The sequence below is a fragment of the Ranitomeya imitator genome, chromosome 4 (genome assembly GCF_032444005.1).
Source record: "Ranitomeya imitator isolate aRanImi1 chromosome 4, aRanImi1.pri, whole genome shotgun sequence".
Taxonomy (NCBI): domain Eukaryota; kingdom Metazoa; phylum Chordata; class Amphibia; order Anura; family Dendrobatidae; genus Ranitomeya; species Ranitomeya imitator.
This window is the reverse complement of record NC_091285.1, coordinates 312895555-313114881: the sequence shown is the minus strand read 5'-3', so window position 1 is coordinate 313114881 and position 219327 is coordinate 312895555. Positions and strand designations below refer to the sequence as shown.

The 219327-nt window shown below is 43.2% G+C and overlaps 1 protein-coding gene across 1 annotated transcript; it reads left to right on the top strand.

Annotated features, from left to right (window-relative positions):
* Nucleotides 1-227: 227 nt before the first annotated feature.
* Nucleotides 228-207254, top strand: WNT2 (Wnt family member 2). Its single transcript, XM_069764851.1, has 5 exons — nucleotides 228-640; nucleotides 83464-83699; nucleotides 94750-95027; nucleotides 95366-95630; nucleotides 207025-207254. Exons 1-5 carry the CDS (start codon nucleotides 558-560, stop codon nucleotides 207252-207254), a joined length of 1092 nt encoding a protein of 363 aa, XP_069620952.1. The 5' UTR covers nucleotides 228-557.
* Nucleotides 207255-219327: the final 12073 nt, after the last annotated feature.

The window sequence follows — 219327 nt, the reverse complement described above, 5'->3', positions numbered from 1 at the left end:
ACATTGTCAGCTTTCTGGGCTACAGTTTAAAGCAGGGGGACACATGGATCATATTAATATAGTATTTTCATACACTTTTGTTTGACCGGATCCTGTTTGGGTTTCAGGTTGCTGAGAGGTGACTTCAGGGTTTTATTGTCAATCAAAGGTGTTCTTTGCAGCCCTCCCTTCTCTAACCTCTTTTGACATCATTCTATCCATCAGTGTAATACACCCACCCATTCTGCAGGCAACGTCCATCAGCTCCAGAACGGTCCTTCCACTGCTCAGGAGAGATGAAATAAGCTTACCTCTCGCTCTCTTCCCCACTAGCCATTTAATTCCGAGACGGAGCTGAAGTCATTTGAGAATGTTCCAAGTCATTTTTTTTACCGTAGTTTTTAATTTCATATTACAGGAGTTGATCAGAGCCTGACAAAGAACTGTAGGCTTCAGATACATTACCAGACCTATTTCATATGTTTAACCCTGAAAAATAACCTTCTTCACCTTTTTTTCTTTTTGTCTCTAATGGGATTTTCTGTGCTAATATTGATATGCAGTGAGGGATTTTTAATATGAGCACCTTGTTCCTGGACATCTGGTTTGTTGCTCCTGTCATCTTGCTGTTTGTCACACCTGAAGCAACTACTTCATGGTGGTAAGTCTTTAGTTCTGATTTTTTAACTGTTTCTTTCTATGATATAGTAGTATAATTAGTAAAGGTTATATTTTGTATTGTAGGGAGATTTTTTTCTTCATCTGCTTTGTCTGGTAACACACTAGTTAATTTGGGTTCATAGCAGCTGTATCTCTAATTTCTAGCTTATGGTCATAAAATGTTCAGTTGTAATCCTATTCATCTTTTGCTCAGGTGTGTGTGTTGTAAATACTTGTATTATGCATCAAGCTTTATGACATATGTTGTTTTTTAATTAAAATATTTTCCATATTTTTTTACACCTTGAGAACATGCATATTACTTGTCCCTTTAAGCTTCTACTTTCTTTTGGCATGTATACCAGCCGAGCAGTATGATTTATCTGGCTCAATAACATTAAATCTGGAATATGCAGGAGAGCTCAGCATTTTAATGATTATTTTGTCTTAATCAGATAGTGCTATAATCCTGTCTTCTAGCTGCCTAAATATAATGCCATTTAATTTTTCCATTGCTAGTGAAATAAAGATATCACAACTTGTCGTACAATGGAGCGGTTATTGATCAGCAGATGTTATCCTATGGAATACTACTGGTTAACAGAATTGCTCTATATACCGAAAGGGTCAAATTACTTTTACCAGTCATACACATATTATCAAAAAATTATGAATCCTTTTTAAATTTACGACCCAACATGAACTGTTACCATTTTTCCACTGCATCATCATACGCACTCTCTCAAGCATGCCTATTGGACGGTAATATACGTTTGAGACATTTTAAAGATAGTTTCCGGTTTCAAATCAGGGATAAATGTGTTCTGATTTTTAAAATGTGGTTTAGGCCTGGCAAAAAGAAGAGTTAGAGATGCATTGTTTTTGGCTTTTTATGTAAATGCTACTATCTTGATAACTTGATTTCCTTGACTGATATAGCTTATCAAGCTATGCCTATCACTAATTAATTGATTGATGTTGAAGACTTCGTACATCCTTTATATGGAATATTCTGACTTCACAAGCTTAATAAAAAAATATGAATAGCTTAATGGTTTAATTGACTGGATTAATATTAAAAAAAATAAGATAATAGAGTATAAATAGTAAAATATACATAGGACCCCACACTCAGAAATCCTTCTTTTAGGTGAACTCATAAGGCAATGTATTTGACTTTTAAGGTGCCTTTCTAAACTTTCTTAGCTAATAGGGAACATCTGGGAAGAGATGATGTAATCTCCCTTTTAAGACTTGTCTATAATGATATGCTTCCACAGTGTACACTGCATACTGATTTTTATTCATTTTTTGCTTACGCTCTCCTCCTGTGTTTTTTTTTTTTTTTTTTTCGAAATCTACCTGCAGCTTCTTTGCTGTCATTGGAAATAACAGTGTGTAATAAGACAGCCAGTGAAATGCTGGTGACCTAACATGACTTTGTAATTTTTCAAATCATTTGTTAGATTTGCAAGAACTGGAATTTGTTTAGTGTGCTTTTTCAACCCACACATTCTTTTATTTAGCTAATGTACCATATTTTTAAATAAATGTTAAAATGCAAATGATAAGAACGAATAGCAAGAATTCTGACCTCATAGTGGACTTTTTTCACTTCTTCACTGTTAGCTTATAAAATTGCTTAACTTTGAACTTCACTTTCAGGAAAGGTATAATATGGATATAATTGCTTTAAAAAATGCTTTTCATTCAATTATTTTCATTATTCTATTTCTTTTATTCGGAGGGGGGTTGTACAACCATGAGCAATTTACTAATACTGTCAATACTTAATAATAATAATAATAATAATAATAATCTTTAGTTTTATATAGCGCTAACATATTCCACAGCGCTTTACCGTTTTACACACATTATGATCACTGTCCCCGATGGGGCTCACAATCTAAATGCTTGATTACGTTGTGAAATTTTTAAGTTGTCAAATAATTCAGAGATAAAGTAGGGCAATCAAAAAATATATGGTATACTTTTATGGTTTTCACATTCTCAATTTACTGGAAAAGTACAGCAGCTTAGAATGAAATACATTTAATGCTGATTTATAAAATGCATCGCACGTCCAGTTTACTGATCTGCTCAGTACTATATAATTAACTTTATGTAAGAATATATTTTGTGGCTGTTAGTGGAAAATCATGCCTTTCAGAAGTTGCTTTATTATTTGCTGACTTATAATAATCCAATTTTCCAAACTCTGTCAGGCTCTGTGTATAACACACATAATCAGAATATAATTAGTTTATTTTAAATACTTACATCAGTTGTACAGCTAGTATCCCAAATTGGTGTTGAAAGGTGCCCCAGCTGGCCATAGACTTGCAGATAATTTAATCTATAGTCTGACGTCTGCAACGGTCAGCAATTATATTGGGCACGTAAATGTGTTCAAGTCTCCTATGGCAAATAGGTGGGTTCTGTATGTTAGGAATCAATGAGCTTTACAGGTGCTTTGTGTTTGTGCTGTTTTTGAGAAATCATCATACAAATTCTGTCTGATTAAAAGCAAATCTAGGAACCACAGTTTTCTGCAAATATTCATAAATCATTTATCATGGTTGCTTTTCAACTATGTATCAGTTTCAGAAATAATTTCCATTAAATGACACCATAATTGTGTGCATATTGCTGCAAGTTGGGAACTTAAAAGGGTTGTCTTTTTCAGGTAGATAATGTTTAGAAGCCGAATATCATAAAGATTAAAACTTGATAATGTACATTACAATTACAGTGCTCCAAATCTCTAGCATGTTTTGGTTTCTAGTGCCTTTTTTTCTCGTGTTTTGTTTAGTAACCAAGTATCCATGTATATAGATAGATTAGGCAGGCTGTAGATTTCTTTATTTAATATACTTCCACACCACATTCTATTGCTGCTGGGTTTATTGTTTTACTACTTACAGATCACTTGTCAAATACGTTGTAGTCTCAGCTATATTCAGAAGTTTATATATTTTATACACTAAGCGCTCCCATTTACATTACATTAAAGTCAGCTGAACCCACTTTTATCTACAGGTTCGGCTGTCAGTCTAATGTGTTTGAAAGTGGCGGCTAAATGATGGTCAGGAGAGATGTTGATCGCACATGTTTGATTTCAAATTACCGATCACATTGTTCTCACTGATACATGTCAGCCGGAGGCGGTGGCTCACCCATAGAGAACACATGAGCCTTTGGCCGAGCGAGCGCTTCTGTGTATGGGAGTGTCGGCTCAAGCATCGTTTGCCTGACGGCAATCTAATGCCTATGGCCAACATAATAGCTAAAGAGCAACAACCAATTCAGATTTAATTGATAACATACCATTCCTCTATTAAGTAATGCTATGCTAACCCAATAAAAATATTTTTGTGTATGAATAGAGTTTATGGGGAACTCTCAGAAAGTTTGTGACTACTACTACTACTTGATAGTTCTCATCATGAAATCTCCAAAAGTGTCCTCATTAGCTCCCTCATTTTGTAATTTTTCACTTTGAACCTTATGCTAATGAAATATATAAAGTCAAGGGTTAAGTCAAGCTGTCAACTCTTTGTTGCCACTTTATATGGCTTTATTGATGTCTCTAAGAACAAGGCTTGTGATGACGGTCTATGTATCAAATAAAAAAGTATGGACAACTTGACTTTACTCTTCAGCATCTCCACCTCATTGACTGGATAGACTTAATTAACATATAATACAAGTAGGCATAGAACTTTTACTTTTGAGAAAAAATGTATGATTTTGAAACAAAATCATTCTAGTTAGTAACTTGTTTCGCTTCCTCGGGCTTTTATGATGGTCTGAACTCTGTGAGGCATGGACTTCTCTAATAAACAATATACTTCATCTAGTCAGTTATTGCTTTCTCAAGGAGAATATGATAGACCAACTTTGCAAGATTTAGCTATATAATGAACCAAATTCTTACATTTCCACCTTAAACTTTCCAAAAATTTGATATTCGGACAGTTTGCTGACCATACTACTTAATTTACCTTTCCTGAAGCAACACTTTAATATTCTGGCTATACACATGATTCATTGTCATCCTTACAAATGAATTCATCATCACAAAAATATTTTCTATAAATATCAAAAATTGCGTAGCAGGTTCACCACCTTTTTTCTCTTGTCAACTTCTTGAGCGGGGACTGCTATGTAAAAACATCCAATGCCTATTTATCATTAGGGTTCTCAGGTTAGATCACTTTAATGTTTGGGCTCAAGGTGTTGATAGGTCATGTGTTTTGCTTAATTTTTATGGTAAAAGTGGTCAAAATATTGGTGCACTGTTCTTTGAGTTTTGAGATAATTGCATCTTCCCTTTTATTTTACACGTAGTCACATATTATAAATGAGTGGGTTAATTTTTTTTAAGTAAGTACGGTTTATTGTTCTTGATCAGTGTTTGTTATTTATTACTGAACACCACTTTAATTTTATCAACCCCACTCCATGATTGCTTCTTTGTAGCCCATTGTTATCTTGTTTTCTTCTAAGTGTTTTTTTTGTGGTTTTCATTTTCCTTTTTTTGATATATATTTTTATTCCAGTTTACTGTGTGGTTTTCATACAGTTTTTCCTTGAGGCATCTATGCACTTTAGAATACATCTGCCAAAACTGCCAATATGATCGAACTTGGGTGACAATCTAATGTGTGTGGGATCGTCCTGACATGAATCTAGCATATCTGATTCCAGACAGCTGATCATTTTGTTTTGGTAAAATAATCCACCGGTCAGAAGAGTCTGGCAATGGCTCCCTTGTAGAGAATACGGGACTGCTTGGCAGAGCAAGGCTCATGTGTATGGAGGAGTCAGGAAAGATAGTTGTCGGCGGAATGATTAGCCAAACCATTGTTTGGTCAACAGCTATCTATTGCGTATAAGTTCCTTTAGTCTTCCAGTATGATTTGTTCTTATAACCTTCCTGTACTATTTTGTACTTGCTCCATATTTATACATACACTGAATGCAAACAGTTACCATCTTTTGCCACATTGTTTCCACTGATAACCCTGATAATAGCGTCTGAAAACACTCACAAGCACTCCTTTGTGAAAGTGGACTAATGATGATGATCGAGTAAATGCAGGCTTATTTGAATTTGAGTTCGTTAAGCAACCTTGTCATGCAGGCCGACCAAAATTGTATGTGCACAGAATTATTGATAATATGATCTTTCTGTTCAGTATCATTGTTTTCAGAGGCACATCTCCTGTTTTCATAGGTTGATGTACTGCCGATGACAATGATTTTTATGCGGACATGAATAATACAATCACACATTGAATAAGTGTTTTGATCTTTCATTAGGTGATTACTGTCATGTTTACATGAACCGATCAATGAACAAGTGTTTCAGCAGAACAGTGAGTTGCAGGTGGTATTGCCGTTAAGGTCAAGAAAGCATCTGAAAAGCGAGTGATCGAGCTTGCGAGTGTTTTGCTCCAAAAACCTGTGTGCATTGTTGGGCGCATATCTCCCGAACACTTTAAATATACTTTTTTTTCTGTTCAGGTCACTGCAGTGTTGTACCTGACGTACTGTAGTTATACTTCTGTATTGTAGCTATATCTAAATGGCCAATCACATTGTGCTAAATAGATATATTATAAGATATCAATGAAGTTTACTAGAGTTATGAGTTTTTAGGGTGTTGCATAGGTAATTAATTAGAGGTGTAAGTACCCAATTAAGTAGTTTTAAATAGCAGCTTTAGGAGGCTTGCAATGCTTTCCAAACAGAGCAGTGAAATGCAGGTTGTGTTGCAGCCAAGGAAAAGAAAACATCTTGGAAAGGGACTGGAAAAGCAAGTGAGTATCTTTTTATCTCAACTGTGTGACTAGAGATTCAGTGACTTTGGATTTAAGTAGTTTAGAAGAGAGTGACGTGTATTTAGTCACTGATTTTATTAGTACATATTCTTGTTTATCTGTTCCATCCTATTAGAAAAACCGGGCTCTATGATTTACCATACCAATGCCATCCAGTGTACATATTGGTGCATGTATGCTAGCTTTGAACAGCCATTAGATGGTGCATACTGATATACATGCTGAGATACACTGACAATATGGAAAGGAGTTTGCTGCTTATTGAGTAGGTGTTCACGGGGCTTGATGTTGGAGAGGATGGTAACGTGGAGCTGCAGGACAATGAGGTAGCTAGTTGAGTGACAGAATGAAGGGTAGAGGGAAAAGTGTCAGGGAAGCTAGTCCTGATCTGGCACACCCCAACATGTTTACTAAGTTGGAACATGAGGAGGATGTCAGTAGAGGGGTAGCACTGCTGCAGCAAAACATGTCCTCTGAAAGCCAAGGGATAACTGTCTGGAGTTGAATAGGAAGGCAGGGCAGCACACACAAGTACTTGTAGTGAGGTATTCAATTATTATTAGGAGAGCAAACATTGCAATCTGTCACAAATACCCAGATTGTTTAACAGTGTTTTGTCTTCTTGGCCCTCAAATTCAGCACATCACAGATTGGATTGTCAGATTACTGGGAGGGACTGGTGAGGACCCAGCGGTCGTGGAGGCACATTGGCCCCAATGATGAAGATAGAGGTAGATAAAGGGTCCTTAAAAATGATTTCATGGATTTAGACCATAAGCTCAAGTACCTCAAAGGATGCATTCTCCTAAATGCTACTTGTATCACTAAATTAGGGAGCTGTTTAAGCAGCTCAGGAATTGGTACAGGAAGGAGGGTTTTCTGGTTCCTACAGAACTAGTAACATAGTTAGTAAGTAAGGCCGAAAAAAGACATTTGTCCATCCAGTTCAGCCTATATTCCATCATAATAAATACCCAGATCTACGTCCTTCTACAGAACCTAATAATTGTATGATACAATATTGTTCTGCTCCAGGAAGACATCCAGGCCTCTCTTGAACCCCTCGACTGAGTTCGCCATCACCACCTCCTCAGGCAAGCAATTCCAGATTCTCACTGCCCTAACAGTAAAGAATCCTCTTCTATGTTGGTGGAAAAACCTTCTCTCCTCCAGACGCAAAGAATGCCCCCTTGTGCCCGTCACCTTCCTTGGTATAAACAGATCCTCAGCGAGATATTTGTATTGTCCCCTTATATACTTATACATGGTTATTAGATCGCCCCTCAGTCGTCTTTTTTCTAGACTAAATAATCCTAATTTCGCTAATCTATCTGGGTATTGTAGTTCTCCCATCCCCTTTATTAATTTTGTTGCCCTCCTTTGTACTCTCTCTAGTTCCATTATATCCTTCCTGAGCACCGGTGCCCAAAACTGGACACAGTACTCCATGTGCGGTCTAACTAGGGATTTGTACAGAGGCAGTATAATGCTCTCATCATGTGTATCCAGACCTCTTTTAATGCACCCCATGATCCTGTTTGCCTTGGCAGCTGCTGCCTGGCACTGGCTGCTCCAGGTAAGTTTATCATTAACTAGGATCCCCAAGTCCTTCTCCCTGTCAGATTTACCCAGTGGTTTCCCATTCAGTGTGTAATGGTGACATTGATTCCTTCTTCCCATGTGTATAACCTTACATTTATCATTGTTAAACCTCATCTGCCACCTTTCAGCCCAAGTTTCCAACTTATCCAGATCCATCTGTAGCAGAATACTATCTTCTATTGTATTAACTGCTTTACATAGTTTTGTATCATCTGCAAATATCGATATTTTACTGTGTAAACCTTCTACCAGATCATTAATGAATATGTTGAAGAGAACAGGTCCCAATACTGACCCCTGCGGTACCCCACTGGTCACAGCGACCCAGTTAGAGACTATACCATTTATAACCACCCTCTGCTTTCTATCACTAAGCCAGTTACTAACCCATTTACACACATTTTCCCCCAGACCAAGCATTCTCATTTTGTGTACCAACCTCTTGTGCGGCACGGTATCAAACGCTTTGGAAAAATCGAGATATACCACGTCCAATGACTCACCGTGGTCCAGTCTATAGCTTACCTCTTCATAAAAACTGATTAGATTGGTTTGACAGGAGCGATTTCTCATAAACCCATGCTGATATGGAGTTAAACAGTTATTCTCATTGAGATAATCCAGAATAACATCCCTCAGAAACCCTTCAACTAGGCCACCTTCTTTGTTGACTAGAGGATTTTTGCTTAGGAAGAGCCACACCTCAAAGTGTAGAGTGCAGCTGCGCTGGGCAAAAAAAAGTCTAGAAGGTTGGAGGAGTGTTTAAACTAGAGAAAGAGGGTTGGGAGGCAATTACTGTACCAGAGTCACCTGGATGTAAGTTACAAAAGTGGGGTGGCATGGAGGAAAGGGTTAGAGAAGTAAATACAGAGAATATGAATAGAGATACTTAAAGTGCATGTATACTAACAAAATGGAGGAATTAGATTGAATATTGTTGGAAGAGAATTATGATATAATGAGGATAACAAAGACTTGGCTGCATGACAGCTATAAATGGGCTGTTAAGCGGGTTATCTGTGAACTTTATTTTTTGCGTAGAGGGCTAAGAACTAACAGGCAGGTAATTACTACCTACCTGCCTCTTTTGCACAGGGACAATCTCTGGCAGCTGAGACCGCAATTTCTCTGCTTCATTTCACGTCTCCTTAACAGAAAAACTCTTCAGTTCTGCTCTGTAATGGTGGGTGACCGCAGACATCATGCTGAGTGACAGCTCTCTACCTGCAGATAGATAGCGAAAAGCAGTTGACAGAGCAAATAAAATATTACAAGTTTATGAATAACAATCTTATTTTAGGGTATCAAACATATTTAAGTTCCCCTAAAAATTAATTTTAATATATCCATTGAAATTACCTAAATAGTGACAACATACAAAGCGACACAACAAAATACAATTAAAATACGGTACAGAAACATCTTACTGCAGTGTGAAGATGTCTCAGGATAAGTGATCCAACCAAATCAATTTTAGGGATGACAATTTTCCTTAATAATGTCACTTACCTTAGTCGCGGAGGTTGGCACCCTAGATAAACAAGAATGGTGACCCCGCTTCTCGACAGCTGACCTTTGTACACCCTCATCTGTTGTAGGTGGGCCCAATATCTAAATATCTAAATGTGCCACAATAAAGATTTTATATATATATATATATATATATATATATATATATATATACAGTGGGGCAAAAAAGTATTTAGTCAGTCAGCAATAGTGCAAGTTCCACCACTTAAAAAGATGAGAGGCGTCTGTAATTTACATCATAGGTAGACCTCAACTATGGGAGACAAACTGAGAAATAAAAATCCAGAAAATCACATTGTCTGTTTTTTTAACAATTTATTTGCATATTATGGTGGAAAATAAGTATTTGGTCAGAAACAAACAATCAAGATTTCTGGCTCTCACAGACCTGTAACTTCTTCTTTAAGAGTCTCCTCTTTCCTCCACTCATTACCTGTAGTAATGGCACCTGTTTAAACTTGTTATCAGTATAAAAAGACACCTGTGCACACCCTCAAACAGTCTGACTCCAAACTCCACTAGGGTGAAGACCAAAGAGCTGTCAAAGGACACCAGAAACAAAATTGTAGCCCTGCACCAGGCTGGGAAGACTGAATCTGCAATAGCCAACCAGCTTGGAGTGAAGAAATCAACAGTGGGAGCAATAATTAGAAAATGGAAGACATACAAGACCACTGATAATCTCCCTCGATCTGGGGCTCCACGCAAAATCCCACCCCGTGGGGTCAGAATGATCACAAGAACGGTGAGCAAAAATCCCAGAACCACGCGGGGGGACCTAGTGAATGAACTGCAGAGAGCTGGGACCAATGTAAAGCCAAAAACATCACTGCTCTAGAGGAGATCTGCATGGAGGAATGGGCCAACATACCAACAACAGTGTGTGGCAACCTTGTGAAGACTTACAGAAAATGTTTGACCTCTGTCATTGCCAACAAAGGATATATTACAAAGTATTGAGATGAAATTTTGTTTCTGACCAAATACTTATTTTCCACCATAATATGCAAATAAAATGTTAAAAAAACAGACAAAGTGATTTTCTGGATTTTTTTTTCTCAGTTTGTCTCCCATAGTTGAGGTCTACCTATGATGTAAATTACAGACGCCTCTCATCTTTTTAAGTGGTGGAACTTGCACTATTGCTGACTGACTAAATACTTTTTTGCCCCACTGTATATATATATATATATATATATATACAGCTGTGCTCAAAAGTTTACATACCCTAGCAGAATTGTTGCTTTCTTGGCTTTTTTTCAGAGAATATGAATGATAACACCAAAACTTTTTCTCCACTCATGGTTAGTGGTTGGGTGAAGCCATTTATCGTCCAACTACAGAGATTCATATTCTTTGAAACAAGTCAGAGAAGCAAAAATTCTGCCGGGGTATGTAAACTTTTGAGCACAACTGTGTGTGTGTATATATATATATATATATATATATATATATATATATATATATATATATATATATATATATATATATATATATATATATATATACACAGGACCCAGGATGGTCCAAAAGTAGGTGGACAGTATGTGTAATAGGGTTATGAAGGAGGAGATTTATCACATATGGTGCAAAGTGAAACTGACTCAGTTGCCCCTAGCAACCAATATATATATATATATATATATATATATATATATATATATATATATATATATATATATATATATATATATATATATATATATATATATATATATATATATATATACACACATAGAAAAAAGGAACAGCACAATTTCAACTTATCTTCAGGTGCAGGGCCCCAGGATAACAGTCCATGTATCCAAATAATCCATACGTCAAAAAATGAGGCAGCACTCCATGTAGTCAATGTTCAACTTTGTAGGATTTAATCAACCCACTGTGCAGGGCGACGTTTCGGCTCAGACTGAGCGTTTCTCAAGCTTGAGAAAGGCTCAATCTGAGCCGAAACGTCGCCCTGCACAGTGGGTTGATTAAATCCTACAAAGTTGAACATTGACTACATGGAGTGCTGCCTCATTTTTTGACGTATATATATATATATATATATATATATATATATATATACACAGTGCCTACAAGTAGTATTCGACCCCCTTCAGATTTAGCAGGTTTACACATTTGGAATTAACTTGGCATTGTGACATTTGGACTGTAGATCAGCCTGGAAGTGTGAAATGCACTGCAGAAAAAAAGAATGTTATTTCTTTGTTTATTTTTTTTTAAATTGTGAAAAGTCTTTTCAGAGGGTCATTTATTATTCAACCCCTCAACCCACCAGAATTCTGTTTGGTTCCCCTAAAGTATTAAGAAGTAGTTCAGGCACAAAGAACAATGAGCTTCACATGTTTGGATTAATTATCTCATTTTCCAGCCTTTTCTGACTATTTAAGACCCTCCCCAAACTTGTGAACAGCACTCATACATGGTCAACATGGGAAAGACAAAGGAGCATTCCAAGGCCATCAGAGACAAGATCGTGGAGGGTCACAAGGCTGGCAAGGGGTACAAAACCCTTTCCAAGGAGTTGGGCCTACCTGTCTCCACTGTTGGGAGCATCATCCGGAAGTGGAAGGCTTATGGAACTACTGTTAGCCTTCCACAGCCTGGACAGCCTTTGAAAGTTTCCTCCCGTGCCGAGGTCAGGTTTGTCCGAAGAGTCAAGGCTAACCCAAGGACAACAAGGAAGGAGCTCCGGGAAGATCTCATGGCAGTGGGGACATTGGTTTCAGTCAATACCATAAGTAACGTACTCCACCACAATGGTCTCCGTTCCAGACGAGCCCGTAAGGTACCTTTACTTTCAAAGCGTCATGTCAAGGCTCGTCTACAGTTTGCTCATGATCACTTGGAGGACTCTGAGACTGACTGGTTCAAGGTTCTCTGGTCTGATGAGACCAAGATCGAGATCTTTGGTGCCAACCACACACGTGATGTTTGGAGACTGGATGGCACTGCATACAACCCCAAGAATACCATCCCTACAGTCAAGCATGGTGGTGGCAGCATCATGCTGTGGGGCTGTTTCTCAGCCAAGGGGCCTGGCCATCTGGTCCGCATCCATGGGAAGATGGATAGCATGGCCTACCTGGAGATTTTGGCCAAGAACCTCCACTCCTCCATCAAGGATCTTAAGATGGGTCGTCATTTCATCTTCCAACAAGACAACGACCCAAAGCACACAGCCAAGAAAACCAAGGCCTGGTTCAAGAGGCAAAAAATTAAGGTGTTGCAGTGGCCTAGTCAGTCTCCTGACCTTAACCCAATTGAAGACTTGTGGAAGGAGCTCAAGATTAAAGTCCACATGAGACACCCAATGAACCTAGATAACTTGGAGAAGATCTGCATGGAGGAGTGGGCCAAGATAACTCCAGAGACCTGTGCCGGCCTGATCAGGTCTTATAAAAGACGATTATTAGCTGTAATTGCAAACAAAGGTTATTCCACAAAATATTAAACCTAGGGGTTCAATAATAATTGACCCACACTTTTATGTTTAAAATTTATAAAAATTTAACTGAGCAACAAAACTTTTTGGTTTGTAAGATTTATGCATCTGTTAATAAATCCTGCTCTTGTTTGAAGTTTGAAGGCTCTAACTTATTTGCATCTTATTAAACCTGCTAAATCTGCAGGGGGTTGAATGCTACTTGTAGGCATTGTATATATAGTAGTTAAGCAGTATCCATGCTGTGCAGTTATGTGGCATTGACCCAGTAAATTTCAAAGCAAAGCGTCTCTTTAATGTTCAATTCACAGCAGGGGCGTAGCTAGAGCTTTTGCCGCCCGGGGCTGCTCCCGAGTTTGGCGCCCCCCCCCCCCCTCGGCTCAATACACACAAAGGTTACCAAAAATAGGGCAACACACATGATAGGGTCTGCAAAAAAAAAAAACAAGTTCTGCTTACCTGACCGCGCTCCTGCTCTCTCCACGCAGCTGAAGCGTGCACTCGCCGGCGACTGACAATGACGTCAGAAGCCGTCGACGTGTGCGCTGCGGCCGACTTCAGCTGCCAGCCTCCAAATGGCTGGTGGCTGTTGTTAACTATTGACGTACGGGCGCGGGCCCGCACGTCAATAGCGTTAAACAGCTGCAGCGCCGGCCGCGGTTTTAGAAGGCCCCGGGCGAAAGAGTCTCAGTGGGCCCCCCCTTTAACACATAGCATGATTCATGATGCAGATACAGCAGAGAAATATAGCATACCCACATAGCATATAACACAGCCCACGTAGCATATAGCACAGCCACGTAGTGTATAACACAGCCCACGCAGTATATAGCACAGCCCACATAGCGTATAGCACAGCCACGTAGTATATAACACAGCCACGTAGTATATAACACAGCCATGTAGTATATTGCACAGCCCACGTAGCATATTGCCCAGCCACGTAGTATATAACACAGCCATGTAGTATATTGCACAGCCCACGTAGCATATTGCCCAGCCACGTAGTATATTGCCCAGCCACGTAGTATATTGCCCAGCCACATAGTATATTGCCCAGCCACATAGTATATTGCCCAGTCACGTAGTATATTGCCCAGCCACGTAGTATATTGCCCAGTGATGGAGTATACAGCACAGAGCCACGTAGTATACAGACTTAAAATAAAAAATAAACATATACTCACCCTCCGATGAATTCTGGCCCTGTATCGCACGAGGCAGCTTCCAGTCCCAGGGTTGGTATGAGCGCAGGACCTGTGATGACGTTGCGGTCACATGACCGTGACGTCATGGCAGGTCCTTCTCACATACCATCCTTGGCACGGAAGCTGCCGCTTGCATGGAGCGGGCACTGGAGCGTTGCGAGGAGCGGGAAAGGCGATGGAGGGTGAGTATAGCAGGTTTTTTCATTTTTTTATTATTTTTAACATGACATATTTTTACTATTGATGCTGCATAGGCAGCATCAATAGTAAATAGTTGGGGACACACAGGGTTAATAGCAGCGGTAACGGAGTGCGTTACACCGCGGCCCGTTACCGCTGCTATTAACCCTGTGTGAGTGGTGACTGGAGGGGATTATGGAGCGGGCGCTGATTGTGGGGAGTATAGAGCAGGCGCCGGGCACTGACTGCAGCGGAGGGACTAATCGGACTGTGCCCGTCGCTGATTGGTCGCGGCAGCCATGACAGGCAGCTGCCGAGACCAATCAGTGACGACAGACAGAGGCCGCGACCAATGAATATCCGTGAAAGAAAGAAAGACAGAAGGACAGACAGAAAGACGGAAGTGTGACCCTTAGACAATGATGTAATATATATATATATATATATATATATATATATATATACATATATACTTCTCACCTGTGTCTTGCCTCTCTGTTGTTTTCTGTCTCTGTTCTCACATCTTTTCTGTCTCCCGCTCTGATTTTCATATTTCCTTCTGCCTCTTCTTCCTGCTTGTCCGTGGCTCCGCCCCCGACATTTAGCCCCGCCCCTCCATGGCTCTTCACATTGTGAGAGCTGTGACGCTGCTGGAGGGGCGGGATCGGAGCTTCTGCTGCTGACTGCAGGTGCGGGGGTGAGTCACAGCGTGTGTGACTGTGTGCCCCTGCTACACTGCAGCCAGCAACTCTGCACGGCCGCGCGCACTGCCAGCGCTCTGCTCCAGTCCTCACTATGCAGGGAGGAAGGAGCAGAGAATGAGTGCGCGCAGCCGTGCTGATAGCCGCCCCCACATTGTGCCGCCCGGGGCGGCCCGCCCCCCCCGCACCCCCCTTCCTACGCCACTGATTCACAGCAATACACAGCACACGATATCCTCCGGATTGCAGCCGGGAGCCATATCCTCCAGATTGCAGCCAATAAACATGCCAGTCCACCTCCGAGACTAGTTGCCGTGGGTGACTTTTCCGCCGAGAACACTGTGGGTGCCAGGCCTCTCAGCTCCTAGGCTGCTTGGATCCACGTGCCTGTGTTGCATCACATAGGTGGAGCTCTGCAGAGCCGACTGCTCTGCACTGCTGCAAACACCAGACTGACACTGATTCTAAACCTGTCACTTACACACCCAAACCCTTTACTGCAGGGTTTATAACAAGTGACCTCTGGCCTCCGGCCACATGGAAAACCAGTTCAGGAAGGAAACAGACTGCCCCACTACCATCTTCTAGTCCATTTAAAAATAAAAGCATAGCAGGTTTTCTTAAATCTGCCCTGGACAAATAGCTTTTCCAAGACCTATAGTCACTTTTTTTTCTGCATTGCAATCACAGCTACGCCTGTGACTGCAGTGCACTCCCATGGCCTTAATACACCTCCGTACACAACCTGGGGGGAAACATACAGTGACCCTCACATGTGACACCTGTCACTGCCTCACATACCCCCCTCTGTTCAAACCTGTGGGGTTGAACACTTGTCACCTCACATGTGCGCATAACAGTGCATCCACATGTCCCTATGACACCCCCGCCCAGCATTGTACTGAGAAATTAAAGTAGGGACCGGAACCATCGGTTGATGCAAGCATCCCTCCCCTTTGCGTTCATCCTCCATACTTTGTTACCCGACCAACCACCTCCGTGTTCTGCTTTGCAGATGACACGCCTCATTTCCTGACTAACCGTAAACTTGGACCAGTTTCTGGTGGCCTCAACCTGCTTTATTTGGGGTTCACTAACCCCGCAGCTCACCCCGTAACTTAACCCCTTCATGACCTTGGGATTTTTCGTTTTTCCGTGTTCGTTTTTCACTCCCCTCCTTCCCAGAGCCATAACTTTTTTATTTTTCCGTCAATTTGGCCATGTGAGGGCTTATTTTTTGCGGGACGAGTTGTACTTTTGAACGACATCATTGGTTTTAGCATGTCGTGTACTAGAAAACGGGAAAAAAATTCCAAGTGCGGTGAAATTGCAAAAAAAGTGCAATCCCGCACTTGTTTTTTGCTTGGCTTTTTTGCTAGGTTCACTAAATGTTAAAACTGACCTGCCATTATGATTCTCCAGGTCAGTACGAGTTCATAGACACCTAACATGACTAGGTTATTTTTTACCTAAGTGGTGAAAAAAAATTCCAAACTTTGCTAAAAAAAAAAAAAAATTGCGCCATTTTCCGATACTCGTAGCATCTCCATTTTTCATGATCTGGGGTGGGTTGCGGACTTATTATTTGCGTGCCGAGATGACGTTTTTAATGATAGCATTTTGGTGCAGATACGTTCTTTTGATCGCCCGTTATTGCATTTTAATGCAATGTCGCGGCGACCAAAAAAACGTAATTCTGGCGTTTCGCATTTTTTTCTCGCTACGCCGTTTAGTGATCAGGTTAATGCTTTTTTTTATTTGATAGATCGGGCGATTCTGAGCGCGGCGATACCAAATATGTGTAGATTTGATTTTTTTTTTTATTCATTTATTTTGATTGGGGCGAAAGGGGGGTGATTTAAACTTTTATATTTTTTTTATTTTTTTCACATTTTTTTTTACTTTTTTTTTTTTTTTTACTTTTTCCATGCTTCAATAGCCTCCATGGGAGGCTAGAAGCAGGCATAGCACGATCGGCTCTGCTACATAGCAGCGATCATCAAATCGCTGCTATGTAGCAGAATTGCAGGTGTGCTGTGAGCGCCGACCACAGGGTGGCGCTCACAGCTGCTGGGGATCAGTAACCATAGAGGTCTCAAGGACCTCTATGGTTACTATTCTGAAGCATCGCCGACCCCCGATCATGTGACGGGGGTCGGCGATGCGATCATTTCCGGCCGCCCGGCCGGAAGCGGTGGTTAAATGCCGCTGTCTGCGTTTGACATCGGCATTTAACTAGTTAATAGGTGCGGGCAGATCGTGATTCTGCCCGCGCCTATTACGGGCACATGTCAGCTGTTCAAAACAGCTGACATGTCCCGGCTTTGATGCGGGCTCACCGCGGAGCCCTGCATCAAAGCAGGGGAGCTGACCTCGGACGTACTATCCCGTCCGAGGTCAGAAGGGGGTTAAGTACCTGCCTTCGGGCTTTTAGTACTGTGTCCTCCGTACCCTTACCCGTGCCTTGGGGTCTGTGTCCGGCTGAAACGCCGAGGTCCGCCCCGGCAACTTCAGGCATACATCCGTACCACATCGCACCTGAACCCGAGCCTCCCGTTGCTGCTGACTAGTGAGAGCTCTATCCATTTTACCCTGTTCCCCGGCCACATCCTTGGCCAATGCCAGAGGGTTCCTAGTGCGTACACCTCTAGTCGCCTCCACGACCACACACTCCCAGTTCCTCCAGGCTTTCTTTTTATACACGCGTCTCTGCGTGGGACCCTGGAACTGAACTGCAGATGACCAGAACAGGGGCAAGTCTCTTCCCAACACAGTCCCATATGGCAGATACTTCACCACTCCCACCACATGTTTAATGTCCCCACAGGGTGTGGAAAAATTATCCTCCACAGTCGGGTACTCCCAGATTTCCCCATGGATACCCATCATCTCCACTTTCTATCCGGTGGGGTTGTCGCCGACAACAAGGGAACTATGCACCAAAGTCACTCTGCTCCCCGTGTCCAAGAGAGCCTGACTTTGGTACCTGTTCACGAGTACCTGAGTACACTGAGTGCCCCACAGCTGGGGCTCACTCAGGGGTGAACCTAGGCTCTCTGCTGCCTGAGGCGAACTGCAAAACGGCGCCCCCCCACGTAGTAAAATCAGTACAAATAAGTTTAAGGCCTCTTTCACATTTCCGTCGGTACGGGGCCGTCGCAAACCGTTGGCCCGACGGACGTTGTGCAAATAGTGCACAACGTGGGCAGCGGATGCAGTTTTCAGACACATCTGCTGCACATTATGGGTTCCGGGGAGGATGGGGCGGAGTTCCGGCCGCGCATGCGCGGTCGGAAATGGCGGTTTCGACTGATGAAAAAATGTTACATTGAACGTTTTTCCATCACGACGGGCCGCAAAATCACGACGCATCCGTTGCACGACGGATGCGACGTGTGCCCATTCGTCACAGTCCATCAATAAAAGTGAATGGCAAAAAAATGCATCCTGCAGGCACATTTGCAGGATCCGTTTTTTTGCCAAAACGACGGATTGCGACGTATGGCTAAAAACGGAAGTGTGAAAGAGGCCTTAGCAGGACCATATCTGACAACCTCAGCTCATCCATATAGGGTAACACACACCTACTCTGCTATATCCCACTTCCTTACTGCTTTCAGATCTGAAAACCCAAGTTGATTCACATAGCTTATCTACTTCTGACAGTCTGATGGAGGAAAGCTGTGAACCATGACAGAGCTGTGCAGCAGCATGTGGGGCGGGTGATGTTTTTTTACAGTTACCGTACTTACTGCCGGTTACTGCTCTGCAACTAGTCCGACTCCCAGCAATGTGTGCGTCCCAGCAGGTCAGGAGACTGGGCACCGCCTATGCACCTCAGCCCGGATAAGTAACAGTCACCTGCCAGGCACGCCGCACGTTAGGTTGTTGTGACACTGAACTGTCAGCAAGTGTCAGAGCAGGGATTACAGGGAGAGTCGGCACCATGTGTTCTGACTGCCGCTCCCTGTCTTTAAGGCTATGTGCACACGTTGCAGATTTCCTGCAGATCTGCAGCTTTTTTTTCCGTGCAGAAACGCTGCAGTTCCGCAAGTGATTTACAGTACAATGTAAATCAATGGCAAAAAAAATGCTGTGCTAATGGTGCAGAAAATCGGCACAGACAAGGACCATATCAATTCTTTGTGCAGATCTGCTGCATTTCTGCACTTCTTCCATTTTCGAAATCTGCACGGGTAAAAAAAAAGGAAGAAATCCACACAAAAATCTGCAACGTGTGCACAGAGCAAAAAAAGGCGCAGATTCTGACCTGCGTTTTGTGCCAAGAAATTCAGAATCTGCACAAAAAATTCCAGTCAAATCTGCAACGTGTGCACATAGCCTAAGGATGCTCCGCCACCTGAGGTAAAGCCCCTGGTGGGTCTCAATCGGACTTCTCTGAACATCTACATGGGACTCAGGTGACCAGTGGGTGTCAATCTGACTTCTCTGAACATCTACATGGGGTTCAGGCAACCAGTGGGTCTCAACCTGGCTTCTCTGAACATCTACATTGGTTTTGTGATGGTCAATGTAGCATATTTGTATTCTTCTAGCCGGGGCCATGGTCTCCTAAGCTGGCATCCTGAAGAATGTCAAGTCTGTGTCCCTCTTGATGAAGCCAAGGTGTCCTTTCAGCTGCCCTGAAGAGTGTTTCTGGCTGTAGTTTTTGTAAAGAGTTTCTCCTCTGTGCTCAGCAGTGGTTTTCGTCTTTGAACTCTGCCATGCAGGCCATTTTTGCCCAATCTCTTTCTTATGATGGAGTCATGAACACTGACCTTAACTGAGGTCGGCAGTTGTTTGATGTTGTTGCGGGGTCTTTTGAGACCTCTTGGATGAGTTGTCGCCGCGCTCTTGGGGTGATTTTGGTCGGCCGGACACTCCTGGGAATGTTCCCCACTGTTCCATGTTTTTGCCATTTATAGATAATGGTTCCCGCTTTGGTTCGCTGGAGTCCGAAAGCTCTAGAAATGGCTTCATAACTGACGAGGAGCAAGTGTGCTTGGATATGGTGTTATCTAAGCATGCTCAAGTGGTAATCAAGCATTTCAGTGTGCTCGAATACTATGCTGGAGTCGCTGCGCGGGACCCGAAGGTTTGGATTTATTTTTCACCTTAATGCACACACACTATATATACATACAGCACTATACTCACAATATATATATATATATATATATATATATATCCATGTGAAAGAAAAAATACGGCAGCACTCACCAATCCTTGAGGTAATGTGGTTCCTTTATTCAATCATGATAAAAAAGCTTTTCACTGCTCGGGGGTGTGCATGATGGACAAGAGTGTGCAGGTGCTGACGACGGCTGTTTTGCGCTGAGTGTAGCACTTCTACGGGTCAATGCCGTAGAAGTCCCCCTGCCGCTTGCATGGAGCGGGCACTGGAGCGTTGCGAGGAGCGGGAAAGGCGATGGAGGGTGAGTATAGCAGGTTTTTTCATTTTTTTATTATTTTTAACATGACATATTTAGGCAGCATCAATAGTAAATAGTTGGGGACACACAGGGTTAATAGCAGCGGTAACGGAGTGCGTTACACCGCGGCCCGTTACCGCTGCTATTAACCCTGTGTGAGTGGTGACTGGAGGGGATTATGGAGCGGGCGCTGATTGTGGGGAGTATAGAGCAGGCGCCGGGCACTGACTGCAGCGGAGGGACTAATCGGACTGTGCCCGTCGCTGATTGGTCGCGGCAGCCATGACAGGCAGCTGCCGAGACCAATCAGTGACGACAGACAGAGGCCGCGACCAATGAATATCCGTGAAAGAAAGAAAGACAGAAGGACAGACAGAAAGACGGAAGTGTGACCCTTAGACAATGATGTAATATATATATATATATATATATATATATATATATATATATATATATATATATATATATATACATATATACTTCTCACCTGTGTCTTGCCTCTCTGTTGTTTTCTGTCTCTGTTCTCACATCTTTTCTGTCTCCCGCTCTGATTTTCATATTTCCTTCTGCCTCTTCTTCCTGCTTGTCCGTGGCTCCGCCCCCGACATTTAGCCCCGCCCCTCCATGGCTCTTCACATTGTGAGAGCTGTGACGCTGCTGGAGGGGCGGGATCGGAGCTTCTGCTGCTGACTGCAGGTGCGGGGGTGAGTCACAGCGTGTGTGACTGTGTGCCCCTGCTACACTGCAGCCAGCAACTCTGCACGGCCGCGCGCACTGCCAGCGCTCTGCTCCAGTCCTCACTATGCAGGGAGGAAGGAGCAGAGAATGAGTGCGCGCAGCCGTGCTGATAGCCGCCCCCACATTGTGCCGCCCGGGGCGGCCCGCCCCCCCCGCACCCCCCTTCCTACGCCACTGATTCACAGCAATACACAGCACACGATATCCTCCGGATTGCAGCCGGGAGCCATATCCTCCAGATTGCAGCCAATAAACATGCCAGTCCACCTCCGAGACTAGTTGCCGTGGGTGACTTTTCCGCCGAGAACACTGTGGGTGCCAGGCCTCTCAGCTCCTAGGCTGCTTGGATCCACGTGCCTGTGTTGCATCACATAGGTGGAGCTCTGCAGAGCCGACTGCTCTGCACTGCTGCAAACACCAGACTGACACTGATTCTAAACCTGTCACTTACACACCCAAACCCTTTACTGCAGGGTTTATAACAAGTGACCTCTGGCCTCCGGCCACATGGAAAACCAGTTCAGGAAGGAAACAGACTGCCCCACTACCATCTTCTAGTCCATTTAAAAATAAAAGCATAGCAGGTTTTCTTAAATCTGCCCTGGACAAATAGCTTTTCCAAGACCTATAGTCACTTTTTTTTCTGCATTGCAATCACAGCTACGCCTGTGACTGCAGTGCACTCCCATGGCCTTAATACACCTCCGTACACAACCTGGGGGGAAACATACAGTGACCCTCACATGTGACACCTGTCACTGCCTCACATACCCCCCTCTGTTCAAACCTGTGGGGTTGAACACTTGTCACCTCACATGTGCGCATAACAGTGCATCCACATGTCCCTATGACACCCCCGCCCAGCATTGTACTGAGAAATTAAAGTAGGGACCGGAACCATCGGTTGATGCAAGCATCCCTCCCCTTTGCGTTCATCCTCCATACTTTGTTACCCGACCAACCACCTCCGTGTTCTGCTTTGCAGATGACACGCCTCATTTCCTGACTAACCGTAAACTTGGACCAGTTTCTGGTGGCCTCAACCTGCTTTATTTGGGGTTCACTAACCCCGCAGCTCACCCCGTAACTTAACCCCTTCATGACCTTGGGATTTTTCGTTTTTCCGTGTTCGTTTTTCACTCCCCTCCTTCCCAGAGCCATAACTTTTTTATTTTTCCGTCAATTTGGCCATGTGAGGGCTTATTTTTTGCGGGACGAGTTGTACTTTTGAACGACATCATTGGTTTTAGCATGTCGTGTACTAGAAAACGGGAAAAAAATTCCAAGTGCGGTGAAATTGCAAAAAAAGTGCAATCCCGCACTTGTTTTTTGCTTGGCTTTTTTGCTAGGTTCACTAAATGTTAAAACTGACCTGCCATTATGATTCTCCAGGTCAGTACGAGTTCATAGACACCTAACATGACTAGGTTATTTTTTACCTAAGTGGTGAAAAAAAATTCCAAACTTTGCTAAAAAAAAAAAAAAATTGCGCCATTTTCCGATACTCGTAGCATCTCCATTTTTCATGATCTGGGGTGGGTTGCGGACTTATTATTTGCGTGCCGAGATGACGTTTTTAATGATAGCATTTTGGTGCAGATACGTTCTTTTGATCGCCCGTTATTGCATTTTAATGCAATGTCGCGGCGACCAAAAAAACGTAATTCTGGCGTTTCGCATTTTTTTCTCGCTACGCCGTTTAGTGATCAGGTTAATGCTTTTTTTTATTTGATAGATCGGGCGATTCTGAGCGCGGCGATACCAAATATGTGTAGATTTGATTTTTTTTTTTATTCATTTATTTTGATTGGGGCGAAAGGGGGGTGATTTAAACTTTTATATTTTTTTTATTTTTTTCACATTTTTTTTTACTTTTTTTTTTTTTTTTACTTTTTCCATGCTTCAATAGCCTCCATGGGAGGCTAGAAGCAGGCATAGCACGATCGGCTCTGCTACATAGCAGCGATCATCAAATCGCTGCTATGTAGCAGAATTGCAGGTGTGCTGTGAGCGCCGACCACAGGGTGGCGCTCACAGCTGCTGGGGATCAGTAACCATAGAGGTCTCAAGGACCTCTATGGTTACTATTCTGAAGCATCGCCGACCCCCGATCATGTGACGGGGGTCGGCGATGCGATCATTTCCGGCCGCCCGGCCGGAAGCGGTGGTTAAATGCCGCTGTCTGCGTTTGACATCGGCATTTAACTAGTTAATAGGTGCGGGCAGATCGTGATTCTGCCCGCGCCTATTACGGGCACATGTCAGCTGTTCAAAACAGCTGACATGTCCCGGCTTTGATGCGGGCTCACCGCGGAGCCCTGCATCAAAGCAGGGGAGCTGACCTCGGACGTACTATCCCGTCCGAGGTCAGAAGGGGGTTAAGTACCTGCCTTCGGGCTTTTAGTACTGTGTCCTCCGTACCCTTACCCGTGCCTTGGGGTCTGTGTCCGGCTGAAACGCCGAGGTCCGCCCCGGCAACTTCAGGCATACATCCGTACCACATCGCACCTGAACCCGAGCCTCCCGTTGCTGCTGACTAGTGAGAGCTCTATCCATTTTACCCTGTTCCCCGGCCACATCCTTGGCCAATGCCAGAGGGTTCCTAGTGCGTACACCTCTAGTCGCCTCCACGACCACACACTCCCAGTTCCTCCAGGCTTTCTTTTTATACACGCGTCTCTGCGTGGGACCCTGGAACTGAACTGCAGATGACCAGAACAGGGGCAAGTCTCTTCCCAACACAGTCCCATATGGCAGATACTTCACCACTCCCACCACATGTTTAATGTCCCCACAGGGTGTGGAAAAATTATCCTCCACAGTCGGGTACTCCCAGATTTCCCCATGGATACCCATCATCTCCACTTTCTATCCGGTGGGGTTGTCGCCGACAACAAGGGAACTATGCACCAAAGTCACTCTGCTCCCCGTGTCCAAGAGAGCCTGACTTTGGTACCTGTTCACGAGTACCTGAGTACACTGAGTGCCCCACAGCTGGGGCTCACTCAGGGGTGAACCTAGGCTCTCTGCTGCCTGAGGCGAACTGCAAAACGGCGCCCCCCCACGTAGTAAAATCAGTACAAATAAGTTTAAGGCCTCTTTCACATTTCCGTCGGTACGGGGCCGTCGCAAACCGTTGGCCCGACGGACGTTGTGCAAATAGTGCACAACGTGGGCAGCGGATGCAGTTTTCAGACACATCTGCTGCACATTATGGGTTCCGGGGAGGATGGGGCGGAGTTCCGGCCGCGCATGCGCGGTCGGAAATGGCGGTTTCGACTGATGAAAAAATGTTACATTGAACGTTTTTCCATCACGACGGGCCGCAAAATCACGACGCATCCGTTGCACGACGGATGCGACGTGTGCCCATTCGTCACAGTCCATCAATAAAAGTGAATGGCAAAAAAATGCATCCTGCAGGCACATTTGCAGGATCCGTTTTTTTGCCAAAACGACGGATTGCGACGTATGGCTAAAAACGGAAGTGTGAAAGAGGCCTTAGCAGGACCATATCTGACAACCTCAGCTCATCCATATAGGGTAACACACACCTACTCTGCTATATCCCACTTCCTTACTGCTTTCAGATCTGAAAACCCAAGTTGATTCACATAGCTTATCTACTTCTGACAGTCTGATGGAGGAAAGCTGTGAACCATGACAGAGCTGTGCAGCAGCATGTGGGGCGGGTGATGTTTTTTTACAGTTACCGTACTTACTGCCGGTTACTGCTCTGCAACTAGTCCGACTCCCAGCAATGTGTGCGTCCCAGCAGGTCAGGAGACTGGGCACCGCCTATGCACCTCAGCCCGGATAAGTAACAGTCACCTGCCAGGCACGCCGCACGTTAGGTTGTTGTGACACTGAACTGTCAGCAAGTGTCAGAGCAGGGATTACAGGGAGAGTCGGCACCATGTGTTCTGACTGCCGCTCCCTGTCTTTAAGGCTATGTGCACACGTTGCAGATTTCCTGCAGATCTGCAGCTTTTTTTTCCGTGCAGAAACGCTGCAGTTCCGCAAGTGATTTACAGTACAATGTAAATCAATGGCAAAAAAAATGCTGTGCTAATGGTGCAGAAAATCGGCACAGACAAGGACCATATCAATTCTTTGTGCAGATCTGCTGCATTTCTGCACTTCTTCCATTTTCGAAATCTGCACGGGTAAAAAAAAAGGAAGAAATCCACACAAAAATCTGCAACGTGTGCACAGAGCAAAAAAAGGCGCAGATTCTGACCTGCGTTTTGTGCCAAGAAATTCAGAATCTGCACAAAAAATTCCAGTCAAATCTGCAACGTGTGCACATAGCCTAAGGATGCTCCGCCACCTGAGGTAAAGCCCCTGGTGGGTCTCAATCGGACTTCTCTGAACATCTACATGGGACTCAGGTGACCAGTGGGTGTCAATCTGACTTCTCTGAACATCTACATGGGGTTCAGGCAACCAGTGGGTCTCAACCTGGCTTCTCTGAACATCTACATTGGTTTTGTGATGGTCAATGTAGCATATTTGTATTCTTCTAGCCGGGGCCATGGTCTCCTAAGCTGGCATCCTGAAGAATGTCAAGTCTGTGTCCCTCTTGATGAAGCCAAGGTGTCCTTTCAGCTGCCCTGAAGAGTGTTTCTGGCTGTAGTTTTTGTAAAGAGTTTCTCCTCTGTGCTCAGCAGTGGTTTTCGTCTTTGAACTCTGCCATGCAGGCCATTTTTGCCCAATCTCTTTCTTATGATGGAGTCATGAACACTGACCTTAACTGAGGTCGGCAGTTGTTTGATGTTGTTGCGGGGTCTTTTGAGACCTCTTGGATGAGTTGTCGCCGCGCTCTTGGGGTGATTTTGGTCGGCCGGACACTCCTGGGAATGTTCCCCACTGTTCCATGTTTTTGCCATTTATAGATAATGGTTCCCGCTTTGGTTCGCTGGAGTCCGAAAGCTCTAGAAATGGCTTCATAACTGACGAGGAGCAAGTGTGCTCGGATATGGTGTTATCTAAGCATGCTCAAGTGGTAATCAAGCATTTCAGTGTGCTCGAATACTATGCTGGAGTCGCTGCGCGGGACCCGAAGGTTTGGATTTATTTTTCACCTTAATGCACACACACTATATATACATACAGCACTATACTCACAATATATATATATATATATATATATCCATGTGAAAGAAAAAATACGGCAGCACTCACCAATCCTTGAGGTAATGTGGTTCCTTTATTCAATCATGATAAAAAAGCTTTTCACTGCTCGGGGGTGTGCATGATGGACAAGAGTGTGCAGGTGCTGACGACGGCTGTTTTGCGCTGAGTGTAGCACTTCTACGGGTCAATGCCGTAGAAGTCCCCCTGGCTTCCCCCTCCGATCCCATATACTCTAGATTGCAGCCAATAAACATACAAGTCCACCTCCGAGACCAGTTCCTGTGGGCAACTGCATCACCGTGTATGCTGTGTGCCAGGCTTCTCAGCTCCCCTGGCTCTTTGGCTTGCCTGACACAGGTGGAGCTCTGCACTCCTGCAAACACCAGACTGATTCTGAACCTGACAGACACACCCAAACCCTTTACTGCAGGGTTTTCAACAAGCAACCTGTGGCCTCCAGCCACATGGAAAACTAGGCCAGGAAGGAAATGAACTGCCCCACTACCATCCTGTACTCCGTTTAAAAAACAAAAGCCCAGTGGGTTTTCTTAAATCTGCCCTGGACAAATGGCTTGTCCAAAACCTATACTCACTTTTATTCTGCATTGCAATCACAGCAACGCCTGTGACTGCAATGCACTCCCATGGCCTCACAATGTATATATATATATATATATATATATATATATATATAAATATATACAGTGGGTACGGAAAGTATTCAGACCCCTTTAAATTTTTCACTCTTTGTTTCATTGCAGCCATTTGGTAAATTCAAAAAAGTTGATTTTTTTTCTCTTTAATGTACACTCTGCACTTCATCTTGACTGAAAAAAAAGAAATGTAGTATTTTTTTCAAATGTATTAAAAAATTAAAGTTTTTTCCCGCCTTCACAGTACAGCCCTGAGGGCTGATCACCGCGGCCTTCCCTGATAACCTTCAGTCTATCTTAAACCCAGGCCGAAACATACCCCAGAGCCTGGGCCAGATTTATCTCCACTGGAGGAGTGACACCGAGGTCCGAAAGGAGCCAGAGGCCTCCCCTGGACACTGCGCGGTAGGGGGTGTGACTGTGCTGGAGGACTGCGCCAAGGAGTGGGACGTCTGCCCAGCGATCCTTCCCCTGTCCGGGACGCAGAAGATCGGCCACAGCATCGGAGCTGCCTGCCACACTGCGGAGGACCCTGTACCAGTGCGCTGCTGCACTACTGAGCGCCGCCACAGCGAGGACCCGGGATCGGCGGTGATTGCTCCAGTGCGTTCCCCGTACCAACGCCGAGGACACAGCTGCAGCCAGCGACAGCGATGCCGGAAACAGCCACAAGGGAGAACACTCACCCGAGTGCTGCGGAGCCGGTGTCCACCTTACACGCGGTCCCACCAGCTGGAGAGGTTCCGGGGCAGAGGAGCACTGATCGGCACCTGCAGTGACCAGGAGAGGAGATGCCACTGCCGCCCCGCTGCGAGACTCCGGAGGTAGACGGAGTACAGAGGAGGTCGGGCTCACAGGTACCAGGACGCGAGGCAGGGAGGGAGACCGCGGCACAGCACAGCAGGTCTCGGTGTGTGTGGGAGTGCCGGAGGCACAGGGGGTAGGTGCTGACCACGGCGGTGCCCATCTTACTGTTTCACCGTCAGTTACTGGCTCTGGGCTCAGGCTGCTCTCTGGTCGCCCCTGCTGCCTGTCTCTACCGTCCTCTCGTGTCCCATCACTTCACTGGACCTAGGTGGAGGGCGCGATAAGGTGCCAGCTCAGGATTTGGGTGGATTTCCTCTCCCCCCTAGATCATCCCTCAGTATTGGCGCCAAACACAGGAACCCCATAAGGGAGTAGCCTCCTAACTACAATTAAGATGGCCTTTACTGACTTGCTTGCAGGCCATAAAACCTCAGGCCAAATCCCCCACTGAACCCAAGACTCATATAGGGGAAAGGCACCTGCTGCTGAGAGATCTGCCTGCCTAATGTAGGCACACATGCCCTCCAAGTCCCCCCCGCAGCCATCCATTAGCAACTAAAACCTCTCAGGTGTGTATGGGCAAGACCAAAAAGCGTTCTCGACTGCTACCAGACTCCGATTCTCTCTATGGCGACATGGATCGTTTTCTCAATACAAATGACCAACATAGGAACACAAGATCCAAATCCTCCACCAAGACCTCAGGGGATAGCTCTAACACATGACCCACCAGCCCACCAGGGCTCCCCCGATAGAATGACTAATGAAGGGGATGATAATAACGAACTCCCAGATGATGTGTCTGTTAACGAGCTTAGCAAATTCATTAGATCTCTCCCTACTAAATCAGACTTGGAGGCTTTCGCCTGCCGTATTGAAAACTCTTACAAAAAAGAGCTACACGCTCTCAAATCAGAATTCACAACTCGGGTGGAAGAGGTAGAGACGTCCCAGGACATTATTTTACAAGAATTACAAACCCACAGGGAGGTTATAGCTAGCCATGCTCAAAGACTGGAGGAGTTTGCGACAGGAATGGAGGACTTAGAAAACCGCAACAGACGCAACAACATCAGAATCCGCGGCCTCCCTGAATCTGTAATCCCCCCTGACCTGGACTCTACTGTCCAGAAAATATTCCTTGACGGTGAGGAAGGCGGCTCAATTGAGTTGGACCGTATACACAGATCCCTGTGACCCAAACCGACATCAGAATCGAGACCTAGGGACGTCATCTGTAGAGTACATTACTATAAAAGCAAGGAGGCCATCATGCTGGCTGCCAGGCAGAGGGGCACCATTAACTAATGTGGAACACAGATTTTATTACTGTCCGATCTATCCAGACGCACATTACAGCTCAGGAGAGCATTACGCCCCTTATCTCTCCTCAAGGACAGAGACATTACTTATAGATGTGGAGTTCCATTTCAGCTGATTGCCTTCAAAGGCGGGAAGACGGCCATCTTCCGCAATCTAGGTGACCTGGCCAACCTGTTAGGAACCTTTGAGCTACCAATGACTGACCTCCCGGACTGGCCGCTTTCGCCCCAACTTCCAGACATTCCTCCTAGATGGCTGAAGGCACAACATCCTAAGCAGCGCAAGAAGACTGGCTCCCCCCAGACCCAACATGAGGAGCCACTGTTACACGCTGTCCTTCCCTGTGATGTTTTCTTTTTAACTTTTATCGTTTGTCATAAGTTCCACTGATTCATGCACCAATTTGGTTTTGGTCTGTACACACCTAGCCGTGCACAACTTTTTAATAGTTTATAGCTCTAACTACTAGACTCTGAGACAGTGTTAGAGAATTGTTGGTTTACCTATTAATCTTCCCCCTTGACTCCCACCCCCACCCCCCTTTTTTTCTCTTTACTCCCTACGTTCAAGGTAAATCTAATTATAGTTTGAACAGGCTCAGATGTCGATCACTAAAGTTTGTCATAATTTGTTATTGTTCAGGTTGCGGGGGTGAAGGCCGGGGGCAGATTTTCTCCTGCGGCTTCTTCCCACCCCGCCGGTGGTTTTTTGGTGGTTCCCCACCGGATAGCCGCACTATGCCTTTACGCCTCAGATACTCACTCAACACACACTTAGCTTTTCTCTTCTACTCTCAGTTTCCTTACTATTTCCTCTTCTTCTTTTTCTTTCCCCTTCTCCCTTTCGTCCACCCCCCCTCCAACTCCCTATAATACACCTGACCCAACACTCACACCTAAAATTCCCTAGGATCTGGTCCCAAAGTCCATACTACCATGCCCTAGATACTCAACCTTGACATGGCTAGAATTAATTTCTGCTCCCACAACGTCAAAGGGTTGAGCACTCCTGAGAAAAGGAGACAACTCATGTATTCCAACCATAAACAACATATATCAATCTTAATGCTCCAGGAAACACACTTTAAAACTGGCGTGACCCCCAACTGTACCTCTCACTATTACCCCAGGTGGTTCCATAGCACGAACCCTCACTCTAAATCCAAAGGAGTATCAATAGGTTTCCATAAAACCTTCCTTCCTGAGATTCTCGATTCATCAATTGACACGGAGGGCCGATATGTTTTCCTGAAGGTGGTGTGGGGATCACGTACAATCATATTGGCAAATGTATATTTTCCCAACCAGGGCCAGCAAAGATTCAAGATTCGGGGCACATGCAGACGACTCCTAGAGAAATTTGCAGGTGCTCTTCCGATAATCCTCGGAGGCGACTTCAACCTTCCAATGGACCCTGTGGTTGATGTCTCATCGGGCAGGACCTCGTACCCACCTTCTTCAATTAAAAAAGTGAAGAAACAATTATATCATCTACGATTGGTAGATCTGTGGAGGGCTCTCCACCCGGGCACAAAAGACTATAGTTTCTACTGCCATATACATTCCACATACAGTAGAATTGACAATTTTTTTGTCTCTCAGTGTTTGCTAGATTTTGAGGTGAAGGCAGATATAGGGTCTGTACTGTGGTCCGACCACGCGCCCATATACTTCTCAATACGGCTGGATCCTTCCACAAGATCTAGCTTTTCCTGGCAGCTAAACGAAAGTCTACTACAGGACCCGATCTGTGTGTCGGCGGTGAAGGGTGCAATTGTGGATTTTGTGGCAAATCATATAGGGGATCCAACGCCCCCTTCAATGTAATGGGAGGCCCTGAAGAGCGTCCTGCGGGGTATACTCATCTCTCAGGGAGCTCGTCTTAAAAACGAACGCCTGGCCAACATAGCTGACCTCACCTCTCAGATTCACAAACTTGAGACACAACATAAGCAGGACCTGTCCCCGCTTACTCTGACGAGCCTGTCCACAGCTAGACAGAAACTACTAACAATCCTAGATCAGAGGTCACGTTGTCATAGAGAACGAATTAGAAGTAGATTCTACCTCCTGGGGAACAAGAGTGGCAAATATCTAGCGAGAGCTCTTCATCCACGAGGCCCACGTACATTTATACCACACGTAAAAAACGCTAAGGGTAAAACAGTCCACAGCCCCAAGGAAATTTTGGCTAGCTTCGCTGATTACTACAGCTCCCTCTATAACATAAAGGGCCGATTCAAAGACCTTCCCACCCACTCATTCCAAGAGAAAATTAATGCATATATCAAACTTAACAAATTACCGACAATTTCTGCAGAGTGCCTAGATGATCTGGAGAGAGATGTTTCTCTGGATGAGGTCACTTCTGTGATTCAAGACCTGAAACTAGGCAAGAGCCCTGGCCCGGATGGCTATACAGCAGGCTTCTATAAGCAGTTCTCAGATCTGCTATGCCCTTCTTTCTTAACAACATGTAATTATATTTTTTCAGGCGGCTCTTTTCCCCCCCAGGCCCTAATGGCCCATATTACGGTTATTCCAAAACAGGGCAAAGACCCATCGCTGTGTAGCAACTACCGCCCCATTTCACTTATAAACATAGATGTTAAAATTTATGCCAAAATGATATCAAAGAGACTTAATCACCTTTTGCCCCTCTTAATTAACCAAGACCAGGTGGGCTTCGTGCCCGGAAGGGAGGCTCGGGACAATACCATTAGATCTATCTCCCTGATTGACAGGGCTAGCAAAAAAGGTGACCCTCTGTGTATATTATCGATAGATGCAGAAAAAGCATTCGATAGGGTCGATTGGGAATTCATGTGCCAAACGCTTAAAGGCATTGGATTTCAAAAAAAGCATTGTGGAGTATAAAAGCCCTCTACGAGTCCCCTTCGGTCCGGGAGAGAGTGAACGGCTCATTGTCCAACTCTTTCTGCATACGGAACGGCACGAGACAGGGGTGTCCGCTGTCCCCTTTACTCTATGTGTTAACCATGGAGCACTTGGCAGTCGCAATTCGTAATAACCCCTCTATGGCAGGAATGAGGATTTAATCAGAAGACCACAAATTAGCATTGTTCGCTGACGACATGCTCATGTATGTCACTTCTCCTATCACTAGCCTACCTAATATTTTATCAGAATTAAACAGCTACGGAGCCTTAAGTAATTTTAAAATTAACACTCATAAGTCTGAAATGCTAAATATTTCGTTACCGCACTCCTTGGTTTCACAGTTATGCTCATCGTTTCCATTTAGATGGCGATCAGACTCCCTTGCCTATTTAGGTATAAACTTAACCGCTAGGTCCTCACATCTATATGATGCTAACCATAAAATAGCATTACACAACGCAGAGCTTGACCTGGAGAAGTGGAACAAACTACACTTATCTTGGCTTGGAAGAATTAATAGAATTAATGCAATCAAAATGGATCTCTTGCCACGCCTCCTTTATTTCTTCCAGACTATCCCTTTGTACCTCCCAGCTTCCTTCTTCTCCAGGCTCAAATCAGCGATAACAAGATTTGTGTGGTCTGGCAAACGTCCACGTCTGGCATATCACCTCGTATGCAGGAATAAACAGTCCGGAGGACTGGGCCTCCCGGATTTCTTGCTCTATAGCTATGCCTCTCTTGGAACTTGCGTTCTTGACCTGTTCCATCATAAGTCAAGTAAGAAATGGGTCAGCCTGGTGATAAAGCTCTCGGGACAAAGCTCGGCGGCGCACTTTTGGAGAGAGGGCACTGGGGGAATCCGGGGAGATGACCTGCCTTTCGTTACCAGACACCTAACTCAGTTCATTAAGCATGGCATTCAAAAATTGAATTTCTCCTCTATACCAGGCCCCCTGACACCAATTTTTGAAAACCCAGACTTTCCAGCAGGCCAGGATAGGATCATGTTCCTACACAAACATAGAAACAGTTGTCCGGTGGTCCATGACTACGTAGATCAAACCTCAATTAAGACCCTGGGGGCTATCTTTGCCGATAGGGAGCCGCTGCCGGGCTCATGGTTTTTCTATGAGCAAATCAAAAGCTATCTTACAGTGTTATCTGGGAGGGCTGACATCTTTAGACAGCTAACCTCTTTTGAGTTTGTGTGCCTGGGTGGGGGCCCCCTGTCCCACACAATATCATTACTATATAGAATGTTCCAGGGTTATCAACCAACTTCACTTGACCCTCCTACATTCTTCTTAAAATGGGAAAATGAACTATGCACACAACTGTCTCCGGAGGAACGCATCAAGAGTCTATTATTTACCTTCAGATCTTCACTTTGCTCAGATTACCAAGAAAGAAGCTATAAACTCCTGGCCAGATGGTACAGATGTCCATCTAGTATTCACCTCATGTTCCCCACCGCCCCCGATACTTGTTGGAGGTGCTGTAGTGACAGAGGTACATACTCCCACATCTGGTGGTCCTGCCCGCCTATTCACAACTTCTGGGTAAGCATCCTTGCACTTTATAACAAATTATCTCTCCATGGAGTCCAGCCCTCCATGGAACTGGCCCTGCTGTCTGTGTGTGACCTATCCATCGCCAAATTCAAGAAAGGCCTATTACGACATTTTCTAACAGCCGCGCGTAACTTGATACCTCGTTACTGGAAACAGTCAATATCCCCTTCACGTGCGGACTTTGTTGTAGAACTAAACCACATTTATAGGATGGAGCAATTAGTTGGCCAGGATACCAGAACTGCGGACAAAGTGTTCAACACTTGGTCTCCTTGGATTGCTTTTAGAGAGTTTGAGGAACTGAATACTTGGCTACATTGATTGATCCTCTTGACCCTTCTGTGGCCCATACTCATAACTTCCCTAGCTAGCAAGCATTACGTTAACAGCAATACCTTTGTATAAAAAAACAATAGATTCAAACTAGTTAGGACTGAAGACCAGATCCCCCCTACCCTTACCCCCCCTTTCTCACCTCTCCTTCTCCCCTCACCTCCCCCCCCCTTTTTTTTTCTTCTTTCTCTTTCTTTCTCCTCTCCCTTTTTCTTCTTCTCTCTCTCCACCTCTCTTTTCTTCTTTCTCTCTGCTCTTTGCTTGGTCTGGCCTCATGTGGACTTAATAGTTGAGATTGGGTGCTTTGACAAGCCTAGGCACTCCTGCTTTCGTCCGGTGGCTTGGCCCCACCTGAGGTGGTCGTCGGCTGAATAGTAGGAGCATCTGATATACACATCATAAACAATCTTTTCAAATCATTAAACCTCTGACTTGGCTAGAGGTAATTTGTTCACGAAGTTACAACTATATAAATTTGTTGAATAATGCTTAAGTGTTAAAACATTTAGTATACAGTTGCCCATATTATGTATCAGTTTTACACTCCTGTATGTGCCTGCATTTGATTTGAACATCTGACTGCAACTATGTTTTTCACCTGCAATTCAATAAACTTGATTTACGAAAAAAAAAAGTAAAACTGAAATATCACATGGTCATAAGTGTTAGGAGTCGAGTTTCCTCTGCTGCACAGGGGGAATCTCGATCCGTCTCCGCTGCGGTCTCCCATTCTCCTCCAGCCGCATTGGAGTCTGCTCAGCAGGGACGTCGATCCCAGCGTCTCGCTCAGTCTGACTCTGTGCGAAGAGTTACTGCTGCTTTTCCTGCTTCTGCCATTGAAGCCAGTGCTGGGCAGCGGCAAGTGGACGTTTCTGGATCTAAGTCCTTATTTGCACACACTGAGCATGCCCAGGGCAAGATCTCCTGTTGGAGATCGAGGGTCACATGCTCAGGTACTGCAGCACATCCCATTGGTCCTTTTGGCAGGTCCTGAAAGGGCAAAATTTCTGTAGCTGTTTCCTGTGCTGCAGCTATATAAACTGCGCATGACCGCACGGCCATGCGCTAGTATTGTCTTGTAAATATGTGTGTGTGTTGTGAGTGAAAGTTGCTCTTTAAATACCCTCCCTATTGAATGTCTGTTCGCGGAAGGTGTATGTTTGCTATCTAGCACCCGACTTATCCAACAGCACGTAACACACATTACAGCTACCAGTTGCTGTGTCCGCCTGTACGGCGCCGTGCGCTTGCTCTGCGCTTTCCTGACCCAAGCCTGGGTGGTTAGTGGCGTCCGTCTGTGCGGCACCGCACGCACTCTTGTGCCTTTATATTATTATTTAGTTTCCTTACACACCCAGTTGCGGTGTTGTGCCAGCAAGTGTCTAATCGGACTTCAATCCTAGTTGGGGTTGAGTTCGCTGACTTATTGCTCGCGCTCTATGTGCGGTACCGCGGTCCTGTGACGCAACAGGATCGCTTCCTTCACGCAGGGTGCAGTTAACCCGTGCGTGTATACTTGTAGTACCGCCAAATAGTCCGTCTTACTAGCAGCAGGGTTTTTACCTGCACGGCGGACCTCGGACTGCGAATGCACCTAGTTCCATTTCATCTTGTACTTGGTGCATTCCGCCAGTCCTAACACAATACTAGCACCAAGGTCTGGCTAGTAAATGGCGGACGATCAGCGGTACATCCAGCAGCTGGAAGGAAGGTTGGCGGCTCTAGAGCGTTCAACCTCAGCTGTGGATGTCACTGCTGTCGCTGTTCAGGCTGCTAGCGTGGCTTCAGCTACCTTGTCCACTGCCACCCCTGTTCCGACTCTATCTCGCCTCCCGCTACCAGAGAAATTTTCTGGTGACAGTAAGTCTTGTAGGGGTTTCGTGAGTCAGTGCGCTATACATCTCGAGCTTCTGGCCTCTCGTTTCCCTACAGAGCGGGCAAAGGTGGGGTTTATCGTGTCTCTCCTGTCGGACAGGGCGTTGCAGTGGGCTACGCCGCTGTGGGAGCGTGGCGATCATGTGGTGCAGAGTGCTCCGTTATTCCTGAGCACTCTGAAACAGGTCTTTTTAGGACCTCGTGTCACCCATGATACGGCGCTCCAACTGTTGGCATTGACTCAGGGCTCGTCCTTGGTCAGCCATTTTGCCGTACACTTCCGCACCCTAGCATCTGAGCTGGAGTGGTCGGATAAAGCCCTTATTCCTATATTTTGGAGGGGGCTGGCTGACCACGTTAAGGACGCTCTGGCCACTAGGGAGATTCCCACCACACTGGAGGAATTAATAACAGTATCCACTCGTATTGACCTCCGTTTTCATGAGCGGAGGTTAGAGCGAGCCCAGTGTAGGCAGAGGTTTCAGCTGGCTCCCACCTTTGCCAAACCTTTGGAATCTCCAGTCCAGGCCCCTGAGTCCCATGAGCCTATGGTAGTGTCACGAGCGGGATCTAAGTCCCGGACCGCTCGTGCACTCCAGGTTTGTCATGTGTGCCAGCAGTCAGGACATCTTGCCACCAGATGTTCCCAGCGGATGAGGAAACGTCAGCGTCTAGTGGTAGTAGGTGGAGGTACACTAGACACGGCGACGTTTGCCTCCAAATTGTCCTTTAAGGGGACAATAACATTAGGCTCATCCTCCCACTCGGTAGAGCTCTGCGTGGATTCTGGGGCGGAGGGCAATTTTATGTCTTCTGCCTTCGCCCAACGTCATGCAGTACCCCTGGTTACGCTACCTCAACCAGTAACGGTACGAGTGGTGAATGGGTCGACACTGCCCTCACAGATAACACATCAGACCATCCCTTTTACTCTGTCCATGTCACCATCCCATCAGGAGATTATATCTCTGCTCATCATTCCTGAGGGAATTGATGAGGTCCTGTTGGGGATACCTTGGCTACGGTACCACTCTCCTCACATCGAGTGGTCCTCAGGCAGAATTCTGGGATGGGGTGAATCTTGTGGGGGTAGGTGTCACCGAGAGTGCGTTCAGGTTGCTACTACAGAGGTACCTGCAGATCTATCCTCTCTCCCCAAGCAATATTGGTCTTATGCAGACGTGTTCTCCAAAAAGGTGGCGGAGACCCTTCCGCTCCATCGCCCCTATGACTGTCCTATTGATCTCTTGCCTGGTGCTGAGCCTCCCCGGGGTCGAGTCTATCCATTATCTCTCCCGGAGACGGAGGCAATGTCTCAGTACATTCAAGAGAATCTGGCAAGAGGGTTCATCAGGAAGTCGGTGTCACCTGCTGGGGCAGGGTTCTTTTTCGTGCAGAAGAAGAATGGGGAACTACGTCCATGCATAGACTACAGGGGTCTTAACGCTATCACCGTTAAGAACAAGTATCCTTTGCCCTTGATATCTGAGCTTTTCGATCGGCTTCGGGGAGCAAGGGTGTTTACTAAACTAGATCTGCGGGGTGCTTACAACCTGATTCGCATCCGTGAGGGGGACGAATGGAAAACGGCGTTTAACACCAGAGATGGGCACTATGAGTATCTGGTAATGCCCTTCGGGCTCTGTAATGCCCCAGCCGTTTTCCAAGACTTTGTCAACGACATCTTCCGGGATATGCTTTCCACCTCAGTTGTAGTCTATCTGGATGATATTCTCATCTTTTCTTCAGATATTGACTCCCACCGGAGAGATGTTGGCAGAGTCTTCGACCTCCTACGGGCAAACTCTCTTTATGCAAAGTTGGAGAAGTGTATGTTTGAGCAGGAGTCTACCTTTCCTGGGCTATATCATCTCCGCCCAGGGATTGGCTATGGATCCTGCCAAACTACAGGCTGTGATGGACTGGCAAGAGCCCCATTCTCTTAAAGCGGTGCAGCGCTTTATGGGGTTCCTAAACTATTACCGCCAGTTCATTCCCCACTTCTCAACTCTGGTAGCTCCCTTGGTAGCCCTCACCAAGAAGGGAGCGAATCCCAAATTGTGGTCGGAAGAGGTCTCCAAGGCCTTCACTTGTATTAAGTCCCACTTTGCTAGCGCTCCCATCTTACATCGTCCCGATGTGGATAAGCCATTCCTAATGGAGGTGGATGCCTCGTCCGTTGGTGCTGGAGCAGTCCTCTATCAAAAGGATGCTCAAGGTCGGAAGCATCCATGCTTCTTCTTCTCTAAGACCTTCACGCCAGCGGAGAGAAACTACTCCATCGGGGACAGGGAGTTGCTAGCAATGAAGTTGGCCTTTTCGGAGTGGAGACACCTTCTGGAAGGTGCGCGGTTTCCCTTCCAAGTTTACACGGACCACAAAAATTTGGTCTATTTGCAGACAGCCCAGCGGCTAAATTCTCGCCAGGCCAGATGATCCCTGTTCTTCTCTCGGTTCCACTTTTCCCTTCATTTTCTCGCCGGGGAGAAGAATATCCGTGCTGACGCTCTCTCTCGCTCCCTTATGTCAACTGAGGAGGAGGAAGAGGAGCCTCGGCTTATTGTCCCTTCCGAGAGCCTGAGAACCATAGCGCCGGTTTCGCTAGAGTCTGTGCCTCCGGGCAAGACTTTTGTGCCCATTAATTTGCGACCGGAGGTTCTCTCTTGGGCTCATTCGTCCAGGGTGGGTGGACACTTTGGGACAAAGAGGACATGTGAGATACTGGCGAGGACGTACTGGTGGCCGCATATGGTCCGAGATGTCAGAGATTACGTTCTGGCGTGTGTCTCATGCGCCAAAAATTAGTCTCCTCGACAACGGCCATCTGGGTTACTCTATCCCTTGCCGGTGGCAGACAGGCCCTGGGAGATGGTCGGGATGGACTTTGTAGTGGGTTTGCCCAAGTCTCGCGGCTGTACCGTCATTTGGGTTATTACCGATCATTTCTCGAAAATGGTGCATTTGGTGCCGCTCCCACGGTTACCTTCTGCACGGGCCTTGGCAGCGTTGTTCATAAGACACATCTTCCGCCTACACGGCATGCCAGACAAAATTGTCAGTGACCGGGGTCCCCAGTTTGCGTCTCGGTTCTGGAGAGAGCTTTGTCGTCTTCTCAGCATTGAGTTAAATCTCTCTTCCGCATATCATCCCGAGACGAATGGGTTGGTAGAGAGGGCCAACCAGACCTTGGTCACATACCTGCGACATTTTGTTTCAGCCAGGCAGGATGACTGGGCATCCTTGCTATCATGGGCAGAGTTTGCACTGAACAACGCCGTAGCCGACTCCACTGGACAAACCCCATTCCTCCTCAACTATGGTCAGCATCCACGGGTACCTGTGCCTATGCCCGTGTCTTCCGCAGACTCCAGGGTGGCAGACTGGGCTGTGGAGGCACGGGATATTTGGGACCACACTCAGGATGCCATTCGGGCCTCTAAGGAGAGAATGAGGTCCTCCGCCGATGCTCATCGGCGCCCCGCTCTGACCTTTGCTCCTGGCGACTTGGTGTGGCTCTCCGCCCGTAACATCAGGCTGCGAGTTGAGTCCCCTAAATTTGCTCCTCGCTACTTGGGCCCATTCAAGGTCCTCGAGCAGGTTAATCCTGTGGTCTATCGTTTGGCCCTTCCACCACGCCTGGGTATCACCGACACCTTTCATGTGTCCCTCTTGAAACCCGTGTATATGTCCCAGTTCTCCGAGTCATCTGCTGGGACATCGGGTTCGTCTACGGACGATTATGAGGTGAATGCTATTTTGGGGTGCAAGGTGGTACGTGGCAAAAAATTTTATTTGGTAGACTGGAAGGGTTATGGCCCCGAGGACAGGTCCTGGGAGCCTGTAGAGCACATTCGGGCCCCGCAGCTCATTGCTGCCTTCGAACGTAGCGAGGCCCAAGGAAGGGGGGGGCATGTTAGGAGTCGAGTTTCCTCTGCTGCAGAGGGGGAATCTCGATCCGTCTCCGCTGCGGTCTCCCATTCTCCTCCAGCCGCAGTGGAGTCTGCTCAGCAAGGACGTCGATCCCAGCGTCTCGCTCAGTCTGACTCTGTGCGTAGAGTTACTGCTGCTTTTCCTGCTTCTGCCATTGAAGCCAGTGCTGGGCAGCGGCGAGTGGACGTTTCTGGATCTGAGTCCTTATTTGCACACACTGAGCATGCCCAGGGCAAGATCTCCTGTTGGAAATTGAGGGTCACATGCTCAGGTACTGCAGCACATCCCATTGGTCCTTTTGGCAGGTCCTGAATGGGCAAAACTTCTGTAGCTGTTTCCTGTGCTGCAGCTATATAAACTGCGCATGACCGCACGGCCATGCGCTAGTATTGTCTTGTAAATATGTGTGTGTGTTGTGAGTGAAAGTCGCTCTTTAAATACCCTCCCTATTGAATGTCTGTTCGCGGAAGGTGTATGTTTGCTATCTAGCGCCCGACTTATCCAACAGCACGTAACACACATTACAGCTACCAGTTGCTGTGTCCGCCTGTACGGCGCCGTGCACTTGCTCTGCGCTTTCCTGACCCAAGCCTGGGTGGTTAGTGGCGTCCGTCTGTGCGGCACCGCACGCACTCTTGTGCCTTTATATTATTATTTAGTTTCCTTACACATCCAGTTGCGGTGTTGTGCCAGCAAGTGTCTAATCGGACTTCAATCCTAGTTGGGGTTGAGTTCGCTGACTTATTGCTTGCGCTCTATGTGCGGTACCGCGGTCCTGTGACGCAACAGGATCGCTTCCTTCACGCAGGGTGCAGTTAACCAGTGCGTGTATACTTGTAGTACCGCCATATAGTCCGTCTTACTAGCAGCAGGGTTTTTACCTGCACGGTGGACCTCGGACTGCGAACGCACCTAGTTCCATTTCATCTTGTACTTGGTGCGTTCCGCCAGTCCTAACAATAAGTAGGGTTGAGCGAAACGGGTCGGCCACTTTCAGAAGTCGCCGACTTTTGCCAAAGTCGGGTTTCATGAAACCCGACCCCTGTGTGGGGTCGGCCATGAAGTCGGCGATCTTCTGAATGTGGTATCGGAATTCCGATCCCGATTTCCGATATGTTTGCAATATCGGAAATCGGTATCGGAATCCATATTTAATGTAAAATAAAGAATTAAAATAAAAAATATCGCTATACTTACCCTCTGACGCGCCCTGGTACTAACCGGGAACCTTCCTTCCTTCGAATCAGCGCTTCCAGGACCTTGCGGTGACGTCGCGGCTTGTGATTGGTCGCGCGGCCGCCCATATGACCGCTCGCGCGACCAATCACAAGCCGCGACGTCACCGCGACGTCACGCAAGGTCCTGCAAGCGCTGATTCTTAGGAAGGAAGGCTGCCGGAAAGAAGCAGGGCGCGTCCGAGGGTGAGTATATTGCTATTAAGTATATACTCACCCTCGGACGCGCCCTGCTTCTTTCCGGCAGCCTTCTTTCCTAAGAATCAGCGCTTGCAGGACCTTGCGTGACGTCGCGGCTTGTGATTGGTCGCGCGAGCGGTCACATGGGCGGCCGCACGACCAATCACAAGCCGCGACGTCACCGCGACGTCACCGCAAGGTCCTGAAAGCGCTGATTCGAAGGAAGGAAGGTTCCCGGTTAGTACCAGGGCGCGTCAGAGGGTAAGTATAGCGATATTTTTTATTTTGATTCTTTATTTTACACTTAAATATGGATCCCAGGGCCTGAAGGAGAGTTTCCGCTCCTTCAGACCCTGGGAACCATTGGAAACCCAATGCACTGCATTGGGTTTCGAGTTTCGGCCGACCCCGACCCCGACTTTTTTATAGGATCGGCCGATTTCACTCAACCCGACTTTTGAAAAAGTCGGGTTTCGTGAAACCCGACCCGATCCTATAAAAGTAAAGGTCGCTCAACCCTAGTCATAAGTATTCAGACCATTTGCTCAGACATTCATATTTAAAGGGACACTGTCACCTGAATTTGGAGGGAACAAATGAACTTCAATCCAATATTGCAGCCAGCATGCAGCCAGCGGGTAAGGAAAGGGTGAATCAAAAACCCCAAAACCCCGCCTCCATGGCGGAAGATTGTTCCCTCCAAATTCAGGTGACAGTGTCCCTTTAAGTCACATGCTGTCCATTTCCTTGTGATCCTCCTTGAAATGGTTCTACTCCTTAATTGGAGTCCATCTGTGTTTAATTAAACTGATAGGACTTGATTTGGAAAGGCACACAGCTGTCAATATAAGACTTCACATCTGACCAGGCGTGTCAGACCAAATGAGAATCATGATGGTCCAACTAAACGCAAACCGGGTGGAATAGCATGCCACTGCAAGATGCTGTGGTAGCCATGCTGGTTCAGTATGCCCTCAGTTTTGAATAAATCCCCCAACAGTGTCACCAGCTAAGTACCCCCACACCATCACACCTCCTCCATGCTTCATGGTGGGAACCAGGCATGTAGAGTCCATCCGTTCACCTTTTCTGCGTCACCAGGGATTCAAGCTTCAGGAGGCTAATTTGCATATTCCAGGTGCCTTCTGGGAGAAGCGAAGTCTCCCTAAGCTAGAAGATCGTTGGGTACAGCCGGGACCAGCTGCTTCGAAAGCATCACCAAACCAGGGATTCAAGCTTCAGGAGGCTAATTTGCATATTCCAGGTGCCTTCTGGGAGAAGCGAAGTCTCCCTAAGCTAGAAGATCGTTGGGTACAGCCGGGACCAGCTGCTTCGAAAGCATCACCAAACCGCGCGCCTTACGGCGCGCGAATTTTTGCCTGTAGGACATTATTGCAAGAGAGCTTGGCTGAGTAGATTACACAAGAAGGAAAACACACAGCAAGTCAGCAGGATCTAGGAGCAACATGGCAGATGTGACAACCTACATGGTGAGCTGCAGCATGTGCTACATGTTCATAGATCGACCAGAAGAAGAATCCAATTTCACCTGTCAGAAGTGTAGACTAGTGGCCCTTTTAGAAGAAAAGGTGCGGGATCTGGAAGAAAGAATAGCAACTTTGAAACTCATCAAAGAGAATGAAGACTTTCTAGACAGAACAGAAGCATCTCTACTGGTCACAGAAGGTGCAAAAAGTGTCAGAGAACCTCCAAAAGCAGATGAGTGGAAGCATGTGACCAAAAGAAGCAAGAAGACCATGGAGAAATCACCAACCACACAACTGAAGAACCGATATCAAATCTTTGTAGAGGATGAAGATGGCACACCTAAGAATGAAGCAATACCAGCAAGCAAAAAAGAAAAGGGCACACAGCAACAAGTGACAGCAAAAAGTACAGCCAAGAAGCAACGAAGAGTGGTGGTGGTGGGAGACTCACTACTGAGAGGCACCGAAGCAGCCATCTGCAGACCGGACATAACTGCAAGAGAAGTATGCTGCCTTCCAGGTGCGATGATCAAGGATGTGACCGATAGGATACCAAAGCTCTTCAGCTCCAAGGACGTCCACCCATTTCTTCTGATACATGTTGGCACCAATGACACGGCAAGGAAGGACCTACCGACAATCTGCAAGGACTTTGAAGAGTTGGGGAAGAAAGTAAAGGAACTGGATGCACAGGTAGTTTTTTCTTCTATCCTTCCAGTAGACGGGCATGGCACCAGGAGATGGAACAGGATCCTTGATGCAAACAACTGGCTAAGACGATGGTGCAGACAACAAGGATTTGGATTCCTGGACCACGGTGTGAATTACTGGTATGATGGACTCCTCGCCAGAGACGGACTACACCTCAACAAACCTGGGAAACACACATTCGCCAGAAGACTCGCTACACTCATCAGGAGGGCGTTAAACTAGAAGAAGAGGGGACGGGAAGAAAAACATTAGACTCGAACAAAGACGACCCAGGAAAACATACTCAGAAGGGAGGTAAGAACATTTCTAAAACAATCCACAGTGAGGAGATTGGAACAAAACAAAATCCTCTAAACTGCATGCTCGCAAACGCCAGAAGCCTGACAAACAAGATGGAAGAACTAGAAGCAGAAATATCTACAGGTAACTTTGACATAGTGGGAATAACCGAGACATGGTTAGATGAAAGCTATGACTGGGCAGTTAACTTACAGGGTTACAGTCTGTTTAGAAAGGATCGTAAAAATCGGAGAGGAGGAGGGGTTTGTCTCTATGTAAAGTCTTGTCTAAAGTCCACTTTAAGGGAGGATATTAGCGAAGGGAATGAGGATGTCGAGTCCATATGGGTTGAAATTCATGGAGGGAAAAATGGTAACAAAATTCTCATTGGGGTCTGTTACAAACCCCCAAATATAACAGAAAGCATGGAAAGTCTACTTCTAAAGCAGATAGATGAAGCTGCAACCCATAATGAGGTCCTGGTTATGGGGGACTTTAACTACCCGGATATTAACTGGGAAACAGAAACCTGTGAAACCCATAAAGGCAACAGGTTTCTGCTAATAACCAAGAAAAATTATCTTTCACAATTGGTGCAGAATCCAACCAGAGGAGCAGCACTTTTAGACCTAATACTATCTAATAGACCTGACAGAATAACAAATCTGCAGGTGGTTGGGCATTTAGGAAATAGCGACCACAATATTGTGCAGTTTCACCTGTCTTTCACTAGGGGGACTTGTCAGGGAGTCACAAAAACATTGAACTTTAGGAAGGCAAAGTTTGAACAGCTTAGAGATGCCCTTAATCTGGTAGACTGGGACAATATCCTCAGAAATAAGAATACAGATAATAAATGGGAAATGTTTAAGAACATCCTAAATAGGCAGTGTAAGCGGTTTATACCTTGTGGGAATAAAAGGACTAGAAATAGGAAAAACCCAATGTGGCTAAACAAAGAAGTAAGACAGGCAATTAACAGTAAAAAGAAAGCATTTGCACTACTAAAGCAGGATGGCACCATTGAAGCTCTAAAAAACTATAGGGAGAAAAATACTTTATCTAAAAAACTAATTAAAGCTGCCAAAAAGGAAACAGAGAAGCACATTGCTAAGGAGAGTAAAACTAATCCCAAACTGTTCTTCAACTATATCAATAGTAAAAGAATAAAAACTGAAAATGTAGGCCCCTTAAAAAATAGTGAGGAAAGAATGGTTGTAGATGACGAGGAAAAAGCTAACATATTAAACACCTTCTTCTCCACGGTATTCACGGTGGAAAATGAAATGCTAGGTGAAATCCCAAGAAACAATGAAAACCCTATATTAAGGGTCACCAATCTAACCCAAGAAGAGGTGCGAAACCGGCTAAATAAGATTAAAATAGATAAATCTCCGGGTCCGGATGGCATACACCCACGAGTACTAAGAGAACTAAGTAATGTAATAGATAAACCATTATTTCTTATTTTTAGTGACTCTATAGCGACAGGGTCTGTTCCGCAGGACTGGCGCATAGCAAATGTGGTGCCAATATTCAAAAAGGGCTCTAAAAGTGAACCTGGAAATTATAGGCCAGTAAGTCTAACCTCTATTGTTGGTAAAATATTTGAAGGGTTTCTGAGGGATGTTATTCTGGATTATCTCAATGAGAATAACTGTTTAACTCCATATCAGCATGGGTTTATGAGAAATCGCTCCTGTCAAACCAATCTAATCAGTTTTTATGAAGAGGTAAGCTATAGACTGGACCACGGTGAGTCATTGGAAGTGATATCTCGATTTTTCCAAAGCGTTTGATACCGTGCCGCACAAGAGGTTGGTACACAAAATGAGAATGCTTGGTCTGGGGGAAAATGTGTGTAAATGGGTTAGTAACTGGCTTAGTGATAGAAAGCAGAGGGTGGTTATAAATGGTATAGTCTCTAACTGGGTCGCTGTGACCAGTGGGGTACCGCAGGGGTCAGTATTGGGACCTGTTCTCTTCAACATATTCATTAATGATCTGGTAGAAGGTTTACACAGTAAAATATCGATATTTGCAGATGATACAAAACTATGTAAAGCAGTTAATACAAGAGAAGATAGTATTCTGCTACAGATGGATCTGGATAAGTTGGAAACTTGGGCTGAAAGGTGGCAGATGAGGTTTAACAATGATAAATGTAAGGTTATACACATGGGAAGAGGGAATCAATATCACCATTACACACTGAACGGGAAACCACTGGGTAAATCTGACAGGGAGAAGGACTTGGGGATCCTAGTTAATGATAAACTTACCTGGAGCAGCCAGTGCCAGGCAGCAGCTGCCAAGGCAAACAGGATCATGGGGTGCATTAAAAGAGGTCTGGATACACATGATGAGAGCATTATACTGCCTCTGTACAAATCCCTAGTTAGACCGCACATGGAGTACTGTGTCCAGTTTTGGGCACCGGTGCTCAGGAAGGATATAATGGAACTAGAGAGAGTACAAAGGAGGGCAACAAAATTAATAAAGGGGATGGGAGAACTACAATACCCAGATAGATTAGCGAAATTAGGATTATTTAGTCTAGAAAAAAGACGACTGAGGGGCGATCTAATAACCATGTATAAGTATATAAGGGGACAATACAAATATCTCGCTGAGGATCTGTTTATACCAAGGAAGGTGACGGGCACAAGGGGGCATTCTTTGCGTCTGGAGGAGAGAAGGTTTTTCCACCAACATAGAAGAGGATTCTTTACTGTTAGGGCAGTGAGAATCTGGAATTGCTTGCCTGAGGAGGTGGTGATGGCGAACTCAGTCGAGGGGTTCAAGAGAGGCCTGGATGTCTTCCTGGAGCAGAACAATATTGTATCATACAATTATTAGGTTCTGTAGAAGGACGTAGATCTGGGTATTTATTATGATGGAATATAGGCTGAACTGGATGGACAAATGTCTTTTTTCGGCCTTACTAACTATGTTACTATGTTACTATGTATGTTACACAAAGAAACGGTGGTTGGAACCAAAGATCTCAAATTTGGACTCATCAGACCAAAGCACAGATTTACACTCATCTAATGTCCATTCCTTGTGTTCTTTAGCCCAAACAAGTCTCTTCTACTTGTTGCCTGTCCTTAGCAGTGGTTTCCTAGCAGCTATTTTACCATGAAGGCCTGCTGCACAAAGTCTCCTCTTAACAGTTGTTGTAGAGATGTGTCTGCTGCTAGAACTCTGTGTGGCATTGACCTGGTCTCTAATCTGAGCTGCTGTTAACCTGCGATTTCTGAGGCTGATGACTCGGATGAACTTTCCTGGGGCGGTCCTCAGAGGCGTATCTAGGGCTTCTGGCACCCGGGGCAAGAATTCATTTTGGCGCCCGCCCTCCCCCCCCCCCCCCCAGGACATATGCGATTTTCACACTTAGTCATGTACCTTCAAGCTCCTCTCCCTAATGCTCTCAATGTTCAGTGAAAAACGGAGAAGCAGAAGAGAAGCTCGTTGTCACAGGACCGTAAGTATGAAAGTCGCATATGAGAGAAGTGTCCATGTGATGACTACTGGAACCTGCAGAGCTGAATCCTGACATCGCAGGCTTCTGAATTCTCACAACTAATGTGCTGCACATTTTTAGGATTCTCCCTTGCCTGTGGACAGTCATGTCAGCACAAGTATGTGATTTGTATACTTCTGGCCACATTCCGACTAGACGTGCCTGACCTCGCTCAGTTAATTTTCATTGAGTGAGGCCACACATGTCTAGTCAGCATGTGACCGCATGTATGTAAATCGCCAGCATGAGAGAATTCTGACAGTGTGCAGTGCGCACTGTGAGAACTCAGAAGTCTGCCCTCGTTCCCCAATACTGTTTCCTCATACATGCCAACCCATTCCCCTGTACTGTTTCCTCATATATGCCCCCCATCTCCCCCTTTGCTCTTCATTTTGTGTCCTTAAATCCCCCCATCTCCTCTCCAAATCTCCCCCACACAATAAATCCCCCATTCCCCACACAACTCCTCATCATTCCCCCCATTCCCCACACAGCTCCTCATCATCCCCCTATTCCCCACACAGGGTCTCATCATCTCCCCATTCCCCACACAGCATCTCATCATCTCCCCATTCCCCACACAGCGTCTCATCAGCCCCCATTCCCCACACAGTGTCTCATCAGCCCCCATTTCCCACACAGCGTCTCATCAGATCCTATTCCCCAGACAGCTCCTCATCATCCCCCTATTCCCCACACAGGGTCTCATCATCCCCCTATTCCCCACACAGCATCTCATCATCTCCCCATTCCCCACATAGCGTCTCATCATCTCCCCATTCCCCACACAGCATCTCATCATCTCCCAATTCCCCACACAGCATCTCATCAGCCCCCATTCCCCACACAGTGTCTCATCAGCCCCTATTCCCCAGACAGCTCCTCATCATCCCCCTATTCCCCACACAGGGTCTCATCATCTCCCTATTCCCCACACAGCATCTCATCATCTCCCCATTCACCACACAGCATCTCATCATCTACCCATTCCCCACATAGCGTCTCATCATCTCCCCATTCCCCACATAGCGTCTCATCATCTCCCCATTCCCCACACAGCATCTCATCATCTCCCCATTCCCCACACAGCATCTCATCATCTCCCCATTCCCCACACAGCATCTCATCAACCCCCATTCCCCACACAGCGTCTCATCATCTCCCCATTCCCCACACAGCATCTCATCAGCCCCCATTCCCCACACAGCATCTCATCAGCCCCCATTCCCCACACAGCATCTCATCAGCCCCCATTCCCCACACAGCGTCTCATCATCTCCCCATTCCCCACACAGCATCTCATCATCTCCCCATTCCCCACACAGCATCTCATCAGCCCCCATTCCCCACACAGCGTCTCATCATCTCCCCATTCCCCACACAGCATCTCATCAGCCCCCATTCCCCACACAGCATCTCATCAGCCCCCATTCCCCACACAGCATCTCATCAGCCCCCATTCCCCACACAGCGTCTCATCATCTCCCCATTCCCCACACAGCATCTCATCAGCCCCCATTCCCCACACAGCATCTCATCAGCCCCCATTCCCCACACAGCATCTCATCATCTCCCCATTCCCCACACAGCGTCTCATCATCTCCCCATTCCCCACATAGCGTCTCATCATCTCCCCATTCCCCACACAGCATCTCATCAGCCCCCATTCCCCACACAGCATCTCATCATCTCCCCATTCCCCACACAGCATCTCATCATCTCCCCATTCCCCACACAGCATCTCATCAGCCCCCATTCCCCACACAGCATCTCATCATCTCCCCATTCCCCACACAGCATCTCATCAGCCCCCATTCCCCACACAGCATCTCATCAGCCCCCATTCCCCACACAGCATCTCATCAGCCCCCATTCCCCACACAGCGTCTCATCATCTCCCCATTCCCCACACAGCATCTCATCAGCCCCCATTCCCCACACAGCATCTCATCAGCCCCCATTCCCCACACAGCATCTCATCATCTCCCCATTCCCCACACAGCGTCTCATCATCTCCCCATTCCCCACATAGCGTCTCATCATCTCCCCATTCCCCACACAGCGTCTCATCATCTCCCCATTCCCCACACAGCATCTCATCATCTCCCCATTCCCCACACAGCATCTCATCAGCCCCCATTCCCCACACAGCGTCTCATCATCTCCCCATTCCCCACACAGCATCTCATCAGCCCCCATTCCCCACACAGCATCTCATCAGCCCCCATTCCCCACACAGCATCTCATCAGCCCCCATTCCCCACACAGCATCTCATCATCTCCCCATTCCCCACACAGCATCTCATCATCTCCCCATTCCCCACACAGCATCTCATCAGCCCCCATTCCCCACACAGCATCTCATCAGCCCCCATTCCCCACACAGCGTCTCATCATCTCCCCATTCCCCACACAGCGTCTCATCAGCCCCCATTCCCCACACAGCATCTCATCATCTCCCCATTCCCCACACAGCATCTCATCAGCCCCCATTCCCCACACAGCATCTCATCTCCCCATTCCCCACACAGCATCTCATCATCTCCCCATTCCCCACACAGCATCTCATCAGCCCCCATTCCCCACACAGCATCTCATCATCTCCCCATTCCCCACACAGCATCTCATCATCTCCCCATTCCCCACACAGCATCTCATCAGCCCCCATTCCCCACACAGCATCTCATCATCTCCCCATTCCCCACACAGCATCTCATCAGCCCCCATTCCCCACACAGCATCTCATCATCTCCCCATTCCCCACACAGCATCTCATCATCTCCCCATTCCCCACACAGCATCTCATCAGCCCCCATTCCCCACACAGCATCTCATCATCTCCCCATTCCCCACACAGCATCTCATCATCTCCCCATTCCCCACACAACATCTCATCATCTACCCATTCCCCACACAGCATCTCATCATCTCCCAATTCCCCACACAGCATCTCATCAGCCCCCATTCCCCACAGCGTCTCATCAGCCCCCATTCCCCACACAGCGTCTCATCAGCCCCTATTCCCCAGACAGCTCCTCATCATTCCCCTATTCCCCAGACAGCTCCTCATCATCCCCCATTCCCCACACATCGTCTCATCATCCCCCATTTCCCACACAGCGTCTCATCAGCCCCCCATTCCCCACACAGTGTCTCATCAGCCCCCATTCCCCACACAGTGTCTCATCATCCCCCAATTCCCACACAGTGTCTCATCATCCCCCATTTCCCACACAGTGTCTCATCATCCCCCATTTCCCACACAGCGTCTCATCGGCCCCTATTCCCCAGACAGCTCCTCATCATCCCCTATTCCCCAGACAGCTCCTCATCATCCCCCTATTCCCCACACAGTGTCTCATCAGCCCCCATTTCCCACACAGCGTCTCATCAGCCCCCCATTCCCCACACAGTGTCTCATCAGCCCCCATTCCCCACACAGTGTCTCATCATCCCCCATTTCCCACACAGTGTCTCATCATCCCCCATTTCCCACACAGTGTCTCATCATCCCCCATTTCCCACACAGCGTCTCATCAGCCCCTATTCCCCAGACAGCTCCTCATCATCCCCTATTCCCCAGACAGCTCCTCATCATCCCCCTATTCCCCACACAGTGTCTCATCAGCCCCCATTTCCCACACAGTGTCTCATCATCCCCTATTCCCCACACAGCGTCTTATCAGCCCCTATTCCAAATGCGTCCTCATTCCCTCCACCATGGTGCAGCTCCTCTCCTCACATGGCTCCATGCTGCAGCCCCTTGGTCCTCTCTTCGCACGGCTCCATGCTGCAGCTCCTCATTTCCGGATTCTCTTCTCCACCAGCAGCTTCCTGCAATCGACTCCTCCCCCTCAAGAAATCAACTCCAGTTTAGACGCTGCCCTGCAGTCAGATCTTCAATTGTACTCGTGTCTAAGATACGTGTACAATTGAATACTGGGAGCCGGCGCGCTGCAGCTTCTCTGTGCCGGCTGTCAGCTTGACAGTCGGCACAGAGAACAGCTGACTCCCAGTCCGGGGGGCGGCAGAATGCAGCTGCTCGGGGAGACACTGCGGACCGCCGCGTTAGGTGGCCCGACTGCGCCCCCCTGCCAGCTGCGCCCGGGGCAAATGCCCCGGCTGCCCCCCCCTAGATACGCCACTGGCGGTCCTCATGTGAGCCAGTTTCTTTGTAGCGCTTGATGGCTTTTGCCACTGTACTTGGGGACACTTTCAAAGTTTTCCCAATTTTTCGGACTGACTGACCTTCATTTCTTAAAGTAATGATGGCCACTCGTTTTCCTTTACTTAGCTGCTTTTTTCTTTTCATAATGCAAATTCTAACAGTCTATTCAGTAGGACTATCAGCTGTGTATCCACCAGACTTCTGCACAACACAACTGATGGTCCCAACCCCATTTATAAGGCAAGAAATCCCACTTATTAAACCTGACAGGGCACACCTGTGATGTGAAAACCATTCCCGGTGACTACCTCTTGAAGCTCATCAAGAGAATGCCAAGAGTGTGCAAAGTAGTCATCAAAGCAAAAGGTGGCTACTTTGAAGAACCTGGAATATAAGACATAATTTCAGTTGTTTCACACTTTTTAGTTAAGTATATAATTCCACATGTGTTAATTCATACTTTTGATGCCTTCAGTGTGAATGTACAATTTTCATAGTCATGAAAATACAGAAAAATCTTTAAATGAGAAGGTGTGTCTGTGTGTAGCCAAGACCCCAGAGAACATGATTCGGGGTTTTTTTAACCGACCCCGCATTTGCGATCGCCGGTAGTTAATCGTTTACCGCCGATCGCAAAAAAAAAAAAAAAAACGCGATCTCTTTTTAATTTCTCTGTCCTCTGATGTGATCGCACATCAGAGGACAGAGAAAAGGGGTCCCAGATAGCCCCCCGATACTCACCTATCTCCCCCGGTGCTCCTCGTGGCTCCCGGTGGGCGCCGCCATCTTCAAAATGGCGGGCGCATGCGCAGTGCGCCCGCCGGCCGGCACCGGGAGAATCTTTGGGGTCTCGGCTGCCGGGGGTAGTCGAGACCCCAAAGAACATGATCGGGGTCGGTTTTACCGACCCCTGTTTTGCGATCGCCGGTAATTAACTGTTTACTGGCGACCGCAAGAAAAAAAAAAAATCAAAGTGTAATTCTCTGTCCTCTGATGTGATCGCACATCAGAGGACAGAGAAATAGGGGGATTCGGGGACCCTATCATACTCACCGGTGTCCCTGGATCCTCCTGCTGCTCCTCCTGGCTGCCGGGAAAAAGAAAATGGCGGGCGCATGCGCAGTGCGCCCGCCATCTATCGCCATCTGCCGGCCGACAGGAGAAGAGCAGTTGGGGCTAAAATTAGGGATAGGGCTAGGGTTAGGGCTAGGGTTAGGGCTAGGGTTAGGGCTAGGGTTAGGGCTAGAGTTAGGGTTAGGGTTAGGGTTGGGGCTAAATTCAGGGTTAGGGTTCTTTCACCTACGTCGGTACGGGGCCGTCGCAATGCGTCGGCCCGACATACCGACGCACGTTGTGAAAATTGTGCACAACGTGGGCAGCGGATGTAGTTTTTCAACGCATCCGCTGCCCAATCTATGTCCTGGGGAGGAGGGGGTGGAGATATGGCCACGCATGCGCGGTCAGAAATGGCAGACGTGACGTACAAAAAAACGTTACATTGAACGTTTTTTGTGCCGACGGTCCGCCAAAACACAACTGATCCAGTGCACGACGGACGCAACGTGTGGCCATCCGTCACGATCCATCGGCAATACAAGTCTATGTGCAAAAAAACACATCCTGCGGGCACATTTGGAGGATCCGTTTTTTGTCCAAAACGACGGATTGTGACGGATGCCAAACGACGCAAGTGTGAAAGTAGCCTTAGGGCTAGGGTTAGGGTTGGGGCTAAAGTTAGGGCTAGGGTTGGGGCTAAAGTTAGGGTTAGAGTTGGGATTAGGGTTGGCATTAGGGTTACGCTTGGGATTAGGGTTAGGTTTGGGATTAGGGTTAAGGTTAGGGTTGTGATTAGGGGTGTATTGGGATTAGGGTTAGGTTTGAGATTAGGGTTGAGATTAGGATTAGGGGTGTGTTGGATTTAGGGTTTTGATTAGGATTATGATTAGGGTTGACATTAGGGTTGTTTTGGGGTAAGGGTTGTGATTATCATTAGGGTTAGTGATTAGGATTATGGATCGGGTTGGGATTAGGGTTAGGGGTGTGTTGGGGATAGGGTCGGAGCTAGAATTGGGGGGTTTCCACTGTTTAGTTACATCAGGGGGTCTCCAAACACGACAGCCAATTTTGCGCTCAAAAAGTCAAATGGTGCTCCCTCCCTTCTGAGCTCTGCCGTGCGCCCAAACAGTGGGTTACCCCCACATATGGGGCATCAGCATACTCGGGATAAATTAGACAACAACTTTTGGGGTCCAATTTCTCCTGTTACCCTTGTGAAAATAAAAACTTGGGGGCTACAATATCTTTTTTGTGGAAAAGAAAATATTTTTTATTTTCACGACTCTGCATTCTAAACTTCTGTGAAGCAATTGGGCATTCAAAGTTCTCACCACACATCTAGATAAGTTCCTTAAGGGGTCTAGTTTCCAAAATGGGGTCACTTGTGGTGGGTTTCCACTGTTTAGGCACATCAGGGGCTCTCCAAACGCGACATGGCGTCCAATCTCAATTCCAGACAATTCTACATTGAAAAAGTAAAACGGCACTCCTTCTCTTCCAAGCTCTGCGGTGCGCCCAAACAGTGGTTTACCCCCACATATTGGGTATCAATGTACTCAGGAGAAATTGCACTGCAACTTTTGTGGTCTACTTTCTCCTATTACCCTTGTGAAAATAAAAATTTGGGGGCAAAAAGATCATTTTTGTAGAAAAAATTAGATTTTTTATTTTCACGGCTCAACGTTATAAACTTCTGTGAAGCACATGGGGGTTCAAAGTGCTCACCACACATCTAGATAAGTTCCTTAAGGGGTTTAGTTTCCAAAATGGTTTCATTTGTGGGGGGTTTCCACTGTTTAGGCACATCAGGGGCTCTCCAAACGCGACATGGCGTCCAATCTCAATTCCTGCCAATTCTACATTGAAAAAGTCAAACGGCGCTCCTTCACTTCCAAGCTCTGCGGTGCGCACAAACAGTGGTTTACCCCCACATATGGGGTATTGGCGTATTCAGGAGAAATTGCATAACAAAATTTATGGTTACATTTCTGTTTTTACACTTGTGAAAATAACAAAAATGGTTCTGAATTAAAATGTTTGCAAAAAAAAGTTAAATGTTCATTTTTTCCTTCCACATCGTTTCAGTTCCTGTGAAGCACGTAAAGGGTTAATAAACTTCTTGAATGTGGTTTTGAGAACCTTGAGGGGTGTAGTTTTTAGAATCGTGTCACACTTTGTTATTTTCTATCATATAGACCCCTCAAAATGACTTCAAATGTGATGTGGTCCCTAAAAAAAGGTGTTGTAAACATGAGAAATTGCTGGTCAACTTTTAACCTTTATAACTCCCTAACAAAAAAAAATGTTGTTTCCAAAATTGTGCTGATGTAAAGTAGACATGTGGGAAATGTTATTTATTAACTATTTTTTGTGACATATCTCTCTGATTTAAGGGCATAAAAATACAAAGTTTGAAAATTGCAAAATTTTAAAAATTTTCGCCATATTTCCGTTTTTTTCATAAATAATCGCAAGTAATATCGAAGAAATGTTACCACTAACATGAAGTACAATATGTCACGAAAAACAATCTTAGAATCAGCGGGATCCGTTGAAGCGTTCCACAGTTATAACCTCATAAAGTGACAGTGGTCAGAATTGCAAAAATTGGCTCGGTCATTAAGTACCAAATTGGCTCTGTCACTAAGGGGTTAAATTTTTTGGGAAATTCAAAAACTGAAAAGTGCAATGTTATTCGGCCCCGTTACTTTCAGTGCATCAAACTCACTCCAGAAGTTCATTGTGGATCTCTGAATGATCCATTGTTGTCCTAAATGCCTAATGATGCTAAATATAATCCACCTGTGTGTAATCAAGTCTCCGTATACATGCACCTGCTCTGTGATAGTCTCAGGTTTCTGTTTGAAGCACAGAGAGCATCATGAAGACCAAGGAACACAACAGGCACGTCCGTGATACTGTTGTGGAGAAGTTTAAAGCCGGATTTGGATACAAAATGATTTCCAAAACTTTAAACATCCCAACAAGCACTGTGCAAGCGATCATATTGAAATGGAAGGAGTATCATACCACTGCAAATCTACCAAGACCCGGCCATCCCTCTAAACTTTCATCTCAAACAAGGAGTAGACTGATCAGAGATGCAGCCAAGAAGCCGATGATCACTCTGGATGAACTGCAGAGATCTACAGCTGAGGTGGGACAGTTTTTCCATAGGACAACAATCAGTCGTACATTGCACAAATCTCCCCTTTATGGAAGAGTGGCAAGAAGAAAGCCATTTCTCAAAGATATCCATAAAAAGTGTCATTTACAGTTTGCAAGAAGCCACCTGGGAGACACACCAAACATGTGGAAGAAGATGCTCTGGTCAGATAAAACCAAAATCGAACTTTTTGGCAACAATGCCAAACGATATGTTTGGCGTAAAGGCAACACAGCTCATCACCCTGAACACACCATCCCCACTGTCAAACATGATGGTGGCAGCATCATGGTTTGGGCCTGCTTTTCTTCAGCAGGGACAGGGAAGATGGTTAAAAATGATGGGAAGAAGGATGGAGCCAAATACAGGACCATTCTTGAAGAAAACCTGTTGGAGTCTGCAAAAGTCCTGAGACTGGGACGGAGATTTGTCTTCCAACAAAACAATGATCCCAAACATAAAGCAAAATCTACAATGGAATGGTTCACAAATAACAGGTGTTAGAATGGCCCAGTCAAAGTTCAGACCTCAATCCAATCGAGAATCTGTGGAAAGAGCTGAAAGCTGCTGCTCACAAACGATCTCCATCAAACCTCACTGAGCTCGAGCTGTTTGCCACGGAAGAGTGGGCAAGAATTTCTTTCTCTCGATGTACAAAACTAATAGAGACATACCCCAAGCGACTTGCAGCTTTAATCGCAGCTAAAGGTGGCGCAACAAAGTATTAAGTTAAAGGGGCCGAAAAATATTGCACGCCCCACTTTTTAGTTTTGGAATTTCCACAAAAATTTAAAATCTAATATATAAAGGTGAATGTGTGTGTATGTATGTATGTATGTGTGTATGTCCGGGATTGGCATCTGCACCATTGCAGCTACAGCCACAAAATTTTGCACAGTCACACGTCTGGACCCCGAGAGCGTCATAGGCTATGTTGTGAGGTGAAATTTTAACCCCGTGCATTCCAATTCACCAAACAATTTTTCCCCTATCTACATAATGTGTATCCACCAGACTTCTGCTCAACACAACTGATGGTCCCAACCCCATTTATAAGGCAAGAAATCCCACTTATTAAACCTGACAGGGTACACCTGTGAAGTGAAAACCATTCCCGGTGACTACCCCTTGAAGCTCATCAAAAGAATCCCAGGAGTGTGCAAAGCAGTCATCAAAGCAAAGGGTGGCTACTTTGAAGAACCTAGAATATAAGACATATTTTCTGTTGTTTCACACTTTTTTTGTTAAGTATATAATTCCACATGTGTTAATTCATAGTTTTGATGCCTTCAGTGCGAATTTACAATTTTCATAGTCATGAAAATACAGATAAATCTTTAAATGAGAAAGTGTGTCTGTGCTATATATAGAGAGAGAGAAAAAGAAAAAAAATATATATATAGCAAAAAGTGAGAGCAGCACAGAAAAAACAAATTCTGGGTGCAAAGCCCCTCAGGCATGTACCAAACCTTATAATGAGAGTCCAAGAAATCAAAGGCAGCACACCATTGCAAATGAGTGCTTGAGCAAGGCTCTCCATGAGCTGAAACATCGCCATGATGGGCTATTAAACTTGAACACTTTTTGAACTCATTTGCAATGGTGTGCTGCCTTTGACTTCTTGGACTCTCTCTCTCTCTCTCTCTCTCTCTCTCTCTCTCTCTCTCTCTCTATATATATATATATCTTAAAAGACAAAATAAATGTATCATCTTTAACTTTAGCCCTTTTAGAGAAAATTTAATCTTCAACTTGTTTAACTGTTCACAATAACAGTAATTTTGACCACGAGTGCCCAAACATTTATATGCCACCATAGTTAGCATTTACGTGCCAGTTAGTTTTTACCCCCCAAAATAATAAAGTCCCATAAAACCCATTTAATTTACAGGGCTATAGTCTGTTCATGTAAGGACTGTACAAATTGTCACGATCAGCTGCGGCCGCAGAGCACAGAGTAGTAGATGCTCAGCAGAGACACCGTTTTCAAGAGACTCAAAATCACTGGGAGTGAGGCTCCAGATGCAAAGGGATTCCAGGAACATAATCACAGCAGACACAGTTCAGACAGGTTCAGGTACAGGACAGGTACAGGATCAAGGATTCGGGCCTGAATATACCGCCTCCAGGACAGGCGCCAGAACAGGACAAAACAGGAGTCAAGGCAAGGACTTTGGTACCAAAACATAGATGGGAGAAGTGCAGGAACACAAACACACATAGCAAAGTTCAAGAGCTTTCTGGGTGTAGCTCAGGCCCCACCCATAGGGCAGGGGAACTATATATATGAGCTGCCCCTCAGCAATTGGCTGGGGACAACATTTAAAGTACACACCCTAACCCTGATAAAAGCAGGGGAGGTGTGGCCGCCCACGCCCTAAGCACACACAGAAACCATTACAGCACCAACAGTGCAGGTCCTGAGGCTCAGGGCACCTGACTGAAACTGCATGCACTGAGCCACCTAGAAAGTCATGCACCAGCCGCAAATGACCTCACAACCCGCGGACAGCTTCACAGCAGCAACCAGGGACCGCACATGAGGAAGGTATGCAGCAGGGCAAATACCTAAATGCCCATGCACGACTGCGCAGCAGAGCAGGGAACTGAGAAGGCTCCATTCAGGTAAAAGCCAACAGTATCCTAGCTCAAATTAGGGGAAAAAGAGTAAAGGGTTAAAGCAAACATGCATTGTCACGCCGAAAACCAGAAACAGACAGAATGGCATGACACAAATAAATGTGGGGGAGGTTTTTTTTTGATCTGCCATAAAAGCCATCCTGATTCAGGGGCAGACATACCATTGATGCCACATGTGCAACTGCACAGAGGCCAAGAAATAGAGAGTCCTACTTCCACCTGCAAAGCAGCTTCAGTCATAGACATATAAAAGGACCCATGCACTCTTCTTGGACAGAGGCCATCTTCAGTCTCTGTCCGCCACTGTTCTACCTGATAATATACTGTATGTGAGACAAATTAATATGTAGAGCCTTAAGTAGAGATAAGGGGAGGGAGAAAGAAAGGATAATAAAATACGGATTTAAGATTTGTTATAAGTCTCCGAATATAATGGAAGCAGCAGAGAATATCCTCATAATGCAAATAGATGAGGTAGCAAATCAGGGAGGAGTGATTGATTATTATAGGTGACATCATCTACCGTGACATAAATTGGGGAGCAGAATCCTTCAGGTTTCAAAACTACTGTGGGACCTAACAAGAAAGGGCACTTCTAAGCCTAACCAACAGGACAGACAGAATATCAAATATACAAGTTGGAGGTCACTAAGGTAGTAGTGAAAAATATACATTTTCACTTATCCTTTAACCTCTTACCGCCAAAGCCTGTTTTTGCCTTCTTGACCAGACCAATTTTTTCAATTCTGAGCAGTGTCACTTTATGTGGTAATAATTCTGGAAGGAATGGTTCAACATATCCCAGTGATTCTGAGATTGTTTTTTTTTTTGTAACAAATTGTACTTTATATTAGTGGTAAATTTAGATCAAAATAGTTAGCATTTATTTATAAAAAAAAAAATTGTAAAGTTGATAAAAATGATTAAAAAAATGTGCAATTTTAAAACTTTGAATTTGTATGTCCTTTAACCCTGCTGTTCTGTTAGGTCAAAAATGACCGTTTTTGAAATTCTATAATGTTATAAAAATTCAGCGTGTGATTCTGAGACTTGAGGCTCCCTGACTTTTCGTCATTAGGGGGGTACTCTCTGTGGGAATTTTTTTTTTTTTTAATTTTTGTTTACTTTATTTGGTACAATTTTTTTTACACTTGTACTGTTCGGTCAAAAATGACCGATAGGCCTTTATTCAGCTCTCCACACAATTTTTGACAAAAATAAAGGTGCTATCACCTCATTTTGAACTATATATTGCATCTACTACTATTTATCAATTTTAAAAACAACCAAGGGCGCTGCACATTCCTCGGTCCTCCTCCTGCTGCAAGTACGCGGACACAACTACAAAGATGTCCGATACCACGTGTGAGAACACCAAAATGTATATAATTGTATGTAATCGCGCTGGAGGTGCCGCTAAATCTAATATGCAAAAGGCTTGCTGTATAAAAAAGTATTCACACTGTGCTCAATTAGTTACCTTATTGGCATTTGGCGTCTGTTTCTCATCTGCATGTAGTTGCCCGGTTTCCAGTTCTACTGTTCTTTCCAAATATATATAAAGCACTAATATTCTCAAAAATATATATATGCGAGGAAGTGGGTAATGAAACTGTCCCGGCCGGTGACAGTTACCCGTTACCTCACATGCGGTGTGTTCCGGATCTTCAGCAATGAAGCCGCACTTCAATAATTTCGAAGTCAGCAGACTTCTTCCTCAGGAAGAAGTCTGCTGACTTCGAAACGCGTTGGAGAGACTTTTTGGTCCTAGGTGCATTCCGTCAGCCGATCACGTGGAATACCACGTGTATGTGACGTCACGCGAGGTCCTGAACCTCGCCGGCAATCTACTTATTGAAGTGCGGCTTCATTGCTGAAGATCCGGAACACACCGCATGTGAGGTAACGGGTAACTGTCACCGGCCGGGACAGTTTCATTACCCACTTCCTCGCATATATATATTTTTGAGAACACCATGATGCAAAAATAAGTGAGAGAGATGACAGAAAGCCAGACATGATTCTTCACTATAACGCCACTAAAGGTGCTGTTGACACATTAGACCAGCTTGTAGGCACGTATACATGTAAAAGAAAAACAAATAGGTGGCCTATGATTCTCTTTTACAACCTGATCGATGTATCTGCCTATAATGCCTTTGTATTGTGGCGTGAAATAAACCCCAAATGGCAAGAAAAAAAATTACACAAACGACGGCTTTTTATTGAGGAATTCGGGAAGTCTCTCACTAATCCATATGTAAAAACACGGCCACGAAATCCAAGAAATGAGAGTGCAGAAAAAGTGGCCCGACAAATTCGAGAGCATGGTGGAGACGGCGAGCCAACAGCTTCGACCACCACTGATACTGAAACGGCTTCCACCATCGCAACCAGCTGCAAGCGAAAAAGATGCTCATTCTGTCCAACGTCCAGTAACCATAAATCTAATATTATGTGTTGCAAATGTGCAAAATACTTGTGCAAGCGTCATGTAAATTATACATGTGATCAATGCAAGTAATACATTGATCGCATTTATCATTTGTTTTTGACAAAAAACCTTTTTTTTTTTTTAAAAGTTTGTATATAGTTTAGAATAAAGAAAAGTTTTTATGTGCAATATGAAGCAAATATTGCAAAAAATGTTAATTTATTTGATTCAAAAAATAAAAGTTTTTGATTTAATTTTTCATCTGATTATTGAAAACCATGTTCACATACAGTAAAACAATGCAACAGGTAATCAAATAACACTTGAATTAGGTACAAATCACAACTTTGTTAGGTCCGGTCAAAAATGACCGGGAACAGTATAAGTGTATAAAAAACAACGTTTTTTGCCATTTTATAGAGAAAAAAGCTTTTTTTTTTTTTTTGCCTTTGAAAAAAGTATATCTACATAATGTTTGATATTATTACTTATAGTTAACATTTAGATCAAGATTTTTTTTTTATCTGCAAAAATAATCAATTTTTACAAAAATCGAAAAAATACCATGCTCCCTTTTGGATATAAAAAAAATATAAAACAAGCTTTGTATTTATTTTTTTTCTGATATTTGAACAACCATCTTCACAAGCAATATAATAGTGCAAAAACTGTTTAAAAAAACCACTTAGATTAGCTAAAAATGATTATTTTATAAGGACGGTCAAAAATGACCGGGAACAGTACAAGTGTATGTGAAATCTAAACAGAACAGCAGGGTTAAACAGAGAGTCATGCCAATAAAAATAATTGATAAGTAACACTTTTCAAATGTCTACTTTACATCATTATCATTTTTATTAACATTTTTTTTTTAGAAATGTAAAAGGGTTAAAAGTGTAGCAGAAAGGTTTCAATTTTCCAACAAAATTTACAAAACCTATTTTATTAGGACATATTTCACTGTTGAAGTGACTTTTGAGGCCTATATGTAAAACAAATGCCCATAAGTGACCCATTTTAAAAATTGCACCCTTCAAGTTAACTGCACCCTTCAAAACCACATTGAGGAAATTTGTCAACCCTTGAGGTGCTTTACATTAATTAAACCAAAGTGGAAACTGTTATTTTCCACAAAATGTTGCTTTAGCACCACATTTTTCATACCAGGAGAAAATGGGCCATACAATATATTCTGCAACTTCTGCTGAGTATGACAATGCAGGGCTCAGAATGGAAGGAGCGGTATTCAAATTGTGGAGCTGAATTTTAGCTAGAATATTGGCTGACGCCATGTTGCTCCAGAACAGTAGAAACCCCCACAACTGACACCATTTTTGAAACAATACCCCTCAAGGAACTCAACAGGATGTGTGGTAACCATCAAAATGTTGCTTTACCCCCAAATTTTTCATTTTCCCGAGAGCAGGTAGAAAAAGTGGTCCACACAATTTGTTATGCAATTTCTCCTGAGAACGACGATACCCAGTATGTGGCAGAAAAGTACTATTTGGGTGCATAGCAGAGCTCAAGAGGGAAGGAGCACCATTTGAATTTTGGAGCACCATTTTGACTGGGCAGATTGTGGTCGCCATGATGCATTTGAAGAGGTCATGACATGCCAAAAGAGCAGAAACCCTTACAAAAAACCCTTTCTATTTTGAAAACTACACCTAACAAAAAAAATTAATCAAGGGGTGCAGTGAGTATCTTGAACCTACAGGTGATTCACAGAATGGTATAATATTGGGCTGTGAAAATGAAAAAAAAAATTCTACTAAAAATGGTGCTTTAGCCTCAATTTTTTTGTTTTCATAATAATAGCTGGAGAAATTTGACCACACAATTTGTTGTGCAATTCCTCCTGAGTATGATGATATGTTATATGTGGTCACAAACTACTGTTTGGGCACACGGATGGGAAAGAGCGCTACTTGAAGTTCGGAGCACCATTTTGGCTGGAATAGATTGCGGATGCCATTTCACATCTGAAGAGCCCCTGACATGCCAAAACAGTATAAACCCTCTACAAGTGAACCAAATTTGGAAACTACACCTCTTAAAGGGAACCTGTCACCTGAATTTGGCGGGACCGGTTTTCGGTCATATGGGCGGAGTTTTCGGGTGTTTGATTCACCCTTTCCTTACCCGCTGGCTGCATGCTGGCCGCAGTATTGGATTGAAGTTCATTCTATGTCCTCCGTAGTACACGCCTGCGCAAGGCAAGGTGGTGATGTAGGGGAGGAGGAAAAGTTTAATGCTGAGCTAGTCCAGATGAAGTTCTTGAGATCGTTGGGAACAGGCTTAATCGGAAAAGATATTAAGTTACAGCTGAAACAGTACATAGAAGATCCTGGCATTATCTAATTGAAAAAATGAATGAGGTAGCTAGTTTGAAGTCAGAGAGCGAACAGAAATTAAGGAAGGTCTGTTTATAAAGCCTGTACTTAAGAGACTTGAATTGTACTAAGTGTGCTGTGACATTAACCCCTTCCCAACCTGTGACGCCACATAGGCGTCATGAAAGTCAGCGCCAATCCGACCTGTGACGGCTATGTGGCGTCATGGCGGGATCACGTTCCTGCAGGTCGGGTGAATGGGTTAACTGAAATGTCACCTGACCTGCAGTAGCAGGGGGACTTGTACTTGAGCTGGGGGTTGCTTTGCCAACCCGTGGCTACGATCCCTTCTGGTGACCTATTTGTCACCCCCATTATCTGATTGGAGCTAGCATCCATGTGATGCAAGCTCTCTAATCAGATGTGGAGGGGCAGAGTAAAGTATGGCTGCATCGCTCTCCAGCTTCATCCAGTCCCTGGAAGCTGAAAAGAGACATGCCTGCATGCTGCCCTGCCACCAACTGACGGCGATCACCGCCACTGCTGCTGTCATCGGGTACTCCCCTCTGCTGACCTCCGCTCCCCTCGCCATCTGATTCCACCCCCGACCTCCACTCCCTCCCCCTGCCTCAGTGATCAACCTCTGCCCCCTGCTGCTGCTGCCGGCTCTGCCTCCATCTGCTGCATCTCCTCAGCCCGCTCCTGCCCCCTGCTCCTGACATCCCCCTCCTGCTCCTGGTGATCACCCCCCCACCCCAGTGATCACCCCGATCACCCCCTGATCCCCCCTGCCCACTGATGCCCCCATGCCCCAGTGATCACCCCCTGCCCTGGGAATCGCCTCCTGCCCCGCTGATGGCCCCCTTGCCCCAGCGATCGCCCCCTACCCCACTGGTTGCCCCCTGCCCTGCTGATGGCCCCCTTGCCCCGGCAATCGCCCCCTCTGCCCTGTTTACCCATTAGGGTTAGAGTTGGGCTAAAGTAAGTTGGGATAAAGTTAGGGTTGGGGTTAAAATTAGGGTTAGGGTTGGGGCTAAAATTAGGGTTAGGGTTGGGATTAGGATTAGTGGGTGTTTTAGGGTTAGGTTTGTGGTTAGGGTTGGGATTAGAATTAGAGGTGTGTTAGGGTTAGGTTTGTGGTTGGGGTTAGGGTTGGAGTTAGAATTGGGGGGGTTTCCACTGTTTAGGCACATCAGTGGCTCTCCAAATGCGACATTATGCCCGCAGAGCATTCCATCAAAGTCTGCATTCCAAAACCTCACTACTTCCCTTCCAAGCCCCGATGTGTGTCCATACAGTAGTTTTCTCCCACATATGGGGTACCGGAGAACTCAGAACAAATAGGACAACCACTTTTATGGTCCAATTTCTCCTGTTACCCTTTGGAAAAAAATGGGGACTAAAAGATCATGTTTGTGGAAAAAATATGATTTTTTTTATTTTTATGCCCGGGCACTATAAACTTTAGTGAAACACCTGGGGGTTCAAAGTTCTCATCACACATCTAGATAAATTCCTTGGGGGGGTGTAGTTTTCAAAATGGGGTCACTTGTGGGGTGTTTCCACTGTTTGGCACATCAGGGACTCTCCATACGCCACATGGTGTCCACTAATGATTGGAGCTAATTTTCCATTCAAAAAGTCAAATGGCGCTCCTTCCCTTTCGAGCCTTGCCGTGCGCCTAAACAGTGGTTTATCCCCACATATGAGGTATCTGTGTACTCAGGAGAAATTGCCCAACAAATTTTAGGATCGATTTTATCCTGTTGCCCATGTAAAATGAAAAAATTAAGGCTAAAAGTATTTTTTTGTGAAAAAAAAGTACTTTTTCATTTTTACGGATGAATTTGTGAAGCACCTGGGGGTTCAAAGTGCTCACTATGTATCTAGATAAGTTCCTTGGGGGGTCAAGTTTACAAAATGGGATCACTTGTGGGGGAGCTCCAATGTTTAGGCACACAGGGGCTCTCCATACGCAACATCATGTCCGCTAACGATTCGAGTTAATTTTCCATTCAAAAAGTCAAATGGCGCTCCTTCCCTTCCGAGTCCTGCCATGCACCCAAACAGTGGTTTATGACCACAAATTAGGCATCGGTGTACTCAGGAGAATTTTCCCAACAAATTTTAGGATCCATTTTATCCTGTTGCCCATGCAAAATTGAAAAAAAATTGAGACTAAAAGAACATTTTTGTTGGAAAAATGTAAATGTCAAATGCTTTAGTTCCTGTGAAGCACCTGAAGGGTTAATTATTTTCTTGAATGTAGTTTTGAGTAGCTTGAGGGGTGCAGTTTTTGGAATGGTGTCACTTTTGGGTGTTTTCTGTCATATAGGTCCCTCAAAGAGACTTCAAATGTGATGTGGTCGCTAAAAAGTGGTTTTGTAAATTTTGCTGGAAAAATGAGAAATTGCTGATAAACTTTGAACCCTTATAACTTCCTAACAAAATTTTTTTTCTCCCCCAAATTGTGCTGATATAAAGTAGACATGTGGGAAAGGTTATTTTTTAACTGTTTTGTGTCACATAACTCTCTGGTTTAACAAAATAAAAATAAAAAATTTTAAAATTGCAAAATTTTCAACATTTTTGCCAAATTTCCAATTTTTTCACAAATAAACGTAAAAATTATCGACCTAAATTTACCACTAACATGAAGCAAAATATGTCACGAAAAAACATTCTCAGAATCGCTAGGATCCCTTGAAGCGTTCCTGAGTTATTACCTCATAAAGTGACTCTGGTCAGAATTGCAAAAAATGGCCAGGTAATTAAGGTCAAAATAGGCTGGGTCATGAAGGGGTTAAACTACACTGTTCATCTGTTCATGAGGACTCAATTGTATCTGTGTGAGCAAGTGGATCCATCTTGTGCCTGAGGAAGCTGCAGTGCATGGTCGCGCTGAGTAACAGTTCCCCCATAGTTCCAAAGAATTCATGAGACCTGTCCCGCCCCTATCTGAACCTAGCGGCATACACGTAATATGTGGATACCTCTCTCTTTAAAGCCTGTATTTATGGGTAGGTAGGATCCTGCTGTAATTAAAAACACCACATGTTGAAGGGCGGAGTGCTCAGCCAGAGAGCTAACATACAGATAACAAAAGATTGACTGGCACTTGCAATCTAGTGTGAACAGGTGCATACTAGGAGCAGCCACCTCCATATACAATATACAAAAAAAGTTGCACTCTGTCATGCTAAAGCATGTAGATATGCTATGCCAGAAAAGCCATGTTTATTTTGTTGAACTGTGCACTGGTTTATGCCTTACCTTTAAAATAAACCAGTGGAAGACGAGACGCATTTCTGTGACCCACTTCTATGAGCAGCTGGGTAAGCCAATCTGCCACAACATGTAAAAAGACACCACTGGGCCATAAGCCAGACGGGAGTTCAAAGTAATTCCATCTGCCTCATTATAATGAATTCTCCATCAGGGGTTTTGTCAGTCATGTTTTTCAGAATTTTACACAAAAATGCCAACACAAATTCTTTGCGTATAGCGTAGTATAAATTTGAGCTGAGCCTTAGGCTGCGGTCACACTAGCAGTATTTGGTCAGTATTTTACATCAGTATTTGTAAGCCAAAACCAGGAGTGGGTGATAAATACAGAAGTGGTGCATATGTTTCTATTATACTTTTCCTCTAATTGTTCCACTCCTGGTTTTGGCTTACAAATACTGATGTAAAATAATGACCAACTACTGCTAGTGTGACGCCGGCCTTAGTGTGATCTTTTGGAGGCAGAATGAGCAAATCAACAGCAGTTCAAGAATTGTTTTTATTTATTTATTTGTTATTCCATTTACTGTGCTTTATAAATGATATGACAGCTTTATTCTTATTTTTCTGCCAAAAAAACACATGAGCTTGTTTTTTGCATGATATGTAGGAGTTTTCATTGGTACTATTTATGGGCTTATAATATTTTTATCTCTATTGCGCTTTTTGGGAGGCAGTGTGACCAAAAGCAAGCAATTAAAAAATGAATTGTGTTTTGTCTTTTTTTTTTTTTTTTTTTTTTACAACGTTCATGTATTGTAAAAGTAATAAAACCACTTTAGTCTTCGGGTCAGTAAGGTTACAGCAATACCCAATTTATATTTTTTTCCTATATATTTCTGCTTTTACACAATAAAAACTTTTTTTTAGAAAAAAAATTGTTTTGGCATGGTCTCATCCTGACAGCTATAACTTTCTTTTTTCTCTGCTGATGGAGGTGTATGGCAGCTTGTACTTTTTGATTAGTTTTATATCACGGTGGGCAGCACGGTGGCGCAGTGGTTAGCATTGCAGCGCTGGGGTCCTGGGTTCTAATCCCACCCAGGACAACATCTGCAAAGAGTTTGTATGTTCTCTCCGTGTTTGCGTGGGTTTCCTCCGGGCACTCCGGTTTCCTCCCACATTCCAAAGACATACTGATAGGCATTCTAGATTGTGAGCCCCATCAGGGACAGTGATGATAATGTGTGCAAAACTGTAAAGCGCTGCGGAATATGTTAGCGCTATATAAAAATAAAGATTATTATTATTATATCACTTTTTTGTTAGCTGTATGATGAGAAAACATGGATTTTCTATGTGATTATTTTTTCTCAGTGTTCACAGTAGGGGTTAAATCGTGTGACATAGATCAGGACACAGGCAACACCAAACATTTGTCCTTTTTTGTTTTTTTTTGTTTTTACATAAATATTTATTTGCTTACATTTTTTTTGTTATTTTGTTTTTAAAATTTGTACAGGTTTTTTTTTACTTTTTTTTTGCTTTTCCACTTAGTTCCTCTATCAGACTTCAGCTTTTATTTCTCTGATCACAAATGTACTGCAATGCATTAAAGCTGTCAGTATGACCCTGGCATAATGCCTTTTAGACCATGCTCCTGGCATTATCTAACAGTCCATCATAGCTGGCAGACCTGGAGGTCATTATTTGACATGTGATTGCCATAACTATAATTAGTAGCTCGCGATTGCGTTGTGGTGGTGCTGATCGGATGGGAACAGGAGCCCCATCCCTTTCATAGCCTTCTAAATGCGGCAATCGTTATTGATCTTGGCATTTAGAGGGTTAAACAGCAAGTGATGATGCACGCACTGGCCATGGCTGTTACAGCCAGAGCTTGGTTTTCATTTAAAAGGAATCTGTCACCCAAAGCAGCAATGAGTCTGGATCTAAATCCCTTTGAACACCTGTGGTGAGATCTTAAAATTGCTGTTGGGAAAAGGCACTCTTCAAAAATGAGAGACCTGAAGCCGTTTGCAATTGCAGTTATTTATTCCATAGGGGGACAACAATTTTGTCAAGCCCATTTTGGGAAGTTTTGTGTGAAATGATGTCCAATTTGCTTTTATTCCTTTTCTATTTTTGTTTGTATTGTTCCAATACACACAAAGGAAAAGCACATGTGTATAGCAAAACATGTGTAATTGCAATAATTTTTGGGGAGGAACATTTAATTCTCTGCAACAATTTGAAGGGTGCTAACACTTTTGGGCATAACTGTATATGGTTTATTTATGCTGATTTACATTTGTGTATATGGTTCAATCATGCTCCCTGGAACTTTTCAACCTTTTTCCACATATCATAAACATAAAGATAGCAAATGTAAATTTTTCGTGAAGGATCAACAACTAGTGGAACACAATTGTGAAGTTGAACGAAAGGTATTGGTTATTTTAAATTTTTGTGGAAATTCCAAAACTGAAAAGTGGGGCGTGCAATATTATTCAGCCCCTTTAACTTAATACTTTGTTACGCCACCTTTTGCTGCGATTACAGCTGCAAGTCGCTTGGGGTATGTCTCTATCAGTTGTGTACATTGAGAGACTGAAATTCTTGCCCATTCTTCCTTAGCAAACAGCTAAAACTCAGTGAGGTTTGATGGAGATCATTTGTGAACAGCAGTTTTCAGCTCTTTTCACAGATTCTCGATTGGATTGAGGTCTGGACTTTAACTTGGCCATTCTAACACCTGGATATGTTTATTTGTGAACCATTCCATTGTAGATTTTGCTTTATGTTTGGGATCATTGTCTTGTTGGAAGACAAATCTCCGTCCCAGTCTCAGGTCTTTTACAGACTCAAACAGGTTTTCTTCAAGAATGGTCCTGTATTTGGCTTCATCCATTTTCCCATCATTTTTAACCATCTTCCCTGTCCCTGCTGAAGAAAAGCAGGCCCAAACCATGATGCTGCCACCACCATGTTTGACAGTGGGGATGGTATGTTCAGGGTGATGAGCTGTGTTGCCTTACGCCAAACATATCGTTTGGCATTGTTGCCAAAAAGTTTGATTTTGGTTTCATCTGACCAAAGCACCTTCTTCCACGTGTTTGGTGTCTCCCAGGTGGCTTGTTGCAAACTTTAAACAACACTTTCTATGGATATCTTTGAGAAATGGCTTTCTTCTTGCCACACTTCCATAAAGGCCAGATTTGTGCAGTGTACGACTGATTGTTGTCCTATGGACAGACTGTCCCACCTCAGATGTAGATCTCTGCAGTTCATCCAGAGTGATCATGGGCTTCTTGGCTGCATCTCTGATCAGTCTTTTCCTTGTTTGAGATGAAAGTTTAGAGGGACGGCCGGGTCTTGGTAGATTTGCAGTGGTATGATACTCCTTCCATTTCAATATGATCGCTTGCACAGTGCTCGTTGGGATGTTTAAAGTTTTGGAAATCATTTTGTGTCCAAATCCAGCTTTAAACTTCTCCACAACAGTATCACGGACCTGCCTGTTGTGGTCATTTACTTCCTCGGTGTTCCGGGCACCGGCTACGTGCCTCAGTAGGATGTTGCCGTTCTCCGGGCACGACTCCTAGTGGCTCTCCTTTGTGCTTTGATCTCGTTTCTCACTGTCCACAATATCCTTCGCTTCGTGTCCTTTCTTTGGATGCCGCCGCAGATAGCGCAGGTGCGGCTCCGTAACATTCTATCCTTGTCGCTAGGTGTCTGCCTGGTTCCCACGCCTGACAGGGACCCCCCTGAATCTTCTCCCTGCAACACCCCCTGCCACGGGATGTTGCCTGAATCCAACCCAGTCAGCTTCTGACTAACTTCCTATCCAACCCCTAGTTTTACCAGTGTGAGGAGTGGCCTAATAAATAAAACCTTTTGCTCCCCCTAGTGGCCGGAGTGTGAAGTATAATGTGTGCTGGTGATACCTGGTCAGATGAACTCCTTTAGTGCCATCAGACGTACCATCACTCCCCTTAGTGGCAGAGCGATACTACTGCAACGACCAGGTCTCTGGGTCGCTGCAAATACATATGTGTTCATTGAACCATGTGGATTTACTGCATTCAATACCTTCTATTGCTGAAATTTCTGTTGCGGACTTCGCAACAGAAACTGACATGCTGAGGTCCAGAAAGATGAGCAGCATGTCAGTTTTCGCTGGTGATGCAGACGCACATACATGCATAGTGGACATGGGATTTTTAGAACTCTCAATCACTATCCTGTGACATCTGGCCGCTGCAGTTTTGACTTTGCATAAATACACAGTGTCAAAACTGCAGCAATTCCTGATCGTGCGCACATACCCTTACAGATTGCTGATACATCAATTTAATTGTTATTAAAATTGGCTTTTGAAAACAGAGAGTATTTTTTATCATTCAGAGCTTGTTACCTAAGTGACCAGATACTTCTGCATTCTATCAGCAATGTTTGATTTCATAGCCAAGGAGTGCAGCACTTACACGGTCTTTGCTATAGAGCTTGGAAGTGCTGAATTGAAGCTGGCTGGATCCTGCAATCTGAACAGTTTCTGTGCTTCTCTGATGTTGCAGAGCCAAAGCTGCCTGTGCTTTCAGCATAAGGCTGTGTACACACGAAGTGGGCGGCGTACCCATGTTGTATTTTCAGTGATGCTTTTCTTGTAGCAACGTTTTAATGTCTTTTTGGATGTCTTTTGCAAAATACGCCAGAAGAATGTACCAGTGACTACTTTTAACCCCTTTACCCCCAAAGGTGGTTTGCATCTTTTGTGATGGGGTTTGCGACAGAGCAGCAAGAGACACCAGGCCGATAAACAATCCAACAAGATTTTTTGGAACAGGGGACTGGGACAACACAAATGAAAGTAATTCTGTAGCGTCCGCAATGAGTCCACTGAGTCCACGCAAAGGGAGCAGATCCGGGGGTGCCATCCGGCAATCCGACGCCAGGGAAAATAGAAATAGCCTTTGAGTCAATTCAATGGCGCCAGCAGATGAGGGACACAACACAGTCCAACATGGCAGCTTTAAACCCTCCACACACGGGCACCAGGATTTCGCCTCAGCATACGATCCCAGCCCTTCCAAAGTCACCACACAACTACAGTCTTCAGAGTCAGTCCTTAAATTCAGTAGGGTGGTGAGACCTCACAATTATATGTGGCAAAATGATCTCCAATCTCCATGCATGATACCAGGATCCGGCTGCAGCTGCAGCAGATCCTTGCCCTTCAAAGCACACAGCATCGACTAACTGAACATGTGGCTTGTTGTCGTACCACTCTTAGTATCTCTGCCCTACAAAGGGGCTGATCCCAACACCCACCCCCTTAAACATAGCTCCAAGGATTAAGAAAGTTCCAGAAACCCTGCTTGCAGTCTCTCTACAGGTTTGTGTATTGGAGATGCCCACTGCAGAGGGGAACAAAGACAAGCATGCCCCCACCAGATACAGGGCAAGGAATGCTAATGTAAGCCTGATTAAAGTATGGTCCATGTGTACAGGCTGGGGTGACACTCTGTTACATCTTTATGACCATGACAATTTTGACAATTCTGATCACTGTCACTTTATGTGGTTATAACTCTAGAAAGCTTCAATAAAACCCAGTGATTCTGAGATTGTTTTTTCGTCTCATATTGTACTTCATGTTAGTGGTAAAATTTGTTCGATATGACTTGCTTTTATTTGTGTATCGTTATGCCCTTAAATTAGAGAGAGATGTCACAGGTAATAAATAACATTTCCCGCATGTCTACTTTACATCAGCACAATTTTTTAAAGAAAATTTTTTTTGTTAGGACATTATAAGGGTTAAAAGTTGACCAGCGATTTATCATTTTAACAAAAAATTAATTTACAAAACTATTTTTTTAGGGACTGCCTCACATTTGTAGTCACTTTGTGCGGTCTTCACAGGAATTAATGGAATGTGGACAGAAAAAATGAACATTTAACTTTTTTTCACTGAAATTGTACTTTAGACTAATTTTTTATTTTCACAAGGGTAACGAAAAAATGAACCACAAAATTTGTAATGCAATTTCTCCTGAACATGTCGATAACTCATTTATGGGTCAAAACCACTGTTTGGGCGCATGGCAAAGTTCGGAAGGGAAAGAGCGCTGTTTGACTTTTTAAAAGCAAAGTTGGCTGGAATTGAGATTGGACACCATGTCGCATTTGGAGAGCCCCTGATGTGCCTAAACAGTGAAAAAAAAAACACAAGACACCCCATTTTGGAAACTAGAGCCCACCCCAGGAACTTACCTAGATGTGTGGTGAGCACTTTGAACCTCCGGGTGCTTCACAGAACTTTATAACCTAGAGCCGTGAAAATAAAAAATCATATTTTTTTTTCCATAAAAATTATCTTTTAGCCCCCAATTTTTTATTTTCACAAGGGTAATTGGAGAAATGGGCCCCCAAATGTTGTTGTGCAATTTCTCCTGAGTACGCTGAAACCCCCATATGTGGAAGAAAACTTCTGCTTGGGCACACATTAGGGCTTGAAAGGGAAGGAGTGACGTGCTGGAATGCAGCCTTTGATGGAATGGTCTGCGGGCATCATGTTTCATGTTGCATTTGCAGAGCCCCTGATGTGCCTAAACAGTAGAAGCCCCCAAAAATTGACTCCATTTTGGAAACTAGACCCCCCCCCAAGTAACTTTCTAGATGTGTGATGAGCACTTTTAACACCCAAGTGTTTCATAAAAGTTTATAACATAGAGCCGTGAAAATAAAAAATCATATTTTTTTCCACAAAAACGATCTTTTAGCCCCAAATTTTTTATTTTCACAAGGATAATAGGAGAAATTTGACCCCAAAAGACATTGTGCAATTTCTCCTGAATACGCTGATACCCCATATGTAGGAGAAAACTACTGTTTGGGTGCACGTCGGAGCTTGGGAAGGAAAGATTGACGTTTTGGAATGCAGACTTTGATGGAATGGTCTGTGGGCGTCATGTCGCGTTTTCAGAGCCCCTAATGTGCCTAAACAGGGGCAATACCCAACAAGTGCCCCCTTTTCAGATCTGATCTACTGTTTCCTGTTTTGTGAATTTTATAATGTAGTGGCATACGTGAGTTGTGTAGTGTTTGTCAGGTTGTCAAACATCACTTGTGCAGTGTTAGGTTGTTATAAGTCAGTTGTGTAAGTTAAAAATTTATTTAGTAATCCATGGATGTGTGGTACAGTCTGAAGCATTCTTCATGCAGAGAGGGACTTAAAGAGTAGTATGCTGGTATAAAAGTTATTTTAGTAGAGGTGAAAACCTTGATCCAGCATTGGGTGCACCAAATTCAACACAAGTTTCCCTCTCACACCCAGGACCCAGGCTTTTAGGGGGTTCAATCTGAGTGTCCTCTTCATAAACTCTAAACCTTTGGGTGTACCCTGAAGTACTCTCACACAGCTTATAGAGTTTGATTCCGTACCTAGCCCTCTTACTGGGCAAATACTGATGGAATTTGAGCCTCCCCTTGAAATGAACTAGGGTCTCATCCATGCAGATACCTCTTTGGGGCACATACACTTCAGAAAACATTTTGTTGAATTGGTCGATGACCGGCCAAACTTTGAATAGACGTCAAAGTTGGGGTCATCTCGGGGAGGACACCGTGTATTATCATTTTGCAGGAATTTGTAGATGGCCTCTAAACGTGTCTAGGTCATAATGATTCGGAACACTGGGGTGTTGTGTAAACATCAACATTTCAATATTGCCGAAGCTCTGGCTTCTTCAGGATCCCCATGTGAAGGACCGGGACCTCGAACTTCATCATTTCAACTGCATCTGCAAACATAGATGAGTGTACAAATTAGTTTGGCCCACCATGAGGTTAACAAAATTCTCAGAGAAAAATACTTTGAAAAAGTCTTTTTTTGTGAGGCCAGTGGTGTCAAACTTGATTCCTGATTGTGTCACAAGATCAGGAATCAGTGGCTCATAATTTCCGGGGTGCGAGGTCCAAACAGGGTCAGTAATAAGGGCAATGGTTCACCTTTTGCCATGGGGCATTTTTGTGCTAGTTCACCTTCTGTCCTGGGGTGTCTTCATGGCGGTCCAGCAGCACCTGAGGAGAATGAGGAGTCAGAGTCTGAAAAATAAAGAAAGGTGAGAACCTCTCCTTCACTGTCAGTGTCGGAGGCAAGGAAAGTGTATGCCTCCTCCACTGAATAGCATTTTTGGGATGAGTGGGCCAACTTTTTTTTATGCATGTGGTTTTTGTGTCAGTACTTTATTCAGTTGTGTGTGTGTGCGGGAGTGCTTGGTGTAATTTTTTTTTAAAGAAAAAGATAAAAGAAAAAAGAAGCAACCAGGAAGAAAAAAAGGCAGTGAAAAAAAAGTGTAAAACAGTGAGCACGAGTGCTGATCCGTGAACTGCGTCACTAATCAACGCTTGGCGGCTGCTGGATGTGTTCACAGAGGTGGAGCAAAGAGGAGGTAAAAAAAAAGTGTAAAAGAGTGAGCACGAGTGCTGATCAGTGAACTGTGTCACTAATCAACGCTCGGCGGCTGCTGGTTGTGCACACGGAGGTGGTGCAAATGGGTTATGGAGGGGGATAAATTGAGTTGGATTGGGCTGGATGAGGAGAGATCAGGCAAGGTTAAAAAAACTAGTTGTCTTCTCTCTTCTTTCTTCTGTCTTCCTTCTTCTGTGACGGGGAGTGGGGGTAAGGTGGGAGAGGGGGATTGCGGTAGATGAGAGATTAGGCAGGGGAATCTTCTTACGAATGTCTTCTCCTTTCTTCTCTGTTCTGCCTTCTCTGTTCTTTCTTTTTTAGCAGCAGTGAGCGATCGTGGTGTCACAGGCTTCTGTGGCACCACAAGGCCCAGCATATTGCAGATCGGACACCGTGTCTGTACCTTGTGATTGATGCGATTCATGTCATTGTCGATTGCACCAATAAGAGCTGGCTGAGGTGACGCTGGTGTTGCCAGGGACCAGCTTTGGATCGGTGCTCTTCCAGCTCCGATCCTAGGTAGGTCACAGCCAGTTCAGTGCGTGGTCACACTACATCTGTGCCCTGTGATTCGTTCAATTGGTGTAATCGTTGATCACACCAATTAGAGCTGTGCTGGTCTTAGAGCACAGATCATAGGCTGGGACATCAGTGCTTCAGGCAATCTGATTGCGTGAAACACTGAGAAATGCTGTGATTGGCTGTTCAGAAATGAACAGCCAATCACAGCAATCGTAGTTGGGGAGGATGGCGACACCCCCAGGATGACAACATCATTTACCCTGAGGTAAGATGGTGTGAGAACTTTAACCCTTTAATCCCATTGGACGTACTATTCCATTGAGGTGACCTGGGACTTAATTCCCAGGGACGGGATAGTGCGTCATCACGGGGAGAACGTGGCCATTCGCCGCCGGGTGTCAGCTGATTATTACAGCTGACATCCGGTACTATGTGCCAGGAGTGGCCCGAACCGCTCCCAGCACATTAACCCCGAAACACTGCGATCAAACATGATCGCAGCATTCCAGCGGCATAGGGAAGCATCGCGCAGGGAGGGGGCTCCCTGCATGCTTCCCTGAGACCCTTGGTACAACGCGATGTGGTCGCGTTGTACCCAGCATCTCCTTCCTGCAGGCCCCCGGATCCAAAATGGCCACGGGGCTCCTTCTGGGTCCTGCAGGGAGGTGGCTTGCAAGTGCCTGCTGAGAGCAGGCCCCGGCAATCCTCCCTGCAGTGCCTGCAGATCGCTGATCTGACACAGTGCATTGCAAAGTGTCAGCGCTCTGACACTATACTGTGATGTCCCCCCCGGGGAAAAAAATGTTTACATCTGTTTAAAAAAAAAAATCCTAAATAAAGTAAAAAAAAAAAAAAAAAATTGTTCCAATAAATACATTTCTTTATCTAAAAAAAAACCCCCAAAACAATAACAGTACAAATATTTAGTATTGCCGCATCCGTAATGACCCGATCTATAAAACTTTCCCACTAGTTAATCCTTTCAGTGAACACCGTAAAAAAAACCAGGCAAAAACTAACGCTTAATTATCATACCACCAAACAAAAAGGGGAATAACACGCGATCAAAAAGACCAATATAAATAACCATGGTACCGCTGAAAACGTCATCTTGTCCAGCAAAAAACGAGCCGCCATAAAGCATCATTAGCGACAAAATAATAAAGTTATAGTCCCCAGAGTAAAGCAATGCAAAAATAATTATTTTTTATATAAAAGTTTTTATCGTATAAAAGCGACAAAACATAAAAAAGTGAAATAATTGAGGTATTGCTGTAATTGTACTGACCCGAAGAATTAAAACTGCTTTATCCATTTTGCCAAACGTGGAACGGTATAAACGCCCATCCCTCCCCCCCCCTCTTCCCTCCTTCCCCCTTTCCCCTCAAAAAAGAAATTCATGAATAGCTGTTTTTTGGTCATTCTGCCTCACAAAAATTGGAATAAAGAGCGATCAAAAAATGTCACGTGCCTGAAAATAGCACCAGTACAAATGTCAACTCATCGCGCAAAAAACAAGACCTCACATGACTTTGTGGACCAAAATATGGAAAAATTATAGCTCTTAAAATGTGGAGACGCAAAAAATATTTTTTGCAATAAAAAGCGTCTTTTAGTGTGTGACAGCTACCAATCTTAAAAATCCACTAGAAAACCCGCTACAAAAGTAATTCAAACCCCCTTCATCACCCCCTTAGTTAGGGAAAAATAATGAAATTTAAAAAATGTATTTATTTCCCTTTTCCCATTAGGGTTAGGGTTGGGGCTAAAGTTAGGGTTAGGGCTACAGTTATGGTTGGGGCTAAAGTTAGGGTTGGGGCTAAATTTAGGGTTGGGGCTAAAGTTAGGGTTGGGGCTAAAGTTAGGGTTAGGGCTACAGTTAGGGTTGGGGCTAAAGTTAGGGTTGGGGCTAAATTTAGGGTTGGGGCTAAAGTTAGGGTTGGGGCTAAAGTTAGGGTTAGGGCTACAGTTAGGGTTGGGGCTAAATTTAGGGTTGGGGCTAAAGTTAGCGTTAGGTCTACAGTTAAGGTTGGGGCTACAATTAGGGTTGGGGCTAAAGTTAGGTTAGGGTTGGAGCTAAAGTTAGGGTTGGGGCTAAAGTTAGGATTAGGGATGGGGCTAAACTTAGGGTTTGGATTACATTTACGGTTGGTATTAGGGTTTTTTTAGGGTTAGGGGTGTGGTTAGGGTTATGATTGGGATTAGGTTTAGAGGTGTGTTAGGGTTAGAGGTGTGTTGGGGTTAGGGGTGTGGTTGGGATTAGGGTTAGGGGCATGTTTGGGTTAGGGGCGTGGTTAGGGTTGGGATTAGGGTTAGGGGTGTGTTTGTGTTAGAGTGTCAGTTAGAATTGGGGAGTTTCCACTGTTTAGGCACATCAGGGGCTCTCCAAACGCGACATGGCATCTGATCTCAATTCCAGCCAATTCTGCGTTGAAAAAGTAAAACAGTGCTCCTTCCCTTCCAAGCTCTCCCGTGTGCCCAAACAGGAGTTTACCACAACAAATGGGGTATCCGCGTACTCAGGACAAATTGCACAACAACTTTTGGGGTCCAATTTCTTCTGTTACCCTTGGGAAAATAAAAATTGGGGGTGGAAAAATCATTTTTGTGAAAAAATATGATTTTTTATTTTTACGGCTCTACATTATAAACTTCTGTGAAGCACTTGGTGGGTCAAAGTGCTCACCACAAATCTAGATAAGTTCCTTAGGGGGTCTACTTTCCAAAATGGTGTCACTTGTGGGGGGTTTCAATGTTTAAGCACCTCAGGGGCTCTCCAAACATGACATGGCGTACCATCTCAATTCCAGTCAATTCTGCATTGAAAAGTCAAATGGCGTCCCTTCCAAGCTCTGCCATGCGCCCAAACAGTGGTTTACCCCCACATATGGGGTATCAGCGTACTCAGGACAAATTGTACAACAACTTTTGGGGTCCAGATTCTCCTGTTACCCTTGGTAAAATAAAGCAAATTGGAGCTGAAGTAAATTTTTCGTGGAAAAAAAGTTAAATGTTCATTTTTTTTAAACATTCCAAAAATTCCTGTAAAATACCTGAAGGGTTAATAAACTTCTTGAATGTGGTTTTGAGCACCTTGAGGGGTGCAGTTTTTAGAATGGTGTCACACTTGGGTATTTTCTATCATATAGACCCCTCCAAGTGACATCAAATATGATGTGGTCCCTAAAAAAAATGGTGTTTTAAAAATGAGAAATTGCTGGTCAACTTTTAACCCTTATAACTCCCTAACAAAAAAAAAAATTTGGTCCAAAATTGTACTGATACAAAGTAGACATGTGGGAAATGTTAGTTATTAAGTATTTTGTGTGACATATCTCTGTGATTTAAGGGTATAAAAATTCAAAGTTGGAAAATTGTGAAATTTTCAACATTTTTGCCAAATTTCCATTTTTTCACAAATAAACGCAGGTAATATCAAAGAATTTTTACCACTATCATGAAGTACAATATGTCTCGAGAAAACAGTGTCAGAATCATCAGGATCAGTTGAAGCGTTCCAGAGTTATAACCTCATAAATGGACAGTGGACAGAATGGTAAAAATTGACCCTGTTATTAACGTGCAAACCACTCTTGGGGGTTAAGGGATTAATGTGATCACCGTGGCTTCGGTCATTGAATGCTTCTCTGCCATTCTCTTGATCCTATGATTTATGGAGATGGTATTATTTCTTTTCCTACCATGTGTTTTGGATTTTGTTTGCCATTTTAAAGCATTGAAAATCTTTTTAGCTGAATAGCCAGTTAGTTTCTGCACTTCTTTATATATTTTCCCCTCCAATCAATTTATTGATCAAAGTTCTTTCTCCTTCGTTACAATGCCTGGAATTACCCATTGTACTCACTGAGCAAGTGCAAAACCAGCAAGTACAACATTTGCTGCCCTCCTTTAAATAAGGGGCATGATTGACAGCTGTTTCTTCACAGCATGAATGACTTCACTAAATTAACTTCACACTGCTATTACTTAGAACATCCCCTTTAATTAAATGAGTTAATTACACCCAATTAGCAGCGTGCATGTCAGGACACTATGTATCCTTCCCTGAATCTTGTGTGATTGTAATTTGTGTCTGTGTATATTGAATGGCCCAATTCATCTAGAATGTTGATCACATCAGTCTTGATAAGGGAACATACTGGAGTCAGAGGTGACTGATTCATTAAATGGTGCACTCCTCTTAATGACTCAGACATTTCTTAAAAGTGGCACTCGCCTCATCGCACATCTTATTACAGTCTGGCACTAGAGAAAGATTTATGGTGTAAGGTATGATACAACTCATCATGAATGAGACGTTTGGTAGTCGCTACGTGACTTTCCACCACAACCCTAACCATTTTGGCGGAGCTAGCCAAAACTGGTGTATAAATGCCAAAAGTTGCAACATTTTTAGGTAACCTCCTGTTGTGCAAAAAGTTTGAAAGTGTTTTACTCCAGAATCATGGAAAAATCTGGGGTAAACACTTTGAGGAATCAGGACAATGTGTCTTAGTGTTTTTGGAGAGTTGCATTTCATGGAGGCTGAAATGTGTTTCCTACTGTTGCATGGAGAACTCAAAAAAAGCTATCAGCGCCGGAAATTGATATACAAGTAAAACTAGTTGAACTTTTTAAATCAGTGAAAATGAAAATGTCCTAAAAAATAGTTGAACATATGTAAGAGTTATATGTAAACTCAAGAAGCCTTGTTTATTTCTGTGCTGCTGTTGTTCAAATTGATCTTCATTATTTCTTCATTTGTAACCAATTACTAATATATTCTAGAGTTACCATCTCAAGTTACAATGTGTTCAACGTACTATAGTTGTCTAAGAGCCAATTAATATTAATCGGTTCTTCCATTGGTTCTACTTTGGCACTATGGTTCTTGCAACATGGGCTTGTTATTGATTATAATTAGTGATAGGTGGACCCGCGGAAGTTCAGGTCCAGCTGGATGACCTGGACCTGACCCAAATTTGACCACGGACCCGAAGGCTATTTAAATCAATGGAGACCCGAACTTCAGGCTGTCAAATGGCTGTTAAATGTTCATAGTAACCACTAGGGGGCAGCAACAGGAAGCAAAATGTGTGTGAGAGCAGGACAAGTGCCCTGCAAACAAATGTGGATACTGAAAAAAAAATTGTAATAACAAAAATAAAGTGGATGAGGCAAATAAAAAATGATGTGGGGTCCCTCCTATTTTTGATGACCAGCAAGGTAAAGCAAACAGTTGCGGGCTTCAGCTCTCAGCTGTCTGCTTTATCTTGGCTGGTTATCAAAAATAGGCCCTCCCACACTGTTTTTTTTAGTTATTTAAATAAATAATTTAAAAAAATGGCTTGGGATCCCCCATCATTTTTGATAACCATCCAAGGTAAAGCAGACAGCCGGGGGCTGTTATTCTCAGACTGGAAAGGTCCATGGTTATTGGGCCCTTCCCAGCTTAAAAATAGCAACCCACAGTTGCCACAGAAAAAGAGCATTCATTAGATGCACCAATTCTGGCAGTTTGCCCTGCTCTTCCCACTTGCCCTAGTGCATTGGCAAATGGGGTAATATTTTGGGGCTGATGACAGCTGTATAATGTCCACTGACATCGAGCCCAGATGTAAGTAAAGGGGTGGCATCTGTCAGACACCCCCATTACTAATCCGGTAATTGAATAGTTAAGAACATACAAGAAAATTCAAGCACAGGAAATAAATACTTTATTTGAGTAAATACTCCCTCACACTCCATCCTTCACCAATTTATTATTAAAAATGGTCCCATGAAGCTCCCAACAATAATCCAATTAGGAATAAAGACTCCCCCACTCATTTACTAATTTATTCATTAAAAATTAATTCATGAAGTAATCCAAGAGTGTATAGTCCCACGACATCCATCGACTCCTATGGAATCTCGTTCTGAGAAACTTCTCAGAACGAGACTTCATAGTATACTCCCGTTCAGCAGCAAGAACAGAAATTATCACTCTTGTGCCTGCCGCTGACCACGAATAATCCTATTGAGCCTCGTTCTGAGAAAGTTCTTAGAAAGAGGTTCAAAAGGGTTACTGACAGATAGCAGCAGGTACGAGCGTGAGAATTTCCGTGCTTGCTGCAGAATGGGCGTGAACTATGAAGTCTCTTTCTGAGAGTGTTCTCAGAACGAGACTCCATAGTATTCGATGGACGTCGTGGAACATTACACTGTTGGATTGCCATCGGAACTTACTGTATTTATTTTTAATTAATAAATTGGTAAACAAGGGAGTGTTTATTCAAATAAAATATTTTTCATTTGTGTTTGTATTTTTTTAACTATTTACTTACCGGTTAGTAATAGGGGTGTATGATAGACTGTGCCCCATTACTAACCTCTGGGCTTGATGTCAACGGACATTACACAGCTGACATCAACCCCAAAATATTACCCCACTTGCCAATGCACCAGGGCAAATGGGAAGAGTCAGACAAAGAGCCCGCATTGACTCATCTAATGGATGAGCTTTTTCTGGGGTAGAGCAGGTTGCTATTTTTAGGTTGGGAAAGGCCCAATAACCATGAACCTTCCCAGATTGAGAATACCAGCCCCTTTACCTTGGCTGGTTATCAAAAATGGAGGGGACCCCACTTCTTTTTTTTAAATTATTTATTTAAATAATTTGAAAATACAACATGGGGTTCACTCTACTTTTGATAACTAGACAAGATAAACCAGACAGCTGAGAGCTGCAGCCCACAACTGTTTGGTTTACCTGCTCTTGTTATCAAAAATACGTGGGACTCCAAACCTCTTTTTATTATTTTTTTCATATGGTGTGCTGTCCAATCACAGCCATTCCGATACTTGATGTGATGCTGCCAGAAGTGCCCACACCAGAAAAGCTTGTTGAGTGGATACGTTGCAGATTTTCAACAAGCTTTGTTTGGGCTGCCGAACCCAAACAATAACACGGAGTTTGGTGGGAAGTCTATATTCGGAGTCCATGTTCAGAGTCCGAGCACGGACACTAGGTGTCTTGTACGGGCCCCTAACTTTAGCGTTCGGTTTCTGCCATCACAATATATTACACATTGTACTCTTATTTTTTTCATATGTAATTGTTGTATAGTAGTGTATATATGTCTATAAGGTGGTCATGTTTCCAATTATGTTTAATCATGGAGTAACATGGTGTTTAATAAAAATTATTGTTGTGTATCTTTGTGTGCACATTTTCTGTACTGCTTTTTTATCCCTCTTTATGATCATTATTGGTTCTTTTTAAGTTGTAGCACCCTAGTTGCTGTTATATTTGGTTGTGCATCTATTTTTTTTTCCGTCCATTTAATATTGTCACTTGAGAGACCAATGTATGAACATGTAGAACTATTAATCCTAACAAACTTGTGCACAATCAACAGGTATTGTCTAACCACCCTATTCATTTCAATAGGACACATGCATGATATATGCACGATATCTACTTGAACACGTGTCCTGATAGGTATTTGTAGATGCGACATAATCAGTGTTGCTCACCTTCCAAAGTATAAATGGGCTTTTACAGGCAACACTTTATAGGGGGTTTTCCCACGAAGAAAGTACACTTTAATAGATCCTGGAATAAAAATTAGTTCCACAATTGATTGTATTAATAAAAAATTTTCCTGTGCCAAAATAGTCTTATAAATGTGCCCCTGCTCTGTACTGTGTAATGGTTGTGTCTGACCGTGCAGGAACATGGTCTGATCATACCACAGCTCCTGGGCTGTGAAGGAAGCAAAGGAGTACACAGTCAGGATAGCATAGGATTTCAGCAGATTTTACCTCAAAAAAAGAATTAGCTGTGATCCCATACTGTCCTGTCTGTATATTCTTTTGCGTCCTCCGCTGGCCATGAGCGGTGGTATGATCAGACCATGTCCCTGCACAGTAATACACAGCCATTACACAGTACACAGCAGGGGCACATTTATAAGATTATCTCAGCACAGGAACATTTTTTACACATCCAATTGTGGAACTTATTTTTATTCCAAAATCTATTGATTGAAACTACATTTGCTTGTGATAAAACCCCTTTAAGTTTGAGTGAATTGATGACACAAGAGAGGTCTTATCTATCCTTATATTTAACAATGCAATTATTTAATTATTTGATACGTTTTTTTCTTTCTTTGGGCAGGTACATGGGGGCAGTTGGTTCCTCTTCTGCTTCATCCCGAGTAATGTGCAATAATGTACCTGGTTTAGTAACTCGGCAGAGGCAACTGTGTCAGCGCTATCCTGAAATCATGCATGTTATTGGCGTAGGGGTGAGTGAGTGGACAGCAGAGTGTCAGCATCAGTTTCGACATCATCGCTGGAATTGCAACACACACGAACGAGATCAAAGCTTATTTGGAAAATTAATTTTACGCAGTAAGTTGGTGAAGATCCATTTGTTGTTATAGTAGAATAATTATTTCTAGTATGTAAACTAAATTGTTGTATGCCAAATATGCTTCCCATGTTGTCGATATAGTGCTAAAAAATATTTGCTGTCATTACACAAATTACTTGTCATTTTAGCAGAGAAAAGGGATTAGGGATTTTCTCATGATGACAACCTACTTTAGTATCTTTTGCAAAAAGTATGGCCATAATAGAGGGGCATATCTCACTATACAATATAGTAGCTGGCAATGTATTCTTAAACCCGCTTCTGTCTGCAACCAGCTAGTTGATGGAGGCTAAAGATGGCATATACATGGCTGATTGCCAAATTTTAAATGGTTTTCTTTGCAAGATATCCACTGAAAGGAAAACTTAGAGGCTTGGTATTAATGTAATCTTGTATCTAATATTTTATGATACTGACATGGCTGACATTAGCAGTATAATATGTGTTTAAATAATTGGCAAGAAGAGTTGCAGTGGGTCCATTTGTGACATATGAACACATCAGTATTTTAAATGGAACAATATACAGATTTTCCATGGGAGCCCACTTATTTGAAGTAACAGTGACTGCTCGCTGAGGATGTGGTCTTGTGCTTAACTAACAAAACACTAAATGTCCCAATCTGCCGTTAGATGCAGCCATGCACAAATTTTGAATCTTGACAAATTCATAGAATCATAGAAAGGTAGAGTTGGAAGCGACCTCCTGGGTCATCTGGTCCAACCCCCTGCTCAAAGCAGGATTCACTAAATCATCCCAGACAGATGTCTGTCCAGCCTCTGTTTGAAGACTTCCATGGAAGGAGAAGTCACCACCTCTTGTGGCAGCCTGTTCCACTCATTGATCACCCTAACTGCCAAAAAGTTTTTTCTAATATCTCATCTGTGTCTCCTCTCATTCAGATTCATCCCCTTGCTTCTAGTATTTCCTTGTGCAAATGAGAATAAAGATGATCCTTGTACAATGTGACAGCCCTTGAGATATTTGTAGACCGCTATTAAGTCTCCTCTCAGTTTTCTTTTTTGCAAGCTAAACATTCCCAAATCCTGTAACCGTTCTTCATAGGATATGGTTTGCAGACTGGTCATCATTCTGGTCGCTCTTCTCTGAACTTGCTCCAGTTTGTTGATGTCTTTTTTAAAATGTGGTGCCCAAAACTGGACACAGTATTCCAGATGAGGTCTGACCAAAGAGGAGTAGAGGGTAATAATGACTTCGCGTGATCTAGACTGTATGCTTCTGTTAATACATCCCAGAATTGCATTTGCCTTTTTTTGCTGCTGCATCACACTGTTGACTCATGATCTATTAGTATACCCAAGTCTTTTTCACATATGCTGTTGCTTAGCCCTATTCCTCCCATTCTGTATATGCTTTTTTCATTTTCATTGCCCAGATTTAGTATTTTGCATTTTTTCTTGTTAAAACCCATTCTGTTAGTTGCTGCCCCACTGCTCCATTTTATTTATACCTTTTTGAATCCTCTCTCTCTCTTCTCTAGTATTAGCTATCACTCCTAGCTTTGTGTCATCAACAAATTTAATCAATGTACCCTCAATTCCTTCATCTAAAAATAATTGAAAAAGATGTTGAACAATGCAGTGCCCAGGTCAGAACCCTGTGGTACCCCACTTGAGACATTCTTCCAACTGGATGTGCAGCCATTTACGACCACTCTTTGGGTACGATCACTAAGCCAGTTATTAATCCACCTAACAGTTGCCTTGTCCATTCCATACTTAGTCATTATTTCAATAAGGATGGTGTGAGATACTTTGTCAAATGCTTTGCTGAAGTCAAGATATGCTATATCTACAACATTTCCCTGATCCACCCAGTCAGTGATTCTGTCATAGAAGGAAATTAAGTTAGTCTGACATGACTTATTAGTTACAAACTCATGCTGACTCTGGTTAATCACTTCACTCTTATCCAGGTATTTACATACAGTACATGTTGTTTAATAATTTGTTCAAATATCTTTCCTGGTATAGAAGTCAGACTCATCGGCCTATAGTTCCCTGGGTCCACCTTCTTCCCCTTTTTGAAGATAGGAACAACATTTGCTCTTCTCCAGCCTTCTGTGACTTCTGTTCTCCAGGAATTTTCAAAGATTATGGAGATTGGTTCAAAAATTTCTTCTGCTATCTCCTTCAGTACTCTGGGGTATAATTCATCTGGACCTGGAGACTTTAATTCATTTATGTTAGCTAAGTATGTTCTCACCATCTGTGTATAGATACCCTGGGTTCTTCTATTCCTTTAATAGGACAGTGAAGATCAGTTGATGTCACATTTCCTTTCTGAGAGAAAACAGATGCAAAATAGGAATTTAGAAGTTTGGCCTTCTTAACATCCTTTCTTACCATTTTATCATTTTCATCCTGTAAAAATCCTATAGCATCTTTGACTTTCTTTTACTTTTGACATATCCCCCATATCCTTTTTTATTGCTTTTGACATCTCTTGCAAGCCTTAGTTCATTGTCAGCTTTATCTAATCTGATTTGTGACCTGCAGGTTCTGTAGACAGCATTATATTCTTCTTTAGATGTGCCTCCCTCTTTCCATTTGATAAACATTTCTTTCTTCCCTTTTAGCATGTGTTTAAGTTCGGTGTTCATTCATCCTGGTTTCCTTAAATGCTTCGTATTCTTCCCTCTTTTTGGAATTGTTAACAATTGTGCTTTGATAATCTAATTTTTCAAGATTTACCATCTTTCCTGGACATTTTTGTCCTTAAGGATATCCAGCCATTGGATCCCTCCAATTCTCTTTCTGAGTCCTTTAAATTCTGCCTTTCTGAAATCTGACCCTGAAGTCTGAGTCTTCAGAGGTCTTCCTCCTTTAGTTATCCAAAATTCTAGAATAGCATGGTCGCTACCTCCTAGGGTCCCATCCCCTCTTACCTCCTCAACCATTTCCTTCCTGTTTAGAAGGATTAGATCCAAGTTAGCAGATCCCCTTATTTTCTCCCCTACCTTTTGGAAGATAAAGTTGTCAGCAAGAGAGGATAAGAATTTGCTTGACCTGTTAGTTTTGCCTGAGAGAAATTCCCAACAAATGTCTGGATAGTTGAAATCTCCCATGACCACTATGTCATATTTTTTGGAAAACTTGGCCATTTGATGCATAAAAAGTTCATCCATATCTTCAGCTTGCACAGGCGGCCTGTAGTAAATGCCTACAATGATGTCCTTTCCGTTGTTCTCTCCTTATATTCTTACCCAGTTTCCAGAGAACTCTCTGAAGCTTCAATCTCTGTGCAGATATACACTTTTATAACATACAAGGCGACACCTTCTCCTCGTTCATCAAGTTTGTTTCTTGCAAATAAGTTGTATCCGTCTTGCCGTGTATTCCAATCATGTGTATCATCCCACCAAGTTTCAGTGATTCCAATGACATCATATTTCTTCTCCTCTGTTAGTAGTTTCAATTCTCCTTGTTTGTTGTCCATGCTTTGTGCATTTGTTTAGAAACATTTTAGTTTGTGATTGGTTTTTTTTCCTCCGATATTTTTATTATTTAGATTTTTTGTCTTTGTTCTTCCTTTCCACTGCTAATTGTAGAATTCTCAATAGTATTTGTCAGGTGTATGGCTTTTTCTGGCCTTTTGCATCTCTTCCCTCATTGTTGTAGTTTAACGCTCTCCTGATGTGTATCAAGGCGACTTCCAAATACATGTTTTCCAGTCTTCGTAAGGTGCACCCCATCTCTAGCAAGCAGTCCATCGTATAGGTAATACACACTGTGATCCAGAAATCCAAATCCTTGCTGAGGGCACCATCGACGTAGCCAGTTGTTCACCTGCAGAATCTTATTCCACCTCCTTGTTCCATAGCCATCCACTGGGAGGATGGAAGAAGAAGACCACCTATTCTCCCAGTTCTTGCCTAAGTTTTCAAAGTCACTGCAGATGCTTTCCAGGTCCTTTCTTGCGGTGTCATTTGTCCCCACATGTATTAGCAGGAATGGGTGGTCATCTGTAGGTCTGAAGACTCCTGATATCCTGTCAGACACCTCTTTAATTTTTGCACCTGGAAGACAGCACCTGGAATTCATTTTTATTTCCTGGGCTGTTTTGCGACATTTGACACTTATTTGATGTCACTATAGGACACTGACAAATAATAAACTGAAATTCAATATAACCTGTGATTTATTCATTTAAACTTCAGCTCTTTCTGGAATTTTCGGTCCAGTGGATGGTCCTATCACCCACTGGAACATAAATCCCAGAAAGAGCAGAGGATTCAATGATTAAAAGACAAGTTATACTGAAAATTTTCTCACAAAAATATATATCAATCTGCTCATCTCCCCCTGCTCTATAACATGGTGCCTACAGATTGGACAGAATTTTCATGGTAATAATTCAAGAATTGTCCAAAAATATCCTAGCTGCACTTCACATAGATATACAACTACAACACAGACTAGTCAGATAAACTAATCATAGGAAGAGATCCAAATTATATTAGAAACTTAAAGCTTTATTAATGATATATAAAAAGGTAAAAGGTTTTAGACAAATAGACACAAGGTGTACCCTGTAGGGGGAACTCCAGTGCCATCCTGCACAATGGAATAAAGACTGTACAATAAATAGCCAGGTTTGTTATCACAAATTCACATATTCACATATATGACATGAATCAATCAAATAAATCCCAAAAATGGATAACTTCTAAGTACCGAGGTAAATAGATAGGTACAGAAGATTGAGAGGCCCACTGAAAATACACATATAAGGTAAATTTGCATAAATGCATAAATCAAAACACCAAATCATAAGTAAATGGTCATATTACCTTACAACTCAGGGGCCCCATACTTTTACTTTGGTACATTCAGTACACGTTTGGCAACTTGTGTTCTGCACAGTATCATGATGCCATTTTTATTTCTTTCTGTAGTATGAACCTATGAACACTTTGAAAGCTTGCATTTCTGGTACCAAAGTAAAAGACTGACCATAATTACAATGTGATGTTACATTATTATTATTATTATTATTTATTATTATAGCGCCATTTATTCCATGGCACTTTACATGTGAGGAGGGGTGTACATAATAAAAACAGGTACAATAATCTTGAACAATACAAGTCACAACTGGTACAGGAGGAGAGAGGACCCTGCCCGCGAGGGCTCCCAATCTACAAGGGATGGGTGAGAATACAGTAGGTAAGACATAACTATACTAGTTACATTTTGCTTTTTATGAAAATGTCCAAAAATTTTCACTTTCACTTTGGAGGATCTGAGTGTAAAGATCAGTGATTGTGGAATGTGAAACAAAACATGCGTTGTCCGTTTTACAAATTTTTAATATTTTCATAGAATTACAGTACATAAATATTTGACTTTCGGTAACTATTTTACTAATTGATGAGAAAATGTTACCAGAATTTTCACTTTTAACATGAGAAGATAATACACCATTTACACACACCTGTTGTGACACAGCAGTGAAAATAAAGACTTTCTGCTGGGGTTCCTCTCAAAATATATTCCTAGGAAGCTTGGAATGCCATATCTGAATCCTAAGACCATGTTCCCACGGAGCCTAAATTCTGCTTTTATTTCCACTGCTTTTTTTTATGCAGTAACTCTGTTGCACTTAACAGTTCAAGCAAAGTTGATGTGATTTCCTGAAAACTCATGTTGAGGTTTTTGGTGTGTTATTCCCTACAGGGTTATATTTGCATAAAAAAGGGAAACAGTGTGAACAGGTTACTAGGGTGCCACAATGCGGATAATGATGATGCGGAAGTAGTTGACTACTTCAAAGCAGCTGTTTCTTTTTCTACCACAGAAAGGAAGTCTGACTATAGGAACATATGGTTATGCAGATGTATGGAAACACGTAAACACAATCACTAATAGCAATATAATACTTTTCGACACTTAATGCAGTATCTTATTTTAGGTTCTATTTGCATGAACTGTCTTAACTGTCTTTAACAGCTAAACAAAAAATTGATGTCTCCCTGTCTTAGCTCAACAGGCATCACTCTCAATGATTGGCCTGTTGTTGTTTTTGTAGCCTTTCAAGGTGCCTTTGATTGCTATTTTAGCACTAAAGGGAGTCACCGGTGCTTCCCGCTAGGACACAAATCCCTCATATCTAAGTCTCTTAGTACCCCGTGTGTTTGTCGTACTGGCCGCCTTCGTTCCCTGCACTGTATGTCTACACTGGAAGTAACGGCCCAGTTCATTTGGGTCTCCTCATTAGCATGGCAGACACCCTGTCTCGTCCAAAGACTAGCATCCGACCTTCAATGCTTCACCAATGGAGTCTGGATGTTGGGTCTTGCCTGATGAAGTCTGGGCTTGATGTCTTGGCCAACGAAGTCTGGGCCTCAGGTCTTGAGCTGCAAAGTCTTGGTTTCAGTGCTTGACCAATGACATCTTGCCTGCCTCGTTATCAAGCCACTTTTCGGTCACTCTGCTTCTGGGTTGGATACTAGTGTGTTACTCTGCTCACTTTTCCTCTCTGTCTCCCATGCTGATGCTGACTGCTTTCCCGCCTTATCACTCTGGCCTTTTATACTTGATAACTGCAACGCAGCTATCATCAGACCCAGCATCCTCTTCAAGTTCTTCCCTCCGGAAATGCTTCCCCCATCTTATAGTCCCTGTCTACTCGGTTCACTCAGCAGATGATGACATTCAGTAGCAAGTGCTATGTGATGTTGATGAATCACATCCTCCCCCTTACAAAGGCACTAAAAATGCAGTAGAAACAAAATAAATAGTGCAGATTGCTATTGCATATTTTGGTGCAGATACCAAGGACATGTTACTTGTGGGAACATGTCCTAATTGTAAAGTCAAAATTTGTGGATATTTTTATTTTTATTACAAATTAGTAATTGCTTGTGGTAAAATACAAGTGAATAGTATTTTCAAGACATTATCAACACATTGCAAAAAATAAATTACACATTTGAAACCCTTGCCAGATTCTTAATTCTGCATCATGCCCATTACGTTTTAAAATGACACAGACTTTCTGCCTTTGCACTGCTTGCAACATGTTGATTTTTAGCATGGACTCGATGTGGAAAACATCTGCAACATCTGAAACAACACGTAAGGTATTCAAGAACTTTAGTGGCTTGGTCAGACTCAGTATAAATCTGTGGTACAGCATGTAATTTAGAAACAAAAATCGTAACATTTTAATTCACCCTGAGGGGTCTTTTATGGCTCTAAAAGTAAAGTAAAAAGTATATATTCAGATAAGGCACGCTTCTGGTAGCATGAATCAGAGCCTAGCTGCACAATTGTAGACAGGTATGTATTTCTCTGAAGCACTCCAGAGTTTCAGAGGAAGTATAGTTTAAATCTCTGGAGGACCATTGGCAGAGGCATAACTAGTCTTGCCAGCTTGTACCAGTGCTGCTGCAATTGATTGATGGGTCGCTCCCATTGCGAGAAACCTGTCAATCGCCTGGAGCTGTGCAGGAAGCGGTCTGCTTGGGGCAACACTAGATTCATTTTTTTCTCTCCCTATGATCTTTTAACAACTGGATCTTCTAACAATATTTTCTCTGAAAACATACCCGGCTGCAATCATGTAACCGGGCTCTGATTCATGTTACCTGTTCTTTGTGCAGCATGAATCATGAGACAGGTTTCCATTTAAGGTAATACCTTAAACTTCTGTCCTACAGCTTTAAATAATAGGAAGTTAAGGGCCTCAGGAACTTGGGGCACCTTCAAGGGGCTCTCAGAGAATTAGATAAAATAGCATCCTAGATATATCTGACACTGATCCAACTCTAGTCATTTGTTAATATGAGCTACAGGCTGAAGACATACAGCTCCCGAGATCTGAGTCTTTCATATGTGAAGAAATATATCTCTTCCTCGCTGAGCACAACTTGCTTCATCCTCCTCAATGTTTATTTGTTCTCTGGTTGGATGCAGTCACCCTCTGTGTACCGCTATAAAGCTGTCAGAATGATGGGGGAAGTTGATGCTGGAGAGCTCCTCACCAAGCACAATGTGGGTTGAAACATATTTCTTCACATATCGCAGCCATGCTCCCGACTGCTGTATATGTGATACAGCTCTTGTCAGTTGAAACACAGGTCTTCAGAGCTTTATCTCCTCAGTTTGCAGCCCATTTTAAAACATGACTAGAACGGGCTACAGTTTGAGTCATATCAGGAACTCCATTTTATCTCATTCTTGAAAAATCCATTCTATATACTATTACATTAAGGTGATTTCCTCCAGTAATACCACTATGACTATGTGATCAATACTGGAAAGAGAGATGTAATTCACATTCTCACTTGAACTGCTGTTCGACTCCATTCACTTTTAGCATCTGGTCGCTGCTGGAGCTAAAAAGAGCTAATCCATAGGATAGGTGACAAATATTAGATTCCAACACTCGGCAGCCCTGTCGACGAGCTGTTTTAAGATCAGGAAATTAATTTATGCTAAAAGAGAAAACAGTCAGACAGCACAGTTCCGTTCTATGTGTGGTCATCAATATAGTAAGCTTGGATAAGCCTTTTTTGACCTTTGTAACTATTGTCTAAACGTTTGACATTTTTTGCAATATTTTCTATATTAAAATGTGATATTTATTTGTTCTCAGTGGGCATGGACCAAACCCAATAGTGTTGTTAGGGTTTAAAAATGCTTTATTTGTTCTCTGAAAGGATTTTTGTAAATTCCGCTAGTCACATAACACATCATTTTTCTTAGTATATTTGTGCTTTGCTCTCATATTTCCTTTATTCGATCTGTATTGCAGTTTTGGATAATAAGTCAAATTGGATACTTGGACAGCGTTTAGATAGATACACTGGTTTCAATTTTGTGCCTGCAAAATGTATAATTTCAATTCTTTTTCCACCCAGTTGTTTTCTGGTGTGACTTTGCAATTTTCTAAGCACTTTTGACGTTGAGGCACTCAAATCCTTGAAAAACATGTTCTTGTTTAATAGTGTTACTTTCTGAAGTTTTACATGTCACCAGGGATGTACACAGAAATCATAGCTCCCCATAGCAAGGGGTACTATGTCTTACTGAGAGCTCTTAAAAATGTAATCGTTTTTCATATATTTATGGTCAGAGTAAAGTTGTAATAGGTCTTTATAGAAGTTCTGATTATAATGGTGCACTTTGCCAATATCTCCACTCCTCCACGGGTAACAAATTTGTTGAAGAGTTTATATCCTGCTGATAAAGCTGGCACAGGCTAAAAATGTTCGGTCCTTTTCCAGTACTTTTCCAATGAGAAAGGTTTAGTATTTTTCTAAATTCAAGTCACACATGGTACGACTGTGAATTCGTTCCAACTTTACTAGACTTAAATGCTGAAAAAGTAGAGCAGATGTTTTTAATTAAAGATGATGCTCCATTTGAACACCAAACTCTAAATTTTTCAATGTATTTACACCAGACAACTAGAATAAATACATTGAACTTCCCCATACAGCCCTAAATATTGCTTCCCTTCCCTTTATGTAGTGCCTGGTAAACCTAGCTACTTCCAGCCACCACTAGTGGTAGCTCACTACATGGAAATTTATACATCTACCATTGAATATGAAAAGTGTGTCCAATGAAAACAAGTCATCACTTATCCACAGGTTAGATGATACCTTGATGAATAGTGGGTGTCCCATTCCTGAGACCAGCACGGATTGATAGACTGTGGAATTATTATCCTCAACAGGAAACTTTTATGACCATTACAAAATAGCTCTGCAACTTGGACGCCATACATCTGCCCATTTATTCTATACGGAGATAATGGAAAAGCTGAGCCAGCACTTTGCAGCTCCTTAGGAAATGAATGAAAAGCAGATTTTTACACGCACAATTCTGCTCCTTTTTAATAGAGATAAACGTTGTTTGTTCTGCCCATCAGTGCAGATTCTAGTAGTCAGACCACTACCATGCAACAGGTTGTAACCTATCCAATGGATAGGTGATCACTTGTTTTAAAACTATAAAAATGTCTATGCAGTGAGATCTTATCATTAGTGACTGTAGAAAAATAGTAGGGCTCTATGTTTTAAAGAAGCAAGAATAAAGCTTTGTGTGACAGATAAAAACTGCACTGTTGATTTAGAATCATTCAGCAACTATAGGGGTTAAATGGTTATAGCAGACAGGGACTGGTTAGCTCAGCCCCAGGGGATACTGGGAAAGTTGTTGTTGTGTCCTGGAGATCCAAGAGTAAGGTGTGTGTTCTTCCAGACAAGTGATTGCTGTAATCAAAGAATTAGGACAGCCAGGAGCATCTTTAATATGTCAAGATAGAAGTGAGAATGCTACAGCACCAGACTCATACCCCTCCCCCCCATTTCACTGCATGAGAAAGATACAGTTCTACTTAGGTTAAGGCACTGTGTGTGAAGAGTAATTATCTGTGAAGTTATCTGTAAAGAGACTTTCCTATATGTTGATGAAGCATTGCATGAAGATAAATGATTTTGTGTGATGAAAAGAAGCTTGAATAAAACTCATGTGATCATCTTTAGCTCAAAACTATGTCATAGCTGTGTGCCCATAAACCGTTCACTCCCCTCCACTGTGAAGAATTATAATTAATGGTCGCCCTGAGTAAGATTTCCCCAGGATTCCAAAAAGAACTCATGTTTCCTTTGTATAGCCTTTATATTCTGAGTGACGTGCATGCAACATACGTCCTCCATGGAGCTCATAGCAGTGGTGTAGTCAACCTCTGAAATGAGCAAATCAATATGTGTCACAGAATAGCCATTCTAATGAAGATAAAGCATCATTTTTTACCTCTTTATCTGTACAAAAGCAATATTGAAACTAAAGCAGTATTTGGTATGGTAATATGGAACATTTTCATTGACAAAACCTTTATAACCGATCACTAGATTCTAAGTCTGGTGTTTCTCAATCCTTTGTTACCTCTGCCCCTCTTTATACCAAGTTACAGATTGTGGAAGAAGAGGCACATGAAAAAAAATATTATATGATTGCATGATCTGACTACATATTTTTTATCTGTTTTTAGGCAGCCGAGAGTCAGCCTTCGTGTATGCCATCTCTTCTGCTGGAGTAGTGTTTGCTATCACAAGGGCTTGCAGTCAAGGCGAACTGAAGTCCTGCTCCTGTGATCCAAAGAAAAAAGGATCTTCTAAGGATAGCAGAGGCAGCTTTGATTGGGGTGGCTGCAGTGACAACATAGACTATGGTATCAGATTTGCTAGATCATTTGTGGATGCAAGAGAGAAGAAAGGAAAAGATGCAAGAGCCCTCATGAACGTTCACAACAACAGAGTTGGAAGAAAGGTATTCATTTACCTGTCCTTTTAGGGTGTCAAGAGCAAACCTGGAAAATATAATTTACTTTTTTATACTTTTTTAGTGCTTTTGTGTGATGCAGTAAATTAATCTTGAGATCTTTAAGTACCAGTAACTAGTAGAATTCCTTGTACTGAGATCAGTCACCTTGAACAATAACATTATCAAGCATGCATGCTGTTCTAAAGTTTTAAGTGTAAGTGTTTGTAGTAAATGTACAAATGTACATTATGTAGTCTATGTAGTATATACAACATACATTAATTCCACATATAAATTAAATCAAATAATGAGATGTCTTCTCATAATCTGTTTACCCACCACAGGCTGTAAAGAGGTTTATGACAAAGGAGTGCAAGTGCCATGGAGTGAGCGGTTCTTGTACCTTAAGGACATGCTGGTTGACTATGGGGGATTTTCGAAAATCTGGAGATTTATTGAGAAAAAAATACAACGGAGCCATACAAGTTGTTATGAATCAAGATGGTACAGGATTTACAGTGGCAAATAAAAGGTTTAACAAACCAACTACCAATGACCTGGTATACTTTGAAAACTCACCTGACTACTGTAACAGAGACAGAGATGCTGGTAAGTCCCATAGAAATGTGTATAGTGGAGACATTTTAGGCCAAGTTGTATTTTAATAGAGCTCTGCCACTTATTATTATTATTATTATTATTATTATTTATTATTATAGCGCCATTTATTCCATGGTGCTTTACATGTGAGGAGGGGTATACATAGTAAAACAAGTACAATAATCTTGAACAATACAAGTCACAACTGGTACAGGAGGAGAGAGGACCCTGCCCGCGAGGGCTCACAATCTACAAGGGATGGGTGAGGATACAGTAGGTAGGGACTTAGAATTTGTTATCGGGATGAGTGAATTTAACAAAATTCATTTTGAGTTTGATTTGAGCAGTTTGGCTAAAAGTGCTCCAAAGAATCTAATTTCCCTGAAAATAAATGTTTGACTCTCTGAGGTCTCCTAGGACTGTATCCAACCCCTTTTAAGCTTTTTAAAGCAAGAACATCCTGAGTCTGAGTGATATGACATATATGGCTTTTGGGTAAACTGAAGATAAAATGTGTTATCTACAGCTTGTGTAATGCAAAATGAGATGTTTTATGATTTTTTATGATTTTTTTTAAATTATTCTTCATTTTTAATAATACATTTTTTTAAATATGAAATAATATTTTTTAATATTTAATTTGGATTAACCCCTTTCTGCCATTGGACGTAATATTCCGTCCATGTGGGGTGGGCCTTAAATCCCAAGGACGGAATATTACGTCCAGCGCGATCGGCCGCGCTCACGGGGGGAGCGCCGCCGATCGCGGCCGGGTGTCAGCTGCTTATCGCAGCTGACATCCGGCACTATGTGCCAGGAGCGGTCACGGACCGCCCCCGGCACATTAACCCCCGGCACACCGCGATCAAAGATGATCGCGATGTGCCGGCGGTGCAGGGAAACATCGCGCAGGGAGGGGGCTCCCTGCGTGCTTCCCTGAGACCCCCGCAGCAACGCGATGTGATCGCGTTGCTCCGGGGGTCTCCTACCTCCCTCCCTGCAGTAAGTCCCGGATCCAAGATGGCCGCGGATCCGGGTCCTGCAGGGAGGGAGGTGGCTTACCAAGTGCCTGCACAGAGCAGGCACTTGGTAACGCTGCAGCACTCTGAGACAGATCGGTGATCTGTCAGAGTGCTGTGCAAACTGGCAGATCACCGATCTGTATTGTCCCCCCTGGGACAAAGTAAAAAAGTAAAAAAAAAATTTTCCAAGTGTGTAAAAAAAAAAAAAAATCCTAAATAATGAAATATATATATATATATATATATTATTCCCATAAATACATTTCTTTATCTAAATAAAAAAAAAAAACCAATAAAAGTACACATATTTAGTATCGCCGCGTCCGTAACGACCCGACCTATAAAACTGGCCCACTAGTTAACCCCTTCAGTAAACACCGTAAGAAAAAAAAAAAAAAAAAAACGAGGCAAAAAACAACGCTTTATTATCATACCGCCAAACAAAAAGTGGAATAACACGCGATCAAAAAGACGGATATAAATAACCATGGTACCGCTGAAAGCGTCATCTTGTCCCGCAAAAAATGAGCCGCCATACAGCAACATCAGCAAAAAAATAAAAAAGTTATAGTCCTCAGAATAAAGCGATGCAAAAATAATTATTTTTTTCTATAAAATAGTTTTTATCGTATAAAAGCGCCAAAACATAAAAAAAATGATATAAATGAGGTGTCGCTGTAATTGTACTGACCCGAAGAATAAAGCCGCTTTATCAATTTTACCAAACGCGGAACGGTTTAAACGCCTCCCCCAAAAGAAATTCATGAATAGCTGGTTTTTGGTCATTCTGCCTCACAAAAATCGGAATAAAAAGCGATCAAAAAATGTCATGTGCCCGAAAATGTTACCAATAAAAACGTCAACTCGTCCCGCAAAAAACAAGACCTCACATGACTCTGTGGACTCAAATATGGAAAAATTATAGCTCTCAAAATTTGGTAACGCAAAAAATATTTTTTGCAATAAAAAGCGTCTTTCAGTGTGTGACGGCTGCCAATCATAAAAATCCGCTAAAAAACCCGCTATAAAAGTAAATGAAAAAAATGTATTTATTTCCATTTTCCCATTAGGGCTAGGGTTAGGGCTAGGGCTAGGGTTAGGGCTAGGGTTAGGGCTAGGGTTAGGGCTAGGGTTAGGGCTAGGGCTAGGGTTAGGGCTAGGGTTAGGGCTAGGGCTAGGGTTAGGGCTAGGGTTAGGGCTAGGGTTAGGGCTAGGACTAGGGTTAGGGCTAGGGCTAGGGTTAGGGCTAGGGTTAGGGCTAGGGTTAGGGCTAGGGTTAGGGCTAGGGCTAGGGTTGGGACTAGGGTTAGGGCTAGGGCTAGGGTTAGGGCTAGGGTTAGGGTTGGGGCTAGGGTTAGGGCTAGGGTTAGGGCTAGGGTTAGGGTTAAGGCTATAGTTAGGGTTGGGGCTAAAGTTAGGGTTAGTGTTTGGATTACATTTACGGTTGGGATTAGGGTTAGGGGTGTGTCTGGGTTAGAGGTGTGGTTAGGGTTACCGTTGGGATTAGGGTTAGGGGTGTGTTTGGATTAGGGTTTCAATTATAATTGGGGGGTTTCCACTGTTCAGGCACATCAGGGGGATCTCTAAACGTGACATGGCGACCGATCTCAATTCCATCCAATTCTGCATTGAAAAAGTAAAACAGTGCTCCTTCCCTTCCGAGCTCTCCCGTGTGCCCAAACAGGAGTTTACCCCAACATATGGGGTATCAGCGTACTCAGGACAAATTGGGCAACAACTTTTGGGGTCCAATTTCTCCTGTTACCCTTGGGAAAATACAAAACTGGGGGCTAAAAAATAATTTTTGTGGGAAAAAAAGAGATTTTTTATTTTCACGGCTCTGCGTTATAAACTGTAGTGAAACACTTGGGGGCTCAAAGTTCTCACAACACATCTAGATAAGTTCGTGGGGGGGTCTAGTTTCCAATATGGGGTCACTTGTGGGGGTTTCTATTGTTTAGGTATATAGGGTCTCTGCAAACGCAATGTGACGCCTGCAGACCATTCCATCTAAGTCTGCATTCCAAATGGCGCTCCTTCCCTTCCGAGCCCTCCCATGCGCCCAAACGCTGGTTCCCCCCCACATATGGGGTATCAACGCACTCAGGACAAATTGGACAACAACTTTTGGGGTCCAATTTCTCCTTTTACCCTCAAGAAAATACAAAACTGGGGGCTTAAAAAATAATTTTGAGGGGAATTTTTTTTTTTTTTCACGGCTCTGCATTATAAACTGTAGTGAAATACTTGGGGGTGCAAAGTTCTCACAACACATCTAGATAAGTTCCTTGGGGGGTCTAGTTTCCAATATGGGGTCACTTGTGGGGGGTTTCTACTGTTTAGGTACATTAAGGGCTCTGCAAACACAATGTGACGCCTGCAGACCATTCCATCTAAGTCTGTATTCCAAATGGCGCTCCTTCCCTTCCGAGCTCTCCCATGCGCCCAAACAATGGTTTACCCCCACATATGGGGTATCAGAGTACTCAGGACAAATTGTGCCACAACTTTTGTGGTCCAATTTCTTCTCTTACCATTGGGAAAATAAAAAATTGGGGGCGAAAAGATAATTTTTGTGAAAAAAAAATGATTTTTTATTTTTACGGTTCTGCATTATAAACTTCTGTGAAGCACTTGGTGGGTCAAAGTGCTCACCACACCTCTAGATAAGTTCCTTAGGGGGTCTACTTTCCAAAATGGTGTCACTTGTGGGGGGTTTCAATGTTTAGGCACATCAGTGGCTCTCCAAACGCAACATGGCGTCCCATCTCAATTCCTGTCAATTTTGCATTGAAAGGTCAAACGGCGCTCCTTCCCTTCCGAGCTGTCCCATGCGCCCAAACAATGGTTTACCCCCACATATAGGGTATCAGAGTACTCAGGACAAATTGTGCCACAACTTTTGTGGTCCAATTTCTTCTCTTACCATTGGGAAAATAAAAAATTAGGGGCGAAAAGATAATTTTTGTGAAAAAAAAATGATTTTTTATTTTTACGGTTCTGCATTATAAACTTCTGTGAAGCACTTGGTGGGTCAAAGTGCTCACCACACCTCTAGATAAGTTACTTAGGGGGCCTACTTTCCAAAATGGTGTCACTTGTGGAGGGTTTCAATGTTTAGGCACATCAGTGGCTCTCCAAACGCAACATGGCGTCCCATCTCAATTCCTGTCAATTTTGCATTGAAAGGTCAAACGGCGCTCCTTCCCTTCCGAGCTCTCCCATGCGCCCAAACAATGGTTTACCCCCACATATGGGGTATCAGAGTACTCAGGACAAATTGTGCCACAACTTTTGTGGTCCAATTTCTTCTCTTACCATTGGGAAAATAAAAAATTGGGGGTGAAAAGATAATTTTTGTGAAAAAAAATGATTTTTTATTTTTACGGTTCTGCATTATAAACTTCTGTGAAGCACTTGGTGGGTCAAAGTGCTCACCACACCTCTAGATAAGTTCCTTAGGGGGTCTACTTTGCAAAATGGTGTCACTTGTCGGGGGTTTCAATGTTTAGGCACATCAGTGGCTCTCCAAACGAAACATGGCGTCCCATCTCAATTCCAGTCAATTTTGCATTGAAAAGTCAAATGGCGCTCCTTCCCTTCCGAGCTCTGCCATGCGCCCAAACTGTGGTTAAACCCCACATATGGGGTATCAGCGTACTCAGGACAAATTGTACAACAACGTTTGGGGTCCATTTTCTCCTGTAACCCTTGGTAAAATAAAACAAGTTGGAGCTGAAGTAAATTTTTTGTGAAAAAAAAATGTTAATTTTTATTTAAACATTCCAAAAATTCCTGTGAAGCACCTGAAGGGTTAATAAACTTCTTGAATGTGGTTTTGAGAACCTTGAGGGGTGCAGTTTTTAGAATGGTGTCACACTTGGGTATTTTCTATCATATAGACCCCTCAAAATGACTTCAAATGACATGTGGTCCCTAAAATAAAATGGTGTTGTAAAAATGAGAAATTGCTGGTCAACTTTTAACCCTTATAACTCCCTAACAAAAAAATATTTTGGTTCCAAAATTGTGCTGATGTAAAGTCGACATGTGGGAAATATTACTTATTAAGTATTTTGTGTGACATATCTCTGTGATTTAATTGCATAAAAATTCAAAGTTGGAAAATTGCGAAATTTTCAAAATTTTCTCCAAATTTCCGTTTTTTTCACAAATAAACGCAGGTAATATCAAAGAAATTTTACCACTATCATGAAGTACAATATGTCACGAGAAAACAATGTCAGAATCACCGGGATCCGTTGAAGCGTTCCAGAGTTATAACCTAATAAAAGGACAGTGGTCAGAATTGTAAAAATTGGCCCGGTCCATAACGTGCAAACCACCCTTGGGGGTAAAGGGGTTAAATAATACGCCTACCACAGTCAACAGGTAACTGTGGCCTGGTTATCTACTACTATCCAGACAGCCAGTGTGTACAGTTTTGCCCCTGCTGCTGTTTTTCCTTCAGTCTCCCACATCCTTAAAGCCTCACTCCTGCATTTTTTACCTATTTCAGCTCTGGAGTGGTACCACTAATGTAAGTTCTCTGACCCTAGTATTATACTCACCAGCTGCCGTCTTCAGCTCTTTCTGGCGCCATTTAAGTCTCCGTCCGCCATCTTGTGACCTTAACCTCTGACCACAAGGTCTGAATGCAAGTCTATGAGAGCCTCATTCTGACTGTCATAGACTTACATTGAGTTATGACTTTCGGATCATCTAGCAAACACTGGAGCAATCCGGCAGGTAACAACCTGCAGAAGATCGGCTGGAGCGGCGCTGATAACAGAATAAGACGTCGGTTGGTAAGTATAAAACTAGGATCTGGGAACTTAGTTTACTAGCATCACTCCAGCACTGAAATAAAAAAAATACAGTGGAGTAGTGCTTTAGCAGTGGATGACGTGGCATGTGTCTTCTTTCATGTTATCCAGTCAATTGCCTTTCTTTCTTTCATCTCACATTTTTCAATCAGGCACCGTTGAGCTTGTGCTGAACACTGAGTGATGTGTTTCCCTAAATTCTCACATACTGACCTAGAATAAATGGTGGCTGTGACTAAGCTCTAAGACCCTCACTCCTATCTGCAATTACCCACAAAATGGCAACAGCATCTCTTACTTAGGCTTTTATAGTGGATATGAGTCATCAGTGACCTCTCAACTGTAGTCCCTCATGATTGACTGCGGTATTGGTTGGGGTAACTACAAGACAATATGGAGGGACCTTAGTGCCTGCGCCCTAGGTTGTGTGATCCTTCTTCTCTGTTTTATGCTATCTGTCATTTGGCTGTGGCCATATGCGATTTATCTGAAATGAGTTACAAATTATGCGGATTCACAAACTTCGATAACTTAAAAAAAATTTGTAGCAAACACGAATTGTACAAAACTGATTTGATCATATGTACTCTGTTCACATCCCGTATATGTATAAAAGCCCTTCCTGACGTATCTGTTAATGGTCCCATAGATGACTTCAGCCAAATATATGAAAAGAGCATCATCGATAAACCTTTGTTTCAACTATATTTGAAAGTGTAGTCATCCACTCTTTTTAAACATACAGTGTGTAGTCAGTGACAGATGGATGCAACTACTTATATAGTCATAAATGTTGGATTTGTTACTTTAGAACAGGGGTCCTCAATCTTTTTAAACAGGAAGCCAGTTCACGGTCCTCAGACCATTGGAGGGCTGAAATATAGTTTAAAAAAATTATGAACAAATTCCTGTGCACACTGCACATATCTCGTTTTGAAGTAAAAAAACAAAACGGGAACAAATACAATATTTAAAATGAAGATTAAGTAAAGTTAAATCAACAAACGTACTGGTATTTCAATGGGAACTATGGGCCTGCTTTTGTCTGAGATGGTCAATGTCCGGTTTCATATTTGTCACTGCTAGTCTTAACAAGTGAAGTAATTGTTCTCTTTCTTGATATCATGGTTTCCTAGGGATTCCAAATTGCTATTATTAAAATACCAATATATATACAGCCCTACAAAAACAATATACCAGCAATAAAATTGCCCACACAAAGACATACAGACTGCACTGCCCATCAGTGCAGTCTGATCAGTGCCCATCAATGCAGCCTTTCCAGTCCATATACTTTCAGCCTCACCAGTGCCCATACTGGTGGAACTCTGCTTTTACCTCAGGCTCAGAAAGTGGTGCAAAAGTCCCCAATATGCAGCATAGTCTGGACCCAACGTTAAAAAAAAAAAAAAAAAAACAAACAGAACCCACCTATGTCCCTTGCTGCTCTGAAGAGGCGCACGCTTGACTGCATCTTCTTCTGGCACAGGTGGCCTGATGACAATCACGTGGTCTTTGCTGCATACGGATGGCCGTGCATTGCCTTTCCTCACCGCCTCGTCATTCCAGCCATGATTACAGGGCCTGCTGGCATTGAACTGTAGTGAAATTCAATGTCAGCCCGGCCCAGGGGCCGGAAAAATGTCCTCAGTGGGCCGCATGTGGCCTGCGGGCCGTAGTTTGAGGATCCCTGCTTTAGAACATACTGTGTGTTCAATATAAATGTGTACAGCAAAGCTATGTGTACAACAAAGCTATTTTTACAGAGTCTTATTCATAGTGAAGTTTTCGTAAAAGTTCAGTGCTAAACTTATGTGCCATGATTTAAAAACGATGCAGATTACATCATCATCCTGAAAGCAAAGATGTATAGAACCATGAAGTCCAGTGCAAAATGAGATTGTGCATTCACATTAATGGCTCATTACTATTCACCGTAGCACACTATGACGTAATGCTTGTTCCTCAGTGAATCTAATTTTAATGAACCGTAGTTATACACAAGATCATTTTTTCTGTTCAGACAATGTGACGTATTTATCGGCACTAATGGAGATAGCTGCTTCTATTGTTAGATAACACTGTGGTGACTTCACTCTCCGAATACACATCTTTCTGTATATCAGGTCTTGAAATGTATTGATCACGATGTCAGATTTACATGGAATGAGCTGATGTAGAGAGTGCACTTAAGGAATGAAATAAGCAAAGATGCACTTAACCTGATTTTATAATGTTCCTCTCAAACTGTGCTATTTTCTCTGAATTTCAATTGTATGTCTGGTAGTAAGTGTTCACTTGAGGTCACATTGAAAGAAATGACGTATTTCAAATGTTTAAGTTCTTCATTTTAAGTTTGTGGTTTGAATATAGTATAATGTTTATTTTTGAGCCATTTTACATTCTTATGCGACATTATCCATCCCGTCTTATCCTTGTCTTGAGATCTGGTGAACCGTGCTCATGTCATGAGTGAAACAAGTGAGCTAGTAGAAATGACCAATTTTCACTGTTTTACATTAACATAGAATTAATTGGCTTACCATAAGATCCAAAGTATCCAATATCCTTTGCTTTATCATTTTATTAAAAAAAAGCTTGAAAATATATTTTTTACTATACAAACTGAAGAAAATTCTTATGTAGGCAGCCACAATTGCTGAGCATCCTGGTAGCATTGATTCTGTTTTATACAAGTGGAGGATGTAACACTTAGGAGATGAGTAATGACTGCAGTCTACTCGGCAATATGTCTTGAAGATTGGTGCTCATACACCTCCAATAGGTATCTGCCAAATGCAACGTTCGACCAATATCTAATCCTAACTGTGCCCTCCTTTTGCATGGTTTTTTTGGAAGGAGGGAAGTACACTTCTGGTGGTAGCTCACCTTCCCTGAAAACAAAAGGATCAGTTTTTTTTTAAATTCAACATACCGTAGTTACATAGTTGCTTAGTTATATAGGTTGAAAAAAGACACAGGTCCATCAAGTTGAACCTTTCTTCATCAGTTATCCATTATCTATCACTAGATTATGTATAACCCCACAATGCTATTTGCCATTTTGTCTAACTGTAAAAAAAACCCTTTCTATTTAGCTGCCAAAATTGCCTTTTTGTAGTGAATGTCCTCTGGACTTTTGTATGGTCCTTGACAGCAATTACCGTATTTTTCGGCTTATAAGATGACCTTTTAACCCCTGAAAATCTTCTTAAAAGTCGGGGGTCATCTTATATGCTGGGTCTGGTCTTATAGGGCGGGTGCATATGGTGGGTGGGGGGAGTGGTCACGATAATGAAGAGAGGGGGCGTCTCACTGAGAAGGTGTAAGAGGAGTATCCCCCATTACCTCATTGTAGCAAAGCAGCGATGCTCTCTGTGCTGGGGGGGGCGTCGTCGGCGTATCTGTGTAACATCGGGACTCCGCCGCCATTTCCTCAAAGCCCGGAGGCACCGGCAGCTCCATTGCTGCGATGCAGTGGCCTCCAGGAAAATGGCCACTGGGGGCGGCGCATACTCAGATTCAGATCTTGTCACGAGATCTCGGGAGACGAGATCTGAATCTGAGCATGCGCCACCCCCAGTGGCCATTTTCCCAGATCTGCCGGCGGAGCCCCAATGCTGCACAGAGATACGCCGCCGCCGCCCCAGCACAGAGCTCTCACACTGCACAAAAAGGAGCCGCCGCCGCTCCCAGCATGGAGACCCCATGCTGCACATAGAGGAGCCGCTGCTACCGCCCCCCAGCACAGAGAGCATCGCTGCTACAATGAGATAATGGGGGATACTCCACTTACACCTTCCCTGTGAGACACCCCCACTCTTCGTCATCAGGACCACTCCACCCCACCATATGCAAATTGGTCACCCGCCCTATAAGACGACACTCGGCGTATAAGAAGACCCCTGACTTTTAGGAAGATTTTATATTTTAACTAGAAAAGTTGAGGGGTCGTCTTATACACCCAGTCGTCTTATATGCCGGAAAATATGGTAGTTATGTGCCAGTCCTTATTTATACATGAAGAAGAGATCACCTCTGAGGCGTTTTTTTTTTCAAAGTTAAGCAAGTCCAACTTATCTAATCTCTCATTTGTTATAACTTCCCAATATACCTTTTAAAATGTGGAGCCCAGAACTGGAATCCATATTTGAAATCTGGCCTCACAAGTGATATATAGAGGGGTAATAATACAATTGTATCACTAGATTTTATTTCTTTTTATACACCCTAAAATCTTTTTTCTTTTGCAGCTGCTGCTTGACATTGAACACTGCCATTTAGCTTACTTGTAACCAGAACACCCAAGTGTTTCTCTTTTTCCTTAAGGTACTGTCACACTAGACGATATCGCTAGCGATCCGTGACGTTGCAGCGTCCTCGCTAGCGATATCGTCCAGTGTGACATGCAGCAGCGATCAGGCCCCTGCTGTGCTGTCGCTGGTCGGGGAAGAAAGTCCAGAAATTTATTTCGTCGCTGGACTCCCCGTAGACATCGCTGAATCGGCGTGTGTGACACCGATTCAGCGATGTCTTCGCTGGTAACCAGGGTAAACATCGGGGAACTAAGCGCAGGGCCGCGCTTAGTAACCCGATGTTTACCCTGGTTACCATCCTAAAAGTAAAAAAACAAACACTACATACTTACCTACTGCTGTCTTTCCTCCAGCGCTGTGGTCTGCACTCCTCCTGCTCTGGCTGTGAGCGTCGGTCAGCCGGAAAGCAGAGCGGTGACGTCACCGCTCTGCTTTCCGGCTGCCCGGCGCTCACAGCCAGACCAGAGAAGCAGAGCGCCGAGGACAGACAGCGGTAGGTAAGTATGTAGCGTTTGTTTTTTTATTTTTTAGGATGGTAACCAGGGTAAACATCGGGTTACTAAGCGCGGCCCTGCGCTTAGTAACCCGATGTTTACCCTGGTTACCGGGGACCTCGGGATCGTTGGTCGCTGGAGAGCTGTCTGTGTGACAGCTCTCCAGCGACCAAACAGCGACGCTGCAGCGATCCGGATCGTTGTCGGTATCGCTGCAGCGTCGCTTAGTGTGACGGTACCTTTAGTCCTGAGCATATTTACATTTAATGTACAGTATTTCCAGCAATAGCATTACTCCGTTCTAGGTGCATTACTCTACATTTATCAACATTAAACCTCACCTGCCTTGTGTTTGCCCATGCAGACATCTCATCCAGAATGTTTTGAAATTTTATATTGTCAAGCTCAGTTTTTATTATCACAGGTTGACACTACACTTTCAAACCTGACCATAAGGTCATTAACAGAAAGATTAAAAAGAATTTGTTCTAAATCAAGATGAGCAGATTGATCTGCGGAGACTCAGATTCAAGTAGAATTTCTAGAAATTTGCAGTTTCAAACATTTTGGGATTTGATTCACTGTTCCCCCCCCAAAAAAATAGCTTGGCACCATGTTCCTCACTGCTGAAGCATCAGATAGTGGGTTAACATTATTCTGCATTGACGCGCAGGCCTCCTCGTAATTAGAGATGAGCAAATATTTCAGTTTTCGGTTTGGCTCACAAGCTTCGAATTTGCAATATTCGCTGATTTAATCACCAAATATAGTCAAACATACACAGCACAAAAGCCTGTGTTTCCCAAGCTGTGTGACAGCATGGGAAAATCATCGGCGTAGCGCTTCTGACTGGCGGTGAAATCATCCCCCCGTCAGAGAGCTGTGGTTCCGAGGCTGTCAGAAGACAGCATGAGCGCTCAGCTGTGATCGGATGTATAAAGTTTACCTTCGGACACTGGTGTCGGCTGATGGGACTACAGCTCCCATCATCCAACACCTACTGCCGCTAATAAGAGTGAGAGCAGCAGCGGTGGATGAGAGTATTCATTAGCTGGCTCCTGCGCTGTAAATAAATATAAAAAAAACCTTCATGGGTTCCCCTGTATTTCTGATAACCAGCCAGGCAAAACTCACAGTTGTCAGCTTCAGCAAGGTTGGTTATCAAAAATAGATGCCGTATTTTTTAATTATTTAAATAGATAATTTAAAAAACAGGGTGTGGTCCGCCCCATTTTTGACAACCAGCCTTGCTAAAGCAGACACCTTGGGGCTGGTATACTCAGGCTGGTAAGGGGCCATTGATATTGGCACTCACCAGCCCAAAAAAACCACGGGAGCCAACGACATTTTTTTCTGAAAAATAATATTTTATTAAGTGCATGTACAGTAAGGCTACTTTCACACTAGCGTTGGAATCTCCCCATCGCAATGCGTCGGGGAGAGATTCCGACGCTAGCGTTTAGCGCATTGCACAATGGAGGCAGCGGATGCATTTCTCCGGCGCATCCGCTGCCCCATTGTAAGGTGCGGGGAGGTGGGGGCGGAGTTCCGGCCACGCATGCGCGGTCGGAAAAAGCGGTCCGTCAGGAGCAAAAAACGTTACATGTAGCGTTTTTTGCTCCCGACGGTCCGCAGAAGCACGACGCATCCGTCGCTCAACGGATGCGACGTGTGGCAATCCGTCGCAAATGCATCGTCAATACAAGTCTATGGGGAAAAACGCATCCTGCAAGCACTTTTGCAGGATGTGTTTTTTCTGCAAAACGACGCATTATGACGGATTGCAGAAAACGCTAGTGTGAAAGTAGCCTAAGCTGCACACACACTGTACTAATTGTATTTGTCAAAGACATCTATATATCTACCTATTCTATTTGTATTTACTGTATGTAATCCATCTCTTCTATCCTGTCGGCTCCTGAAGTGATTTTACAGCGCACAGCAGATGAATTGCCGTCTTTTCTTCTATCTATCTGTCTATCTATGCAATAAAAATCTACTATATAATTGTCTAAGGGTCACTTCCGTCTTTCTGTTTGTCTGTCTGTCTTTCTGTCTGTCTGTTACAGATATTCATTGGTTGCGGCCTCTGTCTGTCATGGAAATCCAAGTTGCTGATTGGTCGCGGCAAAACAGCCATGACCAATCAGCGACCGGCACAGTCCGGCGGAAAAATGGCCGCTTTTTACTCCCCGCAGTCAGTGCCCGATCCATACTCCCTTCCAGTCAGCCCTCACACAGGGTTTATGGCAGCATTAATGGACCGCGTTATGCCGCGGTGTAACGCACTGCATTAACGCAACTATTAACCCTGTGTGACCAACGTTTTACTATTGATGCTGCATATGCAGCATCAATATTAAAAAGATCTAATGTTACAAATAATAATAATTAAAAAAAAGGTTATTCTCACCCTCCGACGTGCCCTCTGTCCTCAGCAGTGCAAGCGGCAGGTTCCGGTGGCAAGGGTGCTATGCGAAAAGGACCTTCCATGACTTCACTGTCATGTGACCGCGACGTCATCACTAGAGAAGAGCGGTGTTCAAGTCGAACTGTTCACCAATTTCAAATTCGAGCTGTTTTGGGCAGTGTTCGAGGACGAACCCGAACAATTTGCTTAAAATTCAGCTGATCGAGTTTCTGTTCGATAACTGTTCGTTCACCCAAAGCCTAACTTGATTTGCACATTAAAACTGTTTATCATTGTTAATAGACTGTTTCAGTGTATAGCGGGCGGGGGGGAATAGATCTGTGCTTAAATAACGCCGATCTTCATTTTTTTTTCTTTCCTGCATTTACAGTGGGGCGGTGCAGTCTCTCAGCCTATCCATAGTGTGCACACACACTGCAATGTGCATGTGATGCACACAAGCAAGGGCATGTGTCATTGGCTGTGTATGTCACATGTCCTCCTTGCCCTATAAGAACCAACCATTTGCCCCATCGCCACCATTTCCTCACTGCTGCAGCTTAGTGTTAGACGGCACCGCTGCTGCTGTGGGCGCTATACAGACTAAGAGTGTTTTTTTGGAGCGAATTGTCAGAGAGGTAGGTTTAGGGAGTCGGGAGGAGTCAGGACTAGTTGTAACATCAGCCCTTTTCAGGGTAGGTTACAGCAGTTCATAGCACTGTTTGCCAGGCAGGTCTGTGCCAGTGCTGTGCAAGTGTTTGTCACAGCATTTGGTGTAATCTAGCCCAGCCAATCCTTTTGGGCTAGTAGCATTGTCTGATAGTCATCTGAGTAGCCCGCCTGTGAAGCTAGCTACACCGCCTGTGTATCTCAATTTTTACTGCATCTAACCCAGTTAATAGTTTTGGGCCTAGGAGCAGTGTCTGCACGTCAGCAGAGTAGCCCGCCTGTGAAACTAACCACACCACCTGTGTATCTCTATTTTCACTGCATCTAATCCAGTTAATAGTTTAGGGCCTAGGAGCAGTGTCTGCACATCAGCAGAGTAGCCCGCCTGTGAAACTAACTACACCGCCTGTGTATCTCTATTTTCACTGCATTTAATCTAGTTAATAGTTTAGGGCCTAGGAGCAGTGTCTGCACGTCAGCAGAGTAGCCTGCCTGTGAAACTAACTACACCGCCTGTGTATCTCTATTTTCACTGCATCTAATCCAGTTATTAGTTTAGGGCCTAGGAGCAGTGTCTGCACGTCAGCAGAGTAGCCCGCCTGTGCAACAAACCATACCGCCTGTGTTTCTCAATTTTCACTGCATCTAATCCAGTTATTAGTTTTGGGCCTAGGAGCAGTGTCTGCTAGTCAGCAGAGTAGCCCAGCCACCTACCGCCTGTTTACCTAAGTACTATTTTTTAACGGCATCTAGCCCAGGAAATCCTTTTGGGCCTAGTAGAATTTGGTGCTACTCAGCAGGGTACCCCACCCATGAAGCAAGCTACACCGCCTGTTTACCTAACTACTATTTTGTAACGGCATCTAGCCCAGGAAATCCTTTTGGGCCTAATAGAATTTGGTGCTACTCAGCAGTGTACTTCACCCATGAAGCAAGCTACACCGCCTGTTTACCTAAGTACTATTTTTTAACGGCATTTGGCCCAGGAAATCCTTTTGGGCCTAGTAGCAATTTCTGCTACTCAGCAGAGTACCCCACCCATGAAGCAAGCTACACCGCCTTCTTTCTTTCTCAATCTAAGCCCTCGGCTCTGGGGTATCCACTCTCCCTCCAGCTCTCTCCTTCTCACAGGTGGACTACCGCGTGTTTTCACACTGTGGCGAATCTTTTGGGACCAGGCATAAGAAGTTGTCGAGGTAATGGATAATATGTGCCCCTTACAAACATCCATGATGACACATTCGAGGAAGCAACTAAATGCCTCAAATAGTGAGCAGGATATGGAGCACCCCATGGGCAAACAGCGATCTATGTAGTATGCTCCTTCACAGAAGCAGCCCAATGGGAGGACACTATTCGGAGGCACAGGTAGTAACCGGAACGTCCCCTCAATGTCTGTTTTGGCCATTAGGGTGCCCCTTACCAACTTCTTGACCCGCCTGATTGCCTCATCATAGGAGGCACAGTATATAGTACTGTACTTGGTTCCGCGTTGATGTTGTTGTTTACTGACCTGCCCCTTGGATATGACAAATGGTGGATTAGTCTGAATGTATTGGGTTCATTTTTTGGCACAACTCCCAACGGGGGTACCACTATGTCTTCTAAGGAAAGTGTTCTGAATGGACCCGCCGCTATTCTACCTAAAGATATTTATTTTTTTATTTTTTTTGTCAAGACGTCTGGGCGTTGGTAGAGTGAGTTTACATTTTTACTCCAGCCTTTCTTGATTTTTAGAAGGGCATGACATGCCTATATCTGTGTCTCCTCTTCCTTTTACTCCTCCACCTCTTTTCTTTTAGCATGACTATATGTAGTTGTGACTTTTTCCATGTGTTTGTTTTGTCTTCTGAGCAGTTTGTCAGCTTTTGGACACCTTTTAAGGTGTTTTCTATGTGTTTTCCATGTGTTTGTATGTGTTTGTGTTTGCCTGCCATTGGTTTCAAAGGGGTTCGACGGTGTTAGTCGAACGTTCGACGAACATTTAGTCGAACACGTCCCTGTTCAACGAACCGAACCGAACCCGAACACTAGGGAGGTGGCTCAACACTAGTCATCACAGGTCCAGCGCTCATCCAACCCTGGGACCGGAAGCTGCTGCGTGCACCGCACACAAGCGCCAGGACTACAATGGGCTCTCGGTACTTGAGTATATGTTTATTTTTTATTTTAAGTCTTTTTTAACCTGTTACATACGTGGCTGGGTAATATACTACGTGGCTGGGCAATATACTACGTGACTGGCCAATATACTACGAGACTGGCGTGGCTCTGTGCTGTATACTACGTGGCTGGGCAATATGCTACGTGACTGGTCAATATACTACGTCGCTGTGCAATATACTCCATGGCTGGGTAATATACTACGTGCATTGTGCTGTATACTACATCGCTGTGCAATATACTTCGTGACTGGGCAATATACTACGTGGCTCTGTGCTGTATACTACGTCGCTGTGCAATATACTACGTGGCTGGGCAATATACTACGTGACTGGGCAATATACTATGTGATATATACGATGTTCTAGAATAAAATTACAATTTACATTTTACTCAAAAATATACATATAAAGAGAAAAATCAGACAAACTGAACATTTTGTAGTGGTCTCTCAATTTTTGCCAGAGCTGTATATATGTGCGTTTGTCACTGACTATAGATATATATACACTATACACTCATACTTTTATTACGCAAATCAGTTGCCAGGTGAATTTAAAATCTAGTCCAGACATTGACAAGGTTCGAAAAAAAGATTGTTATTTGAAATAATAATTTTACCCTTCGCCACGACAGCACCCCACATGAGAGAGAGGGATCCGCCCATAGGAACAGGAAACCTACAGAATAAAAGGTGGCGGTCCCCTCTCCTCCTCAGTTTAGGTTTCCTGTTCCTATAGGAATCCCCGTGCTTACCTACAGAAGAGGATCCCTGGGCCATGCACCCGCCTGCGTCAGTCTCTGGAGGAATGGCAGGGGCTGCGGTTCCAGAAGCAGCGGTGGGGGAGCCACTGTTTGCAGCCTCCCACCTCGTCTGATTGATCGCCATAGTCCGGGTCCGGTGCCGCTGGTCTGCCCGGCCCCATGAGGACGCGCGCGCTCAGCGGTCGGCTTTTTATCCAGTAGCCGCCGCATGGTGAGAAGGAGCGGCGCGTCTAACCCGGAAGTCGCCGGAGCACTTCCGGGTTGGGTCCGGGGAGGCAGGAGATTCGGCGCCACATTTAAAAGTGCAGCGCTAGCGTCGGCTGGTGTGTGTAAGTATGGCTTCACCGGCCGATGTAGCACACTTGCCTGCAACAGAGCGTTCTCCTAGTAAGGAGACAAGCGCCAGGAGCAGCACTAAAAGTGGGGATCGACCTCAGGAAAAGCGATCTGCCACCAAACAGAGGGATCTTTCATTAAAGAATCCGCCTCCAGAACCGGTACCTGTCAGCTTCACTGGGTGAGTTGTTAAAAACAGTCTCTTCCCATATGCTGATATATGCTCCTCCTATATCCCCTCTAGACTAAGGGTACCGTCACACTATACGATTTACCTACGATCACGACCAGCGATATGACCTGGCCGTGATCGTAGGTAAATCGTAGTGTGGTCGCTGGGGAGCTGTCACACAGACAGCTCTCCAGCGACCAACGATGCCGAGGTCCCTGGGTAACCAGGGTAAACATCGGGTAACTAAGGGCAGGACCGCGCTTAGTAACCCGATGTTTACCCTGGTTACAAGCGTAAAACTAAAAAAAAACAAACAGCACATACTTACATTCTGGTGTCCGTCAGGTCCCTTGCCGTCTGCTTCCCGCACTCACTGACTGCCGGCCGTAAAGTGAAAGTGAAAGCACAGCCGCTGTGCTCTGCTTTCACTTTACGGCCGGCAGTCACAGTGCGGGAAGCAGACGGCAAGGGACCTGACGGACACCAGAATGTAAGTATGTGCTGTTTGTTTTTTTTTAGTTTTACGCTTGTAACCAGGGTAAACATCGGGTTACTAAGCGCGGTCCTGCGCTTAGTTACCCGATGTTTACCCTGGTTACAAGCGAACGCATCGCTGGATCGCATCGCTAGATCGCTAGATCGGTGTCACACACACCGATCTAGCGATGACAGCGGGAGATCCAGCGATGAAAGAAAGTTCTAAACGATCTGCTACGACGTATGATTCTCAGCAGGATCCCTGATCGCTGCTGCGTGTCAGACACAGCGATATCGTAACGATATCGCTGGAACGTCACGAATCGTACCGTCGTAGTGATCGAAATGGTATAGTGTGACGGTACCCTAAGAAAAGGACACATAAATCCAAACACAGAGAATGTGCTTTATGTTTGCAACCCCTCCCGGACTCATATACAAAGAGGTTATGCTCAGAATGCATTATACTGACCTTACGGCAGGAGAATGTAATGACTCCGTCTGACGTTAGAGCCATTATCCGTGAAGAGATGCAGGGTTTGGCGCATGCAGGTGGCACCAGTACCCGACAGCCAAGCAGGTCCCAATCTCCAGCAAGCTCGGAGTCAGAGGTGATACATAGATCCTCAGAAGAAGATGAAACTCAGCCGAGTTCATCCGAAAATGAAGGGGGTCTTTGTCTACCCAATAGCAGCGTTGACAACTTAGTAAAAGCTGTTAGAAATATGATGGGGTGCCCAGACGAGAAAGGAAAGAAGTCAGCTCAAGACATTATGTTTGCGGGGTTAGGACAAAAAAAGCGTAGATCCTTCCCCGTCATACCCACAATTAAACAACTAGTTAAAAAAGAGTCGGAAAAACAACATATAAGGGGTTTCTTGCCATCATCTGCTAAAAGACGCTATCCCTTTAGCGATGAAGAGCTAAATTCTTGGTCAAAAATACCAAAAGTTGATGCCGCAGTAGACTCAACTTTCAAGCAATTGGTCTTGCCTGTGGAAGACTCGGGGACTCTAACTGACCCATTAGACCGAAAAGCAGAAGCCTTACTTAAACGATCGTGGGAGGCTAACACGGGGGCATTCAGGCCAGCTATTTCTGGTACCTGCACTGCAAGGTCGCTGCTAGTGTGGATGGAGCAGCTGGAGGAGCAAATTAGAGGTGGAACTTTGAGAAGTACAATCTTATCAAAAATCCCTCTAATGAAAGAGGCAGTAGCGTTCTTAGCTGATGCCTCTGTGGATTCGCTACGCCTAGCAGCCAGGTCAGCTGGCCTAGTAAACACAGCCCGGCGAGCACTCTGGTTAAAAAACTGGAAAGGGGACGCACAGGCCAAAGCAAAACTTTGTGTGATCCCCTGCCAGGGTGAGTTCCTGTTCGGGAAAACACTAGATGAGCTCTTAAATAAAGCGGGAGAGCGGAAGAAGGGTTTCCCTAACCAGTATCTTCCATCTTACAGGAGAGCCTTCAGAAGATGCCCCTTTACCAGGAACAGACCTACTGAGCAAAGGGAGTGCTGGGAAACAAGGGACCCAAAACAAAAAGGTGCTCTGTTTTCCGTATCCTATCACCCAAAACATAGCAAGTACCGCTAACTATGAAGTGGGTGGTAGATTAAAATATTTCCTTTCCAAATGGGAACGAATAACATCTAGTCATTGGATTCTGGACATTATTAAATATGGAATAAAACTAGAGTTTGAGAGAATCCCCTGGGATTCCTTTATAATAACATCTCCAGGGGAACAAGAACAACAAAAAGCTCTAGAATCCGAGATTCTATCTCTTCTATCTAAAAAAGTATTGATAGAGGTTCCCTGAGATCAAGAGGGAAGGGGATTCTATTCACCTTTGTTTTTGATTAATAAACCAGATGGTTCATTTAGAACCATCATAAATCTAAAAAGATTAAATTCCTTTTTACGTAACCATACTTTCAAAATGGAATCTATTAGTTCTGCCATCAAACTTTTGTTCCCTAGGTGTGTCATGGCCGGGATAGACCTAAAAGATGCCTACTATCATCTTCCCATACATACCGAACACCAGCAGTACCTAAGGGTAGCAGTCATCCTGGCGGGACAGGGTTCGTCACTTTCAATATGTAGCCATGCCCTTTGGGCTTTCGATGGCTCCCCGCATCTTCACAAAAGTGATATTAGAAGTGATGGCTTATCTACGCCAACAGGACACTTTGATAATACCCTACCTGGATGATTTTCTGGTGGTAGGAGATTCTATATCTCAATGTAAAAGACGATTGTCTAACACGATCTCATCCCTACAGGAGTTGGGCTGGATAGTCAACTTCGAAAAGTCCAGGCTGAACCCAAAGACCATTCAAATATTTCTAGGGATCCAGCTAGACTCCGTAAGTCAAAAAAGCTTCCTCCCGCATTCAAAAAAAGTAACCATTCAGTCAAAGGTGTCACAGGCAATAAAAAATCCCCACATGACACTAAGAAAAGCTACGTCCTTATTAGGATCATTATCCTCATGTATCCCAGCTGTACCGTGGGCTCAATTTCATACCCGTCAGTTACAGTATGAAGTATTATCAATCCAGGGGAAGAAATGACATCTGGAGAGTAAACTAACTCTTTCCAGGAATGTCATAGAATCCCTATCATGGTGGCTAGATATGGGACACCTTTCAGAGGGTGTACCTTGGATAGTAGACCCGTCTAAAATAATTACTACCGACGCCAGCCCTACCGGGTGGGGTGCACATATGGAAGATAATGTGGTCCAAGACACCTGGAATCTGGCAGAATTGTCATGTTCTTCCAATTGGAAGGAATTAAGAGCGGTGGAAAATGCATTCAATCATTTTCTTCCACAGATCCAAGGAGCACATGTAAGAGTTTTCTCAGACAATTCCACCACAGTGGCCTATGTAAACCGTCAGGGTGGTACACGGTCAGGAAGTCTGATGACCATAGCAGGAGAGATCTTCCAATTGGCAGAGACTCATCTTGCATCCCTAACAGCCCTACATATAAGAGGGGTAGAAAATACCAAAGCAGACTACCTCAGTCGAAACAGGCTACGCCAGGGAGAATGGACCCTAAACAGAGACATATTCAGAGCAATAACAAAGTCATGGGGTATACCTCAAATAGATCTGTTTGCCACAAGAAGCAACAGACAGGTAAAAAGATTCGCTTCTCTGAACTTCAAGGATCAACCAGACATGGTGGACTCTCTACACCATCCTTGGAAGTTCAAACTGGCGTACGCCTTTCCTCCAATGTCTCTGATTCCACTAGTGATCAGGAGAGAACAAGCGAGGGTAATCCTAATCGCACCCTTTTGGCCAAAGAGACCATGGTTCTCTTGTCTCCAGAGCATGTGTCTATGCGACCCGTGGATTCTTCCATCAGACAAGAAACTACTGTTCCAGGGGCCCTTCTTCCACCCGCAAGTGAAAGGGCTTCACTTGACGGCGTGGAATTTGAGCGGCAATTACTAAGTTCAAGGGGATTTTCAGAACAACTAGTAAATACCCTGCTACTAAGTAGAAAAAGATCTACCACCCTAATATATAGTAGGGTATGGAAAAAATTCTTAAAATTTTATACATTACCAGTCACTAGACAAGTTCCAGTGACACCTATTCTAGAGTTCCTACAAAAAGGCAGAGAATTAGGATTATCAGTAAACACCTTGAGAGTCCAGGTCTCAGCATTAGGAGCCCTATATGGATGTAATATAGCAGCTGATAGATGGGTCTCCAGATTTATTAAATCTTGTGAAGGAAGTAATCCGGTCCATATTCCCCGTCTACCCCCATGGGATTTAAATTTAGTACTAGAATCCTTAACTGGCTCCCCGTTTGAACCACTAGATTCCATACCTCTAAATGTTCTAACGTATAAAGTAGCCCTATTGGTTGCCCTAACCTCAGCTAGGAGGGTTAGTGACATCCAGGCCCTATCAGTAGACCCACCTTTCTTGCTAGTATTTCAAGATCGTATAGTCCTAAAACCTGATCCCTCATACCTCATCCAACTATGACAGATCCCAGGAAATATTTCACAGTTCTGTCTTTAAGTTCACAAATAATGGTTGTATAGAGTTAAGAAATGTATATTGTTGAATAAGAATTAATACTAAAGCTTTTGCGGTTCCTTTTTATACTCTGTAAACTAAACTGAGGAGGAGAGGGGACCGCCTCCTTTTATTCTGTAGGTTTCCTGTTCCTATGGGCGGATCCCTCTCTCTCATGTGGGGTGCTGTCGTGGACTCATTAAAAGAGTATTACCGGTAAGTAATCCGGCTTTTTCTCTCTTTCAAACTTTGCTTTTGTCAAAGAATGCTCCCTTTGCAGCAATTACAGCATTGCCAACCTGTGGCATTTTAACAGTTAATTTGCTGGGGTAATCTGGAGAAATTTCACCCCATGCTTCCAGAAGCCCCTCCCACAAGTTGGTTTGGCTTGATGGGCACTTTTTGCATACCATACGGCCAAGCTGCTCCCACAACAGCTCAATGGGGTTGAGATCTGGTGACTGCACTTGCCACTCCATTACAGATAGAATACCAGCTGCCTGCTTCTTCCCTAAATAGTTCTTGCATAATTTGGAGGTGTGCTTTGGGTCATTGTCCTGTTGTAGGATGAAATTGGCTCCAATCAAGCGCTGTCCACATGGTATGGCATGGCCTTGCAAAATGGAGTGATAGCTTTCCTTATTTAATATCCCTTTTACCTTGTACAAATCTCCCACTTTACCAGCAACAAAGCAACCCCAGACTAACACATTACCTCCACCATGCTTGACAGATGGCGTCCGACACTCTTCCAGCATCTTTTCAGTTGTTCTGCGTCTCACAAATGTTCTCAAACTTTGATTTGTCTGTCCATAACACTTTTTTCCAATCTTCCTCTGTCCAATGTCTGTGTTCTTTTGCCCATATTAATCTTTTACTTTTATTAGCCAGTCTCAGATATGGCTTTTTCTTTGCCGCTCTGCCCTGAAGGCCAGCATCCCGGAGTCGCCTCTTCACTGTAGACATTGACACTGGCGTTTTGCATGTACTATTTAATGATGCTGCCAGTTGAGGACCAGTGAGGCGTCGATTTGTCAAACAACAAACTAATATTCTTGTCTTGTTGCTCAGTTGTGCAGCGGGGGCCTCCCACTTCTCTTTCTACTCTGGTTAGAGCCTGTTGTGCTCCCCTCTGAAGGGAGTAGTACACACCGTTGTAGGAAATCTTCAGTTTCTTGGCAATTTCTTGCATGGAATAGCCTTCATTTCTAAGAACAAGAATAAACTGTCGAGTTTCATATGAAAGTTAATTTTTTGCTGGCCATTTTGAGAGTTTAATGGAACCAACAAATATAATGCTCCAGATTCTCAACTAGCTCAAAGGAAGGTCAGGCTTATAGGTTCTTTAATCAGCCAAGCTGTTTTCAGCTGTGCTAACATACTTGCACAAGGGTTTTCAAGGGTATTGTAACCATCCATTAGCCTTCTTACACAGTTGGGAAACACAAAGTACCATAAGAGAACTGGAGTGATGGTTGTTGGAAATGGGCCTCTATACACGTATGAAGACATTGCATTACAAAGACATTGCATTACAAAGCAGACATTTGCAGCTAGAATAGTCATTTACCACATTAACAATGTATAGAGTTTACTTCTGAAACATTTAATGTTAGCTACTTAGCTTCATTGGATTTCCATCCCGCTTGCCTGAAGCACGTGTTAAATGCTGCTGTCAGAATTTGACACAGGTTTATGAAATCCATCTAGTGGTTGTAGTTTAATCTTTGTTTTCAGTTCATGAGATTCTTGTGCTTTGGGGTTGACCTGTGGGCTGGGCTTATGTGTTACTTTGTTTATGTATTCATACTGATGGCTTATGAGAGGTCACTGATCCCTCAGTGACCTGCCCCCTATTTTACATACTGATTATTATATGTATTGTACAAAAATCACACTCAGCAGGCAGGCCCTGCTGCTGTATGATTGCATGTACAAGTGCTTCTCACAAAATTAAAATATCAAAAAGTTAATTTATTTCAGCTCTTCTATTCAAAAAGTGAAACTCATATATTATATAGAGTCATTACAAACACAGTGAACGCAGCATACTATGCATGTCTACTAATTTACATGCTGGCCCACCGCCGGAAGTCCGCGTCCACTTAGCTTACTGCGAGAAATGCCGTGCACGTGACCAGGGATTATCGCCGGTCACTAGTCTGGTTCTCACGGTCAGCTGATCAGCTGATTGTAAGAACACTGCAGTGTAGGTGATCGCTGGAGACTTCTCTCCAGCAGTCTTCTACAAGCTCTGCTATGTCTGGATGTCAGGCATCCAGATTTAGCAGAGCCGGACTTGTCGTGGGACACTCGTTATTAAATGGACTACGTCGGACACAGGGAGTATACTGTTGGTTTATTATTTTTTATTTTTTTCCAGGAGAACGAGGGTGTTGCAGTAATGAGCGTACAATAAAGATATCAAAACTGTGTGGTGTTTTATTTCATTAAAATACTTTATTCTGCATGTGTGTTTTATTAACCCTCTCACAACTATAAGATTACTAATGGTAGGTATCTTATTGATGCCTCTCCATTACTAAGCCGGCTTAATGTCACCTTACAAAGGTGACATTAACCCCTTATTACCCCATATGCCACCTATACAGGGCAGTGGGAAGAGAGAGGCTAAGCGCTGGAATTGGGGCATCTTAAAGATGTGCCATTTTTGGGGCAGCTGGTATTTATAGCCGAGGGGGGGAATATCCATGGTCCCTTCCTAGGCTATGAATATCAGCCCGCAGCTGTCTGCGTAGCCTTTCTGGCTATAAATTATAGGGGAACCCCACATCATTTTTTGGGGGGTCCCCCTATTTTTATAGCCAGTCAAGGCTAAATATACAGCAGCAGGCTGATATTCATAGCCTGGGAAGATCCATGGGTATTAACCCCTTCCCAGGCTAAAAACATCAGTCCCCCAGTCGCTGGCTTTCCCTCTCTGGCGCAGAAAATTGCGCGGGAGCCCATGCCATTTTTATTTTAAACTTTTTTTAAATTAAACAGATATTGCGTTTAAGGCCGGGGTCACACTTGCGAGAAACTCACATGAGTCTCTCGCCTCAATACTCGGACCGTTCAGCTGCATAGAAATACATGCAGCCGCACACTCCGGTCCCGAATGCCGGCGGCAGTGCCGGGTATTAAGAGACTCGTCCAAGTTTCTCGCATGTGTGATACTGGCCTAACTCTTTATTATCATTTTAATATGTTTATTACTAAACATCGGGCTTGGGATTATTTATCTATCGTATCTATCGATCATATTTATCTATTATTTATCTGTCGTATCTATCTATTATCTATCTAGCTATCTATAGATATAGAAGTCAAAAAATCAGAAGCAGCACACCATTCTGGATAAGGTTATGAAGGTATTCAAATTTAATAGCTCATCATGGCAACGTTTCGTTGGCTTGAGAAAGGCTCTCCACGGGCCGAAACGTTGCCAAGATGGGCTATTAAATTTGAATATCTTCATAACCTTATCCAGAATGGTGTGCTGCCTCTGATTTTTGGACTTCTATGACAAGGTTTGGTACATGCCTGAGGGGCCCTGCACCCTGAGTTTTGTTTTTCTTTTCTGTGCTGCTCTCACTTTTTTGCAATTATCTATAGATATATCTATCTATAGATAGATATATTTATAGATAGATATATCGGTAGATAATAGATAGATATATGGATGGATAGATCGATACAATAGATAGATAATAGATAGATACAGTGGGGCAAAAAAGTATTTAGTCAGTCAGCAATAGTGCAAGTTCCACCACTTAAAAAGATGAGAGGCGTCTGTAATTTACATCATAGGTAGACCTCAACTATGGGAGACAAACTGAGAAAAAAAAATCCAGAACATCACATTGTCTGTTTTTTTAACAATTTATTTGCATATTATGGTGGAAAATAAGTATTTGGTCAGAAACAAAATTTCATCTCAATACTTTGTAATATATCCTTTGTTGGCAATGACAGAGGTCAAACGTTTTCTGTAAGTCTTCACAAGGTTGCCACACACTGTTGTTGGTATGTTGGCCCATTCCTCCATGCAGATCTCCTCTAGAGCAGTGATGTTTTTGGCTTTTTGCTTGGCAACACGGACTTTCAACTCCATCCAAAGGTTTTCTATAGGGTTGAGATCTGGAGACTGGCTAGGCCACTCCAGGACCTTGAAATGCTTCTTACGAAGCCACTCCTTCGTTGCCCTGGCGGTGTGCTTTGGATCATTGTCATGTTGAAAGACCCAGCCACGTTTCATCTTCAATGCCCTTGCTGATGGAAGGAGGTTTGCACTCAAAATCTCACGATACATGGCCCCATTCATTCTTTCATGTACCCGGATCAGTCGTCCTGGCCCCTTTGCAGAGAAACAGCCCCAAAGCATGATGTTTCCACCACCATGCTTTACAGTAGGTATGGTGTTTGATGGATGCAACTCAGTATTCTTTTTCCTCCAAACACGACAAGTTGTGTTTCTACCAAACAGTTCCAGTTTGGTTTCATCAGACCATAGGACATTCTCCCAAAACTCCTCTGGATCATCCAAATGCTCTCTAGCAAACTTCAGACGGGCCTGGACATGTACTGGCTTAAGCAGTGGGACACGTCTGGCTCTGCAGGATCTGAGTCCATGGTGGCGTAGTGTGTTACTTATGGTAGGCCTTGTTACATTGGTCCCAGCTCTCTGCAGTTCATTCACTAGGTCCCCCTGCGTGGTTCTGGGATTTTTGCTCACCGTTCTTGTGATCATTCTGACCCCACGGGGTGGGATTTTGCGTGGAGCCCCAGATCGAGGGAGATTATCAGTGGTCTTGTATGTCTTCCATTTTCTAATTATTGCTCCCACTGTTGATTTCTTCACTCCAAGCTGGTTGGCTATTGCAGATTCAGTCTTCCCAGCCTGGTGCAGGGCTACAATTTTGTTTCTGGTGTCCTTTGACAGCTCTTTGGTCTTCACCATAGTGGAGTTTGGAGTCAGACTGTTTGAGGGTGTGCACAGGTGTCTTTTTATACTGATAACAAGTTTAAACAGGTGCCATTACTACAGGTAATGAGTGGAGGAAAGAGGATACTCTTAAAGAAGAAGTTACAGGTCTGTGAGAGCCAGAAATCTTGATTGTTTGTTTCTGACCAAATACTTATTTTCCACCATAATATGCAAATAAATTGTTAAAAAAACAGACAATGTGATTTTCTGGATTTTTTTTTCTCAGTTTGTCTCCCATAGTTGAGGTCTACCTATGATGTAAATTACAGACGCCTCTCATCTTTTTAAGTGGTGGAACTTGCACTATTGCTGACTGACTAAATACTTTTTTGCCCCACTGTAGATAGATACAATAGATAGATAACACTGGTCTACAAAAAAAAATTCTGGCATGGACTTTAAGAACAGTTTTAAACTAATTTGAGGGTGCTGAATTCAAATCTGATCTTATAATTTCTCTATCACATCACGTTTTTGCGCTACAGGTATATAACCCATTTTCAAGAATTCCATGATAAATACAGTATAAGTAGTGTATGAAAAGTGCCAGTTTATACGGTTTACTAAGGTAAATTTAGTTTTCATTTAGTCTCCCAATAAATGTGAGAATATCTTTGTTTTCTTTGAACATGCATAATTCCCATTTGTTATGATAACACCCTTGTTTTCTGTGTTACTGGGACAGTAGAGCTACAGCAGAGCATTGGGTGAAAACTGAATGGCCTCAGCAGCAGAGTTTGGCATCTGGAGATAAGAATGTCATCCATGATCCTCTAGTGGATAGGAAGGAATAGTCTTTCCTCCCTTACACATAAAACTTGGATTGATGAAGCAGTTCGTCAAAGCTCTCAATCACAGTGGAGAATGCTTTAACTATATATGTTCAACTTTTACTGGTCTTAGTGAAGAGAAGAAAAAGGCTGGAATATTTGATGGACCTCAAATAAGAACACTTATGAGAGACCCAGATTTTATCACATGCATTTTGTAATGTGGTGCAGAATTTTCTAGGGAATTAGAAAGCAGACAACTATGAAGAGATTGTGGAAGATCTACTAATGAGTCTGCGAAATCTTGGATGTAGAATGAGTATCAAGATTCACTATTTACACAGCCATTTGGACTTTTTTCCAGAGAACCTTGGGGATGTGAGCGAGGAACAAGGGGAGCGTTTTCATCAGGACATTAAAACAATGGCAGAAATGTATTAAGGCTGGTGGGACTCACATATGATGGCTGACTATTGCTGGAGCTTGATGAGAAACAACCCAGAAGCTGTACATCACAGATCAGCCAAGAAAAGAAAGTTCAAATAACTGCCATTTGTCATTCATCTGTGTGCAATATATATGTGTTTTTATATTTTGTAGTTTAGTTATGTAATTATATTTGATTTGCTGTACATATACTTTGTAATCTTTGCTATTCCTTGATTAAAAATATGCAATGTAGTATCGAAAATCATGTGTTAGATAGGAGTAATTGTCATTAAAAAAAATTGAAAATATCTCAAAATCCTGATGTAATATCCTACAATTTTGGTATGTCCATTTGTACACCCCTTAGTCACTATGCTAATCCATGCGCATAGATGCATGCACACATTCTCTTTGTCTCACTTCAGATGCATCATTTCTCTTAAGGGTCTATGCCATATACTCTCTTTTGCTTTTTATAGGTATGTACCCCTTATTTATTCTGTGATTCACCAGCACCCTATATACGGTACCTCAGTACTTTTCTAAAAGTCTAGTCCGTGTACCTACTAACACCCTAGTCCTTTTCTAGTATCTAGTTCATATACTCATCAACATCCTATGGATTTCTCTATATTCGATCTGTGTATCTTATATATGGCGTATGTTAGCTATATTGTTTGGAAGGTCACGCTTGGTCTCCATTAGTTTAAAATGTATGACCATATGTATTTACCTGTATATACTTTATTTTTTCAATTTTGGTATTTTTCTTTGTATTATGTCTATGCACTTTATTTGTTTATCTTTAGAGCACACTGATGAAGGTCCTTTGCAGACCGAAACGTTTGTGAACATAGTGAATACTGTATGTATTGTAATAAATACTCTATTGCATCAGACCCACGAGAGTGTGCCAAGTATCTCTTATATCATATTTCAAGGTCTGGGCACCTACTTCTTCGGCACCTCCACCCTCGGGCTGTGCTTACCATTTACTTTACTGGACAAGAAATTACATCACAATTCTTTTTTTTTTTTGGATATCTTTATTTAGCTTACAAAAACACACACAAATCCGGGTGAAAAAAAGCATAAAAAAATGCATGTAAAAACGCATCAAAAACGCAGGTTACGTGCCAGTGACCTCAGGTGCAGATTTGGTTCAGATTTTACCTGCATCAAATCTGAGCAAATCCTGATGCAATCATGACCGTGGAAACATGGAAACATACCCTTACAGCCAATGAAAACCCAAAAGTCATTATCTTAGTAAATTAGAATACTTTATAACACCAGCTTGAAAAATGATTTTAAAATCTGAAATGTTGGCCTACTGAAATGTATGTTCATAAATGGCACTCAATACTTGGTCGAGGCTACGTATGCATCAGTTACTGTATCAATGTAGCGTGGCATTTCTGAGGTGTTAGGGAAGCCCAGGTTGCTTTGATTGGAGCCTTCAGCTCATCTGCATTGTTGGGTCTGGTGTCTCTCATCTTCCTCTTGACAATACCCCATAGATTCTCTATGGGGTTAAGGTCAGCCAAGTTTGCTGGCCAAACAAGCAAAGTGATAGTGTTGTTTTTAAACCAGGTATTGGTACTTTGGCAGTGTGGACAGGTGCAAAGTCCTGCTGGAGAATGAAATTTCCATCGCTGAAAAGCTTGTTGGCAGAGGGAAGCATGAAGTGCTCTAAAATTTCCAGTTAGACGGCTGTGCTGACATTGGTCTTGATAAAACACAATGGACCTACACCAGCAAATGACATGGCTCCCTAAACCATCAGTGTTTGTGGAAACTTTACGCTAGACCTCAAGCAGCTTGGATTGTGTTCCTCTTCACTCTTCCTTCAGACTCTGGGACCGTGATTTCCAAATGAAATGCAACATTTACTTTCATCTGAAAACATCACCTTGGACCACTGAGCAACAGTCCAGTTCTTTTTCTCCTTGGCCCAGGTAAGATGCTTCTGGCTTCACGCCCCTGGAAAAAGCTGGTGGTGAAACGCACGTTGGGGTGTTGGGGTCGCCGAGGTGGCTTCCAATATCAGGAGCTTTTACAGCCTCTTCATATCCAGGTAAAATGAAATTTCACTAAGCACTTAATTATTGTTCACACCACCGGGTCTCTTCTATGGTAAAACAGCTATTTATATAATTGCCTTCTAATGAATTAATTTTCTGTTCTGTCCAGATGTCACTGTATCCCAGAATTCCAAGCGGAGGAAGTTCACCGACCACCAAATTGGGACACTCAAGTGATGGGTGTCTCAGTATGGAAACTGCTGCTGGTACCAACTTATTGCACGGTACCAACAGCGGAACAATGTCGCACCACACACAAAACACACACACTCTATATGCCATATGCACCACACACACTCACATACTCTCATACACACACTCACACATACTCACACTGTTAGGACTGGCGGAACACACCAAATAATTAAAGAGGATATAAGGTGCGTTCGCAGCCCAGGGTCCACCGTGCAGAGATGACACCTGCTGCTTAGTAATGACGGACAGTATATGGCAGTATAACATAAACACACGCGGGTTAACTTCACCCGGTATGTAGGAGGCGAACCCTGTTGCATCACAGGGCTGTAATACCGCAGAGTGAACGCTAGTGTTTCGGTCACAGGACTCTGCCCCAAGGACATGGGGTTAGAGTCCCTCTAGACCCACTAGCGTTCGGCGCTGCAACTGGAGTGCCAAGGAAAAACTAACTTAAAGATTTACCGTACTAAGTGCGTACAGCGCCACTCTGGCGGACGCCACTGACCACACTAAGCTTGGGCCAGGAAAGCGTACTATTTGCACACGGTACCACTCTGACAGATACTGCTGTAGACACAGTACTGGCGTGCCTTGTGCTGGATGGTACAATCTGGCGCTAGTTAGCTGCAATCACTCACAGTCAACAACGCTAGGGAAGGGGATCATTTAGGAGCTTTCATCTGGTTGCATACACACATCCACACACACGATTCTGGAGTGGCCATGCGAAGCTTTTATAGCTGTGTCCTTCCGGAACCTTCCCCGTGGTCCAATCAGGACCATTTGAGGACCTGAGCATGTGACCCCCGACCTCCAATGAGCGGTCGTCCCACGGGCATGCTCAGTTGACAAAAAGCAGGACTTAGTCCCTGGAGCGTCTGCTCGCCGCTGATTAATGCTGGTTACAACAGCTGAACCTGGGACGGCAGCACTAACCAGACGCTCAGCATCAGCTTGAGTTGAGCAAGACGCTGGGACCGACGTCTCTGTTGAGCAGGCTCCTCTGCGGCTGGGGAAGAATGGGAGATGGCAGAGGACATGGTTCGAGATTCCCCCTGTGCAGCGGTGGGAACTTGACACCTAACACACACATTCATACTCTCACGCAGCCTCTTGTGCGGTACCACCAGCGGAACACCGTCGCAAACACGCAGCCGCCGGGATCAGCCGAATGATTTACTGACCGCCACCATCTTTGTACAGGAGGAGCACATGCACTGTTTTAATGTGACCTCCGCTATCTGTCTACACAAATATGGCTGCTGTCTGATTTACTGCGCCTGCGTGAATTATGCGCAGGTGCAGTGAATCATTCGGATGATCCCGGCGGCAGATGCACGACGTGTCTACAGGCAGAGGAAGCCGGTCATATTAAAGGGGTGTTCCCATGAACGAAGGTTCATTTTAAAAATTGACTGTGTCTGACCATGTACGGAGCATAGCACATCTCCTGGCCAGGGGAGGAAGCAAACGGTAATACTGACATTACAGCAGGAGATCGCAGAGGATGCGTTTTGTGAGGTAAAATATTTCACTGACTCTTTAAAAAAATATTTTACCTCACAAAATGTATCCTCTGTGATCTCCTGCTGTAATGTCAGTATTGTCTTTTGCTTCCTCCCCTGCCCAGGAGCTCTGGTATGTTCTGTACACGGTCAGACACAGGGGTGAGTGTGTCTGACCATGTACGGAACATACCACATCTCCTGGGCAAGGGAGGACGTAACAGACAATACTGACATTACAGCAGGGGATCACAGTGGATTCATTTTGTGAGGTAAAATATTTCACTGACTGTTTTTAAAAAAACAAAATGTATCCTCTGTGATCTCCTGCTGTAATGTCAGTATTGTCTTTTGCTTCCTCCCCTGCCCAGGAGCTGTGGTATGTTCGGTATACGGTCAGACACAGACAATTTTTAAAATGAACTTTTGTTAGTGGGAAAACCCCTTTAAAAAGCAAATATCAATGCAAACATGGCTCCTCATAAAAAGTATGCCAATGATAATGAAAGGAAAGCAGCAATGGTACAACGTCAAAGAAAACAAAGGGCACATGAGACTCCTGAAGAGCAACAGCATCACTGGGACAAAAGCAAAGCATATAAGCGTAGGCGTCAAGCACATGAGTCCCCTGATGCAAAAGTCTTTAGATTATCACAGGATGCCATTAGGCAACAACAGTGCCGCATACATGCCCCCATCGTGACATTACCGCCCTCGCAATGCAATAGTATCGGGCTCCATCTAGCATGACTAATATATGGGCTAGGTCTGTATTCTTTTCATACACTCACACTGGTGCAAAACACAAGCCTCAAATGATAGTACTTATCCTAGTACCTATTTTTGAATACCACTCTTTGAGACATCTACTGTCCAATTGATTATAAATATAAAGGAACAACACCCTAATATTGATTTACCTGTTACATAGTAATTGCATCATTTATCCTGGATATATTACCTGTTTCATGTACATAATTTGTTGCTCACTAAAGAATTGGAATCTTAATGTAACATTACATTCACCAAATTATGCGAATTCCATCCTATGTACTTTGAAGGTCACCTCCATGCATTCCCTATTGTGACATCTCTGCTTATTTTAAAACTGTATTTTAATTGTTTAAATAAAAATATATTTTTATAGTATGGATCCCTTCTGTACTCGACCCATTATTTGGTTTGAACTTTGTTATATATAGATGATGAATTGCCTACAATAATAATTTTGGACATTTTTGTATAATCAAAGATGCTTCTGGCGTTGTCTATTGGTCATAAGTGGAGCTGAGCAAATTTCTTCGGGTCCCCGCTTATCCGGAAAGCTATAGAGCTTGCTGAATAAGCTGCAGAGAGAACCCGGATACATTGAATGCGCCGGCTGTTCGGCGCCACAGCTGCATGTGCTGCGGCTGTGTCACTGTCAGAGCACATGCATGGAGAGCCTATTTGTTGGGCTCTCCATGCGTGTGCTGTGACAATGACACAGCCGCGTCACATGCAGCTGCGGCACTGATCAGTTGCCATGCTCCTTGTATCTGAATTCCCTATGCAGCTTATTCGGCAAGCTCTATAGCTTGCTGAATAAGCAAGGACCCAAAGAAATTCGCTTAACTCTAGTCATGAGTGGCTTGACACAAGGAATGCGACACTTGTAGTGCATGTCTTGGATACGACTGTGTGTGGTGGCTCTTGAAGCAGTGACTCCAGCAGCAGTCCACTCCTTGGGAATCTCCCTCAAATTTTTGAATGGCCTTTTCCTAACAATCCTTTCAAGGCAGCAGTTATACCTGTTGCTTGTGCACATTTTTCTACCACACTTTTTCCTTCCACTCAATTTTCTATTAATATGCTTGGATACAGCACTCTGTGAACAGCCAGCTTTTTAGCAATGACTTTTTGAGTCTAACCCTTCTTGTGGAGTGTGTCAATGACTGCCTTCTGGCCATCTGTCAAGCCAGCAGTCTTCCCCATGATTGTGGAGCCTACTGAAACAGACTAAGGGACCTTTTTAAACACTTAGGAAGCCTCTGCAGGTGTTTATTGTTTATTATTCTAATTTACGGGGATAATGACTTTTTGGTTTTCATTGGCTGGAAGCCACAATCATCAACATTAACAGAAATAAACACTTGAAATAGATTAATCTGTTTGTAATTACTCTATACAATATGAGTTTCACTTTTTGTATTGTACAACTGCAATAAATTACCGTATATACTCGAATATAAGCCGACCCGAGTATAAGCCGACCCCCCTAATTTTGCCACAAAAAACTGGGAAAACTTATTGACTCGAGTATAAGCCTAGGGTAAGAAATGCAGCAGCTACCGGTGAATTTCAAAAATAAAAATAGATGCTCCATACCGTTCATTATTGCCCCATAAGATGCTCCATATAAAGCTGTGCCACATATAATGCTCCATACTGTTCATTATTGCCCCATAGATGTGCCATATAAAGCTGTGCCATATAGTGCTTTGCACCGTTCATCATTGCTCCATAGATGTGCCATATAAAGCTGTGCCATATAGTGCTCTGCACCGTTCATTATTGCCCCATAGATGTGCCATATAAAGCTGTGCCATATAGTGCTCTCCACCGTTCATTATTGCCCCATAGATGTGCCATATAAAGCTGTGCCATATAGTGCTCTGCACCGTTCATTATTGCCCCATAGATGTGCCATATAGTGCTCTGCACCGTTCATTACTGCCCCATAGCTGAGCCATATAGTGCTCTGCGCCGTTCATTATTGCCCCATAGATGTGCCATATAGTGCTCTGCACCGTTCATTATTGCCCCATAGCTGTGCCATATAGTGCTCTGCGCCGTTCATTATTGCCCCATAGCTGTGCCATATAGTGCTCTGCGCCATCCATTATTGCCCCATAGCTGTGCCATATAGTGCTCTGCGCCATCCATTATTGCCCCATAGCTGTGCCATATAGTGCTCTGCGCCGTTCATTATTGCCCCATAGCTGTGCCATATAGTGCTCTGCGCCATCCATTATTGCCCCATAGCTGTGCCATATAGTGCTCTGCACCGTTCATTATTGCCCCATAGCTGTGCCATATAGTGCTCTGCGCCGTTCATTATTGCCCCATAGCTGTGCCATATAGTGCTCTGCGCCATCCATTATTGCCCCATAGCTGTGCCATATAGTGCTCTGCGCCGTTCATTATTGCCCCATAGCTGTGCCATATAGTGCTCTGCGCCATCCATTATTGCCCCATAGCTGTGCCATATAGTGCTCTGCGCCGTTCATTATTGCCCCATAGCTGTGCCATATAGTGCTCTGCACCGTTCATTATTGCCCCATAGCTGTGCCATATAGTGCTCTGCGCCATCCATTATTGCCCCATAGCTGTGCCATATAGTGCTCTGCGCCGTTCATTATTGCCCCATAGCTGCCATATAGTGCTCTGCGCCGTTCAGTATTGCCCCATAGCTGTGCCATATAGTGCTCTGCACCATTCATTATTGCCCCATGGCTGCCATATAGTGCTCTGCGCCGTTCATTATTGCCCCATAGCTGCCATATAGTGCTCTGCACAGTTCATTATTGCCCCATAGCTGTGCCATATAGTACTCTGCGCCGTTCATTATTGCCCCATAGCTATGCCATATAGTGCTCTGCGCCGTTCAGTATTGCCCCATAGCTGTGCCATATAGTGCTCTGCGCCATTCATTATTGCCCCATAACTGCCATATAGTGCTCTGCGCCTTTCAGTATTGCCCCATAGCTGCCATATAGTGCTCTGCGCCGTTCAGTATTGCCCCATAGCTGCCATATAGTGCTCTGCATCGTTCATTATTGCCCCATAGCTGCCATATAGTGCTCTGCACCGCTCAGTATTGCCCCATAGCTGTGCCATAGAAAGCTGTGCCATTGCTGCTGCAATAAAAAAAAAAACGCCATACTCACCTCTCGCTTGCAGCTCCGAGCGTCCGGTCCCGGCGTCTCTCCGCTCTGACTGATCAGGCAGAGGGCGCCGCACACACTATATGCGTCATCGCGCCCTCTGACCTGCACAGTCAGAGCGGAGAGACGCCGGGAAGATGGAGCGGCGCCCGGCATGTGGAACGGGGACAGGTGAATATTACATACTTACCTGCTCCCGGCGTCCCGCTCCTTCTGCCTGTCACACGGTCTTCGGTGCCGCAGCCTCTTCCTCTATCAGCGGTCACCGTTACCGCTGATTAGAGAAATGAATATGCGGCTCCACCCCTATGGGAGGTGGAGCCGCGTATTCATTTCTCTAATGAGCGGTCCCACGTGACCGCTGAAGAGGAGAAGAACTGCAGCACCGAAGACCGTGGGACGGCAGGGGGAGCGCCAGGATCGCCGGGACTAGGTGAGTATGCCTCAGCGCTCTCTCCCCTCACCCACCGACCCTGCCGCCCACCGTGACTCGAGTATAAGCCGAGAGGGGCACTTTCAGGCTGAAAATCTCGGCTTATACTCGAGTATATACGGTAACTTTTTGATGATATTGTAATTTAGTGAGAAACATTTGCATATTTAAAAAAAAAAAAACTTCCTTCTTACTCCCCCAATGGGGGTGGTCTTTTTTGTCCTTTCTTATTCTTGGGTCGTCTACCAGAGGCGTGGGAGTTTGAGGGTTCTGCGCAGGATCTTAGTTGTTCCCAGCATTGCGCTTTTTTGGACAGATAGTTCAGATGTTGCTCCTGGGATCTGTTGTAGCCATTTTCCCAACTTAGGGGTCACTGCTCCAAGTGCTCTTATCAATACTGGAATCACTGTTGCCTTCACCTTCTACATCTTCTCCAGTTGTCCTTTGAGGCCCTGGTATTTCTCCAGCTTCTCATATTCCTTCTTTCTTTCATATTCCTTGCCAACATATGATCAATATACAGTGGGGCAAAAAAGTATTTAGTCAGTCAGCAATAGTGCAAGTTCCACCACTTAAAAAGATGAGAGGCGTCTGTAATTTACATCATAGGTAGACCTCAACTATGGGAGACAAACTGAGAAAAAAAAATCCAGAAAATCACATTGTCTGTTTTTTTAACATTTTATTTGCATATTATGGTGGAAAATAAGTATTTGGTCAGAAACAAACAATCAAGATTTCTGGCTCTCACAGACCTGTAACTTCTTCTTTAAAGGTACTGTCACACTAGACGATATCGCTAGCGATCCGTGACGTTGCAGCGTCCTCGCTAGCGATATCGTCCAGTGTGACAGGCAGCAGCGATCAGGCCCCTGCTGGGAGATCGCTGGTCGGGGAAGAAAGTCCAGAACTTTATTTCGTCGCTGGACTCCCCGTAGACATCGCTGAATCGGCGTGTGTGACACCGATTCAGCGATGTCTTCACTGGTAACCAGGGTAAACATCGGGTAACTAAGCGCAGGGCCGCGCTTAGTAACCCGATGTTTACCCTGGTTACCAGCGTAAAAAAACAAACAGTACATACTTACATTCAGCTGTCTGTCCCTTGCCGTCTGGTTCCTGCACTGACTGCTGGCCGTAAAGTGAAAGCAGAGCACAGCCACAGCGGTGAGTCACCGCTGTGTGACTCACTGCTGTGCTGTGCTTTCACTTTCACTTTACGGCCAGCAGTCAGTGCAGGAACCAGATGGCAAGGGACAGACAGCTGAATGTAAGTATGTACTGTTTGTTTTTTTACGCTGGTAACCAGGGTAAACATCGGGTTACTAAGCGCGGCCCTGCGTTTAGTTACCCGATGTTTACCCTGGTTACCGGGGACCTCGGGATCGTTGGTCGCTGGAGAGCGGTCTGTGTGACAGCTCTCCAGCGACCAAACAGCGACGCTGCAGCGATCCGGATTGTTGTCGGTATCGCTGCAGCGTCGCTAAGTGTGACGGTACCTTAAGAGTCTCCTCTTTCCTCCACTCATTACCTGTAGTAATGGCACCTGTTTAAACTTATTATCAGCATAAAAAGACACCTGTGCACACCCTCAAACAGTCTGACTCCAAACTCCACTATGGTGAAGACCAAAGAGCTGTCAAAGGACACCAGAAACAAAATTGTAGCCCTGCACCAGGCTGGGAAGACTGAATCTGCAATAGCTTGGAGTGAAGAAATCAACAGTGGGAGCAATAATTAGAAAATGGAATACATACAAGACCACTGATAATCTCCCTCGATCTGGGGCTCCACGCAAAATCCCACCCCGTGGGGTCAGAATGATCACAAGAACGGTGAGCAAAAATCCCAGAACCACGCAGGGGGACCTAGTGAATGAACTGTAGAGAGCTGGGACCAATGTAACAAGGCCTACCATAAGTAACACACTACGCCACCATGGACTCAGATCCTGCAGTGCCAGACGTGTCCCACTGCTTAAGCCAGTGCATGTCCGGGCCCATCTAAAGTTTGCTAGAGAGCATTTGGATGATCCAGAGGAGTTTGGGGAGAATGTCCTATGCTCTGATGAAACCAAACTGGAACTGTTTGGTAGAAACACAACTTGTCGTGTTTGGAGGAAAAAGAATACTGAGTTGCATCCATCAAACACCATACCTACTGTAAAGCATGGTGGTGGAAACATCATGCTTTGGGGCTGTTTCTCTGCAAAGGGGCCAGGACGACTGATCCGGGTACATGAAAGAATGAATGGGGCCATGTATCGTGAGATTTTGAGTGCAAACCTCCTTCCATCAGCAAGGGCATTGAAGATGAAACGTGGCTGGGTCTTTCAACATGACAATGATCCAAAGCACACCGCCAGGGCAACGAAGGAGTGGCTTCGTAAGAAGCATTTCAAGGTCCTGGAGTGGCCTAGCCAGTCTCCAGATCTCAACCCTATAGAAAACCTTTGGAGGGAGTTGAAAGTCCATGTTGCCAAGCAAAAAGCCAAAAACATCACTGCTCTAGAGGAGATCTGCATGGAGGAATGGGCCAACATACCAACAACAGTGTGTGGCAACCTTGTGAAGACTTACAGAAAACGTTTGACCTCTGTCATTGCCAACAAAGGATATATTACAAAGTAGTGAGATGAAATTTTGTTTATGACCAAATACTTATTTTCCACCATAATATGCAAATAAAATGTTAAAAAAAACAGACAATGTGATTTTTCTCAGTTTGTCTCCCATAGTTGAGGTCTACCTATGATGTAAATTACAGACGCCTCTCATCTTTTTAAGTGGTGGAACTTGCACTATTGCTGACTGACTAAATACTTTTTTGCCCCACTGTATACAACAGTATCATGGATAATACACATTTTCACTTGCAGACAACAGTGTGTGCTAGAATTATTAGTCAAGTGATTAATTTTGACCATATTATCATTTTATGCAGATTTTACAACTCCAAGCTGTATAAACTTGAATGCTTTTTGGATGAAGCAGATCACATGATGTGAATTTGTGTAATGAGGGAGGGTGTGACTTCTCTTTCTGTTCTCTATACTTTTTGTGGCACACACAGACACACAATGCAAAGATTCAGTCAACTTCTCCCCTTTTTATCTGGTTTCAGGTTTGATTTTCATATTGTCCACACCTGTTACATGCCACAGGTGAATTTGAACGAGCATTTCATGCTTGAAACAAAGTTTTTTACCTGCAATATTGAAAAGGTGCCAATAATTTTATCCTTCCCATTTTTGGCGGTTTGTGTGAAACTGTGTCCTATTTGTCACTTTTTTTTTTTCGTGTTGTTCCAATACAAAGGAAATAAACATGAATATAACAAAATACAGTACAGACCAAAAGTTTGGTCTTATATTCTAGGTTCTTCAAAGTAGCCACCGTTTGCTTTGATGACTGCTTTGCACACTCTTGGCATTCTCTTGATGAGCTTCAAGAGGTAGTCACCGGAAATGGTTTTCACTTCACAGTTGTGCCCTGACAGATTTAATAAGTGGAATTTCTTGCCTTATAAATGGGGTTGGGACCATCAGTTGTGTTGTGCACAAGTCTGGTGGATACACCGCTGATAGTCCTATTGAATAGACTGTTAGAATCTGTATTATGGTAAGACAAAAAGCAGCTAAGTAAAGGAAAACGAGTGGCCATCATTACTTTAAGAAATGAAGGTCAGTCAGTCCGAAAAATTGGGAAAACTTTGAAAGTGTCCCCAAATGCAGTTGCAAAAACCATCAAGCGCTACAAAGAAACTGGCTCACATGAGGACCGCCCATGGAAAGGAAGACCAAGAGTCAACTCTGCTTCTAAGGATAAGTTTATCCGAGTCACCAGCCTCAGAAATCGCAGGTTAACAGCAGCTCAGATTAGAGACCAGGTAAATGCCACAGAAAGTTCTAGCAGCAAACATATCTCTACAACAACTGTTAAGAGGAGACATTGTGCAGCAGGCCTTCATGGTAAAATAGCTGCTAGGAAACCACTGCTAAGGACAGGAAACAAGCAGAAGAGACTTGTTTGGGCTAAAGAACACAAGGAATGGACATTAGACCAGTGGACATCTGTGCTTTGGTCTGATGAGTCCAAATTTGAGATCTTTGGTTCCAACCACTGTGTCTTTGTGCGACACAGAAAAGGTGAACGGATGGACTCTACATGCCTGGTTCCCACCGTGAAGCATGGAGAAGGAGGTGTGATGGTGTGGGGGTGCTTTGCTGGTGACACTGTTGTGGATTTATTCAAAATTGAAGGCATACTGAACCAGCATGGCTACCACAGGATCTTGCAGCGGCATGCTATTCCATCCGGTTTGCGTTTATTTATTTATTTTTCAACAAGACAATGACCCCAAACACACCTCCAAGCTGTGTAAGGGATATTTGACCAAGAAGGAGAGTGATGGGGCGCTACGCCAGAAGACCTGGCCTCCACAGTCACCAGACCTGAACCCAGTCGAGATGGTTTGGGGTGAGCTGGACCGCAGAGTGAAAGCAAAAGGGCCAACAAGAGCTAAGCATCTCTCGGAACTCCTTCAAGATTGTTGGAAGACGATTTCTGGTGACTACCTCTTGAAGCTCATCAAGAGAATGCCAAGAGTGTGCAAAGCAGTCATCAAAGCAAAAGGTGGCTACTTTGAAGAACCTAGAATATAAGACATAATTTCAGTTGTTTCACACTTTTTTGTTAAGTATATAATTCCACATGTGTTAATTCATAGTTTTGATGCCTTCAGTGTGAATGTACAATTTTTATGGTCATGAAAATACAGAAAAATCTTTAAATGAGAAGGTGTGTCCAAACTACTAGTCTATACTGTATGTAATTGCAATAATTTTCTGGGAGAAATACTTCATTTTCTGAAATAATTTCAAGGGTGCCAGCACTTTTGGCCATGACTGTAGTATATTTTCTTCTAATGTGCTATGTGAAATCTCTCCTTTACAGACAAACTGAATGATTCTTTATGATCTTCTGTGTGGGCATGGTCTTTCAGCCCTCCCTCTCAGATGCTGCCACTCATGACTTGGCAGCTGATGTAGCAATCTATTAGTCTCAGATGTTGACAAGTTGTGATTTGCAGCATCTGGAAAAAGGGGGTGAAAGCATATGTCCACATATAAGATCTTGAAGAAGCATACAGTTGGACTGCAAAGCAAAGATTACATAATACAGCTCTGGCAAAAATTAAGAGACCCCCCCGCATTAAAACCTTGTCATGGGCAGCCCAATCTCCAGACCTGAACCCCATTGAAAACCTCTGGAATGTAATCAAGAGGATGATGGATAGTCACAAGCCATCAAACAAAGAAGAACTGCTTCAATTTTTGCGCCAGAAACAGTGTGAAAGACTGGTGGAAAGCATGCCAAGACGCATGAAAGCTGTGATTAAAAATCATGGTTATTCCACAAAATATTGATTTCTGAACTCTTCCTGAGTTAAAACATTAGTATTGCTGTTTCAAAATGATTAAGAACTTGTTTTATTTGCATTATTTGAGGTATGAAAGCACAGAGGTTTTTTTTTAGTTTTGACCATTTCTCCTTTTCAGAAAAAAAATACAAAATTTATTGTTTGAAAATTCGGAGACATGTTGTCAGAAGTTTATAGAATAAAAGAACGATTTACATTTTACTCAAAATTATACCAATAATGAGAAAAATCAGACAAACTGAACATTTTGCAGCGGTCTCTTAATTTTTGCCGAGATGCAAACTCAGCTTCGGGAAAATGGCCGCCGCGATCTCCATCTGCGCACGCGCGGCATCCCGCGGCCATTTTCCTGAAGCCCCGTGCAGCAGAGCACTCCATCTGCGCACGCGCGGCCTCAGGAAGATGGCCACCCCCACCGATGACAAGGGTAATAGCGCAGATCGCGCGCTTTTTCTTCACCTGCGCGCAGTGGATTCGGCACTTGGACATGCGCACACCACTACGCCACCAACGGAAAGCTGGGGAAGAAACAGCGATGTCACCACGCCCACCTGACCTGACCAGCCTGATTGACAGGCGAAAACAGTGACTTTGGTAATGTATTTCGCAGCATAGGTGGGGAATCAGGGTACACTACATACACTATTGTAACGCACAGCGCAGGCCCTATTTAACAGTATTTTTATCTCAATCTGAAAAAACGGGGAGACAGGTTCCCTTTAAGAAACAAATGTGAATATCTGCAATGGAGTGATGCAGCGCTAAATGGAAACAAGCAACTGAATCAGGGGAGCTCTGAGATTTTTACAAGGAATTACTATAGAATAAAACTGCACACAATTTATGTTAAAGTACTCTGATGTTTCAGCACCAGTTCTGTAGTACAATGCCACAGTAATGATGTGATACATCAATACATGACTAAGGCATCCATTCAACAACTACAGCAGTGCCATGTTTCCCTTACTGTCAAATGCGGAGATGTCATGTCATCACTGCAGCATTGGACACAAGAAACAGTAAGTGACCATGAAAATGTTGAAATAAAGTGCCGCATATTAGAAATATGAATAGACCAATATGTGTTATTGTAACTTGTGTCTTGTATAACGCCTTGCTTGCACAAATATTTTTCAGCTGCCAAAAAATAAAATACCCTCATTTTATTATTTTTCTTACTAACTGTACATTACTATGTCCAAAAGTTTTAACAATTCCAGCTTTAATAGTGGTAAATGTAGAAAAGACAAAACTAAAAATTCTTTGGGCTGCAGACTTTCCATTGTCAGTAGAGCATAACATACTTTTATGCTTATATTCATGCACATATGTCTATTTGTAAGATACAGGGTGTAGGCTTTTGTGAATAAAATGTACGTTTTTTATTAACTGTAAAGTATTAGGTGCCAAGTCCTTCTGTTAAATCTTTTAAATAAATTCAGCTTTTTTCCCTCCCATAATTTTGGACAGGATTTAGCTGTTAATTGCCTGAGTACGTCACACTGTATGGTGGTCTTGTTTCAGCAGCTAGTTCATTGTGCGAAACCGCTCATGCTACTTAGCAGTTTATACCGCTGGGGCCTCTGCACAAGAACGAACAGATTAGAAAAAAAATATGCTAGTTATGTGTTCGGGATGCTCAATGCATAGTTTAAAATACAGAAAAACCTTTGGAGGATAAAGCTTGTAGTTAACTCAGTCTGGTGGGAAAATATACCCCATTTGGTAAACCACTTAAGCCACTTCATAATCTTGGGGAAAAAAGGTTTTATTTAGCTATTTGTGTCAAGCCAATAAATATTGGTTAGTATCCTATAATTTTCAGTACGGTATTTATTGATTTAATATTTTTTGCTTTTATTCTGCTTTATCCATTTGGAACTTTCTTCTGGGCATTCTTCTCAACCGAGCGGCCCTGACAACCTTTGAAAATGTAATAAAAAAGCAAATTAGTTATTATCAGTACAAATTTCCATCAGTTTTTTCAAAGAAGCTTATTAAAGGGACTCTGTCACCTGAATTTGGAGGGAACAATCGTCAGCCATAGGGGCGGGGTTTTCGGGTGTTTGATTCACTCTTTCCTTACCCCCTGGCTGCATGCTGGCTGCAATATTGGATTGAAGTTCATTCTCTGTCCTCCATAGTGCACGCCTGCGCAAGGCAAGATTACCTTGTGCAGGCATGTACTACGGAGGACAGAGAATGAACTTCAATCCAATATTAAAGCCAGCATGCAGCCAGCGGGTAAGGAAAGGGTGTATCAAACACCTGAAAACCCCGCCCCTATGGCTGAAGATTGTTCCCTCCAAATTCAGGTGACAGAGTCCCTTTAAAATATTTGTAATATAATAAGCAATATGAACAATACTCTGAGCGTTACTTACCTATTATGAATTCATTGTAGTATACTATAAACGCTGCTGGAGAGGTAGCGCAAATAGGGTTTTAAGTGGGAAAAATAGGGTTAATACAACTGGATTGTACTCACCAGACTGAGCTATTATTATAGTACGTAGAATTATCCGCTGCAGCAGATCCACAGGTTCACAAACAATCAAATCATAGCAACAAAAGGGGTAAGCGTGGATATAATCTGTGCTACCGAATGACTAAAGATCCAGATGTATTTTCATAAAGAAGTGTAGTTTATTCAACGCGTTTCAGAGTTCTGAAACTCCTTCATTAGGAAGTACAACAAACATCTGAGCACTCAATAAAAACTGGTGTCTCCCATTCTTATAGTTACTGGTTTCTCCGCGATCATGCATTTGCAGTATCACCTATGCTGTGGATGCTAAATGTTGTTCATGGGTCAACCCATTTAAATTGTTCACAAAAGGAATAGCCACACCAAGTCAACAACTTAATGTACAGTGTCATGTAAAATTTTGGGCACCCTTGATCTTAGCTAAGATAAGCAAGTTGAAAATGAAATGATATCTAAAAGGCCTAAAGCTAAAGATGACACATTTCTATTGTGTTTAGGTAAAAAAAAAAACACATATTCATCTTTTACATTTTAAAAATTGTAAAATGAGCCAATGCAAATGTTTGGACACCCTGCATGTTTAGTACCTAGTAGCACCCCCTTTTGAAAATATTGCAGTTTGTAAATGCTTTTTGTAGCCATCCAAGAGTCTTTCAATTTTTGTTTGAAGGATTTTCATCCATCCCTCCTTGGAAAATTCTTCCAGTTCTGTGAGATTCCTGGGTCGTCGTGCATGCACTGCTAACTCCAGAGTCTGCTAAATCTTTCTGAGCAGCTCTCACTGAAATTTTGCTTGATCTTCCAGATCTTATCTTGACATCTACAGTTACTGTTAACTGTCATTTCTTAATAACATTTTGAACTGAGGAAAGGGCAACTTGAAAATGCTTTGCTATCTTCTTATAGCCTTCTCCTGCTTTTTGGGCCTCCTCCATTTTTTTTTCAGAGTGCTAGGCAGCTGCTTAAATTAACCCATAGCCACTGTTTTCTGGCACAATGTTAGAGGAGGCTGGGTTTTTATAAAGCTGGGACATTTTTCATCACCTGGCCTTTCCTTTACGATAATAGTAGACAAGCCATAACCCTAATGGACTAATTAAGGTCTGAAACCTTGCTCAAAAAGTACACAAATCTCCAAGGGTGCCCAAACTTTTGAATCAGTCTATTTTCCTTTTTGTAATTTTTTAAATGGAAAAAATACAATATACATTTTTGTGTGCCTAAAATACAAAGGAAATGTGTCATCTTTAACTTTAGGCCTGTTTGAGATCATTTAATCTTCAACTTGCTTACCTGTTCACAATGACAGTAATTTTGACAAGGGGTGCCCAAACTTTTGCATGCCACTGTATTTCCAGGAGATATAACAGAGGAACAGTAATTAACATATATAACAATACATAGTTATAAGACCAATAGGCATTCTAAGAAAAGATGCTCAAGAATTTTTGATTTTGTTTATTATAATCTTTTTTTTTATATTTAAATAAATAAACCAAGAGTTGACAGGTGCTTATTAAAATATATTTTGTAAATTATATGAAGGATTAAAGATTTATAAGTCAAAGTCAAGTATAGAGTTTATATACTTCTAAACAGCCCATAGACTATACGTCTTGGCAGTCCCAAAGGGTATGTGCACATGTTGCAGATTTGCCTGCAGAATTTTCTGCACAGAATCTGCACCTCTTGGCAGAAAACACAGGTACAAATCCGCGCTTTTTTAATGCGTTTTTTCATGCGGATTTGTATGCGTTTTTTAACCTAAATTAAGATCTATTATTTAAAAATAAATAAATAATTGTGATGTAATTTCTTTGTCCAACCTCTTATTTTACATACTCCATGGAAGAATAATGTCTACACATAAACAGACAAACAGATAGACAGACAGACATACATAGACAGATATGGATGGACAGATAGATAGATAGACAGATATAGATAGATAGATACCATATTTTTCGGACTATAAGACGCACTTTTCCCCAAAAAAAATTGTAAGGAAAGTGGGGGGTGCGTCTTATAGTGCGAACCCAGGCTTACCGGTTGGTTGCGGCAGTGGAGTGATGTGGTGGCGGCAGAGGTGCGGCAATGCTGAGGCGTGGTGGGCGGTACGGCAGGCACCTGAGCAGGGGTCCCTTCCTCAGGTGAGGTGACGCCACGGGTTTCTCTGTGGCAGCGGACATCTTCCTGAGGCCACACGTGCGCAGATTCAGTTCTCTGCTTCCCGGGGCTTCAGGAAAATGGCCGCTGGAAGCGGCGCAGATTGAGATCGCGGCGGCCATTTTCCTGAAGCCAAGTTCGAAAATTGAGATCTCGGCTTCAGGAAAATGGCCGTCACCGAGAAACCCGTGATTAACCCGGCTCTGTTGCTTGCCTTGGACACCGGGCTGCGGTGTCACCTCACCTGAGGAAGGGACCCTGCTCAGGTGCATGCCATGCTGCCCACCACGCCTCAGCATCACCGCACCACTGCCGCTGCTGCAACCCCCTGTGGACACCAGGTGCGGCATCGCCCACTTTAGCAGGAAGGGACCCTGCCAAGGTGCACTCCCCACAGCCCACACCGAACATCAACACTGCCTACACCAGACCAGACTTATCCTGAGGAAGGGACCATGCCTCCTGTGACCCTGCTGCACCACCACCAACCCTCAGGTAAGATACCTTAAATTCAGACAATAAGATGGACCTCCATGTTAGGGCTGGCGGAACACACCGAGTATATTTAGATATTATTATTGGTGCCTTCGCAGCCCGGGGTCCACCGTGCAGGAGACCAACCTGCTGCTAGCAAATGGTGACACAATATGGTGGTAGAAGTGAACTCTGTTACTTCACAGAGTCGCACAGAAGGGAAAATGCTGTGCCCTATTAGCGTCACAGGGGAACACAGCTGCTTAACAGAGCAAAAGCAATCAGTGGTCAGGGAGTAGCAAGCACACAAACACCTCCTCTCCGGTGTAGCCGGTATTCTAATGGCTTTATTCCAGCCCTGAATTCACCATACAAACTCCTCACCGGAGGTGGCGGTATTCTAGTGGCTTATTTCAGCCGGACCCTGACCACAAGCAGACAAGACCACTGAGTAGCTAAAGCTCATAACATAAGCTGATACTAGCGCATGGCCGTGCGGCCATGCGAACCTTTTATAGCTGCAGCAACTTCAGGACCTTCCTAGAGGACCAATGGAAGCTGCTACAGTACCTGAGCAACTTCAGGACCTTCCTAGAGGACCAATTGCAGCTGCCACAGTACCTGAGCATGTGACCCCCAACCTCCAATGAGAGGTCTTACCCCGGGCATGCTCAGAAAGGGAAAAGCAGGACTTAGTCCCAGAGATGTCTGCTCGCCGCTGACCAGTACTGGCTACAATGGCTGAGCCTGGAAAGGCAGCAATAACCATCCACACAGTATCAGGCTGAGCCAAACGCTGGGACCGATGTCTCCTCTGAGCAGGCTCCACTGCGGCTGGAGATGAATGGGAGACCACAGTGGAGATGGTTTGAGATTCCCCCTGTGCAGAGGCGGGAACTCGACCCCTAACACTCCATCTTATAAAAATCTTTTTCTCTGCTATTTTTACCCCAAAATTTGGGGCGTCTTATGGTCCGGTGCGTCTTATAGATCGAAAAATACGGTACATAAAATGGTACATAAATAGTTAAATACACACAATCTGCACGCAATATCTTTAATTAAAAAAAAAATTGCGAGTGCTCCCGCACAATTTTCTGTGCCAGAGACGGAAAGCCGACGGCCAGGGGCCAATATTTCTAGCCTAGGAAGGGGTTAATACCCATGGAGCTTCCCAAGCTATGAATCTCAGCCCGCAGCTGTATATTTAGCCTTCACTGGCTATTAAAATAGGGGACCCCCAAAAAAATGATGTGGGTCCCCCTATAATTTATAGCCAGAAAGGGCTACACAGACAGCTGCGGGCTGATATTCATAGCCTAGAAAGTGGCCATGGATATTGTCCCCCCTGGCTAAAAATACTAGCACCCAGCCACCCCAGAATTGGCGCATCTGTACGATGCTCCAATTCTGGGGTTAATGTCACCTTTGATTGTAAGGTGACATTAAGCCTGGTTAATAATGGAGAGGCGTCAATAAGATGCCTATCCATTATTAATCCTATAGTTATTAATGGGTCAAAAAAGACACAGCAGAAAAAAGTATTTTAATAAAATAAAACAATACACATTTTTTCATAATTTTTATTCCACGCCTAATCCAATTGAAGCCATCGATCACCTGCAAAAAATAAAAAAAATAATCACAAATACTCCCTCTTCCAACGCAGTCCCTCTTTAATAACGATTGTGTCCCACAACGATCTCCAGATGTGACCTCTCTATAGGGCCTCCGATGGCACACTGACCGGAGATAACCCTCCCGCAGTGTATAATCGGAGATCACTTTATGGCACTACAGCCATGAGAAAACTCACACACTGTAGTGCCGAAAGTGACAGGTGAACTCAGGTGACCTGTCGTCGGCGGAGTGATATAGTTCGGAGGATTATCTCCGTTATTGTATCAGCGGAGCCCCTGGAGAGCGTCGCATCTGCTGATGTGACAGCTCTCCCCAGGAGATCGTGTTGGGACAATCGTTATTAACTGGATTACGTCAGACACAGAGAGTATATTGTTTGTTTATTATTTTAATTTTATTTGCAGATGATCGATGGCTTTGGGGATTAGGTGTATATGGTAAGTATGTACTATGTGTACTGTATGTGTTTTATTTATAACATTCAACACATTAGCTGGATGATGGGACTACTTTCTCATCATTGGCTAATGGTGTCACTGCAGCAGTCATAGCCGGATTGGACTAGTAGTCCCATTGGACAATGCCTGCCTACACACACAGCCCCGCACACAGACACAGATTCACGCAGACAACGGCACATACACATACACGCAGACCCCCGTACACACATACATGCACATAGCTCCACCCACACTCCGCCCACACACGTCCCTCCTCCCGATCTTTAGCGTTTCTAGCACCCACATCCGTAGCAAATCCGCAGATATTTTTTACACCTGCAGTATCGTTGCGGATGTGCCTGACTCAATGGAAGTCAATGGGTGCAGATCTGCAAAAAGAATTGACATGCTGCGGAAAAAAAAACACTGCTTTCTGCGTGGATTTTTCCGCAGCATGTGCACAACAAATCTCCATTTACCATAGATTAACATTGGCTGTGCACTACACTGCGGATGTGATGCGAATCCGTGCAGCCAAAAACGCTGCGGATCCGCATCTAAATCTGCAACATGTGCACATAGCCTTACTATGTTTAACTTCTTGTTCTCTGCATACATCTCTGAATCAGTTCTTGTATATAGATTAGGAAGCAGTAGCACTTAGGCCTCATTCACTTGTCAGTATTTTTTGATCAGTATTTATATGCCAAACCAAGAGTGTCTCCAAAACAGAGGACAGTTGTCAATCCTTCACTTATAGTTTTTCTATGCAAGTTCCACTCCTGGTTTTGGCATTCAAATACTGATCAAAAATTACTGACTTGCGGACGAGGCCAAAGGCCGGCGTCACACTAGAGAGAAATACGGACGGGGAGAGGCGCAAAAACAGCGCATTGCACATGGACCAATGTTTCTCTATGGGGCAGCTTCCATCAGAAATATATTTTTCGGCTGTATTTTACGGGCTGAAAAAATCGCAGCATCCTGCCATTGTCAGCGTATTCCGCAAAAAATACGCCAATGAAAGTCTATGGGGGCGAGAAAAAGACCAGACATCCTGGAAGAACGTCTCCACGGAGTCCTGCAGCATGTCTTCCTTAATCAATGTGGAGATGCTTCTTGTTCTGGTCCAAGAAAGGCCAGAGCTATGAGACCAAAAGGATGCACACTACTTCGACCGGGCCAGAAGAGGCGGCATGGCGGAGGATATGTGGGCTACTTTTCCCTGATTATGCCGACCATCCACGTGAGGGACAGCAATAAATAAGTTCACTCATGTTTTGAAAATAATATTATGAACTGCACTAAATAACAGGTTTTCACACTATCCCCTTAAATCCTAGCATGATGTTCTTTATCCTATTATTTATTAATGAAGATTATGTTTAAAAAATACAGCTTACTAGGCCACATGACTATGTAAAATCTCACTAAACTTCTTGATCCACTGTGCGCAATGTCCTTAATCATTATTATATTGTCTGTCATTGCAGTGGAAGATGTTATGAGACGCTAGCGCAGCATCTGTGATCAGTATAGGCGGGAACGACAGCAGCAGGCCAGGAGTTGTGCTTTCGCTCCAACAAAGTGGAAGTACATTTATTATCATCGCCTTGTTTTTCTGGATCCCAGTATGGATCTCTGACCGTAAGTTCATACATCACACCACATTACACATATGTATTTTATGGTCATATGTTTTATAATTTTTTCTTATTTCAAACTTTCATAACAGAACTCAGTCCAACCTCACTGAGAAGGACACAGGCTCGGATTCTAAGGCCATTATCGATCCGGTCAGGAAAGGTGAATAGGTGGCTGGCCCATCTTCTCAGATTTCCAGCTGCACCAGCCCCAGAAGCTGCACCGAGAGCTGCACCAGCACCCGTCAGCCTGGAAGATCCGGGAAACAGCAGAAGCCCTACTGTTCCTCTGGAGGCCTCCCCACAGCCTGCTGTCATATCCCGCCGTGGGCGACGAAGGAAAGAGAACCCTGCCTCGGATACCAGGAGGCATGTTGATACGGGGGTTTGGAATTATCTGGCATGGGTTGCCCAGAATGAGGGTGAAGAGACATACACCCACAGTCTGACCCGGTACCTTCATCCCCTACCCTGTGAGGTGAGGCTATGTGTGAGAGGGTGCATTCAGATCCTTACTGACGCATGCATCACCTCGTAACCTTATGAGACTTCAAGCAAACCCACAAGTGCATAGTCAACAGGGATCTGATGCACCTCTTCCATGGGTGCCTACACCTCAACCCATTCCCCCCCAAACCAACCATGATCACAACAGGCCCAAATGGCATCCTATACCCAACCTGCCCAATATGGCCACTTGTACAGACCCAGTGTTGGAGGCTGGTCCCAACCTGGGTTTGGACGACATGGCCATTTTGGGGGGTATGAGTAACGTGGGTTCCATAATCCCCAGGAGTCTCATCTCCAATATCCATATGGTCACTTTGCTACTCAGCAATCTGACCATGGCCAAAGCATAGAGCATGGCCAAGATTATGCACCCACACAGGGTGAAGGACAATTTGGCCAACAAAGCCAGCAAGAAAGAGAGTCTGGACTGCCGCCATCACCTCCACCAAGTTATCAAAATCAGTGTTTTTGTTTGGATTTTGCTGTTGCAAAATAAGATGTTTTTCTGCTTATTATGTTTAAGTACATGTTAAAAATGAGTATGGCCAAATTTCTAAGGCCACATAAGCCATATGAGTTTAATATGGTTTGGATTTCTCAAAATTATGTTTATAAAAAATTTTAAACAGCCAATTTTTGTCTCTTATAATAATTAATACAACATACAAATTTAATCTAAAAAACATCTGTTAAATAAATAAAACTAACACACACAACAACATAACTGAAAAAAGGATATTTACATACACAAAAAAATTACACTTACAACATAGAGACAGAATGCTCTTGCTGGGGAGTAGCACCCTGAGGTGTCACAAAATAATTAGTCAAGATATAATGTACTTTCAGTCCTGAAAGCGGACGATGCTGAATGATCACATGTGGTCTAGGCCTACCCACATTGCCCAACACACCTTCAGCACCATGAGATGAGGAGCATTCATGAACTCGGGTGAAGTTATATAGGACCACACAAGCTTTGATTACCTCATTTACGTTCCCTTCACTCAGCGGAATGGCTGACTGGAGAACCCACCATTTGGCACAAAGAATGCCAAATGCACACTCCACCAGTCGCCGTGCGCGTGATAGAAGCAAGTTAAATATCCTACGCCGATGGTCCAGGTTTCGACGGGGATATGGCCTCATTACATGCCTAGTTAAATGAAAGACCTCATCTGCCACAAGGACATACAGCACAGATTCTTGACTGGAGCCTGGAAGCTGACGTAGTGGTGGTAGGTCCAACTGGCAGCTGCTGACCCATAATGGAAGAATTGAAGACTCTAGAATCTCCAGTTCTCCCATAGGCCCCAATGTCTACAATTATAAACCTGTAGTGACTGTCAACCACAGCCAACAACACTACCAAAAAATATTGTTTATAATTTTAGAATTGGGACCCTGAGTTCGACGGCTTATGCACACGGATGTGTTTGCCATCAAGGGCTCCAATACAATTTGGAAATTGGCAATGCCCTTCAAACCCACAGGCAATCCTCAACCAGTCTTCCATCTTGGGCACAGGCATGACCAGTTGATGAAGTCTGGACCAGATTTCAGAACAGGTAGACCAGACTATGCCTGAGATTGTAGACCTCCCAATCAAAAATTCAAGATGAAGTGCAGCATATGAAAGTCCAGTTGTCAGGAAGCTGAAAGCAGAAAACAAAAACATTAAAATGTTTGAATGATTTACAACATTCATATAGACCACAAGTACTGTGTGGAACTAACAAGCCAGGCTAGCAGTAGCTTAAAAAATTAACACTGGCTATGTGAATTTATCAATAATAACATATTCTTAGTGCTAATTTGTAGAGTTGTTACATATATTAAATTAACATCAGCTGCTAAGCATAAATAAATAACAAATTTATTATAGACACATCATCAACATAGAGTATGTGAGGAGGAGGAATACATACCGTAATGTAAGGAGAAGACGCTCCATTGCAGATTTACATTTCTGCATATTGGTGTCCTGAAAGGTTATCTCAGGGCGAACGGTCTCCGAGAAAATATCAAAGCTGGCAAGGCTCATGCGACAATATTGGAAAAACTTGTCGGGATGTGTCCGCAGAGATGCATATAGCCGGTGGAAATGGCCTTTAGTGACGTGATGCCAAAAAAAAAGCGGATGGACCCACATTCGTCTCCTCCTCCTCTTATCCACTATCACTGGGTATGGCTGGCCAAAGCGGCGTAACAAAACCCAGTTCTATAAGACACGCTCAGTTGGGGTGAAATTAAGTAGGTCTGACATGTTGCCAACAAACCACCAATACACCAACACAAGCACAGCAACAAAATGGCCAGATTGGAGGCTGCCACCTGTTGTAGAGGCAATAAATAGGGTTGCTGATGATGATTTAAATTAATTTCAAGCCTCAAGACCGTTAAATGTCTATTTTGCAAGGTTGCGAGAAAGAAACACTATACGGATGACATACGGAGGTTTACATGCGCAAAATATGCAGCCACACCTTGCCTACAGATGACATATGGATCACTGTTCAGGGAACATTTCTGCGTATCTCGGCCGTAAAAAACAGATCATATTTTTATACGTTATGTCTGACCTGGCCTAACTGTGCTTCCTCCTATGGACACAGTGGTTATGTGATCACTGGCTATAGGGAAGGAACATGAGCTGCTAGGTTCTAAGTCACCCAGTCAGCTTTGCTGTGCATGCAGGAGGCTGAAATCACCCTGTAACTGGGGATATTATACCAGCCCAGTTACAGAGGAAATCAGCAATAAAAAAATATATATTAATATGTTAAAATACCCCACAAATGTTTTTTAAGACCTTATTTGGGGCTTAGTGAATGAAATAAACAAATATATGAACAAGTAGAAATAAAATAATTAAAACAAAACTATATAAAAATACCACTGCTGCTTTGTATCACTGTTTTCCAACCCCCATTGAAAAAAAATATATCCAATAGATAAAAATTATTCCTATGGAAATATGAACACAATTTAAAATGTTTTAGCTGTCCTTTGTGAAAAATGTACATGGATTTCTACTTTATTTTTTACATTTACCTCAATATCAGCAAAAAAAAAAATATAAAAATGACAAAATTTAAGCCCCATGTATTGCGAGAAAAAAAAGGGCAAACATTTTTGAGTATTTGAACAAGAGCATTTTTTTAGTGGTTTAAAGAACATGTACGATCAAATCTAAAAATGTGCCTGGTCAAGAAAGGGGGAAATAACATTCTATATCCAATGAAAACAAGCAGATTTGATTTTTCCTTATTCCTCTTTAATTATAATCTTTTCAGCTCTCTTCTTTTACACAAAGCATATTAGCAGCTAACACTGTGTGACCTTCATGCTTTCATTATGATTTGTTCTCCTTTTTGTGCATGCCAACTTTTCTTATATCTGCTTTCAGTTTTCAGTGTTTTCCAATTAATGGTGATAAAAGCCATATGAGAAGATGAAAAGTTGCTATGAAATATTTCCCTTTGCAGAAGTAAACTTGTTGTAGGGCTAAACTTTTGAACGCCCATTACAAATGAGAGATCGTTATTTTGAAAATTGACTAATATTTTCCCAATCCCAATAGTTGAACATTTTGTAAGGGACACTCCCAGTCCTCCAAAGCATTGCTATTGCTTTACTATTGTATTTGAATGCAGTATTTCTTTCCAGACAGGTTTCCTTCTCATTTCCTGTGTATTCAGCAGGGTCGGTTTAAAATAATACTCTCAGCGAAAAATGTATTTTGTATTTAAACACATAAGAATTGTGCTGAGCCGAATCATCGATTGCATTTATTTTCGAGTATTCATGTGTGATCTCACTGAAGTATATAATGGCAGGCTATGTTTGTATTTCACCTCTCAGGGTCCGAAGCAGCTCTGATTTATTTGATGGAATTATTTTTATATTTTTCTCTTATTTTCCTAAATGGACAATGCATGAGTCACTATAATGTCCAAATCATCAGCCGTTTGAGTATATATCACATTTTTTTTTAAACTCGTTTCGTTGAAGATTGTACAACATAATAAGGTTAAATCATAGAGCAAAAGAACAAACAGCATTTTCTCATTACTTATTAATACTGTTTGGCAAGGTTAACCCTACCCTTAACATACCATGGGTCTCATATCTTAACCAGAAGGATAAGACACCCATGTCAGGCACCAAATATCACATACTTTAATCATGAGGTATAAATCACATTTTATTGGACAAACCTCCCAATGATATTTTTCAAAACTAAAAAAAATCAAAATGCAGCACTGTGCCAAATAATCACACATCACAGAGCCTCCAAACATTGTGTAGGTTGTAAAGAACTGAAAATGGTCACTGCAGCATTAAGGAGTTACATTTACTGAAATCAAAAGCTTTTCAATAAAGAAAATCTTAACAGGCCAAGTTACATGGTAACATAGGACCCCTTCTTTCATATCACCTTCACAATTCTTACATCCTTTGAACTTGGGAGTTTTTGGATAGCTTTACTTGAATATCTACTGTATGTAGGATGTCAAAATAGCCTCCCACAGCTGCTGTTTTGATGTGAACTGCCCCCCCTCCCCCCTCATAGATCTTTTGCTTGTGGATATTCCAAAGGTTCTCTATAGGGTTGAGGTCCTTATATTCCCTTATGTTATGACCTGGTGGTCAGGACAATAATGGACCTGGTGGTTAAGAGCACACGGAATGACCTGATAGTTACTGATAATATAGGACGAGCTCTGAGACGTGGGAACTCTGCTGACCGCAATCCCTAATCCTATCACACACACTAGAAATAGCCGTGGATTGCTCCTAACGCTCCCTATGCAACTCGACACAGCCTAAGGAACTAGCTAGCCCTAAAGATAGAAAAATAAAGCCTACCTTGCCTCAGAGAAATTCCCCAAAGGAAAAGGCAGCCCCCCACATATAATGACTGTGAGTAAAGATGAAAATTACAAACACAGAGATGAAATAGATTTAGCAAAGTGAGGCCCGACTTACTGAACAGACAGAGGATAGGAAAGGTAGCTTTGCGGTCAGCACAAAAAACTACAAAAAGACCACGCAGAGGGCACAAAAAGACCCTCCGCACCGACTCATGGTGCGGAGGCGCTCCCTCTGCGTCCCAGAGCTTCCAGCAAGCAAGACAACAATCAAAATAGCAAGCTGGACAGAAAAATAGCAAACCAGAGAAAAACAAGCAGGATCTTAGCTTCTGCTGGGAAGACAGGTCACAAGAACGATCCAGGAGTGAACTAGACCAATACTGGAACATTGACAGGTGGCATGGAGCAAAGATCTAGGTGGAGTTAAATAGAGCAGTCAGCTAACGAATTAACCTCGTCACCTGTGGAAGGAACCTCAGAAGCCGCAGCCCCACTCACCACCACCAGAGGAAGCCCATGGACAGAACCAGCCGAAGTACCATTCATGACCACAGGAGGGAGCTTGACAACAGAATTCACAACACCCTTAGCAGCCAATGACTCAGAGGTATTCTTTGCAGCAGAAGATGGTGCATTGTCATGCATGAAGATGATTTTGCTTAATGTGCACAAATCTCTTCACAGTAGGATTGATGATCACGCTTAAGTTTTCATTAAATATCTAATGTTTTTATGCATTGTCCAAGGCATTGCACTATTTGACACTTTTCGTCAGTAGAGATCCTTTTTCTTTCCATATTGCTTAAAGGTAACCTGTCAGTAGGATTATGCACAGTAACCTACAGACAGAGTCAGGTTGGCGCTGCTATACTGATTACAATGATAACTGGGTTGATTAAATCCATCTTATGATTGTTGTTTAACCCCTTCATGAACATTGCCATACTAGTACTGCTCTGCAGGAGATGCAATTTCTGACCAGAGCAGTACTAGTACAGCGCCGCAATCACCGCGCCCTCTCGCTGAGCGCCACGGTGATTGCATGTGGGTGTCAGCTGTATGTGACAGCTGACATCCCACAGCTACGCCCACGATCGGTGCTAGCACCGATCATGGGCATTTAACCCCTCTGATGCCACTGTCATTAGGGACAGCTGCATAGAGAATCATCGTGCAGGGAGGGTGTCTCCCTGCACGTTTCTCTCCGAATAGTGCGATGAAATCCCCGGCACCAAGATGGCTGCGAGATCCTTCCAGGTACTGCAAGGAGGGGGCTTGTCAGTGCCTGCTTAGAGCAGGTGCCGGCATGCCTCCTTCTCCACCTGTTAGATCGCTGATCTGATACTCAGTAGTGCTAGGTGTCAGATCATTGATCTGACATTATATGGTAATGTCCCATACTGGGACAATGTAATAACGTTTAAAAAAATATTATAATGTGTAAAAATATTTTTCAAAAATCGCCACATAACTAAAAAAATTGAAAATAAATATTTTACCAATAAATACATTTATGTAAATAAAAAACAAAAATAGTTGGTATCGCCGTGTCCGTAACGACCTGCTCTATAAAACTGTCCCACTAGTTAACCCCCTCAGTGAACACCATAAAAAAATTAAAAACGATGCAAAAAACAACGCTTTATCATCATACCGCTGAAGAAAAAGTGCAATAATAATAATCTTTATTTTTATATATAGCGCTAACATATTCCGCAGCGCTTTACAGTTTGCACACATTATCGTCGCTGTCCCCGTTGGGGCTCACAATCTAAATTCCCTATCAGTATGTCTTTGCAATGTGGGAGGAAACCGGAGAACCCGGAGGAAACCCACGCAAACACGGAGAGAACATACAAACTCTTTGCAGATGTTGTCCTGGGTGGGATTAGAACCCAGGACTCCAGCGCTGCAAGGCTGCAGTGCTAACCACTGCGCCACCGTGCTAAAATGCGATAAAAAAGACGGATGTAAATAAAAATGGTACAGCTGAAAACGTCATCTTGTCCCGCAAGAAAGCAAGCCGCCATACAGCTCCATCAATGGAAAAATAAAAAAGTTATAGCTCTCAGACTAAAGCGATGCAAAAATAGTTATTTTTTCTATAAAAGTTTTTTTTGTGTAAAAGCACCAAATCGTACTAACCAGAAGAATAAAGCTGTCTTATCAATTTTACCACATGCGGAATAATATCTACTATATAATTGTCTAAGGGTCACTTCCGTCTGTCCTTCTGTCTGTCACGGTTATTCGCTGATTGGTCTCGCCAGTTGCCTGTCATGGCTGCTGCGACCAATCAGCGACGGACACAGTCCAGAAGAAAATGGCCGATCCTTACTCCCCGCAGTCAGTGCCTGTCGCCCGCATACTCCCCTCCAGTCACCGCTAACACAGGGTTAATTGTTGTGAATTCTGCTCTTGGGCTCCCTCCGGTGGTTATGAGTGGTAGTGCTGCGGTAGTTGGATCGCAGCATTTATCAGGTGTATCTATTTTTTGCAATTTGGGCTGGGCTATATAGCCTTGCTTGTTCCTTTAGTCAGTGCCAGTTGTCCATTGTTTTTGGAGGATTCACATCCCTTCTGGTCTCTCCTGTTCGCTGTGCTTTTCTTCAAAGATAAGTCCTGGCTTTGTTTTTGCTATCCACCTGCTGTGGACCTTATAGTTCTGTACATTTTTTCATGTTTTGTCTTGTCCAGCTTTGTTGTGAAGGATTTCTTGCAGCCAAGCTGTGTCTCTGGAGATGCAGATATACCCTCCATGTCTTTAGTCAGATGTGGTGTTTTGTATTTTCTGTGGTGGATATTTTCTAGTGTTTTAATACTGACCGCATAGTACTCTGTTCTATCCTTTCTTTTTAGCTAGTATGGCCTCCTATGCTAAATCCTGATTTCATGTCTGCGTATGTTATTTCCCTCTCCTCTCACAGTCAATATTTGTGGGGGGCTGTCTATCCTTTGGGGATTTTCTCTGAGGCAAGATAGGTTTCCTGTTTCTGTCTTTAGGGGTAGTTAATTCTTAGGCTGTGTCGAAGGGTCTAGGGAGCGTTAGGTACCCCCCACGGCTACTTCTAGTTGCGCTGCTAAGTTCAGGGTTTGCGGTCAGTACAGGTGCCACCTTCTCCAGAGTACGTCTCATGCTGCTCCAAGGCCACCAGATCATAACAGTACAACTGGCCAACAATGAGTTAACTGCATCTCAAAAGAAGGGAGGAAAGGTTTTGAGCCATTTTTTTTCCTTAGCCTGTTCCACATGAGTGTTCAGGAGTTAGTTTCTCGTGTGGATCAGCTTGCTGCTAGGGTACAGGGTATTTCAGATTATATTGTTCAGACTCCTGCCTTAGAACTTAGGATTCCCACTCCTGATTTATTCTTTGGTGACAGATCCAAATTTTTGAGTTTCAAAAATAACTGTAAACTGTTTTTTGCATTGAGACCCCGGTCTTCTGGTGATCCCATTCAGCAGGTTAAAATCATCATATCCCTGCTGCGTGGTGACCCACAGGATTGGGCATTTTCCCTGGAAACTGGCAATCCTGCTTTGCTTAATGTTGATTCTTTCTTTCAAGCATTGGGGTTATTGTATGATGAGCCTAATTCTGTGGATCAAGCTGAGAAAATCTTGCTGGACCTGTGTCAAGGTCAAGAAGCGGCAGAATCGTATTGCCAGAAATTTAGAAAATGGTCTGTACTGACTAAATGGAATGAGGATGCCTTGGCGGCAATTTTCAGAAAAGGTCTTTCTGAATCCGTTAAAGATGTTATGGTGGGGTTCCCCACACCTGCTGGTCTGAGTGATTCTATGTCTCTGGCCATTCAGATTGATCGGCTCTTGCGCGAGCGCAGAGTTGTGCACACTATGGCGTTGTCCTCTGAGCGGAGCCCTGAGCCTATGCAGTGTGATAGGATTTTGTCTAAAGCTGAACGTCAAAAATTAAGGCATCAGAATAGGTTGTGTTTTTACTGCGGCGATTCTCCTCATATTATTTCTGATTGCCCTAAGCTTACAAAGAGAATCGCTAGTTCAGTACTGTACAACCTAAATTTCTGTTATCTGTGACCTTGATCTGCTCATTATCATCATTTTCTGTCATGGCATTTGTAGATTCAGGCGCCGCTCTGAACTTAATGGACTTAGAATTTGCCAGACGTTGTGGTTTCCCCTTGCAGCCTTTGCAGAACCCTATTCCTTTAAGGGGCATTGACGCTACACCGTTGGCTAAAAATAAACCTCAGTTTTGGACACAGCTGACCATGCGCATGGCGCCAGCCCATCAGGAAGATTGTCGTTTTCTGGTGTTGCATAATTTGCATGATGATATTGTGCTGAGTTTTCCATGGTTACAGGTACATAATCCGGTGTTAGATTGGAGATCTATGTCTGTGACTAGTTGGGGTTGTCAGGGGGTTCATGGTCACGTTCCATTAATGTCAATTTCCTCTTCCCCCTCTTCTGAAATTCCTGAGTTTTTGTCAGACTTCCAGGATGTATTCGATGAGCCCAAATCCAGTTCCCTTCCACCGCATAAGGACTGTGATTGTGCTATTGACTTGATTCCAGGTTGTAAGTTCCCTAAGGGCCGACTTTTCAACCTGTCGGTGCCAGAACATGCCGCCATGCGGAGCTATATTAAGGAGTCTTTGGAGAAGGGGCATATTCGGCCATCTTCTTCACGATTGGGAGCAGGTTTTTTTTTTGTTGCCAAGAAGGATGGCTCCTTGAGACCCTGTATTGATTATCGCCTCTTGAATAAGATCACGGTCAAATTTCAATACCCTCTGCCTTTGCTTACTGATTTGTTTGCTAGGATTAAGGGGGCTAGCTGGTTTACTAAGATTGACCTTCGAGGGGCATATAATCTTATTCGTATAAAGCAGGGTGACGAATGGAAAAGTGCATTTAATACGCCCGAAGGCCATTTTGAATACCTTGTGATGCCATTCGGACTCTCTAATGCCCCATCTGTGTTCCAATCCTTCATGCATGATATCTTTCGGAGTTATCTTGATAAATTCATGGTTGTATATTTGGATGATATTTTGATTTTTTCCGATGATTGGGAGTCTCATGTGAAACAGGTCAGGATGGTATTTCAGATCCTCAGTAATAATGCTTTATTTGTGAAGGGGTCAAAGTGCCTCTTTGGAGTGCAGAAAGTTTCTTTTTTGGGCTTCATTTTTTCTCCCGCATCTATAGAAATAGATCCGGTTAAGGTTCAGGCCATTCATGATTGGATTCAGCCCACATCTGTGAAGAGCCTTCAGAAATTCTTGGGCTTTGCTAATTTTTATCGTCGTTTCATTGCCAACTTCTCCAGTGTGGTTAAACCTCTGACCGATTTGACGAAGAAAGGCGCTGATGTGACGAATTGGTCCTCTGCGGCTGTTTCTGCCTTTCAGGAGCTTAAACGCCGATTTACTCCTGCCCCTGTGTTGCGTCAGCCGGATGTTTCTCTTCCATTTCAGGTTGAGGTTGACGCGTCTGAGATTGGGGCAGGGGCCGTTTTGTCTCAGAGGAATTCTGATGGTTCCTTGATGAAACCGTGTGCCTTCTTTTCTCGGAAGTTTTCGCCTGCGGAACGCAATTATGATGTCGGCAATCGGGAGTTGTTGGCTATGAAGTGGGCATTTGAGGAGTGGCGACATTGGCTTGAGGGGGCCAAGCACCGTATTGTGGTCCTTACCGATAATAAGAATTTGATGTACCTCGAGTCTGCCAAATGGCTGAATCCTAGACAGGCTCGATGGTCCCTGTTTTTCTCCCGTTTTGATTTTGTGGTCTCGTACATTCCTGGTACTAAGAATGTTAAGGTGGATGCCCTCTCTAGGAGTTTTTTTCCTGATTCCCCTGGGGTTCTTGAGCCGGTCGGCATTCTGAAGGAAGGGGTGGTTCTTTCTGCCATCTCCCCTGATTTACGACGGGTTCTTCAGGAATTTCAGGCTGATAAACCTGACCGCTGTCCAGGGGGGAAACTGTTTGTTCCTGATAGATGGACTAGTAAAGTGATTTCTGAGGTTCATTGTTCTGTGTTGGCTGGCCATCCTGGGATTTTTGGTACCAGAGATTTGGTTGGTAGGTCCTTTTGGTGGCCTTCTTTGTCGGGGGATGTGCGTTCTTTTGTGCAGTCCTGTGGGATTTGCGCGCGAGCTAAGCCTTGCTGTTCCCGCGCTAGTGGGTTGCTTCTGCCTTTGCCGGTCCCTGAGAGACCTTGGAGGCATATTTCTATGGATTTTATTTCAGATCTTCCGGTTTCCCAGAGGATGTCGGTTATCTGGGTGGTTTGTGACCGGTTTTCTAAGATAATATTCCTATAAACATGATACACTCTCCATTTGATAGAAAAAGGTACCGTATATATTTTATTGTTTACATCATACAATACAAATAATACTGGAAAAAGGACCACTAGGTGGCACATATTAGCTGGAAACAGCACAAGGGTATGGCATTACATCAATAATATGTTCTAAATCATTTCATCAATATATAGCAAGTTAGATACAAATAGTGGCATTTAGGAATATATAAAAAAATCTATTAAAAAGAAAAATAATACTTATATTTTGCCACTACTGAACGCTAGATCATTTTATGAGATCTACTATATATAAGCACAAGGCACAAAAAGAAAAAGGAGGGGAGGACACTAAACGTTAATATCAATATATGTGTATACTCCTAATAAAATATATGTTTAATATTTTAACCCCAAAAGCTCCTCATAGGGTGTAGAATAAATATCAATAGTCTTAATGAAAGCAGAGGGTATAGATAAATATCAAGTATAGTCTTTAAATAAAAAGTGCTTGTAGTGCAAGCATGGTAATTGCTAACATAACCATCATATAGCCTGTGCTTGAAAGGAGACAAAAAGTGCCGTGCATCATGTGCAAAAAATGCAGCCTAGCGATACATCAGATTACAACATTGAATGAAGTGCAGTCACTTGCTAAATGGTAACCTACCCAGGTGTTAGAGACCAGCTCTACCCGACGCGTGTTTCGCCTTGGCTTTGACGAGGTTTTCTAAGATGGTTCATTTGGTACTTTGCCTAAATTGCCTTCCTCTTCTGATTTGGTTCCGTTGTTTTTTCAGCATGTGGTTCGTTTGCATGGTATTCCGGAGAATATTGTGTCCGATAGAGGTTCCCAGTTTGTTTCTAGGTTTTGGCAGGCCTTTTGTGCTAGGCTGGGCATTGATTTGTCTTTTTCTTCCGCATTTCATCCTCAGACAAATGGCCAGACCGAGCGAACTAATCAGACTTTGGAAACTTATTTGAGATGCTTTGTGTCTGCTGATCGGGATGATTGGGTGGCTTTCTTGCCATTGGCCGAGTTTGCCCTTAATAATCGGGCTAGTTCTGCTACCTTGGTTTCGCCTTTTTTTTTTGTAATTTTGGTTTTCATCCTCGTTTTTCTTCAGGGCAGGTTGAACCTTCTGATTGTCCTGGTGTGGATTCTGTGGTTGACAGGCTGCAGCGGATTTGGGCTCATGTGGTGGAAAATTTGGTGTTGTCTCAGGAGGAGGCTCAGCGTTTTGCTAACCGTCGTCGGTGTGTTGGTTCCCGGCTTCGGGTTGGGGATTTGGTCTGGTTGTCTTCCCGTCATGTTCCTATGAAGGTTTCTTCCCCTAAGTTCAAGCCTCGGTTTATTGGTCCTTATAGGATTTCTGAGATTATCAATCCAGTGTCTTTTCGTTTGGCCCTTCCAGACTCTTTTTCCATCCATAATGTGTTCCATAGATCTTTGTTGCGGAAGTATGTGGTGCCCGTTGTTCCCTCTGTTGATCCTCCGGCCCCGGTGTTGATTGATGGGGAGTTGGAGTATGTGGTTGAGAAGATTTTTGATTCTCGTTTTTCGAGGCGGAAGCTTCAGTATCTGGTCAAATGGAAGGGTTATGGCCAGGAGGATAATTCTTGGGTTGTTGCCTCCGATGTTCATGCTGACGATTTGGTTCATGCCTTTCATTTGGCTCGTCCTGATCAGCCTGAGAGCTCTGGTGAGGGTTCGGTAACCCCTCGTCAAGGGGGGGGTACTGTTGTGAATTCTGCTCTTGGGCTCCCTCCGGTGGTTATGAGTGGTAGTGCTGCGGTAGTTGGATCGCAGCATTTATCAGGTGTATCTATTTTTTGCAATTTGGGCTGGGCTATATAGCCTTGCTTGTTCCTTTAGTCAGTGCCAGTTGTCCATTGTTTTTGGAGGATTCACATCCCTTCTGGTCTCTCCTGTTCGCTGTGCTTTTCTTCAAAGATAAGTCCTGGCTTTGTTTTTGCTGTCCACCTACTGTGGACCTTATAGTTCTGTGCATTTTTTCATGTTTTGTCTTGTCCAGCTTTGTTGTGAAGGATTTTTTGCAGCCAAGCTGTGTCTCTGGAGATGCAGATATACCCTCCATGTCTTTAGTCAGATGTGGTGTTTTGTATTTTCTGTGGTGGATACTCTGTTCTATCCTTTGTTTTTAGCTAGTATGGCCTCCTATGCTAAATCCTGATTTCATGTCGGCGTATGTTATTTCCCTCTCCTCTCACAGTCAATATTTGTGGGGGGCTGTCTATCCTTTGGGGATTTTCTCTGAGGCAAGATAGGTTTCCTGTTTCTGTCTTTAGGGGTAGTTAATAACCTCGTCGCTGAATGAGGTTATGTCTGCCACTGCAGAATACCTCCATTAACCTGGACATTTAACCTGGACATTTTATTCCCCTGATGAACCCCCGTAACGGGGAGGGAAACGCGTTGGGAAGAGAAAGAGGACATATCATCCAGGGTGGTTATACTAACCAAAGGGCTTCATTAAGTAGGCTCAAACTTGGGGACTGCCCTTGTTAGGGCGGGAGTCTTATACACGGGGCACGACAGGGAAGATAGCTTCAAACCCTTCCCCCCCACCTACCTATATCTTTTTTTTTTTTTTTTCTTTTCTTCTCCCCCCCCATTGGAAAAGGTCTATTGGTCTCCGTCCCATGCCGTGCTCTCAATAAGCACAAGAATCTACAACAAGAAGAGAGACAGCAATTGGGTGAGATCATGCCATTTTTCTTGTCTAGTGCACGTTTAAACATGAGCACCAAATTGTTTTTAAAGTACACATAATTTTAGAGGTATACATATTAAATGTTAAGTTTTAGAGTCTAGTGGCTGGCTATGCTGGGTTGGTAGTTAATTCTTAGGCTGTGTCGAAGGGTCTAGGGAGCGTTAGGTACCCCCCACGGCTACTTCTAGTTGCGCTGCTAAGTTCAGGGTTTGCGGTCAGTACAGGTGCCACCTTCTCCAGAGTACGTCTCATGCTGCTCCAAGGCCACCAGATCATAACAGTTAATACAGCCAACTCAGAGGTATCCATAACACAATCTCTTTATTGGTGTTCTTGGAACCTAAATGGGCTTAACTCCCCTGTAAAAAGGAAGAAAGTCCTGAATTATTTACAATGTGCAAATATCCATATTGTTTTCTTGCAAGAAACACATTGGGTAAAGAATAACCATCCTTCTTTCCTTAGCAGAAAATATACAGTATGCGAGGAGGACTCTTATGTAAAAAAAATAAAGGGGAGTAGCTTTACTCTTTAACAAAGGTATTATTCATGAGATTTTAAATGTTGTGGCAGATCCTGAAGGAAGATTTCTGTTGGTTAAAGCTAACATAGAAGATGTTACTTACTATTTGGTCAATGTGTACGCACCTAATGTTTTTGATCCTAAATTTCAGGTGCAATTAACGGCAAGCATAACCGGCTGGGAAACATCCAAATTAGTAGTAGGGGGACTTCAATGAGGCCCATGATGTGCTACTGGATAGATCCAACCCCCACACCAGTCATCACAGAGTGGTTACATACAGTCACTATTGGATCATCTGGGATTGACTGACATATGGAGACTGCAATACTTCATAGAGAGGGATTATTTGTATTACTCTCACATACACGACTCCCATGCTAGGTTGGACTGCTGGTTGCTGGGCAGATCTATGCTGCCATTGGTGCTCCAATCAGATATTTTGAATATCCATATATCAGATCATGCCCCTGTGACTTTTAGATCGAGCTTGGTGAGCCCAATGAAGTGGGAGAGAAGTTGGAGATTTCCCGCATATTTATATAAATCAGGTGACTTCAGAGCATTCCTGCAAACCTCTTGGGACACTTATAAGAATGACAATCGTGAGCAGTCAAAATGCTCCCTTATTTTGGGCAGCCTCCAAGGCTGTGATAAGGGGACAAATTAACTCCTATATAAGTAATAAAAGGAAGAAATTAATGGAAAACACCAAAGAAACAGAAAAGTTGGTGACACCAGCATATAAGAACTTTAAATCCAACAATACTCCCATTAACAAATAAACATTCTTGGAGGCTAAAGAAGTAGCGGACACATTGGCACACGAAAGGGCAATGCATAATTTAGACTACCAAAAGCATAAGTATTTTAAGTGGGGTAACAAACCAGGATGGTTGCTAGCATCCCTTGCTAAACCCTTTGGAACACAAACTAGCATAGGATTCACAAAAAAAGTGGCTCGACAACATCTAAAAACGAAGAGATAGTGGATGAGTTCCAGACTATTTTTAGCTCCTTATACGAGAAGAGTGTAGGGAGACTCGACGGTGGTTCGTGCTTTTTCCTACACTCACAGAAGAACAAAGTACAGCTCTTAACACACCCATCACTTAAAAAGTCATACAGAGAAGATACAGCTGACTGCACCACGGATGCCAAAAGAGTAATTAGCTGCTCTCCGCCAGCATAGACTCCAGCCAGTAACCGGACTTCGGGTGCTATTGCCAGAGAATTTCAACAGCGTGTGGATGCAAATAAACAAAGGATGGCAGCACTCACCAGTCTTGAAGGCAGGTAATGTTTTATTGTGATAAAATCTTCATGGCTCGGGGGTGCATGTACAGATGAGTGTGCAGGTCAAACGACGGCCGTTTCGCGCAACTCAGGCGCTTCAACAGGTCTGTGAGTTGCGTGAAACGGCCGTCGTTTGACCTGCACACTCATCTGTACATGCACCCCCGAGCCGTGAAGATTTTATCACAATAAAACATTACCTGCCTTCAAGACTGGTGAGTGCTGCCATCCTTTGTTTATTTACACCCATCACTTTAATGGAGGTGGTGCAAACCATTAATACTTTAAGTATATCTAAAGCTCCTGGACCGGATGGGTTTAGTAATGAGCATTACAAAATATTAGGAGCTGCAGTAGGCCCACATCTATGCGAGGTATTCCGTGGAATGGTGAGAGATGGTCAATTAATGAGGCTAATATTATTGTGTTGCCCAAACTGGGTAAAGACCTCCTAAAGGTCGATGGGTACAGACCAATCTTGTTACTCAACTCCGATTTCAAAATCTTTTCAAAAATGTTGGCAAATAAAGTCCAACAGATGATTCCTGATCTAATGTCGCTACACCAAACGGGATTTATCCTTGGAAAATCTATCATGTTTAATATCAGGACAGCAATAGAGGCGATATCCTCTAGCAGACTGCATGGACACAAGAAAAGCATTGTGATTATCCTTGATGCAGACAAGGCCTTTGACAGAGAATCTTGGCCTTACTTGCATAAATTGCTAGAAACCTGCAATTTTGGTCCATGGTTCTGCGAGGCTGTCAATCTAAAATATAACAAAACCCCACATCCCTACTCTATATAAACAATAGATTTTCCAAATCCTTTCAAATACAGTGGGGTACGAGACAGGGCTGCCCACTATCCCCATTATTATTCAACTTAGCATTGGACCCTGTCCTCAGAACCCTTCAAAATGTACCTGCTTTCCAAGGAATTACAGTCAGAAACACATCAGTTAAATGACTAGCCTTTGCAGATGATATATTGTTATTTATTGATAATCCAGCCCAAGCCATCCCAGCCATACAGTAATGCGGATCCTGGACTCATTTGGAGGATATTCTGGGTTCAAGGTGAACTATAGTAAGTCGGAGGCTCTAGCGCTGTTCCGATCAGGCAGGATAAAAGATGCAGCGTTCCCATTCCACTGAAGCGAGGAATCCGTTAAGTATTTGGGTATGCGACTCCTGGCAGACCCTTCAAAGTTCTATAAAACTAATTTTAGACCACATATAGCATTGATAATTGATCTTTTAAACTCATGGAGACATTTTGCATGATCCTTTTCAGGTAGATGCCATTTGATTAAAATGGTCATCTTTCCAAAGTTGCTATACTTATTCCAAGCTCTCTCGCTGCTATTGTCACAACCAGATATTAAACAATTAAATGCGGTGTTTAGAAGGTTCATATGCGGTGAGAAGGAAAGAATGCATATAGAATTGTTCAAGCTACAATTGCCCGAGAGAGGGAGTAATTAATTTTCCAGATATTGGAAGATCTAATCTGGCAGCTAACTTCAGGTACATTGTGGATTGGATTTGTGGGGTCTCCTATTTTGCCAATGTACAATTGGAGCAACAGTTGAGCCCTCGGGTGTCACTGACTGCTGTGATCCATCTGGGTAACGATGAGCTCCCTGATGATATTAGAGCGCACTCGGTTTTGACATGGAGGAGAGGGAGAAGAATTTGTGGAGGGACAGACGATCTGTCTCCCCTTCAGCCATTTCTAGGCAATCCTAAATTTATGAATAATTGTCCACCTGTACATTATTTAACCTTAGCAAAACAGGGGTGCACCATGGTGGCTGATATGTTGGATCAGAATTTCTCCCTACTGTCTTTTGCAACCGTGACACAGTGCTTTCCTTTTTTTAGACACAGGCCGTTCCTATTCCTTCAGGCTCATAGCCTAGCCCAAAAATATATTAGTGGTAGGAAAGAGACAGCTCAGATGAATAACATGGAAGTCTTTCTTAAAACCTTGAGGTTGCAGAATGCTTCAACAAGCAAAATATACTCCATACTACGTCAGCGTTTTTTTCTTTGGAGCGGAAAGACACCGAACCTTCTAGATGGATGAGAGATATCCCACGGTTTGAAGTTGGGGACTTTTTGGATGCTACGATGTCTCAAAAGAAATTTATTTCCTATAGTAGTTACACGGACATGGCTCTATTGATTCTCCATAGGGCATACATCACTCCGCAATGCAGGCCAAAATGACAACTACAACATTGTATACATGCTCAAAATATGGAACAAACAACACAGACATCCTCCATCACCTGTGGAATTGTCCAAGAATACAAGATCTGTGGCATAGGATACATGTAGAACTACAAACTACCTTTCATATTACATTTCCACTTACACCGCAATGGCCAATCTTCAATATACTAGGAAATCTCAGCAATCTCTGCCCAAACATATAAAAGCAATTTTGGTAATATGGGCTTCGGCAGTTAGGAAGAGCATATTACACCATTGGTTGAGCCCTAAAATACCAATATCACTAATACAGACAAAAATAATGTTCCTATACAAAATGGATTGGTTGGAAACATTAACCAACAGAGAAAGATTAACGGGGAAGTTTCTCACGACTTGGTCTTTTTTTATTTCTACATTTGCGTTTTTGTTTTTCGCTTCTCTCCATCCCAGAGCCATAACTTTATTATTTTTCCGTCACTATGGCCATTTTAGCGCTTATCTTTTGATGGAGGAGTTGTACTTTTGAATGACACCATTGGTTTTACCATGTCGTGTACTAGAAATTGGGAAAAAAAATACAAGTTTGGTGAAATTGCAAAAAAAAGTGCAATCCCACACTTGTTTTTTGTTTGGCTTTTTTGCTAGGTTCACTAAATGCTAAAACTGACCTGCCATTAGGATTTTCCAGGTCATTATGAGTTCATAGACACCAAACATATCTAGGTTCTTTTTTTATCTAATTGGTGAAAAAAACTCCAAACTTTGCTAAAAAAAATAAAAATTGCACAACTTTCCGATACCCGTAGCGTCTCCATTTTTCGTGATCTGGGGTTGGGTAAGGGCTTATTTTTTGCTTGATGAGCTAACTTTTTTAATGATCCCATTTTCATGCAGATATGTTCTTTTGATTGCCCGTTATTGCATTTTAATGCAATGTCGCGGCGACCAAAAAAAACATAATTCTGGCGTTTTTAATTTTTTTTCTCGCTGCTGTTCAAAACAACTGACATGTCCCGGCTTTGAGGCGGGCTCACCACTGGAGTCCACATCAAAACAGGGGTTCTGCCATCAGATGTACTATTCTGTACGATGGCAGAAAGGGGTTAAAGACTGAGAGCCCAGCTGAAGGACACCAGATGGTATCTCCTTAAATGTATTGAATATCCCGATTCCATAAACTAGATTTTTATGGATGCACGCAGAGAAGTGGGGAGGGGGGCATTAAGGGGAGGGATGAGAGTTTGGATAAGTTTATTGTTTCGACAATAATGTCATGTTGAACAGAATGGAAAAGGCAATTTGACATGAATCTTACGACATGTTACTGGTTTGATATGTACTGTTTAGAACTAATAAAAAGAGTTTGAAAAAAAAAGTGTCTTTAAGTGTGTGACAGCAGCGAAACATAAAAACCCTATATAAATCTGGTATTACTGTAATCGCACCGACCTGAAGAAGAAAGTTGCTTAATCACTTATACCGCAAGAGGAACGGCATAGAAAAATAAATAAAACCAATTCTTCACATGCTGTTGATTTCATTCTGCCTCCTTAAGATCACAGTAAGGCTCGGCACATATTTATCCTGTGCTCTGCACTGAGCACTTACACCGGGGTTTCCGGGTAAATCTCTGAAATACGTGATTTAGACCGAACCTCTGGCGGAGGATTCCCTATAATGAGGCAGATGGAGGCACTGTGGGCGCCATAGTATCTGTGATCCGACGGAGTCCATCTTTTTAACACTGCATAAAAGTGCTGTCGGCCACAGTTTTGAAGACTTCTGAAAAAAAGGAAACCGCGGAACAGAGGCCAGATGGAGTCCAGAGTAACTCTGCTACCTCACTATAGTGAATGGATCCATCGGGAGTTTCATCTGAATCACGCCACTCAGAGATTTAGATGGAATCCGCAAAGTAAGTGGTCAGTGTAGAGCGCCGAATAGCTGTAATCCCAAACGTTATGTAAAATCTTCCCAATAAAAGCTTCCACTCAATCCACAGTAAAAGAAAGTCCCCTCTCAGATCTGTCATCTGTTAACAAAACTCGTTACTGGTAGTACAAAGGCTCTGGAAAAGCTAAATGGCTCCTCAACCACCAAAAGAAATTCAGCAAATTCTCCACTCCCAAATCCAAATGCCCCACTCCATTCTTAGCTCCAGTGTGCCTAAACAACATTTGGCGCCCATGTGTTTGGCATTTCTGTAGTGATGAGAGCCCGCTTATTTTACAGAAGCATGAGCTGGGCATAATGTACTGGTCACTACAGCGTGCAGGTCACTACAGCTTACTGCTCATTACAAAGGCAGTTTGCAATTTTCACTCAGTAACATCCGCTGCTGCTTGTTTCTGGAACACACCCATGGAGTCAAAATCGTCACTACATCTGTAGATAAATTGCCAAAGAGATATAATTTCCAAAATGGGTTTACTTGAGGGGGGTGCTGCTTTACTAGTACTTAGGGGCTCTTTATATGGAATCCACAAACTAGTCTAGGAAAATCTGCGTTCCAGGAGGCAAATAGCGCTCTGTCCCTCCCGAATCACTCCGTATGGCAAAGTAGTACTGTACAGCCATATATGGGGTATTTCTACATTCAGCAGAAATTGTGGGACAAATTATGATGCCATTTTTACCCATTTCCCAGTGTGAAAATGTAAAACTTGGGGCTAACACATAATCTTGGTGGTAAAAATGTTAATTATTTTTTCTTCACTTTCGAAATGGTATAAAAGTTTGTGACACACCTGTGGTGTCAATATACCGTATATATAAGCCAAGATTTTCAGCACTTTTTTTTATGCTGAAATCGCCCCCCTCGGCTTATGCATGAGTCATGGTCCAGAAAGCCGGTGGGGGAGGGGAGCGGGGAGACGGAAACTGTAGCACATTGACAGCTGCAGCCGCCGGCTTCCAGAAGACATCAATACTCACCCTCCGTCACTGCATCTCCGTCCATGCATCTCTGTCCTAGCGCCAGCAGCTCTTTCCTGTTCATGAGCTCAGTGGTCAGGTGGTACCGCTCATTAAGGTAATGAATATGCCTGCGACTCCACTCCCATAGACGTGGAGCCGCATATTCATGACCTTAACCCCTTTCTGCCAGCTGACGGAATAGTACGTCAGCTGGCAGATCCCCTGCTTTGAGGTGGGCTCCGGCGGTGAGCCCACCTCAAAGCCGCGACATGTCAGCTGTTTTGTACAGCTGATATGTGCGCGCAATGAGCGCGAGCGGAATCGCGATCCGCCCGCGCCCATTAACTAGTTAAATGCCGCCGTCAAGCGCTGACAGCGGCATTTAACTAGCGCTCCCGGCCGCGCGGCCGGAAGTGCTCGCACTGCGGACCCCCGTCACATGATCGGGGGTCAGCAGTGCATCGCCATAACAGCCAGAGGTCTCCTTGAGACCTCTATGGTTGTTGATGGCCGATTGCTTTGAGCGCCTCCCTGTGGTCGGCGTTCAAAGCAACCCTGCATTTCTGCTACATAGAAGTGATCTGTACTTCACCTCTATGTAGCAGAGCCGATCGAGTTATGCATGCTTCTAGCCTCCTGTGGAAGCTATTGAAGCATGCCAAAATAAAAAAAAAAAGTGATTAAAAATATAAAAAAAATAAAAAATATATAAAAGTTCAAATCACCCCCCTTTCGCCCCAATCAAAATAAAACAATTAAAAAAAAATCAAACATACACATATTTGGTATCGCCGCGTTCAGAATCGCCTGATCTATCAATAAAAACAAAGGATTAACCTGACCGCTAAATGACGTAGCGAGAAAAAAAATCAAAACGCCAAAATAACGTTTTTTTGGTCGCCGCGACATTGCATTAAAATGCAATAACGGGCGATCAAAAGAACGTATCTACACCAAAATGGTATCATTAAAAACGCCAGCTCGGCACGCAAAAAATAAGCCCTCACCTGACCCCAGATCACGAAAATTGGAGACGCTACGGGTATCGGAAAATCGCGCATTTTTTTTTTTTTTTAGCAAAATTTGGAATTTTTTTTCACCACTTAGATAAAAAATAACCTAGACATGTTTGGTGTCTATGAACTCGTAATGACCTGGAGAATCATAATGGCAGGTTAGTTTTAGCATTTAGTGAACCTAGCAAAAAAGCCAAACAAAAAACAAGTGTGAGATTGCACTTTTTTTGCAATTTCATCACACTTGGAATTTTTTTCCCGCTTTCTGTTACATGGCATGGTAAAATCAATGGTATCTTTCAAAAGTACATCTCGTCCCGCAAAAAATAAGCCCTCACATGGCCATATTGACGGAAAAACAAAAAAGTTATGGCTCTGGGAAGGAGGGGAGCAAAAAACGAAAATGAAAAAGCGGAAAAAGCTCCGGGGGTGAAGGGGTTAATGAGGGGTACCACGTGACCGCTCAGCACAGGATAAGCTGCCACGTCGGGACAATGAAGATGCAGGGACATTCAGCGATAGCGCGATGAGGGTGAGTATGACGGGGAGGACTGAGGAGGATGGGGAGCCCAGCCATGCATACAAGATGGGACGGGGGAGCCGTGCATATAAGATGGGATGAGGGAGCCATACATACAAGGATGGGACAGGGGGAGCCATGCATACAAGGATGGGACGGGGGAGCCATGCATACAAGGATGGGACGGGGGAGCCATGCATACAAGATGGGACGGGGGAGCCATGCATACAACAGGGGGAGCCACACAGAGCAGGACAGGATGGGGGAACCACACATACCGGGACAGGAATGAGGGGACAATACATACCCGGCTTATACTCAAGTCAATAAGCTTACCCAGTTTTCTGTGGCAAAATTAGGTGCCTCGGCTTATACTCAGGTCGGCTTATACTCGAGTATATATGGTAATCACTACATCCCTATATGAATTCATTGAAAGGTTTAATTGGTAAAATGGGGTCACTTATAGGGGTTCTAGTGTTCTGGCACCTGAGGGGCTCTGCCAATGTGATGGCATCCTCAAACAAGTGCAGCAACATCTGCACTGTAATATGGCACTACTTCCCTTCTGAGCTTTGTACTGTTCATCTAAAGTAGTTTTCGACCACATATGGAATATCAGTGAACTCAGGTGAAATTACACAACAAACTTTGAGGTCTATTTTCTTTTTTGCCCTTGTGAAAATATAACATTTGTAGCTAAAAAAGATTTTTGTGGGAAAAATGTGATTTTTATTTTTACTGCTTAACGTTATAAACTTCTGTGAAGCAACTGGGGGTTCATTGTGCTCAATACACATCTAGATAAGTTCCTAAAGGGGTCTAATTTCCAAACTGGTGTCACTTGTGGGGGGTTCCACTGTTTAGGCACATCAGGGGCTCTTCAAACGTGACATGGTGTCCTCTAATTATTCCATCAAATTTTGCATTCAAAAAGTCAAATGGCGCTCCTTCCCTTCTAAGCCCTGCCGTGCGCCAAAACAGTGGTTTTCCCTCAAATATGAGGTATCTGCATACTCAGGAGAAATTGCACAATGGGTTTTATGTGCAATTTCTCCCATTACCCTTATGAAAATGCAAAATATGGAGCTAAAATGGATTTATTTGGGAAAAATGTGATTTTTTTTTTATTTCCACGGCTCTACGCTATAAACTTCTAAACCACCTGTGGATTCAAGGTACTCAATACACATCTAGATAAGTTCCATAAGGGATCTAGTTTGCAAAATGGTGTCACTTGTTGGGGGGGTTTCCACTGTTTTGGCACATCAGGGTCTCTCCAAATATAACATGGCGTCCGCTAATTATGCCAGCAAATTTTACATTCAAAAAGTCAAATGGCGCTCCTGCCCTTCCGAGCTCTGCCATGTGCCTAAACAGTAGATTTCCCCCACATATGGGGTATCGACATGCTCAGGAGAAATTGCACAACAAAATGTACTGTCCATTTTCTCCTATTACCCTTGCGAAAGTTAAAAAAAAATAGGTCTAATGGAAAATTTTTGTGAAAGAAAGGTAAATATTTTTTCCTTCCACATTCCAAAAATTCCTGGGAAGCACCTGAAGGGTTAATAAACCACTTGAATGTGGTAATGAGTACCTTGTGGGGTGCGGTTTTTAGAATGGTGTCATTTTTAGGTATTTTCTGTCATATAGGACCCTCAAAGTCACTTCAAGTGTAAGGTGGTCCCTAAAAAAATGGTTTTGCAAATTTTGTTGTAAAAATGAGAAATCGCTGGTCAACTTTTAACCCTTATAACTTCCTAACAAAAAAAATTATGTTTCCAAAATTGTGCTGATGTAAAGTAGATGTGAAAAATGTTATTTATTAACAATTTTGTGCGATAAGACTCTGATTTAAGGGCATAAAAATTAAAAGTTTGAAAATTGCGAAATTTTCAAAATCTTCACTAAATTTCCATTTTTTTCACAAATAAATGCAAGTCATATCGTAAAATTTTTAACTCTATCATAAAATACAATATGTGATGAGAAAACATTCTCAGAATCACCAGGATCCATTGAAGCGTTCCAGAGTTATTACCTCATAAAGTGACTGTGGTCAGAATTATAAAAATTGGCCAGGTCAGAAAGGTGAAAACAGGCTATGTCTCAAAGAGGTTAATCTTTATTTTCAGTTTTTAGTTAATGATATGCCCGTGCTCCGGGGGACTTGTGGGGGGGTCTTTATGTGGTGCTCTGATTAGGTATTCATAATGCTGACTGCTGACAGGTTACTGATCCCTCAGTGACCTGCCCCCTATTTTGCATAATGAATACCCGTACATAGTAACATAGTAACATAGTAACATAGTTAGTAAGGCTGAAAAAAGACATTTGTCCATCCAGTTCAGCCTATATTCCATCATAATAAATCCCCAGATCTACGTCCTTCTACAGAACCTAATAATTGTATGATACAATATTGTTCTGCTCCAGGAAGACATCCAGGCCTCTCTTGAACCCCTCGACTGAGTTCGCCATCACCACCTCCTCAGGCAAGCAATTCCAGATTCTCACTGCCCTAACAGTAAAGAATCCTCTTCTATGTTGGTGGAAAAACCTTCTCTCCTCCAGACGCAAAGAATGCCCCCTTGTGCCCGTCACCTTCCTTGGTATAAACAGATCCTCATTACAGATCCTCATTACAGAATCTTCATTACTGAAGAAAAAAAAAAAAACCTTCTGCAGGCAGATGACGGTCGTGGCACCTGTGCTGCAGCATAATCGCATGTTTCGTGTCCTAGTAATTACTGTTCTTCATGTTCTTGATCAAGTACAAAAAAAAAATTAATCTGAAAATGATACCTGCCGCTCCTGTGCAGTAGCAGCTATCAGTGTGTATAGAGATCCAATAGCTGCTATTACATAGGCAGCAAAGATTAAACAACAACCACAAGATGAATTCGAAACACGTGTCCACAGGTAGGAATTGGTTGGCTGTGTAAATTTAGAAACTAATCCGCAGCATTGCACGCTTGGCGGTTCCAAGCGCTGTGGATTAGACTGGGGTGGAAAGAGATGATTTGCATAGCTCTGCCTACTGCAAAGGATTCTGGGTAAACCTGCTATTCTTTGTATTATGCTGCTTGCAAGTACTTTCCGTTTCAGGAAAGCATCCACTATGTATCACCCAAGGTATCATTTTAATCAGAATAACGGCGCCGACCTGACACTGTCTGTAGGTTACTGTGCACAATCCTGCTGACAGGTTCCCTTTAAAACCTGTGGCCTTTTTAATAATGTTTGAGATTGATTTTAGTGATCCAAAGTGCCCTGACACACAATACTATAAATGGGTTTATTAGGAAAACCAAAAATGACATGTTTATGACTCTGAAATCCAATTTACATAATAATTTGCAACGCAGTGTATTTGATCACTGAATAAATATTACATTCACAATAGATTTTCCATGGCCGTTTTCACATGTCTTAACATTCACAGTACGGACAGCACTGTCCAGACCAGCTGCAGTTCTCCTGACGTGAACAGAACATCCTCATGGGCATATGGGAGGCTGTTGAGTTCAGATTAGGAGACCTGTACTTGGCTTAGACTTTGCGGTCTGTAGTCGGACCATGAATGACATTAATTTATCTATTTCACAGGGTTTTTTTTTTAAATGTCAATGATGTTCAAATTAGTCTAGTGGATGTATACATTTTTGCAGGTGTAAAGACATTCTCTGACCTTGATTTTACACAGAAAAAATACGCTTTGTCCTTTAATTCTGTATTCAAAGAGCTCACAAAAATTTATAAAAATCACTTTAATTTGTGATGGGAGATACAAGGTTTAAAGAATTATATCAAAGCGGCCATTATGCCTCACCACCTGATAATATCTTTGACCCCTGGTTTCAGATGCAAGAGCGCTGATCTCCTCACCAAATTGGAAAGGGACATTACAAATAGGTCCCTTAAACTGTTGCAGATATTTTTGGATGAAGAGCATGTAACCCTGTCTAAATTGAACAAATCTTTGAAAAAAACAAATGGAAATAAAAAAAATTAATCAGACCCATATTTCATATCAAAAGAAAAAAATCTTCAAAATACATTGGAGCATCACCAATTTAATTTGAAAGAGAAAGAACATAAACATAAGCATAGTTTTAGGTGCTCGCTCAAAACACATTTGTTCAGAGCGGCCTATCACGTTCACTAATCAAAGTTATGTTATGTTTGTGTGTGTAGCCCATTCACTATCCCCATCTATTCCCCCACCCCCTAAAGATGGCTGGACCATCATTGTAAATACATCACTGTAAATACACACCTGCACTTTGCATCTCCCCCACCTCATTGTAGATTGTAAGCTCTCACGAGCAGGGTCGTCTTATTTTGCTTTAATTATTGTATTGTTAACGTTGTTACTTATGACTTTTGTGTTTGAAACTGTTAAACTGTAAAGCGCTGCGGAATATGTTGGCGCTATATAAATAAAGATTATTATTATAAGTAAAGATTATTATTAAACAGTTCATCTGTGATCTCCAAAATTTTAAAGAAAACAAAGCATATCTGTTCCCAGTGAGTAGAACCCCAAAACACACAGAAACTGACTATCCCTCCACAGGTACTGAAACCTCTTATTTAGACAATCCAAAAAGATCTTCTTGAGAGAGACAAAGTGGATGAGGGAGAGGTTATCAAAGGACTTTAGAAAGGACTCCCAAGAATACTGGGCATTTTTTAGACAGAGAAATCACCTCAATCTCATACACAATCAAACAGAGCCACACAGGTCTTGAACCTCTCGACAAGAGACCTCAATGAGAAGATGTGTGTTCTAAGTAAAGGACTGTAATTTGTCCGTACCACTGATTGACAGATTTGATATTATAAAGGACAGCCATCTCTTTGCTCGAAATCCTAAATGTAGAAAACATTTTATTTGGGAGGATAAAGAAACACGCAGTGATTTGGGAGTTCCTGATTATGTTACAGGATATTAGACTTTTATATAATCTCTTGGAGATTAATACTCGCTTAATGGGTGAGGTACCATTTACTGACCTAAAAAAGAAGAGCACAAATATGCCACCTGAAAGGAATGACGCATCACCCATTGACAGGACCAGCGTTAGTGCCAGGCAGCTGCCTAGGACTTCTGCTCCTCCAGGGTCCCCTAGACAGTGGTGTGCCGCTGATAGCGGCACACCACGTGGCCACTATGGGGCCCATAAGAGGGGCCCAGTGCCGACCCCACGCAACGCGCATTCAACTTATTGGCTATGATGCCGATACAGTTGAAAGCAGTGATGGAGGAGAGCGTCATATGATGCTCTCCCTCCAATTACTCCCCCTCTGCTTGTGACTCAATGGGCAAGCGATGACGTCACTTATTCGTGTGCCAGCAGTGGAGCTGATGAGACCAAAGCAGAGCCTGAAGCAGTGCGGGGAACAAGGAGAGGTAAGTATTGTGTGTGTATGTGTGTGTGTATATGTGTATGCATTATACTATTTGTATGCATTACACTGTGTGTATGCATTATACTATGTGTGTATGCATTATAGTGTGTGGGGGGGCTGATTTATACTATGTGTGTATGCATTACACAGGCTGCACTATTCTGTGTGTGTGTGCATTATAGCGTGTGTGTATATGCATTATAGTGTGGGTGAGGGCTGCACTATACTGTGAGTGGGGAGCTGCATTATAATGTGAGTGGGGGAACTGCATTATTCTGTGTGTGGGGGGGTCTGCACTATACTGTGTGTGTATGCATTATAGTGTGTGAGGGTGGCTGCACTATACTGTGATTGAGGGGCTGCATTATACTGTGTGGGTACCTGCATTATACTGTGTGGGGGGCTGCACTATACTGTGTGTATGCATTATAGTGTGTGTCGGGGGTTACACAATACTGTGTGTGTATGCATTACAGTATGTGTGTGGGGGGCTGCACTATACTGTGTACGCATTATAGTGTGTGTATATGCATTATAGTGAGAGTGGGGATGGCTGCACTATACTGTGATTTCGGGGCTGCATTATACTGTGAGTGGGGGGCTGCATTATACTCTGAGGGGACTACATACTGTGAGTGGGAGGCTGCATTATACTGTGAGTGCATTATACTCCGAGGGGGCTACATTATACTGTGAGTGGGGGACTGCATTATACTGTGAGTGAGGTGGGCTGCATTATACTGGGAGTGGGGGGCTGCATTATACTGTGTGTTGCGGGCTTCACTATACTGTGTGTGTGGGGGCTGTATTATATTGTGTGTGTGTTTGTGTCTGCATTATACTCTGAGGGGGATGCATTATACTGTATATATGTGGGGCTGTGTTATACTCTATGAGCTAGCTGCAGTATACTCTGAGGGAGGCTGCAGTATACACAATGGGGGGCTGCAGTATACTTTGAGAGGGCTACACTATACTCTATCAAGGACAATGGGGACTGTATTATGTGCTATATGTACTATATCAGACCTGCATTATACTGTATCGAGGACTATCTGTCCCCATCATTCTTCCTCAGCTGGTGTAAAGAAACTCGGTAACAAGCGTCGAACGACTTTAATATTGTCGATAACGCTCATTTAATGGCCTGAACTCAGCGCATGTAAATACAACTGAAATATTTCTGTGTGTTGGTGCAATATGTGAGCATTTGGGACCCCACTTTAAACATTTGCCCAGGGCCCACTTTGTCTAAAAACTGGCCCTGTACATTGACATTTTTGTGCATTTAGTAATAAAATACTGAGGATCTTGACTAGACAACTATCAAAACAAAATGCAATTTATCCAAGTTAGAAATTACTTGTTTAATAAATCTTGATTATGGTTCTCAAATTACCATCCAACCATCAGAACAAGGGGGCAATGTGATGGTGCTTAGCACATCATACTATCACATAATGTACTCTTCCTTTGGTTGTTTTGGACCTATCACAAAATGTGTCTTAATATTCTCTGACTCTGAGAGTTACCGAAAACTGTTTTGATCAGGGACTCTTTTGCTCTCTCCTAAAAAAGATAAATGTTCCCTTAGTGCATACTGCTTATCCATCCACCATTCACTAATTAAATAATAATCAGGAAGATATGTGCGTTTACCCCTCCATTTGAGGATTTCCATAGTCCATAAAACATTAAAGCTATTTATGTCTCAAGATTGTCTCTAATTTTTCATGATAAACACCCCATCAGCTTTTCTTGTTTAAGAGGGATTTTTTGTTATTGTTCATTTTACGTTAAAAATAAAAGAATGGTGTGCTGATGAAATTCTAACTTCTAATGTGTTTCCACAAGTATATTATGAATGTTCTTTGGATATTTTGAATACTATACACATTTCACGATAAACTGTTTGGTTAGTCTATCCTATGTTTTGGACACTATATTATGGGAATGGGCTGATTGTTTCTTGGACTGGGTTTGTGGGTAGATGCATTGGAGAAGGGCAGTGGGAACAGTGTTACCAGTTATGGGTGCATGATGATCTGTTACTGCAGCCACTTCTAAATAGTTTTACCAACTAATGTTACTTGTAGAGCTAAGCAAAATTTGTTTTAATGATGTATTGACAGAGAGAATTTCCAAAGTTTTAAACATTAGAAAATAGCAAAAATATATTTCTTGCTAGTTCAAACTTCACTTGTAGATAACATAAGCATAAGAGTCAATATCAATAGCCAGATGAGTCAATATCACCAGGAGTCAGGGCCGCCATCAGGGCATGACGGCCGTGACTGGCGTATGGGGCCCGGTGAGCAGAGGGGGCCCGCATCGGGCCCCCTCTTATCTGCTCACCGGGCCCCTACCGGCAGCCGCAGGCTAACCGGGCCCTTAGCGCCGACGCTGCAGCTGTTTAAAGCTATTGACGTGCGGGCGCGGGCCCGCACGTCAATAGTTAACAGCCGCGGCGCCGCCAGCCAATCTGAGGCTGGCAGGCGCTGACGTCAGCCGCAGCGTGCGTGCATGTCGCCGGCGTCTGACATCATTGTCAGTCGCCGGCGAGTGCATGCACGCTGCAGCTGCGTGGAGACTTCGCCCGCCGCAGGAGCACGGCAGGTAAGAAGAACTTCTTTTTTTTTTTTTTTAGAGCGGCGATCCGGGGGCCCAAGGAAGAACGCTGGACAGAGATGGGGCAGAGTGCTGGGAAGAGATGGGGCAGAGTGCTGGGAAGAGATGGGGCAGAGTGCTGGACAGAGATGGGGCAGAGTGCTGGACAGAGATGGGGCAGAGTGCTGGACAGAGATGGGGCAGAGTGCTGGACACAGGGGCAAAACGCTGGACAGAGATGGGGCAGAGTGCTGGGAAGAGATGGGGCAGAGTGCTGGGAAGAGATGGGGCAGAGTGCTGGGCAGAGTGCTGGACAGAGATGGGGCAGAGTGCTGGACACAGGGGCAAAACGCTGGACAGAGATGGGGCAGAGTGCTGGGAAGAGATGGGGCAGAGTGCTGGGCAGAGTGCTGGACAGAGATGGGGCAGAGTGCTGGACAGAGATGGGGCAGAGTGCTAGACAGAGATGGGGCAGAGTGCAGGGAAGAGATGGGGCAGAGTGCTGGGAAGAAATGGGGCAGAGTGCTGGACAGAGATGGGGCAGAGTGCTGGACAGAGATGGGGCAGAGTGCTGGACAGAGATGGGGCAGAGTGCTGGACAGAGATGGGGCAGAGTGCTGGACAGAGATGGGGCAGAGTGCTGGGCAGAGTGCTGGGAAGAGATGGGGCAGAGTGCTGGGCAGAGTGCTGGACAGAGATGGGGCAGAGTGCTGGACAGAGATGGGGCAGAGTGCTGGACAGAGATGGGGCAGAGTGCTGGACAGAGATGGGGCAGAGTGCTGCACAGAGATGGGGCAGAGTGCTGAGCAGAGTGCTGGGAAGAGATGGGGCAGAGTGCTGGGCAGAGATGGGGCAGAGTGCTGGGCAGAGTGCTGGGAAGAGATGGGGCAGAGTGCTGGGAAGAGATGGGGCAGAGTGCTGGGAAGAGATGGGGCAGAGTGCTGGGCAGAGATGGGGCAGAGTGCTGGGCAGAGTGCTGGGAAGAGATGGGGCAGAGCGCTGGACAGAGATGGGGCAGAGCGCTGGACAGAGATGGGGCAGAGCGCTGGACAGAGATGGGGCAAAGCGCTGGACAGAGATGGGGCAGAGCGCTGGACAGAGATGGGGCAGAGCGCTGGACACAGATGGGGCAGGATTGGACACAGATGGGGCAGAGTGCTGAACACAGATGGGGCAGAGTGCTGGACACAGATGGGGCAGGATTGGAAACAGATGGGGCAGAGTGCTGGACACAGATGGGGCAGAGTGCTGGACACAGATGGGGCAGGATTGGAAACAGATGGGGCAGAATGGAGACAGATGGGGCAGGATTGGAGACAGATGGGGCAGGATGGATACGATGGAGACAGATGGGGCAGGATGGGGAGATCATATGGGGTAGAATGGATACTCATGAGGGCAGGATGGGAGAACATATGGCTGGAGCCTGCAATGAGACACACGGGGGCTAGGATGGCGAATATTATCATAGTGGCTAATTAAGGGATATTATTATTGCAGTGATGTATTTATTTTATTTTTTGAGTATACTGTTTTAAATGGGGGGAGGTCCTGTTACTGTGCAGAGTGATACTATGTCACCTTCTTTATGTGGTGTAATGTAGAGGCTGTGAAAATTAAGTAATGTATTCTGCAAGTGGAACTCGAGATAACTGTGTTATTTCCTGCAGAGACGAGTCCTGGCTGGAAGAAATGATGGCGGTCTGTGCTGGATGAAAGATGAAGGACTTCACCTAGAGACGTCACTGGTGAGTCAGTGTTAACTATACACTGACACTATACACTGTATACTATATACAGAGCTCCTGTGTATAATGTCACCGGTGATCACTGTATTACCTGTACACAGACACTGCTTACTAATTACAGATCTCCTGTGTATAATGGCACTGATGGTGATAGTATTGTGGTTGTTTTTTTTTATTACTGATCAGTATTGTAGTATTCAGTCACTATGTGGTGGTAATATGCGGTCTGGTCATGGTGTTGTGGTATTTGTTCCTTGTATTTTATATTATTCGATCACTGTGGTGGTAATATGTCATCTGGTCATAGTGTTGTGGTATTTGTTCCTTGTATGTAGTATTATAGGTCATTTTAAAAATTGAAAAATAAATAAAAATATACCTAAATTGTATTGCATATTTTAACAAATATTTAGTAGGTTACAGTACAGTAGGGCCCGGCCAAAAGTGTCTACCGTGTTCTGGTGGTGGCTTAAAAAATCTTTTGGCCAAAACAAAAGCTGCCGGCTATATGTGTGATCTGGTGATGGGAACTGTTAATGTATGATAGGTGAGAAGTGGAGATTTTCCAAGAGATAGCGGTGGGACTGTGGACAGTTCGAGGGGTGGAGCCTGGAGGCGGGGCTGGGGTGGAGCCTGGGCGGAGTCTCAAGGGGGCCCCGAAAATTTTGCCAGTATGGGGCCCCAAAATTTCTAGTGGCAGCCCTGCCAGGAGTCAACGAAGTGCTGTAATATTTAGTCAGGATAACAGTCAGATCCTGTTAGTTTAGCTCTGTAGTATTTGCAGTATAAATATAACACTTGTGTGCCAAGTAGCAGGGCCGGCGTTAGGGGAAAGATTGGCCAATTGACCGGGGCCACACCCACTTGGGTACTCCGTGTATACAGCAGGAGCTACACCGATAATAGCTTTATCAATGTAGCTACCAATGTGGAGACTGCTTCAGGACCTTTGGTGACATCACGATCATATGAGCAATTATGTATCCATTATGTCACCACAGTAATTGCACTCTGTGGGACTTCAGGACCTTTGATGATATTACAATCATGTGACCAGTCATGTGATATCACCAAAGGTTCTGCACTCAGCAGCAGTCGGAAGAAATGAAGATGAGATTAGCTGGTGGTAAAAGTTCTAATGTTCCCACTCTCACCTCTCAAAACAAGGGGCATGTATTGCAGCACAGTCATACTAATTTGGACCCTACTGAAGACCCATATTGTTCTTATCCACTATAATATCCTTACGTGGCCCCCATTGAGTATGATGCCCCCCAGACCCAATATGGTAAACCAACAGAAAATGTTCCCACAAAAACGGTCTCCCCTACCACTCTAACAGTTGATCATAGTATGAAATTCCTTAAGTATGGGACAAAGTATAATGTCCCATAGTTTCTCCACACACAGTATGATGCCCCCAACCATAGCCTCCACACAGTAGGATGACCACCACAGCTCCACACACATTACAATACCATCACAGTCCCTACATACAGCATGAAGCCCTTACAACCACTACCTTTTTCCCCTCCCCACTGTATGATATCTTCACAGCCCCCATACGGTGTGGTCCGTCCCCCTACAGTATGAATGCTCCCACAGCCCTCCACACAATATGATGGCTCCCACACTATCACACAGTATGATGTCCTCATTATGAGCCTCTGAACCACAGCATAATGGCTGTCACAGCTCTCCACACAATTTGATGTCTTTCACACAGTATAATGCCCCCAAAGTTTAACCATATAAGTCCTGGCAACATTAAAAAAAATCTACACACCCCATCCATTTCCTCGATGCGCTACACTGTGCACCGTGCTAACTAATGCTCTTCATTGCAAGAAAGATCTAGTGATTTAATCAATCTTGCTTCACTGAGACTCCGACACTCAGGCTGAATGGTGGAACAGGGAGCTGACTGATCTGGAAAAATGTCATATGTATCTTAATACTAATGATTTACATAGTAACATAGTTAGTAAGGCCGAAAAAAAACATTTGTCCATCCAGTTCAGCCTATATTCCATCATAATAAATCCCCAGATCTACGTCCTTCTACAGAACCTAATAATTGTATGATACAATATTGTTCTGCTCCAGGAAGACATCCATGCCTCTCTTGAACCCCTCGACTGAGTTCGCCATCACCACCTCCTCAGGCAAGCAATTCCAGATTCTCACTGCCCTAACAGTAAAGAATCCTCTTCTATGTTGGTGGAAAAACCTTCTCTCCTCCAGACGCAAAGAATGCCCCCTTGTGCCCGTCACCTTCCTTGGTATAAACAGATCCTCAGCGAGATATTTGTATTGTCCCCTTATATACTTATACATGGTTATTAGATCGCCCCTCAGTCGTCTTTTTTCTAGACTAAATAATCCTAATTTTGCTAATCTATCTGGGTATTGTAGATCTCCCATCTCCATTTACATTTATCTTTTACTATCAGTGGTGTAGGCACAAAAATTCCTAATTGTTATGATATCAGAGAAGCTTTCAACAAGGTTTGCAGACAACCTAGATGCCTTTCATCCACCAGAGCCCTTCCCCCTACTGATTCAAATTCCATTGTTACATTTTCTACCCCCTATAGTCCCCAATTTCACTTAATAAAAAATATAGTGAAAAAATATTTACCTGTATTTAATCAGGATGACAAATTACGTCAAATTACCAGGAATGGCTGCAGATATGTAGCAAGGAAGGGTTTTAGTTTAGACAATGCGCTTTCTCCTAGTGTTCTCAAACAACATTCTACTCCTAAATCCTGGTTGTCCACTACTGGTTTTTATAAATGTGCTGGTAATCTTTGCGATGTGTGCGTTTACACACTGGATAAAACTAAATCTATTAGTTCTTTTTCAGGTTTTTCACTGAAAATTACGTCTTTCATGAATTGTGACACACAATATGTAATTTACTGCATCTGCTCTTTGTCATGCAAAATGCAATATGTTGGTTGCACTACACAAAAAATTAAGAAATGCATAGCTGAACATCTAGCCAATATTCAAAACAAAAATGCGGCTTACTCCAGTGCCTCAAAACACTTTGTGAATATTCACCAAGGAGACGTCACATATTTGCTTTTTATGCATTTGAAAAGATTTTTAATCCTATTCGGGGTGAAACAAACAGAAACTATTGACTTCGAGGGAGGCATTCTGGATTCTGAAGCTGAACACGAGATATCCAATGGGCATGAACTCAAGAAATGATTTATTTTTTATTTATTTATGTGGTTTTTTTTCTTGCTGCTGTTTGCATTTACACCTTGTGCATATGTAATTAATTATTTGTCATCTGTGATCAGTTGTTCATTGATATTTAATTGTATATCCTGTGACTAAGGGTGCTGCATGCACCTGAAACACGTAAGGTTTTTCATGTTTTTAATATGGCTTGCTATGCCTGAATAAAGTTTTTTCATTTTTTCATCAGTGGTGTGCTGCTATCCTCTCAATTATAGCTCCACCTGTTAGATGTAGCAATCCTAAAAGTCAATATTGACCATTTAACTCTAGAACGCGTACCTGGGGCCTCGCAGGCCTGCTAGGTTACTTGTTTTCTATTATCTGTAAAACTACATTAGTTAGAATTTTGAAACTCAAGGTAATCCTCAGGTATATAGTTGTTAGTAATATCCAGTTGTTCATATATTTTTCTGTTATAGGCATCTCGTATAGCAACGCTTTTTTGTGACTACCCCAGATTCACGTACCTGGGGCCTTTGAGGCCTGCTTTGGTTTACATGTACTCCTCAGTCTTTTTGTCTGTACTGTTGTTGGGGAAGAACTTATGACTCAGTCTTTATGACTATTGGTCGATGGCTGTTGCTGGGAAGAGTGTGGATTCTGCCTGACATGGTAATGTGATCCTGGAAGGGAGTTTCCCCTCACAAAGTAACGTGATTATGATGTCAGTACAGGTCCTTTAGTCCTAAATCCTAGTTGCTGGAGAGACTTTGGAGGAAGAAGTCAGCTTTCTTTGGTCTGTAACAAAGAACCTTTCTGAGCTCCAAAACCAGAGGCTTCTACTGCACTTACAAGAAAGTGATCTATTGAAGGTAAGAGTAGGGGGCCTGTACTTTACCCTAAGCACACAAACACTAACAAAGTCTTAGCACACACAGTGTATAGTGCACAAGCCTGATTGTAATCTTTATTTTTTACTTTTCATTTTAGTTTACTCACATCTAAGATTACAATGGCACAGTCTACATCAAGGGGATTGACTGTCCAAGAGATTGAGGCGATTATTTTCAATAGTGATGAAGACAATGACATTTCTTTGTCGGATGAAGAGTATATTCCACCAGCTAATGTATCAACTTCATCGTCCAGCGATTCCTCAGATGATGAAGAAGTAATGGATCCAGCAGAATGTGCAAGTAGAACATCTAAAACAAATGTTTTTTGGAACAGTACTGCTGTGGCTCATGCACGCACCCCATCACATAACATTATTAGAGTTCCTCAAGGAGCTGTCGGAATTTCCCAACTCATGTCCAAAAAAGATGTTTTCAGTAAATTTGTTTCAGATGATATTGCAGATGAGGTAGTTTTGTGTACGAATGTGGAAGGTAAACGTATTGCTTCGGAAAAAAAAAAAAACTTGGAAAAATTTAACTAAAGAGGAACTATATGCCTATATTGGCCTTACTCTTCTGGCAGGGTCGACTAAATCATATGATGTGCCAATCAGAGAGTTATTTCTGAACCCATTTGCAGATCCACATTACAAAGCCACTATGTCCGTAGATAGATTTGAGGCTATTCGGAGATGCATTCGTTTTGATGAAAAGAGAACTCGGCCTGTGAGGTTGGCAACCGATAAATTAGCGCCTATTAGCTATATATGGAATCTTTTTTATCAAGAACTGTTACAAACTTTACAATTCTAGCGAATATGTGACAGTGGACGAACAACTTCTTGCCTTTAGGGGACGTTGCAAATTTATCCAATATATGCCCAGTAAGCCAGCTAAATACGGCATAAAAATATTCTGGATGTGCGATTTAGCAACTTATTATGGGATGAATGGCATGATTTACTGTGGAAAAGAAGCTGACGCTCCAGTCCAGAAAGATCTGTGTTCCAACATAGTGAAAACACTAGCTTTACCAATTTTCCATTCTGGAAAAAATATCACTATGGATAATTATTTTACTAATTTAGAACTGGCCAATTTTTTGCTTCAGAAACAACTAACACTTGTTGGTACAATGAGACCAAACCGCCACGAAATTCCACCAATAATGAAGCACAATGCACAGCGACCAATCTACGAGAGTGTATTTGGTTTCTGCAATGAGGCAACAATGGTGTCCTATATAGCCAAGAAAGAAAAATCTGTGATATTACTGAGCACAATGCATCACGATGAAAGTATTGACACCAATGACAGGAAACAAAAACCTGAAATTATACTTCATTATAATAAGACAAAAGGAGGTGTCGACAAGATGGACGAAATGATTACTGAATATTCGTGTAAAAGGCAGACTAAACGTTGGCCTGTTGCCCTTTTTTCCAATATCCTTGATGTGTCATCCCTCAATAGCTATATTGTTTATTGTCAAACTAATCCAGAATTCCATGCCAACAGGAATGACAAGAGACGTCTATTTTTGACAGAACTTTGTTATGAACTTTTGATGCCTACTATGCTAGAGAGAAGCAGCACAAAATGCTTATCAAGGCAAATTACAGAGGCAATGATCCGATGTGGAATATACTGTCAGGAACAGCCAGAGCAAAGAGAAAAAAAAAGAAAGCGCTGCTATATTTGTCCAGCAAAGAAAGAAAGAAAATCGGAGCGTTTCTATTCTACTTGCGGACAAAATGTATGCAGGGAACATTCTGAAGAAAAAATAATATGCAAGAATTGTCGGGGGAATATGTAAAGTGGAAAATAAATATTCCTGCACCAAGTTTGCTACAGACTTTATGTAAAAACTTTTTATAAGAAAAAATGTATCCATCATAAAAAATTGTACTGAGTGAATATATTGGGCGTGCCCGTTTAGTTACATTTTTGTTGTTTTATGTACATAATTTTTTTTGGAATTATACACATCTTAGGCTATGTTCCAAGTAGCGCTGGGGTTCACCAGAATGGGATCCATAATGGATCTGACCTCCTGGTAACTCCAGCTAAGGCTGATGGAATGCCGGGATTCCACCAGCCTTAGCTGAGGTCACCAGGAGGTCAGATCCATTACGGATCCCCTCCTGGTGGACCCCAGCGCTAGTGGGAATGCATCCTTACTTTGCAAATTTAAAATAAACTTTGAAAAGTATTTTTATTTGAGTTATTCCATGTTATTTGCACACAGGCCTAAAAGGCCGCAGGTACGTGAATATGGGGTAGTCACAAAAAAAGCGTTGCTATACGAAATGCCTATAACATAAAAATATACGAACAACTGGAAATTACTAACAACTATATAGCTGAGGAATACCTAGAGTTTCAAAATTGTAACTAAAGTAGTTTTACAGAAAATAATAAAAAAGTAACCTGACAGGCCTGCGAGGCCCCAGGTACGCGTTCTACCAGCCTTAGCTGGGGTCACCAGGAGGTCAGATCCATTACGAAATCCCATCCAGGCGGACCCCAGAGCTAGTGGGAATGCATGCTTACTTTCAAATAACTTTGAAAAAAAAATTTTTTTGAGTTATTCCATGTTATTTGAAAACAGGCCTCAAAGGCCCCAGGTACGTAATAGTGTAGATTTCTATGGTCACGCATTCTAGGGTTAATGAGCCTTTTCACATGATGCTGGATAAGGAGCTGAACCACAGATTGTATTAACAGACATGTGTTTTTTGGTGTTTGCCCCTCCTCAGTGCAAAGAAGATCTGATTTGGCTAGGTGAGCTGCCTCTGACTGGGAGCCTAAGGGAGAACGTTTCTGTGAAGGATGGAATCTGACAGATCATGCAGAATCCCATCACTGCCACTACTGTCCCTGACCCCACTATTACATCAGAAGGATCAGGTGGTGCCCACTCCTCATTTGCACCCACATGACGTTCCACACCCCCTATCTTAAGGTCAGCTTGGCACAGTTTTATGCAGACACACCCTGACCACACGGGTCCTGGTAGGCACAGGGAGTGAGAGGACGTGGCATTACACTCGCTCACAATCCTGACAGGCTGAGAGGTCCCTTTCATTGCCACCAGTTCCTCGTCAGATATAAGCCCGGTATGCTAACAGGTTTACATCGGCCCTGAAACCAGCCCTTGTAGCATGAAATGTTAAACCAAGATCAGTGACATGTGGATTCGTGGATCGAGATAAAAGAGCAGCCCAAGATTAAATTATATATTTAATCGCCTTAGGGGGACACTAGACAAAACACTATATACACAATGGTTCCACATATATAATGGTCACATATGCAAATACAATAGTGGTAGGACAAAGTATGCAGAATATAAGGGACAATTACCAGTCAGATGGAAGACCTGGTTTGCAGGGGGCTGCTGCATGGGAGGCTCTTGGTCCCCTCTATTCCTTGATGTCTCCCCACACAATATGTTGTTGCAACCTCCCCAGAGAAAAATACGGTGTAAGGAGACTTATAGGTCATGCATTGCTCCTTTGGAAACTTAAATGAGCAAATAGCCTCTTCAGAGAGGAAGAGGACTTGAACTTTAGTGTCACCTGTTGTGAGTTCCGTTCTGGAGCTCCCTCCTGTGGTTGCTAATGGTATTTTTGCGGGTTCTGCCCTTGGGCTCCCTCTGGTGGTTTCAAGTGGAACTGCTGCTCCACTGGGTGGCTGTAGCAGCTGCCTTCACTAATCGCCTTGCCTGGGTTTGTTATTTAAACCTGCTCTGGGCTTTAGTCCATGCCTGCTGTCAATGTTCTTGGTTGGATTTTATTCTTCCCTTCTATTTCTCATATGGCCAGTCCTTGTCTGCAAAAGATAAGTTGTGCTAGTTTTGTTTGTCCATTTGTTTGGACTCTATTGCTTTGCATTTTGTCTCTTTTGTCCAGCTTGTCACTATGTCTTATTCAGGCTAGCTGGAAGCTCTGGGAAAGCAGATTTGCCCCTCCACACCGTGAGTCGGTGTGGAGTTCATTTTTGTGAACTCTGTGTGGATTTTGTAGTTTTTAATACTGACCGCACAGTATCCTTTGCTCTCTGTCTATCTAGTTTAGTTTTGGCCTCCCTTTGCTGAAATCTAATTTCATTTCTGTGTTCGTCATTTCCCTCTCCTTTCACAGTCAATATTTGTGGGGGGCTGTCTTTCCTTTTGGGGGTTTCTCTGAGGCAAGATAGCTTTCTATTTCCTTCTTTAGGGGTAGTTATATCTGAGGCTGTGACGAGGTGTCTAGGGAATGTCAGGAACATCCCACGGCTATTTCTAGTTGTGTTGTTAGGATTAGGGACTGCGGTCAGTAGAGATACCACCTTCTCAGAGCTCGTTCCATGTTGCGTTTTAGCCACCAGGTCATTTCAGTGTGGCCTCTTAACCACCAGGTCATAACAGTACAGCAGGCCAAGAATGAATTGAATGCATCTCAAAAGAAGGAAAAAAGAAGAGTTCTGAACCATTTTTTTTTCTGTGCTCTGTTCTGTCTTCTTTTTCCTCTTGATATCTGGGTGGTGCTGGATATATGCTCTGGTATGGAGGTTCAGGGTTTGTTTTCTCGTGTGGATCAACTTGCTGCAAGAGTCCAGAGTATCCAAGATTATATTGTTCAGACTCCGGCTCTAGAGCCAAGAATTCCTACTCCTGATTTGTTTTTTGGGGACAGATCCAAGTTTTTGAACTTTAAAAATAGCTGCAAATTGTTTTTTGCTTTGAAACCCCGTTCTTCTGGTGATCCCATTCAGCAAGTGAAAATCATCATATCCTTACTGCGTGGTGATCCTCAAGACTGGGCATTTGCTCTTGAAACAGGGAATCCGGCATTATTGAATGTAGATGCATTCTTTCAGGCGCTCGGATTGTTGTATGACGAACCTAACTCTGTAGAGCATGCTGAGAAAACACTGTTGGCCCTGTGTCAGGGTCAGGAAGCGGCAGAGTTATATTGCCAGAAATTTAGAAAATGGTCTGTGCTCACTAAATGGAATGAAGAGGCGCTGGCTGCTATTTTCAGAAAAGGTCTTTCTGAAGCCCTTAAAGATGTTATGGTGGGCTTTCCTACGCCTACCAGTTTGAGCGAATCTATGTCTCTAGCCATTCAGATTGATCGGCGCTTGCGTGAGCGCAAGGCGGTGCACCATATGGCAGTGTCCTCTGAGCGAAGTCCTGAGCCTATGCAATGTGATAGGATTTTGACTAGAGCAGAAAGGCAGAAATTCAGACGTCAGAATGGCCTGTGTTTTTACTGTGGTGATTCAGCTCATGCTATTTCTGATTGCCCTAAGCGTACTAGGAGGGTCCCAAGGTCTGTTACCATTAGTACTGTGCAGCCTAAATTTCTCTTGTCTGTTACCCTGATTTGCTCATTGTCATCCTTTTCTGTTATGGCATTTGTGGATTCTGGCGCTGCCCTGAACTTAATGGACTTAGAATTTGCCAAGCGCTGTGGTTTTTCCTTGGAACCTTTGCAGAGTCCTATTCCCTTAAGGGGGATTGATGCTACGCCATTGGCCAAGAATAAACCTCAGTACTGGACACAGTTAACCATGTGCATGGCTCCAGCACATCAGGAAAATATTCGTTTTTTGGTGTTGCATAATTTGCATGATGTTGTTGTGCTGGGTTTTCCATGGTTACAGGAACATAATCCAGTGCTGGATTGGAGATCTATGTCTGTGACTGGTTGGGGTTGTCAGGGGATACATAGTGATATTCCTTTGATGTCCATTTCCTCGTCCCCTTCTTCTGAAGTTCCTGAGTTTTTGTCGGATTTCCAGGATGTATTTGATGAGCCCAAGTCCAGTTCCCTGCCTCCTCATAGGGACTGCGATTGTGCCATTAATTTGATTCCTGGCTGTAAGTTCCCTAAGGGCCGACTTTTCAATCTGTCTGTGCCAGAGCATGCCACTATGCGGAGTTATGTAAAGGAGTCCTTGGAGAAAGGGCATATTCGCCCGTCTTTGTCACCGTTGGGAGCGGGATTTTTTTTTTGTTGCCAAGAAGGATGGCTCCTTGAGACCCTGTATAGATTATCGCCTTCTCAATAAGATCACTGTCAAATTCCAGTATCTGTTACCTTTGCTTTCTGATTTGTTTGCTCGGATTAAGGGTGCTAGTTGGTTTACTAAAATCGACCTCCGAGGGGCGTATAATCTTGTGCGTATTAAACAAGGTGATGAATGGAAAACAGCATTTAATACGCCTGAAGGCCATTTTGAATATCTTGTAATGCCATTCGGGCTCTCTAATGCTCCATCGGTATTTCAGTCCTTTATGCATGATATCTTCTGGAATTATCTGGATAAATTTATGATTGTGTATTTGGATGATATTTTTGTTTTCTCCGATGATTGGGAGTCTCATGTGAAGCAGGTTAGGATGGTGTTTCAGGTCCTTCGTACTAATGCGTTGTTTGTGAAGGGGTCTAAGTGCCTCTTTGGAGTTCAGAGGGTTTCTTTTTTGGGTTTCATTTTTTCTCCCTCGGCTATTGAAATGGACCCTGTTAAAGTCCAGGCCATTCATGATTGGACTCAACCTACATCTGTAAAGAGCATTCAGAAATTTTTGGGCTTTGCCAATTTTTATCGTCGCTTTATTGCTAATTTTTCTAGTGTGGTGAAGCCTCTGACCGATTTGACGAGGAAGGGCGCTGATGTGGTGAATTGGTCCTCTGTGGCTGTTGAGGCCTTTCAGGAGCTTAAACGTCGTTTTACTTCTGCCCCTGTGTTGCGTCAGCCAGATGTTTCTCTCCCTTTTCAGGTTGAGGTCGATGCTTCTGAGATTGGGGCAGGGGCCGTTTTGTCTCAGAGAAATTCTGATGGCTCTTTGATGAAACCTTGTGCCTTCTTCTCCAGAAAATTTTCGTCTTCTGAGCGTAATTATGATGTCAGCAATCGGGAGTTGTTGGCTATGAAGTGGGCATTTGAGGAGTGGCGACATTGGCTTGAGGGAGCCAAGCATCGCATGGTGGTCTTGACTGATCACAAGAATCTGATTTACCTCGAGTCTGCTAAGCGGTTGAATCCTAGACAGGCTCGGTGGTCTTTGTTTTTCTCACGTTTTGATTTTGTGGTCTCGTATATTCCTGGATCTAAGAATGTGAAGGCTGATGCCCTTTCTAGGAGTTTTTTGCCTGATTCTCCGGGAGTTCTTGAGCCGGCTGGGATCCTCAAGGAGGGGGTGATTCTTTCTGCCATCTCCCCTGATTTACGGCGGGTACTTCAGGAGTTTCAGGCTGATAAACCTGACCGCTGTCCTGTGGGGAAATTGTTTGTTCCTGATAGATGGACTAGTAGGGTAATTTCTGAGGTTCATTGTTCGGTGTTGGCTGGTCACCCTGGGATTTTTGGTACCAGAGATTTGGTGGCTAGGTCCATTTGGTGGCCTTCCTTGTCGCGGGATGTGCGTTCGTTTGTGCAGTCCTGTGAGACCTGTGCTGGGCTAAGCCTTGCTGTTCCCGTGCCAGCGGGTTGCTTTTGCCTTTGCCTATTCCTGAGAGGCCCTGGACGCATATTTCCATGGATTTTATTTCTGATCTTCCTGTTTCTCAGAAGATGTCTGTCATCTGGGTGGTTTGTGACCGGTTTTCTAAGATGGTCCATTTGGTGCCGTTGCCTAAGTTGCCTTCCTCTTCTGATTTGGTTCCATTATTTTTTCAGCATGTGGTTCGTTTGCATGGTATTCCGGAGAATATTGTGTCTGACAGAGGTTCCCAGTTCGTTTCTAGGTTTTGGCGGTCCTTTTGTCCTAGAATGGGCATTGATTTGTCTTTTTCCTCTGCATTCCATCCTCAGACAAATGGCCAAACGGAGCGAACCAATCAGACCTTGGAAACCTATTTGAGATGCTTCGTGTCTGCTGATCAGGATGATTGGGTGACCTTTTTGCCGTTGGCCGAGTTTGCCCTTAATAATCGGGCTAGTTCGGCTACCTTGGTTTCGCCTTTTTTTTGTAACTTTGGTTTTCATCCTCGTTTTTCTTCAGGGCAGCTTGAGCCTTCTGACTGTCCTAGTGTGGATTCCGTGGTGGACAGGTTGCAGCAAATTTGGACTCATGTGGTGGACAATTTGACGTTGTCTCAGGAGAAGGCTCAGCGTTTTGCTAACCGTCGTCGGTGTGTTGGTCCCCGGCTTCATGTTGGGGATTTGGTCTGGTTGTCTTCTCGTCATGTTCCTATGAAGGTTTCTTCCCCTAAGTTCAAGCCTCGTTTTATTGGGCCTTATAAGATTTCTGAAATTATCAATCCAGTGTCTTTTCGTTTGGCCCTTCCAGCTTCCTTTTCCATTCATAATGTGTTCCATAGATCCTTGTTGCGGAGATATGTGGTACCTATGCTTCCCTCCGTTGATCCTCCTGCTCCGGTGTTGGTTGAGGGGGAATTGGAATATGTGGTAGAGAAGATTTTGGATTCTCGTTTTTCGAGGCGGAAGCTTCATTATCTGGTCAAGTGGAAGGGTTATGGCCAGGAGGATAATTCTTGGGTTGTTGCCTCCGATGTTCATGCTCCCGATTTGGTTCATGCTTTCCATTTGGCTCGTCCTGATCGGCCTGGGAGCTCTGGTGAGGGTTCGGTGACCCCTCCTCAAGGGGGGGGTACTGTTGTGAGTTCCGTTCTGGAGCTCCCTCCTGTGGTTGCTAATGGTATTTTTGTGGGTTCTGCCCTTGGGCTCTCTCTGGTGGTTTCAAGTGGAACTGCTGCTCCGTTGGTTGGCTGTAGCAGCTGCCTTCACTTGCCTGGGTTTGTTATTTAAACCTGCTCTGGGCTTTAGTCCATGCCTGCTGTCAATGTTCTTGGTTGGATTTTATTCTTCCCTTGGATTTCTCATATGGCCAGTCCTTGTCTGCAAAAGATAAGTTGTGCTAGCTTTGTTTGTCCATTTGTTTGGACTCTATTGCTTTGCATTTTGTCTCTTTTGGCCAGCTTGTCACTATGTCTTATTCAGGCTAGCTGGAAGCTCTGGGAAAGCAGATTTGCCCCTCCACACCGTGAGTCGGTGTGGAGTTCATTTTTGTGAACTCTGCGTGGATTTTGTAGTTTTTAATACTGACCGCACAGTATCCTTTGCTCTCTGTCTATCTAGTTTAGTTTTGGCCTCCCTTTGCTGAAATCTAATTTCATTTCTGTGTTCGTCATTTCCCTCTCCTTTCACAGTCAATATTTGTGGGGGGCTGTCTTTCCTTTTGGGGGTTTCTCTGAGGCAAGATAGCTTTCTATTTCCTTCTTTAGGGGTAGTTATATCTGAGGCTGTGACGAAGTGTCTAGGGAGTGTCAGGAACATCCCACGGCTATTTCTAGTTGTGTTGTTAGGATTAGGGACTGCGGTCAGTAGAGATACCACCTTATCAGAGCTCGTTCCATGTTGCGTTTTAGCCAGGTCATTTCAGTGTGGCCTCTTAACCACCAGGTCATAACAATCACCTATTGTATGTAGCTCTTCTAAAAGTCAATATTGAAGCTTTATCAAGCCATGCGATATGACTTAGGATAAGAAGCCAAACCATAAACTTACATAGTAACATAGTAACATAGTAACATAGTTAGTAAGGCCGAAAAAAGACATTTGTCCATCCAGTTCAGCCTATATTCCATCATAATAAATACCCAGATCTACGTCCTTCTACAGAACCTAATAATTGTATGATACAATATTGTTCTGCTCCAGGAAGACATCCAGGCCTCTCTTGAACCCCTCGACTGAGTTCGCCATCACCACCTCCTCAGGCAAGCAATTCCAGATTCTCACTGCCCTAACAGTAAAGAATCCTCTTCTATGTTGGTGGAAAAACCTTCTCTCCTCCAGACGCAAAGAATGCCCCCTTGTGCCCGTCACCTTCCTTGGTATAAACAGATCCTCAGCGAGATATTTGTATTGTCCCCTTATATACTTATACATGGTTATTAGATCGCCCCTCAGTCGTCTTTTTTCTAGACTAAATAATCCTAATTTCGCTAATCTATCTGGGTATTGTAGTTCTCCCATCCCCTTTATTAATTTTGTTGCCCTCCTTTGTACTCTCTCTAGTTCCATTATATCCTTCCTGAGCACCGGTGCCCAAAACTGGACACAGTACTCCATGCAAACTTCATTTGCAGACACTTGTTTCGGGGTGCTTGCCCTCTTCAGTGCTTTAATAGGTGGGCTAGGATTCAAGTCTTCTTTCTAAAGACGTTATTTGCAATGTAGAACAAATATAGGGGGGACGGGCACCATGACAAGATAGAAGGTGGAAGTGAGAGGGTTAACATAAAGGTCAAGAAGGACGCAGAAGTGTAATGAGAATGAGGGGATGGTTCATAGGACCTTCATAAGGTGTGGGGGGAGCAATTTACCTCCTCTTTGTTCCGGTCAGTGAGACACACCCACCCATCTTCCCTTAATGTATGTGTTTTTTAGGATGTTATAAATATATACAGAAATAATAAGGAGTTAAATAGATGAGTAAATTAGTATTGTGTTTATGTCTGTTTGTCACAGCAGCGGGGAATAGGTCTGGGTCAGAGACTCCTTAACCCCTTCCCGACATGCGCCGTACTAGTACTGCTCTGTGGGCACTACTAGTATGGCGCACCAATCGCACGGCCTCATGCTCAGCGCCGAAGCGATCGGGTGCGGGTGTCAGCTGTATATGACAGCCGACATCCCACAGCAATTCCCACGATCGGTGCTAGCACAGATCGCGGGCATTTAACTTTGATGCCACTGTCAGTAGTGACCACTGCATAGAGAAGCTTCGCGCAGGGAGGGGCCTTCCTGCGTGCTTCCATCAGAACATTGCGATGTGCTGCAATGTCCTGATAGTCTCCATGGAGACCCCTGGCACCAACATGGCCACAGGGTCCTTCCGGGTCCTGCAGGGAGGTGGCTTGTTAATGCCTGCTGAGAGCATGTGTTGGCATGCCTCCTTCCCTGCATGTCAGATCCTGATCTGACACTCTGCTGTGCAAAGTGTTAGATCAGCGATCTGACATTATATAGTGATGTCCCATGTTGGGACAATGTAAAAAAAGTAAAATAAAAAAAAATTAGAATGTGTAAAAATATTTTTTTTTTTAAATTCCTAAATAAAGGAAAAAAATATTTTTCCAATAAATAATTTATTTATGTAAATAAAAAAAACAAACAATAAAAGTACACATATTTGGTATCGCCGTGTCCGTAATGACCCGACCTATAAAACTATCCCACTAGTTAACCCCTTCAGCTTGGTTATGCACGTATTTAATAAATTGCTGCTGTGGCTATTTAATCCAAGTCGCGAGCAGTCATGTGTCTTATTTCCGCATGTAGTGGGGAGCGTGTTTATGGGTGAAAGGTATAATGAGAAGAACCTAATCCCTCTTAACTTGTCAAGACTCTTAACATGACGTGAATAGATCATTAGTTACTGCACGCTTGCCTCTTGCTGTCAGTATGGCTGTATCCCTGCTTTCTCATTTTTTTTGCCAGTTTAATTGTGATGGGGTACAGATAGCACTAGAGGCTGATTAGATAAGTTGACGACTGGGCACAAAGTACTTGACTTAAAAACAAAATAAAAGGGAATGTCCACACATCAGATTTGTTCAGTTTTATACACCTGTTATGTTATAATTCTGGTACACTATATTTATGTTTAGTTTTGCCCAATGTATGTTTTGATTACATGCACATTGTAAGAATCCTTATTCTTGAACTATTAGACAAGCGTCAGTCTATTGGCAACTCAAAATTGAATTTATGTTCTGTGGACAGAAAAACGTTGTCTGCAGTCCCGGCTTCTCATTAAATTGGCAAATACCTTTAGGCTCAGGTAATACTGAATTACAGTTCCAAAGCTTGAAAATCTTTCACTTTTCTCACATTTTAAAATTTTTACAATGTTACTTATTCTAATGGCACACAATTTATTAACTCAGCAGAATCCCCAGATAGATCTAAAATGTCACCTTTCCAAACACCTTTCATAAACTGCCGTAATATTTTTCACATTGAAAGCTCTTAACACTTGTGCAATTTTTCCAATATAAATCATTTTGCAATATTCATCAGGTGTTGAATCTAAAGCAAATGTAATGATGTGAACGAAGAACGTTTTACGGACACAGACCTCATCCCCAATGCTTAGACTTGCCAACATTTTCATATCCTTCATTTGCTCGCAGAGTTTAAGATGAAATCTTCCATCATTTTACCTTTTTAGAACGATGAGTCATTTTATGACCAAGTCTGTTTGTGGTAATTGATGTCTAGCAGATTGCTTCGCCACAGAACGTCCTTCCCCGGGGAAGAGTAGAGGGGAGAGCAGCCATACCAGTTTTGTATGAAGCACTGAATAACGCATAACATAAAAGTGTCAACAATTATTATTACCTATTAGGCATCTGCAAGGATATCCTTCACCATGCAGCAATGTAATCTTATATGCAGGCTATAGGTGCTTTATAAGTGCTAAGTCCCCATGTCTTAAACAGTATTATGTGTCCAGCAGCTTCAGGGAACATCGTACTTGTAGGATTACTCAGCACAGGCCTCTATACATCTGAAGAATGTGTACATATAACCCTTACGAGCAATATTTATTCCTATCAAAATGCAAAAATCACCAAGAAAAAACCTGTGCAAGGTAGTGAAAAACATAAAGTGTGACTGATGTTCAGCAATATGAAACATTCAGACAAAGATGACTTGTTGATCCTAATGTACAAATAGTGCACATATCGCCTCCTTTTTGCCTGTAGATTTGATAGAATATGTTGACAAGGCCAGGTATCTATCTCATGCAGAATAGGGGTACAACAATATGATTATGGATAATCAAGTTATATCCCAGGTCATAACACAATGGGATCTACGAGACCCTAGGATTTCCTCCAGGCTGTTCTTGTCTAGCAGTGGAGGGGTTGGCACCCTAAATATAAGAGATTTGGTGCTCGCGCTCCATGGCGGTTCTCCCTTAGTCACCTTATATGTCCCTGCTTACCCATCTGATAATTGGGAACATCTAATCTAGACAACATAGGTACTGATCTCTAGGGGGAGCTTAAGGCAAGATATCACAACAAAATATTGATGAATTATCGTTACAGTCACTTGTTAGAAATGATTGCCTCTGCCTCGACGCGTTTCTCTATATATAGGTTCATCAGGAGGCCTGGTTTCAAATTCATTGGAGGTGGAAATTGATAGTGCATAGTCATAAGCCAACACCAAAATGGTCTTATGACTACTATAAATTTCTCCTCTGATGGGTGCCAATCTCCGCTGCTAGACAGGAACTTGATTATCCATAATCATATTGTTGTATCCCTATTCTGCATGAAATAGATACTTAGCCTTGCCAGCATATTCTATCAAATCTACAGGCAAAAAGGAGGCGATATGTACATTATTTGTAGATTGGGATCAACAAGTCATCTTTGTCTGAATGGTTCATATTGCTGAACATCAGTCAGACTTTGTTTTTTACTACCTTGCACAGGGTTTTTATTGATTTATAAATTTTGCTATAAATAAATATTGCTTTTAAGGCTTATATGTACACTTTCTAAATACTCCCTTATAGATACCTATAATTTATGCAACTATGTTTTTCTATATGTATGAAGTATAGTCATTTACTGGCTCGTTTGCCTGCAGTGCAATAGCAATGATTTTGATTGCCACTTAATGTTTCTTGCCAAGGCTATAAATGTATACTTTAATTTTCTGTGACAAAGCAAGTAATGCAGATGCATATTAAAATCTATCTTTATAGAATTATATTGGTATTTACCATGATTTATTCCACAATTTACATGTGCATTATAAATGGAGCAGAAAAATAGAGGGATAACCAGAGCAGGGGCACATAGTGCATTTTACTGCCTTTGACCAGTTTAGTACTATATCATACAACATATTTCAATATGGATACAATGCCCCACAAATTGACACTGGCGTGATCTGCGAATATGTGATACCACAATAGTGTGGCCTTACTTATTTCTGTATCGTCATACAATAGTCACGACAGTTCTCTCTGAATGGACACTTGTTTTAGCTATTCAGCTTTCTTCAGTGTTCCAAAATCTCAATTAGGATTTACATTACCCTAATAATCATAAACCGGCTGTAACAGTGTTCTTGCTGTACGGCGTGGGTTCATATTCTACCATGGAGCCACATAGATCTGCATAGGAGCGATAGGCACAAAGTGATGTATTTTTAATGGTGTGTGCCCTTCTGGGACATGTATACCACATTGACAACATATTCCATAAATGCTTGATAGATGCATGAGCCAGTAAGACAAGCTTCTATCTCGAGATGGGTCCTGCTGCCAAGAATGGAAAGGTGGTCTCCATACTTTTATATTGGCGTTACAAAAATTGTAGAGCATACTTGATGTGTAATTTTCAGTGTGAGGCATTGGCCACATAACAGCATATAATGAGACTCCATTATCGAGATACATGCAGATCCCAGTAAGACCCAAATGCATCGGACAGCTATGGCATATCCCATTAATATGTCAGGAATGTCCAGCAAAAGAACATTCCCTTTAAAGGGAATCTGTCAGTAGGATCTACCCTCCTAAACCATCTATATAGCAGGCCATTGAAAGTTGAATAAAATGATACCTTGATATCTGTTATCTGATGTCTTATTCCAGAGAAATGCACATTTGCATTCATATGTAAATGAGCTGTTAAGCTCTATGGGCGGGACACAGATCTCCAGGAAAATCTGCTTACAGAATTTTAAATGCTACCAGTGTAAGACATGTAGCTCAGAAGAGCAGACTGTCAGTCATTACATGTCTCACACTGGGAATTTAAAATAAGGCACATTTTTAGGGAGAACTGTGTCCCACCCATAGATCTTAACAGCTAATTTGCATGTTTGGAAAACAAGTATTTCTCTGGATTAAGATATCGGATCTCAGATATCAAGGTATCATTTTATTCAATTTTCTATAACCTACATGACCATATAGATGGCCTAGGAGCGTTGATCCTAATGACAGATTCCCTTTAATCAAGGAATGTAATTTCACTTTACTGTTTTACATGCAATGGAGCAATAAAAATGGTTGCGCAGGTGATCATAAATTGTGCTGCTCAATAACTGTGTCCTATGATAATGTCTAAATAACACGACTGTGCAATCAGCAGGGGAACAATGCGCTTTAGTACATGGCCAGCGTATCTACTGCAGGATTTTAGGTAACTTTTTTATGTTGCCCTCTAGATTGCAAATTATAAAAACTGCTTGTCCTGTACCAGTTGCTCCTTTTGTTATTTTGTCTTATCAAGTCCTAACCAGACAAACATTCCTACTAGAATAAAAATAAATTGGATATGTATTATATTTACAGAGAGACCGAGAAATTGTGTCTAGGACATTGGAGTATGGTAACATTCGGGCGAGGCGAACAGCACCCCCTGAGATGAGCTTTGCTATTATACCTTTGTCTGGCCTTGATTTGCAGCATAACAAGCTCCTTATGCTATGTAACAAATGGAGTGGTTAATCAGTTTTATATGTTCTCTGCTATGTAAATCTGACAAATAAATGTTCTTTTATCACCTTCAAGTAGAAATGAGATTCAGCATTGTGTTGGCCATAATCAGAACTGAGAGAAGCACATGTTCTAGATTTACTGATGATGGATGAATGATACCTGGTTGATAACTAAAAAGAGCAAAGTATCAAGTATCGGCATCTTCTCAGACAAATATTACGGTTTCAAGACGGCTTACTACAAAATGTGCGACCAATTATAGCTATAGTTGATTTCTGCATTGTTACGTGTTGCCAAAAAGATAGAGTGCTGGTAAGGTGAAGAAGGCATTATTCGGTAGAAGTAACTTGTGTATGCTTCATATCTCTGAGATATCGTAAAGGCTGAACCACTTGATATTGATACAATCCTGCCCTTGTCACAATTGAAGAATCCATTCTGAGACCAAATTGCTTCTGTTTTCCGTCACTGAAAAATAGAACAGGTACACAAATAGTACTGTGCAAATGTTTTAGGCAGCTGTGGAAAAAGTGCTGCAAAGTAAGAATGCTTTATAAAACAGAAGTGTTAATTGTTACTTTTTAACAATTAGGCTATGTGCACACATTCAGGGATTTCTCGCAGAAAATTCCTGAGAAAAACCTGAAATTTTCTGCAAGAAATCCCCAAGAAATCTGCATGCGTTTTTGCCGAGTTTTTGATGCGTTTTTTTCCGGACATTTCCCAATGCATTTTGTAGTGGGATATCCGCAAAAAAACCCCGCAAAATTAATGAACATGCTTCGTTTTTTACCGCGATGCGTTTTTTTTTCACGGAAAAAAACGCATCATGTGCACAAAACATGCAGAATTCATTCTAAATGATGGGATGCTTATTGTATGCTTTTTCTGCGGTTTTATAGCGTTTTTATCAAGAAAAACCGCAAAAAAAAACCCGCAAAAAAACAGCAACGTGTGCACACAGCCTCAAGGTGAGACCTGTCAGCAGATTTTCACTCTCCAAACTATTACAGTGAAGAAAATAAGTATTTGATACACAGCCGATTTTGTACGTTTTCCCACCTACAAAGAATAGAGAAGACTGTACTTTTTATTGTAGGTACTATGTACTAGGTACCTACTTTATTGTAGGTACTATGCGTCTGGAGGAGAGAAGGTTTTTCCACCAACATAGAAGAGGATTCTTTACTGTTAGGGCAGTGAGAATCTGGAATTGCTTGCCTGAGGAGGTGGTGATGGCAAACTCAGTCGAGGGGTTCAAGAGAGGCCTGGATGTCTTCCTGGAGCAGAACAATATTGTATCATACAATTAGGTTCTGTAGAAGGACGTAGATCTGGGGATTTATTATGATGGAATATAGGCTGAACTGGATGGACAAATGTCTTTTTTCGGCCTTACTATGTTACTATGTTACACTTCAAATGTGAGACAGAATCTTAAAAAAAAAATCCAGAAAATCACATTGTATGATTTTTACATAATTAATTTGCATTTTATTGTATGAAATAAGTATGTGATACAATAGAAAAACAGAACTTAATATTTGGTTCAGAAACCTTTGTTTGCAATTACAGAGGTCAGATGTTTCCTGTAGTTCTTGACCAAGTTTGCACACACTGCAGCAGGGATTTTGTCCCATCCCTCCATACAGATCTTTTTTTAGATCTTTCAGGTTTCGTGCAACATTGAGTTGCAGCTCCCTCCAAAGATTTTCTCTTGGGTTCAGGTCTGGAGAGTTGCTAGGCCATTTCAGGACCTCGAAATGCTTCTTACAAAGCCACTCCCTAGTTGACCTGGCTGTGTGTTTCAGGTCATTATCATGCTAATAGACCATGCCACAACCCATTTTCAATGCTGTTACTAAGAGGAGGTAGTTAACCAAAATCTTGCAATACATTACCCCATCCATCCTCCTGTCAATACGGTAGTTGTCCTGTCCCTTTTGTGGAAGAGCACCCAAAAGTATGATATTTCCCCCACCATGATTCACAGTTGGGACAGTGCTCTTGGAGTTGTACTCATCCTTCTTCCTAAAACTTGGCGAGTGGAGTTAATACCAAAAAGTTCTATCTTGGTCTCATTTGACGACATGACATTCTGCCATGCCTCCTCTGGTTCATCCAGATGGTCATTGGAGAACTTCAAATGGACCTGGACATGTGTTGGCATAAGCAGGGGGACCTTATGTGCCCTGCAGGATTTTAATCCATGATGGCGTAGTGTGTTACTAAGTGTGGTCTTCGTTCTCTTCAGGTCATTGACCAGGTCCTCCCATGTAGTTCTGGGATGATTCCTGACCTTTTTTAGAATCATCATTGCCAACTAAGCAAGATATTGCATGGAGCACCAGACCGAAGAAAATTGAGTCATCTTGTGTTTCTTCCATGTTTTAACTGTTCCAACAGTTGTTGCCTTTTCACCAAACTGCGTCACTACTGTCTTGTAGTCCATGCCAGTCTTGTAAAGGTCTACAATTTTTGTGCCTGGTGTGCTTAGACAGCTCTTTGGTCTTGGCTATAGTGGAAAGGTTGGAGTGTGATTGTGTGGACTGGTATATTTTATACAGGTAATGAGTTCAAACAGGTTCAGTTAATACAGGTAATAAGTGCAGAGTAGGAGGGCTTGTTAAAGAAAAACAAATAGATCTGTGAGAGTCAGAATTTTTGCTGGTTGGTAGGTGATCAAATACTTATTTCATGCAATAAAATGCAATATAATTATTTACAATTCATAAAATGTGAGTTTCTGTTTTTTATTTTTAGATTCGGTCTCTCACAGTTGAAGTGTACCTGCGATAAAAATTTCAGACGTCTCCATTCTTTGTAGGAGGGAAAACTTGGGTAATGGGCAGTGCATCAAATACTTATTTTCCCCACTGTATATAGGCATAGAGCGCGTTCAAAGAAAAGTTCAGTAATACCTTTACATGATCAGTCCATTCCTACAATACTGAGAAAGAAGTGTTTGAACGGATATGCAATTGAGGCTGAAGGACTATGGTAGATCATGAAGCCTCTGTTACTCTAGCTCTATTCCCCGCCAAGCATCACCTTCTCCTGCTTGATTGACTGAAGTCACACAAAATAGATGCAGCACAGGTTGGGGAATATGGCTGGAGTGATGGAGATTTCAGATCTGCAAATAGTCAAATGAGGCTGAAGGACTATCAATTCAAACACTGATTTCTCAGTAATTAAGGAGGAAATTGGCCATGTAAAGGTATTGCATGTGCATATACATAGCTTGAGGTGTTAAATCCTGCTGAATGATTCCCCTCAACAAAATGCTAAGTGAGTGATCACAAAAGAAATCTAAATCAAATGAATATTTGGTGTGACAGCCTCAAAATATCAGTTTTTCCAGTTACACTTACATGTAGCTTATGAAGGAACTTGGCAGGGAGGTTGTTCCAAACGTCTTGGAGAACTGACCACAGATCTTCTGTGGATGTAGGCAAATCCTAGTATTTTCATGTAATCCCAGACAGCCTCAATGAAGTTGTGATTGGGGATCTAGCAGTCATACCATCACTTACAGGACTCCTTGTTCTTCTTTTAATTCAGAAGTCAGTTTCATCAGTGATTTTCACTAGATTTTGGTCAGAGTTTCATCAGGTTTTTTTTCACTGATGTAAAAAAATGTTTCTCCACCCTCTATCAATGAAAATTGGACAGTACATGGATGGCATCTGAATGCAGTCATATTTTTCACTGACCCAAAAACTTTCTTTGCTGATTTTGATCAGACACTCGGACCAATATCAGGCATGTCTCCGCAATTTTGCAGAGAAAAAGGAAAAATTTGACATGTAAACAGCCCTATAGTCTGTCATAGTTACCAGTGTGGATAGCACTTGTACGTGAAAAAGTGACATGTGAATAAGCCCTTAGACTGAAGACAATTCATAGTGACATTGGCGGTATGCACTGCTGCAGAACACATTTGGAACCAATCGGATGCCTCTCTAGTGTTGCATGAATAGAGTCATCTGATTGATAAATATCTGCATCCTGTAATGTGGAATGACCTGTCAACTATAGCGCGGCAGGGATAAGCCAGATTGTGGCAGCATCAGGCTAGTCAGGTCTCTCCTTATAGTCTTCAAACTATGGCCCTGATTCATTAAGACTGTCGATTTTCATGCCAGTCTTGATGAGGGAGTAAGGTGGAATGGGAGGCGCCTGATTCATTAAGGCTGGGTTCACACTTGGGTGGCTGGTCTGCGTATGGCTGCATAGTTCCTCCCTTAAGCTCCACCTACTTCCGCATGTGTCCTGCGTCGTCCTGGGTACCCATCTTTAACATTGCGTACAGACATGCGTTGTATGCGGATGTAGCGTTTTGACGTGCCCGCTGACCGCACGGGAATGCAAAAAGTTGCATTTTCCGTGCTGTCGGCGGGCACGTCAAAATGCCACATCCACATACAACGTATGTCCCTGCATACCCAATGTTAAATATAGGTACACAGGACACATGCGGAGGTAGGCGGAGCTTAGGTGGAGCTTAAGGGAACTACGCAGCCATACACAGACCAGCCACATGCAAGTGTGAACTTAGCCTAAGAGACACACGCAAAGTGGCCTGTGACTGGAGTAAGATTTTATGGCGTAAGGAATGCCACCGCTTGTCATGCATTTGACAAGTGGAGGACGTCACACCACAGCTCCACCCACTCTGCCAGAGCTGAGCAAAAATGTTGTGAAAAATGACAAAATTTGCAAAATCTTTGCACAGCTTAGTGTTGTGCAAAAAAAATGCCACTTTGCAAAGCTTTTTCAGCTTTTCTGGATAAACTGGAGCCTGCTTTTTTTTCTAAAATGCTGGACCTTTCAAAGTAAAACAAAGCTCGCTGCAATTGTTCAGCCAGGCTCTGATGCATGCACCTTGTGGTTTGGGCAGTATGAATCAAATGACAGGTTTCTCTTAGGACGGTTTCACACGTCCTTATTAGTGATGAGCGAGTATACTCAGTACTCGAGATTTCCCGAGCACGCTCGGGTGTCCTCCGAGTATTTGGAAGTACTCGGAGATTTAGTTTTCAGTGCTACAGCAGAATGATTTACATCTGTTATCCAGCATAAGTACATGTGGGGATTTCCTAGCAACCAGGCAACCCCCACATGTACTTATGCTGGCTAACAGATGTAAATCATTCAGCTACGGTGCTGAAAACGAAATCTCCTAGTACTTACAAATACTCGGAGGACACCTGAGCGTGCTCGGGAAATCTCGAGTACTGAGTATACTCGCTCATCACTAGTCCTTATATTTCCGGTACCGTGTGCCGCATCAGTACCACACAGTCGCCAGGGAAGAAGGGGTACAGTAAGCGCTGTTCTCCCAGCGCTGAATGCTGGACTGCTCTCATCATTCTCCCCTGCTCAACCGATGATCAGCACAAGAGGGGAGAATGATGACAGTTGTATTCAAGTGAGAACAATGACAGCAGGTGGTGGCTGATGGGAGTATTCATCACCCTCCATCTGCGCTATTTTTAAAAATCCGGCGTAGGTTGCCCTGTATTTTCTATAACCAGCCAGGCAAAACTCACAGCTGGGGGCTGCAACCCTCAACGGTCAGCTTCAGCAAAGTTGGTTATCAAGAATAGAGGGGTCCCCATGCTGTTTTTTTTTAAAGTTAAATAAAAAAAAACTGTGGGGGTCCCCTCCATTTTTGACAACCAGCAATGCTAAAGCTGACAACTGGGGGCTGGTATTCTCAGACTGGTAAGGGGCCATTGATATTGACCCCCCAGCCTAAAAATAGCAACCCGCAGCTGCCCAGAAAACACATCTATTAGATGCGACAGTCCAGGCTGAGAGCCACTGGTGAATGAGCTACTGCGTGCATTTACCACAGTGATCTGCTGTGAAGTCTGAGCTTGAACAGCGGTAACCTCAACACTGACTTTTTCCCATGGTCCTGAGGTCACTGCAGTACAGTCCTGCTGGGAATGCAGCCTCAGTGATCTGCGGTAACCTCGATGATGTCACCGCCGGTCAGCAGCTCATTCACCAATGGTTCTCAACCTGGATGGTTGCATCTTGGCACCGTCCAAGTTGAAAACTATCCCCCAGACATGGATTATGGCGTGGGACAGAACGAAGGGCAGTTGAGGGATATTGTTTTTTTTTATTTTTGGTTTATTACAGGAGTTGAAAGATTCAGTGGAATTAGGCGTTATACTCACCTGTTATTTTTAAATAAAAATGGAAAACTGTTTTGTTTCATTTCTAGGAAAATACTTTATTCTGGAATGTCTTTATTTACAATACAACTATAGAATTAGTAGTGGATAGGCAGACACCTCTCCAGTACTAAGCCGTGGGCTTGATGTCACCTGAAAATACAAAGGTGACATCAACCGCACAAATAAGAACCCCACTTGTCACTGCTACAGGGCAAGTGGGAAAAGCGTCCTTTTCTGGGTGGCTGCGGGCTGCTATTTTTAGGCAGGGGGAGGTTAATATCAATTACCAGCCTGAGAATACCAGCCCCCAGCTGTCAGCTTTAGCAAGGGTGGTTGTCCAAATTGGGGGGGGGGGGGGGGAGGTTCTCCACACCAGTTAAAATGATTTAAATATATAAAAAAAAACAGCGTGGTGACCACTCTGTTCTTGATAACCAGCCTTGCTGAAGCGGACGGCTGCAGCCCCCAGGTGTGAGTTTTGCCTAACTGGTTATGGAAAATACAGGGGAACCCATGCCGGGTTTTTTCATTTATCTACTTATAGCGTAAGCGGAAGGGCGATGAACACTCCCATCAGCCACTTCTGCTGTCAAAAGTTATGAGGTGCAGCAGGTGTATGTTGATGGGAGTAATACTTCCATCAGACGCTGCCTGCTGTCATTGTTATTACTTGAATATAACTGATCATTCTCCTCTGTTTGCACGGATCGCCGTCAGAGCAGGGGAGAATGATTAGAGTCATGTTCAGCACCCGGCAACGGTGCTAACTGTACTGCTGCTTCTGATCCGTGTGCACAATGTTTTGTGGCCTTTGCTGAAGGTAAAAAACTGACATATCAGAGTGTTTGCCCACGGACACACGGTCCATGAAAACACACTGACGTGCACAGACCCATTCACTTGAATAGGTCTACATGTCAGTGTCTTTGATACGTGTGAAAACTGTCACATGTACCAGAGACACGGATGTGTGAAAGAGGCCTTAAAAGGTAGTTGGGAGAGGTAGCTGTTAAATAAGTGTTTGCCGACATAGGTCTAATGTGTATGATGACCTTTAGGCTGCATAGTGCCTTGTGTGGGACTTATTACTGTGACCTCAATAAAAAAAAAAGGTATGCAGTACATTGCTTCTCAATTATGTCTTTCAAAAATGTACAGGCTCAGGCTGCCGTCACACTAGCAGTATTTGGTCAGTATTTTACATCAGTATTTGTAAGCCAAAATCAGGAGTGGGTGATAAATACAGAAGTGGTGCATATGTTTCTATTATACTTTTCCTCTATTTGTTCCACTCCTGTTTTGTCTTACAAATACTGATATAAAATAATGACCAAATACTGCTAGTGTGACGGCAGCCTTAAACATCATTTTTTTTTTCCATAACAGAAAAATGGATCAGGTGGCTGATTTTTTTTCTTGAGTTTAAAAGGTGGAAAATAAAAATCCATGTTAATATGTTATTTATGTAACAAAGTAGATCCAGTTTCTTCCAGAATCAGGATGATTTTCAACTATTGCATCTTGGGCAGATGGTCATATTATGTGTATTTGTTCCAATGATCGATGATGCAATGCCCGTACCATGTGAGCTTCCAATCTTACATAGAATCATTGATAAGTCACAAAAAATGCCCTTAAATAGATGTGTCCCTTTGACAGGGAAACGAAGACCACTGAATAAGTACATATATCACATTTTTTGGTGATTAGAGTGAAGTTAATCCCAAAAGAAGCGGTGCTTTCAATATAAAATATTTCTTATTAACAACGGATTAAAATTACATGCAATAACAGAAAAAGGTGCTGGATCCAAAAAGAGGGACACAATAACCATAGGAAACATCCACCATATTAGTCTTGCACTACTGTATACCTATATCAGGATATGGCAGTATACCACATGCAGAGAATTCAAAGTGTGCTTCGTGGGGAGAAAGAGGACCGTACTGCCCATAAGAATTACTTATAGCCAAGGATAGCACAACTGTGCTTAAATGACAACAAGTGAATGTGGCATAAGTATAGTAAACCCCTACGATGTTTCCTATGGTTATTGTGCCCCTCTTTTTGGATCCAGCACCTTTTTCTGTTATTGCATGTAATTTTAATCCGTTGTTAATAAAAAATATTTTATATTGAAAGCACCACTTGTTTTGGGATTAACTTCACTCTGATCACCAAAAAATGTGATATATAGAATCATCGATGTCATTTGGATTTGTGAAAATAGATGTGAGGGAACATAAAATAAGCATGCACTGAAAAATCATATTTTTCAGAGACGTTCTCCCCATAAAACATCGGTACTAGGGGAGAGAATATTGGATGCCAAGTAGCGTTGTCCCTCTGATGACAACATATAAAAATCTAACTAGATTGCCACCCTCAGGGTACTGAGACAAGTCACAAGAAGGCCAATGTGAGCCCATTCACTTGTACTGAGCTGTGATGTAGCTGCAACATCGAGTGACTTTAGAACCTGCCACATAAGCAAAATAAAACTTTGTGCCTTGTGTATAGTAAATGTGTGGTAGAATTTTTTCCCACTATAGAAACCTGTGTACATGTACATTAGCTGCTTTCTAACTTCTCTTTTCATAATATAGGTTCAGTTGGAACAGCGGGCAGAGTGTGTAACCAGTCATCTCGTGGCATGGACAGCTGTGAGGTTATGTGTTGTGGAAGAGGATATGACACAGCCCGAATTACCAAAATGGTGAAGTGTGAATGTAAGTTTCACTGGTGCTGCGCAGTCCGATGCAAAGACTGTCTAGAAACTGTGGATGTGCACACTTGTAAAGCAGCCAAAGATGCTGGGTGGAACGAGAAAACATAAGGCCGTATTCTCCAACACTACTGACGACATTGTGTACAAGAAAACTAAAGCTTCCTCACAAGCAGCAAGGATAAAAAGGGGGTTTTATGCTTTATTAAATTATACTAAGTTATGTTGTAAATGAAATGTTGTGGTGCCAGTATTCATGGAGATATATTTGTGTGGTGAACAGATTTGTACAATTTACAGCAGATCTAAGGGTGTTGTTTGCTTTGTTATCCATTTTGTGTGTGTTAAAGCACAGTACAGTGCCTTGGGAAAGTATTCAGCTCCCTGGAACTTTTCAACCTTTTCCCACATACCATGCTTCAAACATAAAGATACCAAATGTAAATTTCTTGTGAAGAATCAACAAGTGGAACACAATTGTGAAGTTGAACGAAATTTATTGGTTATTTAAAATTTTTTTGGAAATTCAAAAACTGAAAAGTGGGGCGTGCAGTATTATTCAGCCCCTTTACTTTCAGTGCAGCAAACTCACTCCAGAAGTTCACTGTGGATTTCTGAATGATCCAATGTTGTCCTAAATGTCTAATGATGATAAATATAATCCACCTGTGTGTAATCAAGTCTCCGTATAAATGCACCTGCTCTGTGATAGTCTCAGGGTTTTGTTTGAAGCACAGAGAGCATCATGAAGACCAAGGAACACAACAGGCAGGTCCGTGATACTGTTGTGGAGAAGTTTAAAGCCGGATTTGGATACAAAATGATTTCCAAAACTTTAAACATCCCAAGGAGCACTGTGCAAGCGATCATATTGAAATGGAAGGAGTATCATACCACTGCAAATCTACCAAGACCCAGCCATCCCTCTAAACTTTCATCTCAAACAAGGAGAAGACTGATCAGAGATCCAGCCAAGAGGCCCATGATCACTCTGGATGAACTGCAGAGATCTGCAGCTGATGTGGGACTGTCTGTCCATAGGACAACAATCAGTCGTACACTGCACAAATCTGGCCTTTATGGAAGAGTGACAAGAAGAAAGCCATTTCTCAAAGATATCCATAGAAAGTATTGTAAAATCACCGCTCTACACTGAGGCTAGAGCAATCATAGGTTAATGTAGTTAATATCAACAATTAGTGATGTTGTGCAGTACTTACTTATATTGTTGCTGCTGTTGTAGTTTATGCCTATGGGACCTCTATAAGTAAAGAGTTGCCCTTGGCTGCAGAGGCATGCTGAAAAGTAGAATGTACATGGTGTAAAATAGATGTGCTAATTTAGTTGTATTCATTTAGTTGTGGCCCGCAAAATAAATTACCTGGGGTATTGGTGAAATACACTTAACCTTCCTGAAATAATAATAATAATCTTTATTTTTATATAGCGCTAACATATTCCGCAGCGCTTTACATTTTGCACACATTATCATCACTGTCCCCGATGGGGCTCACAATCTAAATTCCCTATCAGTATGTCTTTGGAAACTATGGAAACTATGTAGACTGCACATAAAGCGATACTATATGGGATTATTGTTTGATTACCATGGTGTGATGAACCAGTGCTAAATAGACAAATAGAGTAAAAATCCTGGCAGTTAATTAGGTTATTCTGTTAATCTTACCCACAACTATCCCAAAGGTATACATTGATGTCAATTGACACTCACCAAATCCCACTCAGGTGAGCAAATGCAGGGAAAACAGCGGAGTAATCCTAATGGATGCGGTATTTTATGTACCGCTCGATGAGCACAGCAATTTGTGATCGGATTTTGTACCAGAGGTCGAGGTTCCTGGGCGATCGTGTCCCAGCGAGTAGTGGGAAGGCACCAGCGCCTCGCGTGCCCCGGCCGGAAGCAACGCTGAGGACGCGGCGTGGAGATGGGGCCGCAAGTATTTTTTAAAATTCATACTCTATCTCTCAAATACCCCCATTTTTCCACTTTCAAAATATGGGGATATAGGGATATCTATGTAAATTTTTTAATCCACATTCAAAGTGAAACATGTTTTAATTTAGGTACTAATAAAAGGTGAATTTTAGTTTTCAAATTTTTTTTTCTAATTTTAATCTAAATACATCTAACAATTGATCCTTGTAATGATTTTAATTTAACCATCACTTCATAAATGCAGAGGAACGGAAATTGGTTAATAAAGTGAGTTCACATCATAGATCTACAACTATCAACTATCATAAGACATCAAGAGTAGTTACACTGCGTTTGATAGCTTAATCAATACTATCAATTAACTTGTTAAGAACATACACCATTCTGAGCCAGTGGCGCTATATTGTGGTCCGCACTTCAATTCACATCATAGGGCGGGCAATTATAAATAATCAAGACTTGACAGCCTCAGCCCTACTTGCGGATTGCTAATTACTAATTAGTGGTTCCTGTGATCGATTGAACAGTGAGTAAACATGATGCTATTTAATGATGGGTGTTCCCACTAGAGACATAGCCCTAACGAAGAGGGGAGCCACCCCTCGAAATGCGTTGGCAGCTTGTCTCTCTCGCGCACCCGTCCCCGCTACTTGTGACGTCACACTAGTTCCGCCCCATCTCCACGCCGTGTCCTCAGCGTTGCTTCCGGCCGGGGCACGCGAGGCGCTGGTGCCTTCCCGGTACTCGCTGAGACACGGTCGCCCAGGAACCTCGACCTCTGGTACAAAATCCAATCACAAATTGCTGTGCTCATCGAGCGGTACATACAATACCGCATCCATTAGGATTTCTCTGCTGTTTTCCCTGCATTAACTCACCTGAGTGGGATTTGGTGAGTGTCAATTGACATCAATTTATACCTTTGGGATAGTTGTGGGCAAGATTAACAGAATAACCTAATTAACTGCCAGGATTGTTACTCTATTTGTCTATTTAGCACTGGTTCATCACACCATGGAAATCAAACACTAATCCCACATAGTATCACTTTATGTGCAGTCTACGGCCGGCGTCACACTTGCGAGTTTTATGGACGTAAGAGCGCAGAAACTACGTCCGTAAAACTCGCAAAAAATACGGCACAATTATTCTCTATGCCCCTGCTCCTATCTGCCGTATTTTACTGATCAGTATTATACGGCTTTCTACGGCCGTAGAAAATCGCAGCATGCTGCGTTTGTCACCGTATTGCGCAAATAAAACGCCAATGAAAGTCTATGGAAGCCCCAAAAATACGGATTACACACGGACCAGCAGTGTGACTTGCGAGAAATACGCAGCGGTGTTACAGAGAAAAGCCGGCAATTCAGTGCGGTGTACAGTAAAATCACACTGACAGCTTACAATAGAATAGGTAGAATAAATGTGGACACATAGAATAGGTGTATATATATATATATATATATATATATATTTATATATATATATGTCAGTAGACACATATATGTATATATATTATTACTTCATACAGCCGCGATATAGCAGAAAGCTGGTAATTCAATTACCGGCTTTTGCTTTCTCCTCCCTAAACCCGACATGATATGAGACCTGGTTTACATACAGTAAACCATCTCATATCACCATTTTTTTTGCATATTCCACACTACTGTTAGTAGTGTGTATATGCAAAATTTGGCCGTTCTAGCTCTTAAAATAAAGGGTTAAATGGCGGAAAAAATTGGCGTGGGCTCCCGCGCAATTTTCTCCGCCAGAGGAGTAAAGCCAGTGACTGAGGGCAAATATTAATAGCCTGGAGAGGGTCCATGGTTATTGGCGCCCCTGGCTAAAAACACCTGCCCCCAGCCACCCCAGAAAAGGCACATCTGGAAGATGCGCCTATTCTGGCACTTGGCCACTCTCTTTCCATTCCCGTGTAGCGGTGGGATATGGGGTAATGAAGGGTTAATGCCACCTTGCTATTGTAAGGTGACATTAAGCCAAATTAATAATGGAGAGGCGTCAATTATGACACCTATCCATTATTAATCCAATTGAATGAAAGGGTTAAAAAAAAACACACGCATTATGAAAAATTATTTTAATAAAATAAAAACAAAGGTTGTTGTAATATTTTATTTAATGCCCAATCCAATCACTGAAGACCCTCGTTCTGTAACAAAAAAAAACATAATAAACCAACAATATACATACCTTCCGCAGATCTGTAAAGTCCAACGATGTAAATCCTTCTGAAGGGGTTAAAACATTTTGCAGCCAGGAGTTCTGCTAATGCAACGCTACTCCTCGCTGCAAAACCCCAGGGAATGAAGGTAAAGTAGGTCAATGACCTATATTTACCTGCATTTGCGGTGAGGCGCCCTCTGCTGGCTGTTCATAGATCGTGGGAACTTTCCTAGAAATTGAATTACCAGCTTTCTGCTATATCGCGGCTGTATGAAGTAATAATATATATACATATATGTGTCTCCTGACTATGTTTTTTTTTTTTTTTTTACACATGGATCCCTTGTATAGCCGTATGTTGGTTTTGCAAGCCTGCGATAAAGACACGCAGTACGGATGCCATACGGATTACATACGGAGGATGCCATGCGCAAAAAACGGTGACACACCCTGCCTATGGAGGAGCTACGGACCACTATTTTCGGGACTTTTCAGCGTATTACGGCCGTAATATACGGACCGTATTTCATACGCTGTGTGTGACGCCGGCCTACATAGTTTCAAAAAGGGTAAGTGTATTTCACCAATACCCCTGGCAATTTATTTTGCGGGCCACAACTAAATTAATACAACTAAATTAGCACATCTATTTTACACCTTGTACATTCTACTTTTCAGCATGCCTCTGCAGCCAAGGGCAACTCTTTACTTATAGAGGTCCCATAGGCATACACTACAACAGCAGCAACAATATAAGTAAGTACTGCACAACATCACTAATTGTTGATATTAACTACATTAACCTATGATTGCTCTAGCCTCAGTGTAGCGCGGTGATTTTACAATATTTTTTACTGGTTAGTCTTCTAACAGGGTCCGGCGAAGAACCTGTTCTTACCACCTGCGTCTTCTGTGGCCCCCATCTTATCCTTTAAGGTGATTAAGCGCCAGTGTATTACATTTTTTAATATCCATAAAAAGTGTTGTTTAAAGTTTGCAACAAGTCACCTGGGAGACACACCAAACATGTGGAAGAAGGTGCTCTGGTCAGATGAAACCAAAATTGAACTTTTTGGCAACAATGCCAAACGATATGTTTGGCGTAAAGGCAACACAGCTCATCACCCTGAACACACTATCCCCACTGTCAAACATGGTGGTGGCAGCATCATGGTTTGGGCCTGCTTTTCTTCAGCAGGGACAGGGAAGATGGTTAAAATTGATGGGAAGATGGATGGAGCCAAATACAGGACCATTTTTAAAGAAAACCTGTTGGAGTCTGCAAAAGACCTGAGACTGGGACAGAGATTTGTCTTCCAACAAGACAATGATCCCAAACAAAGCAAAATCTACAATGGAATGGTTCATAAATAAACATATCCAGGTGTTACAATAGCCAAGTCAAAGTCCAGACCTCAATCCAATCCAGAATCTGTGGAAAGAGCTGAAAACTGCTGTTCACAAACTATCTCCATCAAACCTCAGTGAGCTCGAGCTGTTTGCCAAGGAAGAATGGGCAAGAATTTCAGTCTCTCGATGTACAAAACCGATAGAGACATACCCCAAGCGACTTGCAGCTGTAACCGCAGCAAAAGCTGGCGCAACAAAGTATTAAGCTAAAGGGGCAGAATAATATTGCACCTCCCACTTTTCAGTTTTTGATTTTCCACAAAAATGTAAAATAACCAATAAATTTCATTCAACTTCACAATTGTGTTCCACTTGTTGATTCTTCACCCAAAATTTACATTTGGTATCTTTAGGTTTGAAGCATGATATGTAGGAAAAGGTTCAAAAGTTTCAGGGAGCCGAATACTTTCGCAAGGCCCTGTATATGGTATTACTGTACAATGTGACAATATGTATTATGGTCTCACAATTTAGATTGCAGAAAATAATGCCGTACGGGGGTTCACTTTGCATAATCGCCTATATGGATATGATCTATGGACGTTCACCATTACTACAAATACTACACTCTGCAATCTCTGTTTCCAACACATTTTAAGTGTGTAATTATACAAAAAATAAAAAGCTACAGATCTCTTCTTCTCTACTGTTTCTAATATGTCAAGTTTCAACTCCTCGTTTTCAAACTCACAAACATTTTGTAGTGGAAGATTTATCGGTCAGATATTGCCGAAAGGCGGGGAGGGGACATAGAAAAACATTAAGGTTAAGTCCATTTCTGATTTCTGGCAACATCACTAAACTTTTCATGAACAAGTCATAATGAAATACTGGAACCAAGGATGACAGACCATTATGCATGTATAACGAACTCACAAAAATATGAGGAAAAATTACCCTGGTCAACACAAAAAAATCATCAGCAAAGGTAATATGTCTGTTTTATGAAGTTTGATGTGCTGATTCAAAAAATATGCTTAGTTTTGCTCTATCACAAAGTTTCTGAGATAGAAGTATTTTTGCTATTAAGTTATTTCTGCATTTTCAATGTATGTGGTTTTTCCTATGTTATTCCCATTTCTTTGCTTGTCTTACTTGTGAATTTTCTTACAGGGACAACATCAGTAAATGTTTTAGTGAGTTTTATGGGAAGGAGTATTGACAGTGCAGTAAACCAATGACTGCTTCTCGGAAAGTCACATGTTATGGGGAGGAGCCAACTTATGAGGCGGTAAGATTTGAGTCAGTCAGAAAAGGATGGTGATGACAGCAAGGACTGGTATGTGAGACTGACAGGGAACAGGCCGCTACAGGGATCTGAGCACTGCCATAGGAAAATACTTGTGAGAGGATTTTCACTGCATTTCTGGGTAGACAAGTCGTCTCAGAGGGAAGAAAACAGCTCAGCCACTGAGGTGAAACTGAGTGAGGGTCTCCACAGAGAGAACCTGAAAGCATCCAATATCACACTGAGAAACTGCCTGTCTGCAAATGTTCATCTGTAAGGAATATACTGACTCGTTTACCTCACAACTGTATATAGTTATCTACCAGATTACCTCCAGTAAAATCAGTTCTAAATACATGCCGTCTCTGTCATCTCTGGGGATATAGCTACATTATCTACATATAGTCGGTCGGCTCATCACATTTTTTTTTTTTAGTTTGTCACCACCATTGAACTGAACTTACTCTACGGTTTGATCTGATTTAAAGGAGAAAAATGCCCCGACAGTGTATCAATGAACCAAACAGATTGTGTGTGGTTCTTTTACACTAATAGGCCAAGTATGTTCAATCACTCATGATATTAAAAAGATGAACCAGATGTACTTTAAGTGTCCACTTGGTGATCAAGACAAAAGCTGGGCACCTCATGTGATATGCTCAAGTTGTTCAAATGGGCTTCGTGACTGGTTGAATATGAGGAAAGTGGCTATGCCATTTGCTGTTCCCATGATTTGAAGAGAACCCAAAAATCATAGTGACTGCAACTTTTGTTTTGTCAAACTGAAGGGCTTTTCTACAAAGAACAAACATAAGAGTAATTACCCTGAACTTGAATCTGTGATTAGGCCAGTTCCACATTATGGTACCTTGCGAGTTCCAGTACCACCGTTGTAGGGATTGGATGAAAATGAAGTAGAATAAGAAGACTATGGAGCTGAAGCTACTGGCGAAGACATGGAGACCTCAAGTCAAGATGAGTATGTACCTGATCGAGCAGCCAGAATGTTTCACTCAACATGAGATTATTTAAGTCATCAGAGACCTTTCATTTCTTTATCAAGATAAAGCTGAAATTTTTGCATTTCGGTTGAAACAGAAGAATCTTCTTCATGATGATGTCAAAGTCTGTTATTACTGAAACAGAAGTAACACTAACACAATTTTTTACAGTTGATGGACCAATGGTGTACTGTAACAATGTGAATGGCCTCTTTGAAGAACTGAATCAAGAGTATTTTGTTGCAGAATGGCGATTGTTTATTGACTCATCCCAGAGAAGTTTGAAAGCAGTGTTGCTTCACAATGGAAATATGAAACCATCAATCCCTATTGCTCACTCATGTCATCTAAAGGAAAGTTATGAAAATCTGTCAGTTGTTTTGGATGCTATACAATATAAGCATCATCAATGGAATATCTGTGGAGAGTTGAACGGGATTGGTCTGCTAATGGGAATGCAAAGAGGTTTCACAAATTATTGTTGCTTCTTGTGTTTATGGGACAGTAGAAATACAGTAGAGATATATTATGTTCATCGTGATTGGGAACAGAGAAACGCCTATACTCCAGGAAGAGACAATGTTCAGCATAATCCTTAAGTTGCTCCAACAAAAATCTTTCTTCCTCCACTACATATAAAGTTGGGATAGATTAAAAACTTTGTGAAAGCCATGGCAAACACAAATGCACAAGGGTTCCAGTACATTTCACAGAAATTCTCAAGCATTTCACCAGCAAAACTGAAGGAAGGGGTATTTGTTGGTCCTCAGATCAGAGAGCTTATGAGAGATGATGTGTTTGAATGAACGCTAAATGATAACGAATTGAGATCTTGGAAAAGCTTCAAGTGAATATGTGAAAGCTTCTTAGGAAAACAAAAATCTCCAGACTATGTTGAAGGTGTTGAGGAACTGCTAAATACATAGAAGTGTCTTGGATGTCGCATGTGTCTGCAAAAAGTGCATTTTCATTCACATTTAGATTTCTTCCCTCAAAATCTTAGGGATGTAAGTGATTAACAAGGCGAGCTGTTTCACCAGGACATTAAAGTAATGGAACACCGCTACCAGGGTTTTTGGAATGACTCAATGATGGCAGATTACTGTTGGATGTTATATAGGGTCAACCCTGAAAATAAAACTGTTTTGTAAAGTGAAGCATTTTTTTCTGATATGTATACTACAGTTTTCTTAAAGGGAAGGTGCCATCCAAAAAATTTTTTTTTCAGAAATTGTAAAAATGTAAAGAATTAATGATTACATTTTCTTAAAAAATATTATCATTTGTTTATAATTTAGTAAAATATGAAAAATAATTTGAAAAGTTTTGGAATTTCCACTTTAACACTAGGGGGAGCAGCTGCTGAAATTTCAGAAAAACCTAGTGTAGAAATAGCTCACATTACAGCACTGCAGTAATTATGGGCGGAGTCTGCTGACCTGTGTGATGTCTCCTCTCCTCTCCTTATGGGTGTTTGCTAAGGGATTAGAGAGGATGAGATTCAGGAACCCAGTGAGCAGCCATTTTGTTGGTGACTGCAGAGTATGGCTGCCGTCACACTATCAGTATTTGGTCAGTATTTTACCTCAGTATTTGTAAGCCAAAACCAGGAGTGGAACAATTAGAGGAAAAGTATAATAGAAACAGGTCACCACTTCTGCATTTATCACCCACTCCTGGTTTTGGCTTACAAATACTGATGTAAAATACTGACCAAATACTGATAGTGGACGGCAGCCTTAGGCTACTTTCACACTAGCGTTGTTGGCTGTACGTTGCAATGCGTCATTCAGGAGAAAAAACGCATCCTGCAAAGTTGTCTGCAGGATGCGTTTTTTCCCCATAGACTAACATTACCGACGCATTGCGACGTATTACCACACGTCGCAACTATCGTGCGACGGTTGCGTCATGTTTTGGTGGACCGCCACCACAAAAAAAGTTACATGTAACGTTTGTGCGTCGAGTCCACCATTTTCGACCGCGTATGCACGGCCGAAACTCCGCCCCCTCATGCCCAGACCTAACAATGGGGCAGCGGAAGCGTCGTAAGACTGCTTCTGCTGCCCACATCGGACATTTCTTTCACAGCATACGTCGGTACGACGCACTGCGACGGGCTCGTACCGACGCTAGTGTGAAAGCAGCCTTATACTGACAAGTAGACAGTCACCAAGGATGGCAGGCAGCAAGGATTCTGGGAGATATGTGGTGGAGGGAGCAGGGTGACAGCAGCACAGAGTATTTCAGGAGAGCAGTGTGCTGGTCTATAGGGGCCCCCTGCTGGTGCGCGGAGCAGCCAGGGATTGTACATAGAGCGCTGTCTTTTATACACATGGATGGACCGTCTGCTTGTTTGCTCCACAGAAATCCAGGAAACATTTCTGCGGATTGATGGCCTGGTCTGATCCAGACTTTGCATGCAGACCCCATTCCCCTCCTCAGATCCTGTCTTCTCCATCCTGTCCTGGCAATATGTGAAAGCGAGGTGACAGGCGCAGTCTGGGGTGACGCTGGGAAGGAAATGTAGCCATATAGTAACAATAAAAATGAGACCCCTCTCTTCAGCTGCCTCACCAGCCTTCCCCTGACTACACCTAACTGGAGGTCATGCTGCCCCCTCTATTACCCCAGACCCGCGTGCAGGTGCTCAGCCAAAACCACCATAGAATGGGTTTCTGAAGATAATACTGCCATAGTGTTCTCACATAATACCGCCATACAGATCACACATAATACTGCCAGTGTTCTCACATAATACCGCCATACAGATCACACATAATACTGCCAGTGTTCTCACATAATACCGCCATATAGATCACACACAATACTATCAAATAGATCACACAATACTGTCATACAGTTCTCACATAATACCACCATATAGATCACACATAATACCGCCAGTGTTCTCACATACCGCCATATAGATCACACATAATACCGCCAGTGTTCTCACATACCGCCATATAGATCACACAATACTGCCATAGTGTTCTCACATAATACCGCCATATAGATCACACATACCGCCAGTGTTCTCACATACCACCATATAGATCACACATAATACTGCCATAGTGTTCTCACATAATACCGCCATATAGATCACACATAATGCTGCCAGTGTTCTCACATAATACCGCCATATAGATCACACACAATACCACCATATAATTCTCACAATACTGATCAAGCATAATACCACCATACAGATCACATAATACCGTCATATAGATCTCACATAATGCCATAATACAGCATGACGCTCGCAGCTCCTGTTATAGTACACATTGAGTTGCGTGTGCAATGGGGAAAGATATGCAGGGGGGAGAGGAGTGCATAGGAGAGGATTAGATACACGGTTCACCAGACAGTATCACAAAGGAGAGGATTAGATACACGGCTCAGCAGACAGTATCACACAGGAGAGGATTAGATACACGGCTCAGCAGACAGTATCACACAGGATAGGATTAGATACACGGCTCAGCACACAGTATAGGATTAGATACACGGCTCAGCAGTCACTATCACACAGGAGAGGATTAGATACACGGCTCAGCAGACAGTATCACACAGGATAGGATTAGATACACGGCTCAGCACACAGTATTACACAGTATAGGATTAGATACACGGCTCAGCAGTCACTATCACACAGGAGAGGATTAGATACACGGCTCAGCAGACAGTATCACACAGGAGAGGATTAGATACACGGCTCAGCACACAGTATTACACAGGAGAGGATTAGATACACGGCTCAGCAGTCACTATCACACAGGAGAGGATTAGATACACGGCTCAGCAGACAGTATCACACAGGATAGGATTAGATACACGGCTCAGCACACAGTATTACACAGGAGAGGATTAGATACACGGCTCAGCAGTCTATCACACAGGAGAGGATTAGATACACGGCTCAGCAGACAGTATCACACAGGATAGGATTAGATACACGGCTCAGCACACAGTATTACACAGTATAGGATTAGATACACGGCTCAGCAGTCACTATCACACAGGAGAGGATTAGATACACGGCTCAGCAGACAGTATCACACAGGAGAGGATTAGATACACGGCTCAGCACACAGTATTACACAGGAGAGGATTAGATACACGGCTCAGCAGTCACTATCACACAGGAGAGGATTAGATACACGGCTCAGCAGACAGTATCACACAGGATAGGATTAGATACACGGCTCAGCACACAGTATTACACAGGAGAGGATTAGATACACGGCTCAGCAGTCTATCACACAGGAGAGGATTAGATACACGGCTCAGCAGACAGTATCACACAGGAGAGGATTAGATACACGGCTCAGCACACAGTATTACACAGGAGAGGATTAGATACACGGCTCAGCAGACAGTATCACACAGGAGAGG

Coding starts and splice junctions, on each gene's coding strand:
- WNT2 (XM_069764851.1), top strand. CDS start 558: ATGAGCACCTTGTTCCTGGACATCTGGTTTGTTGCTCCTGTCATCTTG. Junction 83,700..94,749: donor TGGAAAATTAATTTTACGCA/GTAAGTTGGTGA, acceptor ATCTGTTTTTAG/GCAGCCGAGAGTCAGCCTTC. Junction 95,028..95,365: donor ACAACAGAGTTGGAAGAAAG/GTATTCATTTAC, acceptor TACCCACCACAG/GCTGTAAAGAGGTTTATGAC.